The sequence below is a fragment of the Leopardus geoffroyi genome, chromosome C2 (genome assembly GCF_018350155.1).
Source record: "Leopardus geoffroyi isolate Oge1 chromosome C2, O.geoffroyi_Oge1_pat1.0, whole genome shotgun sequence".
Taxonomy (NCBI): Eukaryota; Metazoa; Chordata; class Mammalia; order Carnivora; family Felidae; genus Leopardus; species Leopardus geoffroyi.
In genome coordinates, this window is record NC_059333.1 from 60,390,176 (window position 1) to 60,648,021 (window position 257,846).

The window sequence follows — 257,846 nt, forward strand, 5'->3', positions numbered from 1 at the left end:
ATTTTATGTCAGAAAAGAATGCCACAGACTACCTGTCTTTATTGTAATTGTCTACAGACTCATTCATGTTTCTTTTTTTTTTATTGAAGAGTTTTGTTCTTTGCTCATGGTCACTTTCCTCTATGCAATTATTTTTATACTTGGTAGCGTAGTTCATTTGGGCTGTTCTAACAAAATACCATAGACTGGGTGGCTTATAAAAAAAGAAGTTTACTTCTCATAGTTCTGGAGGCTGAGAAGTCCAGGATGAAGGTGCCAGTATGGTTGTGTTTTGGTGACATCCTCTTCCTTGTTCATAGCTGGCACCTTCTCTCTGTGTCCTTACATGGTGGGGTGGGGAGCAAGGAGCTTCCTGGAGTCTCTTTTATAAGAGCACTAATTCCATTCATGAGAGCAGAGAGCCTCCCAAAGGCCCCACTTCCTGCTACCATCACTTTTGGGGTTAGGATTGATTCAACATACAAATTTGGTGAGGGGGACACATTCAGACCATAGTACTTGGTGATTTCAATATCCACTAAGATTATATCTCCAATCTCCCGTTTCTTAGTTCCTTGACCTTGCCCCCATCATCTTGTCTACTCTAGGCAGCCACCCACTCTAAGGCTCATAGAAGAGAACTCATCATTATAATTGCAATTTATCCATAATCTCAATTACAAACACCACTTCCTAATTTTCCAACTCATCACCTCTAATTTTTTTCTTTAAAAATGTTAATGTACTTATCCGTTGTTGTGATGAACACACAGGTGTTATATGGGAGTGTTGAAATACTGCATTGCACCCCTGAAACTACTATTACACTACATGCTAACTTTTTGGAATTTAGATAAAAACTTAAAAAAATTAAGGTACTTATCCAAATTTCTATGAATTTTGCCAGATAAGAAACATTCTGAGACTCTTTCTGTCATGTTATCATTTACATAGAACTGAGAACTTAAAAAAGTTTTTTTTAATGTTTTATTTATTTTTGAGAGAGAGAGAGAGACAGAGACAGTACGAGCGGGGAGGGGCAGAGAGAGAGACAGACAGACAGAATCTGAAGCAGGCTCCAGGCTTTGAGCTATCACCACAGACACGAGGCTCCAACTTACAAACCGTGAGATCATGACCTGAGCCGAAGTCGGGCCCTCAACTGACTGACCCACCCAGGTGCCCCTACATAGAACTGAGAACTCTTAATTGTAGCAATTACTACCAATCTTTCAACCCCGACTAGATTTACCAACCTTTAATCCTAATATTTTTCATTTGTCCTTCATACTTCCAACCTTTGCTTTGCCTCTTTCCCAGTTTGGATTCTAAGGACAACCATTACTGCCACACACCTGCATGCACATTCATCCCCCTTGCACCTCTCTTGCTTAAGCATGTTCACGTGGTAAAAATCAACTTTAATTAAATCCAACTCAGCCCTTTCTGCGCTCGAACTTGTGCCCCTGCAGAAAAACACACACCTGTGAAGGTGTGTTTCACTCTATTTATTTTGACAGCTTATAATAGTTTTTAATTCTATGAAATAAGGAAAGTTGAGGAATGGTACGAAGGCTTCCCATAAACCCTTACACAGATCCCCCAATTATTAACATTTCCATGTCTGCTTTATTTGTTTGCTTATTCTTTCTCTCTGCGCATTTTTTTCTGTACCATTTGAGAGTGAGTTAAGCCTAAATACATCAGTTAAACCTAAATGAATAGACAGCAATATATTCCCCCAATCAAGGACATTCTCACCATAGTATAATTATCAAAAATGGAAATTAATTTTAATAAACACTATCATCTAATCTGCAGACTTTATTCAAAGTTTTCGAGTTGTCCCAATAATGTCCTTTTATGGCAATTAAAAAAATAATTCTGGTTCAGGATCCAATTCAAGATCACACATTGCATTTTATTGCCGTATGTCTTCTCCTTTAATATGGAGCAATAGTTCAGTCTTTCCTTGTCTTTTAGAAGCTTGATATTTCTTTAAAAAATTTTTTTAATGTTTATTTATTTTTCAGAGAGAGTCAGAGCATGAGCAGGGGATGGCAGAGAGAGAGGGAGACACAGAATCTGAAGCAGGTTCCAGGCTCAGAGCTGTCGACACAGAGCCCAATGTGGGGCTCAAACTCACAATCTGTGAGATCATGACCTGAGCTGAAGTTGGATGCTTAACTGACTGAGCCACGCAGGTGCCCCTGTATGTTAACTAAAATTTATAATAATATATATATATATGTATATATATATACGCATAAGATAACATTTACCATTTTACCCACTTTAAGTGTACAGTTCAGTGTATTAAGTACATTCATGTTGCTGTGCTACCATCACCACTGCCCCCTTCAGAACTTCTTCATCTTCCCAAACTGAAAGGCCATACACCTAAACAATAGCTCCCCATTGTGCCCTACCCCCAGCCACTTGAAACCGCCATTCTACTGTCTCTATAAATGTGACTACTCATGAGCCGAACTAAATTTGTGAATTTACGATCATTATCATGCATGGGCATAGAAATCTCTGTTCTGTTAGCTCAATGATCAGCTAGTGATTTGGCAGAGATTTTTAAACTGCAGGAAAAGAAAGAAAGAAAGAAAGAAAGAAAGAAAGAAAGAAAGAAAGAAAAGAAAGAAGAAAGAGAAAAGAGAGAAAGAAAGAAAAAAAAAGAAAGAGAAAAGAAAGAAGAAAGAAAGGAAAGAAAGAAAGAAAGAAAGAAAGAAAGAAAGAAAGAAAGAAAGAAAGAAAGAAAGAGAGAGAGAGAAAAAAGAAACCTCCCAGTCTTTGGGAGGTTGGGGTCTGGGATGCATTCAGTTTACAACTCTGCCTTTGCTTTGCCTTCCTGCTGTGCTTCCTTCCTCCTAAGCAAGAACTTAGGGCCTTCTTAGGTCTTTTCTGTGCATGCTCCCAGCTCTGGGCATACGCTTGACTTTCCAGATTCCCTGGAATTTGTGGGAGCTTTTCAAAGCCCTTATTCCCCAGCCTTTCCTCCCAAACTTTTCAGGTTGCCCACAGTTTGCCTCAACTGTTTTCCTTTGCTCCAAGTTGCAGTGGCTAAATCATTTGCCCACAAATGTTTGCTTCCACCCCTCCTCTTTAAAGTATCTGCCCTATCCCTGGGAGAGTTGTGAGTTAGGTGAAATAAAGGCAGATCATTGAGCTGGTCCATCAGGGAGCCACCAGACAGGTCAAAGCAAGCAACTCCAATTCTTTAATAAGTTCTGTGCTACTCCTTCCAATGCCAGGAGCTAGTACCAGGAATGTGGGCTATTGTGGAGTGGGGGATGGTACCAGGGTAAATTAAAATGCCACAAAGCTCTCTTACTGAGACTCAGCTGTTGTTTCTTAATTAATCATTCCCTGATTGTTGTAAGCTTTTGATTGGATTCCAGAGTTCCAAATAAGTAGGTCCTGACCTTTTTTGCTAACTTATTTGTTGCTTTTGTGGAGGTACAAACTTTCAGAGTTTCCTACTCTGTCTTATTTGTCGATGTCATTCTCTCTCATTCTTTTTTAAATTTAATTTATTTTTTTAAATGTTTATTTATTTTTGAGAGAGAGAGAGAAGGAGCGTGAGCAGGGGAGGGGCAGAGAGAGATGGAGACACAGAATCTGAAACAGGCTCTAGTCTCTGAGTTGTCAGCACAGAGCCTGACACAGGGCTTGAACTCAGGAACCATGAGGTTATGACTTGAGCTGAAGTTGGATGCTTAACCGGCTGCACCACCCAGGTGCCCCTCATTCTTCTTCTTCTTTTTTTTAATCTAGCATAGAATTTCAATAGATGGATGTACATAGTTTATTTAGCCAAGCTTTCATTGATGAACATTTGTTTCCACTTTTTGCTAATGCAAACAATTCTCCAGTGAATAACTTTGCACATTATTTTGCATGTCTGCAAACAAATCTATAGGAAAAAAACCCAGAAATGAAATTGCTGCAGCAGTGTATGCATTTTGTAACATTTATAGCTATTGCCAAGTGCTGTATCACCTTACACTCCCACCATGAGACTTGTCAACAACAGTCTTGTCAACAAACAGATTGTGTTATTAAACTACTGTACTTTTGTCAGTCTTGTAGGTGAAAATAGTATTTCCATGTGGTTTTTATTTCTATTTTTTAAAATTCTGAGTAAAAATGAGCACTTTAAAAAGGGACACTTGTATTTCATTTTCTGTGAACTTCTGACATATACCTCATCAATTTTTTAGTTGATCAATTTCCGTATCAGTCTTTCCGTATTAATTTCCAGGAGCTCTTTATATGTTAGTATGATCTTACTTTATTTACTTACTTTATTTTTTAAAAAGATTTTATTTTTAAGTAATCTCTATACCCAACATGGGGCTCAAACTCACAACTGCAAGATCAAGAGTTGCACACTCAAGAAAGGGGAACTCTCTTACACTGTTGGTGGGTATGCAAACTGGTGCAGCCACTCTGGAAAACAGTATGGAGGGTTCTCAAAAAGTTAAAAATAGAACTACCCTACAACCCAGCAATTGCACTACTAGGTATTTACCCAAAGGATACAAACATACTACTTAGAACCAGCACATGCACTCCAATGTTTATAGCAGCATTATAAAGAATAGCCAAATTATGGAAAGAGCCCAAGGGTCCATCGACTAATGTATGGATAAAGAAGATGTGGTATACACACACACACACACACACACACACACACACACAATAGAATATTACTTAGCCAACAAAAAGAATGAAATCTTGCCATCTGCAACAACGTGGATGGAGCTAGAGTGTATTATGCTAAGCAAAATAAGTCAGTGAAAGACAAATACCATGATTTCACTCATATGTGGAATTTAAGAAACAAAACAGATGAACATAGGGGAAGGAAAAAAAGAGGAAGCAAACCATAAGAGACTCTTTTAAAGTTTATTTTATCTATTTTTGAGAAAGAGAGAGTGGGGGAGGGGCAGAGAGAGAGGGAGAGAGAATCAGAAGCAGGCTTTGTGCTGCCAGCAGGGTTTGAACCCATAAACTGTGAGATCATAACCTGAGCCAAAATCAAGAGTTGGACACTTAACCCAGGCTCCCCAACTATAGAGAACAAACTGAAGGTTGCTGAGGGGAGGTGGGTGGGGGGATGAGCTAAAATGGGTGATGGGCATTAAGGAGGGCACTTGTTGCGATGAGCACTGGGTGTTATATAAGTAATGAATCATTAAATTCTACTCCTAAAACCAATATTATACTATATTGACTAAGTAGAATGTAAATTAAAAAAAATTGATCCAGAAAAAAAGTTGCACGCTCTACTGACTGAGCTAGCCAGGCAACCCAGGGTGATCTCACTTTAAATACATGGCCACAAATCTCAGCTTGGCATTGGTATTACGGCAATCCTACTGTTTTCTTAATATGTTATTCCATTCATTTTCCTATGGTCCCAAGTATCTCATAATTTTTCCTTTCCCCAAACTTCCAACAACTTGTCCTCCATAAATCACTTTCAGCCTTGTGTTCTATTTCACTGTGAAATAGCAATGCCCTTCAGCCAGAGACCGCAATGTTGGGTTTATTGACTCATTGCAACAAAGGCAAAAGTACACCATAGAGAATCATGAGGACATCTCAGTCAAACGGTGTTAGAGAGGATTTACTATAGGATTTGGGTTTCTGTTTTTGGTGATTCTGGGAGGATGAATTAAGAAGTGGGGCTTTCCCCAGGATTATATGTTGACAAAAGCTGTAGTAATTGTATGGTTGAGTATCTTAATAAATCTTATGTAGAAGGTGGGAGGAACAAAGTGCAGTGAAAGCCGTGAATGAGAAAGAAGCAGCAGTTACTCACATTAGCCAGCATAAGGGGATATTTGGCCCTTTTTGTGGTTTGAACCATGTCCCCATTTTTGTCTGCTTACACCTGATTATGGAGTGGACTTCCTTTGACCTTGCTCTATCATGCTTGCAAAGTGGCTTTTAAAAAACACCAGTGACATGTGTAGTTTTTCATGTTCAACAGACCACCATGGCCTCTGCTCTGAGCACCAGGCCATCTTCTGGCTGTCAGGGGCTGCTGGGAAGCAGTCACAAGAGAACTTGCACAGACTCATCTTGTCACATCTATTCACTTACCTGCACCTGTGCCATATATTCTTTCACAATACTAAGGATGAACAGTCCATGTTTCCGTTGTAGTCCAGCCCATCCACTTACACAGTAGAGCCTACCCCACCATCTATTCAAGGTCTTCACTCCCGAAGCTCTCCCTGCCTCTCTTGAACCACAAATTTTACCTGTCTGTTGGGTCATTCCCATGTGTATTCAAATATGCTGTTATTGTTCCCATCTTATAAAAAAAAAAACACAAAAATTTAAAGACAAAGCAGAAGAATAAACTCTCCTTTGACCCTAAATCTCCCCTCCAGCTCTGTCCTATTTCACTGCCTCATTTAGAGCAAAGTTCTTCCAAGTAGTTGTTTATACATATTGCCTTCTACAACCTTTCCTTTTCTCTTGAATCTGCTCTCCACCAAAATTGTTCTTGTCAAGGTCAACGAATGATCTCCAGATTGATAAATATAGAGCGATATAGAACTATTCTCAGTTCTCATCCTACTTGACCTGTTAGCAATGGTTGACATCTCTGATTTTTTTCATCCTCCTTGAGATACTTTATTTGACTTCAGGGTGAGGTTCTCTATCTACCTCATTGGCCATTCCTTCTCAGTCTTTGCTGTTTCCTCTTTATCTCCTCAACTTCGAAATCTCTATTTAAAAACAATGTCACCCTTTTAAAATTGTTCTAAAACCTGAATAGTGATTCACCTAGCCCAACCTTAGGATCTTTCTTTATCAGATTATTTTCATTTTTTCCACCTTTTCAAAAAATTTAAATAATTTAGTGGGGGTGGCACTGTGAGGGGTTATACAACCTGAGCAGAGTAGGAAAGGGGTGTATGCAGGATGCAGGGACCATGATGGCTGGGCAAGGGGGTTAGGGTGGGATGGATGAGGAGGGAGCCTGTGCAAGGGGCATTTAATATTGCACATTGAAGGAGATATGGCAACAGATGATAACATGTGATTTGGGGCTATATTCTCTTACTATGAAGGATCTTACTGGGACAATTGGTTGAACTTTAGTGTGATGTGAGAATTAGAATGTAGTAATATGATGTTAATTTCCCAATTCTGTTGGTCATATTATGATGGTTTGGGAGAATGTCCTTGTATGCAAGAAATATTCACCGAAATATTCAGAGTTGATAGGGCACACTGTTGACAGTTTACTTTCAAATGGCTCAGGGAAAAGGTTATTGTAATATATTTGCAATTTTTCTGTAAGTTTGAAATTGTTTCAAAGTTAAAAAAATTTAAATATTAGTTTTAAAATACGTTACATAATGACCACATTCATCTTGTACCATTAAAAAAATATTGGCAATATTAAATTCTTTCAATCCAAAGTAGAATTCTTAGCATGGCTTCTGGTTCAAATAATAGGCATTTTTTCTTCAGCCTATTCTTGTACACAACATTGAAGGAAAACACAGTTTATGCTAAGTTTTGCAGAACAAAAACAAGAATATATCCTTTCTTGATTATCTTGTTAGGTAATTGTTCCTTAACATATAATACTTTTTTATTTATTTATTTATTTATTTTTTTTTTCAACGTTTATTTATTTTTGGGACAGAGAGAGACAGAGCATGAATAGGGGAGGGGCAGAGAGAGAGGGAGACACAGAATCAGAAACAGGCTCCAGGCTCTGAGCCATCAGCCCAGAGCCCGACGTGGGGCTCGAACTCACGGACCGCGAGATCGTGACCTGGCTGAAGTCGGACGCTTAACCGACTGCGCCACCCAGGCGCCCCTATAATACTTTTTTTAAAAAGATACTCAATATCTGACTTTTTGTGGAAGCGGAGTTGACTTTTTCTCCCTCTTCCACTTTCCATTATGATTATTTTCAAACATACAGAAACAGGAAAAGAATAACTGAATAGTGGTGTACCCTCCACATAGATGGAATAATTGTTAACATTTTGCTATTTTGCGTTCTCTTTCCCCTTATCTGTTGTCTTAGTTTATTTAGGCGGTTAGAACAAAAAATGCCAGAGGTTAGGTGGCTTGTAAACAACAAAGATTTATTTCTCACAGTTCTGAAGTCTGGGAAGTCCAGGATGAAGACACCTGCAGATTCTGTGTCTGGTGAGAACCCACACCCTATTCATAGTTGCAGTCTTCTTAACAGTGTCCTCAAATGGTAGAAGGGGATTATATGTCAGCTATGAATTTGGGGAGGACTCCACATTCAGCCCGTGGCATCTATATTTGTTGAAGCATTTGAAATCAAGTTGTAGGCATCATGACACCTCATTCCTAAATACCTGAGCATGAATTTTCTAATAATAAAGACATTCTCCAACATAACCACCAAGTAGTAATTATCCATAAATGAATATCAATAATTTTATCCACAAACCGTTATTTATTCTGTAACAAGGAAGAAATATATTTATTTCGTAAATATATTTAATATGTTAATCAATATATTTATACATATAAATAATATATATTTCACATTCAGTCTTCCTTAATTGTTCTAGAATGTCTTTTATAGCTGTATTTTGAGGGGGGAAGGAACCAGGATCGGCAACACTCAATAGCTTTTTTTTTTTTTTAATGTTTTATTTATTTTTGAGAGAGAGAGAGCATGCGTGTGAGTGGGGAGGGGCAGAGAGAGAGAGAGAGGGAGACACAGAATCCAAAGCAGGCTCCAGGTTCTGAGCCGTCAGCACAGATCCCGATGTGGGGCTCCAACTCATGAACTGTGAGATCATGACCAGAGCTGAAGTCAGACGCTCAACCGACCAGAGCCGCTCAGGCGTCCCAACACTCAATAGCTTTTTTTTTTTTTTTTTATCATCTCATGTCACATTATTTTTTTTTAAATATTTTATTTTATTTTATTTTCAATATATGAAATTTATTGTCAAATTGGTTTCCATACAACACCCAGTGCTCATCCCAAAAGGTGCCCTCCTCAATACCCATCACCCACCCTCCCCTCCCTCCCACCCCCCATCAGCCCTCAGTTTGTTCTCAGTTTTTAAGAGTCTCTTATGCTTTGGCTCTCTCCCACTCTAACCTCTTTTTTTTTTCCTTCCCCTCCTCCATGGGTTTCTGTTAAGTTTCTCAGGATCCACATAAGAGTGAAAACACTCAATAGCTTTTAACTATTAATTATAACTTCAGGCCCTTATTTGAAGGAACAAGACTTTGCCATGCAATTCACCTTTTCGCACCCTAGGGCAGAGTATGTATTGTGTGAAAGAGGTTGAGGAGGGACTTTGTGAGGAGTGACTAATGCCCGGAAGCCGTTTCACGACAGGCACAGGAGTTTGAGGTTGGGAGGTAGGTACTGGGAGGTAGGTAAGTACAGGGGGCTTATCTTGATGCTAGTAAAAGACTGGCCTGCGCGCTAACAAATTAACATTACATTCTCACTAGTTAGCCAAAGGCGACTGCCGCCAGAGGGCGCAAGGCGCGCCGGCAGGATCCCAGGTAGCCCTCCGAGGTCGCGGTGGGGGCGTGCGTGGCCCAGAGTCCTGAGCGCGCGCCGGGGGTGGTCGCGGGGCACGCGCCGGGCCGCCCCCTCCCCACGCGGGGCGCGCGTGCGCGGTTCCGCTGCGGCCCAAGGAGCCGCGATGGAGCGCACTGTGACTGTTCGCCAGGTAAGCGGCTCTTCGCTGGGGCGGCTTCCCAAGCGGTGGCTGCACCCGGCAGTTTTCTTCACGATAGTTGTTTGAACCTTCTCAGATTATGATAATTAATTCCTCCCTTCCGTTTTCTCCGTGCTCTTTGGAGTAATTTGGAAAGTTGTTACCAAGGAAACGGTTTCGTGTGCTTCCTGCGAGCCTTCCCCTCGGGGCGATGGTGGAAAGTCTGCTTCTCTGTGGGCGTGGAGAGCAGGAATTTGGTCCCGAAATGTCCTAGTCCAGATGTCTCAGCCTCAGGCCCCACCGACTCACGTTCCGTTGTGGTGATTCTGACCCGACATCACGTTGATCCAGTCTCACCCGCCTCCCTAAACTATCAGCTCTTGAATAAAGGGCTCAGGACTCCAGCGTAAATAACTGTGCTGTCAACCAAGCTTTTGGTTCCAACTAGTTTTGTTCTTTGCTCACTGTCTTATTTGATAAACGGAAGATCTTGCTGATTAACCTTCAGGGTGAAAGCCTACTTTTGTTCCAGGGCTACCTGCACTTATGAACACTACGCTCATTTCTTTTACGTTGGTTGGGTGTATATATTTTAGAGAATTGCAATCAGTGCGATACCTTTTATTTGAGTAGCGTTTTACAGGTTACAAAATGGTAGACATTCGAATAATTGTTGAATGAACAAGTGAATGTACTATTTCAACTGAGCCTAAGAAACATTACTTATGAAATAGTCATGATACATATTAATGAACCCAATCAGTTATTTTATTCTCTGTCCCTGGCACTGGTGTTGGGATAAGATGGTGAGCAACAGACACATGATTCCTGTTCTCAGTGAGTTTATAGTTTAGACTACCGAGAGTTATTACCCCTACTATAGAGTGGAGAAAACAGATTTAGAGAAATTGACTGGCAAAGACCACACAACTAATAAGTTAGAGAGATAGGATTCTGTTGTAGACACTCTACAAAGTCAGAATGAATCCCTACCCTTTCAATTTGATTTGGATGTAGAATTATGCCACACATGAACCATGAATATATGAGAAGGCTTATTACTTATATATACAATGGCTTATTAAATACGTAATGAAAAAGTAGAAGTAGGTCAGGCTTCTCAAGCAGATCCTAAATGATTTAAAAGACAAGGAAAGGAAATTTAATCCAGGTTTTTACCCTGGTGGGGTCAGGGTAAGGGTTCCTGTGTGTGGACTGGGGCTTGCTTGGTTTGACTCTCTCACCCACACCAAAGGTGAGAGCACCCAGACTTTCTCACCCACTTGCCCATATGGGGGAAAGAAGAGGAAAAAGGACGGGTGAGGCTTAAAATCTGTCAGCAGGCAAACATTAAAAAATTGAATGAGACTCCTTATCACAGTTCACCCAGATGTTGGGTTAATGACTGACATGTACCATTTTTCATTTAGTTGAATTTGAATTAGTGTAGGTATGCCATCATGGCTGTCTACTAGGTCTCCAGTCTGTGCCCAGTAAGGAAAATGAAAGTTCCCTGGAATGCCTTGTTCAAGAGCACAACATTGTGTTTTGAGAAATAAAATGAGTGCCTTGGTCTCTCTTAGTAATCTTCTGGAACTCTAACAGGCATAAGGAGTATCTTGGTGAGGTCTTTTATTATGGGTTTAGTATATGTAGAGACACGAGTGATCTTTTTTTAAAAAAAAAAATTATTTATTTATTTATTTAGAGAGAGAAAGAACGTACACGTGAGCAGGGGAGGGGCAGAGAGAGAGGGAGAGAATCCCAAGCAGCTTCTACGCTGTCAGTGCAGAACCCAGTTTCGGGCTCCATCTCACAAACTGTGAGATCATGACCTGAATAGAAATCAAGAGTTGGACCCTTAACGGACTGAGCCACCCAGGTGCCCCAAGACATGGTGATCTTGATTTGTATTATGAGTATCTGTGAAACAAGAGATTTCTAGAGTGCTTTATCCCAAAGGGTGCAGCTCTGAGGCAGTGCCCCAAGAGTCTGTAAAAATGTGCAGATGGAGCCAACTGTTGGCCAGAGCATCCAGTGTTAAGATGACTGTGGGAAGTTCAGCCAGTTGTGCTGACCCTTGGGTCCTTACCTTTATCAGGGACATCTTGGTTAAGGGATGAAAAGCAGTAGATATCCAGAGAGCTCCATCATGTGTAATGGTGGTGATGCTGTTCACTGACAGTAGGTTTGTCTGTCAAACTTCAAATGGGAATTTAGAGTGTACAGACTCCAACTGCTGTTCACTCATTTGAACCCAAGTCACTCTTCAGGTTAACAAGGGGTTCAGAAGAGTGATGGCCTTTTCTAGCACCATGACATCTGACAAAAGAATGAGGACAGGGGAGGGCATGCCCTCTTGCGGGTAAGATATGCCAGGGGGCTCAGATTTGGTTTTATCCCATAGCAAGGAGGCCTTGGTAGTTGTGCTGAGCTTGCAAGGTGTTGCTTCTAAGACCTAAGAAGGTCTGGGAATGGAGGGTCACAGGCTCAGGGTTTGTAGAGCCTCTATTTCCAGAAGAGTCCAGTATGCTGTCAGTGACTGCTGCTCTAATGGTGTGTAACGTGGGGCCTGGGGGATAGTTTCTTGCATTAGAAGCCTATAGACAACTTATAGACACCATGGGTGGTTGAGAGACTCCAAAAGTCATGGAAAGAAGCTGCTAAAGTCTCTGTAATGAAGAGTTCTGTGTGTGTGTGTGTGTGTGTGTGTGTGTGTGTTTGGGGGAGAGGGGAATAGTACTAATGGAAGTGTCTGTTATGATTTTGACAAATATTAGAGTCTTTTTTGGGAAGGATCCTCATTCAGCATGACTGATTTGCAAGTAATAGTGTAAACAGACTTAAGTAAAATTTGTAAATGAGGAATATATTGCTCTAGATGCCCAAAATGCCTAATAAATGTTGGGCTTATTTTAGTGTTATGGGTGCTAAGAGGGTCAATAGTAATTTCTTGACATTGTCAGGGATGGAGTGACCCTTGGTGTACCAAATGGTTTTCAGGAATTTAAGGTGGCAGACCTTAATGCTGTGTTTGGGGCAATGGCCCATCCCCTTTTCGTGAGCTCTTTTGTGCATATTTGAATGGGTATGTCAAAAGAGTGTCTTCAGAGGAGGATGTAAGCAATGTAATGTCATACCTGTGCTCCTGGAGCAAAATAATTACAATTACAATATTGCCTGTAAAAGTTGCATGTAAGGGCAAGCCTTTGAGGTATGCTGTGCCTAGCTATGTAAAGGTGTATTGTGTCCCACTAGAGATGAAGGCAAAATGTGACTGAGAGCTTATTGAAAGAGACACTGAACAGAATATTAGCCAAATTTATTATAGCATATATATATATGTTATATATATATAACATATATATGTATATAATATATATATATATATTTATTTATTTATTTATTTATTTATTTATTTATTTATTTATTTTTGAGACAGAGAGAGAGCATGAACAGGGAAGGGTCAAAGAGAGAGGGAGACACAGAATCTGAAACAGGTTCCGGGATCTGAGCCGACAGCACAGAGGCCGATGGGCGGCTTGAAGCCACAAACCTTGAGATCATGACCTGAGCCGAAGTCGGACGTTTAACCGACTGAGCCACCCAGGCGCCCCTATTATAACATATATTTACCAGTTTCTGATAGGATAGAGTCAGTAATTTCAATAGTATGTGGTAAAGGGGCCTTCATGGGAAGGAACACAGCATCAAGGGCACAGTCATCAACTGTGAGGCACCATTCATTTTTCCAACTTTAATAGGCCATGTTGGGCTGTTAAATGGAGAAACCATAGAGATAATCACTCTTTCACTAATTAGGTCTTTTATAGTAAATCCCAATCCTCAAAGGCCCTGTTTAATGTTATATTGAGTTGAGTTGTATTTACTGTTTTAGCTAGGGCTTGAGGGAGTGGTCCATGGCTTTTTAAAAAGCCATTTGTATGCTCCAAAGACTCTGTTTAAATTTATTATTGGGTCAGAGCATCCACTGCCAATATGGAATATTTTAGGGTGATGTGTACTATACCATTACCTGGAAGAATTTCAGCAAGACAGAAGTTCTGGTGGTTAAAGTGAGACATACCTATTTATTATCTATTTTATGTTGAGTATTTCCCTAAATTTAGTGGGATCTCCAGGTATAACTGTAGTTTGAGCCCAGTATTGATTAAAGTCATGAAAATTTGCCACTTAAGGCATTTCAGCAGATGTTGAAGTTAATTCAAAAACCTGTGCTATAGAGATATAAAAGCCAATCTTTACCTTTTGTTGTATAAATTATTTTAGTAAATTTTGGATTTCCAACTGGGCCAAATTGTGGACTTCTCTATTTTGTTGTTGTTTGTTTGTTTCTTTATTGTTTTTCTCTATCTCTTTTGGTGGTGAGTGAATATATTTCAAGTGGAGGGAGTCCTGTCTATCATTTCATATTTATAAATTTCATCCTCCAGAGAGCCTCAAATCAGTGTTACCAGGGTTGGGGTATGTGGTTACTTTGTGGAGTTTAAAAACCCTGAGCTTGGGGCTCCTGGGTGGCTCAGTCAGTTAAGTGTCTGACTTCAGCTCAGGTCATGATCTCACAGCTCATGGGTTCAAGCCCCACATCTGTGCTGATGGCTCAGAGCCCGGAGCCTGCTTCAGTTTCTGTGTCTCCCTCTCTCTCAGCCCCTCCCCTGCTCATGCTCTGTCTCTCTCTCTCTCTCTCTGTCCCTCTGTCTCTCTCTCTCTCTCAAAAATAAATAAATGCTAAAAAACAGAAACAAAAAAAACCAACCCTGAGCTGAAGCTGAGTTTGAATTACCCCTTTGCTGTGCCACATGGGTTCCATGGCTGCTTTTCTCTGTAACCTGGAGGATCAGGATTTTTGTTACAATAGAGGCATAGGTACCAGTGGCAGCAGGGCAACAGCAGGAACAACAGAGGTATTTAAGGGTCCAGGTGAGCCATGTGTTCTCACAATGGTTGCTCCCTTCCCTCCTCCCAGCTCTTTTTTCTCTCTCTCTTTTTTACTCCAAAATGACTCTCTTTCATGAGTGACTGCCCAAATGGGTCCATCTCTTGCACAGAGTGTACTCTTTCCCCAGAATGCTCCATAGATTGGGGGTCAATGCCTGATTCATTGATTTTAACTACATTGTTTGTATAAATCAGAGTTAATTTACCAATTTCCCACAAATTATGGTTAGTTAGTAAGTTTGTTTCCACTTTCTTAGTACTATAACCATTGTTGACTCCATGTGCACAGAGTTTTAGTTTATACCCATTCTAGACCAGAGCAGGCATTGAAAATTATTCTCCAAAGAGGTTGAACTAATTGTCATCCCCCTTACATGGTATTTTTTACTGTTTAATTATTCCTCTAGCTGACTGTGAACTTCTGGAAGCTAAGGACTTCCTTTTATTCATTTTTGAATTCCCAGTGCCAATTAAACTACCTAATGAGTAGTAGTAGTTGGAGAATATTTGTCACATGTGTAAATATATGAACTGTAGAAGAAAAAACATGTTAATTACTGTTTCCTAAATGCTTAAATATTGTTTTCAAGTTAATTTGTGTATTTTGAACATTAACTCTTTTCATTTTTAAAATGAGCATTTCTCAATAAGTAATTTAAATTGTTGATACTTGTTTCCAGGCAATAAATGCAGGGGATTCAAGCTTTGCCCCTGAGCCACAGGAAGAGTTAGAGGAGAATCCTAGCCCAGTTGCGGATGAGAATAATACAGTGTCAGCAAAAAAACAGGGGCCAAATTTACATAACTGGAGTGGTGACTGGAGCTTTTGGGTAATATTTTTTCTTTCTTATATTTTCACTTTAATCTTAAATGCAAATTTTCTTTAAATTTATAGCAGTTCATATAATGTTTATGATATTTTATTAGCTTCTTGATTTTAGACAGTTAAGTTTTACCAGAGTCCGAGACATTTCTGATTATGCTCTTCTTTGGCCACTAGAATGCACTGTTGTCTGGTTTGATGGAGTGGAATTATCTGCTTCAGTTTTCCTGGGAGAAAACTACAGCACAGAATTGGATTCTACCTACGTTGTTGTTCACTATATTGTAAGAGACTAACATTATGCAGAAACCATATTTCTAAATGTTACTGAGAAACCAGCTATTTTACATAACTTTGATTTAAAGAGTTAGTTTTGATACCTAAAAGGAAGTTTAACAATGTTTGACCTGTAGAATATAGTAATTGCAAGGTAAGTTTTAAAGTTAGGAGTTTCATATTCTCTTTGCACTGTACTTAGTTGCAGAACTGGGATGTGCGTCAAGTTTCCCCATTGTAAAATGATACTTCTGCTTTGAGACTCATGATTAGGTGTATAGTGTCTTTTGGTAGGAACAACATTTCTATTGCCATATGAATGCTAGCATTTATTATCTTAAAGGACTCATTCCAAATCTACCAATTCCTGTCAGAGTTATAAGATATTTGACAGAATCTTGTATACTGCAACTATAACTGAAATTTATAGAAGATTATGAGACATATGTACTTCAAATATTAAGTTATTAGAAAGCTGCTCTCTTGACTCTTAGGTATACTTGGTAGCAGAATTTCTTGTAGTTTTACAGTAGCCTAAAAAAGAAATAATATTAATAGGTTATAAGGATTAGTACAAGTACCATTATTCTCTTCATAATTAGCAGCTCAGTTATTGAATCTTTTTTTATAATTTACATCCAAGTTAGTTAGCATATAGTACAACAATGATTTCAAGGGTAGATTCCCTAATGCCCCTAACCCATTTATCCCATCCTCCTTCCCACAACCCCTCCAGTAATCCTCTGTTCTCCATATTTAAGAGTCTCTTATGTTTTTCCCCCTCCCTGTTTTTATATTATTTTTGCTTCCCTTCCCTTGTGTTCATCTGTTCTGTATCTTACAGTCCTCATATGAGTGAAGTCATATGATATTTGTCTTTCTTTGACTAATTTTGCTTAGCATAATACCCTCTAGTTCCATCCACATAGTTGCAAATGGCAAGATTTCATTCTTTTTGATTGCCGAGTAATATTCCATTGTATATATATACCACATATTTATCCATTCATCCATCGATGGACATTTGGGCTGTTTCCATACTTTGGCTATTGTTGATAGTGCTGCTATAAACATTGGCGGGGGGTGTGCCCCTTCGAAACAGCACACCTGTATCCCTTGGATAAATACCTAGTAGTGCAGTTACTGGGTCGTAGGGTAGTTCTATTTTTAGTTTTTTGAGGAACCTCCATACTGTTTTCCAGAGTGACTGCACCAGTTTGCATTCCCACCAGCAGTGCAAAAGAGATCCTCTTTCTCCGCATCCTTGCCAACATCTGTTGTTGCCTGAGTTGTTAATGTTAGCCATTCTGACAAGTGTCAGGTGGTATCTCATTGTGGTTTTGATTTGTATTTCCCTGATGATGAGTGATGTTGAGCATTTTTTCATGTGTCAGTTGGCCATCTGGATGTCTTCTTTGGAGAAGTGTGTATTCATGTCTTTTGCCCACTTCTTCACTGGATTATTTGTTTTTTTGGGTGTTGGGTTTGGTAAGTTCTTTACAGATTTTGGATACTAACCCTTTACCTGATATGTTGTTTGCAAATAACATATTCTTCTCCCATTCTGTCAGTTGCCTTTTAGTTTTGCTGATTGTTTCCTTCGCTGTGCAGAAGCTTTTTATTTTGAGGAGGTCCCAATAGTTCATTTTTACTTTTGTTTCCCTTGCCTCCAGAGACGTGTTGAGTAAGAAGTTACTATGGCCAAGGTCAAAGAGGTTTTTGCCTGCTTTCTTCTGGAGGGTTTTGAAGGCTTCCTGTCTTACATTTAGGTCTTTCATCCATTTTGAGTTTATTTTTGTGTATGGTGTAAGAAAGTGGTCCAGGTTCATTTTTCTGCCTGTCGCTGTCCAGTTTTCCCAGCACCACTTGCTGAAGAGACTGTCCTTATTCCATTGGACATTCTTTCCTGCTTTGTCAAAGATTAGTTGGCCATACGTTTGTGGGTCCATTTCTGGGTTCTCTCTATTCTGTTCCATTGATCTGAGTGTCTGTTCTTGTGCCAGTACCATACTGTCTTGATGATTACAGCTTTGTAATACAGCTTGAAGTCCGGTGAATGTTATTGAATCTTAACATGAATAAGTTTCTGACTTCCTATTAAGAAACTTAAGTTTTTTAAAACCATATCTGAAGGAAAATGTTTAATTGCTAACAAATATACCAAATAATTATACTTCCTGAAAATCATGTCATCTATATTGATTATATTATTCTTGGTTTCATTCAGAGACAGTTTATGACTACTGTAGTGTTTTGGCCCTTCTGCACTATGATCGTGTAGCTTTGTTATGGATTGGAAAACCTTTATAATTCCAAGGGCTATCTACAGGACTAAATAGTCACTGTGGTTATTCTTTGCAGACTTAACCTAAGAAGGAGGGTAAAGCTAAAAAAGGAACAAGCAGGGGAATGAGGATTTAGAAATAGGAGAGAGGAAGAAAAGAGGTATGTGTTCTAGACCTTTGCTACTCAAACTGTAGTATGTGGGGCCAACAGACTTGGCTTCACCTGTCTGCTGATTAGAAATGCAGAGTCTTGGGCCCAATCTCAGACCTATTGAATTAGAGGCTTTATTTCACAAGAATTCTTGGAGATTTTTATGAACATTCAAGTTTGAGAAGCACTTGTTTAGAGTGTTGAAAGTCTACTTTGTCTCAGTTTAGGTCTATATGATAATTACAAGCACTTTGTTTTGTGGAATGAAAAACATTTTTTTGTAATGTTTATTTATTTTTGAGGGACAGAGCGTGAATGGGGAAGGAGCAGAGAGAGAGGGAGACACAGAATCTGAAGCAGGCTCCAGGCTCTGAGCCGTCAGCACAGATGTGGGGCTTGAACCCACGAGCCATGAGATCATGACTTGAGCCGAAGTCGGACACTTAGCCAACTGAGTCACCCAGGTGTCCCAAGAATTGATAACTTTTTAAAGTTTTGTTATTTGAAGAGTTAAGCTCCCAGGACCTGAAAAATTCACTAGTGTCAATTAACTCATATATTTTGGCCTGGCTAACTCAGTTGTTTCACAATAGTGAATCTACAGGGAAGCATGGTATCATTTAATGAATTGGAGATTGGAAACAAAAAATTTGGGATAGAGTACGTATGCTCTGTGCCTGGTGATTTCACTGTGTGGTACTCTTGACTATGTTGTTCAACCTGTCAGGCGCCTCATTTCTAAAATGAGAGATCGGGCCTTGGTATTGCAACATTAGTGTGTCTTGAATCAATAGGGAAAAAGGTGGAGGAGGTGTTTGGCTAGCAAGTGCTCATAATTTACATTTCTGGCAGCTGTGTATCAGTCATAAAAAACTCTGGGCATATATAGTGGGAGTATGTTACATGTGGAACACCTTTCCTTAAGAGTGGTAGAAAGGGGTGAAAAGTGCTAGAGAAGAGAGAGGACCTGCTATTTGTAATATTGGAAAAGATATTTTGATGATTCCCCCCAAATAAAAAATTGTGAAAACTTGGCAAAAGGATACAAGACAGTGAAACAAAGTTTAAGTTTTTTTGTCGTTGCTGAGGCTGGTTTCTTCTAGACTCTATGCATTTAATCTTGTGCTGCTTGACAAATTGGCTAGTGATTGTCTTTCTGACAGTAGCGCTTTATTTTTTCAGTTTTATTGACTTATTTTACTTCTAGGGTAGTTAGCAGCTGACAGTAGGACTTTAAAGAAGTTTGATCAAATTACCATAGCACTGGACAGTGAGATCAATAGCTGTGGATATTCTATTTCCATCCCATAATTTAAAGATAGGAATCTTAATGGTTATATTTATTTTCTTTTATATTTAAAAATGAAAATGTTTAATCCTACTGTGTGAGAAATTAGTTTTATTAATAACTTTTAAGTCCCAGTATAACAATAATTATGTGAAAAGGAAGAGAATAAACTTGAAATAAACTTAATGGCAAACAAATATTTATCCTTTTGCCCTTTAACTGTTAGTAAAAATATACCGTAAAAAACCCCACATCCAACCAACCGAACAAACAAAACACTTTTTTTTCCTGACTAAAATGATGATTCCAGGTAGATTAATGTTCCAGAGGAAAAGCATTCAGAGGTCTGCAGAAGATGCATTTACTTAATGTAACTTCTCTTCATGATGTTGAGCTAGTAACTTTTGAAAGTTAAAAAAAGCATTTGAGATTTTCTGTTGCTTATGTTTAGGAAATGACATACTTATCTGGACTTTTTTTTTTTAATGTTTGTTTTTGAGAGAGAGAGAGAGGGAGACAGAGTGTGAGTGGGGGAGGGGCAGAGAGAGAGAGAAAGACACATAACCTGAAACAGGCTCCAGGCTCTGAGCTGTCAGCACAGAACCCAACATGGGGCTCGAACTCTGGAACGGTGAGATCATGACCTAGGCCGAAGTCAGATGCCTAACCAACTGAGCCACCCAGGCACTCCTTACCTGGGCTTTCTAATAGAAATAATAGTGCTTTGGATAAGGTACTTAATTTTAGGCATTCCTTTTTATGTTGATATTTCATTAATATTAAATTTCTCTTTAAAAATATTTGTCATTTGTATATACTTATTTCTTTAATAGCTGATTTACTTGATAATTGTATTTTAAAAGTGGAGGCATTTATAAAGTTTTCTGAATTGTGTAACTAAAATTTGTTTAGGGGTGTTTTCCTTTGAGTGTATATTTGAAAATCTTGGCAAATATACATAGAATAAAGAAGATATGAAATCTCATATTCCTCAGATCTTTGAATCTGGAAGGGAGACAGGGAAAAAAAGAAAGAATAGGAGAGTTTTAAAAGAGGTTAGAGTTTAAATTTGTCATTTTAAAAATATTTTTGTTCTAAAACATTTCAAGGATAAAACAAGTGTAGATTTTGAAACATTATATATGTACAAATAATAACTACTCTACTTATGTTTTGGTAGAAAATATTTAGAGTTGAAATTTTTTAGATCATAATAAACTTTTTTCTAATTATACAAGAAATCATAAGTCTTGACTCTGTACTTTATCATTGACTTATAGCGTGATCATAGTCATGTTATTCACAAGTAAGCTTTTTTATTGGATACAACTTACCACAAACATGATTTAGAATTAGGTACACCATGAGGATTAATTAATGTTATACTGTTAAATAACAATAAAAACAAAACCCAAGAGGATTAATTAGTATGTTTGAAACGTACTTTGGCAACTTTAGAAAAGGTGTTTTCTGTAATCAGACGTTGTCCTCCACACAGAATATCTTGAATTTATTCAAGGTAAAAAGGATATTTTAGACATTGACTTTCGTAGCTGATAAAAAAGAATGAACTTATTTTCTAGTTTCTGTTGGATTTGAAAATAATACTTTATTCATTAATATTCAATTATAGATTTTGTTTGAAAATCTAGATATGTTATTAATTTTAGATTTAATTATAAAGGAATAGGAACTAACATTTCTGGCAATATGGAAAGAGTACCGTTTTTTTTTTTTTTTATATGTGAAATTTTTTGTCAAATTAGTTTCCATACAACACCCAGTGCTCATCCCAACAGGTGCCCTCCTCAATACCCATCACCCACCCTCCCCTCCCTCCCACCCCCCATCAGCCCTCAGTTTGTTCTCAGTTTTTAAGAGTCTCTTATACTTTAGCTCTCTCCCACTGTAACCTCTTTTTTTTTTTTCCCCTTCCCCTCCCCCATGGGTTCCTGGTAAGTTTCTCAGGATCCACATAAGAGTGAACACATATGGTATCTGTCTTTCTTTGTATGGCTTATTTCACTTAGCATAACACTCTCCAGTTCCATCCACATTGCTACAAAGGGCCATATTTCATTCTTTCTCATTGCCACATAGTACTCCATTGTGTATATAAACCACAATTTCTTTATCCATTCATCAGTTGATGGACATTTAGGCTGGGAAAGAGGACCATTTAACTTAAAAACTCCTCTGTTACAAAGTACCTAGAAATGCTGTATGAAATGTTACAAACATGTTTATAAATTGAATGTCTGGGCTCACGGAATAGCAAGGGAACTACCCGAGGGCTAAAAAAGAAGAGGGAACTGATTATCAGAGTTGTAAGCACATGAGCTAATGTTGAGGCAGCCCTGGGGAGTTTATTAGTCTCTGTAACGAACACTTTAATGGCTACACTGGGATAGAAGACATGTCTTGGACTTGTATGAATTAGAACGGAGAACTCCTTATAAAGCCATGACTCTTGAAGAGTTATACATTCTGTGAAAGGTAGACTAAGAAAAAATCCACCCACATCTGCCCATTGAAGACAAGGAAGCTTATTTGTCTAAACTTGGGCTTGGGGTGGTAGGGGAGGGAAATATTCCTGAGAGTACACAACTATAGTTGATCTCTCATGAAGTTTTGGGACCTGAATTTAATACTTTATGAGTGAGCAGAAGGATATTCAATGAATAGCATATTATTTGCTTCAAAATTTTGGATAGAACTACTAGGTAAAGACTATAAAATCATTATTTGATATTATTTAAGACTTAATAGAAGAAATTAAGCATGCAATAAGTGGGTAAGACATTTTTAAAAAAAATTTTTTTAACGTTTATTTATTTTTGAGACAGAGAGACAGAGCATGAACGGGGGAGGGTCAGAGAGAGAGGGAGACACAGAATCCAAAACAGGCTCCAGGCTCTGAGCAGTCAGCACAGAGCCCGACGCGTGGCTCGAACTCACATACCGCGAGATCGTGACCTGAACCGAAGTCGGACGCTTAACCGACTGAGCCCACCCAGGCGCCCCAAGACATTCTTTTTTAATATGTTTGTTTGTTTGTTTGTTTGTTTATTTATTTATTTATTTTGAGAGAGAGTGTGTGTGTGTGTGCACATGCACATGAGTTGGGGGAGGGACAGAGAGAGAGGAAAGAGAGAATCTCAAGCAGGGTCTGCACTGACAGAGGGCGCTGTTCGTGGGGTCAGTCCCACGAACCATGAGATCATGACCTGAGCTGAAATCAAGAGTTGGTCACTTAACCAACTGAGCTACCCAGGTGCCCCTGGATAAGACATTCTTAAAAACACTGGGCAGATTTGGAAAACAACCAAATTCAACTTCTAGAAATGAAAAATATGGTTATTGAAATAATAATTTAAAAATTCAGTGGATGTGGGAAATACCAGATAAAGAGAAAGTCAGCAAATTGAAGGATATATATGAGGAAGTTATTCACACTGTACCACTGAGAGATAAAGATAGAAAATTTTAAAGAGAATGGCTCGAGATATAAGGAGAAAAGTAGAGGAGTCCATTATGATTCCATTAGAAGTTTCAGAAGATCAACATAAAGGCAACAGTCAAAAAGAATATAGCCGAAAATGTTCTACTCTTGATGAAAGATGTCAGAATCAGGAGGTACGGTGAGTCTCTCACACGGTAAATGAAAAGAATATATGAGCAGAGAAATTATTATCATATAAGTGACAAAGGTAGATGTACATCAATTAAGATAGGAGAAGTCTTTTTTATTTTTATTTTTATTTTTTTTATTTTTTTTTTTAATTTTTTTTTTTCAACGTTTATTTATTTTTGGGACAGAGAGAGACAGAGCATGAACGGGGGAGGGGCAGAGAGAGAGGGAGACACAGAATCAGAAACAGGCTCCAGGCTCTGAGCCATCAGCCCAGAGCCCGACGCGGGGCTCGAACTCACGGACCACGAGATCGTGACCTGGCTGAAGTCGGACGCTTAACCGACTGCGCCACCCAGGCGCCCCGGAGAAGTCTTTTTTAAAGTGTATTTATTATTATTTTTTATTAAACTCTACACCCAACATGGGGCTTGAGCTAATAACCCCAAAATCAAGAGTCGCATGTTCTTCTGACTGAGGCAGCCAGGCCCCCAGGAATAGTCTTAATAATTCATTTGAGTGTCATCTATGCACCAGCCTATTCTAAGTGAACTTGGTGGTGTCTCCGCCATTCTGGAGCTGACTGGGAGATGGATAGTATACACCTGAGCAAATGTATAATATTTTTTTGTTTCAAGTTTTTATTTAAATTCTAGTTAACATATTGTGTAATATTGGTTTCAGGAGTAGAATTTAGTAATTCATCATTTACATAGAACACCCAGTGCTCATCACAAGTGCCCTCCTTAATACCCATTCCCCATTTAGCCAATGTTCCTATCTACCTTCCCTCCAGCAACCCTCAGTTTGTTCTCTATAGTTAAAGGTCTTTAATGGTTTGCCTCTCTCTCTCTCTCTCTCTCTTTGCAAATGTGTAATATTATGTCAGGTAGTGACATGTAAGCTCTAAAGATAATAGAAGCTCTAAAGATAATAGAAGCATGTAAGGTGTAGAGAATCACATGGAAGGGAGTAGCATTTTCAGTCAAGATGGTCTGGAAAAGCTTCTCTGAGGAGGTGCCATTTGAGAGAGCCCTATGAGGGACAAAGAAAGAATACCGATGAACCATGCGAAGAAAGGAAAATGGAAGTGGGGTTCTGTGGGAAGGCAAGAGTCGGGAATAAGATTGGCTTGTTTGACAGTTTCCTTATGGAGTCAGATACGGTCAGTGAAGAAGAAGAAAAAGATCAAGGATAATAATTTCTAGGTTTTTGATCAGTGCAACGGGGTGCATGGAAGCATCGCTTAGGAGAAGAGAAAGATGCAGATAGCAGGGGGAAGAAGTAGTTTTGGCAGTTGGGAAAATGAAGTTGGAGATGCATATTTGATATATAAGTAGAAAAGTCTAGTAGACAATTGGATTTATGACATGAATCGTAGGAGAGAGATTGAAGCAGGAAATAAATTTTGAAGACTTTGAGTATGGATGGTATTTAAAGACAGATTTTTGGAGTGCCTGGGTGGCTCAGTTGGTTAAGCATCTGACTGCTCAGGTCATGATCTCATGGTTCCTGAGTTCGAGCCCGCATCTGCACTGTCAGTGCAGAGCCTGCTTGGGATTCTCTCTCTCCTGCTCTCTCTGCCCTTCTCCAACCAATGCTTTTTTTCTCTCTCTCTCTCTCAAAATAAATAAACCTTAAAAAACATTAAAAAAATAAAACAGATTTATAAAGATTGGATGAGATCACCTAGGGAAAAAATATGGATAGAGAAAAGTAGACTCTCCAGTGTTTAGAACCTCAGGTGGTGGAGCAGGAACTAGCAAAAGAAACTGCGATTTGACTACTGAGATAAAATCTTAGGAAGTGTGGCATCCTCAAAGGCAAATGATGGAAGTCTTTTTTTTTTTTTTTTTTTTTTTTTTTAATTTTTTTTTTTTAATGTTTTATTTATTTTTGAGACAGAGAGAGACAGAGCATGAACGGGGGAGGGGCAGAGAGAGAGGGAGACACAGAATTGGAAGCAGGCTCCAGGCTCTGAGCCATCAGCCCAGAGCCCGACGCGGGGCTCGAACTCACGGACCGCGAGATCGTGACCTGAGCTGAAGTCGGCCGCTTAACCGACTGAGCCACCCAGGCGCCCCGATGGAAATCTTTTAAGGACAGAGTGACCTACTGTGATAGGTAGAATAAGATGAGAGCTGAAAATTGACTACTGGATTTGCAAAGTAGAGGATTCTAGTGACAATAAAAAGTACAGTTTGGGGCAAAAACCTGATTGAAGCACTAGGTTTTAGACTGCTGTCCTAATCTTCCTTTGTAAGGTTTGAATTTGATTATCCAAAGCAATAGAGGGCTGAAGGAAGAAAATTCATATTTCATTAAAAACAATGTATACTTCTTTAAAGATGACCATATCAACATGGAAAAATATTTTGGTAAAGTAGCATGACTACTAAGAAATTAGCAGTAAATTAGCATATTTAAATAAATGACATGGAGAATGTGGAAAGTAACTGAAATGGTAATGTGTTACTGGGTTATTAATTAGGGCTTCAACCTGAGTATATCCTTTTGATTATCTAGGACAATGAGAAATTTTATTTTATTTTTTTAAAGTTGGTTTATTTTTACTTAGAGAGAGAGAGAGAGAGAGAGAGACAGAGACAGAGACAGAGACAGAGACAGAATATCAAGCAGGCTCCTGCTGTCAGTTCAGAGCCGCATGAACCATGAGGTCATGAACTGAGCTGAAAGAAACCAAGAGTCGGAGGCTTAACGGACTGTGCCACCCAGGCACCCCCCTCCTTTTTTTTTTAAGTTTATTTATTTTTATTTTTGAGAGAGAGAGAGTAGGACGATGAGAAAGTTTAAATAGCACATGCAAACCAAATTAAAATAATACAAAAATTCTAGCTCAGCATTCTCTATCTACCTTTCCAAAAAACCTTTTCTTAGACATGAGATGTGAACTTAAAAGCAATGACATTGATCCCATGAGCCACATACAAGAGTGAGTTTCTGTTACACTAGTCACATTTTGCTCAATAATTAAATGATTTTACTTGTGTTATTTCTCTGGTGAAAATGTTACGGAGGAGAACAAACATGAGTATGGGGAATGACCTCTGAATCAGCTTTAAAACTACTTTAAAGCATTTCCCCCTTTTACATAGAATTAACACATTTATTCTAACCTTATGAACTTTCTTCTTTTACTTTTTTTTTTACTTTTAGTTTGAGATAATTTTAGACTCACATGGAGTTGTAAGAAATGATACAGATACCCTGTACTCTTTCAACAGTTTTCCCCCAATGACAACATCTTACAAGACTATACGACAATATCACAACCAGCATATTGACATTGATACAGAACATTTGCATCACAGCAAGAATTATTTTTATAGACACAGCCTTTTTATAGTGTCCCTTCCCCCTACTCAACCCTTAGCAACCACTCCATTCCTATAATTATTCTCCATTTCTATAATTATGTCATTTCAAGAATATTATATAAATGGAATCATATAGTATGTAACCTTTTAATTTTCTTAATGTTTATTTATTATTGAGAAACAAAGAGAGAGCATGAGCATGGGAGGGGCAGAGAGAGGGGGAGACACAGAATCTGAAGCAGGATCCAGGCCCTGAGCTGTCAGCATAGAGCTCAATACAGGGCTTGAACTCACAAACCATGAGATCATGATCTGAGCCAAAGTCAGACGCTTAACTGACTGAGCCACCCAGGTGCCGCCAGTATGTAACCTTTTATATTGGCTATGCACTCATCATAATTTTCTGGAGATCCATCTATTTTGTATACTAACATTTCATTAAAGTTTATGTATGTATGAATGTACATATATAATATGTACATATCTATTATTATATGTATATATATATTATTATTTTTAAAAATAATCTCTATACCCAATGTGGGGCTGGAACTCCCAACCCAGAGGTCGAGAGTCGGATGCTCTTGATCCTGACTGAGCCAGCCAGGCGTCCCAGTTCATTCCTTTTTAATGCTGAGTAGAATTCCGTGGTATGGATGTACCATAGTTTTAACCACATATCCACTGAAGAATATCTGGGCTATTTCCAGTTTAGGGCTATGATGAATAAAACTGCTGTAGATATTCATGTACAGGTTTTTGTGTGAACATAGCTTTCCTCTCTAGGGGTAAATGCCCAGGAATGCAATTGTTGGGTCATTGATAGTTACATATTTAGTTTTTAAGAAACTGCCAGTCTGTTTTCCAGAGTGGCGGTACCATTTTATATTCCTGCCACAGTGTGTGGGTGATCCAGTTTTTACACATTCTTGCCTTCTTGCTGAGTGTTTTCATCATGGAAGGAGCTCTTCCATGTAAGTTTTAAAATAATCTTGTGTCAGATATCTTTTAGGATATATTTTAATTAATTACTTTTGATATTTCCACTTTTGGTGTGCTTCATTTCTTCTTGTGAATTTGAGTTTACCATACTATAGCCTTTCTTTGCAGTCTGAGGACTTCCTTTCACATTTCTTTGAAGCAGGTCTGCTGTCTCCATTGTTTATGTTGACAAATCAGCCATTAATTATACTAGTTTTTACCTGTATGTACATGTCATTTTTCTCTTGCGTTCATGTTCTTCTTTGTCTTTCACAGTTTAACTGTCCGTCAGTTGTCAACAATTGTCCAACAATTTCCCTGTCCTTCTTGGTTAATTGAGCTTCTTTGATCTATAGATTAATATTTCTCTGCAGATTTTGAAAGTTTTAACCATTATTTCTTCAAGTGTTTTTCTGCCTGCCCTTTACCTTTCATTACTTCTGTTGTGTATATATTTTTTTTTAATTAATCTTTGAGAGAGAGAGAGAGAGACTGAGCGCGAGCAGATGAGGGGCAGAAAGAGAGAGAGACACAGAATCTGAAGTAGGCTCCAGGCTCTGAGCTGTCAGCACAGAACCCGCGAACAGTGAGATCATGACCTAGGTGGCTCAGCCTACTGAGTGTATTTTGAATCGCTTAATTTTGTCTCATGGGTCTCTGAGTCTGTTCATTTTCTACAGTCTTTTTCATCTCTGTTCTTCAAATTGGATAATTTTTGCTAATAATCTTTAAGTTCACTGATTCTTTCCCTACTATATTGAATTTTTGTTGAGCCCCTTCAGTGAATTTTTTATTTCAGTGAATGTAGTTTTCAACTCCAGAATGTCCTTTTTTTCCTTAAAAAATTTTTAAAAATGTGTTTGTTGAGATTCTCTATTTGTTGAATCACTATTGACATGTTTTTCTTTAATTCTTTAAGCATGATTCTCTTTAGTTGTTTGAACATATTTGTAATAATTGCTTTGATGTCTTTGTCTGCTAAATGTAGTATTTGGGGACCCTGAAAGACCCTACTGCCTGCTTTTCTCTTTCCTTAGTATGAGTCACATTTTTCTGTTTCTTGGCATGTTTCATAGTTTTTGTTGAACATTGTACTATTAAGATAATGTATTGTAGCAACTGTGGATTCTAATTGCATCCTCCCTACCCCTAAAGCTTGTTATTGATGATTTTTGTTTGTTTAGTAACTTGCCTAGAGTAAATCTGTGAAATCTATCTGTCTTATCTCTGCTCAGCTTAGTATTGTTGTTGGTTTTATTTATTTTTTATTATTATCAAAACATTTTTTTTTTAATTTTTTTTTCAACGTTTTATTTATTTTTGGGACAGAGAGAGAGACAGAGCATGAACGGGGGAGGGGCAGAGAGAGAGGGAGACACAGAATCGGAAACAGGCTCCAGGCTCTGAGCCATCAGCCCAGAGCCTGACGCGGGGCTCGAACTCACGGACCGCGAGATCGTGACCTGGCTGAAGTCGGACGCTTAACCGACTGCGCCACCCAGGCGCCCCTATCAAAACATTTTTTAATGGTTATTCATTTTTGAGACAGAGAGAGACAGAGCACGAGCAAAGGAGGGGCAGAGAGAGAGGGAGACACAGAATCTGAAGCAGGCTCCAGGCTCTGAGTGTCAGCACAGAGCCTGATGTGGGGCCTGAACCCATGAACCATGAGATCATGACCTAAGTTGAAGTTGGACGCTTAACCGACTGAGCCACCCAGGCGCCCCTTGTTGTTTTTATTTTCAAGGCTGGCTTCCTAGTGGTCACCCCTTATGTCAGCCAGCGATTGGTCAGAAATTTTGCTTTTTTGAAAAGTTTTTTTAATGTTTATTTATTCTTTGAGAGAGAGAGAGAGAGAGAGAGAGAGAGAGAGAGAGCATGAGCAGGGGAGGGGCAGAGAGAGGGAGACACAGAATCTGAAGCAGGCTCCAGGCTATGAGCTGTCAGCAGAGAGCCTAATGCAGGGCTGGAACTCATGAACCGCGAGTTCATGACCTGAGCCAAAGTTGGATGCTTAGCCAACTGAGCCACCCAGGTGCCCTGAAAATTGTGCTTGAATACATAGAGCCAGTAAGACTTTTTTCTTCTGCTGAGAGATCTGTGTGTAGGTTGGGGAATGTATTCAATGTTCAGGCCGTTTTCAAGTTTGTCTCAATTTTTATGTTTCCCCAAGACTTGTTTCTAGCCAGGAATGTGTGGATAGTATGGGAACTCTGTAGTCTCTGCTACCCATGCATGCAGCTTCTGTTTAGCCAGGAATACATGGGAAGTTTATGAACCCCATTTATGGCTGTCTCTCCTCCAAGATCTCTTTGTTAAGTCTGCTGCTAATCTGCCAGTGGGCTTATTTCTTGCCACAAATGAGACTACAACCTCACACTCTTGTGGATAGCTTCAGAATTTTCCCTTTCACTTCTGGGCATAGCTTTTCTGCTCTCCACTCTGAATCATCTCAGCCATCTCGCTCAGCATAGCTGCTAGTTTTCATAGCCTACACAACTGCTCTCGTGGAACTGTCACACTGTCACAGTGATTTAACCGATGGGGAGGATGAGTAAGGGCCACTGGGCAAGGAAACAGTGCCACAGACTTCCGCTGCTTCTAAGTTTGGTAGATTTTCATGAAAAAAATGCTTCTCAGTTTATTGCATGCCTTTGGTCAATTTCCAATAATTTGAGATGATGTTTTTGATAGTTTTTCATTTGCTTTTGTAGAGAGAATTTGCTAAACTCCTTACTCCAGCATGCTGGGAGCTTCCTTTGCTTGCTTTTGGTGTTTTTTGAAATGTTTATGTATCTAGTTTTTCATATAAAAATGTACAAAATATTGCATAAGAAGCATGTTATTTTACAGTCTATTTAAATTTGTTCAAGACACTACCTTTTAGTTCATCTAATAAAGATTATAATTAAATGGAAATTTAATCTTTTTATTGTTGCAGATTTCAAGTGCCACCTATAAAGACAGGAATGAGGAATACAAAAGACAGTTCACACACTTACCTGATACAGAGAAGCTGATAGCAGGTAAAACAGACAGGAAGTTGCAAAAAACCATTTTACTACCTCATTATCAAAAGAGAACTGACAAGTGACAATATTTGTAGAAAATTTGAGCCTTCATGCTAGGCCTTCATGCCAGAAAATATTTTTTAAGATAAGCAGCATGTTATCATTCTAATTAGACAATGTAAAACTAAGTTATAATTTGGGGAGGAGTGATTTCTGACTTATAAAAATATTCAGTACTAGCTAAGAAAAATAGAACTAAAAGGAAATCATTGTCACAATTTCTTCTGGTGCTTGTTTCATATGGTTTTGTAGGAAAAATTTAAATTTGCTGTTCAATATATATTAACTTTCCCCGGAAAAAGGTACTCCTTAACAGATTATAGAGCCAATTTTGTAAAATTTTCTGGGGCTATATTCTTATTCGTGTAATCCTTCTTTTTAAAGTTTGTTTGTTTGTTTATTTATTTATTAAATGTTTTTTTTTTAGGAGTTTAAGGGGAGGGCAGGGGGCAGAGAGGGGGACAGAGGATACAAAGTGGGCTCTGTGCTGAGGACAGCAGTGAGCCTGATGCGGGGCTCGAACTCATGATCTGTGAGAACATACCTCACTGAAGTTGGCTGCTCAACCAACTGAGCCATCCAGGTGCCCCAAGTTTATTTATTTAGTTTTTAGTAATCTCTACACCCAATATGGTGCTTGAACTCATGACCTGGAGATCGAGTTGCAGGCTCTTCCAACTGAGCCAGCCAGGTGCCCCTCATGTAATCTTTCAGGTAGAATTTGTTTAAATAGACTTGAAGAGGAAAACTGTAGCTATTTTTCTTACAAAAGTGCTTAATTTTTGATATAAGCTTAATACGTTTTTTTTTATAATCAAAATATAAAACTAGGTTTTAATTTTAGTATATATTTCATTTAAACCATTTATTCATAGAAATTTCTGATTTCTGGTACTGTTGGGCAGTATTCAACACAATGTAACTGAATTTCTGTAGTTCAGCTCAGTACTTTAAATATCATAATGAGTTAAAACAACTTCTAAGAACATTTGAAAGCAATGTATTCTCATGACAAAATATTTAAATGCTATATAAGGGCATATAATGAGAAGTGAGTGGTCCTTCCAACCAAGACTATTCCAACATACTTTCTGGGCTGTATAGCCACTTAGAGTAATTTCTTATGTATATTTCGAGAAGTTTTCTGTAGGCATTTCAAGGGGTATATATGTATATTCCTAACAGAATTTCTTTTTATTATTTTTTATTTTTTAAGTTTATTTATTCATTTTGAGAAAGAGAAGGAAAGCGCGCATGCAAGTGGGGTAGGGACAGAGAGAGAGGGAGAGAGAGAATCCCAAGCAGGCTCTATGCTGTCATCATGGAGCCTGATGCAGGGCTCGATCTCAGGAATCATGAGATCATAACCTGAGCCGAAATCAAGAGTCAGAAGCTTAACCAGCTGAGCCACCCAGGCATCCCCCGCCTAAGAGAATTTCAGTGGGAACATACTGTGTTTACTCTTTGAACCTTGTTTAGAGCTCTTTTTATTAGCCTTACTTAAGGAATTACTTCATTCTTTTAATGCCTGCCCATATTCAACTAAATGAACTCTGTACTGTAATTTATTTAACAAATCCTTTATTGATGGACATTTTGATCACTTCCTGTCTGTTACTATCCACTAATGTTGCATTGAAACTTTTACATTTGTTTTAGCACATATGTGCACACACATTGTAAGATAAATTCTATGAAGTGGAATTGTGGTAAAAAGGTAATAAGTATTTAATAAGTTTCCTGTTGCCAAGTTACCCTCCAAAAAGTCTGCACCCATTTGCATTTTCATCAAAAGTGTATGTGAGTACCTGTTTTGCCCCACCTCAGGAAGTTTGCTTTAGTAAAATTTGGTAGTTAGAAATGGTACTTAATCATTGTTGAAATATGCCATGTCTTTAATTATAAAGGAGATTGAACATCTATTTATATATGTATAAACCATTTGTATTTCTTTTTCTGTGAACATTTCATAAACTCTGCCCATTTTTCTGTTTTTTTGTCTTTTTCTTAATTTGTAGTAGCTTGTTAGATGTTTAAAAAATTAGATCTTTTTCATGTGTGTTGCAAGTGTTTCTTTCCAGTTTGTCACTTGAAATCAAGTGACTTTTCAAGGAAACCTGTGTAAAATTTATCATACTTATCACTGCCTTCTTGAAAGAATTTAATCTGATAATGTAATGATACATATTCATTATAAAACATTAAAGCTCTGCAGAAAAATATAAGGAAAAAAATTGAAAAGTATTGGTAATCATAACACCTACATATAAATTTAGTTCATATTGTTTGTATAGCTTTCTAGGTATTTTTCAGTATGTGAATTTGTTTTAAAAAATTTACACTTTTTAGTTTTCTCTCACTGATACAATGAACCTGTTTATTGTATAAAACTTGCAAAATACAGACTTTTACAAAGTAGAAAACTAAAACCAGGTTTAATTGTACCAAGCCACAGACTGAGAGAAAATAGTTGATAATCACATATCTGATTAAAAAAAAATCCTTATATTTAGAATGGAAATAAAAGTCAACAATAAGAACACAAACCACCCAATTAAAAAAATAGGTAAATACACTTTACCCAAGATATATATGGAGGACAGATAAGCATGTAAAAAAATCCTCCACGTCAATTATTATAGGGGAATGCACATTAAAAGCACAAGTAAACTACCTGGCAGTGAGAATTGCTAAAATTCACAGCAACAACAAAACAATGGACAGCAGCAAATGAAGATGAGGCTGCAAGGCTCTCATCTCCTGGTGGTGGGAATGCAGGCTGGCGTAGCTGCTTTCAAAGGCAAGTTGGCAGTTTCTTGTAAAGTTAAACATGCACTTAACCGTATGACCTGGCAATCCTAGTTATTTTCTCAAGTGAACTGTAAGCTGATGTTCACAAAAGTCCTGTACATGAATGTTTATAGCATCTTTGTTAACAATGGGTAATAACCAAGATGTCATTCAACTGGTGAATGAATAAACAAACTGTGGCACATCCATATAATGGAATACTATTCAGCAATAAAAAGGAACAAGCTATTAATATGCATTGCAACATGGATTAATCTTCAATACATTTTCTAAGTGAGAAAAACAAAACTTAAAAGGTTACATGTTTTATGATTCCATTTATTTGACATTATGAAAAATGCAAATATATAGGGATGGAAAGCAGATTTGTGGACACTGGGAAAGGAGAGTGGTTTCACAAGGGAATTTTTACGGTGATGGAATGGTTCTATATGGTACTGGGGTGGTGGTAACATAATTGCATTTGTGAAGCCTTTACAGAGGTAACTTTATTGTATAAAATTTGAAAAAGTCAACCAGAATATCAAGAGATCCCAGGTTGAAATTCCATCAGTAAGAAAAGAATCTAACTATATTACATACAAGTGACATATTGCACTCAAGGATGGGTTAGCATATATACATCTATTCCCTAGCTCTGTCTGTTGCTCGAGCCTAGAAACAGTGATACCTCCGTAAGCAGTCAGCATGTCCAGGACCCAGATATTGGTCTCTAAATACCATCCCCAATAAAAGGAATGAGAGCTCCTTGAAGAAATGGTCCATTCTGGGGCTGGGGCAGTGAAAAAAGAATATGAGTGGCTGTGGAGTAGCTTATAGTGCCAGAAAGTAAGGAAGTGCTAAAAAAAAAAAAAAAAAAAAAAAAAAAAAGCCAATTCGAAAGAACTCCCAGTGGTCAAAGAGAGAATAATTTGAGCAATAAAATAAATAATGATAACATTGGATTATAACCTGAAGAATAAAATATCCATGAGTATATATTGGTAAAAATAAATGCTTGAATAATTAAGCGTATGGGGAAGAAGACACAAATCTCCCTTCAGTGGTATCTCCAGGTAATTTATATGCACATTAAAGTTTGAGAAGCACTGATCAAGGTAACACAAGTGCCATACCTAAGGGTAAGAGCTTACTAGGTTCTTTTTCTCTGTACATAAAATACTGATGATGAAGAGGGTCTTTAAAAGATAACCAATCCATGTATAGTTATACAACTGATTTCACCAGTGTGATCCCATGTCTAACATCCTGTATGCTGATAAACCACTATTTTGCTAATGAAAACCCTTTTCTGTGTCTCTGCTAGTTATCCCAACATTTGTTGTTAAACAGTAATAAAGGTAGCCTATGGGCTTCTAGTAGCTCCTGAAGGAGTGTAGTCCTAATTAAATTGTTAGGTGACTTATCCCAAGTATGAATCCCTGATTAAACAACTAACTATCCCTAGACATCTACTTTAGCTGGAGTCCACATTTTCACTCCTAATATTCATTTGTGCCTTCTATATTCTTACTCTTCTTATTCCTGGCCAAAGAAAATGTTATGTTGGAGAAATACAATTAAAAACAAAATACCCTACCAATCCAGAAAACCTCTCACAAAAGTAGAAAAGAAAGAAAACAGTTTTATTATTGAATAAGCATTCAACTGGAATGAGATATGCTCACAGGTAATCTGTAAAAGAGATTGTGAAGAGAGACAGAAAGAAAATCTCACCCTTTTATATAGCCAAGCAGATACAACCCTTTACACATGTTCTAAAGATAAGTGATAACTAGTCCTCAAGTAAGAGGACATGATAGTACTGTTTGTCACACACAATTTCATCATAAATTCACCTGGTAATTGGGGCTACTATCTGTGTTAGTTAACTGGCTTTATGCAAAGGAAAAATAAACTCGTATCTTAATGACAAGAGTTTGTTTTGCAGCTTGGAGCAAGTTGCCCACCGAAGTTAAGCTCCTACCCTATTACAGAAACTGGGAGATAGGGGGCTATCTCTCTTGAGGTTTACATTTCCAAGAGATGGCTCCTAAGTCCTTGAGAAAACATTCCTGGATTGTAAACCTGGCAAGGGGCTTATTTTGTTTTTAAAAAGATTCACATGTATCTCAAAGAAGCAAGAAAGAATTTACAAATTTTCTGAAGAAAATGCTCAAAGAGAGGTGAGGAGGGAGTCTTTTTCCCTTTTTGCACTAGGGAAAATTAATTTTTTTTCTATTTGTATTTACCTTTACAGTTGTCTCAGGTAAAAAACAAACAGAACAACATAAAAAATGTTAAGTGTGAAAAAGGAGAATGCTTATCTTTTATAATTTAAGTATTAAATCTGAAAGAAATCCTAAAAATATTCCAAAGACTCTTTTTTACTATTTATTTATTTAAAGTTATTTATTTTGAGAGAGAGAGCAAGAGTGTGCTCATGTGTATGTGCACATAAGTAATGGAGAGGTAGAGAAAGAGAGAGAGAGAGATGGAGAGAGAGGGAGAATCCCAAGCAGGCTCAGTGCTGTCAGCACAGAGCCTGATGCAGGGCTCTAACTATGAGCCGTGACATCTTGACCTGAGCCGAAACCAAGAGTCAGATGCTTAACCTGCTGAGCCATCCAGATGCCCCCAAAGAGTCTTTTTAAAAGCAGTGTTCCCATTATGGGGCTCCCAAAGAATACTTTGGGATGTGTGTTTCCTGACATGATTGTTTAAAAACACAGTTTTTAAATTCACCTCCCTTATGGATAGATATGCCTAAATTCTTTGATAAAACTATAATAGGACATCTTGTTTATTTATTGTACAACCTTACTGTAGAAGTATATGGTGCTGATTCACTCTATCTGTATTTCCATAACACTTGGTACATATTTCCACTGTATCCTTCATTATACTATAGTTATTAAAATAAATCTTTAAGAATAGGAGCCATTTAATTTTTTCTGAAATTGATTATGCAATAGCTAGTAAGTTGATGTTAACACACACATCAAAGTGACCTATGTTGCTTGGTTAATTTACTTAATTTTATTCTAACTTTCTAGTCACAAATTATAAAGTTATAAATCCATAAAACAATTTTTGATAAACATTTTCTTATCCCATTCTAGATGAATCAGATTGTCATTTGACTCAAATCAGGTAGAATATTGCCTTCTGAAATGACAATTACATGTTTATCAGTAGGGAAATTGGGAGTAGAAAAAAGTAAAATTTCCTGCCTTAAATTTTTTTTCATTTCCTGCATAGGCCATATTGCTAAGAAGCCATTTTATAAAAAATAAATTTTATTGAGGTAAAAGTTTATTACAATAAAATGCATCTGTTTTAGGGAAGCCCCCCCCTTTTTTTAAAGTTTTTTAAAATTTATTTATTTTGAGAGAGAGAGAGAGAGAGAGTGTGTGTGTGTGTGTGTGTGTGTGTGTGTGTGTGTGTGTGTGTATGTGAGTGGGGGAGGGGCAGAGACAGAGGGAGAGAGAATCCCAAGCAGGCCCAGTGCTGTCAGTGCAGAGCCTGACACGGGGCTCAATCCCATGAACCGTGATGACTCGAGCCAAAATCAAGAGTTGGATGCTTAACCGACTGAGCCACCCAGGTGCCTCGAGGGAAACCCTTTTTTAAACCACTGAAAAAAGTCTGTCAATCTGTGTCAAATAGTCTTTGGTTAAAATAATCCAGTTGGTTGCTAGGGCTTTGAACATAGTTAATGTAAAATAGTGCATTGGTTCTCATAGTGTGGTTCACAGACTAGTAATGTTAGTGTAACTTGGGCTCATGTTAGACATGAAATTCTTCACCCTACTCCAAACATATTTAATCAGAAACTCTGGGGAGGGGCCTACCAATCTGTTTTAATAAGTCTGCCAGGTATTTCTGATCTGAAATGTGAGAAGCATTAAATTAATAAAATGTTTCAGTGGCTTATATAAAAATTTCAGGACACCTCAAGGTGACCTTTAGCCCAATTCCTGTTTTAGAGATGTGTACTAGTAATGAGTAACTTAATCTACTTAATTATTTACCAAGATTTTGGGGGCATCTCAGTTTTCTTTTGCTGAAGGAAACATTTTGAAAGACTGAATTACTTGGCTCAATTTTTAGTATTTTAGTTAAATTAGAAATTTAATATGATGAAATTTAAATATTTTGAGATTCATAACCTTAACAGCTTTTTCCTAAAATTGCTAATCACTTCATATAGTTTTAAAATTTATCAGGTAAACCAAATATCATAGCAGATCTTTATATCTTGAATTATTGATAATTTAGCAATACTGTTTACATTAGCCAAAGAGCCAAATCTAAATTATGATATTAACTTACTGGTAAATAGCAGCATTTACCAGAACACTTTTGATTTTGCTGGATTTTAGCGCTGAGGCAGTGAGGATCAACTTTGAAACTAACTTAAAATGTATATAATTTTTGTAGTAGTCCTTGTCCCCTCCCTCACCCTTTTCCAACGTCTAATTAATCACCAATTTTCCATCGGTAGTACCTCCTAAATATCTCTGAATCTAACCACTTCTTTCTCTTACTACTGTCATTTCTTGGTCTGAGCCAGCATCAGTTTTCCCCTGGACTTCCAACTCATTTATCTGAATCCATATTCACAGTGTGAAAAAAGTAGTCTTTAATAATGTACATCTGATCATGCCCCTTCTACTTAAAACTCATCAATTGCTTCTAGTAAAGTCCACAGTCTACTGTTGTCTGTGAACCTTATATGATCTAGCTTTTCCAGCTTCTCTAGCTCAGACATCTTTATATAGTTACTGAAATGTGCTGTGTTTCTTTCTGCCACGGGGTCTTCACATATGCTGTTTCCTTATGGTCCAGCTGACCATTTATTGATCTTTAGATCTCAGTTTAAAGACTACTTTTTTCTGGAGAACTTTCCTGATGTACTCTCTCCCTGCCCAATCCCCCCCATACCTGTGTACTCCTTGTTACATTCTCTCATAGCTTTCTCTACACTTTGATCACTATACTTCCTTTTGTAATTCTTTCATTGTATACCTTCCCTTATAGACTGTGTTCCATGCAGGCAAGGTACATTTTTGGTAATCCAGTTTCCAGCAAAATAGCTGGTGTATGATGCCCAAAGTATCTGAATGAGTGAGTGAATAAACGAACAAACAATTGAACAAAGAGTGATGACTTTTCATGTGGTAAAGTAATATAAGGTTATAAAGTTGCCAGATTTTTGTGAATAAGCTGTTCCTTATCCTTGTGTATCTAGATTATGCTTGTGCTCTTCAGAGGGACATTTTGCTTCAGGGACGTCTCTATCTTTCAGAAAACTGGCTGTGTTTCTATAGCAACATCTTCAGATGGGAAACTACAGTAAGATGTATTTTGATTTGACTTGTTGATACAAATAATTGCATAGATAGAAATATATATATAGTCCTCCTAAAAACAATGTACTTTAGATTCCGAAGTAAATTTATATATATTTGTATATCTGTACTTGTATATGCGCGTGATATATTTATATATCGTAGAAGTGTGTAATCTATTTTCTTAATACATCAAGTTCCATTTGTACATATTTAATACAGTTGGAGAAAGAGATTTCAGGTTGAAAAAAGCTTGAACATACATCCATTTGACTGCCAAAATCATGTCTGATGTGACAGACTGTCTGAATTTTGTTTGTGTGTGTATGTGTTAATGTGGAACACGAACACCCACATGTCTTTTCACACTCTGTCCTAAAGTTAGAGATAAGAGCTGAGGAGGAAATTACTGCTGGGGGAGAACGTCTGACTGCTTACCCTATTTTTCTCAGAGAATGCAAGCATGTGGTTATTAACTCCTTCAGGTTTTTCAACGGAGTATTCTGGATTAGATTGATGCCATACTTCGTATTTTGTGCTGCATATGTTTCAGAAAAATTCATTTAATAATTTTTCATTCTTTCACGTGTTTAGATTTGTATTGCATTAAAGAACATAACCTTCATGACCAAGGAGAAAACTGCTCGACTCATCCCAAATGCTATCCAGATTGTTACAGAAAGTGAAAAGGTGAAAAACTTTTCTACCTTTGCCTTATTACATAACATGGAGAAAATCTGCATCATACTGATTCATCAGTGTTGGTGATGTAGGCAGTTCTTCTTGGAGTTAGGAATTTGTAATAGAGATATATTGTATTTAATACTAAATTTCTGTGTAGTTAAGTACTCTCTGATAATTAAATGACTGCTAACAATTTTTGTGCTTTATAGTTCACAGAGAACTTTGTCCCATATTTTTCATTTCTTCTTTATAAGAGGTAGGTAGGGTAAACATTACCAAAACATCATTATTTCTAAATGCCCTAATAATTCCATGATATTGTGTAGTCAATAATACCTGCACAGTAGCAACTAATAAAAACAAATGGTTCTGGTGAACAGAGAGATTTGGGTAGCATACAAGTAAACACGTAATCATTATACTATTTTTTTTTAGGATGGCAGTTAGGGTAGCAGTTATCTTTAACTGCCATTGTTTTTATGATCCTGCCTACAATATCTGCCATTTTGTAGTGGGGATATATGAAGAATCTTTCTGTACCCACCTGGAAAATTGATTAGGGCTCTGTGTGTGACGTTAGAAGCATAATGCTACTCTCAACAATAGCCGAATTATGGAAAGAGCCTAAATGTCCATCAACTGATAAATGGATAAAGAAATTGTGGTTTATATACACAATGGAGTACTACGTGGCAATGAGAAGGAATGAAATATGGCCGTTTGTAGCAACGTGGATGGAACTGGAGAGTATGATGCTAAGTGAAATAAGCCATACAGAGAAAGACAGATAACACTCTTATGTGGATCCTGAGAAACTTAACAGTAACCCATGTGGGAGGGGAAGAAAAAAAAAAAAGAGGTTAGAGTGGGAGAGAGCCAAAGCATAAGAGACTCTTAAAAACTGAGAACAAACTGAGGGCTGATGGGGGGTGGGAGGGAGGGGAGGGTGGGTGATGGCTATTGAGGAGGGCACCTTTTGGGATGAGCACTGGGTGTTGTATGGAAACCAATTTGACAATAAATTTCATATATTTAAAAAAAAAGCATAATGCTGAGAAAGCAAAAGAGATAAGGAAGGAAAAGAAGGAAAGTAGGGAAAAGGGAAAAGAAGGGAATGAAAGGGAAGGAGAAGGAAGGAACCACAGAAGGAACGAAGGGAGGCAATGAAAGGAAAAAGAGAGAGGAAAGAGAAGCAGGGGAGAGAAACACTATCATGACATTGAATCGTTGTAATGATACTTTTAAATCTTACAGTTTCTTTCAAATGCACTTTAAATTTTATTTTTATTTACTTATTATTTTTTATTTTTTAAAGTTTATTTATTTATTTTGAAAGAGAGAGAGTGTGAGCAAGGGAGGGGCGGAGAGAGTTGGAGAGAGTGAGAATACCAAGGAGGCTCCTTGGCATCAGTGCAGAGCCCAAATTGAGTCTTGAACTCATGAATGAGATCATGGACCTGAGCCAAAATCAAGAGCCAGATGCTTAACTGACTGAGCCACCCAGGTGCCCCTATTTTTAAATAATCTTGTCCTTCCAGAATACTCCCCAGTACAGTACAAAGAACTTATCCCCTTGGAACTATTTGAGAGTAAGTTGTTACTCTGAAACCTCATTACTCCAGATAGCAAACCAAATATCCTAGCATGTATTTCCAACAAAGAGATTCTCCTGCATAAGCGCAAGCTGACCATCAAAATCAAGAAATTACCATTGATCATTACCATTGTTCAATTCTCAGACCTTCTTCAGTTCCCCCAGATATTCTAATAACATCCATTATAGCAATTAGATGCAGTTTAGAAACACATAATTACTTTTAGTTGTCATGCTCTTTAATTTCCTTATTCTGAAATAGTCCCTTAGTCTTTTTTGACTTTTGTGCCCTTGATACTTTTAAAGATGACAGGTGTTATTTTTTAAGTTATCCCTCAATTGTGTTTGTTTAATATTTCCTTGTAACTAGACGTAGGTTATGCACTGTTGACAGAAATGACATGAAAGTGATACTCTGTTCTTTACACTGCATCCTATCAGATGGCCCATGACTTCAGCTTCTACCATTATTGGCGATATTCACTTGGATCACTTGATTAAGATGGTTAATCTGCCAGACTTTACTGTAGTCTGTTTTCCTTTGTAATAATATTTTGTAGCAAGCTACTCTGAAACTATATAAATATACAATTTTTCATCAAACTTTAAATTTATTCATTCATTTACTTATATCAGCAGGTCCTCATAGTTTCTTGTTTTATTCAGTGAGTTCTAATCCATTACTAGCATTATTTATTTTGATGCTCAAATTGTCCCAGATTTGGACAGTTGCAGGCCCTTAAGGTGGCTCTGGTGACCTTCTGACTATTCTTAGTATTGTTTGAGCATTTCCTTGCTTTTTGACATAAGGTGTTCCAGGCTTTCTCTGCCTCAGCCCTGGAATCAGTCACTTCTCCAAAAAGTTCTCATTCTTATTTTTTTTTAATGTTTATTTATTTTTGGGAGAGAGAGAGAGAGTGAGAGTGTGCACATGCACATGAGTGGGGGAGGGGCAGAGAGAGAGAGAGAGAGAGGGAGAGAGAATCCCAAGCAGGCTCCATGCTGTCAGTTCAGAGCCCAGTGTGGGGCCCAAACCCACAAACCACGAGATCATGACTCAAGCTGAAATCAAGAGTAGGACACTTAACTGACTGAGCCCCCCAGGCCCCAGTTGTGATTTCTTCTAAGGGAAGACTGATATTTAGAAGCCAGTGTATTCATTGCTATTGGGGTGTCATATTCCTGAGCCCTTTAAAGAGTAAGAATAAGGGTATATGTAATGTATATATAATTACACACCCATACACATAATATACACACATATATAGCCATTTGTACATCAGTGTCTTTCTACTTATCTGTCATAAACCAAGAATTCACTCTGAAATCTCTAATTCCTGTCCAATACTACACAGTTCAGTTTTGTTTCCTCCCTTTGATATTTGTAACTCTCTTCGCTGACTGTGAGAAGCCAGGCTCCCATTATCCTCAATATATTTACTTACTTGATCAGTTGGCCTCTATGTAATCAAACTTCATTTCTTTGCCACTCCTTCCCCACATGGATGCCCTTTTACCTGACTTGGTTTCTGACACTTTCCAGTCCAGTTGCTGCCCATCCCATCACGACACAGGTGCTCTCACCATGTGAAAGCACTCCTCACTCTGCTTGGTCTGACATCCTATGCCAAGCACCTTCCCTGCACTCACTTTACCCTGTGCCAGGTCAACCCTCTAAAGGGATGCCCTCCATTCCCTGCTTGTGCTCTGATATTCTGTGCCTGTCTGTCACTGTGTGTGGTTGCCACCCTCACCTCTTCAGGCTCTGACTCCCCAGCACAAAACCACCCTCATGGACTCTATCACGCTGTGTCACCCTCACCTGCTCCAGCTCTGACATGCTTTTGTAGGCTGCTCCTGTTCATGGTCACACTCTTTGCCATGCTTGGGCTCTGCCACCCACACCAGTCTACCTCTTTACATGGTCACCCTTGATGGGCTCTGACTTGGGCCCCTCACCATGTTCTTGTTCTGAAACCATGCTCCAGATCACCCTCATATATGGAGGCCCTTCTTACCTGCTAGGTCTCTGATACTCCATGTAAGGCAACCCTTCTATGTGGACAACTTCCTCATTCTTTTCGGGTTTTGACATTGTTTTGGGCTACTGCAGCTCTTTTCTCCCTCCGCTCCCCTCCAGTGTGGATGCCTCCTTTTCTCTGTTCTACCAATAGCTTTAGGACTGAGCTGTTGAGGAAGAGAAGAAGAGCTTAAATAAGCATAGTCTTAATTTTATAATTAATACATGAATACATTGCATTCCCTAACAAAATCATCATCAAACAGTTTTTAAACTAGCATCTTGGTCCATGCCATAACCCCCAATTCCATTTATTTATGTTTTTTTAGAGGCAGACACTGTTACCAGTTTGGTATGTATCTTTTTAGACTTTTTTCCTTTGTGTATGTATATATAAACATATAGTTGTATGTATGTATATACATACACACATATAGTTTTGCTTTTTTTTAATTTTTTAAATTTATTTTTTAAATTTACATCCAAGTTAGTTAGTATATGGTGCAACGATTTCCCACAACCCCTCCAGTAACCCTCTGTTTGTTCTCCATATTTAAGAGTCTCTTATGTTGTTGTCCCCTTCCCTGTCTGTATATTTTTTTGCTTCCCTTCCCTTATGTTCATCTGTTTTGGTTCTTAAAGTCCTCATATGAGTGAAGTCATATAATATTTGTCTTTCTCTGACTGATTACTTTCACATAGCATAATACCCTATATATTTATTCACTTATCATAATACCCATAATAGTTCCATCCACGTAGTTGTGAATGGCAAGATTTCATTATTTTTGATTGCTGAATAATACTCCATTGTGTGTGTGTGTGTGTGTGTGTGTGTGTATACACACACATACATACCACATCTTCTTTATCCATTCATCCATCAATGGATATTTGGGCTCTTTCCATACTTTGGCTATTGTCGATAGCGCTGCTATAAATATTGGGGTGCTTGTGCCCCTTCTAAACAGCATACCTGTATCCCTTGGATAAATACCTAGTAGTGCAATTGCTGGGTCATAAGGTAGTTCTATTTTTAATTTTTTGAGGAACCGCCATGCTGTTTTCCAGAGTGACTACACCAGTTTGCATTCCCACCAGCAGTGCAAAAGAGATCCTCTTTCTCCGCATCCTTGCCAACATCTGTTGTTGCCTGAGTTGTTAATGTTAGCCATTCTGACAGGTGTCAGGTGGTATCTCATTGTGGTTTTGATTTGTATTTCCCTGATGATGAGTGACGTTAAGCATTTTTTCATGTGTCAGTTGACTATCTGGTTGTCTTCTTTGGAGAAGTGTGTATTCATGTCTTTTGCCCATTTCTTCACTGAATTATTTGTTTTTTGGGTGTTGGGTTTGATAAGTTTTTTATAGATTTTGGATACTAACCCTTTATCTGATAGGTCATTTGCAAATATCTTGTCCCTTTCCATCAGTTGCCTTTTAGTTTTGCTGATTGTTTCCTTTGCTGTGCAGAAACTTTTTATTTTCATTAGGTCCCAGTAGTTCATTTTTGCTTTTTGTTTCCCTTGCCTCTGGAGACGTGTTGAGTAAGAAGTTGCTGTGGCCAAGGTCAAAGAGGTTTTTACCTGCTTTCTTCTGGAGAGTTTTGAAGGCCTCCTGTCTTACATTTAGGTCTTTCATCCATTTTGAGTTTATTTTTGTGTATGGTGTAAGAAAGTGGTCCAGGTTCATTTTTCTGCCTGTCACTGTCCAGTTTTCCCAGCACCGCTTGCTGAAGAGACTGTCCTTATTCCATTGGATATTCTTTCCTGCTTTGTCAAAAATTAGTTGGCCATACGTTTGTGGGTCCATTTCTGGGTTCTCTCTATTCTGTTCCATTGATCTGAGTGTTTTTGTGCCAGAATCATACTGTCTTGGTGATTACAGCTTTGTAATACAGCTTGAAGTTTGGGATTGTAATTGTTTGCTCTAGCTCTGTGAAGAATGCTGGTGTTATTTTGATAGGGATTGCATTGGATATATAGATTGCTTTGGATAGTATTGACATTTTAACAATATATGTTTTTTCTATCCAGGAGCATGGAATGTTTTTCCATTTTTTTTGTGTCTTCTTCAATTTCTTTCATAAGCTTTCTATAGTTTTCAGTGTATCGATTTTTCACCTCTTTGGTTTGATTTACTCCCAGGTATTTTATGTTTTTTGGTGCAGTTATAAATGGGATCGATTCCTTGATTTCTCTTTCTGTTGCTTCATTATTGGTGTATAAGAATGCAACCACTTTCTGTGCATTGATTTTATATCCTGCAACTTTGCTGAATTCATGGATCAGTTCTAGCAGTTTTTTGGTGGAATCTTTAGGGTTTTCCATATAGAGTATCATGTTATCTGTGAAGAGTGAAAGTTTGACCTCCTCTTAGCTGATTTGGATGCCTTTTATTTTTTTGTGTTGTCTGATTGCTGGGCTAAGACTTCCAATACTATGTTGAATAACAGTGGTGAGAGTGGACATCCCTGTCTTATTCCTGACCTTAGGGGGAAAGCTCTCAGTTTTTCCCCATTGAGGATGATATTAGTGTTGGGTCTTACATATATGGCATTTATGATCTCAAGGTATGATACTTCTATCCCTACTTTCATAAGGGTTTTTATCAAGCAAGGATGTTGTATTTTGTCAAATGCTTTCTCTGCATCTATTGAGAGGATTATATGGTTCTTGCCCTTCCTTTTATTGATATGATGAATCACATTGTTTGTTTTGTGGATATTGAGCCAGCCCTGCATCCCAGATGTAAATCCCACTTGGTCATGGTGAATAATTTTCTTAATGTATTGTTGGATCCAGTTGGCTAATATTTTGTTGAGGATTTTTGCATCTGTTCATCAGGGAAATTGGTCTGTAGTTCTTTTTAGTGGGGTCTCTGTCTGGTTTTAGAATCAAGGTAATTCTGGCTTCATAGAAAGAGTTTGGAGGTTTTCCTTCCATTTCTATTTTTTTGAACAGCTTCAAGAGAATAGGCATTAACTCTTCCTTAAATGTTTGGTAGAATTCCCCTGGAAAGCCATCTGGCTCTGGACTCTTGTTTTTTGGCATTTTGATTACTAATTCGATTTCTTTACTGGCTATGGGTCTGTTCAAATTTTCTATTTCTTCCTGTTTCAGTTTTGGTAGTTTATATGTTTCTAGGAATTTGTCCATTTCTTCCAGATTGCCCATTTTATTGGCATGTAATTGCTCATAATATTCTCTTGTTTTATTTCTGCTGTGTTGGTTGTGATCTCTACTCTTTCATTCTTGATTTTATTAATTTGGGTCCTTTCCGTTTTCTGTTTGATCAAACTGGCTGGGGGTTTATCAAGTTTGTTAACTCTTTCAAAGAACCAGCTTTTGGTTTCATTGATCTGTTCTACTGTTTTGTTTTGTTTTGTTTGTTTTTTAGTTTGTCTGCTTGTTTTTGGTTTTAATAGCATTGATTTCTGCTCTAATCTTTATTATTTTCTGTCTTCTGCTGGTTTTGGGTTTTATTTGCTGTTCTTTTTCTAGCTCTTTAAGGTGTAAGGTTAGATTGTGTATCTGAGACCTATCTTCCTTCTTTAGGAAGGCCTGAATTGCTGTATACTTCCCTCTTATGATCACCTTTGGTTTTGGGCCATGGTGCTATCATTTTCATCGGCTTCCATGTACTTTTTAATTTCGTCTTTAACTTCTTGGCTAGCCTTTTCATTCTTTAGTATGATGCTTTGTAGTCTCCAAGTATTTCTTATCTTTCCACATTTTTTCTTGTGGTTTATTTCAAATTTCATAGCATTGTGGTCTGAAAATATGCATGGTATGATCTCGATCTTTTTGTATTTGTTGAGGGCTGATTTGTGTCCCAGTGTGTGATCTACTCTGGAGAATGTTCCATGTGGACTGGAGAAGGATGTGTATTCTGCTGCTTTAGGATGAAATTTTCTGAATATATCTATTAAGCCCATCTGGTCCAGTGTGTCACTCAAAGCCATTGTTTCCTTGTTGATTTTCTGTTTAGATGATCTGTCCATTGTTGTAAGTGGGGTGTTGAAGTCCCCTACTATTATGATATTATTATCAGTGAGTTTCTTTATGTTTGTGATTAATTGACGTATATATTTGGGTGCTTAACATTTGGAGCATAAATGTTTACAATTGTTAAGTCTTCTTGGTGGATAGACCCCTTAATTATGATATAATGCCCTTCTTCATCTCATGTTGCAGTCTTTATTTTAAAGTGTAGATTGTCTGATATAAGTATGGCTACTCTGGCTTTCTTTTGGCGACATTAGCACGATAGATGGTTCTCCATCCCCTTACTTTCAATCTGAAGGTGTCTTTAGGTCTAAAGTGGGTCTCTTGTAAACAGCATATAGACAGATCTTGTTTTCTTATCCATTCCATTACCCTATGTCTTTTGATTGGAGCATTTAGTCCATTGATGTTTAGAGTGAGTATTGAAAAATATGAATTTATTGCCATTATGTTTCTTGTAGAGTTGGGAGTTTCTGGTGGTGTTCTCTGGTCCTTTCTAGTCTTCGTTGCTTTTGGTATTTTTTTTTTCCTGTATTTTCTCTCCTCAGAGAGTCCCCCTTAAAATTTCTTGCAGGGCTGGTTTAGTGGTCATGAACTCCTTTAATTTTTGTTTGTCCAGGAAACTTTTAATCTCTCCTTCTATTTTGAATGACAACCTTGCTGGATAAAGAATTCTTGACTGCATATTTTTCCAATTCAGCACATTGAAGATATCCTGCCACTCCTTTCTGGCCTGCCAAGTTTCTGTGGATAGGTCTGCTGCAAACCTGATCTTTCTTCCCTTGTAGATTAAGGACTTTTTTTCCCTTGCTGCTTTCATGATTCTTTCCTCGCCTGAGTATTTTGTGAATTTGACTATGATATGCCTTGTTGATGGTTGGTTTTGTTGAATCTTACGGGAGTCCTCTGTGCTTCCTGGATTTTGATGTCTGTGTCTTTCCCCAGGTTAGAAAAGTTTTCTGCTATGATTTGCTCACCTAACCCTCTACTCCTTTTTCTCTCTCTTCATCTTCTGGGACCCCCTGTGATTCTGATGTTCCTTTTTAGTGAGTCACTGATTTATCTAATTCTTAAATTGTGCTCTTTTACCTTAGTCTCCCTCTTTTTTTCTGCTTCATTATTCTCCATACATTTGTCCTCTATATCGCTGATTCACTGCTCTGCCTCATCCATCATTGCTGCTGTGGCATTCATTTGAGATTGCAGCTCAATTATAACATTTTTATTTTATTCTGACTAGCTTTTACTTCTCTTATCTCCACAGAAAGGGATTATAATCTATTTTCGACCCCAGCTAGTATTCTTAGTATCGTGATTCTGAATTCTGCTTCAGACATCTTGCTTGTATCTCTGTTGATTAAGTCCTTGGCTGTTGTTTTTTCCTGCTCTTTTGGGGCAAATGCCTTTGTTTCGTCATTTTGAAGGAAGAAAATGAATTAATAAGGTAAAAAAAAAAATAAAATGGAAACATTAAAAGCAACATAAACACATAAATCAAATAAATGATGCTAGATACTGGTGTGTTTTGTCTGGTAATTGAAAGGAGCTTGATAGATTAGAGAAAAAGGGGAAAAAAGATAAAAAGTAAAGAAAATAAAAAAAGAAAAAAAAAAGGAAAACTTTTGAAAATTTGAGAAAATGAATACAGTGAAATAGAATAAAATGAAATGATGGAAGTAAAATAGAATTTGAAAAATTTACAAAAAAGTAAAAAATATAGTAGAAAAAATATTTTAATAAAAATTGAAAATAAAAATTTTTTCTCTTTCTGTATTCAAGAAAAAGAAAAGAAATGAAAAAGAAAGAAAAAAAAAAGACAATTGAATATATGGAGCAGCAAACAGACTGAAATACAATTGAAATTACATGTTTTCTCCTAGAAGTCAAAGTATGAAGTACTTTATAGTCCATAAACTAAGCAGGCGGAGAGATTTGTGGTGATCCTAAAGAGCAAGGTTGGCCCAGTTGGTCTGGGCTTAGTGTAATGGCTCCGTTCCACTAGATGGCACCACTTAGCTTACTGGGGGTAGATTGTTGTGGCGCTTGTAGGTGTGTATGCGCATGCGCAGGAGGGGTGAAAATGGTGTCACCCAGCTACCCAGTCTCTAGTATCGGAACTATGTGCTCTCCCCGACCAGTAATTGTGCACCTGTCTTTTGTCCCCGGCTTCTGTCCACTTCCTGCTTTTACACTGTCTGTGTCCAAGCCATCAGGTTGCCAGGAGGCACCTCCCTCCTGAGTTTTATCTCAGATGTGGCTCTGTTCCCCGACCCCTCACTTCTGAGGGACTGCAGCTTTGACCCTCTCAGATCCTCTGGGAGAGGGTCTCACCAAGCAATGGCCGGGTGTCAGCCACATCCAGGAATGTTCTCAGGTCCATGCTGCTGCTGATGCCCATCGACTGCTGCTGGGTGCCAGTCCGCCCCAGAAAAAGTTCACGCAATCGTGTAGCAGCAGCATTTTAGGGATTGTGGAAAATCACAACACATGTCTGGCACCAGGCTTCACCCTTAACAACCTTGTTCTAGCACCAGTGAATGTGGTCGTTCCCTGGGGTCTGCTGGGACTGGGTGGCTGCACAGCCTCTACCAAATGTCCTTCAAGTAGTGGAACCACTTCTCCCTGTGTGACCTGAGGATCTCCTGCAGTCCACTCTGCTCCTGGGGATTCGCCTTTCCCACCAGAGCACCACCAGGTATTGAGCTGTGGAGTTTCAGACTCTGTGCTCCCCCTGTTTGTAGAGTCTTAATGCAATTCAAACCCTCCTCTTTTGCCCTTTATAGTTCAATCCCTGAGGCTGTTTCCACGTTTCCACTTTCTCTCCAGCTGCTTTTGGCGGGGGGTGCTTTTCCCATACTCTCCTCCCATCTCTGTCCTCTCTCTGCAAGCAAAAACAGATCCCTGCCCTCCACAGCTTCTCTCTTCCCCAGTTTACCTCTCCATGCTGTGTATCTGCTGAGTTCTGTGGTTCAGGTTGTGCAGATTGTTGTGTTAATCCTCATATCAGTTTTCTAGGTTTGCAGGATAGTTCAGTGTTGATCTTGTTGTATATCATGGATGCGAGGTGCAGAAAAAATTTCCATGCTGTTCTGCCATCTTGGCTCCTCCTCTGCTTTGTTTTTAAAAGCAAATTCTATCTTATACATGTTGTTTTTGAGTTTTCCTTTCTTAAAAAGACCTTAACAGTTTTTGGAGTTACAAGTTAGCACATACAGATAGAGCTATTTCTGTTTATACATGTGTTGTGTAGTATTTCATAGAATGAATTTACCATGGTTTCCTTGTTCTAATGTTAGTTCATTTCCAATATTTTGTTATTACCCACCACTGCTGCAGTGAACAGCCTGACCATGCCTTCTAGAGCTCATGTATGACTTTTCCTCACGTATTTGGTGAAATTTCAGGGTCAAGCATTTTAATTTTAATAACAACTGGCATTTGCTCAATATATTTGTTCTAAGACACTGTGTTAAGTTCTTTACATATATTTTCTCATTTAATTTTTACAAAAGTTTGCTACTATAGTTATTCCCATTTTGCAGATGAGGAAACTAAGGAAAAGAAAAGTGACCCAAGGAACTAAGACCTGTAGAACTAAGTGATAGATTGTATGCATGAGTGGATAAAGTAGATTACAAGTTATTTAGTTTAAGACGTGGGAATTAGTAAGCATAAGACAGTGGTGAAAGAGAGATGAGGAGGTTTTTCTTATCTATATACCTGAACAAAAAGGTTGCAAGATTATTACAATACAAAAAATACAAAAAAAAAATGATTTGGGTTTAAGAAAATGAGATAGAGGATAGTAAGTAGTCATCGTTAAGTTACATATTATGTATGTAATCGTATTTGGAAAATCTAGATATATGCTTGTTATGAAAAGTTTTCCTTTATGGAGTATATATATAGCAACATTTCAATTTACTAACTAGAAAATAGCACTTTAAAATCTTTCTATGAAAAGTATAAACACCCAAAACATTATTTGTTTGACATGTTATTTAACAAATCAAACAACAACTGAGCTTTCTCATCCCTAAAAATAACCACTCAATCATGAAGTCACTAACTATGGGGTCGGAAGAGATGATACACTGAGAGACTGTCGTTAGTGCTGTCACTTGTCAGATTTTCTCATAAAAGCCTATTTCAAAACGTGACTTTGCAAAATCAATTAAATGCAGAGGAAGAGATAGAGCTAAAACCAAACATGGAATTATAGATTGAAACATGCTATTTTTTTCTATAGCATTCAAAGCAAAGTTAAGTTTTAACATGGGAGTGTTATGTATATAATTAGTAGAAGTTAACTATTTCTGGATTTTTCAGAAGACTATGAAAGATGATATTATTTGAAATTAAGATCTTTAAAATAGGGCACCTGGGTGGCTCAGTTCATTAGGTATCTGCCTCTTGATCTCAGCTCTGGTTATGATCTCACTGGTTGTGGGTTTGAGCCCCACATCAGCCTCCATGGTGGTGGTGCGGAGCCTGCTTGGGATTCTCTCTCTCTCTCTCTCTCTCTCTTTCTCTCTCTCCCCCCCCCCCCGCCCCGTCCCTCCCCTGCTTGCACGATGTGTCATCTCTCTCAAAATAAATAAATAAATAAATGTAAAAAAATTTTTTAAGAAGATTATTTTAATAGTTAAATTACATGTACATAAATATCTACCTATTTCAAGCTCCTTTCCTGAGTAAATATTGATAAAATTGTACTTCCTGTAAGATACAATTTTTAAAGATACCTCGTTCATGTACCAGTTACCTGTTTTTCTTCTCTTTTAGCAAAGAGTGAAACAAAAGTAATATATAGGGGCACGTGGGTGGCTCAGTTGATTAAGCATCCAACTCGGCTCAGGTCATTATCTCATGGATCATGCATTCAAGCCCTACATTAGGCTCTGTGCTGACAGCTAAGAGCCTGGAGCTTGCTTTGAATTCTGTGTCTCCCCCTCTCTCTGCCCCTTCCCCGCTCCCACACTCTCTCTCTCTCTCTCTCTCAAAAATAATCATTAAAAAAATTTTTTTAAATATAAAGTAGGTAATGGTGTCATATTAGTTTGCTTTCACCATAGCAAGTGCCAACAGATCCTCATGACACTCCTTCCCACTTTTTTTTATGACACTAAAATCATCGTTCTGTTTTTCTTTGCAGTTTTTCTTTACATCTTTTGGTGCCAGAGACAGAAGTTACCTCAGTATCTTTAGGTTGTGGCAGAATGTACTATTAGACAAGGTAAGTGTTCATACCAGAGGCAGGTACTTATTATAATGGCAACATCCCAATGTGTACCTCAACAGTGTTTGTGAGTTGAAAGTTCCTTTTTATGTTTTTGGAGTTAATTTTGACTAGACTGTTGAAATTCCAAGAAGAAACTCGAAGCAAAATAGAATCCATAGTTATGTTAAGATGTTGATTGTATAGTAGTCTCCCCTTTATCTGTAGGGGATATGGTCCAAGACCCACAGTGGATGTCTGAAACTGCAGACAGTACTGAAACTAATATATATGTTATGTTTTTTCCTATATGTGCATACCTATGATAAAATTTAATTTGTAAATTAGGCATGGTAAGAGATTAATAAAAATAACTAATTACATAGAATAATTGTAACAATATACTATAATAGAAGTTACGTGAATGCGGTATCTTTCTTTCTCTTAAAATACCTTATTATGCTATACTCATCTTTCTTCTTGATGATATGAGATTATCAAATGACTGCATGATGAAATGAAGTGAGGTGAATGACATAGCATTGTGATATATTGTTGTGCTACTTATTCTGATGGTATGTCAGAAGGAGGACAGTCTACTTCCTGACTGTGATTGACTTCGGGTAACTAAAACTGGGGAAACTGAACTTGTAGATAAGGGGGGAGGGACTACTGCAAATCCTCAGGGTAACCACCAAGAAAATAGCTTTAAAAATATAGTAAAAGAAATATCAAGGGAATTAAAATGATACACTAGATCTATTTCACACATAAGAAGGCGGTAATGGAAGAATAGAGGGACTAACAAGATATAAGACACATAGAAAAAAATAGCAAAATGGCTATTAAACATAGCCATTAAATCATTAAACATAAAAGATTAAGCACTTTATTTTTTTATTTAAAAAAAAAATTTTTTTTTCAATGTTTATTTATTTTTGGGACAGAGAGAGACAGAGCATGAACGGGGGAGGGGCAGAGAGAGAGGGAGACACAGAATCGGAAACAGGCTCCAGGCTCTGAGCCATCAGCCCAGAGCCTGACGCGGGGCTCGAACTCACGGACCGCGAGATTGTGACTTGGCTGAAGTCGGATGCTTAACCGACTGCGCCACCCAGGCGCCCCTTAAGCACTTTAATCAGAAGGCAGAGGTAGGCAGAAAGAATGGAAAAAAAACTTGATCCAACTATATGCTGTCTATATGAAATATGTTAGATTTAAAGATACAAACAGATGGACAATAAAAGGATGGAAACAAAATATACCATACAAATAGTAACCAAAAGAAAGTTGAAGTGACTGCGGTAGTATCAAACAAAATAGACTCTAAAACAAAAATTAATAGAGACAAGGAATAATATTTTATAATACTAAAAGAGTCAATCCATAACAATTTATAAACTTATATACACCTAATAACAGAGCCCTAAAATACATGAAACAAACCTGGCAGAATTGAAGGGGGAAACAGACAATTCAACAATAATAGTTGGAGATTTCAACACCCCACTTTCAATTATGTGTAGAACAACCAAGGAGATCAACAAGGAAACAGAAGACTTGAACAAAACTATAAACTAACTAGAACTAAAAGACATCTAAGGGACAGTCCACTCAAAACAGAATACACATCCTTCTCAAGTATACATGGAACATTCTCCAGGACAGACCATATGCTAGACCATAAAAGAAACCTTAGTAATTCAAGAGTATTGAAATAATACAGTGGACCACAATGGAATGAAATTAGAACTCAATAACAGATGTTTGGGAAATTCATAAAAAGTGGGTATTAAATAGAACATTCCTAAATAACCAGAGTCCAAGAAGAATTCACAAGATAAATTAGAACATAGTTTGAGTTAAATGAAAACAAAAAGACAACATACTAGAACTCATGAGGTACAGTTAAAGCAGTGCTAAAAGGGGGATATTATAACTATAAATATCTATATTATAAAAGAAGAATGATTTCAAATGAATAACCTAACTTTTCACCTTAAGAAATTAGAGTAAAGAAAACACACTAAACTTAAAGGAAATAGAAGCAAGGAAGTACTAAACATTAGAACAGAAGTGAATGAAAAAGAGATTTCAAAAAGATGATCAACAGAACCAAAAGATTTTTCTTTGAAAAGATCAATAAAGTTGACAATTTTTAGCTAGACTGAACAAGAAAAAAATATTAAAATTATTAAATTCAGAAGTGAAACTGGAAACATTACTACTGACCCTACAAAATGAAGAGGATTCAGGAAGATGGCGGCGTAGGAGGACGCTGGGCTCACCTTGTCCTGCTGATCACCTAGATTCCATCCATACCTGCCTAAATAACCCAGAAAACCACCAGAAGACTAGCAGAACGGACTCTCTGGAGCCAAGCATAGACAAGAGGCCCACGGAAGAGGGTAGGAAGGGGGGAGAGGCAGTGCGTGCTACACGGACTGGTGGGAGGGAGCCAGGGCGGTGGAGGGGCAGCCCGCCTGGCAAGGCAGAGCCTGAGTCTGGCTTGCAAAAGTGGAGGGGCCGGACTGCATGAGTTCTGATGGCCAGCGGGACTTAACATCTAGAATGTTATAAGTCAACAGCTCTGCTCAGAGAGTGGGAGGGTGAGAGGACAACAGGAGGGAGAGGTGTAGAGCCCTGGAAGACAGAGCTCTGCTCGACTAGGAACAAAGGCGCTGGCCAGCGCCATCTCCCTCTCCCATCCCCCAGCCGAAACCCCAAAGGGAACCAGTTCACTGAACTTGCTTGTGCACTGCGCAAACACCCAACGCTGTGCTTCTGTGGATTCATAACTCCGACAGGTTGGCCTCCCTCCTGGTGCTGCAGGGCCCCTCCTACAGGGGACCACCCACAGCAAAGCTAGCTGAGCCTGCCCCTCCCACCCCTGTGCACCTTGTGGATCCACCCCGGTTAATACGCCAGATCCCATCAAAGCAGCACCACAAGCCTGGCAGTGTGCAAGTAGCCCAGACAGGGGCCACACCACTCCACAGTGAGTCCTGCCCCTGGGAGAGAGGAAGATAAGGTACACACCAGTCTGACTGTAGCCCCAGTGGTGGGCTGGGGACAGACATTGGGTCTGACTGTGGCCCCGTCCACCAACACAAGTTACTCCAGACAGCACAGGGGAAGTGCCCTGCAGTTCCATGCCACCCCAGGGACTATCCAAAATGACAAAACGAAAGAATTCTCCTCAAAAGAAACTCCAGGAAGTAGCGACAGTTATCGAATTGATCAGAAACGATTTAAGCAATATAACGGAACAAGAATTATAATAATAGTCATAAAATTAATCGCTGGGCTTGAAAAAATTATAGAGAACAGCAGAGAATCTATTGCTACAGAGATCAAGGGACTAAGAAATAGGAGGAGCTAAAAAATGCTATAAATGAGGTGCATAATAAAATGGAGGTGACCACAGCTCGGATTGAAGGGGCAGAGGAGAGAATAGGTGAATTAGAAGATAAAATTATGGAAAAAGAGGAAGCTGAGAAAACGAGATAAAAAAATCCAGGAGTATGAGGGGAGAATTAGAGAACTAAGTGATGCAATCAAACATAACAATATCCATATAATAGGAATTCCAGAAGAGGAAGAGAGAGAGAAAGGGGCTGAAGGTGTACTTGAACAAATCATAGCTGAGAACTTCCCTGATCTGGGGAATGAAAAAGGCATTGAAATCCAAGAGGCACAGAGAACTCCCTTAGACGTAACTTGAATCGATCTTCTGCATGACACATCATAGTGAAACTGGCAAAATACAAGGATAAAGAGAAAATTCTGAAAGCAGCTAGGGATAAACATGCTCTAACATATAAAGGGAGACCGATAAGACTAGTGACAGACCTATCTACTGAAACTTGGCAGGACAGAAAGGAATGGCAGGAAATCTTCAATGTGATGAACAGAAAAAAATATGCAGCCGAGAATCCTTTATCCAGCAAGTCTGTCATTCAGAATAGAAGGAGAGATAAAGGTCTTCCAAAACAAACAAAAACTGAAGGAATTCATCACCACTAAACCACTAAACCATCACCACTAAACCAACCACTAATAAGAGATCCTAAGGGGGATTCTGTGAGTGAAATGTTGCAAGGACCACAAAGTACCATAGACTTCACTACAAGCATGAAACCTACAGACAACACAGTGACTCTAAACCCATATCTTTCTATAATAACACTGAATGTAAATGGACTAAATGCTCCAACCAAAAGACATAGGGTATCAGAATGTATAAAAAACCAAGACCCATCTATTTGCTGTCTACAAGAGACTCATTTTAGATCTGAGGACACCTTCAGATTGAAAGTGAGGGAATGGAGAACGATCTATCATGCTACTGGAAGTCAAAAGAAAGCTGGAGTAGCCATACTTGTATCAGACAAACTAGACTTGAAAGGCTGTAACAAGAGATGAAGAAGGGCATTATATAACCATTACAGGGTCTATCCATCAGGAAGAGCTAACAATTATAAATGTCTATGCACCAAATACGGGAGCCCCAAATATATAAAAGAATTAATCACAAACATAAGCAACCTTATTGATAAGAATGTGGTAATTGCAGGGGACTTTAATACTCCACTTACAATAATGGATAGATCATCTAGACACAGGATCAATAAAGAAACAAGGGCCCTGAATGATACATTGGATCAGATGGACTTGACAGATATATTTAGAACTCTGAATCCCAAAGCAACAGAGTATATTTTCTTCTCGAGTGCACATGGAACATTCTCCAAGATAGATCACATACTGGGTCACAAAACAGCCCTTCATAAGTATACAAGAACTGAGATCATACCATGCATACTTTCAGACCACAATGTTATGAAGCTTGAAATGAACCACAGGAAAAAGTCTGGAAAACCTCCAAAAGCATGGAGGTTAAACAACTACTAAAGAATGAATGGGTCAACCAGGCAATTAGAGAAGAAATTAAAAAATATATGGAAACAAATGAAAATGAAAATAAAACAATCCAAACACTTTGGGATGCAGCGAAGGCAGTCCTGAGAGGAAAATACATTGTGATCCAGGCCTATGTCAAGAAACAAGAAAAATCCCAAATACAAAATCTAACAGCATACCTAAAGGAAATAGAAGCAGAACAGCAAAGACACCCCAAACCCAGAAGAAGAAGGGAAATAATAAAGATCAGAGCGGAAATAAACAATATAGAATCTAAAAAAACTGTAGACCAGATCAATGAAACCAAGAGTTGGTTTTTTTGAAAAAATAAACAAAATTGATAAACCTCTAGCCAGGCTTCTCAAAAAGAAAAGGGAGAGGACCCAAATAGATAAAATCATGAATGAAAATGGAATGATTACAACCAATCCTTCAGAAATACAAGCAATTATCAGGGAATACTATGAAAAATTATATGCCAACAAACTGGACACCCGGGAAGAAATGGACAAATTCCTAAGCACCCACACACTTCCAAAACTCAAACAGAAAGAAATAGAAAACTTGAACAGACCCATAACCAGCAAAGAAATTGAATCAGTTATCAAAAATCTCCCAACAAATTAGAGTCCAGGACCAGATGGCTTCCCAGGGGAATTCTACCAGACATTTAAAGCAGAGATAATACCTATCCTTCTCAAGCTGTTCCAAAAAAATAGAAAGGGAAGGAAAACTTTCAGACTCATTCTATGAAGCCAGCATTACTTTGATTTCCAAACCAGACAGAGACCCAGCAAAAAAAGAGAACTACAGACCAATATCCCTGATGAATATGGATGCAAAAATTCTCAATAAGATACTAGCAAATCGAATTCAATAGCATATAAAAAGAATTATTCACCATGATCAAGTGGTATTCATTCCTGGGATGCAGGGCTGGTTCAACATTCGCAAATCAATCAACATGATACATCACATTAATAAAAGAAAAGATAAGAACCATATGATCCTGTCAATCAATGCAGAAAAAACATTTGACAAAATTCAGCATCATTTCTTAATAATGATTAAGACTATCTCGAGAAAGTCGGGATAGAAGGAACATACTTAAACATCATAAAAGCCATTTATGAAAAGCCCACAGCTAATATCATCCTCAATGGGGAAAAACTGAGAGTTTTCCCCCTGAGATCAGGAACACGATAGGGACATCCTCTCTCACCGCTGTTGTTTAACATAGTGTTGGAAGTGCTTATCATCAGCAGTCAGACAACAAAAGGAAATCAAAGGCATCAAAATTGGCAAAGATGAAGTCAAGCTTTCACTTTTTGCAGATGACATGAAAACCCGATAGACTCCACCAAAGTCTGCTAGAACTGATACATGAATTCAGCAAAGTCGCAGGATACAAAATCAACGTACAGAAATCAGTTGCATTCTTATACACTAACAATGAAGCAACAGAAAGACAAATAAAGAAACTGATCCCATTCACAATTGCACGAAGAAGCATAAAATATCTGGGAATAAACCTAACAAAAGATGTCGAAGATCTGTATGCTGAAAACTATAGAAAGCTTATGAAGGAAATTGAAGAAGACATAAAGAAATGGGAAAACATTCTGTGCTCATGGATTGGAAGAATAAATATTGTTAAAATGTCAATACTACCCAAAGCAATCTACACATTCAACGCAATCCTAACCAAAATTGCACCAGCATTCTTCCTGAAGCTAGAACAAGCAATCCTAAAATTTGTGTGGAACCACAAAAGATCCTGAATAGCCAAAGTAATTTTGAAGAAGAAGACCAAAGCACGAGGCATCACAATCCCAGACTTAAGCCTCTACTACAAAGCTATAATCATCAAGACAGCATGGTATTGGCACAAAGACAGACACATAGACCAATGGAATGGAATAGAAACCCCAGAATTAGTCCCACAAAAGTATGGCCAACTAATCTTTGACAAAGCAGGAAAGAATATCCAATGGAAAAAAGACAGTCTCTTTAACAAACGGTGCTGGGAGAACTGGACAGTAACATGCAGAAGGATGAAACTAGACCACTTTCTTACACCATTCACAAAAATAAACTCAAAATGTGTAAAGGACCTGAATGTGAGATAAGAAACCATCAAAACTCTAGAAGAGAAAGCAGGAAAAAACCTCTCTGACCTAGCTGCAGCAATTTCTTACTTGACACATCCCCAAAGACAAGGGAATTAAAAGCAAAAATGAACTATTGGGACCTCATGAAGATAAAATGCTTCTGCACTGCAAAGGAAACTATCAACAAAACTAAAAGGCAACCAACGGAATGGGAAAAGATATTTGCAAATGACATATCAGACAAAGGGCTAGTATCCAAAATCTATAAAGAGCTTACCAAACTCCACACCTGAAAAACAAATAATCCAGTGAAGAAATGGGTAGAATACATGAATAGACACTTCTCTAAAGAAGACACCCAGATGCCAACAGGCGCATGAAAAGATGCTCAACCTCGCTCCTAATCAGGGAAATACAAATCAAATCCACACTCAGATATGACCTCACCCCAGTCAGAGTGGCTAAAATGAACAAATCAGGAGACTATAGATGCTGGTGAGGATGTGGAGAAACGGGAACCCTCTTGCATTGTTGGTGGGAATGCAAACTGGTGCAGCCAGTCAGGAAAACAGTGTGGAGGTTCCTCAAAAAATTAAAAATAGATCTACCCTATGACCCAGCAATAGTACTGCTAGGAATTTACCCAAGGGATACAGGAGTGCTGATGCATAGGGGCACTTGTACCCCTATGTGTTATAGCAGCACTCTCAACAATAGCCAAATTATGGGAAGAGCCTAAATGTCCATCAACTGATGAATGGATAAAGAAATTGTGGTTCATATGCACAATGGAATACTACGTGGCAATGAGAAAGAATGAAATATGACCTTTTGTAGCAACATGGATGGAACTGGAGAGTGTTATGCTAAGTGAAATAAGTCATACAGAGAAAGACAGATGCCATATGTTTTCACTCTTATGTGGATCCTGAGAAACTTAACAGAAACCCATGGGGGAGGGGAAGAAAAAAAAAAGGTTAAAGAGGGAGGGAACCAAAACATAAGAGACTCTTAAAAACTGAGAGCAGGGGTGCCTGGGTGGCTCAGTCGGTTAAGCGGCCGACTTCGGCTCAGGTCATGATCTCGCAGTCCATGAGTTCGAGCCCCGCGTCGGGCTCTGTGCTGAAAGCTCGGAGCCTGGAGCCTGTTTCAGAATCTGTGTCTCCCTCTCTCTGACCCTCCCCTGTTCATGCTCTGTCTCCCCCTGTCTCAAAAATAAATAAAACGTTAAAAAAAAATTAAAAAAAAAAAACTGAGAGCAAACTGAGGGTTGATGGGGGGGGTGGGAGGGAGGGGTGGGTAGGTGATGGGTATTGAGGAGGGCACCTGTTGGGATGAGCACTGGGTGTTGTATGGAAACCAATTTGACAATAAATTTCATATTAAAAAAAAAAAACAAAATGAAGAGGATTCTTACCATGAACATTGTATGCCAACAAATTAGTCTAAATGAAATGGACACACTTGTGACTAGAAAGTCATAAAACACTGCAACTGACTCAAGTAGAAATGAAAAATCTGAATAGACCTATAACAACAAAAGAGATTGAATTAGCAATAAAAAAAAAAAAAGTCTAGCTACAAAGGAAATCTCAGGTCCAGATGGCTTCTTTGGTGAATTGTGCCAAATGTTTACAGAATTAACATCAATCCTTCACAATGTATTTCAAAAAATAGAAGAGGAGAGAATACTTCCCAACTCAGTCATTGAGGCCACTGTTCCTTTGATAACCAAAACCAGACAAAGAACATCACAAGAAACCTACAGGACAATTTTTATGTTCATTGTGTCTCTGTTCATTTTGTCTGTGATTATAGACATAAAAATGCTCAAGAAAACCAAACCAAAATCCAAGCCAATTTAGCAAAACAAATCCAGCCACATATAAAAATGATTACATGCCGTGACTAGGTAGAATTTATACAGGTGATTCAACCTATGAACATCAGTCAGTGTAATAAACTATATTAGTAGAATAAAGAACAAAAATGACATGATCATATCTTTTTTTTTTTTAATTTTTTTAACGTTTATTTATTTTTGAGACAGAGAGAAACAGAGCATGAATGGGGGAGGGTCAGAGAGAGGGAGACACAGAATCTGAAACAGGCTCCAGGCTCTGAGCTGTCAGCACAGAGCCCGACGCGGGGCTCGAACTCACAGACTGTGAGATCATGACCTGAGCCGAAGTCGGCCGCTTAACCGACTGAGCCACCCAGGTGCCCCATGATCATTTCAATCAATACAGAAAAAATGTGACAAGAGCCAATATCTTTTCATGATAAAAAAAAAATTAAGTGGGACTAGCAGGGAATTTCTTTGATCTAATAAAACTAACATACTTAATGGTAAGAGATCAATGCTTCCCACCTCAGGTCAAGAACAAGACAAGGATGTAGTTTCTTACCATTTCTTTCTTCCTTTCTTTTTTTTTAATGTTTATTTTTGAGAAAGAGAGAGAGTGTGTGTGTGTGCACGCATGTGAGAGCTGGGGAGGGGCAGAGAGAGGGAAACAGGATCCAAAGCCGGCTCAGCACTGACAGCAGAGAGCCCTAGGCAGGGCTTGAACCCATGAACTTTGGTATCATGACCTGGGCCAAATTACAATCTTTCTTGCCATTTCTATTCAACATTGTACTGAAGGCTCTAGCCAGGGAAATTAGGCAAAAAAAAAAAAAAAAAAAAAAAAAAAAAGAAGAAGTAAAAGACATCCAATTAAAAATGAAGAAATAAAACTATTGGGGCGCCTGGGTGGCGCAGTCGGTTAAGCGTCAGGCTTCAGCCAGGTCACGATCTCGCGGTCCGTGAGTTCGAGCCCCGCGTCAGGCTCTGGGCTGATGGCTCAGAGCCTGGAGCCTGTTTCTGATTCTGTGTCTCCCTCTCTCTCTGCCCCTCCCCCGTTCATGCTCTGTCTCTCTCTGTCCCAAAAATAAATAAACGTTGAAAAAAAAAATTTTTAAAAAACTATCTCCACTGGTAGATAGTATGTTTTTGTATATGTAAAATTCTAAGGAAATCCATAAAAACCCATTAGAACTAATAAGTTCAGCAAGTTGCAGAACATATGATTAAAATACAAAAATCAATTATATATTTCTATACACTCAAAATGAACAATCCAAAATTTAAAAAAAATATAGTTCATTTACAAATTTTTTTTAACTTTTATTTATTTTTGAGAGACAGAGAGAGACAGAGCATGAATGAGGGAGGGGCAGAGAGAGAGGGAGATATAGAATCCGAAGCAGGCTCCAGGCTTTGAGCTGTCAGCATAGAGCCCGACACGTGGCTCAAACCAATGAACTGTGAGATCATGACTTGAACAGAAATTGGATGCTTAACCGACTGAGCCACCCAGGCACCCCAAAAATAGTTCATTTATAATAATATCAAAAAGAATAAAATACTTGGGAACAAATTTAACAAAAGAACTTTAAGATGAACACTGAAAGCTACTAAATATTGTGAGAAGAAATTAAACATTACAAGTGAAAAGAGTCTCATGCTCATGGATCAGAAGACTTGATATTGTTAAGTTGGCCATACTCCCCAAATTGATTTGCAGATTCAGTGCAATCCCTATCAAAATCCCAACTGGCTTTTTTTTTTTTTTAAGAAATTGACAAGCAGATCCTAAAACTCATATGGAAATGCAAGGTACCCAGAATAGTCAAAACAATCTTGAAGAAGGAGAATAAAATTAGATGAATTAGTCTGTTAGGGCTGCCATTACAAAATACTACAGACTGGGTGGCTTAAACAGCATAAATGTATTTTCTCACCCTTCCAGAAGCTGAAAGTCCAAGATCGTGGAATGGGCAGGGTGAATTTCTGGTGAGACCCCTCTCATTGGCTTGCAGCCTTCTCACTGGTTTTCCCTCTGTTCATGCACATTCCTGGTATCTCTTCCCCTTTTTTTTTTCATTATTTTTATGTGGGTTTTTTTTGTTTGTTTGTTTTTTTGAGAGAGAGAGAGCATGAAAGCAGGTGAGGGGCAGAGGGAGGGAGAGAGAGAAACTCTTAAGGAGGCTCCATGCTGGGCATGGAGCTCAACGTGGGCCTTGAACTTAGGACCGTGAGATCATGACCTGAACCAAAATCAAGAGTTGGATGCTTAACTGACTGAGCCACCCAGGCACCCCAAGGTATCTCTTCCTCTTATATAAATACCAGTCCTATTAGGTTAGGGCCCCACCCTCATGACTTCTGTCTTAGCTCAAGCTGCTATAACAAAATGCTGTAGACTGGGTGGCTAAAGGTACAGAAATTTATTTCCTCATAGCTCTAGGGGCTGTAAGTCTGAAATCAGGATGCCAGCTTTGGTTGGGTTCTGGTGAGGATACTTCTTGCCTTCTTATTGTGTCCTGACATAGCAGGGAAGGAGAGAGAGAGCCAGAGCCAGAGTGAGCAAACTTTCTGGTGTCTTTTGTTATAAAGGCACTAATCTTATCATGAGAGTCCTGCCCTCATTTACCTCATCTAAACCTAATTATCTCCCAAAGGCCTCACCTGCAAATAATATCACATTGGGAGCTAGCGCTTCAACATATGAATTTCAGGGGGAGGACACAATTCAAACCATAGCAACTTCATTAACTTTAATTTTCTCCTTAAAGTCCCTGTTTTCAAATATAGTCACATCGGGGGGTTCGGGCTTCACATATAAAGTTTAGGAGAATGCAATTCAGTCCGTAACATTGGAGGACTTGCACTTTTTTTTTTTTGATGTTTACTGTAAAGCTGCAATAATCAAGGCAGTGAGTTTACTGGTGTAAGTCTAGACATATACATTAATGGAATAGAATGGAGAGTCCAGAAATAAAATCTTACACTTACCAGCCTTAAATTGATTTTTGACAAGGGTGCCAAAATAATTCAACAGGGAAAGAAGTCTTTTCACCAAATGGTGCTGGCACAACTAGATAGCATATACTAAAGAATGAATTTTGATTCCTACTTTAGATGGTATACAATAATTAAGTCAAAATGGATCACAGACTTAAATGTAAGATCTTAAAGTATAAAACTCTCAGAAGAAACTGTAGCTGTGAATCTTTATGACTTTTGGATTAGATAGTTGTTTCTTAGATATGATACCAAAACCTCAAGTGACAAAAAAATAAATTGGACTTTAATTCAAAACTTTTACACTTGAAGGTATCCATCAAGAAAGTGAAAAGACAACTCAAGGACTAGGAGAAAATATTTGCAAGTTATGTTTCTGATAAGGCATTCATATCTAGAACATAGAAGGAACTATTACAACTCAACAACAACAAAAAGACAAATAACCTATTAAGAAAATGGGCAAAGGATTTGAATAGTCATTTCTGCAAAGATCTACAAATGGCGAGTAAGTGCATGCAAAGATGCACAATGTCATTAGCCATTTGGGAAACATAAAACCACACCGAGATACTACTTCACATTCATTGGGACAGCTAAAATAAAAAGCAGACCTTGATAACAGTTAAGGATGTGGAGAAACTAGAGCCCTCATACATTGCTGGTAGGGTTCTAAAATTTTGAAAACTTTGAAAAAATAGTTTGGCAGTTTTTATAATGTTAGACATAGTTTTTGCATGACCCAGCAATTCCACTCCTAGGTTTTTATGCATGAGAATTGAAAGCATATATTCACACAGAAACTTGCACTTGCAGGTTCTTAGCATTATTCACAAAGCCAAGAAGTGGAAATATCCTAAATGTTCATCAGCTGATGAATGGGTAAACAGAGTGTCTATTCACAAAATAGAGTATTATTCATCAATACAAATGAGGGAAGTAATGATACATGTTACAACATAGATGATCCTTGAAACATTATGCTATGTGAAAAAAGCCAGTCCCCAAAGAACATATATTGCATGATCCTGCTTTTATGAAATGTCCAGTATAGGCAAAGTCATAGAAGTAGAGAGTAAGTTTGTTTCCAGGAGGAGGGAGAAATGAAAAGTGGCTGCTAATGGATTTGGGTATCTTTTGGGTGTATGAAAATGTTCTAGACTTAGTGGTGATAATTGTACAGCTCAGGATATGCTAAAAACTTCTCAATTGTACATTTAAAGTAAATTTTGTGATATGTGAATTATAGCTCAATAAATCCGTCATTTTAAAAAAATGGCTTGGGGGGTGGTGTAGAGATTTCCAGCTGGTAAGAAAGGCTTCTTTGCAGCTGAAGCTTAAACATTGGAGGCCAGAACTTTACCTCCTCTTCTCCCCACTCTCCAGCTAAGCCACTCACTGGAGTGGACACATTGTGGCCTTTGTGGCTCTTAGGGTTGAATGGTTTTCAAACTTTGGGGCAGCTGCTGAAGTTACGGTTTACCAAACAGTGCCCCACTTGGCTGCTTTCACTTTCTCAGAGTCCTGGGGACACGGAGAAGTGGCCTGGAAGTCCCCAGTTGGAGCAGAGAGGAGAGACAGGGGTGAGGGTGGGGAGCTTGCCGAGCCCAGCCCCTCCTCCCTCCTTAAGCGAATAGACAAGACTGGCAGTGAAGCACCATGTGCAAGCTTGCCTCGTCCCCATGAGTGTTTTCTGGCGTTTGGGCACCCAGGCTCCCCAGAGCCCTGCACCCATGTTCTTGACCTGGGCAATGCTAGGGGTGGCGGCCCATGGATGCCTGGTCTGGTAGTGTGCGGCAGCCACCTGCAGGAGTATGGGGCAGCTGCACAAAGACTTCCTGCCCTACAGCTCTGCGTTGCCCTTTCAGCGTTGTGCTGCAGAAAGCCTGTTTCCCCTATGTTAGGCCCGCCATGTTCGATTATATTGTTATAATACAGTGGGCTGCTCTTGCTGGTATGGGCTGAAAACGACAGTGTTGCCCTAGAGACCTATCTAATGCTACCCTCCAATGCCAAGTTTTCTGAGTTTTTTGGGAATCTCCCAGTTGCATCCCTCATTTTAATAAGGAGCCAAAGACTGCTATTGCAACCTGCATTTGGTTATGTGCTGGATCTGAGCATCCTCCCCACATCCCATTTGCACTTATAGGTGAGAAAGTTGAGATACATCCTTATGAAAACAAGCAACTCCAGAGAAGTGATAAAGTTTAGGTTTACAGATGAGCCAAGGAAGAAACAGATTTGAACTTTAATGAAAAAGAATTTAAAAAGCTCTTTGAAATGGGAGGAAGAAAGGTAATTCCATGGTACTTTTAAGGCCACTAAAGCATTTACAAGGTGGGAGTAAAATGTAAACCTCTTTGAAAAGATCCTGATGTCACCTGTGTTCTTGATGTGTACAAAAGGAGTGTCACCATCTTTATTGTAGTTTTGCTTTTTATATCTTTGGATTATTTGGTTCTTTCACGTTGAACATGTGACTATCTTGATTGGATACCATACCCTCATTTTAATAAACAGAATGGTAACCATTTCTGCTGTATACTAAAACAAAATCAATGTTTAAGCATATTGTGTGTTAAATACAATACAGAACTTAAACTCCAACTGAAGTTGGAGATGAGATCTCACTTTTAAAACTGCCCTCACCATGGGGGCTCCTGGGTGGCTCAGTCAGTTAAGCGTCTGACTTCGGCTCAGTCATGATCTCACTTTTGGGTTTGTGGGTTTGAGCCCCGTGTCCGGCTCTGCACTGAGCTCTTGGAGCCTGGAACCTGCTTTGGATTCTGTGTCTCCCTGTCTCTATGTTCCTCCCCCATTCACATTCTGTCTCTGTCTCTCTCAAAAATAAACATTAAATAATTAAAAAAAAATAAAACTGACCTCACTAGAATTTTAAACATTGTGGAATTCACCTGGAAAAGGAACTAGAAAACAAAACCAAAACCACCCTTCCTGTATTTTCCTAGTGATCTTTGAAAAACAGTTTTTTAAAACATACTAACATCTGTAACAATTGTAGCAATTCTCAGTTATGAGGTGTTAGTTGTCAGGCATAATGCTAAGTGCTTGGTATAGTTTTAGTATTGTCTGCAATTTTTACACACTTCAGTTGCCTTCTAGTTTTTGAAAGTGATAAAGCCACATTGGTTAGATTTCTTGATCTTTCATAATACTATTCTTTCAAAAAAGCAAAATCCATAAAATACACAGTATAACTACAAAATTCTATAAAAAACCTAAGCCATTTGAATAATACATTTTATATATATATTATGCACATATATACACACATATATATATATATATATATATATATATATATATATATATATATATATATTTCTTTTCCCCCAAAATATTTTTAGGGGCACTTGGGTGACTAAGTCGGTTGAGCATGTGACTCTTGATTTCAGTTCAGGTCATGATCCCAAGGTTGTGGTGTTGACCCCTGTGTTGGGCTCTGTGCTGAGCGTGTTGCCTGCTTAAGATTTTCTTTCTCTTTCCCTCTGCCCCTCTCTCCCATGTACACCCTGTCTCAAATATGTAAAATGAAAAAAAAAATTAATTACAAAATATTTTTAGAGAATTTAAGTTCAGAATATTATATTTATGTTTACTTGTGACTGGGGATCTGAGAGTAAGAGTAAGTATGTCTTACTTAGTTTTACTTCTTACATGACAAGGCCTTAAAAACAAAGCAAACTAATCTAGAAAAAAGATTAAGGTAAATACAACAAAATGATTTTTAAATTGTGTGTGTGTGTGTGTTCTGTGTGTTTTATTGATTTCTCCAGTAAAATAAATCCACAAAAAAGGAAAATAGCTAGAGGCAAATATGATGCCTTTCAGAAAGAATGCTTTTAAAAGTACATTTTTTTCATTCATAAGCTTCGTCTGATGTATTGCTTCAGAAAGAACAGTTTATTTCAGATATTTGACTTAGCTTAACATAAATCCTCAGTGTGTAGACATGTGTTTAACCTGTCACTATGGTTAGTCATGCAGTAATTTATAGCACTTCAGCTTAGTTCACAACCTTTGAGCTTAGCACCTTTTCCTAAATTTTTTTTTAATGCTTATTTATTTTTGAGAGAGAAACAGAGTGTGAGCGGGGTAGGGGCAAAGAGAAAGGGAGACATAGAATTTGAAGCAGGCTTCAGGCTCTGAGCTGTCAGCACAGAGCCTGAGGTAGGGCTTGAACTCATGTACAGTGGGATCATGACCTGAGCTAAAGTCAGATGATTACCCATTAGATGATGACCCGGGCTCCCCAGCACCATTTTTATAGACAGCACGTTGAGTATCTGCGATTTGTGGGGCCAAAAGACAGTGGCAGCTCCATTCTTTGATACAAACAATTGGTGGTTTCTGTCTTTTGTGAAGAAGTGTGCAACCATGGTTTAAGATAATACTGTAGGCCTTTCCCCATCCTCAGCTATTTTGTTTAAAGCTCCTACCCCTTCCATGTTCTATTTCAGAGCCAAACAATCTTGCCATCTGTTTTTGTATAGTCCACAAAGTAGGAATGGCTTACCTTTTTAAGTTGGTTTTAAAAAAATCAAAAGAAGAATAATATTTCATGGCACAATTATATGAAATTCACATTTCCTTGTCCATTAATAAAATTTTACTGAAACATAGCCACATTCTTTTGTTTATTTATTATATGGATGCTTTCACTTGCAGCAGCAGAGTTGAGTATTTGCAAGAGACCGGTCTACAAAGCCTAAAATATTTACCGTATGGCCTTTCACAGGAAGTTTTTGACCTCTGAACAATACTACAGCCAAATTTATCTTTTTTAAAATGTATGCCTACCAATATTAGCTTCCTGCTTAATACCCATTTCCCTTGGAATAAAAATCTAAAATTTTATCTAGGGACCCCATGATCAGGCCCCAGCCCACCATTCCAGCTTCATCTCAACACACCCTCCCCATTGCCTTTCTCCCCCGCTCCCCCTACAGTAGGTGTTCAAGCATGGTCTTTGTGCCTGCTTCTTTCCCGCCCCTAGTTTGAAATGGAACTCATTAATGAGACCAAGTCAAGTCCATTCCTTTACCTTTCTATAACATCTTGCAATTTTCCTTTGTAAAGTTCACTATACATATAATTCTATGTTCTACTTCTGTTCTCCTTGCTTGACTATAAACTCCCTGAAGATAAGGACCATGTCTGTCTTGTTCATTGTTCATAGTGTTCATTGTTCATAGTGACCAGGTCAGTATTCACTATAGAACTTTGGCATACATCTTGTTTTACTCAGTATCGTCTGGCACTCTGTCAATAATGCCCTTTACTCTCAAGAGTGGACAATAAGTTACATTATACATAGTAGATGCTCAATAAATACTTTTTGAATGATTCAGTTTAGTAAAAAACTTCAATGATTTTGACTCCAGATGATCATTACATTTAAATAACAAGACTGTTTCTGGGGGGCCTGAGTGGCTCAATGGGTTAAGTGTCAGACTTCGGCTCAGGTCATAATCTTGTGATTTGTGGGTTCGAGCCCCGCGTTGGGCTCTGTGCTGACACCTCAGAGCCTGGAGTCTGTTTCAGATTCTGTGTCTCCCTCTCTCACTGCCCCTCGCCTGCTTGTGCTCTGTCTCTCTCTTTCAAAAATAAACATTAAAAAAAATTTTTTTTAATAAAAAATAAATAACAAGACTTTTACAATTCTCTGCTCAAGGAAAAGGCAAAGGATGGGGAGAAAACAGGCATTTGGTTACAGAAACAACAGTCAGGGTATGCCTTAACTCAGTTTTTTAAACCTCTATGTGACATGAGAACAAATGATTATTTGGAAACACTGAAGAATCCTCAGTTGCCAAAGGAACGTTATCTTTTGTATACTTGAATTATCAAGAAAACAGGATGAATATATAAGGTTATTACTTAAAGAAATTTTTTTTAATGTTTATTTATTTTTGAGAGAGAGAGAACGCCTGTGCAAGTGGGGGAGGGGCAGAGGAGACAGAATCCGAAGCAGTCTCCAGGCTCTGAGCTGTCAGCACAGAGCCTGATGCAGGGGTCGAACCCACAAGCTGTGAGATCATGACATGAGCCGAAGTTGGATGCTCAGCTGACTGAGACCCAGGCGCCCCTATAAGGTTATTACTTTTAACAAAGCTTAAAAGTTAAAAGTTTTTTTGGTTAAAGCTCAAGCCTCAATATTAATCCTTTCATGTTCCTTGTGTTCATGTTCCATGTTCCTGCCAATACAGGCAGGATGTGTATAGAGTCAAATTGCTCTTTTTGTACTATTTTTCTCTCAGAGAGATAATGGTGGTCTCTCTTGCCAGTATGTGGGGCTGCTATGAAGCTAGCTCTTCATGCAAATTTAAGAATACATTTTGAGACTGATTATTTAAAACCAGAGCCTCTGAGAGCAAAAATTTGCACTCATTTTAAATTCTAAGGCTTAAAGAGACAGACTGGCTTTCTGACTTATTTCCTAAGGTCAGAAGCAGGGGCATGTGTCAGAGTTAGGGGTAAGGTGATGAGAGGAGCTCTTCTGATATACACAGACCCCCCCCCCCTCCAAATTTTGATTCATGTCATTCCAGCTTCTGTTTTGGGAATTGCTAATAGGAGAATGACAAAAGGGTGTCCTATTCCTCAGGTGTGTTGGGAAAAAATGGATTTAAAATGGTTGGGGGTGCCTGAGTGACTCAGTTGGTTAAGCATCTGACTTCCGCTTAGGTCATGATCTCACAGTTCATGAGTTCCAGCCCCTCATTGGTCTTGCTGCTGTCAGCGCAGAGCCTGCTTTGGATCCTCTCTCCTCCTCTCTCTCTGTCTCTCTCTCTCTCTCTCTCTCTCTCTCTCTCTCTCAAAAATAAACATTTTAAAAATAAATAAAACAGTTGGTTGATTATATTAGTATGTATAAAGAACAAATATGTCAGTCTGAAGGGGGGTTGGCTGGACTTAGGCCAAGAACTTAGGACAGAAAAATAGAGTTACAGAGGCCAACTGAGATCACTAGAGAAATGTACAGAGATGAATCATCAGTCCACACCAACATCACAGTTGGTCCTTTAAACTGTCTACCTTTGCTCTGATTCCATGCTTATCATGCAAATTTCTGATTAGTAATACCTGACTTAAAAGGTGTTGAGCACCCTGTGTGGCGGAATGAAAGATTTCCAGTGACTAGAAAGGACTGTCCCCCTGTTGTGCATTAGTGCATTTACCACTGACAGAGTATATGCAGTATGTGAGTGTGGCTTGTTAAAGTTAGCCACTCTGAGTGCAACTACAGGCCACTGACAGTGTTGGGGCCATTCTCCAAAAGGCGGTCAGTTTAGGAAGTTAATGTCAAATTCTGAGACCTTTTGGAAGAGTGTCATCCAGCCTTCTCCTGCAGACTTCTCAGTCTTGTCAAATCCCCTTATTCTTTCTCGTGCCTCTCCCCAGTGATCACTTGTTTTGGAATTCCTGTACTTGGAAATCTAGAAGTTTTCCAGTAGTGCTATAAATCTAAGTACAACATTCAAACCTGCCTGGAAAAATAAGTGTAAAATTGCTGACTGTTTTAGTCACGTTTTCTATATAATAGCCTGGTAATGGAAAAGTATTTGTATTCTTATATTGTTCCCTCTGTTTTACCTTGTTGGTTAGCAGAACTCCTCCACCTGTTTTCCCTCAGTTGGTGAAGGGTACCTCCTTCTACCTGGTTACCCAAGCCAGAAACCTGGATGTATCCTTGTTCCTTACCTCTCCTTCCCCAACCATGTTGTGTTGTTCACCAGGGCCCTCATCATTTCTACCTTGAGCCATTACAATAGTCTCCTAAATATCTCTTTTTAACACTGTAATTTGTCCTTTAGATTGTTATCAAAGTGATAATGGTTTTAAAAGTGTATCTTTCAAAAAACACGTTTGAACTTTTTACTTTTCTATGTGAAACCATTAGGTGGCTTTTTATATTTTAATTTTTTTAATGTTTATTTTTGAGAGAGAGAGAGAGACCACGACTTGGGGAGGAGCAGAGAGAGAGAGAGAGAGAGAGAGGGAGGGCCAGAGGAGCTGAAGCAGACTGTGCACTGACAGCAGAGAACCCAGAGTGGGATTCGAACTCAGGAACCGCGAGATCATGACCTGAGCCAAAGTCTGATGTTTAACCCAGCTGAGCCACCCAGGTGCCCTGGCTTTTCGTATTTTAACAGTGTAAACCCTATATTCCTCAGCATGGCATACAAAGCCCCTCATGCTCTGGCTGCTTCCCTTTTCCCCACTGACTCTTTCCTTCTCCCTTCTCTTCCTTCCACCCGCCCGCCCCCCCCCCCCCCCCCCCCCCCCCCCCCCCCCGCTTCCCTTCTTCCCCCTGCTAGTCTTGGTGAACTGGCTTGCCAGGCTGTTTCCTTGGCATGCTTGCACTTGCCATGGATGTTCTCCATGTACTTGATCTGTCAGCAACATTCCACACTACGACACACTCCCTCCATTTTGAAGCACCTTCTTTCCTTGAATTCCATGACATCATTCCTTCTGGACTTCCCTCTTACCTGTCTGGTATTTCCTTCATTCTTTTTTTTTGCTGGCCACTCCTTTGTGTGCCAGGCTTTCTTGGGGCTCAGTCTTAGGTTCTGTTTTCCCTTGTAAGCCTACTAAATTTACTGAATACTTACTGATGGTTTACTATAGGAATTTTTATATTTAGCATATAAGTATATATGATCTTAGTATATATGATCATTTACAGTATAGCTAAGGTATATTTTTCTCATGGCAGTTTGGTTACCATAATAGAGTAAGGATATCTATCTATAATTGCAAACCATGAGAATTTCCATAACATGCCAAAAGCATTGATTTTTTAGACAGTGTACTGTATCCCCCATGTGTGCTTTCTTTGTTTGAGGGCGTGCTATTCTCCGGTGTTGCTCTGGTCCCTCATTCTGCGGTTGCATTAAATGATTAGGTTTTAGCAACCCCCCAAAAGGATATCCTTGCAGTTCATTGAGTAGCATTTGATGTTGTCTAACACCTTACTAAATTAAATGGAATACCTAGGTAGAAATTCGGGCAAGCTGTGATTTTTTATTTAGAGGAACATTTTTCTTCAGGAAAGAAATTGGAATTGGTAGATGAAACTCTCTGTGTGTTTATTATATCCCAGGTCCCTGCCAGGAAATTATTCTGAAGAAAGTAAAAAATATTTTTAAAGGAAAGAACTATTGAGTAATGAAGATGTAAACTTTTCAGTGATGAATGATGTGCCGAGGGCTTATTGGAATTGCTTGACCTGAATAGCTCACTCTTCTTGCCATTTCCTGGCGTTCCATTTATAATACTCAAGAACTCAATCTTTGATAGTGATAAAGGGTTAATGCATGAGTCTGATGAGGTGCTACATCAATACTGAAGAAGTGGCATATGAAGAAGTAATAATGACATTGCTAGAAATGAATAGAAAGCAATAGCATGGAGGACGAAATTTAGCCCTTGATATATTTAATCCTTAAAATGAGATTGACATAGTAATTGAGCATAAGCAAGATATTTTCATTTGCATTTTATTGTTTCTAATCTTCTGTGGAACAGAAGAAATTGAGAACTGTCCCTTTAATAAAACCCTGTTTACCTATCCTCTTCTAGTAGGAGTGGCTTAGGAACCTGTAGAGTGAGGTGTAACTACCAATTCTGCATTCTGACCCGCAACCTTGGAAAGAGTGCTGATACTACAAACCAGGAAGTGACAAATAATGTGCTTTGAACTCTGTAGGACTTGTCTTTCATAAGGAAAAGCCTCTCATAACAAAAAGAGAAGATTGAAACAGTGATTTTATGTAGTTGTCATTAAATATTGGGAACTCTGCTGCAGATAAAGACTTTGCAGAATACTTAGAATACAAAGCTTTCTGGGCCAGAAATTGATCTTCTGACTTTGAGTCGTATCTGATTGCTGCTTGGTTCATCTTTATTTTGTTAAAATAGCCTGCAGGCTGAACCAGGACTCTTCATTGTTTGCAGGTAGGTGGTCAGCCTTTGGTTAAAATTTAGGATGTTTTTTAAAACAACCTCTTTAGAAAATTATTGTTATTCAGAGAATTATGAATATCAGTCTGGGTATATGTTTTAATGTTTAAATATTCAACACGACTATAAATGACCACGTTTTTGTCTTTTCTGATCAACTTTATGGAAAAACTTGCTTTTAACAAATGAGCAGATCTATAAAATGGTGAACTTAAAAAAAGATGGTGAATTAAATGAGTTCTATTTTGTTTTCCACTAATTTACATACATAGATAATTTATATATATACTTTATATTTTTATAAATTTATATTTAGTCTAAGTTTCATGTCATTCAGTTGTAGGAAGTCACCTGAATATTTATAATTGTTTTATCTACTTCTTTTAGTCTGTTTTTGGAATAGTTTGATATTTATTATTTCAGAGAAGTTTTTATAAAATAATCTTCCACAAGTATATTGAGATATTTCTTGTTTCTCTTTATAAAGTTAACCATCCACTTATGACACTAGAAGTATTTCAAAGATAATGTCTTTGAAAGATTGAGTTATTAGTATGAGCTAACTGCTGTACACAAATGGCTTTTTTGGAGTGGGAATCAGAAAAGAAATGTGTTAGGATCAAGAATCAAGTTCCTTAACTTTCTCTACCACTAGTGATCCTTTTTATTTTTCTTTTGTGGACACTAGTCTTCCAAAGACTTTGTCCACCAAGCAAATGGTATATAACTAAATAATACAATCTTAGAACGTTATTGTTTATTAGACAAACATTATTTGCAATGAGAGTTTCTTATGAGCCTGAATAACTGTTCTAGGCTAATGTAATTCAGCCTCAAAGGGGCCTGACATTTTACTTAGCTTGAATAACTTTATTGTAGGTAATTGTTTGGATACTTTTTATTTTTTGAAATATTGATAGTAATGTCTGAATTTTCATCAACTACTCTTGTGGAATCTTACCAGTCTGGGTATGGCAAATTGGAAACTAGTGGTATAAAATGCAGAAGTTTTTTTTCTTAATTTCTTCGAGGTTCTGTAAAATATAGTGAAGGTCATCTAGTGTAATGTAACAAAGATTCCATAGCCACTAGACATGGAGAAGAAACAAGGAGAAAGAAAAAAGAAAGTGGCATCTGTCAAGGGGAATATCAGGGAGGAATTTAAGGCATATATTTGGCCCCCTTAAATCTCCCTATATTTATCTCTATTTTCCAACTTAATTTTTTTTTTACCCCAGTTAGGTCAATAAACTATTAACCGACTGCAAAATAGACATTACCTATGTTCTTTATGTATTTATTTTGTATTTGTGTGTTGGTTTCTCTCTCTCAAAATTTCCTCCTCTCTCCATTTTCCCCATTCATGTCCTTCCTTCAGCTCTGCTGAAGACATTTAGCCAATGTGAAGCCTTATCTGATCACGCTAATCCACAGTAATATTTCTTGCCTTTAGACTTAAAAAAAAATTTTTTTTACATTTATTTATTTTTGAGAGACAGAGAGACAGAGCATTAGTCGGAGAGGGATAGAGAGAGAGGGAGACACAGAATCTGAAGCAGGCTCCAGGCTCTGAGCTGTCAGCACAGAGCCCTACGCAGGGCTCAAACTCACAAACCATGAGATCATGACCTGAACCGAAGTCAGACGTTTAACTGACTGAGCCACCCAGGCACCCTTGCCTTTAGACTTTTATAGTAAGTTGATTGTATCAGTATTTTAGTACTTAATATTATAGCCTGTCATATTTAACTTAAAAGTCTCCCATGGTTCTTCAACTATATTATAAGTTGTTTGAGAACAAGGAGCTTAACTTGTATATATCATGTTTATTCTTAGCCATGTAGTGCAGTGATACATGTTTGGAGGTTCTAAATAAATATTTGCTAAATGAATGAGAAATAGTCTTGCCAACAGTTGCCTCAGGTGTTATGCTGCCTCCCTCTACTGTGCTTAATCATGTAATTAACCACCTAAAATGTTTCTAGAAATCAGACCATTGGTTATCTTATTATTATTGTTTTTGTTTTGCTCTACAGTGCATGCATGACTTTTTTGTTTTAGATGATTTTAACACTGATATGTTACCTATAAAGAAAGAACAAGATGGATTTTTTTATAAATGAATTAAAGGAAATACTCTGAATTCTATCCTGTTGCCTTTTATATTGTAGGAAAATATAACTTCAAATTTACTGATATATAAGGTGTTAAAAATAGTCAAAATATTCAGATACATTATGGATTAAGAGAATGGTTTTGAGTTGATGATTAGAACACTGAATGCTGATCCAGTGGTCATGGTAGACAGTTGGATTGTAGAATTTATTTATTTGTTTGTTTGTTTGTTTGTTTGTTTATTTATTTATTGGACTGTAGAATTTAAATTTCTTTTTAAAGAAAATTTCTTTTTTAATTTGAGAGGCAGAGAGAGACAAAGCACAAGTTGGGGAGGGGCAGAGAGAGAGGGAGACACAGAATCCAAAGCAGGCTCCAGGCTCTGAGATGTCAGCACAGAGCTGGAAGTGGGGCTTGAACTAATGAACCGGGAGATCATGACCTGAGCTGAAATCAGACGCTTAACCTACTGAGCCACTCAGGGGCCCCTGGATTGTAGAATTTAAATTGCAGATTAGTGATTGCCCAATAATACTATGAACAAATTATTTTATGAAGAGACAATTTGAAACCTCTTACTTCTCATTTAAGTAGTTATTATGTTATACACTTTAAAATCATCATTTTACCTACTCCCAGTATCAACCCTGCCAGGTAAGTTTTGTTAACCCGTTTTTAAAAAATGTTTATTTATTTATTTTGAGAAGGAGAGAGAGCACGAGCAGGGGAGGGGCAGAGAGAGAGAGAATACCAAGCAGGTTCCATGTTGTCAGTGCAGAGCCTGAGGTGGGACTCAGTCTCACGAACTGTGAGATCATAACCTGAGCCGAAATCAAGAGTAGGACGCTAAACCTATTGAGCCACCCAGGCACCCCTGTTAACCCATTTTTTATACATGCAGAAAACTGTCATTTGAAAAGGCCAAATAACTACCAAACTTTCACATTTAGAATCTGCACAACAGGTCATTTTGACCTCAAAATTCATGTTTGAATCACTATGTTGTAGTATCTTATATTTTCCAATATTCAGTGTAATTTTTGTGTCATTTTAGAGCTTGACCAGACAGGAATTCTGGCAGCTGCTCCAGCAGAACTATGGTAATGAGCTAGGCTTAAATGCTGAAGAGATGGAAAACTTGTCTTTGTCAATCGAGGATACTGTGCAGCCAAGGTAGAGCAAAATGTTAACTATCACAACTTATTAATCATTAATTAAAGCAGAATTATTTTAGACTTTACCAATTTAGAATTTCTATTAAATTGTCCTTGGGTGGAATTTGCCTCTTTGGTCTTTGTAGTGGAATGAAGTGAAAGGTGAGGACATTGAATAGTTTGCTAAATTGGTAAGCAAATATAGGACATACAAGGAAATGTTAATTTTGTAACTCTGTTATCTAGGGTTTGCTTAAAGCATAGTTTTAGTAAAACTTTTTATTAAGGGTCTGAAGAAGTACCTAGTGACACCTCTGAGCTTGTAGATAACAATAAAATAAACTAGCTGGTAGGTATTTTGAGGGATACAAAGATGGTATGATGTTTCCTCAAGGAAACCCTAGCATAGTGCTTGACATGTAGTTGACACTCAATAAATACTGAATGCATTAATGAAAGGAGCTGATAGTACTATGGAGAATGCAAATACTTATAATACAGGGTTGAAAATGACAAAGGCCAAAAGGAGCAATAGATAGTATGATAAATTCAGAGATGAGATTATTTTTGAGTGATGGGGATTCATTGGAAGAGTGGATATTTTTATTAACCTATACAAGTAAAAGTGCATTTTGTCCAATGGTAATTGAGGTCATAGCAATAAAAACAATTAAGGATAATACATTAAAATTCTATAGTAGACATTATAAGTGACGGAAGCAAGTGAAAGAAGTGAGTTACCCAAGACCACGTATTGTACAATCCATTTATGTGAAATGGAATCCAGAATGAGCACATCTATAGAGACAGAAAGTAGATTAGTATTTACCAAGGGCTGGGAGGAAGGGAGAATGGGGAGTGATTACTAACAGGCACAGGATTTCTTTTTGTTGATGAACATGCTCTAAACCTAGATAGTGGTTGTGGCTGTACAACTCTATAAACCACTGAATTGTACACATTAAATGGGGTGAATTTTATGGAATGTGAGTTATATCTTAATAAAACTCTTAAAAATTCTATAGCAAGTTAAAAATGGAAATCTTTCAGAAGTCTCAGTATGTTTACAGGTTTTTTTTCTTCTATTTAGGTAGTCTTCTAGTTATGCTGATCCTCTTTATACTGTTTCAGCTCAGCATCAATATTTTAGACTTTTTTACATGGTTGCACATGCATATTTTATTAGTTTTCTGTAAAGTTAAAAATTTCCATTGTACTACTCTCCTTGTAAAGTTTACTAGTGTCTCTTAGGTACTGGGGCTGGGTAGAAAAACAGTTGACATAATGCAGAGAGCCTTCGGTTATGGTAAAGAAGATCTGGATTCTTGTCTGGACTTGGCCACTAAGTATCTGCACAACCTCAAGCAAATCTCTTAGCCTTTCAGATCCTCACTTTACCCATCTCTGAAATGAGGTAGTTAAACTAGATAATCTCCAAGGTCCCTGCCAACTCAAGGGGTTTCTTGTGAAGAAGAGAATATTTTTTTTATTAAAAATTTTTTTTAATTTTATTTTTTTTAATTTACATCCAAGTTAGTTAGCATATAGTGCAGCAATGATTTCAGGAGTAGATTCCTTAATGCCCCTTACCCATTTAGCCCATCTCCCCTCCCACAACCCCTCCCGTAGCCCTCAGTTTGTTCTCCATATTTATGAGTCTCTTTGGTTTTGTCCCCTTCTCTGTTTTTATATTATTTTTGTTTCCCTTCCCTTATGTTCATTTGTTTTGGTTCTTAAAGTCCTCATATTAGTGAAGTCATATGATTTTTGTCTTTCTCTGACTAATTTCACTTAGCATAATACCCTCCAGTTCCATCCACGTAGTTGCAAATGGCAAGATTTCATTCTTTTTGATTGCTGAGTAATACACCATTGTATACATATACCACATCTTCTTTATCCATTCATCCATCGATGGACATTTGGGCTCTTTCCATACTTTGGCTATTGTTGATAGTGCTGCTGTAAACACAGGGGTGCATGTGTCCCTTTGAAACAGCACACCTGTATCCTGTGGATAAATGCCTAGTAATGCAATTGCTGGGTTGTAGGGTAGTTCTATTTTTAGTTTTTTGAGGAACCTCCATACTGTTTTCCAGAGTGGCTGCACCAGCTTGTATTCCCATAAAAAAGTTTTTTTTAAATGTTCATTTATTTTTGAGACAGAGAGAGAGCATGAGTGGGGGGAGGGGCAGAGAGAGAGGGAGACAGAATCTAAAGCAGGCTCCAGGCTCCAAGCTGTCAGCACAGAACCCAATGCAGGGCTTGAACCCACGAACCGTGAGATCATGACCCGAGCCCAGGTCAGATGCTCAACAGACTGAACCACCCAGGCGCCCGAGAATAAATATTTTTGACCAAGTGCTTTATACACTGTAAGTTCTAGCTTTTTGAGGTCACCAGAAAACTTTCTTCTAGCAATTGAGTGCTTTCTCAGAGAGAATGTGGCCAGATTCTTATTTCCTCTTCTCTTCCTTTTCCCTTTCTTCCTATTTCCAAAAGAAGTGTATCTGTCTCAAACCTTTATTTCCTCAGCTGTTCTACTTTCTTTGTCTTCATTTTCAATCTCTCCATCACTCTCTCTCCTCCTTTTTCCTTTCTGTATTTCTCCACAACTCACTCCCATCCTTAAAATCCTCAGATGCAGACACTCAGCTGCTGGGCTAGTCTCAAAGGGCCATTTTTCTTGTTGGGTCCCCCTCAGTCTTGCCATTCTGCCTAGCCAGGAGTGACTTGGTGGCAGACCTAAGTATTATTTGGGTGGGGTAGAATAGGGATGAAAGGCCCTTTGGCTTTTCTGTTCCTTCCTCAGGATAATCTAGCTAAAGATGTTAGGCTGCTACTTTATTTTAGAAGAGCTTTAAGTCTCTATCTAGCAATGATTACATAGGAATAATAATTGCTCAATAAGTTCAAGGCCTGAAAATTAGATCAGTTGTACTTCTTTTATATTTAATAGATTTTCCTTTCTTTATGCTCCTCCCAGAAAGAGGAAAAGCAAGTCCCAGGACATTTGTTGTAGTCATGTTCCTATGACCATTTGAAAGCTGTTCCTTAAACCTGGTTCTTAGGAACAAGAAGAACAAGAAAAGGGGCATGGACTGATCAATGGGGTCTGTGCTCAGACATCAGGAGCACCCCCTTCTGGGAGGGAGTCACCACCTCAGCTGGAACTGAGTCAGAAGAAAGGAAATCCAGAGCTGCCTCCTGGTGCTGACTGGCATCCAACCCAAACATCTAGTCTGTACCTTTCAAAGCTTTGTGGCGGTCCCCAACTGAAATTCAAACAAGCTATAATATTCATTGGGTTACTTGCTGTTATTGCCGCTGGTATTTGGTTAATTTTTTAATGGTTTCCGACATTTATAATGTCTCATATGAGCACATCTTATTTTCAGAAATAAAGTCATTTGCAGGTGGTTTAAGAAGATGGTCTTGTTATAAGTAAGACTTATTTGTTACATTACAAAAAACCATTTGTTGTCAAAATGCTGTATAATAGAGAAGACCTCAGTAGGGAGACTAAATCACTTATTTGTATGAAATTGATCTTGGTTATATTTCTATAATGATGTGTTTCTTATAGAAGTCCAGGAAGAAGCAGCTTGGATGATTGTGGGGCGAGAGATGAAAAATTTTCCAAGTCCATCAGTTTTACACGAGAATCAGTTAATCGTGTTTCAGAGACAGAGTCAATTGATGGAAATTCACCGAAAGGGGTTAGTGTATGATATCCCTTTTAAAATATATCTGATGCTGTCATGTGTTCATCATAATGTAAGATCAAATAAAAACAAAGTGTACAAAATTTTTAAAGTTTAGGATGTCAGGCTGCTCCTTTATTTTAAGAAAAAGGTTTTAAGTCTTTAAGTAACTGAGGTTATATGGGAATAGTATATTGTTCTGTTCAGAGCTGGATATGGTGCAAAACTACCAGACAGTTCCCTGAGCATCTGTCTATAAGGGGGATAGGCATCATTAAAAATAAAATATGATAGAGAAATTCGTAGTTAGCAGAATTTTTCTCAGGGTAAGTGGTGTGTGGTGAAAAGAATTTGTTTTGAAGGGGGAGATGAGAACCCTGAGTAGCATGCTTGAGTAACAGTAAATGCTTCGTAAGCTGACTATGAAAGCAGGCACATCTGGTTAATTACTAGTTACTTTCTTCCTTTATTTTTTCAAATATCATTATAAGCCCATTGTTCCTTCCCCCACTATTTATTTTTTTTTAATACTCAGTTTGTCTCCTCTGGCAACAGGAGCCCCTTCAGGTGGGCTCCTTTGTGTTTTAGAAATGATCAATAATCTTTGGTGGCTTCCTTTCTTTCTGGCACAACAACATGTCCCAGGCACACTTTATACACTTACTGTCCCAGACTTAGTATTAACCATTTTCCTAATGGGCCATCGTTCTTAGTGAAGAATGGTATTTAGAGACCGCACTCTAAGCGCTGAAAGTGCTCCTACTATAGAGCTTTCATTCTGCTGACTGGGGATGTAAGTCTGGGGCCAAAGCTGAATTTCTTGGTTTAAAGCAGAGCTTTGGTTTCAAATTCTGCCTCTGCCACTTGCTACCTGAATGCCCTTAAATGTTAACTTAATTACTTAACATTTCTATGCTTTGGTTTTCTCAACTGTAAGATGAGGACTATAATACTCCACAGGGTTTTTTTTTATAAGGATGACATGAATTAATATATGTGAAATTGCATTAAACAATCCCTATTACACATTAAGTATTCAATAACCATAAGCTGTTATAATTGAGCGTGAATCTACATGTGGCCAGCAATGGGCCTTTTCTAATTTCTCCCATGGAGCTCTCAGCATCTCCTGTGAATAAATTTGGGAAAACTTTGAATAGAATGTGTAAAGGCCACCAAGTTATCACCTTGTTTCGGGCATCATTCATCTATTTCAGTCAGATTTTGTGTTGTGGATTTCTTGTAAAACTATTTATATAGAGACCCTTAGGAACTTACTACTGTAGTAAGGGAGGTGATTCTGGATGCTAATTTTTTTGTATGTTCTCATGGAGAAAACCAAACCACTCAATTTTGGGGAGGTAACAGGACAGGAGGTCTCTTGCAGTCTCCTGATCCTTTTATAAAAGTCTGACTTTGAGGATTGGATTCTCAAAATTACTAATCTTGAGTCTTTCTTACAACCTCCTTGACATTGTCTTCTGTACCCGCTCTTAGAATAGTTAATCCATTGGTTTTTCCTTCTAGTTTTGTCCCTGAGGGAGGTCATATTTCATTTAAGGAAAGAGAATGGAATGTAGAGGAAGATTTTAATGTTTTAAGATTGGTCATACATTCATTGTCATTTTCAGGTTATGGGATACAATATAGTTCAGTCCTTTTTTTTTGCATTCAAGAACAGTATGATGAGATAGATTCTCATATGGCAACAAATATCATATGTCACTAACTTTGTTTCCTTTTTACTTGTAAGAAAGTTGGAAATAACAAAAAGTGAGAAATAACATTTTTTTCTAAGATGAAATAGGTCTTTCTTAAGTTATAAAATTAATATTCTTTGTAAAAATTCAGGAAATATAGAAAAGAACACAAATAAAAACTGTTCAAATGTCAACCACGAAAAGATAGTGACTGTTACTTTTCCTACAAGTATTTGTCTATATTCCTTATAATAGGAGCCATACCTTAATTAGAAAGAACAGGAGAAATATGTGTGTAAACTTACTCAGCATCTGCTAAAGAGGCTCTGGATCAGCTAAGTAGGCATGTTGCTTTGCAGTGTGGAACTCCCAAATAAATCAAGTCTCAATTTTAGCAGTAATCTCTGCTTGAAGAATCAGTTCTCTGATGAGGGTAGTTTAATCCTTTCACAAATTGTGTCCTGGGTCCCAGTTGTTATTCTGTTCTCTGAGTGGCCAATAGAAACCCGTATCCTCCCTGGAGTTTCACTGCTACTCAAAGATCTGGGGCAGGAAGTGTAAGGATTACAGATATGCTCTCTTTCAATGCAAGAAAGTACTTTGCTATGTAGTTGATATTTTTTATGCTGGTCTATTAAACCTAATTTTAATACTATTCTACTTGAATACTAACATAGCAATAGCATTCATACTTTAATGTCTAACATTAAATTTATTATAGAAACGACATCTCTTGATTAAACCATTCTCAGAAAGTATAGATAGCATCATATATGGAATATATTTTAATGCCCAATCCCTTAGTTCTTTAACAGCAAAGCCAACTGTGTTCTTAGGAGTTTGCTGTGAAATTGTTTCCTGTTGAACCTCTTTCCTCCACTGTACTCTTATGTGACTCTTATTCTCTTTATTTGCTTTCTCTTTCCCCTGTAGTTACTGGTTACTGGTCTTGAGAATGGGGAGTTCTCTTCCTTGAGATGATGGGGCAGGTATTGTCTGGGGACACTAATCGGGTTTGACTCCTCTCTCCCTTGCCCACTCTAAAGAATCTACTGCTCTATTATTGTTGTTCTCTGCTCCCCTTTCCCTTCTGCTCAAGTGATTCACGTGATGTTGACTGTGAGTTCTTCTTATATGATGTTCTTCTTAAATTTATTGTTCAGTACTGTGTCAGAAGATGATTTCAGAATATATTATCATATATTATTGTTTACCAATATTTATGGACTGTATTGGAAATGTGATGCAAACATAACAAACACATTTTCCAAAGAGCTGTATTTCCAAGAGTCTTTATTATTAAAGATCTCACTTTAAAATCTAAGCCAATAATCTGTTTTTTAAACTGGATTGTTTTCCTTTTAGGGGTTAGGGAAAGAGGAACCCCCAAGTGAGAAACAGATCAAAAAGAGTCCTTTACTAACTTCAGAGAAGAGGTTAAGTAGAGTGCCATCAAAATCACTGGACTTGAATAAAAATGAATATCTTTCTCTGGACAAAAGCAGCACTTCAGATTCTGTTGATGAAGGTAAAGAATTTCTTATAAATTTTAATAACATTTCAGTTATGTCTCTTAATGTTTATCTTTGTATTGGGTGAGTGCAGTTTGAGAATTTATTCACATTCTCACTCTATAAAAAACCAAAGGAATGGTGGGAGTTGATAGAAAATAGGGGAAAGAAGCTGCCAGATCTAACCCATCTCCACTTTTCAGAAGCCTGGGTTGTAAGGATTTCCATCACATTTAGCTATTAAAATTCCAAGCCGGAAGTCAATGGAGATGGAGCAGTAGCAATGGAAAAGCAAACCTGAATAAAAATCTGCATGGTGTTACAGACACCATAATTGTACTTTCTTTTGACTACCAAAAAAAAAAAAAAAAAAAAAAAAAAGAAGAAGGAAAAAGAGAGAGATGCAAAAGTAGAGAATATAATAAAAATAAAACCCAGCTGCTTAAAGGAAATTTTATAGAAAATCATGTTCTACTTTCTCTAAGTTAATACTGAAAACCTGGGGCTTGTCATACTTACTAAGTGGGCATTTTAAGGAATCTTTCTTTTTTTTTTTTTCACTGTAAGATTGTTGACATCTGAAGTCAGTGGGGAGACATTGGGAAAGATACCGAGTAGTGGCTACTTTCCACTTTCAGGAAAGGGTACAAAGCCAGTGGATTTTACTGTATCTGCTTTCTATCTGGCAATGCTCAGAATATCGGGAATGGGAACATTATAGTGGTTTCGATCTGTAGGACATGACTGTATTTGCTAGTTCAGTTACTATTCAGATTAGACCTGGTATGGGATCTCCTGAAGTCTTTTACTGTAAGTGAAAAACAAATCCATGAAAACCAAAACTAAATCCAAGTCAAATCTAAAATCAAATCCAAATCCAAAAGCAAACCAAGACCCAATCTCTGAAAACCAAATCCAAATCAAGTTAGACTTTGGTTTGGGAATACTGTAGTAAGTATCTTTAATGAAAACTAAATCCATGATCTTGAAAATGTAAATAAAAATTCAGTAGTTCCTAAAAATCATAGAATGCATTTGGACAGTTGTTGAGTTCTTTTGAAAACATGGTTGAGAGTTTTTTTAAGAGGATTGAGCTCCATGAATGACTAGACTCTATTAGTGTCCTTACCATTCATGCTCTGGTGTGCTGCAGTGTGTATGAATTAGTAATCTGCCTGACTGAACCTCTGACTTTAGGAAGACCTACTCTGGCACCCAGTGGCCAGATAGGTAAGTGACACCAAAACAATTTTTCCCCCTCTTCTTTCTCACCTGCTCTTTTATAAGAATGGTCCTCAAAAAGAAGCTTCCTTATTGGTCCTAAAAAATTAACATTAATGATAAGTTACATAAGGGATAATATATCTCATAGAAGTTGTGTTCATATCTAGAAATGAAGAATAACAGCAGTGTAGTTGCTGTATTGCATGTTAGCCCTGGTCTTGCTGATGCCCCTTTAAAGACTGGTTTTACAGCAGTAAGACTTTACATGTAACATTTAGCCTTCTTTTGTGGAGGTTTTCTTTAAGGTGCATGTAATGACTTTTTCCTTATTAGATAACAAATCAAGTACTTCTGTTGCTTCCCCTAAGTAGATTTCAAAATTTCAGGCTTATCGTAAGTGGCTATTATAAGGAATCTATTTTTTATTTTCTGGAAGTTGTGACCTTATGAAGATACTTGAAATCAGTGAAGGGGGGAAAATAAGAAAGGTCAAAAGAAGAAAACCATCCCAGGAAATCTGTGTGTGGGTTTAGGGAGAGTTAGGTAGATGGCAGAGTATTCTAAACCAAACATCATCTTATTTAAAATCATAGTATTTTGATCTACCATTGTAAGCAGTCTGAGTGAGAAAATGAGAGGATTTCCTTTTTTTCTCTCTTCTGCCACCTACAGATTGTAATCTTTGGGAGAGTACCATTTTGAAGGAGAGACTCCTTCTAGACTCATGTATCCTCATGAGATATCTTACAGAGGAGCCTGAAACTAGTGTGCTCCCTTTGATGTGGAGTTTAACTGAAGCCCATATAGGAAAAGTTAGCCTAGAATCTGCTTTGACTCGTTCTTTTTTTAATGTTCTTATGCTATGGTAGGCCACCCACCAAGATTGAAGGGAGCCTTTTTAGGGATATTTCTGTACTTCCAGAAATGGGTTCTGGGCTGCCATCTCCTGAACAAAATGCTGAGCATTGTGTTTTAATCTGTTAAGCCATATATGAACTTGAAAATTTGATATATAATATTTCATAGAATAAGCTGTAGAAGAACCTTGTTTATCTAGAGTGCTGTTGCTGATAGGCTTTCTGCAGCTTATTAACTACATGCTCAGTTTTGGGTAGGAGTGCAGAGAATTTGAGAAGATGCTAGGAGTTTCCTGGCAGATGAAGATGAGTTGACACAATGTATCCACATCTACAAGTATAATGAAATTGTGGCTGTATTTTTGGCCAAAATAACATTTCTGTTGCTATCAGGGTTTACTTCTTTCACCTGCCCTGCTCTATGCGTGTCACGGATAGTCTGTGAAACATCTGCCCCAAGAGGTAGAGCCTTGAGTGGAAGCTGACAAACTGGCTGATGTCATGAGATACCAGGGCTGTGTCATGACAGAATTAAGTTTAGTTTTAATTGCTTAGATCAGAACTTGGTGTGACAGGGTGCCCTAACCAAAGCCACTTATGTTGAGAATGGAAGCTAAGTGAGGCAAAGATTAGACTGGGGGAGGGGCACATAAGAATAACAAAATTAGAATCCATGATCTACAGCTGACAGACCAAGATGAATTGGAAACTCATGCAAAGAAAAATAGGAATCAGATATCAGGTGATGCTAATTAATAAAGGTGAGGACAAGTAAGCCTCTGGGGAAAGCAGAGAAAAAGCCATGAAATAGTCTAGCACATCAGGGAAGCACCATGAGACTAAACCAGGTAACCCTGACATAGTTACCTGAGGCAGGTTTTTAAACAACACTCTCAAATTGAACTTGGTTTTTCACATGTAAAGAAAGCCCTCAAACTATGTCAAGAAGACAGCAGGTCACCAGTTTTTAAGAAGATACAGGATAGAACAAATTGTGCGTCCTTAGTTACTTAATTAAACTCCAAATCTGCTTTTCTTGCATACCTATCTGGTACATTTTTCGTGAACTCTCAAAACACTGTCCACATAGGGTTTTAGTTTCATTCATGCCCATGTCCCTCTCATATTTATTTATCTGACTCACTTTTCCCATCCTTTCCACTGGCTACTTTCAAACTGATAGGTTTGAATATTTTCAATTCAAGAGATGTTTCTTCTTTATTGGAAATAGTAACCTGCTCTCAGGTTGAGCGCTGTTCCCTTCCCTACTTGAGATACCACTTGCTAGCTTCATATGTCACAGCAATATCACTGGTGATCTTATTTGGATAGGAGGCTTTAAAGTACTGTGAATGTCATACATAAATAATCCCAGATGGAAATAGTTTATTTCAGGTTCTTACTTCCTTGAATTAATTTCCATACAAAAGGTATTATTAATTTCTAATAGTAATACCACAAATTCCATTTTGTCAGTCATAATATAGAATAATTGATCAACTAATTGAGTTTAAATGAAATATGAAAATGTAATGTTTATGTGAGTATAGTTTGTTTCCTTCATAAATGTGAATAGGAAACTTACTTTTGAAAAATTACAGTTTAAGAGTTCCTTAGAGAAATGACTGCTTCTAGGGCTGAGGTGGGGAATATGCAAAATGAGGCTGGAGTTTCTTGTAGGGCCAGAAGTAAAGAAATGCTTCAAAAAAAAAGAGGTGTATCAAAAGGGCATAGGAGTCAACCTGAAAGAGCTCCTAATGGCCAAAGTAAAAAAAAAAAAAAAAAAATTGAGCAACAAAATATATAATGATAGTATTGGATTATAACCTAAAGTATAAAATAACTATTCATGAGTCCATACTGATACAAATAATCAAATAAATATGTAAATGGGGGACAAAACACAAGCCTTCCTTACAGCGTTTCAAATAATATACATACATACTCCCCCTTCTACACTTGATCTTAGCCAAAAGGCCGAGAAGCGATCATACTCCCCCTTCTAGAAAGTGGAGCTTAATTCTCTTTCCCTTGAGCATGGGCTGAGCTTAGTGACTCATTTCTAACAAACAGAATATGGAAAGGTAAAAATGGTAACTTTACAGAGGAGGAGCCTGCCAGACACCACCGTAACCAAATGATCAAGGTTACCATTATCATAATTCATGCTGATACCCTGGATCCCCTGAGTTTGATGAGAAGGGGACTTCACCTTTGTGGGTGTTCTTCGCCAAATCCACAACCCCAGTACAATCATGAAAAAACAGATGAACCCAAATTGAAGGGCATTCTACAAAATACCTGACCAGAGTTCTTCAAGTGTGTAAGGCCATTAAAAAACAAGGAAAGAGTGAGGGACTATCACAACTGGAGGAGATAAGGGAGATAAAACAATGAAATGCAGTGTGGTATTTTGGATTGGATCTTTGTACAAAAAAAGGACATTACTGGAAAAGGGTAACAATAACACTGAGCTTCATTGATTGTAAATCTAAAATTATTCCGAAATAAAAAGTTAAAAAATATGGTTGCAAAATGGAAGTCCTATAAATAAAAATTGACTGTAAGATACTTTTTTTAAAGCACTTTCAGGGGCGCCTGGGTGGCGCAGTCGGTTGGGCGTCCGACTTCAGCCAGGTCACGATCTCGCGGTCCATGAGTTCGAGCCCCGCGTCAGGCTCTGGGCTGATGGCTCGGAGCCTGGAGCCTGTTTCCGATTCTGTGTCTCCTTCTCTCTCTGCCCCTCCCCCGTTCATGCTCTGTCTCTCTCTGTCCCAAAAATGAATAAACGTTGGAAAAAAAAAAAAATTTAAAGCACTTTCAGTAGTCATTCATTCAGAAATAGTTATTTAACACTTTTATGTGCCAAATACATAATGTATATAGGTGTTTAAAATTGACATAGTCCCTACTCAGATGGAACTTAGAGTCTTATGCAGGAGAGAGGCAATAAACAAGTCAACAGGCCAGTAAAGATAATAATTACAATTCAGGATAAGTTCATGAAGGAAATGAACAGGATTAATAGAATCATCTATACTTGTTTGTTTTCTTTGTGAATATATCAGTAATTTTTTCTAAAAAAATTTTTTTTCAACGTTTATTTATTTTTGGGACAGAGAGAGACACAGCATGAACGGGGGAGGGGCAGAGAGAGAGAGAGACACAGAATTGGAAGCAGGCTCCAGGCTCTGAGCCATCAGCCCAGAGCCCGACGCGGGGCTCGAACTCACGGACCGCGAGATCGTGACCTGGCTGAAGTCGGACGCTTAACCGACTGCGCCACCCAGGCGCCCCTATCAGTAATTTTTTCAATGAACATACATTCTATTTCAGAAAAAGCTATTTCTCAAGCCTAATTGGGAAGTTATCTCAGAAAACCTTAGCATATTACCTAGTTTCAGTGATTTATTTCTCTATGGAAGGAGCCATTATTTGAAATTTCTGTGACTAGCTTTTGCCTACACAAAGTATTGTTGCAGGGAGACGGTAAATCAATATCCGTCTGATATCCCTAAGTTCTTTGCACCTGTAGCAAAATAGAGAAACACAAATCATTTGATGAGGGAGAAAAAGGAATAGTTGGGGTGAAGGCAGAACTAGAAGAGTTTTTCTGATTCTTAAACTACTGCCTTTTGCTTGACCGGATTGCTTCCCATGGCTTAATATTGACAGATGGTCTACACAGACAGTTGTCAGAGCATGATATCTGTAATATGGGGGGCTTTTGTCACAGTTTTTATTCTGTATTGATGGAGCGTAATCCTTGAAATAATAAATAATCCTAGTCCTGAAATCATTAAAATTTCATATTGGATTGCTTTACTCTATTTCCTTTATCGGATTCTTATTCCTAGCTGTCTTTTTTTTTTTTTTTTTTTTAATTTCCTTTTTGATTCTTTTAAGTTAAACTCCTGGCAATAAAATAGAGGTTAAGTTTGTGTTGCCCTGGAGCTGTAGTGAATTCAAATTCCGTTTCAGTCACTCACTAGCCATGGAGCTTTGGCAATTCTCTCTCATTGCCTCAGTTTCCTCATCTATACAATGAAGGTGATGATAATACCACTCATCTCACAGGATTGCTGCGAGGATAAGATGAATGGGTACTTGTAAGGTGCTTAGTACAATGCCTGATATATGGTAAGCACCATATAAGCATGGGCTATTTTATATAATGTTTCCAGGGAATATGAGGAGAGGTGAGCAGATATTGCTTCTTCATTTGCTACTGGTAGTTTTCAACATCATCATCATTATCAGGTTCCCAGAAAGATTAAATATTCCACTGGGCTCTACTTAGCTTTGAAGAATACTTTTCAGAAGGATTTCTTAGTTCTTTTAACGTATGGTATTGAGAATAGGTTGTGAATACGATAAGACTTGTCTTGGGGCAGGTGGCTTTATGTCAGGTTTGAAACGTTATTCAGGCTACCAAGTTGGTGAGTGCAGCAGATATTAGAGCCACTCATGACTTAATATCTATTGAATGTATGACCATTCAGAAATAGGACCTGCTAATTGCTGTGGTAGATACCTCCCTATATATCCCAGTATTAACCTTATCATTTTAAAAAAAAATTTTTTTTTCAACGTTTATTTATTTTTTTTGGGACAGAGAGAGACAGAGCATGAACGGGGGAGGGGCAGAGAGAGAGGGAGACACAGAATCGGAAACAGGCTCCAGGCTCTGAGCCATCAGCCCAGAGCCTGACGCGGGGCTCGAACTCACGGACCGCGAGATCGTGACCTGGCTGAAGTCGGACGCTTAACCGACTGCGCCACCCAGGCGCCCCTAACCTTATCATTTTTGAAGTATTCTTTTGAGTGATGTAGTACAAGAGTTTGATATCATTCAGGTTAAATATTTTTATATCTTTAGGGTTTTGATGACTGAAATATTGATCATATATGGTTTAATTAAATATATATTATGTATAATTATATACAGTACATATGTATATAATGCCAATTTAGAGTTTTAATAGTGTTTTGGAATGTGCTGATCATTGTAATCACATTTAAAAACCATTTTGTGCCAAAACAAACAAACAAACAACTAAATCTTGAAATTACCATTCCTTAGTTTCTTCCCTTTCAGTCCTGTGTTTTTTGTTGTTGTTGTTTCCTTTTGCTGTTGTTTCCCCAGAAAATATGCCTGAGAAAGATCTTCATGGAAGACTTTATATCAACCGTGTTTTTCATATCAGTGCTGAGAGAATGTTTGAATTGCTCTTCACCAGTTCACGCTTCATGCAGAGATTTGCCGATTCTAGAAATATAATAGGTTGGTTTTGTGTTTAATGATAAATTTGGGAGAATTTTATTATCCTTTAAGAGTTAAGCCTATATAAATTAATTTATGTTGTCAGGGGGAAAATTAGACTTTGATTTTATTTTGGTGATAGATAAACTAATATTTAAGCGTTTTGGTTAAATTTACATGTGAGCAGTGTAATTGTTCAATTAGTCAGATCCTACCTACAATGAGGTTCAAACCCTTTGAAAACTAAAACCCTATATATTTATTAATGTACCAGTTCAGGTATTTGAACCTAATTTAAAAGGATTCTATTTCAGAACAATTGGATTCTAGTAGGGTGTAAATTGGTACAATCACTTTGCAAAATGGTTTGGCAGTAAGCTGAACATAAAAATTCTCTATGACTCACCAATTCTACTAGTAGGTATGTGTATTCTGAATGACATGGCTACAGTGTTCATATCAGCATTATTAATAATGGTCCCAAAACAAAACAGCCCAGATACCCACCAGTAATATATGGTGGGTATGGATAATAGAATGGATAGGCAAATTGTGTATGTTCACACAAAAGATTACTATACTAGCAATGAAAAAAAAAAAAAACAACAAAACAAATCGTTGCTACTTGTAACAATATCAGTAAATCTCACAGATATAATGTTAAGCAAAAGAAGCCAGACACAGAAGAGTACATACTTTGATTTCTTTATATAAAGTTCAAAAACAGGCACAACTAATTTATGGACATAGAATCAGCATAGTATTTGCTGTGTGGAGAATTGGGCAGTTAAAGAGTGGGAGGGAACTTTTGGGATGTTGGTAAAGTCTATCTTGATCTGGTACACATGTGTGTTTTCTTTGTGTAAATTCATGGAGCTAGACGTACACTTGAGATTGCAATGGTTATGGTATATCTCAATGAAAATACCAAAAAAAAAAAAAATATTCCAGTTAGGAAATTAGTTAGACTCATAAAAAGGATTGCACTGATTATGTGTTAAAAGTTCTATTTTGCTAAACATCTCAAATAAGCTTATAGTTTGAAACTGAATTTATCCTAAATATTCAAAAATATTTTATAAACCTTGGGAGCACATGGTTTAGATTGCTATAAAACATTATAAAACAGCAGCAGCAGAGATTCATGTAAGTTTAATCATTTGACATAGTCAAAGAGAAAGTTATTCTACAGTCAGTTTTAAATATAGTTTATAATTGAGCCACTTTATTAACCATTAGATATTATTCTTTTATTTGAAACTTCTATATATTCATAGATTATATCATTGATATGGATTCTAGATACAAAAAATAATTTATTCTTATTCAGAGTAGTATAGCAAAGTGATTTCTAATTGATAGCAATTGAGTCTTGTAATTAAGAACTCTCTGTTTAAAAAATCATTTTTTTCTGTTCTTCTAGTTTTAAAAATGTGGAATATCTGAGGAATATAAATTTTCCTCTTCACGCAGTAGCTTATATTTAACTATATCTCTTCAAAATCTGCTTTGTATTTTCTTGCTATTTATGTCTACCTGGAGAACTTGATATTTCAAAATAGTTGGATATGTTATTTTTCTTAATTTTCTAAGATGATGCTTGTTGATATTGCCCTGTCATGTTTATGGCTGCAAAGACCCCTGAGGAGCTAGTATGTTATTCCATGCTGGTACTAAATGAAGTTTGTTCTTTGACTCACAACTGTACCAGGTGTCTGATATTTATCTAGCTTCAATATGGATGACTGTGTTTGCTATCTGATGTTATAAATGGCTTTTGGAAGCAAAAGCTTCTGGCTAATTACAAGTATAGACAGTAATAGGAATGGTGCTGTTTAGACCTACAAGTCATCAGAAGTTTTGCCCCCAAAGAGAATCTGCTTACTGTACACCATTCTGCTATCTTCTGAAGTTGTTACTTGGTAATCAAAGTTCTATTTCTTGAGAATAGGTTTCAAAGGCTTCTTTTTAAAAATACTAAGAAGTATTTCTTTTTTCATGAAAAGATTTTTTATAGTCAATTATTTATGAATTTAATTTCGGCACTAAACTAAAATTTCAGCACTACTTGATCTTTTTTTTTAATTAGGGAACTTCTAAATAGGTGTTCTTTTAAATCTTTGTTAGCAGTTGTATGACACTGCTTTTGTAATTCAAAACTCAGTTTTAAGTCTTTTTATTCCACTTTTTAATTTTGAAAATTATAAACTTTCAGAAAAGTTGCATGAATAGTATAATAAAACCCATATAGCCATTCCCAAAATTCACCATTGTTTTGTTGTTGTGGTAAAATGTATATAACATAACATATACCATTTTAACCATTTTTAAGTGTTCGTTTCAGTAGCATTAAGCACATTGACATTGTATAATCATCAAAACCATCCATCTTCAGAACTTTTTCATCTTCCCAAACTGCAACTCTGTACTTATTAAAAAATAAATCTCTATTCCTCCTTCTCCCAACTACTAATGACCACCATCCTACTTTCTGTCTTTACGAATTTGACTACTTTAGGTACCTCAAATAAGTGGAATCATACAATATTTGTCCCTTTGTGTCTGGCTTATTTCACTTAGCGTGTCTTCAGGGTTTATCCTTGTAGCATGTGTCAGAATTTCATTCCTTTTTAAGGCTGGATATCATTCCATTCTATGTATATACATATTTTGTGTATCCATTCATATCCATTGATGGAGTTTTGAGTTGTTTCTACTTTTTAGTTATTGTGAGTAATACTGCTGTGAACACTGATATACAAATATCTGTTTGAGTCCCTGTTTTCAATTCCTTTGGGTGTATATGTAGAAGTGGACTTACTGGATCCTTAGGTAACTCTATGGTTGCTTTTTGAGGAATGGCCATACTGTTTTCCATAATGGCTACATCATTTTACATTCCCCCCAGAATGGCTGCATCATTTTACATTCTCCCCAGCAATGCATAAAGGTTACAATTTCTCCATATCCTTGCCAGCACTTGTTATTTTCAGTCTTTGTGATAACAGCCATCCTAATGGAATGAAGATTTGCCAATTTTAAAACTTTTATTACATCAAAGGATTCATAAAGGATTCTGCAGATCCTGCTTTTTATTACTTTAATTCAGTATATCAAGTGGTTGATGTGTCCTTTGTACATTGTTGTATTTTAAAAATAACTTCATCCCTGATTTTTTATATCATGATGAGCTTTACTTAGGTATTGGGGGGCTTGACTAGTCCAAAATGTTGTTAATTAGATCATGTTCTGGTACATGATTCAGTAGGATTGTTGGTAACATTGGTTACAATACAAGTGGAAGACATACTTTTACCCTTGTTAATAGTTTTTTTGTTGAGTAGTGTGCAATTTCATAGCAGAATCCAATGATACCTTAAAATTATGTTGCTAATTAACAATGGATTATTTGTATAATTTTTTTGAAACAGACTGACATAGGACCAAAATAATTGCTTGAAAAGTATTTTAGAATAAATTTTGTATCTTCTTTCATGGACAATTAAATAAATTATTTTTTACAGCAAATTCTGTATGGTAGGGATGCCTGGCTGGCTCAGTTGGAAGAGCATGCAACTTTTGATCTCGGGGTCATGAGTTCAAGCTCCATGTTGGGTGTAGAGATTATTAAAAATAACTAAATAACTATATATATATATAATTCTGTAGGGTAGATTCTATAGTTTGTGATACTGCCTTTTTAGTTTAGTTGTAAGATTTTTTTCCACATACTCAAAATGCAGCTTCAGGGTCCCTCAAAAAATCTCAAGGCCTAGCTGTATGAAAGAAGTTGAGTAAAATTGTCTATATCACAAAGCTTTGCTTCATTTTTTGGTGATGGTTGATAGATTAGATAAGTCTTCTGTATTTTAAGTTGTTGACAAATAGCAGTCAAGTATACTAATTGCCTAAGTCCATTTGTGTGAACAGCATTAGGTGATTTAGTCAGATCTTTGCAAAAGAGTTCACGATGCCATTACCTATACCTACGTAGTCTTTGCCTTGTTAAATGACTTGTGCTATGTTCTAAAAATATATTTCTCTTCAAAGTTATTTTTACTCACTGTGTAGTTATTAGGAAAATAAGAAGAATTATATATTTATATATTATTTCATTTTTTTAAATGTTTATTTATTTTTGAGAGAGAGAGAGAGCGTGTGAGTTGGGGAGGGGCAGAGTGAGAAGGAGACACAGAATCTGAATCAGGCTCCAGGCTTCTGAGCTGTCAGCACAGAGCTGGGCTTGAACTCATGAACCATGAGATCATGACCTGAGCCGAAGTTGGCCACCCCTGAACTGAGCCACCCAGACGCCCCTAAGAGAGAATTTTTAACAAGATCTTGCCATTAATACAGAGATTATCCTATAGCTTTCTCAACTTGGAAAAGGTTATGTCATTAGATTTCATAGCCCCCTTCTTGATTAAAGATTTTGACAGATAAGCCATTAACATTACATGATTTCTCATTACATGATTTTTCCACAAGTTGGGATCAAGGTCTTATTGTTGCATAATGGCAAATGTCTTTCAAGGTTTTGTCCTCAATGATGGGAATGTTAAAGTGTTGTTCTGTTTGTGTTTAATAAGGTTGGTGCCAATATTTCTCTTCACAGGTACTGGGGACTTTAAAAGGAAGCCTACAGATGAAACAACTTTTAATTTTCTTTTCTAAAGAAAAGAAAGAAAGTGTGTTAATAGACAACAATTTAGAAGTAAATGGATCAAAGATGGGGAATATGTCACATACAAGAAGAGGGCCTCACATTTAATTTTACTATTCTTTAATGTTAAAATGATAACACTGTCAAAAGGATATTAGGACTGGTCAAAAATAAAAATTTAAATAATTAAAAACTACTTCTTTCCATTAATCGTTGGGGAAATGCAAATCAAAACCACAGTGAAGGGGCGCCTGGGTGGCGCAGTCGGTTAAGCGTCCGACTTCAGCCAGGTCACGATCTCGCGGTCCGTGAGTTCGAGCCCCGCGTCAGGCTCTGGGCTGATGGCTCAGAGCCTGGAGCCTGTTTCCGATTCTGTGTCTCCCTCTCTCTCTGCCCCTCCCCCGTTCATGCTCTGTCTCTCTCTGTCCCAAAAATAAATAAACGTTGAAAAAAAAAAAAAAAAAAACCACAGTGAAATACCCCACACACCTATCAGAATGGCTGGAATCAAAAACACAAGGAATAACAAGTGTTGTTGAAGATGTGGAGAAAAAGGAACCCTCGTGCACTGTTGGTGGGAGTGCAAACTGGCACAGCCACTATGTAAAACAGTATGGAGGTTCCTCAAAAAATTAAAAATAGAATTACCATTGATTCAGTAATTCCACTACTGGATTTTTACCCAAAGAAAATGAAAACATCAATTCAAAAATATATATGCACCCCCCGTGTTTATTGCAGCATTATTTACAATAGCAAAGATCTGGAAGCAGCCAAGGTGTCCATCAACAGATGAATGGATAAAGAAGAGGTGATGATGGTGTTGGTGTGTCTGTGTGTGTGTATGTATACGTACGTGTGTGTGTGTGTGTGTGTGTGTGTGTAGTGGAATATTGCCCAGCCATAAAAAAAGGAGTGGGATTTTGCCCTTTCCAACAACATGGATGAACCTGGAAGGTATTAATGCAAAGTGAAATAAGACAGAGAAAGGCAAATACCATATGATCTCACTCATGTGTGGAATTTAAGAAAACAAAAGAGAAAACAAAAAGACAAATAAAACCCCAGACTCAAATACAGAGAACAAGCTGGTGGTAACTGGAGGGGAGGTGTTTGGGGGGATGGGTGAAATAGGTGAAGGGGATTAAGAGTACATTTACCATGATGAGCACTGGGTAAAGTATAGAACTGTTAAGTCATTTTTTTGTACACCTGAAACTAATACAACACTGTATGTTAATTATACTTTAAAAAAAGCCCTACCTCTGATTCCATTTCAAGTCATACTCTTCAGAGTTTTAGAACCAACTCTTTACGTTTGCTGTGATTAGATGTAGTGTCCACCCCTTGGAAAATAGAACCTGGAGGTGATCAACTGAGAACCATGACCTACACTATAATCCTTAATAATCCACTTACTGGAAAGTGCACCACTGCCACTGAAAAGCAGGTATGTTTCCTCCATCAGTATTCCAAAAGAATCATATATGTGGGAAGAGAGAAACCTGTCATTGTCCCCAGTTAACAAGACGATTTTAAGAAATAAACGGCAAAGCAAAAGGGAGAAGAAACTATTACAGATTAAAAAAGACTGAAGAGGCATATCAACCAAATCAACCAACCCTAATTCAAACAAACCAACTAAAAATATATTTAGGAGATTTAAGGAATTACTAATTTTTTACATATATTAATGGTATTGTAGCTGTATTTTAAAGAAAAGAATATCTTTTAAAGAGACACACTGAAGAAATAAAGAGGTACACTGGAATATTTATGAATAAAATTATTCTGATATCTGGGGTATCCTTTAAAAGTAATCTAGCCAGGGAGAGCATGGTGGTAGAGGGAGGGAATGTGGGGATGGGGTACAGATGAAGCAGGACTGGGCAAGAGTTAACGTTGTTGAAGCTGGCTGTTGAGTTTATGAGGGTTCATTATACCTCATTTCTACTCGTGTGTATGTTTTAACTTTTCCATAATAAATGGTTTAATAAAGAACACTACTGGAATCCAATATACGGGATCATGCCAAGAGTTATAGCCAAATAACTAGAGGGGTGCTGTGATGTATGGGAAGAGATGATAAGATATTCAGTCCTCTACTCTGGCCAGTGTGGCACTGTCTTTATAGTAGAGTTTGTGTTTGACCAATTTATGTTGAGGTATAGTGTATCTGCTCTGCAAATAGGTAGAAAATATCTTAACATCTGAACTAGTTATGCTATTATGGTTTTTGTCCAGTGTTTAAAAGGACTTATTTAAGAAAAGTTTGGTATTTTGACATTGGAGAATCTTTGATAATGTTACAGGATAGGTTGAAAGGGTATGGTTAAAATGAGGAAGGTTTGGCCAGTAACCACTCCAAATCCTGTTAAGGTAGGCAGTGTTTTCTTTGGTTGTCCCCTTTCTTCATTGAAAAAAATTTTTTTTTAACATTTTTATTTATTTTTGAGAGATAGAGACAGAGCATGAGAGGGGGAGGGGCAGAGAGGGAGGTAGACACAGAATCCAAAGAATGCTCCGGGATCTAAGCTGTCGGCAAAGAGCCTGATGCGGGGCTCGAACCCAAGAACCACGAGATCATGACCTGAGCCAAAGTCGGACACCTAACTGAGCCACCCAGGTGCCCCAAACTTCCTTCACTTTTTTGGTGAAGGGTGATTGTTAAATTTTTATGAATTTTGGGGTGGGTCTTTGCTTCATCCAGTTTGAATTTTAAATTGTTCCCCTATCAGGAACATTTAAAAATTTTTATAAACTAATGACATACATAAGAGACTCTCCTCCTCATACCTAAAAGAAGGAAAAAATAATGGTACAATGAAATGACAGGCAACAAATACTCTTTCTGCAGGTCCCATCTTCTCAATTCATAGATTGCATAGCCAACATGACGGCTCTTCTGGGTTTGTATATAGGCTTCTCATGTCTTTTGTAATTTTAGTATATGTGTTCTAAATTGGCAAGGAATTTGATATATTAAACTTGAACATGCAAAAAAAATGTTTAATCTTATTTTGACAGACACTGTATAAAGAAAGTCGGGAAGCACAATTTTATTTGGTAGATTCAGAAGTACTGACACATGATGTTCCCTACCATGATTACTTCTATACCCTGAACAGATACCATATCATTCGATCCTCAAAACAGAAATGCCGGCTGAGGTGAGCTATTGTAAATGAATATCGTAAATGAAATATTAGTCAGGATAGGTGAGATTTTATTCTGGAACATGTCAATCCTAAAATTACAGCAGTAGCCTTAGACAACCAAGCTTTATTTCTTGCTCAAATTATATGACCACCAGTGGTCAGCAGAGGGGTGGAGCTCCTTACTCAAGGCCACAAACTGATGAACACTTTGACATTCTGTAGCTGCACCATCCAGAATATGTGTTGTTTCAGTTGCTACAGGAAAAGAGAGTTCTAGAACTGTGTTCACCGTCCAGTGGCCAAAACTAGTCACAGGACCCTGTTTTATGTCAAGGCAGCTGTGAGTTCTTGAGGAGCACATGGTGAGCACATTGCTGCAATGGAAATAAGAAATGTTGGTGTATTAAAGATAGTGATGTGCCACCATGTGCTTTGCCTGGTCTTAGTTAATGTAGTTACTTTTACCTAATTTATGACCACTAGAGATTTTTTTATACAAGGCATTTAGAAAACTTAGAATTTATTTTGAGCCTTTATTGCTGTTTAAGTAAAGAAAATTCAGGGCTAGAGAAAGGAAAAAATAAAATGCCAAGTACTTAGAAGGAAAATTTCATGAAATTATCAGCAGCATATAGTAATTTTCTAAAAAGTTGTCATCAGTGCATAAATTTTCTTTCATAGTCTTAATGACTTTGAGTCCTTTGGCTTTCCAGTGGACATATCTTACATTTAGATTATAAATACAACTATAATAGAACTAAATTCTATCCTTTAAATAAACTTTTTTCCTCCGTATTTTATTAGAGTTTCTACAGATGTGAAGTACAGAAAACAACCATGGGCCATTATCAAATCTCTAATTGAAAAGAATTCCTGGACTTCATTGGAGGACTATTTCAGACAGCTTGGTTTGTAAATTTCTTGGTTTATCTATTTTTGTAAAGATATTAACAAAACAGATTGATAACCTCATTTGGATTCACAGCAGATGACGTGGAATTGACTCCCACTGAAGTGATCCTAACTACCCGACTTGGAATTTGGAAACTTTAATTTTCATTTGTCTAACAAACATTCATATTATGCTTATTATATGCCCGACATGTTCTGCATGCTTTATAAATATCAACCTATTACAATACTGTGCAGTAGGTACTATTATTTTTTTTTCCATTTTACTAAAGAATAAATATTGAAACAGAGAGAGAGGTTAAGTGACTTGTCCAAGATCACACAGTGAGGAGCTGTCACTCCCTGCAAGGAGCCAAGAAGGCTGACTGTAGTGAGAAACTGCATAACTTATCACAAATACGGACTTGGTGTTCCTTGGTGGCCCCACCTCTATCCCGCAATCCTTATCAATGCAGCTTCCTTGGGTTTATGCAGGCCCACTTAGCAATGGTAACACGTACGTGTATGGATTTGGTGGAGGTAGGGACTAGACTGGGGAAGTGATATAGTTCTGTTTGGATATTCCTTAAAATAAAACATGAGAAAAAATATATATATACATAAACATAATTAATTCTGGTTAAAGAAAAGCTGGGGTCAGTCAGCTCAGGGTAAAGTAAGGCTTGATTATCTAGTTTGTTGGTTATTTTTCTTGCTCTTCTCTCTTGGCTATTCATTATTAAACTCCTAATCAGGAGCAAAGAAAATGTTATTCAAAAATTAGTTTGGCCACTGGATAATGAGCTTCTAATAAAAAATCTGGTGAAGGAAAGGTCAAAAAAAAAAAAAGACAAAAATGAGGTTTTTAGGTTGTTTGCAGATTTTTCTTACCAGTATTCACTTTTTGCAAACCCTCATTTATAAACTAGAACTATTATATGCTCCTCCTTCCTTTGATATTGACAATCAAGTACCACAGTCTTTCTTGGAAATCTTTCTAATGATCCAGTGTAAGTGGGTAGCCTGTTGTTTCCATAACTGAAATCATTATGTTAATATTTAATATAGCACATGGTGAATTTGCTCTGATGATTCCATCATTTATTAATACAGTTCATTCTTCCTAGAATAGTGAAGCCTCATTATAGGATCACTTTATCCTCCAAAACTTATTAATAGTAAGGTTTGAATCTAGGCCACAAGAGCCTAAGTAATAGTTAAAGAAAGTTACCAAGGCTTTAAAAAAACAAACTGAAGGGGCGCCTGGGTGGCTCAGTCAGTTAAGTGTCCGACTTTGGCTCAGGTTGTGATCTCATGGTTCATGATCTCATGATTTGTGGGTTTGAGCCCCACATCAGGCTCAGAGCCTGGAGCCTGCTTTGGATTCTGTGTCTCCCTCTCTCTCTGTTCTTCCCCTGCTCACGCTCTCTGTGTCTCTCAAAATAAATAAAACAATTAAAAAAAATTAAAAACAAAACTGAAAACAAAGCAATCCCCTCCCTACGCTCACATCTTATAGTCAAGGTTTCTCTGCTGTCTAAAGATCTTTTTTTTCCTTCTTAGAATCAAACTTATTAGTGGAAGAATCTGTGTTAAATCAGTCCGTTGAAGACGCTGGAAAACTTAGTGGCTTACGAAGGAGAAGGCGAACATTCAACCGAACAGCAGAAACAGTTCCTAAACTTTCTTCTCAGCGCTCTTCTGGAGATGTGGGCTTGGATGCCAAAGGGGATATTTCAGGTAGCTATTATGTAGTAAACAGATGGAAGATTTTAGTTTACTTATATGAAGCAGAATACATCTCTTGTGTATAGGACACATCAGAAAGGAGGTTTCCCTTTTTCCTCTCCTTTTCTGATAATGTTTATCAAACTCGGACTTCCTTCAGTATAACTAATGTGTAAGTGTAAAGAAGCAGTTGCAAAATGGCAGGCATATGGCCAATAGAGGTGTTTTATTTGGCCCACATGATATTTTAAAAGGTGGGAGTTTTTGGGGCGCCTGGGTGGCGCAGTCGGTTAAGCGTCCGACTTCAGCCAGGTCACGATCTCGCGGTCTGTGAGTTCGAGCCCCGCGTCAGGCTCTGGGCTGATGGCTCAGAGCCTGGAGCCTGTTTCCGATTTGGTGTCTCCCTCTCTCTCTGCCCCTCCCCCGTTCATGCTCTCTCTCTGTCCCAAAAATAAATAAACGTTGAAAAAAAAAAAAAAAAAAGGTGGGAGTTTTTATGTAAAAACTCACATCTGACAGCTCTGGACCCAAATCTCTTCACAGCAACAGTTGCTGGAGCTGAGTAGAAGCTGTGCCATTAGAGCATGTGCTCCCAAGTCACCAGTCCCCACCACTGTCCCTGGCTGCTGGCTGCTTCATTCTGTTAACTTCCTACCTAGCATTTATAGACATTTGACTTCTAACCCTTGAAAGTACTAAACTGATAATATGCTTTCAGTCCTTCTGTACCTGTCAGGTCCAACCCAGCAAATTGCAAAGATGGAATTTGACTCTTACTATCCTCATTCTCAAATTTGAAGACATCTTGCCTCTACTCTTACTCCCTTTCTCTTAGAACTATAAAACTGTCATCCTCATTCTACATTATCAAATCCTCTTCTAAGGCTTATATCTTAGTGTGAATGTTTATTTACTATTTAAATTTAAGCTCTTTAGTTTTGGAATTTAAAAGTTTGGGCAACAGAGAACAGGTGAGGGTGATTAAAAAAATTAAGGAGGGAAGCATTGTATATAAACCCAGTTCAAATATTATTTGCAGAGATGGAACTTCACTAGAGATCATACATGATGTATTGAATTGCTTGTTTATTTAGAGTAAATTAATTGTAATGTAGGCCAAACATAGGTTTTCTTTTCATACATTAGTTTCACATTAGTCGGGATATTAGAAATCAAAAAAAGGGTGCTGGGAATTCATCCTATATCAAGTTGTTTTTACAATTCATGTACAAAATTTCTTCTCCATTTTTTTTCAAATGAAGTTAAATTTTAACCAGTGTTAATCACAATCCTGTTCTAATGTAAGTTTTTTGTGTGTTTGTGATCTGCAGGAAAGAAAAAGGAAATGGAAATCTGTAATACTGCCCTTATTGTGGTGATGAGTATTTTGTAAGTATTTGTTTTGCATGCTTATTTTGCTTGTGCCTTCACTTATCTTTTAATGGTTTCCAAAAGGATTTGAATGCATTTGTATGTTATTGTGTAGAAATTGCCACTATTTGAGGCGCCTGGGTAGCTCAGTCGATTAAATATTCCACCTCAGCTCAGGTCATGATCTCGCAGTTGGTGAGTTCAAGCCCTGCGTGGGGCTCTGTGCTGACAGCTTAGAGCCTGAGTCCTGCTTCGGATTCTGTGTCTTCCTCTCTCCCTGCCCCTCCCCTGTTCATGCTCTGTCTCTTATATACTTCAGTCTGACAGTTTTTGATGTATGATTTTCAGGAGAATTATTAAATCTGAGGGAATACCCCAAGTACACATGCAATAAATGTTTTGTTTTTCAAAAATTAATCTGATTTATTTCTACCATCATAGGTTTTTACTGGAAGTTCCATAGACTTAAAGAGAATATTTATATATGCAGGCTGGTGAAACGCCAATAGTGCTATTTTGCTCTATCTGATTAGACCAATGATCCTTACCCTCTAGGATCACTTGTGAAAATGCAGATTTCTAGGCCTCAGTGCGAGAGATTGGGTCAGAAGGTCTCGAGCAGTGAGCAAGAACCTCAGAGTATTCTATAGGAATCTACTTAGGCAGACATATTTCGACTACTATTATCTACATGGATGTAGTTTAATATTGAGGTAGTCCATTAGATTTAATTGAATTGGTTCTGACTGGGTGATACACTCTTGGTGAATACACTTTGGAATGAAGTTCTTATATCCTCTGTTTTTTCTAATTATAACTTTCAGAACATACAAATGTTTGATATACCTTTGAGCTTTATGAAAGGCTTTCATATTCTGTTTAAGTCGGTTTGCTCTAATAATTTTGAATATTAAATATTAGCAGTGATCTTTTGTATTACTATGTAGAAAATTTATAGTCAGAGGTTGAAATGTTGATCTATATACCATTTCAGTGCCACAATAATTTCATAGATTTGATTTTCTTGTTCCTCCTTAGTTTTCATTTTTTTAAACAATCTTCTTTGGGCAGGTAAAGATGAATTCTATGTATTTTTAAGGGAAGTCAATATTTTAACAGAATAGGAAAGATATGATGCCACCTATATATTTGTATATATGTGTAATAAGAAATACTTCCATTGGGTTGAAAGGCTGCTGTGAGAACCAATACAGTAAATCCATTTAGCTGTAAGATTTTATATATGATGCAATTCACGCATATTTGGGATTTGATACTTCCTTTGTCTAAATTGAACTAGAAGAAATTTTTGCTGAATAGTAATTCCAAAAATTTGTTTTGGCTTTCACAGGGAATAAGGTGTATGACTATCTACATAAGATCAAGTCCATATTGATCTTCATTTCCTTTTTGAAGTGCAGCATAATGGGGGTATAATTGCTTAAGCTGAAAGCACCCAAAAATAGATCTCTCAAGGTTACCTGGTAGATTTCTAAGCTGGTGGTCGCACATCAGCACTGGCTGGGATTCCTTGCAGAGAGAAGAGATGTCAGGGACAATCCCAACCTGCCATTTTGAGGACTTTTTGTCACTCTAGTTACCTTCTAACTTTTTCCTCACCATCCGCTTTTTACCTAATTACCTCATACCATAAAATAGAGATAACTGATTTAAACAATAACAATAATTGGAAGCTGGTCTGGACAACGTACATTTAAAAAAAATTTTTTTTTAACGTTTATTTATTTTTGAGACAGAGAGAGACAGAGCATGAACGGGGGAGGGTCAGAGAGAGAGGGAGACACAGAATCCGAAACAGGCTCCGGGCTCTGAGCGGTCAGCACAGAGCCCGACGCGGGGCTCGAACTCACGGACTGGACAACGTACATTTTTAAAGGTTTTGCGTGTCTGTTCTGCACATGGCAATGCTTTAGGTCTGGATAAGAGTGGATTAACCAGGTACAATTAATTTGCTCTGCCTAGTTTGCTGTTGCTAGTTCTGTTGAATGTGACGCTGTTTCTGAAGCTGTCAAGGATAGAATCTGCTGCTCAGTCCCTTTACCATCTCCACCTCCAAGAAGAGAAATCTCTGCAGTAAGTCTTTTTTTCCCCCCAACCTGTTATTATTTCAGTAATTCTCTAGCTGCAGAAAACTGAATTCTGGTTTAGAGATTTTGGTTTGCTAACTATACTTTAGTCATAAGGTTTTTTTAATTTAATTTTTTGCTTTGTTTGCAAATTCATAGGACACTGATGATTTCTAGAAATGACAAGATTAGAAGCTATTCCCCTTATTTTTAAGATGGTATTTTTTTTTTCAGTTTAGCCTCTGGTATGCTGTCAAGAGCAGAAAGTATTGAGAAGAACAAAGACCAGGCCCATCGTTTAAGAGGAGTGCTCCGAGACTCTATCGTGATGCTTGAACAGGTAGGCAACTCTGTGTACCACACTACATAGTACTTTCATACCAGTATGAAGCAGTTACTCTTCTGGTTGTGTGAGAATATTTACCATACCATTATTTGAAGAAACCCCCCTCCTAGAGACAACTATCCTTGCCAGTTTCTATATTATGCATTTTATATGTATAGTTACTTGCATTTTTTTTTCAAAATTGGAGCATACTGTACACACCATTGCATACCCTCATTTTACAATTATTTACAATAATTGTAAATTTTACAATTTACAATATATTTTGAAGATGTTTCCATATCAGCATGTACATTTGACTCTTGAATAATGCCAAGGTTAGGGGTGCCGAGCACTGCACAGTCGAAAATCACATATAATTTTGACTCCCCCAAAACTTAACTACTAATAGCCTACTGTTGACCAGAAGCCTTACTGATAACAGAGTCGATTAACACATATTTTTATTTTATTAAAAAAAAATTTTTTTTAACGTTTATTTAGTTTTGAGAGAGAGACATCATGATCAAGGGAGGAGGGGCAGAGAGAGAAGGAGACACAGAATCTGAAGCAGGGTCCAGTCCAGGCTCCCAGCCATCAGCACAGAACCTAACGCAGGGCTCAAACCCACAAACTGTGAGATCATGACCTGAGCTGAAGTCGGATGCTTAACTGACTGAGCCACCCAGGCGCCCCTTGATTAACACATATTTTATATGTTACATGTATTATGTGCTGTATTCTAACAATGAAGTAAGCTAGAGAAAAGAAAATGTTATTAAGAAGATCATAAGGAAGAGAAAACACATTTACAGTACTGTCCTGTAAAAAATCCACATGTGAGTGGACCCTCGCAGTTCAAACCTGTGTTGTTCAAAGGTCAACTGTATACATCTACCTCATTCTTTTTATTGATACTTCTATATAAAAATTTATGCTTAATATTAACTTTTTGTAGAAGTACACTGTATACACTGTTGATTATTTTGTTTTTATCTATTCACCATATATCTTGGAGATGCTTCCATATTAGAATAAAAGCAGCTCCTATTAACAAGTGCATAGAATTCAACTGTATAAGTGTACCATAATTACTTATTTTACCAGCCCTCCATTAGAGAATAAACATTTAGGTTGTTCTGATGTGTTGCTATAAACATTTATCTCTTTAAAAAAATTTTTTTAATGTTTTATTTATTTTTGAGAGACAGACAGAGAGACAGAGCATGAGCAGGGGAGGGGCAGAGAGAGAGAGAGAGAGAGAGAGAGAGAGAGAGAGAGGGAGAATCTGAAGCAGGCCCCAGGCTCTGAGCTGTCAGCACAGAACCCAACGCGGGGCTCAAATTCACGGGCTGTGAGATCATGACCTGAACCGAAGTTGGACGCTTAACCAACTGAGCCACCCAGGTGCTCCTGAAGATTTATTTCTTGAGGACAGTATCATCAATATGTGATGCTCAGTTCCATGAGTCAAAACTTAGGATTCCCTTGGAAAAATAAGATTACTGTTTTCGTCATAACATAGTACATGCGTACTTTTCAAGCTTAAAAAAGAGAATGGTAGAAGAGTAGAAAACTTATAGTTCTAGCATTCAGACATAGTCACTATTAATATTTTGTTTCCTTCTATCCTTTTTTTCTGTGCATTGGTTTTTAGAAGATTCATTTTTTTCTCAGGATGCCATGTGGGGCATTAAAGTTGCCCCAACTTACAGGTGCTTCAACTAGGCATTTGTCACATGCGTGGTATCTACAGCTCTTGGTGCCATTCCCCTCCCACTCTCAGTGGGAATTGGTCATATTTGCACTTTCCTCCTCAGCCTCCTGTTTCCCCGACTCTCAACTGATTACTCTGCCTCAAAGAGAAAAGAGAGTTTTCCTCTTCTTCCGTAACCAGACCGACAGACCCTCCAATTGCTGCACTCTGTCCTCTTGTCCACAGCTGTCAGAGCATCGCTCTGCCTGTGAGGAGAGTCCCAGCATGTGCTAGTGGGACACCCTGTTCGTCCATCACCCTCAGGCTTCCCATTTCAGTCTCCCTCATTCAACTGGATCTTTCCCATCCGCACATGGCCCCTGCTCTAGTCTCTTCTACATCAAAGCACCCACACCATCCACATCCTTCTCTCTCTGCTCCCTTTCACAGTCGGGCTCTTTCCCAGTTGCCTGTGGTGGCTGCCACTACTTTATCCTTCATAACCTGTTCACTTTTTTAAGGTTTTATTGTCACCAAAGTCACTCCTTCACATGGTTAACTTGTTCTACCAGGCTCGCTCAGAAAAAAAGCAGTCCCACTATATACTTTCCCAAATACAACAATCTTTAACTCTTTTAGTTTCTTTTGGTGTGTACCTCCATATTTATAAACAACAAGCATGTACTGATACTTCTTGGTTTTTCAGTTTTAGACATGATCATTTGACCCATTATGGAAGACAAACGTTTTGTTTTGTTTTCTTTCACCTCTTCCTGCCTCCATTTCTGATCCCCCATGCTCCCAAAGAAGTTATAATCTTGGTATGATCAGCATCCAGTGTTTATTTTGACAAAGTTTGCTATTCTGAGCTGAGCGATGGAATAAACCAGGACTACTTTTTCTTTTCTGTGCTTTTTCTTATTCCTGAAATTGTCTTACTACTGTTGGTTAATTGACCATTATTTATAAGTATGTCATCTCCTAAAGCTCTGTTTGTTTGTAAGTCTCCTCTCATAACCTTCATTCCCCTTGGGTATTCTGTGGGTGGAGCCTCCTGGCTGGCTCCAGTCAGGCCCAGGGGCCCTCTCTGCAGGGACACAGCCACCATCCTGGGGCTTCCTGTTGAACACCTCCTCTGTTTCCCATATCCAGAATGTTTTCTGCTTTCCTGGTTTACTCCCTCCTTTTAATGGAGAATGTTGTCTAGTAGCATCCTGAGAAAGAGAGCATGGAGGTAAATATTTTAAGACTTATTCTGTGTGCAAGTTTTTTACTCCATTCTTTCCCTTGATTAATAGTTTGGCTGGGAAGAGAACTCTAGCTTGGAAACAATGTTTCTTCAGAGTTTTTAAGACATTGCCCCATTGTTTCTCTGCTTCTAGTGTTGCTATTGAAAATTCTGAAGCTATTACCATTCCTCATCCTTTAATCTGGAAACTCATGCCCTTTAGTTCTAGGAAATACTGAATTATACAGTTGATGATCTCCTCTCCTCCACTCTCTTTTCTTTCTGCGGCTCCTGTAATTGAGATGCTTACCTTCTTTTGGACAGGCTGTCTAATCTTACTTTTTCTTTTCAGCTTCCATCTTTGCCTTTTTGTTCTGCTTCCTCAGAGTTCCTCAACTTAATCTTCACTAAATTGTCCCTTTTTCAATTTTTGCTAACAAGTTTTTGATTCCAAAGACCTACTACTTCTCTGAATTTTTTCTTTTTTCTTTATGGCATTATGATCTTTTTAAATGACTATAGTATCTTCATCTCTCTGATCATATTACTGATGGCTAAAAACTTTTTCCCTTCTTCTTGCATACTTATTTTCCATCAAGATCCTTTCCTGTTTTGATTTCTGTCCTTAAAGTTAGGGGATTTCATTACATGTCTGTAGTCCTTGGTTGTCTGCTTGTGTGGATCAGAAGTTGTTAAGCTCGTAATGTAGGTTGGGCTGGTGTCTCCTGAACTTCTCTGTAGATCTGGCTGGGCTGTTGGTTGAGAAACCCTGATATCACTATCTTTGGGTCTTTCCTCTTAGATTGGTCAGTTTCTACAAAGAAGTGTCTTCCAGTCTCCACCCAAAGGATTAAGGGCTGGCTGCTGGCATTTTAGGAGGAGAGCCAAAGTAGAGGGATGGAGGAGGGCAGGGCAGAGGAAGATGGTCTCACCACTCTTTTATACAATCCCCATTTTGGGGATTGTACCACTGTCCTAAATGGTGTCTTATTGTCCCTGGGTCAACCAGAGATCCTCTCCAGATAATAAAATTGTAGACCTCCACCGGGTAGTAGAAGAGCACAAATGCCATTCAGTCATTACATTAGTCCCTTCCTCTATATTCCCACTTTCAGAGATTCCTGTCAATTCCTGAGGCTTTTGAGGATCCTTCAGGGTAGATTTGGTTGGTTCTCAGCTTTCTCTGCAGTTCGCTTAGTTCACTTTTTCTGGTCTCCTAAGTCATCCATCTGCTTTCTTGTTTCCAAAGTTTTGCCTTTTCTGTTCTCCCTGTCCTTGTGGATGTATGCCTTTAAAGAGTCCCTTTATTGTGCTTTTAGTGGGTTTCAGGAGGGAGTAAAATTGGATGCCTGTGTTTAAGCCAGTATTCGCTCTTCAGGTCACTCCTGCCTTATTTTCTTCCCTATATCTTCCACTGATATTGCTCTGGCTAAAGTCCCCAGTGAGCTCTGGCTGTTAAAATTAATATAGCTGTTTTTAGTTTTCACCTTACAGTGTAAGCATTTGACAGAGCTGACCACTCTTTTCATGAAATGTATCTAATCTGGCCTTCTTTAAAACTATAAAAAAATCCAGCTTTATTGTGATATAATTGACATACTATAAAATTCGCCTTTTAAAGAATTCTTAATATATTCACAAAGTTATACAACCATCACCACTAATTCCAGAGCATTTTTATCACCCCCAAAAGAAACCCTATATCCATTAGCAGCCTCTCACCATGCTTCATTCTCTCAGCTTCTAGTCACTAATCTGCTTTTTATTTCTATAGGTTTGCCCATGCTGGACTTTTCATATAAATGGAATCATATACTATATGGTCTTTTGTGACTGGCTTTTTTTACTTAGCATAAAGTAAAATGACTTTTTGCTGGTTAAAACTATCTCCTCGACTTGACCTCTTCCTGGTCCAGTGCTCCAGACTTTCTGCGTTAGATTCTCTTCCCTTCTCCTCTCCTTCCCTTCAAGTGGCCTCATCCACTCCCCTAGGTTGTGCCATGTGTGCCATTGACTCCCAGATCCATTTCCCTTACCCTAACCTCTTCCCTGAGCTCCAGACTCATGCGGTTACTTGCTGACTTGGCATCTTCTCCTGGGTACTGACAGGCCACCACAAATTGATCATGACCAAAGCAGACTTCAGTTTTCATCCTGAGCTAGGTAGGCCTGATTCTCCTCTAGTTGATGTAATTTCAGAAAATGACACTACGATCCTCCAGTCAGAAATTTAGTGCATTGTGTGAGCATATATGTATAGATGTGATGGTACGTTTTAGTCCTGTATCCCTCACTAGTCTGTCAGCTCTAGGACAGCAGGGACGGCACCTATTTGGTTCACCATTGTATATGCAGTGCTTAGTCAAACCCAGCATGTGAGAGGTAAGCAATTAACATTTACTGAATGAACAAAGAAATGAATACAAAGAAGAATAATTCTTGCTCTCAAGTTGCCTATAACTTTATTAGAAAAATCAGATATATTGTTAAAGACTATAAAAAAATACAAAATTGGGGCGCCTGGGTGGCTCAGTCAGTTAAGCAATCGACTCTTGGTTTTGGCTCAAGTTGTGATTGCAGGGTCATGGAATCGCATTCCCGCCCCCCCCCCCATCGGAACAGAGCCTGCTTGAGATTCTCTCTCCACCCTCTCTCCCTCAGTGCGGTCTCTCAAAATTAAAAAAAAAAGTACACAGTTAAGTGTTAAGTACATAGTAATGCTTTGGGAGTTTAAAGGCAGGATGACTAGGGAAGGTGACACGGAGACGGTGGTGATGGGTAAGTTTTAGATGGGTGAATACAAGCGTGAAGGAAATAGCAAGCAAAGGCCTGGAGGTGGCACTTGAGTCATTCAGGGGACAGTGGCAAGACCACTGCCACTTGAGAAACCATTTAAGGAAACAACCTACTGGGAGGCAGAATGTGCAACAGGACAGTGCGGGGAGAAGAGCGGGGTACAGTGGACAGGAAGAGCTCCTGAGCAGGCGTACTGACACACACCTGAAGCAGCTGGCTGTTGTATAAATTCAGTCTTTTATCTGGGCATCAGTAGAAACAAAACTGTATCGAATATATAAATGTAAACTTTTGGCATAAAAATAAGCAGGTGAAACTTAATCTTATTTTGAAAATTAATTTTGTTTGCAGTTAAAGAGCTCACTTGTTATGCTTCAGAGAACTTTTGATCTACTAAATAAAAACAAGACTGGCATGACTGTCAAAAGCTAGTGATCTCAAGGCCTGAAACTGTAGAGATACTTGGAACTAAAAGAAAACGTCTTAAAGAAAACCAGAGGATGAAGGATTTTAATTGTCACAGGAACATTTCCATATTTTCTCATTATTGGTACTTTTAATATGAACAATCTTTTTAATAACATTAATGTGATGACTAGTCTCTGATGGCCTTAATGATCCATTCTTTCACTTCTTATACGTAATTCTAAGCAGTGGATTTCTCCAGTGGAATTATTCTCCAGTGGATATTTCAGGTGAAATATGTTGTGGACTTGAATTTCTACAATACAAAAGAAAATGAGACACTCCAAACTGAGTAGTATGGCCTTGTTTTTACAGTGAGATTTGAAGTTTGATGCTTTATCTGTTAGCACAGAATCAGTACGTGTTCGACAGGCTGCTTTCCCAGTTGAGATACACTGAAGATGCTAAAGAAAATTTAAGAATAAACCTCTGTATCATTATGAATTGTGAAGGACCAGGTTTCAGGCACGTATTATAACATTTCTAAGTTTGTGTACTGTAAATATTACAGTGTCTTCATTTTTTCTTTAGCATGGGAATTCAGTAGTCAGGTTCTGAATCTGCAACTTGGTAATTATTACTTGAAAGGTTCTTCAGCCGTTGTATCTTTTTGAAGATAGATGTTTGAGGAGTTATGAGAGGTGAGATTATCTTGCCTCTTCATGTATCAAATGGTGGAAGAGTAAATTCTGGAAAAGGAGACATGTAGGGTACCAGCACTCAAAATGAAGAACCACGTGCTGATTTTAAAAACGAGAGGATTATGTTAAAATCTGGGCACTCAGTGGCCGATCAAAGGAATACTTGAACTAAGCGTGGCTTTAGCTTAGCTCTCTTTCATGGTGGAAGCGAACCACCTGGTTGAAAATAATCTGTGGATTACTTTTCAGGAGTCATATATGTCTTCACTTACTCATTCACGTGTGTAGCTTGTTTCAGTTGGGAAGTTATAACCAGACACAAACTTTAGCTCTTCAATAAAAACTTTTGGGGGCACTGTGTCCCAGTACTAGTGCACTGACTGAACTTCTAGGCCAGACAGAAGCTTTGGCTCTTTCACAACAATTTTTTAGGCATGTATGTCTCAATATGATGTCTTTGGAACAAGAGAAAGATAGTGCCGAGTAATTTGTATATATTCTTACTGTTTGAACAATTGCTTCCCTTTAGTTATATGTTTCTTTTTTCCCCCAGAGTCACCAAAGCCACATGAGATAGCTAAAGTCATTTTTGAGATGCCTGTAGAGAATGAAAGTATTAACTTCATTACAGGGAAAATGGATTTCTCTGGGTGGTTCCCAACAAACCTACATTGGGGTACCAGTGTACTTACCTGGGGTTTTTGAAAAAAGGATTTATGAAGTGTCTGGCTGTACGAGTCACCGGATATTAAACTTGAAGACTTGTTCTCTGTTAAATTCACAAAAATGATCAGTGGCAAGCTGAATGTTTTTGTGATGTTATTTAAAACTTGTACTTCATAAACATACCTCAAAGGAAATTAACAAAGTTGCTTTATAGATTGACTGAACATGTATGCATGCAGAATTCAATTAATTGCATTTCAGCCTGTTAATGTAAATTGATACCAATAAAACCCAAAATGTCTGAGTTGTAGTTTTTCTTTTTCTTAAAAAAAAAAAAAAAAAAAAAAAAACAAACAAAAATAACTAGAAACGCTGCTACAGTGAAAAAGTGTATATGGGCCTACACTCTTAAAATTTTGTGCAAAAATAAAACCCAAAGAGGACTCTACGGTCATCTTTAGGCAATTTCATTTCAAATATGCAGACTGTTGGAACAAAAGTACTAGTAGGCCTGCTGGTCTAATGTAGAATCTGCTTGCCAGAAATCATGAAAATGAACAAGCTTTATAAATTAACAGCTCAGGGACGGCGATGGGCCTTTAAGGGAAGGCTGGAGAATTTGGGGGCGGTACCTCGGGAACAGTTCGCGGTGGAGATCTCCCCCTAAGCCTGTTGCCAGCGTCTGAATGAAGGCTGGCCCACCCACGAGTCCCCAGTACTTTGGGAACCCTCCGGGTTCCCGGGGTTCCCGTCTTTCCGTCGGCACTTCCCCCGGCCGTGGGTTTGGGCTTGCCCCGCCCACGTACCGCCCGCCCGCGGGCACCGGCGGGGCCGCACGGGGGCCGGGAGGGGCGGAGGTGCCGGGCCAGCCCTGCGCCTCGCCGCTGGCGCCCGCGCCCGGGAGCGCGTCCTCGGGTCCTCGGATCCCCGCGTCCTCCGGGCGCCAGGGCCTCGGGCCGGGGGAGGGGCCTCACCGGCGGGCTCCGCGGGGCGGCGGGCGGCGCACGTGCGGACGGGCGGGGATCCCCGGCACCGGAGGCGGGGCACCCGGAAGCGCGCGCGGACTTGCCACGCCGAGCCCGGCGGGCAGGGGGGCGGCGGGGAGGCGGGCGCACTGCCCGGGCCGCGGCTGGCTGTGCTCACAGGTGGGCGGCGGCGGCGAAGGCGCGGCGGAGCGGAGCCGGGGTCCTCGAGACTCCAGCCGTCACACCGAGAGCCCAGCGGCTCCGAGCTGGGAAGACGCGTCCGCGCCTCGGGAGGAACCGGCCGTTCTCCCCGCCACCTCGGCCTCTTTGGCTGCAGCTGCACCTCGGCCCTGGAGCGCAGGTAACTTCCTTTCCAAGGTCATTCTTCGGGCGGGGCGGCGCGGCGCTCGCGGCCCGCCCACGTCCTCACGGTCGGCGGAGGCGGGAGAGGGGCGCCCTGCGCGGAGCCGGAGTGGTGGGGCTGGACGGCGACTCTGAGCGCTGCGCGGGCGCCTGGTGGCCTCCCCGGAGCCGGCTGCAGACGCCGGCCGCAGCCCCGAGGGTGAGTTTCCACCTGCGCCCAGTCTTTGGGCGGGGACCGCTCGGCCCTCCCCAGCCTGCACCGGCAGGTGAGCGCAGCCGCCCGCGCCCTGGCTGTCCTGGGCTGTGTGGTCGGCTGTCACCATGGGAACGGCTGGTGCCCAGACGGCTCCAGCCCTGGTGGGAAGGGACGGTGAACGCGGTTGGGAGCCCTTAGAGCTCCCTGTCTGGCCAAGCCGAGAGAGAAAAGCATGAGAACGAGACACCCCCTCCCCCTCTTTCTTCTCATTTTTGATTTCTCAGGCGTTGGCGGATAATCAGAGAGGCGTGGATGTGTTTACAAGATGAGTTGTGTTCTTTCCACCTTTACCTTCTGAGGGCTTCTTACCACTCATGGTGACAGGTGGAAATCGTGACACAGATGGGCAGTATGAAGCCAGTGAAGACAAACAAAGCGGAGGAACCTGAATTGGAGCCCCTGTGCTGCTGCGAGTACATAGATCGAAATGGGGAAAAGAACCACGTGGCTGCCTGTTTGTGCGATTGCCAAGATCTCGATGAAGGGTGTGATAGGTAAGGGCGGAGTGTTTCTTGATGCTGACCCCCTGGCCGTTTTGAGAACTACCATGCATACTTTAAGCTTAGCCATCCACAACACTAGAATTTGCTCCCGATGCTGTTTCCAAGGGTCTGAAATAGTCGTCTTTTATGTCAAGTGTGAGGGTTTTGTAAAGATGAATTATTGGGTAGTGCACAACTGCACAACTGTCTATTCGGCTCAGTTTAGTAGCACATAATTATTTTTTTCATTTTTAAAGGGAGAAGATGATGGAGAGAACAGGCAACTAAAGGGATAGTGGCAAGTTAAATGTGTAAAAAAATAAAGTACAGACCCGCAGAATCCATATATTTAAAATGAACACATTAGTACCGGAAAGTGCTTACATTCTCAGTGGTCTCAGCATCTAGCGACCAACTACTTGAGGATGGACTGCACCTGGCCACAAAGGGTCTTGAGGGCTGACGGATCACTTTCCTGCTGTTGGAACTGGTCTCGCCAGAAGGCCCTCCCGACTGGCTGTTTTCAGCATGGGCAGCAACACAGTCTTGACCGATATTATTGTATTTGGCTTTTATTTTCACCATTAATCCCCAGTGTTGGAAATTACTATCCAAAAAGATGATTTTTAACATCAGTGAGAAGAATTTTGTGCCCAACAGTAATAACAGGTTTTATCCATTTTCTAAATAATTATATATCTAAAAACTGTTGCCATATCGAAACATAATGTGGGAGAAGAATAAGGACGTTTGGGAAGTTGCTTTTCCCTTTAATAATTATATCTGGTTAAAAAAGTCACCACAGAGGCACATTGTTGACTTAGAGCTTGGTGCATCCATCTCGACATGAAAAGTGTTCTTGGGACATTGTAGTTTAGAGCCCTGAAGACCCCATAGTCCTTTTGTAATTTTTCCTTGATAGTGTCTGTAGTCTTTTTTACAGGTGTTTTTAAATGGACTCAGTCTAAAGTCCATACTGAGAAAATGGAGCACTCTGCTTTAATGAATGGAAAAATGATGCTGTTTCCACAACTTCCATCAGTCGAGACCACAGCTCTTCCATTAACCTTCCAGCTCTTCCTCTCTCCTAGCCCTTGAGACCTGGGCTGTTGCTGCGTTCTCTCCTTACCTGTCTCTGGAGATAGGCTCCCGGTCTTTCCACTGTCCTGCTGCTCAGTACCACTCCCATGTAGTTATCTCCCCTCAACGTTCAAGGTGTTGCCTTACGTTTCCAAATTGTCTGTCTACGGTCAGAGTTATTCCTTGAGCTGATTGTTGTCTTAGGAGCCCAAGTGTGCAAAAAATACGTACAAATACTGCGTGTCCACGAGGCTTAGTCGTTTTTCTCTTACCGGTTTGATCTCCACTCTTAGGCAGCCCCCTGGCCTTGCTGGACAGGTTTACTCCTTAGGGACAGGACAGGTTTGTGCTGTACATGTGCCTCTGCATTGGGCCGCCTCCCTGCCTCCTGTCCCCCCCCAGCTCCTCACACCAGTGCCAGCCAGCCGTGGAGATCAGGCGCCGAGCCCACGTTTGTTCACAGAGACCCATCTAGTGACTCCACCCAGAAGTGTTTACTCTCCTCTGAGCACTCCTCAGTGTTTGCCCACAAGAGTTCATTAGGCGATTTTGCTGCTTTGTCCTGAGATTTCCTGAATTCCCATGTTGTCTTTGCAACTAGATTGTGAATTGTTTTGAGGATCTTAAGTCTCTATACGCCCCCAAACGTAAACAGTACTTGTACAGAATATGTGTGTATTCCTACATATTTGCTTCGTGGAGAAGTGATTTTTAACTGTTACATTTCTAAACGGTAGCTAGTCTCTTTCGTATTAAAAAATGATACGTGATCTGAAAAGCTCATGTTTAGTATAGAAGTAGAATACTTGGCCTTTGGCCTCTTTTATCATTTATCCTGCTGTTTGGCCTACAGTGTTGAGTGTTTTTTTTGTTTAGCAAACCCCATGTGAAGTGCCTTCTTTTTGTGCTCTTCTGAATAGATGGATTACATGTAAATCCGTGCAGCCGGAGACTTGTGAAAGAATCATGGATACTATTTCCGATCGCCTCCGAATTCCCTGGCTTAGGGGAGCCAAAAAAGTTAACATTAGCATCATTCCCCCGCTCGTCCTACTGCCCGTCTTCCTCCGCGTGGCTTCCTGGCATTTCCTCCTGGGGGGGGTGGTTTTGACCTCCCTTCCTGTGCTGGCTCTGTGGTACTACTACCTCACTCACAGAAGGAAAGAACAGACTCTGTTTTTCCTGAGCCTCGGACTGTTCTCTCTGGGCTACATGTACTATGTGTTCCTGCAGGAAGTGGTCCCCAAAGGGCGTGTGGGACCCACTCAGCTGGCTCTTCTTACCTGCGGGTTATTTCTGATACTCTTAGCCTTGTACAGAGCCAAGAAGAATCCAGGCTACCTCAGAAATCCAGCAAGCAATGACAGACCTCTAAGCAGTGGCCAGACTGAATGCCTGACCAGAAAAGGGCAGGAGAAGACCAAAGGGTTCCCGGGCGCAGAATCGTCGGGTAGTCTCAACAACCGCACGCTGAAGGATGAGCCTAAGGGCTCTTCCAGGGTGTTGGTTGGAAGCCCTACCAAGGTCAAGGAGGACTGGTGTGCCAAGTGCCAGCTGGTGCGACCAGCCCGGGCGTGGCATTGCCGGATCTGTGGCATCTGTGTGAGGAGAATGGATCATCACTGTGTCTGGTATGTTGGGAAAATCTGGTGGCTTGCAGAGTGTAAATTCACGTGAGACTCTAGCTGTGTTTGCTCCTCCTTTGCGCCACCCTAAAATCTCGCTCGTTCCCAGCTTTACACCTTGCAGATATTTGTGTGCTGGCATGATATTCCCACTGAGTCACCAGCTTCCCAGTCTCACAGATGTAGTCCCCTCAGTCATTTCCTGAAGGGTGGTGCTGGTGTTGCTACTTTGCTTTTCCCTTCTGAGCTGCCCCTCTGTTACCTTCTCCTTCCTGCAAGAGAAGTATCTGCAGTTGAATGGTGTTTTTTAAAAAAAGAAGGGATCAGAATCCGTATAGGCACGTTTCCCTGTGCTGTGCCTTTTGAACACAGAGCTCAAGAAAGTGTTCCCATATTTGTAGGTGACCCTGTCCCCTCACCATCCTTTACCATTCTGATGACTCCTGGTCTGCATTGTTGAGGGAAGGCCCTACCAGGTACCAGGTACCTTCCTGTTTTGTTATTTGTAGAGTGGTGGGCGCTTTTTTTTTTTTTTTTTTTTAAGTTTTATTTATTTATTTTGAGACAAAGAGCAGGGAGAGGGCAGAGAGACAGGGAGAGAGAAAATCCAAGCAGACTCAGTGCCATCAGCGCAGAGCCTGACGTGGGGCTTGATCCCACAAACCATGAGATTGTGACCTGAGCGGAGATCGAGAGTCGGACACCCAAGTGACTGAGCCACCTAGGTGCCGTGAAAGTTGGGCTTTTTTGGTACCTTCCAGCTGGCCAGTGCCAAACTAGGACACCCATACTATATGAAGTGCAACTTTTGAAGACAGTGTTGCTGTTTCACTGAGCGAATCTAAAATGGTTTAGTTGATTCTGAATGCTGTAAGTAGTGCGTTTGCTGCTCTGTAGCTCTCGAGGCACTTGTGGTCAGGGAATTATGCTTTTTATGGCTAGGATGCTGAGGATTCTGGTCATGTAGCCTGCCCCCTCGCCCAAAGAAGGGGACATAGGGGAGGAGGAGGGTGCAGCAAGACCAGGAGGGCTGGGAGTGGACCTCAAGTCTGAAATATTTGCACCAAAAGGAGCAGCAAACAAGGGCTCTTTGTGAGCAGGGTTTCTGCAGGCCCTCGTACACCTTTAGTCTACACTCCTAGATTCTTACATCTTGTTATGACCTGGAACTATTTGAGGGATTTTTTTTTTTCCCTTTTAAACAACAAGGCCTCTGTGAACAAATGGTTCCAGAGAAACATTTGGCGATAGTGGCTGTGGGGGAATTGGTCTGCAAACCTATAAACCAGCAGTTTGTTGGCCATAGAGGCATGGCCCCCCTTCTTTTTCATTGAACTGTACTTGATCTACAACGTTATATTACTTTCAGGTGCACAGCGTAGTGATTCAGCATTTATGTCCATTACGAAATGATCACCATGATGAATCTAGCTACCATCTGTATCGAGAACTTTTTAAAATGTTTGCTTTTTCTTCCCCCTATGCTGTTTTGAGGATAAATAGCTGTGTTGGAGAATCAAATCATCAAGCATTTATACTTGCCCTTTCGATCTTCTTGCTAACCTCGGCGTATGGGATAACACTGACCTTGGACACCATTTGTAGAGATAGAAGTGTCTTCACAGCTCTCTTCTATTGTCCTGGAGTTTACGCAGATTACAGGTGAGATGTGGCTGCCGTAGCACAAAGGCCCGTAGAAGAGGGAACAGATGTTGCCGTTAATGTAAGGGGCTGTGATTTGCTGCCACGTCAGTTTTTAACCAAAGCATGGGACAGGTTATCGGATGCTGGGTATCCTTGAAATTGCCAACCGAATTGTGCAGTGGACAGGTGTGTTTCTCTAGGGTGCTGACCGTTGACCCTTACAGACTGAGGAACTAGTACGCTGCAGGGAGGGCTGAGCTCAGGCAGGGAAGTCCGGAGTCAGATAGATGACCACGTGCATGGCCAAGGTAGCAGTAGTGAAACTAAAGCCATAAAGGAGCGGTCCCAGGGTATGTGTGTGGTCTATTTTGTCATAGATTGTGAAGGCAAGACAATCTTGCCTCCCTTTGTTGTGGCTTTCTCATGCTCTTTAGCCCTATCTGGATTTATTGCTTCTGACCCTTTTGTGGTGTGCTCACAATTTCTGTAACATTTCTTTACTTTGTAACGTCCATTGGTTTTTCCTGTTCTACTTTTTAAAATATCACCACTCGTGATTACTGTGGTATCTAGGTCACAATTTCCTTTGTTAGGTTGGGGCACATTTATATATTGTGGAGATCTCCATGCTTTGTGGGCAGCCGGGGTTTTGCAGCTTTGGCCGCAGCCAGCCCCTCCCCAGAGCACTGTGGGCCCCCTGCCTGTGTTCTTTGCGTCCTCTCTTCCACCTTTTCCTCTGAGGAGGATGCTGTGTGGGGTCTGTGGTTCCCAGTCTGAGCTAGGACAGCTCTGCCCCATGGTCCTTGTCTGCCTGTCTGTGTCTGTCTTTCTTTCTCTCTTTTTTCTTTTCTTTCTTTCTTCATTTTCGAGAGACAGAGTGTGTGCAGGTAAGGGGCAGAGAGAGAGGGAGACACAGAATCTGAAGCAGGCTCCAGGCTCTGAGCTGTCAGCACAGAGCCTGACGCGGGGCTCAAACCCATGAACTGTGAGATCATGACCTGAGCCAAAGTCAGATGCTTAACAGACTGAGCCACCCAGGAACCCTCCTTTTCTTTCTTCTTACTCTTCGTTTTCAGAACAATCCCCGCTTTCCCTACATAGTGCCTCTGTGGAGGTATTTGTTTACATTAGCTTGTGGCCAGATCTCCCGTTGCTAAGCTCCATCTAGAGGTTTGTGAGCATTAGTAGAATAGATTGGTCCTCCTCCTCAGGGCCAATTCCTTTTCTTTCTGTACTGAGAGTGTTAGTAGGTTGTGAAATGTGGGTGATAAAGTCCCAAAGCAGGGCACGTCTTTGTGTTGCTAAGCATGAGTTTTGTGAGCTTTCTGGGGGCCACTGACATGGAATGAGGAACATGGTCCGCCATTGGTACTCACCCTCCATACAGGTGCTTCATGTCTCCCCATTGAGCCTGGTTTTCCTCATCTCTGGTGAGTTAATCATCTCTGAGTCCCTTTCAGCTTAACAAATGAAGATTCCTTGGGATGGGTTCATTTCCAGCTGACCCTTCATTTGCAAATATTTGAAAAGAGTCAACTGGCAGACATTAATCAGTAGCCTCTCCTCGCAGTCTGATGAGCTGAAAGGAGATTTCTTGTCCGGTGTGATTCTGTTGGCTTGAGGAGGCTGGGTTTATAGACATCAGGACCTGTAGCGGTTTATGTCCATCAATGTTGTACTGATCGTACTGACAAAATGGGGATGCAGGGCCTTAGCACTGTTCCTGCGTTCCCACCCACAGCTTCCTTGAGGATGTTTGTAGCAGTATCTGCTCAGTTAAGAACAATTTTGGAATTGTTCATTTATTCGATAGATTTGGGACGCTGTTCTGTGAGGCACTGTGTTGGTCGCATGGGGGACACCAAATACAAAAACGTCCTTGCTACTGTAATACAACATTCTAGAAAAAGAGGCACCGATAATTATAGCATAAAATAGGACATGGGAATAGTTCTGTGTTAAGCGTTCTGGTGTCCTGAGGGTGGAAAAGTATCTTCCAATCGGGATAACTGGGGAAGGCACCAGAGTCCTTCATAACGAGTACTGCGCGTGTCAAATGTTAGAATGGTGCCACTTACCCACCGAAGAGATTGGTAGTCCTGACCCGCCCTTTCTCCTCCCAGCTCAGCGTTGTCCTTCACCTGCGTGTGGTACTCTGTGATCATCACGGCGGGCATGGCCTACATCTTCCTCATCCAGCTGATAAACATCAGTTACAACGTCACCGAGAGGGAAGTCCAGCAGGCCCTTCGACAGAAGACGGGGCGCCGGCTCCTCTGTGGGCTCATCGTGGACACAGGCCAGTACAACCGGGGCTTCCTGCGGAACTGGTACCAGTTCTCCACCCTGGGTGCCCACCCCTTCCACCACCCTGCCGAGGACATTGTCTGAAGTGCCTTCCGTGTGGCTCTGCGAGGGGCGGCCCCTCCCTCTGCTCCCTCCCATTGTACACTTCAGTGTCCACGCAGGATGTTCGTTTTTATCCCCAGTTTCCTAAAGGCTGTATAGGGCCATGCTCAGGTTTAGACATTGGACTGGGAAGAAATGAAGTTTCCTGACTTCAACCTAAGAGATTTTTTTATCGAAGCAGTAAAAGTAGAGCCATTCTTTTCAGTCACCTTGTTAACTAACTCAGTCACCATGTAGAAAAGGATGTGGATTGCTAATGCACAGATTGATAGAAGCAGTTCCCATCCATTACTAGGGGAGAAAGAGTTTGGATTAGGGTAGTTTCCAGTCCCTCTTTCAATTCCTGATAGCCATGTGACCCTTAGTTGAGTCACCTCCCCGAGTCTCAGGTTCATCTGTAAAGTGGGGGTACTAATAGCACCTGCCCTGGCTTACCTCACAATCGTGAGGGTCGTGCGAGGGATGGGGTATGTGGAAAGCACTGGAAAATGACTAAAGCACTCAACAGGTATGAAGTATTATTAGGAAGGTTTGAAGACTGAGAAAACTGTTTATAGATCAGAATACTGAAGCCAAAAGTATCAGAGTAATCCACTTTCAGCTTTTCAGAATGGAAGAAAGATCCTGAAATACCATATTGTACAGTTATGGCAACTTCTCTCTTTGAAGTATTAGACATTAACTATTCAAACGGGGTAGAGGATGACCAGATGGATTTACACGATCTTCTGATCTTGAAGGGACACTTGATAACAGTTACGATTACTGGTCGTGTAGTATACGCTGGTCTTGAATTCAGGTGATGAGTCCTTGTTTTTCATCTTATTTCTTATACATTTATTCTCTTTGGATTTACTCTACATAACTCCAAACTCCAATAGCCATTACTGTTTTTTCCCCTCTTTCCATGCTTCACCTGGGAAGGTGCTAGAGCACTTAGGATGAGGCTGGAAGAGGAGAACAGACACCCCGTGGGGAGCATTTTACCCTCTTTCCTGGGTAGAGTGGCTGGTTACTATCAAGGGCTTGATTTTTTTTTTTTTTTTTCTCATGTAAGTAATTCAGACACTGTCATTACAGCACTCAGTTGCAAAAACCAGTCTTCTGGCATTCACAATTCTTCTGGCATGACCTCTCTGAGGAATTGACTGACATCTTCCTACTTGCACATTACTTCTCATTCACCGTTCCCTAGACAAAAGTATCTCACTTGGAGAGAAGAAACAGGGTATATGTGGTTTCCACTAATTAATGGACTACGATTCCTCCCTAGCTCTTCCTAAAATAATAAGTTGTCTCTTTAATTGTATTTTAAACTGAAAATGTACAGAAGATTAAATACTTATAGAGAACGGGTCTATTCTGCCATGGAATTAGGATAAGACGATTTTGGATGGGGAAAATACCATCTTGAATTATTTGGTTTTATACGTGTACTTATTTTGCAATCCCAAAGAAAATTCATGAGTCCTTAAATTTGCTTTGGCTTATAGCTTCATATAGGGGAAATATTGCCAGCTTTTCCCGTCTTTCTGTGCATGCTGCCGTAGTAAGAGGTTTATAAATGTCGAGAGGAAATACTGCTCCTTCCTGCAACTTTCCCTCTGGAGCTGGCACCATCCCTAGTTCTGCCATGAAACGAAGCTGTCCTTAAGACACTCACCACATTTTTATATCAGGCTGGTCGCTGCTCTCCCCAGAGATGGATTGTGTAACCAATGAGAGGCTCCATATTCCCCTGGGACGAGCCAAAGAGCAGGTCTGGGGATGTCAGCAGTCTGTGGTTTCTACAGTGATGCCCTTGCCCTGGCCCAGAGTCAAGCATTTGTTTGGAGTTAACGTTGGATCTGATAGGACTGATTCTTTTCTGTGTGAGTTTGAGAGAGTAATGATGTCAGGGACAGCACATGTGGCCAGAAACCTCTATTTGTCATCTCTTGAACACCAGATGTGTAGGCAACTGATTGTCTAAACAGTTGATGGTAGAATTCATAGAAATGTTAGCATAGTCGGTAATTTGAGCCTCTTGCTAAATCTTTAACAACCATCAAAACCAGACACAAAGAGGAGTAGTCCCCAAAAGACCAGGGTCATGTGGGAGGATTGAGAGCGACTGCCATCTTCATAACCGCGCAGCCTTCGAGTTTATCCGCATGGGGCCTCTCAGGCTCCCTCACCTGCAGGGCTCCTTATATATTTTTCTGGCTGGTGGGAACTAAGAGGCTTGTTTTAAGTTCCTCGAGATCTTCATGATTAGTGTTTTTCAGAAGAAAGCTCAAACTTTTGAAAACTTCAGTGGTTTAGTGGGGGTAAAAGCCTACTGAAATATTTGCACTAAAAGGAGCAGCAAACAAGGGGCTCTTTGTGAGCAGGGTTTCTGCAGGCCCTCGTACACCTTTAGTCTACACTCCTAGATTCTTACATCTTGTTACGACCTGGAACTATTGGAGGGATTTTTTTTTTTCCCCCTTTTAAACGACAAGGCCTCTGTGAACAAATGATTCCAGAGAAACATTTGGTGATAGTGGCCGTGGGGGAATTGGTCTGCAAACCTATAAACCAGCAGTTTGTTGGCCATAGAGGCAAGGCCCCCCTTCCCATCCTCAGCCTGTTAATGAACATATTGGATATGGAGCTTTATAAATGAGCTTCTATAATCGTGGTCATGCCATTGTGTATCATTCCTAGGGAAGAGAAATGAGTCCATTTGGAGGATTTAAGGGAAAAAGTAGTTAAGGATTGGGATTGCATGAAAGGAGAAAGTCCTTCAGTATTTAAAATGTTTTTTATGATACCCAAAGAGTACTTTGTGGTTACGGCGGAGCCCCCTGAAATGAACTGACCTTTAATAAGCCTTAAGTGAGTTTTAGGGACACTGCTGCTCACCTCACCTCAGCCACCTCTGTGTCTGCTTATGATGCTGGAAATCTTTGCCATTCAAGTAGTGTTGTCCTTTGGTGAATGAAGTAATTGTTATCTTCCACTGTGCCACCTGCCTAGCAGAAAGGCTGCTACAAACTTTCTCTTATGCAATAGTCCTTGGTACTTCTAATATTTTTAGTAAGAGAAAATTTTCTATACTAGAATCTTTCACTGCCAGAAAACAATGCCAGTAAGGTTCGCTGGAATACTGACCATCTGCTTAATAGACTTATTTCCTTTGGGTAGGAAATTAGCTTTTTATTACAAAACTAATATAAGCAAAAATACGACATCTAGAAGCACAGTCTTAACCAGGATGTTTAACAATGTTTTGTGAGCTTTAAGGGTCTCTTTAGATGAGGTAAGTAGGTTTATAGGACTTCATTTGAGCCATATTTTGGTACCCTGAATTTGAAAAAAAGAGAATTTCCTCAAACAAGCATGGGATGGTAGAGACTTTTGCTTGAGGCACCTGTGTGGAATCTGGTTTTCTGCCACGTTATATCAAACACTGCCAAGGTGATGCAGGGGCAGAATGAGAGCTGTGCTTCGTGCTGAATAAAATCCCCTACATTCTCCCCGGCGTTTGCTGTGGTGAATAGACACTTCTTGCAAAATCAGCTAAATGTAATCTTGTTGCTCATGGGCTGTTAACCTCACTTCAGTCGGCACCAAGTGCTTCACTGTAGTTTTAGCAGCAAAGACCCAGTGGTTAATGGAGACAATTTTCTTAGAGGTTGTGGCCGTTTCTGGCTACATTTCCGAGTTGGGCTTTTGACTTCCTGCTACTCCAGCCTTCCTGGTGGCACCTTTACTCCTAGAGAATTCATACTTTAAAGGCAAAGCTTTAAAAGCAGAGCTAGTCTGTTCTGGTTCCCAATGCGACAGACATCCTGTATTTCTTCCCACGGCACCACTGCCAAGACGTCACGCCACAGAACTGGGGAGCTCAACCTGCTGCGGGCCTGTGGTCTGGGGGGTTGGATGGTTTGAGTTGTTGGGGTGGTGGAGCCGTTTCACTTGATTACATTTCTGGGTCTGATGTTAGACTAAAGGACACCCAGGAATGTTTACTATTCAGTGTTTAATGTAACTGGCCCAGCAACGTGCGAGGGGATTCCCGACGCCAACTCTGGAGGCTACGGGCTAAACGTTTTGCACTGTTTTTATACTTGTGTTCATATCCTCTTATCACCTCAGACTCAGACACAAGGCCTTTTAAGTGGAGATTTAAAAAATTACTGCCATTTATGTAAAATAATGTACTGTGACCGAGTTGCTTAAATAGAAAATAAAGTGCTTTCTTTAAGGGAAATGGTGTTTCTTAGTGTGTCTCCTGAACTGTTTTGCTGTAAGGGAAGCCTGTGTCAGAGCTGGGCGGCTGCTTTGGCCACTGAGGGGGTCCCCGTCCTGTGACCTAAGTTACCCCTAGCCCTGAACTGTCCTTTTCCTGCTGGTTACATTTTCTAGTTTTATAGACCAGGCATCCTGCTTATTTGGACATTCTGTCAGCAGTAATATTTCTAATCATGTCTTAGGATAGTCCAGCAAGAAGCAGAGGTCACTGACAAAGTGATTTTCCCGTGTGTCTTTAGAAGGTTCCTGAAATAGGTAAAAAGTCCTCACTGGCCCAGTCACAATATGGGTTGCTAAAGACTCACTGTCTAATTTGATGCTTGAAGTGAAGGAGAAATAAAGGAACGCTTAAGAGAGAAAACCTAAGCTTTATGAGATTTACTTGGGCCCTTGGCATGTTGACTTAAGGGGCTCATCCTTCCTTATCTGCAGGCCTGGCACTGCCCTAAAGTTGATATTTGGCATCTGGGTGCTAATGGTCACCAGGGTTCTGTGCTGCACCACACGCAAGGGTGGTGGACGGTGATTTGGATAGAAAGAGATTAAGCACGAGTTCGTTTCAGTCCCACTTTCTTTGGTGCCTATTGGTCTTAAAAAGAGTTTTTAGCTGACACCTGGATACTCACGTGAAAGGAAAGGATGTGTGGGGACAGGGACTCTGTAGAAGAAATAAAGTTCGGTCGAGGGCGTTTTGTCAGTTCTGAGTAAATCCTCACATGTGTTCTGGAGACAAAGGATGGGGGTGGCTGTGCCGGTGGCACAACAGCACGTCCCTTCTAGGGAGCGAGAGACAACAGCGGTTTCTTGAACAGCAAATGCGGTTTTATTTTACCAGCTTAAAATTTCCAGTTACCAAACAACAGTAGTGACCTCGGAGCTGCAAGGGGCCTTCTGGTTTCACTGGGTGCCCTTCTCTATTATACTTAGAGTTGTTACAGTAAATCTGTTGTTTGTGAGGAAGTGTTTTTTTCTAGCACGTAATTCAGACAGTCCACAGGAGAGCATTTTTCAGTGTTTATAGTCTTCTGCACCTTAAAGGTAAATCCTTCTTTGAATCAGAGAGAAGTATCTCCGTACGTAGATCAAACTGAGCTGAAGACTAGAAGACAGACCAGGTGTATTACCTAGAAGCCGCAGCTGTGAGCATGAACACACACGTTAACAAACTTCCGGACTGCTTCTGATGGAGCCGTTGGCTTTTGGAATCCCCTTCATGCTGGTCAGGATGCTCCACAGGGAGGGATCTCCGATGCCGCAGTTTCTCTGAAATGAGGGTCCGCTGCCGGCCCTTTGCCACAGCTGCATGGAAGTCCATCTGATACGTGCTTTTCCATCAGGGGTGGGCAGAAGGATGGGGCCTCACAGCATGTCTGTTGCTGATGCTGACCTTCTAGATAACTGAGCACCTGTGACTCCTTTTCCAAATACTCACTACCTTTAATTTCTATCGAAGGTACATTCGTCAACGACCAATGTTAAACCATAAGGACACGTTTTCCTTCAAAGACTCAGGCAAGCAAACACTTGTCCCCTTTTAAAGTTTATGATGCTAAAAATATATAGGATACATTTGAACAGTTGAACTTTAGACTGTTCTTCTGAATGCTCCTGCTGTGATAAATGCTTTAATGAATTAGCAATCCAAGAAGAGTCAAAGAGGGAAGTGAAAATTCCCCAGATGAAGTATTTGACAGAACACAAAGCAGGCATATGCACGTATGTGCGGATGGCCATCCCACACGCCGCACTGCGCGTGCACACCGTCTCCTAAGGACTCCTGGGACACGAGGGCCTGCGTCTGCTGCTGCCACGGGAGTCACGGTGGTGCGGGCATCTGGAAGTCCGGGAGAATTTCAGCTACCTTCCTGCGGAGTTGCTTTCGCCTTTCTTCTTTTATTCTTTCCTCTTTCATAGAGTTTGCAAACTTTTTCCATGTCTGAAATGTGATCCAGAGAATCCTCCTTTAAAAATAAAAAGTAAAAAAAGGTAAAACACCAAGGGAAAAGTTTACTTTCCATCAGTAGAAGAATAATTCTTTGAATAAAATGTGATATAAGAAATACAGAGATCAGAATCGGAATTCAGACAGTGAGAAGTGCTATGAAGAAAATTAAGCAGTGAAACAGGATGGAGTGACTGATGGGTTTTTATTTTTCATCCAGGGGTCAGGGAAACCCTCTCTGAGGTGACATTTGAGTGGAGCACCCAGGGGCCTCTGAAAATGCAGGCCATGAGACATTCCAGGTGATGTGGTCACAGCCTGCACCTTGTGCTCAAGACAGAACCAGTGGACCGAGGGCTCCAGCAGCCAAACACCTCAAGGCAAAGATGCTGGAAACGCAAGTGCAGTACCACAGTCACAGACTGAGTCCCAGGCACTTAGACGTATGGGCATACTTCATTTTATTGCATTTCACAGATAGTGCATTTTTTATAAACTGAAGGTTTATGGCAGCAACCCTGCACTGAGCCAAGTCAGTCGGCTCTGCTTTTCCAATAGCATTTACTTATACTTCGTGTTTCTATGGGGCATGTTGGTAATTCTCACAACATTTCAGGCATTTTCATTATCACAGTATTTGTTATGGTGATCTGGGATCAGTGACCTTTGATACTAACATTGTAACTGGGGCACCACAACCCATGCACAGACAAGGCGGCACACTTAAGTGATAAATGTGCGTGTTCTGACTGCTCGACTAGCCGTTTCCCCATCCCTCTCCTTCCCTTCACCTCAGGCCTCCCTATTCCATGAGACACAACAATATTGAAATGAGGTCAGTTAATAACTGGCCTCCATGTGTTCAAGTGAAAGAGTCGCATGCCTCTCACTGCAAATCAGAAGCTAGAAATGATTAAGCTTAGTGAGGAAGGCACGTCTACAGCCAAGAGAAGCCAAAAGCTAGGCGCCTTTTGCCAAATAGCCAAGTTGTGAATGCAAAGGAAAAGTTCTTGAAATTAAGATGCTTTTCCAGTGAACACGGGAATACTAGGAAACCAAAACAGCCTTATTGCTGATACGGAGAAAGTCTGACTAGTCTGGATAGAAGATCACACCAACCATGACATTCTCTTCAGCCAAAGCTTAAGCCACAGTAAGGCCCTAACTCAATTCTGGTTAGGCTGACAAGGATGAGGAAGCTGCAGAAGAAAAGTTGGAAGCTAGCAGAAGGTGGTTCCTGAGGTTTAAGGGGAAAATCCTCTCCATGACATAAAAGTGTGCAGTGAAGCAGCAGGTGCTGATGTAGAAGCTGCAGGAGGTTATCTGGAAGGTCTAGCTCAGATCAGTCATGAAGGTGGTAGCCATGCTAAACAACAGATTTTCAATGTAGATAAAACAGTCTCATTTTGGAAGAAGACACCATCTGGGATTTTCTTAGTGGAAGTCAGTGCCTGGCTTCAGAGCTTCAAAGGACAGGCTGACTCTCTCGTTAGGAGATAAGGCAAGTGGCGACTTGAAGTTGAAGCCAGTGCTCACTGACCATTCCAAGAACCCTAGGGCCCGTAAGAATTCTGCTAAATCCACTCTGCCTGTGCTCTGTAAATGGGACAACGAAGCCTGGATGGCAGCACATCTGCTAACAGCATGGTTTACTGAATATTTTAAACTCACTGTTGAGATCTATTGCTCAGAAAAAAAAAAGATTCCTGGCAAAATATGACTGCTGACAATGCTCTTGGTCGCCCAAGAGCTCTGAAGGAGACGGACAATGAGACTAATGTTTTCATACCTCTTAACACAACATCCATTCTGCAGCCCATAGATCAAGGAGTAATTTTGACTTTCACGTCTTATTACCTAAGAAATACATTTCTTAGGGGCGCCTGGGTGGCTTGGTCGGGTTGAGGATCCAACTCTTGATTTCGGCTCAGGTCATGATCCTAGGGTTGTGGGATCAAGCCCTGTCGGGCTCTGTGCTGAGTGTGAAACCTTCTTAAGATTCTCCCTCTCCCCCTGCCCCTTCCACTTTCTCTCTCTCTTTAAAATAAAAAACAAAAAATAAACATTTCTTAGGGCTGTACCTGCCATAGATAGTGATTCCTCTGATGGATCTGGGCAAAGTAAATTAACCTTCTGGAAAGGAGTCACTATTCTAGAGGTCATTAAGAACATTTGTGATTCACGGGAAGAGATCAAAATATCAGCATTTGCAGGAGTTTGGTAGAAGCTGATTCCAACCCTCTTGGGTGACTTTGTGGGGTTCAAGACTTGAGTGGAAGAAGTAACTGCAGATGGGGTAGAAACAGCAAGAGAACTAGAATCACAAGTGGAGCCTGAAGATGAGACTGAATTGTTGCCATCTCATATAACGCTTTAGTGGATGAGGAGTTGCTTCTTATGGATAAGCAGAGAAAGTGGTTTCTTGAGATGCTACCCCTGTAAAGATTCCAAGAAGACTGTTGAAACAACAAAGGATTTGGAATAGGACATAAACTTGGTTGATAAAGCAGTGGCAGGGGATCAGAAGATCGACCCCAATTAAAAGAAATTTTTTTTTAATGCTTATTTTTGAGAGAGAGAGAGAGCGCGTGAGCTGCGGAGTTGCAGAGAGAGGGAGACACAGAATCTGAAGCAGGCTCCAGGCTCTGAGCTGTCAGCACAGAGCCCAGCGCGGGGCTCAAACTCCCAAACCGCGAGATCAGGACCTGAGCTGAAGTCAGATGCTCAACTGACTGAGCCATCGACCCCAATTTTAAAAGAAGTTCTACTGTGGGTAAAATGTTATCAAACAGCATCATGTGCCACAGAGGAAATTGTTTGGGAGGGGAAGAGTCAGTTGATGCAGCAAACTTCACTGTTGTCTTAAGAAATTGCTACAGCCACCCCAGCCTTCACCAACCACCACCCTGATCAGTCAGCAATCATGAACATTGAGGCAGTTCCTCTACCAGGGAAAAGATTATGACTCCCTAAAAGCTCAGATGATGGTCAGCCTTTTTTAGCAATAAAGTATTTTTAAATAAGGTATGTACATTTTTTTGAAGACATAGAATTCTATTGCATATTTAATAGTTACAGTGTAAACATAACTTTTAGAAGTACTGGGAAACTAAAAAATTCATTTGACTCATTGTGATATTTGCTTTATTGCAGTGGCCTAGAATGGAACCCACAGGATCTCTGAGGTGTGTCTGTATATAGTTTAAAAAGGCCACTGGTAACATCACCTCCAGTAACAAAAACAGCCTTGAATTTCAGTTGAGAAAAGATTACCCTGATGTCAATTTCTGGAATCACAGTTTTGGAGGGTCACATGTTGCAGCTAGGGAGACCTGCAGTGGCCTTTTAGGATAACGCAACTACCTGCACACTGGGAATGAGAAGGTAAGCCAGATGGTCTCCGGCCACACAGGGAGTTAACCTGGTGAACAGATCAGTGCAGTGAGGAGCTACCATGGTGCAGATAAGCACAGGGTACTCACCAGTCTTGTGGTGAGGAGCATCTGAAATTTTTGAAAGAGAATGAATGGAGTTTTTGTCAGACAAAAGGCTTTTCTAGAAGACGGCATGTCTTAAGTAAAGACAAAGAGGCAAGAACAGCATGGTGTGTAGAAGGAATTGCAAATAGAGTTATGTTGTGGAAACAAAAATGCAGAGTAGCTGAGTTTATATTTTCACAACTAGAGGTATAGATGGGATTTATTCTGGCTTCTTGACTCTCTCACAAAACCCTAGAAGGCATCACAGTCCCCATTAGTTCCGTGGCTGATGGTTATTTGCTCTTTCTGATATTGGTGATTTTTGTTGGTAGAAGTTAAGCACAAAAAGGCTTCAAGGAGTGCAGCTACATTTGCTTTCTTCCTTCTCCTATCCAGTCCTCCATCTACTGTCCTCAGCTGTCTGGCCACCCAGGCCTCGACCCTGTCTTCCGACTCTTACCTCTGTTCACATCTTTCTCCTGGCTCCCCTCCCCCTTTCTGACTTGTACATTTTATCTCCTACTGTTCTGCCCTAATGGAAATGGTCTGCCCCCTCGAGAAAAATCTTCCTAGACTATCTTTGCCTGCATTTATCTTTCTTTCCTCTGAACTCCTCTTACAGCACATGGTCACAATCATTGGTTTGGCACTTATTTATGGTCTGTATGTAAGCATGTATCTATCTACTCTTCATTTTCTGCTGAATTATGGGAGCCAGACACCATATTATTAGGCATTTTTTATGCTTGGCAAGTATGTCTTGATAGATGACATGTGCATGTATTGTGTTAACAAATGTGTTGTGAGTCACCAACATAAGAATTCTTAACGTGAGGTCCACAGATTCTTTGACATTTTGTGTAACATTGTATGAGATGTGCATATGCCCATTTCTGGGGGTGTAGTAGGTCTGTGACTGTTATTCCTATGAAGGGGCCTATCATTCCAAAATGCTTCAGAGCTATAGTACTGAGGCAATATCAGAAATATAAGTACTTCTCTGTCACTTGTTACAATCTTTGTTTTAAAGTTTATTTTGGGCGCTTGGGTGGCTCAGTCTGCTAAGCATCTGACTCTTGATTTCAGCTCAGGTCATGATCTCACGGTTCATGAGTTTGAGCCCCATGCTGGGCTCTGTGCTGACAGCACATAGCCTCCTTAGGACTCTCTCTCTCCTTCTCTCTCTACCCCTCCCCAGTTTGTGCTCTCTTTCTCTCTCAAAATAAATAAACAACAAAAAATAAACCATATTTTGTCTGCTGTAAGTATTGCTACCCTGGCTTTCTTTTCATTTCCATTTGCATGATAAATGTTTCTCCACCCCCTCATTTTCAATCTGTAAGTGTCTTTAGGTCTGAAGTGAGTCTCTTAAAGGCAGCATATAGATAGATCTTGCTTTTTTATCCATTCCATCCTATGTCTTTTGATTAGAGCATTTAGTCCATTACATTAAAAGTAATTATTGATAAGTATGTACTTATTGCCGTTTTGTTACTTGTTTCATGGTTATTTTTGCAGTTCTTCTCCTTTCTTCTCTTGCTCTCCTCTCATGGTGTACTGGCTTTCTTTAGTGACATACTTGGATTCATTTCTCTTTATTTTTTGCATATCTATTACCAGGTATCGATTTGTGGTTACTGTTAGGTTTATATATAACATCTTCTGCATATAGCAGTCTGTATTAAATTGATGGTCACTTAAGTTTAGAACCCATTCTAAAAGCATTAAATTTAAAAAATAAACATAAGGGGAACCTGGGTGGCTTGGTCGGTTAAGCATCCAACTTCAGCTCAGATCATCTCATGGGTCCTGAGTTCAAGCCCCACATCGAGCTCTGTGCTGAGGGCTCAGAGCCTGGAGCCTGCTTCTGATTCTGTGTCTCACTCTCTCTGTACCCCTCCCCCATTCATACTCTGTCTCTCTCAAAAATAAACATTAAAAAGAATAAAAGTAAAAAAAAAAAAATAAAAGTACTAAATTTTTATCTACCCCACCTTGGTTTAGGTATATTGTGTCATACTTTACATTTTTTAATTTTGTGAATCTCTTGACCAATTTTTAAAAAATGATTACTTTTGAGAAAGAGCATGAGCGGGAGAGGGGCAGAGAGAGAGGGAGACAGGACCTGAAGCAGGCTCTGTGCTGACACCAGAACACCTGCTGCGAGGCTTGAACTCACGAACCATGAGATCATGACCTCAGCCGAAGTTGGATGCTTAACTGACTGAGCCATCCAGGTGCCTGTCTTGACTGATTTTTATAGATATGCTTAATTTTACTGCTTTTGTGCTTCCTGCTTTTCTTACTCCTGCTTATGGTCTTTCCTTTCCACTCAAAGAGTTCCCTTTAACAGTTCTTGTAGGGCTGGTTTAGTGGTGATGAATTTCTTTAAGTTTTGTTTTGGTCTGGGAAACTCTATCTCTCCCATTCTGAATGATGGCCTTGTTGGATAGAATATTGGTAGTTGTAGATTGTTTTCCTTTTACCACTTTGAATGTATCATACCACTCCCTTCTGGTCTGCAATACTTCTGCTAAAAGATCAGCTGATAGCCTTATGGGGTTTTCCTTGAATGTAACTTTTCTTTTGCTGATTTTAAAACTCTCTTTATCACTACTCTTTGCCATTTCAATTACCATGTGTTATGGCAGAGACAAAGAAGCGTACTACCTAATCATAAAGGAAACAATCCAACAAGAAGATAGAACAATTAATTATGCACCCAACAAGAGAACAAACACCTAAATACATAAAGCAGCTAATAACAAACATAAAGGAAGTAATCAATAGTAATACAATAATAGTAGGGGACCTTAACACCCCCCACTTTTATCAATGGATAGATCATCCAAACAGAAAATCAAAGAAACAATAGCTTGGAATGACATATTGGACCAGATGGATCTAACAGATATATTCAGAACATTACATCCTAAAACAGCAGAATACATATTTTTTTCAAGTGTACATGGAACATTCTCCAGAGCAGATCAGATGTTAGGCCACAAACCAAGTCTCAACAAATTCAAAAAGATCAAAGTCATACCATGCATCTTTTCTGACCACAATGCCATGAAATTAGAAATCCACCACATGAAAAAATCTGGAAAGACCACAAATACATGGAGGTTAAATAACATGCTACTAAACAATGAAAGAGTCAATGAAGAAATAAAACAAGAAGTCAAAAAATACATGGAGGCAAATGAAAATGAAAATAGAATGGTTCAAAATGTTTGGGATGTAGCCAGAGCTGTTCTGAGAGGGAAGTTTATACAGCACAGACGTACTTCAAAAAGCAAGAAAAATCTCAAATAAACAACGTAACCTTACACATAAGGGAGCTACAACAAGAAGAACAAACAAAGCCCAAACCAGAAGGAAATAAGAAAGGCTAGAGCAGAAATAAATGACATAGAAACTAAAACACAAAACAAAAACACAAGAAACAACACAACAGAACACATCAGTGAAACCAGGAGATCATTCTTTGAAAAGATCAACAAAATTGATAAACCTTTACCCAGGCTCGTTAAAAAAAAAAAAAAGAGGACTCAAAATCAGAAATGAAAGAGGAGAAATAACCAATAGCACAGAAATACAAAGGATTATAATACTATGAAAAACCATATGCCACCAAATTGGACAACCTAGAAGAAATGTGTAAATTCCTAGAAACATAGAAAATTTGAACAGACCAGTTACCAGCAATGAAATTGTATCAGTAAAAAACTCCCAACAAACAAATGTCCAGGACCAGACAAACTCACAGGTGAGTTCGACCAAACATTTAAAGAGGAGTTGATAGGGGCGCCTGGGTGGCGCAGTCGGTTAAGCGTCCGACTTCGGCCAGGTCACGATCTCGCGGTCCGTGAGTTCGAGCCCCGTGTCAGGCTCTGGGCTGATGGCTCAGAGCCTAGAGCCTGTTTCCGATTCTGTATCTCCCTCTCTCTCTGCCCCTCCCCCGTTCATGCTCTGTCTCTCTCTGTCCCCCAAAAAAATACATAAATGTTGAAAAAAAAAATTTATAAAAAAAATAAATAAAGAGGAGTTGATAACCTATTCTTCTCAAACTATTCCAAAAAAATAGTAAAGAAAGCTTCCAAATTCATTTTATGAGGCCAGTATTAAACACATACCAAAACAAGATAAATACAATACAAAAAAAGAGAACTAAAGGCCAATCTCTGATGAACATAAATACAAAAATCCTCAAAATACTAGCAAACTGAATCCAACAATACATTAAAACAAACATTCACCACAATCAAGTGGTATTTATTCCAGTGATGCAAGGGTGGTTCAATATGTGCAAATCAGTGTGATACATCATATCACTAAGAGAAAGGATAAAAACCATATGATCATTTTGGTAGATGCAGAGAAAGCACTTGACAAAGTATGACATTCATTCATGATAAAAACCCTCAACAAAGTAGGTTTAGAGGGAACATACTTCAACATAATAAAGGCTGTATGTGGAAAACCCACAAATAACATACTCAGTGGTGAAACACTGAGAGCTTTTCCCTTAAGATCAGGAAATAAGAGAAGGATGTCCAATCTCACCATTTTTGTTCAACATAATATTGTTGAGCACAGCAATCAGTCAAGAAAAAGCAATCAGTCACAGCAATCAGATAAGAAAAAGAAATAAAAAACATCAAAATTGGTAAGGAAGAAGTAAAACTTTCACTATTTGAAGATGATTGATACTATCTATAGAAAACCCTCAAGACCCGACCAAAAAACTAGAACTGATAAATGAATTTATTAAGGTCACAGGATACAAATTCAATATACAGAAATCCATTGCGTCTCTATACACTGACAATGAAGTAGCAGAAATTAAGAAAACAATCCCAAAAATAATAAATACCAAAATAATACACCAAAAATAATAAAATACCTAGGAATAAACTAAGGAAGTGAAAGACCTGTACTCTGAAAACTAAACATGCATGAAAGAAATTGAAGATTACACAAACAAATGGAAAGATATTCCATGCTTATGAATTGGGACAACAAGACAGATTTAATGCAATCCCTATCAAAATACCAACAGCATTTTTCACAAAACTGGAACAGATAATACAAAAATTTGTATAGAACCACAAAAGACTGAATAGCCAAAGCAGTCTTGAAAAAGAACAAAACTGAAGGTATCACAATCCCAGATTTCAAAATATACTACAAAGCTGTGGTAATCAAAACAGAATGGAACTGGCACAAAAATAGACACACAGATCAATGGAACAAAATATTGAACTTAGAAATAAACCCATGATTATATGGGCAGTTAATCTCCAACAAAGGAGGCAAGAATATACAATGGCAAGAAGTCTCTTCAATAAACATATTGGGTAAACTGGACAGTTTATGCAAAAGAAAGAAACTGGACCACTTTCTTACACCATACACAAAAATTCAACATGGATTAAAGACCTAAATGTGAGTCCTGAAACCATGAAAATCCTAGAAGAGAGCACAGGCAGTAATTTCTTGGATATCAGCCATAGCAATATTTTTCTAGATATGTCTCCTAAGGCAAGGGAAACAAAAGCAAAAAGAAACTATTGGGACTACATCAAAATAAAAAGCATCTGCAAAGAAAACAATCAACAAAACAAAAAGAATACTTATTGAATGGAGAAGATATTTGTAAATGATGTATCAAATAAGGGGTTAGTACCCAAAATATATAAAGAACTTATACAATTACACACACACACACACACACACACACACACACACACAAACAAATAATCCAATTTAAAAATGGGCAGAAGACATGAAAGACACATTTCTCCAAAGACGACATACAGATGGCAAACTGGCACATTAAAAGATGCTCAGCATCACTCATTATCAGGGAAATGCAATTCAAACCACAATGAAATATCACCTCACACCTGTCAGAATGGCTAAAATTGAAAACCCAAGAAACAACAAATATGGGCGAGGATGTAGAGAAAAAAGGAACCCTTGTGCACTGTTGGGAATGCAAACTAGTGTAACCACTGGAAAACAGTATGGAGGTTCTTACCACAATTGAAAACGGAACTACCTTATGATCTAGTAATTCCACTACTGGGTATTTACCAAAAGTGTGAAAACACTAATTTGAAATTATATGCACCCCTATGTTTATTGCAGCATTATTTACAATAGCCACAGTATGGGGGCACCTGGGTGGCTCAGTTGGATAAGCGTCCGACTTTGGCTCTGGTCATCATCTCACGGTTCGTGGGTTCAAGCCCCGTGTTGGGCTCTGTGCTGACAGCTCAGAGCCTGGAACTGCTTCAGATTCTGTGTCTCCCTCTCTCTCTGCCCCTCCCCATTCATGCTCTGTTTCTGTCTCAAAAATAAAGAAACATAAAAAAATTAAAAAAAAAAACAATAGCCACATTATGGAAGCAACACAAGTGTCCATCAATAGATGAATAGAGAAGATGTGGTATATATATGATGAAATATTTGTGAAGGCCATAAAAAAGAATGAAATCTTGCCATTTGCAACAACATGGATGGATCTAGAGGGTATAATGCTAAGTGAAATAAGTCAGAGAAAGACAAATACCACGATTTCACTTACATGTGGAAAACAAAACAAAGAAAAAAGGAGACAAACAGCTCCCTCCTGCAGGCTCTAAATATAAAGAACTGGTGGTTACCAGAGGGGAGAGGGGTATGGGAATGGATAATACAGGTGAAGGGGATTAAGGCTGCACTTATTGTTATGAGCCCTGAGTAATGTATAGAATTGTTGAATCACTATATTGTATATCTGAAACACTATATGTTAATTATACTGGAATTAAAAGAAAATGAAACAATGAGGATAACAATAATTGCTTAATCATGGAGATGTCATTTATCCAATGCCATCACATATGTAAAACAAATAGAGTAGTATCTATAGTATAAAAATATAAATATATACTGGTTCATCTGAGAGGCACTGGACAGGCATACAGCTGAGCTCTAACTGCAGAACTACACAGGAAGTAGTGATAATGAGACACTTAGGTCTGGCTGACATCCCCAAGTATAAAATTCCAGATTTATAAAATTAGAAATCTATATGTAATTATAAAGTAATATATTAAGAAGTGATACAGATATATAAGATTACACCTCATGCTCTTATTAGGATCATCTGACAGAATTACTGCAACTTTAAGGTGAGGCCTCACACTTACAAATGTCTCTCTTTCCTTCTCTTTCACCCACAGCTTTTCTAGACAATATTCTTTCATTCATATAACATTGAATAAGAACTTTGAATATCAACTTGTTAAAGGTCCTTTTAAAAGACCCGTGACTAAATTACAGTGTCATTCCTGTAAGAAAATCCGTTCATTTATGTACCAAGTATCTACTGTGCACCCGTGTACTAGGCATTGTCACACACTGAAAACACAGTAGTGAGCCAGATGTGGCCCTTCCACTGCTGGAAGGGACAGACAATAAATGTGTAAACAATAAATTATGTAATTTCAGAGAGTCTCAAGTGCTATGAAATAAACAGGGCATGTCAGTGGATAGACAGGAGATGGGGTGGTCAGGGAGGTGCATTGATCCAGGTCATGTGAAAGCTGTGAAAACTATGAAGCAGACGTGAGGTTTGTCTGAGGAACACCAGGAGGCCAATGGGGCTGGTGCCCGGGGAATGGAGCAAAGGGCAAAGCCATGAATTTTCCGCGACGCTTTTATATCAAATAGACACTGGTCGAGAATTTATTTCTTGTTGAATGTGTGGATTCCCACATTGATTTCATAACTGAATATTCAGTGAATAGGGCCACTATTTTACTACTATATTTTATAGTTTACATTGAATTAGATTGAATTAGAAAACTGGGGAAGGAGATGGATATAGCAAGAAGAGAATGGTTTGGAGTCAGAAAGCCTGAATCAGAGGCCAGGCTCCACCATTTGTTATTTGTGTGCCTTGGGCAGTTTACCTACCTGCTTGTAGCTTCAGTCTCCTTGCCTGAAAAGGGAAACACTGACACTGCACCCCACCCTCTGGTGTGTGCGAAAGCCCTCTCTTAGCTGTCCTGTGCGGCCGCCCCAATAAGTCTCTCAGTCTGTACATGGCAGCCGAGAAACAGAAAGAAAAGTGGACAAACAAGATGTTTAATAACAACACATTAATAATGACAGTAAACAAAACATAGCTATTATTTGGGGCTAAGCATGCACTAAGTGAGGTACTGTGTTAGCCTGTTTAGTCTTCTCAACAACTCCCTAAGATTGGTTCTGTTGTTATTCTCATTTTACAAACAGGGAATGAGGAGGCTTCAAAAGGTTATTTGTCCAGGGTCACATGAGGAAACTTCAATCTTCAAACTGAAGTGTTTATTCAAAGGCAAATCCTCTGAGTACCCTTTCTCATTGCTTACTTTTATTTTATTTTATTTTATTTTATTTTAGTTAATTTATCTATTAGTCTTTTATTTATTTTTGAGAGAGAGAGAGAGAGAGAGAGAGAGAGAATGCGAGCAGGGGAGGAACAGAGAGAGAGGAAGACTCCAAAGAGTCTCCAAAGAGAGAGGAAGAATCCAAAGCAGGCTCTGTGCTGGGGCACCTGGGTGGCTTAGTCGGTTAAGCATCCATCTTCAGCTCAGGTCATGATCTCGCAGCTTGTGAGTTCGAGCCCCACGTTGGGCTCTGTGCTGATGGCTCAGAGCCTGGAGCCTGCTTCGGATTCTGTCTCCCTAACTCTCTGCTCCTCCCCTGTTCACGCTCTGTCTCTCCCGTTCTCTCAAAAATAAAGGTTAAAAAAAAATTAAATGTTCAAAGCAGGCTCCGTGCTGTCAGCACAGAGCCTGACTTGGGGCTCAAACTCATGAACCACGAGATCATGACATGAGCTGAAGTCGGACGTTTAACCGACTGAGCCACCCAGGCGCCCCTCATTGCTTATTTTATTTTAGACAAAATTAGAATCAGCTTACTGAGGTTTTCCCAGCCCACAGATTTCAGTAACCTGTAAATTAAACAAGGGTGAGCAGGCTTTGTTGGTGGTGGGCACCCTAGCAGCAACAAGATAGGAACACTTTTATAAAAACCAGACACTCACATAGGCACATACACACAAATGAAAACAAAGCAACCAAAAATGAATCTGGGTATAATGAAGAAAGGGTCACTTTTCTACCTACACAACAATCTTGCCAGCTCAGAGCTTGGAGATATATGCCCACCACATTATGCTCATAAGCAATGACAACCGATCACCAAAACATAGGTCATTTATTTACTCTCAAAGGGAAGTATGTAATGAAATTTAGAACATTTCTATCCAAAATGCCTAAAAGTAGAAAACCAAGAAAAAACTTACATAGAATAGCTTATTCTGCAAGGACACTGGATTAAATGAAACATCACTGTATTATAAAAATATGGCAATGTGATTTCACTTATATAAAGTTCCAAACCAGGCAACATGAAATTATAGCCTTGAAGGCTTCATCCTTAGGTTAAAGGGAAAAGAAACACAAGGATGTACTTGTTTTTTTTTTTTTTTTTTTATTAAATTTTTTTTCAAAGTTTATCTTTGAGAGAAAGAAAAGATGGAGCGCGGGCAGGGGAGGGGCAGAGAGAGAGGGAGACACAGAATCCGAAGCAGGCTCCAGGCTCCCAGCTGTCAGCACAGAGCCCGACGTGGGGCTCAAACTCATGGATGGTAAGATCATGACCTGAGCTGAAGTCAGATGCTCAACCGACTGAGCCACTCAGGTGCCCCAGGATGTGCTCATTATTTAAAAGTCAGGAGAGTAGTTTACCTTTAGGAGGGAAGGGCAGGGCTTGCAATTAGGAAGTTGCCCGTGGGGATTTGTAGGGGCCAGCAATGTCCTGTTTCTTGACCTGAATGATGGTGACACGAGTGTCCAATTCACAGTAATTCAGTAGGCTGTATTTGTATGATTGATTTAAGCACACTTTTCTATATTTGTGTTATATTTCACAATAAATGTTAAAATAATTGAACTTAAAAGATAAACCTTTATGACTAATAAAATATACGATACATTTTGCTCAGGTGTGTTTCATGGATTTCCTATCATTTTATCCTCTGGGAAGCCCCTGTGAGGTAGAGAGGTGGAGAGGGCAGGCATCCTCCTCCTCATTTTAAGACTGGGACCCTGGAGCTCTAGGAGTTCACTGCCTTGCCTTCATCCTTGTAGTCAGTGGGCAAGCTAGGACTCTCACCCTTCTCTGGTATCTTCGAGTGTCCAGCTCTCCTAGCCCCCACCTCATCTTTCAGACATATTCTGGGCATAGAATATACTCCAGAGCTGGGGTGCCTGGGTGGCTTAGCCTTAAACCCTTAAAATTAAGCTGACTCTTAATTTTAGCTCAGGTCATGATCTTAGGGTGGTGAGATGGATCCCTATGTCAGGCTCCATGCTGAGTGTGGAATGTGCTTAAGATTCTCTCTCCCTCTCTCTCTGCCTCCAACTTGTGTCTTGATTGCTGTTTTTCTCTCTAAAAAAAAAAAAAAAAAAAAAAAGGGCGGGGGGGCTCCTGGGTGGCTCCTGAGTGTACGACTCTTGATTTAGGCTCAGGGCATGATCTCACCATTCCTGAGATCTAGTCCCACATCGGTCGGGCTCCATGCTGTCAATGTGGAGCCTGCTTGGGATTCTGTCTCTCTCTGCCCCTTCCCCACTCATGTTCTCTCTCTCAAAATAAATAAATAAACATAAAACAATATATTGCAGAGCAGCTGTGAAGTCTCAGTGAATTTTCTCAGAAATCAGAAGCTCACCTGTCACTATGTTCCACCGCAATCTTGTGCTTGCTCTGGGAATCAGTCTTGGCCTCCCTGACCACGTTAAACCAGGCCCTGAACATCTTCTTCTGAAGAAAATGTACACACAGTTTTCGTATGTCTTCCTCCAGTTCGGTCATGTACTAGGGATGAGGACAGGAATAACAGTGAGACAAATAATATCATAAAGAATTGGAACAAACAAGCAGTACAAAAGAGAATTGAAACAAACACAAAACAAAGGAAGAAAGGACACTGGAGGCAGAAGGAGAAAAAGACAACATGGCAGCCAAGATAATATCCTCTGCAATGTATTAAACAATAATGGAACCAGAGGTGTAGAAACAATTGTAAGCCTGGGGTGGGGGTAAGGTTCTAGTAAAATCACTTGAGCAATTATGGGACAAGAAACAAGAAATGAGTATAAAAACAAAAGCTGATGTAATGATACATTACACTTTATAAACAGCTTATGAAACTGTGAAATGTTTTATACTAAGAATTGATTTGACATTTTCATATTCATTTCAAAGCAAGGAAATGAATTGACTATTCTATATTCTTGAAAAAACAATGATTATGGACATCTGGATTGCATCTGATTTTCTTACATGGGACTGAGCAGGGACATGTATTTAAAGCTTCCTTCCCTGTGGCCTTACCTGTAGCCAGCTCCGGATAACTCTCCTAAGCAATATCTGGCAATAAAATTGATCAGCCCAGGCTGTCTTCCTAGCCAGGCTTTCCTGACTATACTGGAGCCAAGACAACAGGCATTTCCTCTGTAGAGCCAAAGAGTGATGTTCTTCTGCCACCTGGAGAAGTTTTTAAATGAGAAAAGGAAATTATTCCTTATATGGTTAATCATTTAAGAAAGCACAAATCACCTTAGCAAACGATGCTATAAAACACATGTAGGTAGTTGTAGAGGTAAGAATACTAAGGACATTCAGACTATGTCCTAAGAGCTTTGACTACTGACCCTTTTTTATGGGGGTTTTAGATTCACATCATGTATAGCCTTTCAGCAATGACTCCCTAAAGACCACAGTGACTGGCTGGTTATTAGGGAAATGGAATGAACCTCCAAAGTCATATTTCACTTGCACCGAGTTTTGAAGTGAGTAGCTGACATTCTCAGTTTGTTCTCCTGGAGCTTAGACAGCAACTCCATAATAAACTTCTCTAGTATGTACTTAACCACCATCGAACTGAAGAAATGCCAATACTTTGAATTAGTTTTATAGTATGAGCTGTCACCAGAATTGAAATTTAGACATTATCAATAAACCACAAAAACATTTGATAGGAAAATAACATGATGAATAATTTAATGTCTTACCAACTTAAAAGGTTCAGAGCATCATTCTATCAAAACAAACATGTAACTCAGAGTTTATGGGTTTTAAAAGGTAACTGTTACATTCTTTTAAGAGGCAGGAGGGAAAAATCCTTCTCTCTCAATCCTGTCCAGACAATTAGAAATTTTCCCAAGCCTTGTCTAGGTATCCAGCACTGTGAATGATCCAAGCGAATCTCCTGACAGTCATATTTCTTGGTCAAAATAACCATCCAGGAGGCCATTGTGGCCCTTGAGACCACTGCCTGTCCTCACTCATCCTGGCCTGGGAGCCGAAAGGCAAGGGGAGCCTCCTATTCTCCCTGATTTTTATTCTCTGGGAAAACAGAGAACCAAGAAGAAAAAGATTATCAGAAAATCCCATGGAAATTCTGAAAATGGATGTTGGAATAAATAGCATATAGCATATATGAGTTTAAGGGAAAAGCTAAATAACCCTTCTGAAAACATGTTACAAACAAGCCAGGAACTGTTGAACTGGACCTTTCTTTTTTCTATCTCTTCTGGAAGCCAACTCTGATGGGTAAAGAAGCAACCCCTTCCTTTTACTGTCCTCCAGAACTTTTTCTTTTACTTCATTTTACTTTTTAAGTTTCAACTGGTGGTTGTTGTCTACACAAATACTCTGATTCTTACACAGTTCAAGGGAATGCCAGATCTGGGCAGGGTTTCTGGCAGAAACGGGTGCCACACTTTAGCTTTGTAACCAATGTGCTGTGTAACTTAGAGCACGTCCGCTCTCCTCTCTAAGGCTCAGTTCTCACATATTGAAAGAGATGGAGAGGACTGCTAATGTTCTAAAATTCTACTGTCTTGTTGTGATAGACTGAATAATGGCCCCTCAGGGACAGTCATGGCCTGATTCCTGGAAATATGTTACCTTACATTGTAAAAGGGATTTTGCAAATGTGATTAAGTGAAGAATCTTAAAATGTGATTAAGTGAAGGATCTTAAATGAGATTATCCTGGATTATGTGGGAGAGCCCTAAATGTAATTCTAAGTATCCTTGTCAGAGAGAGGTTGGTGGGGGGGGGGGGGGTCAGTATCAGGACATGTGACATGAAAGCAAGAGAGAAGAGTGATTTGAGGAGGAGGCAGTAGAATGCAGGTGGCCGCTAGAAGGTGAAAAAGGCAAGGAAACAGATACCCCCTTGGAACCACCAGAAGGAACGTGCCTTTGCCCCGCAAGTCTGATTTTAAGATAATAAATATGGGTTGTTTTAAGCCACTAAAGTTGTGGTAATTTGTTGTACCAACAATAGGAAGCTAATACTCTTGTCATAAGCTGCAGAGGTGATTCCTAAAATGTGGTGCTCAGACCACTCAGAATTTCCTGGGCTACTTTTAAAAAATGCAGATTCCCTGACACATGTACCAGCCCACAACTCAGTCCTACTGAGAATACCTAGAGGGGGCACCAGGGAATGTTCATTTTTAGAAGTTCTCCAGATGAAAAGAAAACAGGTTTTATGAACAGGAAAGTTTGGAAATACTGGTTTCAGAACTGTTTTCCTATTTTTATTTTAATTGGGCTTTTCTATTTTTATTTATTTTTTAATTATTTATTTTTAAATTTATATCCAAGTTAGTTAGCCTATAGTGCAACAATGATTTCAGGAGTAGATTCCTTAATGCCCCTTATCCATTTAGCCCATCCCCCCTCCCACAACCCCTCCAGAAACCCTCTGTTTGTTCTCCATATTTAAGAGTCTCTTATGTTTTGTCCTCTTGTTTTTATATTATTCATTTATTATCACTATTATTTTTAATAATCTATTTAGGGATTTTCTATTTTTAAAGCCTATAATTGTCCTTTTGGACTCAAACTCCTATTTTTATATTCTAATAAAAAAAAATAATTTGGGGGCACCTAGGTGGCTCAGTTGGTTAAGCATCCAACTTCCACTCAGGTTATGACCTCACAGTTTATGAGTTTGGGGCTTTGTGCTGACAGCTCAGAGCTTGGAGCCTGCTTCAGATTCTGTGTCTCCCTATCTCTCTCTCTGCCCTTCCCCTATTTGTGCTCTCTCTCTCTCTCAAAAATAAACTTTTTTTAAAGTTTATTTATAATTTTGAGAGAGAGAGACAGTGCAAGTGGAGGAGGGGCAGAGAGGGAGCGAGAGAGAATCCCAAGCAGGCTCTACACTGGCAGCACAGAGCCTGACATGGGGCTTGAACTCATGAAACTGAGATCATGACCTGAGCTGAAACTAAGAGTCAGATGCTTAACCAACTGAGCCACCCAGGCGCCCCAATAATTAAACTTAAAAAAAAATTTTTTTTTTCATTTGGTTATTCACCCATAGATTCAATTTCATTTCAAAATCTTATACCTTATGTTTAAAATTTTTAAAAAATTTTAATGTCTATTTTTGAGAGAGAGAGAGAGACAGAGCATGAGCGGGGCAGGAACAGAGAGAGAGAGAGAGGGAGACACAGAATCTGAAGCAGGGCTCCAGGCTCTGAGCTGTCAGCACAGAGCCTGATGCAGGGCTCAAACCCACAGACTGTGAGATCATGACCTGAGCTGAAGTCAGACGCTTAACTGACTGAGCCACCCAGGAGCCTCCAAGATGTTATACCTTTTTTGGTTTAGTTTAGTAAAAAATTAGGACAAAAGAAGAGCTTATAAAAATATAAGAGTGAGGGGCGCCTGGGTGGCGCAGTCGGTTAAGCGTCCGACTTCAGCCAGGTCACGATCTCGCGGTCCGTGAGTTCGAGCCCCGCGTCGGGCTCTGGGCTGATGGCTCAGAGCCTGGAGCCTGTTTCCGATTCTGTGTCTCCCTCTCTCTCTGCCCCTCCCCCGTTCATGCTCTGTCTCTCTCTGTCCCAAAAATAAATAAACGTTGAAAAAAAAAAAAAGTTATCTTAAAAAAAAAAAAAAAAATATAAGAGTGAGTCTTTCCACTCCCTGTCTACTTTTTCTTTGGGTATTAATAATTGAAAATCTCCCCAAAATATACAAAAGCCAGGTAAAACAAAACTAGAAATTCAATTGGATAGCAAACTATCAGATATAACCAACTTATCATTTGGTAGTATATTGTAAGAAGCAAATTTCAATTCAAATTTCAAATTTCATTTCCAGATTCATTCATTCAGAAGACCAGGGAGTCAGCCCTCCTATCTGATTACAAGAAAAAGCCAAAGCAAAAAGCAATGGCTTAGGGCACAGATGGATCCTCTTGCCCTCAGGCCTGATCACCACAAACTGACTTCATCAGCAGGTCTGGAATACTCAACAGTTCCAGAACCACTGGTAAGGAGGCTGAGTGCAAAAAATCAGGGACAGAGAAAAGACAGTGGGAAGGACATTTTGGGAAGGTAGAAAGAAAGTGTGAAAGACAGGAAGAGAACAAAGAGAATGAAGAATGAATAGATTAGGTAGGGAGGAAAAAAACAGCCTAAGTCATGTGCACAGAGGTATAACCCACAGCATTACTCAATTTTGTGGGACTCTTATTATATTTGGTTTTCATAATCAAAAATGCTAGTTTTACTTTTCAGTATTAACCTGGCCAAATGTGTAAGTAAGAGTGGTCATAACTAGTATAGATTACTATGCTTATTATTAGACAACATTTTGAAAATAACATTTTATCCATTTTGAGCTTCTGATCATTTAGTTTAGAATGTCCTGCCCTATGTAGTGGGTAAATTTGAAGTTTAGTGTTATTTGATTTTATGTATTTCTGTGTGGCAGAGTAGATTATTGTCCCTATAATAGGATTATACACCCATACTTTCTGTGTGTCATATCATAGTGCCTCCCAATGAAGTAGGAACCTTTTTCTCCCATAATGATCTTGAGTTTGGCTCTGGTACTTTGGCCAATCAAATGTTAGTGGATGTGATACAAGCAGAGGCTTTGTATTGGTGTACATATTTGGGTTTAGTCTTGGTACCTCAGACATCTACCAGGTAAAAGCATGGCCTAAATTACTGCTGAAGCCAGAAAGAGGCTTTGGAGAGATCTGAATGTAATCCACAACTGGGCCACAGACATGTGAGTAAGAAATAAGCCACTGATTATTGAGGGCTGTTTGTTATGCAGTTTTATTGAAGTAGAAACCTGACTAATATTCCTTATGGTAGTCATTTTCTCTTTATTAAAAACATGGCTAAAATTGAGAAAGGCCTCTCTTTATCTTACTTTGAAAGTCTTTAATAAAAAACATTTACTAATTTTGGGGCAGCTGGGTGTCTCAGTTGAGTGCCTAACTCTTGATTTTGGCTCAGGTCCGATCCCAGGGTTGTGGGATCGAGCTCTGCTTTGGGTTCTATGCTGAGCATGAAGCCTGCTTGGGATGCATTGATGCATTCATTCATTCATTCTCTCTCTCTCTCCCCCTCCCCCCCTCCCCCACTCCCTCTCTAAAACTAAAAACAAAACAAACACACCTCACTTTGTTTCTAACTTACCTAATTACAGAAATCTTCCTCCATCTTTGATGACCAAATCTGAGCTCTTATCCCAAATAAAGAAATACATATACTCAAATAGTAGGTCTGGAATAATATTTCTGGCTTTTAAACACCAAACAAACAACCATCAAATCCTAATTGGGGGTTTATTCTATTTGAAAATTCTATTTATTCATTTTGTAATTTTGGGAGGAAGCTCGTGACACTATACCTGAATGTTTTGCTTGCTTTGCATTCTCAATCTTTTCCAAGGCTCCATGCCTTTTTTTCTTAGCAACACTCTTTCATAATGTTCTTTAGCTGCTGCTTCCAGCTGTTGGTTCCTCTTAATTCTCTTCTGCTTCTCTAGTTCTTTCTGGGAAAAATTAAAAAGTAAAACTGCTGAGGAGGGACCAAGACGGTGACCTAGGAGGTCCTGGACTTCCCTCTTCCCTTGGATGCACTCAGTGTATAGCCACAGATGGAGCATTTCCCTCTAAAAGAAGTCCAGAAACTAGCTGAGCGACTTCCATATCAGGTGAATGAGAGAATACCCACATCAAAGTGGGTAGGAAAGGCTGAAACACATTCTTGACTGAACCCCATCCCTGGCACTGCACCATACAACAGGAAGGGAACTCCCAACTCCGAACTTCTCTCTGAGGAATGAAGGGTTTGGACTGCACATCTAGTATTTCAACTTTTAAAACAACCAACCCAAAGGAAAGGCCCCTAAAACAACTGGCTCTGAAAGCCAGTGGAGCCTGTGTCCATGAGATACACAAAACCAAGAAATGGTTCTTAATGGATGTGTGAGCATTCCCTACAGCCATCCCCGTGGGGCTCAGCCCTGACAGAGCAGGCAAAAGCGCCCATCTCCCAGTATTTCCCTGAAAGAGTTTGATGGCATACTTTATAAGCTAATTCCTGAGGGTCCAGTTTCTAATTTAGCACACATTCAGGGGTTGGCTATAGTCTTCTTCCCCAGAGACTGAAGTTGTCTGATGGGGCCTTCCCCTGTCCTCTCCCTCTAACTCACTCCAGTGATAAAACAAGACCACCAGCATCTCTCTGGAAGGAGCGTGGATACAATCTGGTTACCCAACATTTATGACAACCACCTGAGGGATGGGACCCTGGTTTGCCCAGCTCTGAAAGCCAATGGAGCTTATATTCACAGGTCCTATAGGACTGTAACAAAGAAGCAGTTTTTAAATGGGTTTAGAAGCATCCCTCTCCCCCTGTGGCTACACACCTGGGCTCAGTGCAGAGGGAGCAGGCAAAGACACATCTCATAGTTTCTCTCAAAGGGGCTTAGTTACCTACATTTCCAGCTGCTGCCTGAGGGTACAGTTTTTAATCAGCTTGCATCCAGGTGCTGACTGAGATTCTCCCCTTTGGAACACTGACAGGTCTTGGTACAGGCTCAACTACTGGGAACTAAGAACAAAGGCAGCAGACTGAATGATCACAGAGGTCTGAGAGACAACCAAGAACCTGGGCCAAGCTGACAAGGTTCATCTCCTACATAAGACCACTCTGTTAAGACTAGGAGAGGTGGCTGCTTTATCTAATGTGCAGAGACCAAGAGCGTCAAGAAAAATAGAGAAACAGGAATATCTTTCAAACAAAGGAACAAGATGAATCTCCAGAAAGCAATCTTAATGAAATAAGTGACTTGCCTAATAGACAGTTCAAAACAGTGGTTGTACAGATTCTTACTGAGGTCAGGAGAGCAATGCATGAGGAAAGACAGAATTTCTCCAAGAGATACAAAATATATTTAAAGAACAACCCCAAACATAAATCATACGGCTGAAGAATACAATAACTGAACTGAAAAAATTCAATAGAGGGGTTCAATAGTAGACTATATCAGGCAGAAGAAAGGATCAGCCAACATAAAGACAGAGCAAAGAATCGCTTAAGGCACTAATGGTACACCATCACAGGTACAAATATTTCCATTATACAGGTTCGAGAAGAAAGGAGCAGAAAGCTTATTGAAAGAAATACTGGCTGAAAACTTCCCTCACCTGGGGAGATAAACAGACATACACATCCAGAAAGCCCAAAGAATACCAAACAAAATGAATCTAAAGAGACACACACACCAAAACACATAATTAAATTGTCAGAAGTTAAAAGACAAGGAGAGAAGCTTAAAAGCATCAAGAGAAGAACAACTTGTTACATATAAGAGCACTCCCATAAGACAGTCAGCCAGTTTTTCAGCCAGAAATCTAGCAGGCCAGAGATAGTGGGATGATGTATTCAAAGTGTGAAAGAAAAAAACTGCCAAACAAGAATCCTCTACCTGGCAAAGGTGTCCTTCAGAATTGAAGGAGAGATAAAAGAGTTTTACAAACAAAAGCTGAAAGAGTTCATTACCAATAGCCCAGCCTTACAAGAAATGTTAAAGGGACTTCTTCAAGTTGAAGTGAAGGACACTAATTAGTAACATGAAAACATATTAAATTATAAAACAATAAAATTTACTGGTAAAGGTGTGTGTGTGTGTGTGTGTGTGTGTGTGTGTGGTATAATCCAGAATACTCTAATACTGTAATGGTGGTGGGTGAATCACTTATAACTCCAGTATAAAGGTCAGAAGACAAAAGTATTAAAAATAACTATAGTGATAATTTGTTAATGGATACTCACTATTAAGAATTGTAAATTGTGACATCAACACAAACTGGGAGCGAGAGTATAAAAATGTAGAAGTTTGTATACAAACTTATCAGCTTAAAACAGATGATTATAACTATAAGATGTTTTATGTCAGCCTTATAACCAAAAAGCATAAACCTACAGTAAGTACACAAAAAAAGATAGAGAAAGGAATCAAAGCATTCCACTACAGAGGATCATTAAATTACAAAAGAAGAAAGCAAGAGAGGAAGAAAGGAATAAAGGAACTACAAAACTACAATAAACAATATGGCAAGAGTAAGTCCACACCTATCATTTACTTTATTTATTTTTTTAAGTTTATTTATTTTGAGAGCGCATGAGCAGGGGAGGGGCAGAGAGAGAATCCCAAGCAGGCTCCACACTGTCAGTGCAGAGCCCGATGTGGGGCTTGAACTCACGAACCATGAGATCATGACCTGAGCTGAAGTTGGATGCTTAAGTGACCGAGCCACCCACCCGGGTGCCCCTTATCAATTACCTTAAAATGAACACAGACTGCAGTGCCTGGGTGGCTCAGTTAAGCATCTGACTCTTAATTTCAGTTCAGGTCATGATCTCAGGGTTATGAGATTGAGCCCTGTGTCAGGCTCTATGCTGAGCGTAGAGCCTGCTTAAGATTCTCTCTCTCTTTCTCGCTGCCCCTCCCCCACTTGCACTCTCTCTAAAACAAACAAAAACCTAAATGCACACAGACTAAATTGTCCAATTAAAAGCCATACAGTGGCTGAATGGATTAAAAAAATCCAGGACCCAACCATCTGCTGCCTGGGAGAGGCTCATTTCAGCTTTAAGGACACATAGAGACTAACAGTAAAGGGATGGAAAAAAGATATTCCATGCAAATGCAAACCAAAGAGAGCAGGGGTAGTTATATCTACATCAGACATTAAGCCAAAATCTATAATAAAAGATAAAAAAGGTCATTATATCATGACAAAAGGGTCACTTCATTAGGAAGAATTATACCTCAGCAAAGCTGCAAAAAATAAGTAAAAATGCCATGACCCAAACACTAATGAATTTCAACAAATAACTAATTAATGTAATTTCAACATATAACTACTAAACAGTGTGCTAATCATGGTAACAGAACACTGGAGCATCATGGGAAACAATTCTGCCAAGAGGGTGGGGAAAAGTTGGTCGTAAGTACTACACGAATGAATGCTGTACATATTCTTAGATATATTCAGCATTGTTCACAGATGATTTGTATGTCACTAAGTTCCCCCAAAGTAAAACATCTAGTTAGAAGAGCAATCAATATTTTCCCCTCATTATTATGGGAAATGTAGCAATACAGCCCCTTCGTTTGGATTATGGGGTAGAGATTTATATGTAAATAATACCCAATTTAAATTTAAAGATACTCTATACTCCATTTAATGCCTACAATTATATTCTTACACTGGGATTTTTAAAAACGTGATGAACAAATAAGTCCAAAAAAGAGTTAAAAATATTTGATGATCATTAGGCAGCCCTCCCTTCTCTGAGGAGGAGAAAGCTTAACCATCCGTGGTGATGCACTGAGAAAAGACACCTCCGTTCTCTTCAAAGAAGAACTGCACCCCGAGAGGCTGACTGAGGAAGATGACGGAAGCTTAATGGTTTACTGTAAAGGTATTAGGATTTCTTGTATTTCTCTTTTTAATAAAAATGAGCTATAATAAAAGTGAGAGAAAAAACTACCTTAAAAAGGTGAGTGGTAGCAACTGATACCCGTTACGAGAGTCACAAGAACAAAAGCAAAGACTTTACAGTAGTTGTCATCTATGTAGTGTAAATATAAAAATATTGAATTTAAGCTTCTTTTTCTACCCTCCCCCCCCCCCCAATTTCACTTGAGGAAAAGTGTGCTGAATTAGCTGATTCTGACAAGCTGCTTCATTGCTGAGTCTTATGCAAGAAAAAAAAAAAAAAAAATGAGAGAAGCAAGTGGAACATTTCTAATATGGAAGGGAGATTTGTCCTGATCTTCCATTCCAAACTACCAGTTTCAGTACAAATTCCTCACGATGAAATGTCCACATTCTCTAAATCACTAACATAAAATTATCTTTATAATCTTTATTCCAGACACTTGAGATATTGAACTGAATGGTCAGAAATAAAAATCATTTATAGGAATTTTCTTAAAGAGTAACAAGGAGCAGCTGAGGGTTATGTGAGGAGGAAAACAGAAAAGTAGCCATTTTCACATCCACTGAAATGTCCCTGTAGCATTGAGATGGCAGTTGCAACTTACAGACAGTAATTCAACACAGACAGTAAGCCTTTGGAGAAATCCTCAGTCTCACCAACCCTGTTCACACACACACACCTAAGTTATGGTGTAAATATTTTCCTAGAATTACAACTCTATGGCTGATGTAGGTTCAAAAGAAAACCCATTTTTGGATGGAGCAGGGAAAATGAGTCTTTATTACTTTTTCTTTTCAAATTTTTGTTTAAATTCTAATTAGTTAACATACAGTGCAATACTGGCTTCAGGAGTAGAATTCAGTGATTCGTCACTTACATACGACTCCCAGTGGTCATCAATAACAAGTGCCCTCCTAATACCCATCACCCATGTAGCCCATCCCCTACCCACCTCCCTCCACCAACCCTCAGTTTGTTCTCTATTCTTAAGAGTCTCTTATGGTTTGTTTCTCCCTTTTTTCCTCCTCCCATATGTTCATCTATTTTGTTTCTTAAATTCCACAAGAGTGAAATCATACAGTATTTGTCTTTCTTTGACTTATTTCGCTTAGCATAATACACCCTAGTTCCTTCCACATCGTTGCAAATTAAAATAGCCTTCTTTGAAGTTTACTTTTCCATGAAAAAAATAGAAAGAAAAACATTTAATAGAAAGCTGCTTGAGCCAAAATTCGGTTTCCACAGCAAATTATTTAAATATATATTTTACCTCTTGATTAAGGATTCCTCAAGAGTTCACTGTATTTCATTAATATTACCATATTTTCCATTTCCTGTATATAAAACAAAGGATTACATGAAATGATGGTGTCTGCTTTGAGATGGCACTTATATTGGGGTTTCATATAGCATAGTTCACTCAGGCTAAGAAGGGATACAAAATTAGGGCATCTTTCTGATTTAAATTATTCAAGTGATGTGCAAAAAATAAGACTAATCTGAACATGTATATGTGCATGTGTACATTTCTCCACCACTACTACTTTGAAAGACCAGGAATTACAGCAAGAATTAAGAAGACTACAGGGCAGTCAACACCATTCCCAAACTCTCTGCCTTCTGTCCACTATAAGCCACCCTTTCATTGTGTTCTGGCACATATTCTGGAACATTTATATACTCCTATAATTTATACCCTTTGCTCTCTGGTATCATGAATTTCTCCCTCACTACTGGATCATTCCCATCGCTATGCAACTATGTACATGTAACTCCCATCTTTAGAAAATAAAATAAGGCAGAAAAAACAATCACCAGCCATGACAGAATCTTCTTTGATCCCATGTGACCCCTATTATACTCATAGTCATGAATGAGCTCCATCTTGCCAAATCAAAGAGTCTGTCCTTTTAATTGAACTCAGCACTATTTAGTACAGTTAACTACCATCAACCCCTTTCCAGAAATGGTTTTTCTCTCAGCTTTTTTGACAAAAATTTCTTCTGGTTCTCTTTCTACCTCATTAGCTTCTCATCCTCAGTAATTATTTATACACTCTAGGACTTGGTCTTGGACCCTTATATTTCTTCTCCATCCAATCTCCCAAGCTGATTTCATCCATTCCCAGAGCATTAATAACACTGACATGTTTTTGACTTTCACGTTCCTTACTACAATCTTCATATCCAGGCTTATATATTCAGCTATTTGATACATTCAGTTGGATGTGTAATAGGTATCTCACATTTAACATGCCCCTACTGGACCTTGCAGAAGCCTCCTTAGCATCTTACAGCTCAAATATCACCTCCTCAGAGAAGCCTTTCCATCTTGCTTCCCTCATTCCCCCATTTTACCTCTCCCTCCCTACTTCTTTGTTACCTTGTTTACTTCCTATTCTCCCCAGGTAGCATATAATCTTCGCAAGGGCAGAAGTGTTGTCTGTCTTCTCCATTGCTCTATTCTAATACCTAGAATGATGCCTAGCACATAGTAGAGGCTCTATAGATACTTGTTTAGTGAACAAATATGCTTGTTACACAATTATGGAAGACTTCAAATCTTGTCTGGTCTTCTCTGATAAATTTATCTTTTCAACCAAAAACTTCATCAACTGTCTATTAATCAAAAACATATTTATATATCCATAAAAGTTACTGCCTGATAAATATTACTAGAAAGTAAGCTTTTCAGAAAAATGGACAATGGGATGTTAAAGTTTAGATTTTTTTCTTTTTTATAATTTTTTAAAAGTGTGTATTTTTGAGAGACAGAGAGAGAGAGAGAGCGCGCATGCATGAGCGGCGAAGGGGCAGAGAGGGAGACAGGGAGACACAGAATCCAAAGCAGTCTCCAGGCTCTGAGCTGTCAGCACAGAGCCCAATGTGGGGCTAGAACTCATGAGCTGTGAGATCATGTCCTGAGCTGAAGTTGGATGCTTAACTGACTGAGCCACTCAGGCACCCCTAGATTTTTATTTTCAAAAGGTCACTGAATGAGACCCACAAGTGGCCATCATACTGCTACATCTGACAAGCTACCCTGTCAGGGACACAGAAACACTAAGCCACCATCACTTGGATCATCAATGAATGACCATGCTGTCCCAGGTCATACTTCCTGCCATAGCTACAGTGGCCTTCCCTGAAGAATGCAGAATTTTAGCACCAGCTAAAATGTAGGTAACAAGGTAGGCCCTTTCAGGAAGGGCAGTCATGTCTTAACCCTGAACCATTTCTTTCTGAATATACAGGACAAATTTGTCATAGGCTTATCCCTAAGGAATTGTTTTAGTTCCTTTATCCTGAAACATGTCAAAGGACTTATCTTGTATTTCTTATCCAAAGAAATACATGAGACTGCCCCAGAAACCTTCTCTACCATATCAACAGTAGGGTTGCTCATCTATGTAATTAGAAAATATGGTACCTCATACTGTAAACAAATAATAAGAAAAAAAAAAAAAAAAAACCCAACTAGAAGAAGAGAAGCAGGCTCCCATCAAATACATCCAGGATGTGACTGATTCAGAGAAGTCATAGCAGGCACTAGTTCAGAAATGTCATTATCTTTTTGTCCAGAGGAATAATGCTGCCATGGCCTTGGTGGTTGCTTACTAGGAATGGCTGTATCAAGTACACAAGGAGGTAAAGAATTGCCTGTGCAGAATATGATGCATCAGAAGGAAAAAGACCTCATGATAAACTGGGTAGAGAAATACACTGTGGAGAGCATGACTGCCCAGAAGCAAAGGAGACAACTGCCAAATGTATTTTAGATCTGAAGCTGCTTGCAAAGAAAGCTCAAACAGAGTTTGAACATGCATCTATCTTTATTGAAACAGCTATAGTAGATTTACTAAATGGAAACTAGTCTATATGACAAATCTCTTGGTCTACCATTTTGGACTAATGTTATATTTTATCTGCAGGTCATAGTGATAGGGAGGTTCCCACCTTTTTGCAGGCTTTTGCTCTAGGAACTCCACCAGGCTGTCACAGAGAGAATCGAGGGAATCCAGATAAAGTTCCTACCATGGTTCTGGCTCGGGGAGAGTAACAGCAGTCACTGTAAAATCTGCCCAAACCATTCTCCCTTGGGAAACAAAGCCTTCATCTGCAAGTGGCCCTACTTCAGTGTACTAGTGGACTTCTACTGCAGCTGGGGGGAAGAGAGCTCTGCCCAGACTTGCCCCCCATATCTCACCTAAGTGGAGGGGGAACCTCACACAGGCAAAGGCTTTAAGGTTACAGACTGAGCTAGCGGATACCGAAAGGGAAGAGTAAACAATGAGAATGCTATATTTGTATGGACATAAGATTTTTCATATTGAAGAAAGTCAAGTATCTACTAAAGTGCCCAAAGTGATGGTGTTAGGAAGTGGGGCCTTTGGGTGCTTAGGTCATGAGGGTGGAGCCCTCAGAATGGGATGTGCTGTCATAAAACAGACCCCACAGAGCTCCCTAGCTCTTTCCACTACGTGAAGACACAGCAAAAAAGTTAGAAAAACTGGAAAAATCGGTGAAATCTGAATAATGTCTGGTGTTAATAGTAATGTAATAATGTTGGTTTCTTCGCTTTGACAAACGTACCATGGTAATATAAGATGGTAACATTAAAGGAGAAACTGAAACTGAGTGAGGGTTGTAGGAAATCTCCCTGTACTACCTTTGCAACTTTTTTGTAAGCCTAAATTATCCAAAAGAAAAAGTTTATTTTTTAAAAATGATGGGTATTAAGGAGGGTACTTGTGATGAGCACTCGGTGTTGTATGGTAAGTGATGAGTCACTAAATTCTACACTTGAAACAAATATGTTAACATTTTAGTAGTAATGCTCTATGTTAACTAACTTAATTTAAAAACTTAAAAAAATGACCTTCAGCATATAATATAGGTTTTGAAGAATTGTGAATGACAAGTGAAAATACTGATAGACTCTGAAATGCAAAAAAGGAGCTTAAAAGCTACATGCACCGCCCCTTCCCCCACCCCCAGGTTATCAATCTATTAAGAGAGACATGCTTAGAGAAAAAGAAGTAAATATACTAAGGTATTAAATAGTTACCTCTTAGTGCTGAGCTCATAGATTTAAAAAAAGTTTTTTTTCGGTATTCTCAAATGTTCTGCAATGAACAGTAATATAAGATGTATTGACTTTGTATCATTGTGTTTAAGTATTTTTAATTTTACATCACGGTATTTAAGTTATGGGAGAGCAACGAGAAGAGTAAACATCACTCAACAACTTTACTTCCTCTTCTGGGGAAGGAGTTAGTATGCTTTCACTTGTACGCAGGATAGTTGTATCAAGTTAAGCAGAATTACGATCTTGTTGTTGTCTTTATTTGGAGATCAAGTGTGAGTTAAGAAGATATGTATGGATGCCAAGTTGATAAGGGGTAGACTTGTTAATTTTATGTGTTAACTTGAATGTGCCACAGGATGCCTACATGAAACATTTAGGGGTGTGTCTGTGAATGTGTTTTGGGATGAGATTAGCATTTGAATCCATGGACTTTGTAGACTGTCCTCCCAAATGTCCAAATGGCATTGTCCAAGGAACAATTTGCCTCTTTTTTCTTTCTGGCTGCCTGCTTGAGATGGGACATTGGTCTTGTCCTGCTCCTAATGTGGAATCTATACCATCAATTATCCTGGTTTCAGGCCTTCAGACTCAGACTGGAATTACATTGCTGGCTTTTCTGGGTCTACAGTTTGCAGAGGGCAGACTGTGGGACTTCTCAATCTCTATAATCATGTGAGCCAATTCCTCATAATAAATCTCTTCCTTATACATATATCTTATTGCTTCCATTTCTCTGTAGAATCATGACTAATACAATTTCCAATTTGAATCTCTTTTCTACAAAAAGGTCTATAATATCCCCCAAATCTTAATAGGTCTTGCCTTGTATGACTCTCTTGATCTCCTTTGGACTTTGAGGCACAAGACAGCATATGCTGGACTACATTGTCTGACAGGTGTGCAATTTTAGGCCTTATCTTTCCAACCAGAATTTAATAATCTTGAAAGTAAGAGTTTCAGCTCTTATTTCTTCTGTATTTTCCTCCATTTGTTCACTTATTTGTTCATTCATCTATTCACTCATTCAACATACTTGCTGAGTTCCTACTATATGCCTACTATACTGCTAACCAAAACAACCGTGAGCAGCACCAGACTGCTCCCTTTATTCTCAAGGAGATTTCAGTTTAGTTGGGGATGCTGAAATCAATAAGACAACCACAAAACATATGCTTAATTACAAGCCCTGGTAATGCTTTGAAGGAAATACATTTCAGAGTCCATTAAGGGGAACTTAACCTTGGGTGGAGAAGAGAGTGTACAAGGCAAGAAAGGCTAATCTGGAAGAAGTTCTGTTTAAGCTGAAGAATGAGCAGGTTTTCACTAACTAAGGTAGAAAAAAAGGGTAGAGGTGTGCAAAGAGTGTTCTGGTTGGAAGTTCTGGGATGGAGAAGGTGCACAGGGCCACAGTAATGCACACAATAGGCTTTAAGAGACAGGTGCTATGTATGGCTGACCAAACATTTGCTACAAACCATTTTCTGCAGTCTCTTCTCTTCTTGTTTTTTCTTAAGGTGAGCTTCCTTTTCTTCTGCTTCCCTCTTCTGACGGTCCTCCTCTTGGGCCTTTAACTGGGCCTAATCAACATTAGAGTCAGTAAACAATGAGAATGCTATATTTGTATGGACCTAAGATTTTTCATATTGAAGAAAGTCAAGTATCTACCAAAGTGCCCGCTCTGTCCCTGCAAGAAGCCTATACTTCATGATAAAAGTAGCAAACCCAACAAATAGGTGATCACTTGTGTAACTTAAAAGTATCTCCAAAATAATTATCTTCTACTTGGGAAGGTGATACTAAGCAAGAAAAGGACATTACTTTTTCAGTAAAAAATAATTACTTTTTAGTTATTTTCACCTGTGAAACACTAAGTCCAAACTCTATAAAGTGTCGGAAAAATTTCTTTCATTTCACACTCAAAACTCCCCCAAACTGTTGGAACTATTTATTTTTTCTTACTAGGTACAAAATTTACTTTTGACAGTCTAGGTCATAACTCTGTATGACAGGAACTACTCACCTTTGCAGCTTACCAGATCAGACATCTAAATCTAAATGTGCAGATCTTCCCAATTGCTGGCTCTCATCAACTTTTATAACATTTCCTTCCTGCTACACTAATGGTGTTTCTGTTTTTTACCTTTGTTTTCCTAAAATTTTCACAGAGTTCAGGCCAGTGGGTAAAAAGCCATTTCTAAAGTTGGCCTAGCTCTCTTGTCTCAAAACACTTAAACAAGCTAGGCCTCATTTTTTTTTTTTTTTTTTAAATAAAGACCTATACGAATCTTTTTTCTTGCCTGGGGTTTCATTCTTGATTTACCAATTTCTCCTCTTCTTGTTTTTTCTTCCTCTCTGCCAAGATCCGCCTACGTTCAGCTCGCTGAACTGCTCTCTCTTCCATGGCTAGAAAATAGTAACAGAGCTCCGATATAAAAAATATAAGGAACATTGCAAAAGAAATGTCTCCACATTTTATAGCAAAATTTAGTGTTACTGTTAGGGTTTTCTTGCCGGTTGAGTGTTTACAATCTCAGAAACATTTATTTATTTGTTGGTAAATATATAAATAAAAAGTTCATATAAAATAGAAGTTGTAGTTGCTATTTATACATATATGAGTATATATGTGTTACTTACATACCCCGTACAAGTTAAAGACCTAAAATCCTATCCTCAGCAGTGATGAACAATTTGCAAATTGTTTTTTTGTTTACTTTTCTATTAGAATAAACGTTTAGTGATTTAAATAAGATAATGTGCCTTGATGATACTTTTCTTAATGAAACCCAGAAACCAGAATTCTTTTTTAAGTAGGTTTCACACCCAGCATGGAGCCCAACGCGGGGCTTGAACTCATGACCCTGAGATCAAGAGTCGGGCGCTTAACCGACTGAGCTACCCAGGTGCCCCCAGAAACCAGAATTTTAATTTGATCATTTCTTTAACGAATGTAGAAAACTTTAAATACATCTGACACAGACTTTGACAGTACAATCAGTCTTCAAATCCCATTGGGTCTGCTATTTTTCCCTAAGTCATTATACTACATACATACATGTAAGTATGTCTGTAGGTGAAACAACAACAACAAACGAAGTTTGGGGTCACGATGAATATATTAAAATCTAGTTTTAAGGCAAGAATAGATATCCAGATGGGCAGAAAATGGAATTGTACTAGGCATTTAGAGAACTGGCATCTGAGTGAATTCAAGTGTCAGACTCCTGTGCTTGACAGTCTATTAAATATCGATCCAAAAGAAGCAAATGTGCAAGATGGTCTGATAATATGACTCTGTCATCAGTTGAGCTTTTACAGGAAGATGGGCACGGGTGGGAGGAGTATCATGTTCTGCCCACCTAAGTCAGCCAAGTTACTTTTGGTTCCTTGTGCCGTGATAGGAAAAATTTAAGTCCAACTTTCAAGAATTAATAAACAAAAAACTCACCAGGCTATTTCTTACAGATATTAAGTGTCTGCTTTCCTAGAAAAAGAATAGTGGGAAAGCTGCAGATGGCGGCAGTGAGGCTGTCTTCAAGGAGGCAGAAATAGACTAGAGGATTAAAGCAAGAGCCCTGAGGAGCAGAGTCTCTGGTAATAAGCGCTTTCCCCATGTTTTCTAGAGCGAATCATTAAAGACTACTTGAAAAGGAGCCTGCAGTTCTAAAATATGATAACCCCTTGATCCAAACAATTTTTTAAAAACAAGCACACTGAACTAGGCATTTCCTGACCATCCTCAGGGGTAGACAAAGATGGCATAGACTGCTGTCCTGGCAAAGAGTCAATGCAAAGCCTGCTACTTTCTTCATGAAAAGGAAGGACTTCAGGCACAGTGTGCCTTCAGGTGACGTCACTTCTTATTAGGGCAACTATCTTGCCATAGGTGAAAAATCCGATTTACAAACCACAATATAACTGAACTGCTAATGTGCCTACCTCTATATACAAACATATACAGTGCATGACTGAGTATTCAGTAAAAACAATTAGCAGATTCACTAGGTGGAGAATGCTTTTCTTCTCATAGCATTATTTGGTTTAAATAATGATTACCACATGCATCAAAATGTTATTATCACCATCAAGGTACAACTCATTATAAGATGATGTAGTAACTTGATGTGGATTGCTGTAAATGGATCAATATTTTAAGGTTAACAAAGTATAATGTCAGGTGATCTTTATCAGTGTTTGTTGTTAGCAGTTACTCAGAGTTTTCTCATTAGTGTAACTGTCCCATTTTTTTCCCACAGTCCAAATTTCATATTACAGAAAGATGATGCATCTTTCAGTTTGTTTTTGTTCTTTTTGTATTGGTTGGGAAGGCCAAAAAGTTTGGCAGAAGGGGCAGGAAAAAAGCCGTGAAACTCTCTGGTGCACTGGTCTCTTCACATCTTTGACCAGGTTCTGCCAAGTCTCAAAACCCAGGAGTTGCTGGGATTCAGTGCCAGCATATCCTATTTCAGGAAGGAAGATAACCCCCACCAGACCACCACCAAGACCGCCCTGCCTTTCAGTATGGGGTGGGGTGCCATCAGCTGCCTTGGGTTCCTTCTGGCTCCAGAGAGAGAATTTTGGGAGTCACTTCTACTACCATCAGTTCCAGGGGAAGCAACAGGTGAGCTGGGGGTTAAAAAAAAAAAAGGAAAGCATTCAGACCAATAACCAGCATTGTTCAAAACTCTTGAGCCTGAGGAACTAAAAGCATTTCACAAATTTTCATTAATCTTTACTCTCTAAGATAACTGCATATTATACCCACTCGATAAATTGGTGTGAGGAGGCATGGGAAGGTTGAGTGACTGTCCTCAGTCTGCAAGGTGAGTCAGGTGCTCAGACTCCCATCCCAGGGCTTCAAATCAATAGGTATCTATCACCCACTTCTTATCCTACCATTTATCACATGTATTGAGTATGTCACAAGCATGTCTGAAACCACTTCTGAGAAATCTGGATTCTTATTTCAGGCTCAAAGATGTTTACTTTTATCCAAACCAACTACACATTTAACCTAGGTATTTAGCCAGTCCAGGGGATGCTCCATTTGCACCTGATATTGTCCAACCTGGCTTCTCAGGACTAAACATAATCAGAAACCCAGAAATCAAGTTAGAGTAAGCAAGGAAGCATTATTCTCTTTTACTGGTATAGCAACAGGGCTCCTCAGACAATGATAGCCACAACACAAATGCTAACTATATAACTCATAGGTCGCTAGTGGCCTCAAATATCTATGAGAAAGGGGCTTCTTTCTTTTGAGAGTACACAATAAAAGAAAGGGAGAGATCATAGAGTCTGGAAGCTGGGCAAAGAAGTTCAGGGGCCTCTCAAACACTAGGTGAAAAAACCCAAATCATGAGTCCAAAGAGTGTTCTGATATAATGGACATACTTTGGAAGCACCTGGCAGGTTCTTTTAGGTTCTTTTCCTCTGGGGTTTGACAGCTGGCAGCTCTGTGCATCTGTGACTGCTGCAGCCCTCTCTGCTGCCCACCGAGCCTCTGCTAACCGCTGGCTTTCCTTTAGCTCTAGAATTGTTTTCTGCTGTTCCTGAAGTTTCTTCTTTTGCTTTTCAATCAATTGTTGCTGGAAGACATGGCGGTTATGGAAATGACCCATGCACATGGATTCTGCTTTCTGGCTGGTGGTTCTGATGATCTTGTTGCTGCCAGGCTGTTGGGACAGCTCAACATCCTGGGTCTCGTGCTGCTTATTGTCATATGTGTTCAAAGGGACATGCTGGAAGGGAAAATGCAAGCTGCTCTTTGTTGGTCTTCCTAGGTGGGGGCTGGGCATGCAATCACTGCTCCCTGAGGGAGGCTTTTCCCACAAAGGCGGCCCACCAGTCACCTGAGAAAGAAGGAGCATGTTACGGTTCAGCTATTTAAAGGACTATGTTGAAGAGATCCAACCTCATCTAGTCAGCCTTGTTTGGTTCAATGGCACAACTGCCCTGTGCTCTTGGCCTGGCTATCAGAGGCTACCAGCCGTCGATCTGTGAGCTGTTCTTAGAATGTGCACTGCTGCTCACCATGGAAACTGGGTGGGCGAGCGGCTACAGTTGTACAAACCACTGCCGTGGGCCAGGACATTTACAATAAGAAAACTGTGCTCTTAGAAATTTCTAATTTGGATAGTTCATTTGTCAATTAGGCAGGATTATTCCAGATATATATTACAGGAATTTTAATCTGCATGAATTAACTCTGAATTTTGTGGCAAAGGATATACTCTCCGTCAAGAATATTTGAAAACTGGGGCACCTGGGTAGCTCAGTCGGTTGAGCATCCGACTTTGGCTCAGGTCATGATCTCGTGGTTCATGAGTCTGAGCCCGCGTGGGGCTCTGTGCTGACAGCTCGGAGCCTGGAGCCTGCTTCGGATTCTGTGTCTCCCTGTCTCTGTCTCTCCCCCACTTGTGCTCTCTCTCTAAAAAAATAAAGAAATAAACTTTCAGAAAAAAATTAAATAAAAAAGAATGTTTGAAAACTAGCAAATACCTTTACAAATGAATAATAGCTCTGTTCTCTCAATGCCCCTCTTGCCACAAATAAATTAATCACAGGATATGTATGTATGTTATTTATTCACCTATTCATTCATTCATTTTCAGAATCAAAGCCTGGATTAAAGTTTATAGTCTCCAGCTATTCCCAGACTATCTGTGGGAAATATTTGCAAGCCCATGACCACTGGGCAAATATCTGCATTATATAATACTATTATCAATAATACAATATTTTAGCATATGAGTTAAAGCTTTATCATATAACAGACCTCATTCAACAGACTGAGATATCATACTTATTATTCATTCGTATAAGTTCTAGATAGAGGGGGAGGAAACAGAATTCTTAATCAGAAAAACTAATCCTGACCAAAATAACACATAGTTAAAATGTCTCTTCTAGGTTCTGTGTCCTAAGGTCTGACCAGTTTTTGATTCTGCCATCTGCAATGATACAGGGAGAAAAATACTATGAACTATCTTATATCTTAGAAGCTTTTAGCTAGAGGGTACCATACTAAATATTTTTCACGATGATGGAAATATTTCCTATAGACTCAGCTAAAGTGAAAAATATGGTATATGGAAACTCTGACATGTTAAAGACTAAAAAATAACCTTCTATTTCAGAAATGTCAATGGATATTTATTTGTGAGAACATGTGCTTAAGTAATTTAGCATCAAGCAGGGTATACGTTTTAGGCCCTTTTAAACTTTGTGATAATGGTGCATTATTAACCCAGCAAGACTGTAAAAGCCTTGGGTACAGCAAAATTTCATTTGGATCACAGTAACTTTTCAAGGTAAAAATAAAAGAATGAAAGAAAGCTTAATGGTACTTGCTGTATTTGGTGAAACAGGACTGAACAGGCTGGTGTAGTTAGAGAAAATCATCTATAAGCTGATAATTTTGAAAAATTTCAAGGTATAATGTATGCATCTGTGGTACATTAGTCCCTTTCATTGTGTCATTAGTGAGCATCTTACTAAAGATTTTATATTTTATTTGTGTTATATTCTACACTGTGGAAAAAGTTAGGGTTTATCTAATAACCTACAGAGTATTATATCCTTTTATTTCCACTTGCTTTATTTTTTATAATATTCTTTTAAGAATATCTTTTTCAGAATTGATTTCAGAGATTTAAAGGCTTTTATTTCTTTTTATATCTTACATATAGTAAGAAAATTAGACATAGTAACTTTTCTGTTTTATGAAAATAAAAAATACTTTGTTGTCTTTTCTAAATTTAAAGATAACAACAGTGTCACTTTGTAAAGTAAAAGGTTCCACACAGCTATTTCTTAAGATAGAGGACTCTCTTGGGTCTCAATGGAAGTAAAATTATCTAGCTGACATAAAGGTTGATAAATTGCCTAGGGGAAGGGACCAAAATGTTACATAAGTCCCAATAAACATCCTCATGATAGCCCTTTGCTAAGAGACTAGGTTTAAATTAAAACCAGCCTACTTACTGGCAGAAATCAGGGTAAAAAGCAAGACTGGGGCCCCTTTAGTGCCCAGTTTATTTTACATGTCTGAGTTAAGTGCTCAACAGTGTTATGTGAAAGATTGGAGGGGTTTGGGGTGAAGGTGAGGTGGTAGGGGACCTTCCCCAAAGGGCTTTTCAAATATGACAAGTATAATGAAAGAAAAAAATCTATAAAAACTTAACTCTGTATAGTACCAAACACCAAAACTTACCCAAAAGGACAAAAAAATTAAACAATTTTGCAAAATACGTCATAATAAAAGCATCAATAGTCTAATATAAAGAGCTCTACAAATAAGAAAAATATATATAATCAAGCAAAAAAAAGTGTAAAGACATGAAGAGACAAGTCACTAAATATCTATATATATAAAGTCATTACAAAAAATATTTAACCCCAAAAAACAAGAGTCCAGGGCCAGATGGCTTTCCAGGGGAATTCTACCAAACATTTAAGGAAGAGTTAATACCTATTCTCTTGAAGCTGTTCCAAAAAATAGAAATGGAAGGAAAACTTCCAAACCCTTTCTATGAAGCCAGCATTACCTTGATTCCAAACCAGACAGAGACCACACTAAAAAGGAGAACTATGGACCAGTTTCCCTGATGAACATGGATGCAAAACTCCTCAACAAGATATTAGCCAACCAGATCCAACAATACATTAAGAAAATCATTCACCATGACCAAGCGGGATTTATACCTGGGATGCAGGGCTGGTTCAATATCCGCAAAAACAATTAACGTGATTCATCACATCAATAAAAAAAGGACAAGAACCATATGATCCTCTCAATAGATGCAGAGAAAACATTTGACAAAATACAGCATCCTTTCTTAATAAAAAACCTCAAGAAAGTAGGGATAGAAGGAGCATACCTCGAGATCATAAAAGCCATATACGAAAGACCCAATGCTAATATCATCCTCAGTGGGGGAAAGCTCTCAGTTTTTAGGTTTCAGCTCTAAGGTCAGGAACAAGACAGGGATGTCCACTCTCACCACTGTTATTCAACATAGTATTGGAAGTCTTAGCCTCAGCAATCAGACAACATAAAGAAATAAAAGGCATCCAAATCAGCCAGGAGGAGGTCAAACTTTCACTCTTCGCAGATGACATGATACTCTATATGGAAAACCCAAAAGATTCCATCAAAAAACTGCTAGAACTGATTCATGAATTCAGCAAAGTTGCAGGATATAAAATCAGTGCCCAGAAAACGGTTGCATTCCTATTCACCAATAATGAAGCAACAGAAAGAGAAATCAAGGAATTGATCCCATTTCCAACTGCACCAAAAACCATAAAATACCTAGGAATAAATCTAACCAAAGAGGTGAAAAATTGATACACTTAAAAATATAGAAAGGTTATGAAAGAAACTGAAGAAGACACAAAAAATGGAAAAACATTCTATGTTCCTACATAGGAAGAACAAATATTGTTAAAATGTCTACTAACCAAAGCAATCTACATATTCAATGCAATTCCTATCAAAATAACACCAGCATTCTTCACAGAGCTAGAACAAACAATCCCAAAATTTGTATGGAACCAGAAAAGACCCCGAATAGCCAAAGCAATCTTGAAAAAGAAAACCAAAGCAGGAAGCATCACAATCCCAGACTTCAAGCTGTATTACAAAGCTGTAATCATCAAGACAGTATGATACTGACACAAAAACAGACACTCAGATCAATGGAACAGAATAGAGACAACCCAGAAATGGGCCCACAAACATATGGCCAACTAATCTTTGACAAAGCAGGAAAGAATATCCAGCGGAATAAAGACAGTCTCTTCAGCAAGTGGTGCTGGGAAAACTGGACAGCGACAGGCAGAAGAATGAACCTGGACCACTTTCTAACACCATACACAAAAATAAACTCAAAATGGATGAAAGACCTCAATGTAAGACAGGAAGTCATCAAAATCCTCAAGGAGAAAGCAGGCAAAAACCTCTTTGACTTTGGCTGCAGCAACTTCTTACTCAACACGTCTCCAGAGGCAAGGGAAACAAAAGCAAAAATGAACTATTGGGACCTCATCAACATAAAAAGCTTCTGCACAGTGAAACAAACAATCAGCAAAACTAAAAGGCAACTGATGGAAAGGGAGAAGATATTTGCAAATGACCTATCAGATAAAGGGTTAGTATCCAAAATCTATAAAGAACTTACCAAACTCAACACCCAAAAAACAAATAATCCAGTGAAGAAATGGGCAAAAGACATGAATAGACACTTCTCCAAAGAAGACATCCAGATGGCCAACCGACACAGGAAAAAATGCTCAACATCACTCATCATCAGGGAAATACAAATCAAAACCACAATGAAATACCACTTCACACCTGTCCAAACAACTCAGGCAACAACAGATGTTGGTGAGGATGCGGAAAAAGAGCTCTTTTGCACTGCTCTTGGGAATGCAAACTGGTGCAGCCACTCTGGAGAACAGTATGGAGGTTCCTCAAAAAATTAAAAATAGAACTACCCTATGACCCAGCAATTGCACTATTAGGTATTTATCTAAGGGATACAGGTATGCTGTTTTGAAGGGGCACATGCACCCCCATGTTTATAGCAGCACTATCAACATTAGCCAAAGTATGGAAAGAGCCCAAATATCCATCGATGGATGAATGGATGAAGCAGATGTGGTATATATATACAATGGAGTATTACCTGGCAGTCAAAAAGAATGAAATCTTGCCATTCACAACTACATGATGGAACTAGAGGGTATTATGCTAAGCAAAATTAGTCAGAGAAAGACAAATATAATATGACTTCACTTATATGAGGACTGTAAGACACAGGACAGATGAACACAAGGGAAGGGAAGCAAAAATAATATAAAAACAGGGAGGAGGACAAAACACAAGAGACTCTTTTTTTTTTTTTTTTTCAACGTTTATTTATTTTTGGGACAGAGAGAGACAGAGCATGAACGGGGGAGGGGCAGAGAGAGAGGGAGACACAGAATCGGAAACAGGCTCCAGGCTCTGAGCCATCAGCCCAGAGCCTGACGTGGGGCTCGAACTCACGGACCGCGAGATCGTGACCTGGCTGAAGTCGGACGCTTAACCGACTGCGCCACCCAGGCGCCCCACAAGAGACTCTTAAATATGGAAAACAAACAGAGGGTTACTGGAGGGGTTGTGGGAGGGGGGACGGGCTAAATGGGTAAGGGGCATTAAGGAATCTACTCCTGAAATCATTGTTGCACTATATGCTAATATGGATGTAAATAAAATAAAAAAAGAAAGCTCATTAAGAAAATATTTAACCTCACTAATAAAAAAATGCAAATGTTGAAGCAATAATAAGATAAAAATATTTTACCTATCAACTTAGCAAAAATGAAAAATGTGTTATTAGACAGGAAAGTAGGCATTTCTTTGGCACAACCTTTGTGGAAGGGCAATTTGGTAAGTCTTTAAATGGGCATTCTATTCTTAGGTATTTATCCTAAGTACAAAGCATTTAAGTAAAAATGGATGCGTGCAAAGATTTCGTTACAATGATGTTCACTGAAGCACTGAAGCACTGTTCGCAATAGCGTCAAACTGGAAACAACTTAAGTGTCCGGCAATAGAGAAAAAGGTAAACATATCCTAGCTTAGGGTTCACGATAGAGTATCCACAGCCATTACAAAATGATGGTACAGAATGGTAGTGCTTCACCAAGGGGTATTCATCAGGGTCATTTGTGAAACTTAAAAAAAAATACAGGCGCCCAACAACCAGAAATTCTGATTTAACAGGTCTCATCTGTGGTTTACTCTCAGTTGAGAACTACTGTTGCAGAAGTAGATTTAGTGGCATAGAAAATTCACATGTTATAGTATAAAATTATGAATTATTTTTTTAGAAAAACAGCATAGTGATATAGTTATTAAGAAGGAAAAAAATGGGGGCGCCTGGGTGGCACAGTCGGTTAAGCGTCCGACTTCAGCCAGGTCACGATCTCGCGGTCCGGGAGTTCGAGCCCCGCGTCAGGCTCTGGGCTGATGGCTCAGAGCCTGGAGCCTGTTTCCGATTCTGTGTCTCCCTCTCTCTCTGCCCCTCCCCCGTTCATGCTCTGTCTCTCTCTGTCCCAAAAATAAATAAACGTTGGAAAAAAAAAAAAAGAAAAAAAAAAAAAGAAGGAAAAAAATGGCCTTACTTTTTCTGTATTATGAAAAACTAGGTATCTTCAGTCACTTGAAGAAACGTTAAGTTATATAAATATTAAAGAGAAAAATTTACATATGCATGAATAGAGAAAAGACTATATGGCTGTATTTCAATATGTTACTGGTGGTTATCTCCAGATGATGGAATTATAGGCTACTTTTCTTTTTCCTCTCTCATTTTCTCCTATCAAATTACAATAATTAACATATGATTTTCTTATTAGACAAAAACTTTAAAATTCCATATATATATATATATATATATATATATATATATATATATATGTCGTAAGCTCAGTTAGAAAGGAAATGTCTGATGATCAAGTAAGAGGAATTCAAAAGGTATAAACAATCTTTATCTATTTGTGAAAGAGTCTTTCATTTATTGTAAATTCCCTCTCTATATTATGTCCCTACCGAGTCTCAACTATACCAAAGTTTATATGTGATATATAAAAACAAGATTCAGTTCAAGAAAATAAACACTGACTGAAAGGTAACCTTTGTGTACTATAAATAGCTCTCATCTTTTAGATAGCCCAGTCAAGGAAATCTGACAGTGGCTAATATATCCTAGGCTATACAAGTGCAGAGCTCAGATGCCAGTGTTTAATAAGTAGAAGGCCAAGCAAAGGAAAAACATTGTACCTCTCCATTTCTTACAGGTGCATCCACCATGGCTGCTGCTTCCTCAAGTAGACTGATGCCAGATGACCCATTTGCACTGAGTTTCCCTAGTGATGCTGCCATCAGCAGCTCATTCATTCTCTTCCTGGTTTCCTTCTTAGTTTGCGCCAGCTCTCTCTTTAGGATCTCTGCACGATGCCAATGCTGCCATTCTGTAAAGTGGTGTCGGAGAACTTGTTTCCGGTTATATTCAGTGGCCAGTTGTTGTTTTCTAAGCAACAAAGTTCTTCCGTTAAAAAGAAGAAGCCATTTATCGCTTGTTAGTTGATAATATAAATGAGACAAGTCTAAAGGAGTCCCAGAAATACTCCATCTTACCTCCAGCTTATCCTTTTATTTAAGCTAAAATGGAATCACTTTATCAAATTCCCTGGTGCAAAAGGTCTGCTAGTAGAGGGCATTAGTACCTTAAGACATTACCTCAGAAGAAGGAATTCTATCATGTCACAAAGACATACTACATTTTCTAAATTACCATAAAATAGTAAAAGGGAGCAAAGAGAACAGGCATATAAAGAACTACATTTATTTTTTTTAAGTTTACTTATTTTGAGAGAGACAGAGAGACCACATGTGCAAGTGAGTGGGAGAGGGGCAGAGAGAGAGAGGGAGAGAGAGAGGATCCCAAGCAGGCTCTGTGCTGTGAGCGTGAGCCTGACTTAGTGCTTGAACTCATGAACCGTTAGATCATGACCTCAACTGAAATCAGGAGTTGAACGCTTAACTGACTGGGCCGCCCAGGAGCCCCTAAATAACTACTTTTAAAAAGATGAATGCATGAGGGAGATTTCAGCCATGCTTGCAAATGAAGACAGGTCTGGGAGAAAGGGAATGGAACAAGATTTAACAAGTGAACTGTCAATAACAAATTAAGTATAAGACTTAACAAAAGTCAGTATGAAACCAGGAGGGTGGATCTTAGGAAAGAACTTGATCAGACACATGATCTCTAAAGAGAAGGATTCATTTACCAAATGCTTAAACTGAATGAATGAAACACTGCCTTGCTAAACACTAGACAAGTGTGAAAGATGTGTCAGAGATAAGGCACTTGCCCTCATGGAACTCATTCAGAGTCTAGTAATGAGTCTGGTTAATTCTCTTTGTAAGGAAGACCTTTTTTTGATTCCCAGATACTTCATGACATTAGGAGACATCACTGAGTGGAGTTGGGTAATGCTTGCTACACTCCCTTCCCAAAGGGGATCTCCATTAAGAGACATTTTTCTGACAGCCATTTGAGAATTCAAGCATGGAGGTCTCTGAGCACTGTAAGTGGATAATCACTGTCCCTGAATAAGTAAGCTATAGAGTTTGGAACTTATTATATTGCATCAGGGGTCAGTTTTGAGGTTTAAAATCTATTATCTAGACACCTACTTGATGTTATCTTGTAAAAGTGACTCGAATATGTTCTCTAGACTACAATTTGTATACCCATTTCTGTTGAACATCCATAATGCTTAACACTCCTCAAAGACTCTTTGGGGTTACATAAAAAAAAATCATAAAGTTCTTAAGTCACTGAGTCAGGAGAACATTTCTAGAGTTCTTAAATGTTTAAGTGACTTTTAAATCTTTTTTGACTGGCACCTACAGTAAGAAAAATGTTACACCGTGGCTCAACATACAAGTTTATAGGTATATGTGTATGTTTGAAACAAAAACATATCTAAATGAAACAAAAGTTTCACCAAACAATATTTACCCTTACTACCAGAGGTGCATTCTGACATTTCTGATGCATTCCATTTCTTTAAAAAACAGCTCATCTTGAGTCTGATTTCAGGTCCCATTAATGGGTTAAAACCCTTAGTTTGAAAAAGACTATTCTAGTATTATAGAATTTAACCTATGTCAGAGGCATTGGATGAAATAACCAATTAGTGAGAGTAGAGTCCACTGAAATAATGAAATTCAGGATAAACACTAACAACAACTCTGCCAATAGTGGATTTCATTGTATTTAATTGCTTCCTTCTACTGTATTAATGTAGGTACTCAATATTTGATTAACAGACTGATGTTTTTGTGATAAAAGTACAATATAGGTGGTAATATAAACATTTATACATGGAGTTTAATTTGATGGAAATAAATTATCTAGTATGAGACAGAATAACCTTGAAATAAAAATTTTAGAGGAAATAGGGATAATAAATCAGGTAGCAATGCAGGTAAGAAAAAGCTCCCAAAATACCAATGTTTAAATAGTGAAAGAAATAGAAAGCCTATAGCACTTTTCTTAAGTAAGTGAAAATCATAAATTTCCACTGGATAGAAGATGTATATTGCTCTGTCTGATTAATGTGAAATTCAATTTACATCAATCTGCTCAGGGTGGGGGGGAGTGTGAAATTTATCTGATGTGTTAATTTCATGTCTTTACAGCATAAACAGCAAAAAGTGATCTAGGATTCTGACTGTCATGGAAGAAGTTATTTGGACACTATAAAAAGGGAAAGAGAAAAATATTTCTGCAAGTATAACAAAAAGACTAACAGTAAGAAAATGGGTAAAAATTTCATGTTCACCATAGTGCTTACAAGCCACTCTATAATGACTATGTAGGGGATTTCAAAGTGTGTTTAAAATATCTACATTTGAGGGTTGTGATGGAAGAGTAGACATGAAGAAGGCAGGGATCCAGAGACAAGGCTGGTTTTACTCCCGTTCCTCTGCAGTTCACCTCAGCAGAGTGACAATAGTCCAAATAAGCTAATTTCTATACTTTTTAAAAGATTAACACTAAAAACATAAATATTTCTGAAAGTGAAAAATCACTTATGTCTTAAAACCTCAATCCAATGCAATACTTAGGTATGCTAACCAAAAGAAATGGTTTCAGACACAGTTCCCAATTAATCATAAAATGAAGGACAGAGTTCCCTTTGGAAAACATCCTGTCCCAATATGCTTCCAAGCTGAAATATGGGAATTTCTGGCACGAGTATATAAATTTAGCATCATACTTACATAACTGCATGCACAGAAAGGCTAAAGACCATATATAATGGAAAAACTCCATTTTCCTTCCCATGTAGGGAAAAATCCAGTTCTTCCCCACTGTTTGTCACCTGTGTGTCTTTTTGAGGATACCTCACTTCTGGCACTCTAGTCACCAAATGTGTGGAGGTTTTTACCCACACCAACAAGCAATTCTTGTACACCCAGCAGGGTATCCAAGAACTCAACTCAGTTCTGACACCTCTACCTGAAGACAGTATCAGATCCCACAGTTTAAGGGCTCGGTCCCATAAGTATCTTCCCCCATTCCTCCTACCACCTTCAGATGCCAGTCACAAGACCAGGTTATCTATCACCTGTGTTTCTGATCAATTGGCTATAGACTGTAAGTTCCAACCACCCCTTCCTTGGGTTTGATTAATTTGCTAGAGTAGCTCACAGAACTTGGAGAAACATTTATGTTTACCAGTTAATTAAAGGATATATGATGAAGGATACCAATGAACAGCCAGATGAAGAGATATATAGGGTGAGGTCTGGGAGGGTCCTAAGCACAAAAGCTTCTGTCCCCGTGTATTTGGGGTGTCAATGTGGATGTGTTCACCTGCCCGGAAGTTCCCTGAACCCTGTATTTTGGAGATTTTATGGAAGCTTCATGTCACTATGATTGATATTAAATCCATTTTAGCCTTTCTTCTTTTTCAAGAGAATGGGGGGGGGGGGATATAGAAGATAAACTTGTAGAGAATAATGAAGCAGTAAAAAAGAGGGAAACTAATGCAAAGGAGCACATTATAAGAATTAGAGAACTCAGTGACTTATTACAAAGGAATAACATCTGAATCATAGGAGTCCAAGGAGATGAAGAGACAGAAAAAGGGGTAGAAGGTTTTTATGTGAGCAAATTATAGTGGAAACCTTTCCTCATTTGTGGAAAGACACAGACATCAAAATCCAAGAAACACAGAGAACTCCCATTAGATTCAACAAAACTGACAATCAAGGCATATCATAGTCAAATTCACAAAATACTCAGGCAAGGAAAGAATCATGAAAGCAGCAAGGGAAAAAAGTCTTAACCTATAAAGGAAGACAGATCAGGTTCGCAGCAGACCTATCCATAGAATTGGCAGGCCAGAAAGGAGTGGCAGGATATATTCAATGTGCTGAATCAGAAAAATATGCGGCCAAGAATTTTTTATCTGGCAAGGCTGTCATTCAAAATAGAAGGAGAGATAAAGAGTTTCCCAGACAACAAAAACTAAAGGAGTTCATGACCACTTAACCAGCCCTGCAAGAAATTTTAAGGGGGACTCTGAGGGGAGAAAAAATGACACAAAACAAAAAAAGACCCAAAGCATCAAAGACTAGAAAGGACCAGAGAATACCACCAGAAACTCCAACTCTACAGACAACACAATAGCAATAAATTCCTATCTTTCAGTACTCACTCTAAATGTTAATGGAATAAATGCTCCAATCAAAAGGCATAGGGTATCAGAATGGAAAAGAAAATAAAATCCATCTATATGATATTTATAAGAAACCAATTTTAGACATAAAGACACCTTCAGATTGAAAGTAAGGGGATGGAGAACCATCTATCATGCTAATGGTCACCAAAAGAAAGCTCGAGTAGCCATACCTATATCAGACAATCTAGATTTTTTTTTTTTTTTAATTTTTTTTATTTTTGAGACAGAGAGAGACAGAGCATGAACGGGGGAGGGTCAGAGAGAGGGAGACACAGAATCGGAAACAGGGTCCAGGCTCTGGGCCATCAGCCCAGAGCCCGACGCGGGGCTCGAACTCACGGACCGCGAGATCGTGACCTGGCTGAAGTCGGACGCTTAACCGACTGCGCCACCCAGGCGCCCCCAATCTAGATTTTAAAATAAAGACCGTAACAAGAGATGAAGAAGGGCATTAAATCATAATTAAGGGGTACGTCCACCAAGACCTAACAATTATAAACATTTATGCCCTCAACATGGAAACATGCAAATATATAAATCAATTAATCATGAACATAAAGAAACTCATTGATAATAATACCATAATAGTAGGGGACTTCAACACCCCACTTACAGCAATGGACATATCATCTAAGCAGAAAATCAACAAAGAAACAACGGCTTTGAATGACACACTGGACCAGATGGATTTAACAGATATATTCAGAACATTTCATCCTAAAGCAGTGGAATATACATTCTTCTCCAGTGCACATGGAACATTCTCCAGAATAGATCACATACTGGGACACAAATCAGCCCTCAACAAGTACAAAAAGATCGAGATCATACCATGCATATTTTCAGACCACAACGCTATGAAACTTGTAATCAACCACAAGAAAAAAAATTGGAAAGACAAATTATTGGAGACTAAAGACCATCCTACTAAAGAATGAATGGGCTAACCAAGACAGTCTCTTCAGCAAACTGAAGGTGTTGGGAAAACTGGACAGTGCCATGTAGAAGAATGTAGAAGAATGAACCTAGACCACTTTCTTATACCAGACAAAGAAATAAACTCAAAATGGATGTAAGACCTAAATGTAAGACAGAAAGCCCTCAAAATCCTAGAGGAGAAAGCAGGCAAAAACCTCTTTGACCTCAGCCAGAACAACTTCTTACTCAATATATCTCCAGAGGCAAGAGAAACAAATGCAAAAATGAACTATTGGGACCACATCAAGATAAAAAGCTTCTGCACAGCGAAGGAAACAACTAGCAAAACTAAAAGGCAACCAACAGAAAGGGAGAAGATATTTGCAGTATCTTCTAATATCAGATTTAGTATCCAAAATCTACAAAGAACTTCTCAAACTCAACACCCAAAAAACAAATAATCCAGTGAAGAAATGGGCAAAAGACATGAATAGACATTTCTCCAAAGAAGACATCCAGATGGCCAACCGACACAGGAAAAAATGCTCAACATCACTCATCATCAGGGAAATACAAATCAAAACCGCAACGAGATACCACTCCACACCTGTCAGAATGGCTAACATTAACAACTCAGGCAACAACAAATGTTGGCAAGGACGAGGAGAAAGAGGATACCTTTTGCACTGCAGGTGGGAATGCGAACTGGTGCAGCCACTCTGGAGAACAGTATGGAGGTTCCTCAAAAAGTTAAAAATAGAACTATGCTATGACCCAGCAATTGTACTACTAGGTATTTATCCAAAGGATACAGGTATGCTGTTTTGAAGGGGACATGCATCCCAATGTTTACAGCAGTGCTATCGACAACAGCCAAAGTATGGAAAGAGCCCAAATGTCCATCAACGGATGAATGGATAAAGAAGATATGGTGTGTGTGTGTGTGTGTATACACACACACACATACACACACAAAATGGAATACTACTCAGCAATCGAAAAGAATGAAATCTTGCCATTCGCAACTACGTGGACGGAACTACAAGGTATTATGGTAAGTGAAATTAGTCAGAGAAAGACAAATATCACATGACTTCACTCATATGTGGAATTTGATACAAAACAGATGAACATAAGAGAAGGGAAGCAAAAATAATATAAAAACAGGGATGAGAACAAAAGATAAGAGTCTCTTAAATACAGAGAACAAACTGAGGGTTGTTGGAGGGGTTTGGGGTGGGAGGATGGGCTAAACAGGTGAGGAGCATTAAGGAGGACACATGTTGGGGTGAGCACTAGGTGTTATATGTAGGGGATGAATCACTGGATTCTACTCCTGAAATCATTCTTGCACTATATGCTAACTAACTTGGATGTAAATGAAAAATATAAAAAAATAAATTAATAATAAAAAATAAGAGAAAAATAAGACACAAAACAGAGAGGGAGGAAAACCATAAGAGACTCTGAAATACAGAGAACAAACTGAGGGTTGCTGGAGGGGAGGTGGGTGAGGGGATGGGCCAAATGAGTGATGGGCATTAAGGAAGGCACTTGTTGGGATGAGCGCTGGGTATTATATATACGTAATGAATCACTGGGTTCTACTCCTGAAACCAATACTATACTGTATGTTAACTAACTTGAATTTAAATAAATAAACTGTAAAAATAAAATAAAATAAAATTTAAGTTAAAAAAAGAAAATAAACTATTAGGGTTTAAATAAGAGTTTAAAAAGAACCATGCTGTTTCTTATTTTTTTTAACTTTTTAACATTTTTATTTATTTTTGAGAGAGAGAGAGAGAGAGAGACAGAGCATGAGCAGGGGAGGGGCAGAGAGCGAGGGAGAACCTGAAGCAGGCTCCAGGCTCTGAGCTGTCAGCACAGAGCCCGTCACAAAGCTCAGAGTCACAAACTGTTAAGATCATGACCTGAGCTGAAGTCGATGTTTAACCAACTGAGCCACCTAGGTGCCCCTGAACCATGCTGTTTATAACAACACCTGAATTGATACTTACTGATCAGTGCATGAACTAGAACCTATAAGTCAGGAGAACACTGACTAACTGAATAGATAGGGGTGACTAGATAAGTACCTGGAAGCTTCTAAGCCTCAGATTCCTCCTAAAAATGGTATCACCCTAAAAAAAATAAAAAAAAAAAAGGCTTTACATTGCTTGTTCTACAGGAGTTTTTTAAAAAGATCTAATTCACACACACACACACACACCCTAAACATAGAGAACAAATTCTCATGGAAGATAGCATTGTCTCAGGGCAAAACTACTAGATATCTAAAAAGTGTCTTGAATTTTTTAAAAGGATATAAAAAATGATAAATAAATAAGCACACACTAGTGATCTGAGTCCTGAAATCTGACGCATGAAAACAGCAGCGGTGCAAGCAGTCGCATGAATAGGAGCAGGAATGAATGAGCTAATGCATTCAATAATGCACCAGGTAGCCCCCAGGGAAAAAGAAGATAACACAATTCTGTCTGAAAGGGTTTTAAAGTGAGCCAGGCAGTGCAAATCTGGGCCCCCTGCCTCTATGACAGACATATGAGGAGCCTGACCAGCTTCAGAAGCCACGCAATTTCTGGCCTCTTGCCTTCATACCAGGTGAGCATGGAGGGAAGGGCATCAAACATGATTCACAGAGGGGCGCTGTAAGTGACTGCCCAAAAGAATGCTCAAATGAGGTGTGGGAAAATGGGGACCTGACAGTCTATTTTCAACCCAGCCTCCCCTCTTCTAGGCTAGCATGTGGGCTCACCCCAGCTATGTGCTGATTTACCAGTTTTTCCCCAAACTGAAAAACGCCCTCTTCTACTTCGCCACATTCTGTCTCTCAGAAGGTGGGGCCCATGAATTCCTATTTTTAAAAAGCTCCTCAGGGGATTATAATGCACGATAGCCAAGTCCATGTCACTCTCGAGTATTTATCTTATGCTGCCTTCTGTTGCAATTATTTTTAGTAGTTGGGTGCCATGTTTAACTTCACTTAAATGGAAAACTCCTAGAAGGCAAGTGTTTAACACTTTTTTCAAGTCCCTCCTCCCTGTACTTAGAAGAGAGCCTAGTACCCAGTAAATGTCAATAAAGCTGGTTGGCTGAAAGAATAAATTCTATCAAACAGAATGAAAGAACAAGTGAACAAATGAACACCATAGTTTGAGGGATGTCAAAGAGCCAGTTTTCCCACTGGCCTGCCACACAGTATCCTCAAATCCCCAACACTTACATATTGGGCACTGTTTCCAGACCATGCCTGTTAAAGTATACACAGTTTCCTGAGAGGGATAACATCAACTGAGGATTACAGTAAAAGAGCATGAGGGGCTTGAGGGACAAAGGGAAGAGATAAAAGCATATTTCAGGAAAGGCCCAGAAAACTCTGGTACAAGAGAGGGCAGGACTGCAAGTAATGTAGAGGTTAATGAGGGGAAAACAGGTGCTTCTCAGAGAAGAACTGAGAAATCAGGGGCTCAAAAAGGGCTGGTGGAAGACGTCGAAAACCCCGCTCCTTCCTAATTTTGTCTAGGGCTCGCCATAAATTTAAGAGAGGAAGGGAGAGAGGAGTAATGGAAGAAATGAAGTCAGCTTTTAAAAGTGAACATGCTGAGCAAAGTAAAAATACAGTTCAAATTCCAACACCACCACATCAAAGGGTCTAACTAAGCATGTGCACCAGGGTTTTATTGTATTACCTAAGCAAGTAAATTCTCAGGTTTGGGAATATTTGTTAAGGTTGAGATTATATTATAATATTGTATTGAAATTTTATAACACCATTACCATAACTACTTTTAAAAGAAAAGAGACAGACAAAAATAGGAGAAAGAACAAAAGAAAATTAAAGAAAGGAAAAAGGGGAGGACGGAAGGACGGAAGGATGGAAGGAAGGAAGGAAGCCAGGAAAGCTAGGCCTTGCATGGGGGAACTGGCCAGTGAGGGAAATCTCAGGTGTCAGAAACAAGTGCGGATGCAAGAGCTGGAGGATGAAAACACAGCTGACATCTGAGTAACGGGCATAGCAAATAATTTCCATGTCCAGGTGGATGGGCCACAGAACCACCTGTGCTTTGCCAATCTGGTAAGTGTTTAGTTTCTATGGTTAGTAACCCATTATATCCCTTGAGCTCATTATTTAGGGAAAAAAAATACTTGAAAACACTGTCAAGTTAAATTGTAAAAGAGGAAGCAAATAAACTCCTCATTGACTCACTTATTATTCAGCAAATGTGTATTTGGTGTCTACTGAGATATTAGGAGAAACTCTGATGAACACAGAAAAGAACCCAGCTCTCCAGACACCCTCAATCCCACTAATGTTTCTTGGTTTCTGCTTATAGTAGCTAACTTAGAGCTTTTCCCCACTTTTAATATCCCACCCTTCTTTCTAGAACAGAGAAAAACATGCAGACAGCCAGGGATTTGGGAAAGCAGCACAAAGGATGGTTTGTATCTAGTAGCTTCTTACTACTAATACGTTTCCAGCATGTCTTGTCATTTGTTAATTACTGCTTTATTTTTCATCTGCAGCCATCTAAAGTAAATTGCCACACAAATGAAAAATACAGCTGTCTTGGGGAACCACCACCTAGATGTTATATAACATTTAGTACAGAAGCAGTGTGGTCCAGGAAAGAGCATTTGGATCAGAAGCAAAGAGACCAGAGTCTAGTCCTGGACTAGCTACTCTCACCCTTTGGACCTTGAGAGAGTCGTTTACTCTCTCTAGGCCTTACTTTTAACATATATAAAATGACAGGCAGGATCAGACGATCCTTGAGGTGGTTTCTGCTCTACATTTTTTTGCTCTAAAGTTCTGTAGTAAAAAAATTATTACAAGTTAAGTATTTTCTAACTCTGGCACTTAAAAAAAATGTAGTACCCATTCTGAATGTTTAAAAATAGACACCTGAAAATAATTCACAGATACGAGACGTTCTAAGATCTTAAAAAAAAAATTGGCACATAATGCTATTATGAAATCCCCATTTAGTGATTTCATATTTAAGCAGTTTAATTGCAATGAAATCTCAAGTTCTTCATATTTTTCTTCTACAAGTTTCTTCTGGTATGTAAATTTCACAGCCATGTTTAACTTCAACACTCAGTTTCCACTCCCTTCATACCATCATTCATGTCACTTCCCTTTTACAGCACCTCCAGTTTCTCTCCTTTACCCAGCATATCTTGCCAGCTATTCCATTTTCAGTAAGCTATCATCCCAATTCCTTATATGAATCGCTAGGTCCTAAGAACTTAGAAATGAATTATGGGAAAGAGTTTTCTAAGCTGGCCTTTTTTTTTCCCCCCTAGCATACTGTAAAGAAAGGGAAATTGACTAAGTCATCCCTCTGCTTAAAAACTATCAAGACTTCACCTTTATTTACCAAAGAATTCCTAAACTCCTTGTCTTGGCATTCAAGGCCTTTCACAAATTGATGAACCTGAGAAGCCACATGCTTGATGATCTCTGGCCAACCTGAATGGCTATACCAAGTGCCATTACCTCATCTCCCCATCCCCACCTAGGAATATCCTATGTATGGTACAAAGTCCGGCTCAAGACCCACCTTCCTGATCAAGCCCTTCCTGGCACTCTGTAGGAGCCTGCTCAGTCAGTGTGACACTTACTTCTGCTAAGTTCTCAGTGGCAGAGGGGATGACTTATGAACTTTATGGTTTATGCTGCTGCTCAGCCCCTGTCCTGCTTCTAGCTCTTGTCTTCCCCATAAAAGGGCTTCAGAATCCTGTGTATCCACCCCAGGGCCTGATGCTGTCACACAGCTGCACAACTCCAGGGGGCAGCATTTCCTTCTACATAACAATGGTTTCACACACAATTCATTCAAGTTTTCACCCCGAATAAGAGTTGCTGGTAAGAGAAGTGATTACACATAAGCACATAAACTGCCCCTGTCCCCAAACAAACAAATGGTTCCTTCTATACCCATGATTTTGGTTCAAGGATGCAGAGCTAAACTTGGAAATGAATAGAAGAAAATGTATATAATTTTAAGATGACGGAACAAAGGAAGTTTTATTTGAAGACAAATTCTGTGTCATTCACAAGCATAAGAGAGAGCTGATATAAAGGTGTCAAAAACCTCTAAATAAAGTGTGGGACAGAAGACAGAGGAGTGGGGGGAATCACCTTGGCAGATGTATGTTCCCTGTGTTCCTAATTAACATTCAGCATGCAGACAGGTATTTCCATCAGTGAGAATTACTGGCATATAAACCAAACTCTGTCTTCTGAATTGGTAAAATGGTCCAAGGTGCAATGCTACGACATCCAGGGGGCAAGGAAAAAACATAGTACTTGTTTTCTTCAAAAGGAGAGCATGTGCATCAGTATATTTTAATGAAATCTTTGCTTATACTTTTCAGTTAAAATGTTTTGTTTTGTTTTTTTCTTTTTCTTTTTCTTAAGCAGGCTTCATGCCCAGCATGAACTTATGACCCTGAGATTAAGACCTGGGCTGAGATCAAGAGTTAGATGCTTAACTGACTGAGCCACCCAGGTGCCCCTCAGTTAAAATTTTCTAGTTTGGGATGTAATATAGAAAAACAGTGATTACCACATTTTATAATGGTGAGATGATTCTAGTGAACATAATTTTTAGATTATTTTGGGATTCTTCAGGAGGAAAAATGTCCTATAATACACCAGAAGGATTTTCATGGTACAGATAATAGTACCTGTTTTCTTCCCTAAGGTAATTTTCCATGGCTTGAGTCTCCCGTGCCAACTTCTGGGATCTTGTGTAGTCTCTCCAGGCCCGCAGGACTTTCAGTTGAAACTTCCAGTCAGACAGGGTCCCAGCTTTTCCCAGCTTGATCCTATGATCAAGGATCAGCTTGTGCCAGGCAGAGAAATACCGTTTTTGACACTGCAATGGAAACATGTGGAAAATCACCACTAATTGGCTCTAGTGTTTGTAATATCTAATACTGAGAGCTATCACCTCAGGTATCCCCCTCATACTTTTTCTAACAAATCTAGCAACTGTCGTCTTGATGGAAGGAGAACCAAGTATAACTATTCAAGTCATGCAGCTGAGGCTCGTGGCTTAAACTATAGTACTTAATTCTCATTCTCAGGCACCAGTCCTTTGGGAAGCTGGAGTTGCAGTCATATCTAAGACCCCAGTTAAGGGACTTGTTTGAAAAGCTTGAAACACCTGCTTCTAGGAGGATGGCCAACTTGTCTTGGAGCTTAAAATACCAACTGATTCAGACGCCTGGGTGGCTCAGTGGATTAAACATTTGACTCTTGATTTCAGCTCAGGTCATGATCTCACAGTTCATGGGTTCGAGCCCTACATCAGGCTCTGTGCCGGCAGTGCAGAGCCTGTTTGGGATTTTCTCTCTCCTTCTCTCTCTGTGCCCTCCTCCCCAATAAATAAATAAAATAAACTTAATAAAATAAAGTACCAACCAATTAGTTAATTTCTGTTACTAACACCTGCTGATATCCTACACAAAGGAATATAGAAGATCCCATGAGGATGGAATGGGGGTCTCTGGTGTCTGGAAACAGGATAGCTAAAACAGCTTCAGCTGGGCTACCATGACCATGGGAGAGCTTTGGTGAGCAGGTCTAGAGAGACTAGATGCTCAGGACGCTTGCGATCTTCCACTCCATCTTTCTGACAACAAGTAAGACAAGTTCCACTGACCCTAAAGATATCCCCAGAGAAGTACTTTACTCTCTGGTTTGAGAAAATCTCTGAGATCTAGTCATTGCCTTCATCTTCCACCTTCACAGTAAACTTAATGTTCCCACCACATCACATAACTTTCAGCTCTTGGCCTTATATCAACCACACTGCTTAACACCTTCCTATGTTTATACTAATTTCTTGGTCCTCCATTTCTGCCCTCTCTTTACCTGACTACTTCAGGACTCACTTCTCCCTGGAAGTTCTCCTATCACCAACTACTTTCTGCAAATCTCAGTGCCCTTCCACTGTGTTCTCAGCAACCTCTGCTTCTTCTATCAAAACTCTCATTACACTGTATTATAATCACCTGTTCACTGGTTTCTACTAGACTGTGAGCCTCCAGAAGGAAGGGAGTGGGTCCCATGAATGGAAATGGAAAATCCGTGTTGGTAGCAATAAAACACAAAGTAACTTCATAGAAAGTGACTTTGTGGGAAGTATAGGGAATGCCTAATGACCAGCTTCAAGCACTTGTTAGCTCTACCAGGATCATCCGTACTTACTGCTTCTATCTGTGTAACAATACTTACCTTTCACTATTTCAACATTTAGTAAGCAACCACCACTGCGTTTAAACTTGGGAACTCTGAACGAAGTTAAGATATAATCTCTCCTTTTGAGAGATTATAGGGAGAGAGGATATATAAATTGAAAGATTGATAACATTAGGAAGGAAGCATATGTTGGAATTCTTACAAATAGACCATTTGTCCAGGAATAACAAGAATTCAGTTATATTTCCATTTAGACAAACTACAAAATCTTCCCTATTGTTATTTATCAGGAGAAACCATGGCAAACTTTAAAAAGCCCTTGTTCCCTTTCCATTATGTCAAATGAGGGAATACTGTGCTGACGTTTACCTTAGATGCCATGGAAGGAAGGGAAGGAGGGAGGAAAAGAGGGAAGAAGGGAAAAGAGAGGGAAAGAGGAAGGGACATTTGCTGAATACAGGATATGCCTGCAGTCATAAAAAAGAAAAGACACATAGCTACCAAGTTGAGGGGATATACTTTTTGCATTATTTGCCTATCTAACCCACAAAATAGACCATGGAAAAAAAATATATTGTTAACTTGTGTGTCACTGTCAAAAGAAAATACCAGATTCATTTAAGATATTCCTCCTGAACGATCTGATGAAATATTCTGTGTAGCTTTCTCTAATTTTAACTCCTGGAATGTTTCTAATGATGAAATAGTATAAACATAATCCACCTGGACAATAATAACACTATTAATAGTGTCCTTCTTGGATTTCTATACTCCTTGTCTACAAAGTTCAAAGCATTGCTGGAAGCACAATATTACATGCACTGTTTTATTAATTTGTAGACCATCATTACCAAATGGAGAGACTGCAGATATTATGATTTACTTTACAAAGCTAAACTTCAAGTAGAGAAGGGTTAATCACTAAATTCACAGAGTGAAAAGCTAGTGGCATACCTAAGGTTAATACTGAAATATTCTGGCATCCTGATGACCCAATCTATATTAGGCAAAAAGTCTTCTTTTTAAAAATGAAGGGCAAATTTTTTGCTGCTTTTATACTGAAAGAGAAAAAACTCAATATATACCTTACTATGGTAGAAGAGCACTGCTGGAACGTATGTGAATTTAAAAGGGCAAAATTTGTGTTAATAAATGCTATTGTCATTATACGTCTTTAAAATAGTTAAGATTATCGCTTCTCGGCCTTTTGGCTAAGATCAAGTGAAAATAGTTAAGATTAGACTTTAAGGGCAAAATGATCAGTTTTAACGATCTATGATTCAGTTTCACTACATAAAAGTTAGTAACAGCAAAGTGACAGACTCACAGCAACTGCTTTCTTTTCTTTTCTTTTTTTTAATACATTTTATTTTAGAGAGAGAGAGCATGAGAAGGGGAGAGTGGCAGAGGGAGAGAGAGAATCTTAAGCAGTCTCCACACTCAGAGCAGAACCCAGTGCAGGGCTTGATCCCACAACTCTGGGATCATGACCTGAGTAGAAATCAAGAATTGGAAACTCACCCAGCTGAGCCACCCAGGAGCCCTCATAGCAACTGCTTTCTCGAAATTCACTTGTGATTGGTCTTTCCTGACTACTCAAAAGAGCAATCTCATTAAAGTAAAAATAAATAAATAAATAAAAGTGTGAATCAAAAATAGCCACTTAGTTATTCTTGATTCATGGCAAACATTATTTCGGCAAATAGGATTCCCATAAATGTACTTGGAGGAAAGTATTTGGGAAAGGAAAATACTGTCAGTCCTGTCTTCTCTGGAAGATGCTAGCACTCTGCTTTTATTTAGAAGTGATGAGAAGTGGCATACTTCCATAGTCATGATCTATTTATTCTCTCTATTACCTCTCCCCCCAGCTGAGTCCCTGCTGTTCCCGGGCCTGCTTCTCCTCTTCAGTGCCACTACAATAGTGCTCTATCCTTTTGCTCTTTGAAACAAGAACTATTATTGAAAGTCACAACTGTGTTGGAAGAGGCATACATTCTGTTTAATACATATTATTCAATAAATTTGGTTTCAGAATTTAATGGTTTTTTTTTTTTTTTGATGTTTATTTATTTTTGAGAGAGAGAGAGACAGACAGAGCATGAGCAGGGGAGGGGCAGAGAGACAGAAGGAGACGCAGAATCCAAAGCAGGCTCCAGGCTCTGAGCTGTCAGCACAGAGCCCAACGCGGGGCTCGAACCCATGAACCGTGAGATCATGACCTGAGCCGAAGTCCGACGCTTAACCGACTGAGCTACCCAGGTGCCCCTCAGAATTTAATGTTTTAACTCATCAGACAACTATTCTGACCTCCCTCCATTTCTTACCTAGTTCCTTTATTTCTGTACCATGTTTTGTTTCTGATAGATTTTCAACTATGGTCATATATTCTTTTTACTAACTTGCACATCTTTTTAACGTAGTTGTGGTGAGAGTTAAGGCTTCATACAGGTAAGTAAAATACAGAAAATCACTGTGGGAAAGACTGTTCCTAAATACATATCTATAATAATTTATAAAATAAAATACTACACAAAGTGAAATTGAGTAAGTTTTTAAGGGAAATGCTTCTCATCCTCTCAAAATCTTCCATAAGACATCCTCTGATCGTTAAGGACTCCACTCAAGAGGAGAAATGACAGCTCACCCTGCTAAATTTATTACCTGCACTGGAGTTGCCCTCATTTTGTTGGCAAGAAAAGCTCTTCCCTGACGTGTAATCACACTGCTGTCGTGGGGAATGATTGGCATCAGGTGGAACAGCAATTTGCTATCTAATCTTCGTTGTAATTCTGACCCTGTCACTAGAGACGCTTGTTCTGATTAATGAAGTGGGGAACTCATCAAAATTCCTCAGCTATTTCCCTTTTGTCAGAAATCTCCATGATAATTGCATCAAAATTCTCAGTCATGGAAAAATAAACAATGCATTGTAAAGAGGACAAAAATGTCAACAAGTTTACAGTTTATTTCTGAACAGAACTGAACAGAACTAACTGTGGTGCAACTAGTGCTGGGGGGGAGCTGACCAAGGCTCCGATGTTAGCAATAAAGCCACAGGCTCTGTGGGGCCCCAGGTGACCCCTTGCTGCTCCCTGGCCAAGAGGAACAGGCACTCTATAGCTACAACAGGAGGCAATCCTCAACTATTTTCCTTTTGGGGACCAATAGAGCTAGGCTAAAGGCCCCATAGAACCTATGCAATCCTGGGGGGTGGGGAAAGGAAGATCCTTATTCAGGCAAAAATGCATGCCCCTGGGAAGGAGTACCCTGTGACGCACCCTATTCCTGATTTTCATCATTACTCCCCAAAGAAAAGAGAGGAAGTCATTGTGTCCCCTACCCCAACGTTAAATACTCCTATAATTAATTACATTAGGGAAAATACATTCAGTTCCCTGCCCACAGCACTGAGACCTGGACAACGCCTGGTTCCACGGAGAAGCCCAAAGGCCTAAACTTGGACAACTACCACTGTGCAAAACCTCTGTGCAAAATGTTAACACTGGTTACAGACAAAAAGCTACTTTTGTTATATCCTGGAAGGTGTGATGCTCTTTTAACTTCTGTACTTAGCTTTTTTCTCCTTCCTTTTTTAAACTTAAAAAAAAAAAAAAAACCCACACACAAAAATACCCCTTATTACAGAAATTTAACAAACATACCCAAAAGTAGAAGAATAAACCCCTCATTCAGCTTCAAAAATTATCAACATTTTGCTAATCTTGTTGTATGTCTCCTCCATTCATTTTTTTTTCCCCTGGAGTATTTAAAAATAAATTGTATACATCAGACATTAAATCACATCACACATATATGTGTCACTGTGTATTTGCCAACATTAGGGCATTTTGTAAATTCTTAATTCTGCTAAGCAATAATGTTGCTTTAATTATCTAATTCTGCTTCTCTTCAGAAATAGTACAATTTCAGAAAGAAGTTGCTTAGTCTTACCATATAGTAAATTCTTTTTTTTTTTTAAGTTTATTTATTTATTTTGAGAGAGAGAGAGAGTGCGAGCAGGGGAGGGGCAGAGAGAGAGGGGGAGAGAGAGAATCCCAAGCAGGTTCCACACCTGTCAGCACAGAGCCAGATGTGGGGCTCATACTCATGAACCACGATCATGACCTGAGCTGAAATCAAGAGTTGGATGCCTAACCGACTGAACCACCTAGGCATCCTCATACAGTAAATTGTTAACCAACAAATATCCCTGGATCTTTTAAAGAATGATCATGATACAGCCTATAACCTGAGCTCCTTCCTCAATGTAGCTTAGACCTGTTTTCAGGGCCTCCTGTCTTAGGGAGGGCAGACCCACTGCTTCCCATCACTTCTCTCTTTTCCTCTCTCTTCCTCTTCCAAATTTCTTCCCTCCTACCAATCCCCACTCCCTGTGCATTCTCCCACCTCAGCCACACACCCTCAACCTATGCCGAGAGTACAGCTCATCTCAGAATATATTAGACAAATGTTAGGTTCACCTCCAGGGTAGTCTGACAGTAAGACAATGATGTAATGTCATTTGTTTCTACCAATATGGTTCTCAAGATCCTTATATATATTCACCCAAAATGTCTAGCATTTAGGGGAAATGATAGTCAACTCATAAAATTTTATAGAATGGGCTCCATTTATGCCAAAAGCTCTTATTTTTTCTTAAAGCAGAATTTAATCAGAACTTTTTTCAAAAGACAAACAATTACATATACATGAATTGGAACCTCTGGATCAAACAGCTTCATGGCATTTTGAAAAGCAAAACCCCAGCACGATATTTTGGTAACCTGGCTCTCACTGTCCCTTCTGTGAGAATGGGAAACCCTAGTTACTCAGAAGATGAGGGTAAGGAAGAGCAGAACAACAAAATAAACAACCTCCTTACTAATACCGATCAAATTTTACTTGGATATTTTCCAGAGTTAGCTACATGAAGTAAAACATAATAATGTTTCAAACCCCTCCTAAAATGATACCACACATGGTCTTTACCAATAGCTTAGAGCCAATGTCCTTCATGTGTGTGCCTGACATTTCTTTCCCTACAGTTTTATTTGCAAAAAGGCTTTTCCTTCATTTCCTTCCCCAAACACAGACAACATTGCTGAGAGGATGGTTGCTATGTTTCAGCTCAGAAATGGCTTTACCTCAGTGGTGTGTAGGCAGTCCCGATGTAACTAAGATCTCTAGGGATGAATCGTGCTATATAAATGAGGTACTTAACTACTGTTTTCATCATCTTGTTAGAAAAATCTAGGCTTCTTTTCCATATATCCCCATGTTCCCTTGGTTTCGTTTGGGGTGGCCTTTTGGAAGGCGCTATGCCATAAGCATAACATTAACAATGATTTCTTGGGGGTCACTATTATCTTACTCTCTAACAGAAAAACCCAACCAAATAAGCAAACCAAAACCCTCCCCCACAGAGTTAAGATTTCAGTTAGTATTAACCCATGTTTCATTGTTCTCTTCAACTTTCCCAAGTCTTGTTTCATAGACTTTCTTATCTTATTAACAAGACATAAAATGTATTTCAAGATAGGGCAAGAATTCAGAAGGCCATTTTCCAAATAGTATGAGTTTCATAGTTAATCCCTTGTTGTTTCTGCTAATTAGCAATGACATGTGGATTGCTGAATCTCCCTAAGAGATTTCACTGCAAGATCAAAGAGAAACTAGGAGAGAAAATGGAAGTAGAGAGTTTCTATGCAAAAACAGATGTTTTTAATAAAACAAAAAGAGCTGGCAATGAAGTATGTGGGAAAGATGCATGCATAGTGCTGCACCTGAGCTTTTGTTTGGATAAGAGGGCCCACTCAGTTTCTCTCAGAAAGTCTCCTATTAAATAACTTGGCCCAAATGTGATGTTAAGAGATTGTTTAGGGGGGGACAAATAGAATCCAGAGTCAAAGCACAAAGAATTACAAGAATTAAAGGAGATTGAACTAGAACAACTCCTAGAAACAGATTCTTTCCAGTCTTCCTGTAAATACTCTGTATAGCTGGCTGTTGGGTTTGTGCCAGTGAACCATTTTGAGGGTGCTGACAAGTTTCCTGCTATCTAGTCACTCTCTGCAAGCCAGCTAGGCATTTTCCCCCTTTTTATCCTGTGATCATATTTAGGCTGCTGAGTGTTTTAAGTTTCATTTCCCAAGGGCAGCTTTAGGCTCCTTTAGAACCAGGGTAGGAATGTGGACTAGGGCCAAGGTAATGAGCTACTCCATGGCATTTACCAGAGGCCTATCCTGTCTCCAGCCAAGTCTATGTAAAAGCCGGAGGAGTCTGGTAGGTGGATTCTCTCCATGTCTCAGTTATACTCATATACACTGGAGAAATCAGAATTACAGGTTCACTGACAATATTACAAATGAACAACATAATCACACTGAAGGGAAGGGAGAGGGGAAGGGGAAGAACAGAACCAACCTAAGTAACAATATTCTGGCTGCATAAGATTGAAAATGAAGATAATGTACAAATACTATACTCTGGTTAGTATATTTGTTTACATAGCAGTATGGGTTGGCAATTCTGAAACTACTTCTATAGCATATTAGAATAAGTAAATAGATTTTTGATAATGGGTGTCAGGTTTCTCACTGTCTGAAAAAGGAATTCTAAATCAGCAAGGGGGAGGGGCTATACTGAAACCCGTGGTGCTGGATTAGAGTTGAAGGTATCATTATGAACTTATGATTATTTTAATAAACATACAGACAGTTATAGAAATAAGTTATAAATAAGGAAGAGGGAAGAATAGCATGACCCCCGTGTTACTGCACTGGAATTAGAGATACCAGTATGAACTCACGGATTTTAGTATGTATACAGATAGGCAGACACAGAAATACAAATAATGTGGGTGCATGCGTGGGTTACTACACACACATATATTTCCCAGCTCTGTCTGCCAAGCAATGACACCCCAGGAGCACGGAGAGCACCTACTATTCAGATCTTGGTTTCTAAATACTATTCTCCAATAAAGAAACCAGAGTTCCGTGTAGAAGTGGTTCATTCCAGGGCTGGAACAGGGAAAATACAAGATGGGCCTGGAATGTCCTATGGTGCCAGAAAGAAAGGAAGTGCCCCCAAAACAATGGAAATATTTTGAAAGAACAAAGAAGTCAACCTGAAAGATTTCCCAATGGCCAAAGTAAGAACAATTTGAGTAACAAAGTAAACAACAATAATAGATTATAACCCATAGAATAAAATACCTATCTAGGAGCCCATACTGATAAAAGTAGGTAATTGAATAAATAAATAAATTGGGGAGAAAGGACAGGTTTTCTTTCTAGAAGAACTTCAGTTAATAAATGGAAAAGAAATGAGGGAAATACAAAATCATCATTAGACAAATACATTAATGTTGCAGGCAAGATCTATCTACCTATAGATGCCAAAATTAGTAACTGAAAGTTTAAGAAGAAACAGGATATTTGCATAGTTTTACAATATTTCTTCTAAGACATTCCAAAGGAAAAATAGTAACTTTATAGTATAGAAACCTAGCATATTAACACTTGTACACCCTGATACGATACTGAGAAGGGCACAGCATCACTTCTTTAAGTAATCTCACCAAAAATGTATAATCTCAATCTAAGCAGGAGAAAATATCAGAAAACCTCAACTGAGAGACATTCTACAAAATACCTGATCAGTACCCTTAAAAAAATGTCAAGGTCATAAAAGAGAAGGAAAGACTGAGGAGCTGTCACAAAGCTGGAAGAGACAAAGAAGATGTGACAACTAAATGAAACAGAATTATGGATTGAGTCCTAGGTATATATACTCCTAGGTATTCCCTAATGTAGAATTATGGACTGAGTCCTGGAATAGAAAAAAGGACATTAGTGAAAAAACTGGTGACATCCTAATAAGGTCTGTGGTTTAGTTAATGTATTTAATGGTGTTGTACCAAGGTTAATTTCCTAGTTTTGATATTTATGCTATGCTTACATAAGATGGTAACATTGGGGAAAGCTGGGTGAAGGGTATTCAGGTACTCTGTGTACTGTTTTTGCAACCTTTTCTGTATGTCTACAATTATTTCAAAATAACTTAAAAACAATAAAGTATAGGATCACTAAGCAGAATCTGTGTGAAGTAGAGATCATTTATTCATAGTCTCAAATTTTTAAATTATACTGGCTGATCGTTTTTTAATTTTTTAATTTTAAAGAGAGAATATGTGTGCATGTGGGGGATGGGTAAAGGGGGAGAGGGAGAGGTAGAGGGAGAGGGAGAGGGAGGGAGAGGGAGAGGGAGGGAGAGGGAGAGGGAGGGAGAGGGAGAGGGAGGGAGAGGGAGAGGGAGGGAGAGGGAGAGGGGGAGAGAGAGAGATCTTAAGCTGGCTCCAAGCTAAACTCAGGGCTTGATTCCATGACCCTGGGATCATGACCTGAGCCAAGATCAACAGTCCAATGCTCAACTGACTAAGTCACCCAGGAATTCCTGACTGGTCCTTTAAAAAAATTTTTTTTGAATGTTTATTTATTTTTGAGAGAGGGAGAGGGACAGAGCGTGAGTGGGGGAGGGGCAGAGAGCGAGGGAGACACAGAATCCAAAGCAGGCTCCAGGCTCTGAGCTGTCAGCACAGAGCCTGATGCGGGACTTGAACTCACAGATCATGACCTGAGCCAAAGTTGGACACTTAACCGACTGAGCCACCCAGACACCCCATGGCTGGTCCTTTTAAAACTGAGTAATCTGGGGGCACCTGGGTGGCTCAGTCGGTTAAGCATCCATCTTCAGCTCAGGTCATGATCTTATGGCTTGTGAACTTGAGCCCCCCATGGGGCTCTGCGCTGACAGCTCAGAGCTCACCTCAGATCCTCTGTCCTCTTCTCTCTCAGCCCCTCCCCAGGTCGTTCTCTCTCTCTCTCTCTCTCTCTCAAAATAAATAAATAAACTTAAAAAAAAAAAAAAACAACCTGAGTAATCTATTTTAGGTAGACCATTAATTTCGTAAAACTCTTTACATATGTCTAAAATTTATATCTAGCCACTTCTATCTAAAACATACATTATTTCTTCCTGTACAGTGAACTCCAATAAAATTTAAAACTTAAGCTTACAGAGAACACATGTCTTATTAATCTCTCATTGGTTGGACACTATACTATGGCACGTTTTCCTCACGCATTCTCTAGATGGCCCCCTGAGTACTCATCTCCTTTCCTATTTTCCTTCAGAAATCTGAACTGTTATTTTAGGAGGACATACCAATGCCATCTGTCTTGTGAAAGATGCAGCATCTAAGAGTCCTTGCCAATCTTTCTCAAAATGTTAATCCCAATTCTTAATATTTCCTCCCACTATGTTACCCTCTCTATTCCTAAAGCCAAAACCCTAACCAGAAATCTTGTTGGTTTATATCTCAACAATTATGACTTTTTGTCCATCAGTCCAAAATGCCTCCATCAAATGTGTCTAAGGTTTTTTTTTTTTTTTGGTTTTTGAGAGAGAATGAGCACGTGAGTTGGGGAAGTGAGAGGGGAAGAGAGACAGGGAGAGAGAGAATCCCACACAAGCTGTGCACTGTCAGTGTAGAGCCTGATGTGGCGCTTGAACCCTCGAACCATGAGATCATGACCTGGGCTGAAACCAAGAGTTGGAGCTCAACTGACTGAGCCACTCAGGTGCTCCCCTCTTTCTTTTTTTTAATTGCTTACACTCCTTTACTTTGTTGCTCATATCCTAGTTATCAATATTATATTCAAATTCCTGTTTCTGATTTTCAGGGCTTTTGCAAATCTGTCCTACATTTATTAAACTCCTCAATATCATCCTGACATTCTCTTTTCTCTTGTTAAACCCATGCATTCCTGCATTCATTCCACTACTGTTTGCTGAATTTCAGCAAAGTCTAAAGCCATAGGTGGGTGTTATAAAAGACATAAAATATATCCATGTTTATCTTTCTCATCCAACCTTCTCATTTTACAAACCTTCCAAGTAATCCCTTTCGCCTGAAATGTTTTTAAAAACTTTAACATTTATTTATTTTTGACAGACAGAGAGAGACAGAGTGTGAGCGGGGGAGGGGCAGAGAGAGAGGGAGACACAGAATCCAAAGCAGGCTCCAGGCTCTGAGCTGTCAGCACACAGCCCAATGCGGGGCTCAAACTCACCAACTGTGAGATAACGACCTGAGCCAAAGTCGAATGCTTAACCGACTGAGCCACGCAGATGCTCCACACCTGACATGTTTTAAGCCTCAAATGCTACTATTGTGAATCCCACTTCACTGAAACAAATTTATGCTCAAATGGCCTGGAAAAGATGCTCATTTGTCAATAAAAAATTGACCAGTTAATTTTACAAAAAGTGAAAGTAAAAGAGAGGGAGAAAAGAGTAAAAGAAAATGCAGACCATGAAAAGGAAAAGTGTATCTTGCTTTAAGATCATAGCTACCAGAAAGCAAGTGACTTTCTGAGTAATTCTTCTGAATAATCCAGAAGACCGTAGAAGCCGAGCTTTCGAAACCTATCAGAGACCTCACTGGTGGTTCCATGCTACTCTGAAACGGGTAATAATTTAGGAAGCCATCCCAAATTCACACCTGACTTCCCAGGATCACACAGAGTACATATAAGAATAGCCCTGGGACCAGGGAATGGAGCACTGCCCCAGACCCTAAGCCCGCTGGGCAGCATAGTGGTGTGGGCAATTCTGGTATTTGCAGTGAGGTCTCAGTTGGGCTTAGTGTGACACTGTTGTATCTCTGACAGAAAGCCCTCTGTCATTTATGCTGAATAAAGGTATGTTACAATTCCTACCTGATGATTTTCCTTGAAAGTCTGGATTAATAACTCTTTCAGTTTCTTCTTTCTTTCTTTCGCCATTTTTTCTTCATCCAGAATATGATCACTTTGAAAGATGCTTTCTTCTGTATTTTTTTGAGAATTTTCTTCCTGCTTTTTCTTCTCTCTGTTAATAACAATTTTAAAAATACATGTAGGAACAAGAGACTTAACAATGGGCAATTACACCCTACCATAGTGGAACGAACACTGAATTTTCCATCAGAAGACAGATTTTTAGATCCAGTTCTAAAAGTCCATAGTAGGATGATTTTTCTTTTTTTTGTGTGAGCCTTAGTTTACTCCTTTATAAAATATACACTAAATGAAATAAAACTGTTATACTCTGAAAAATAGAAGGCCCTATAGATATTTTGGTAAAGTTTTCAAAAAATTTATTTATTTATTTAAATAATCTCTTACACCCAGTGTGGGATTCAAACTCATCCTGAGATCATGAGTCACACATTCTCTGGGCTGAGCCAGCCAAGCGCCCCTTTGGCAAAGTATTTTTACTGAGTTTACCACTTAGTGATACTTTGATCAAAATTTGAGAGTTAACAACTCCTAGGTATTTTCTACTGTAGACATAAGTTCTCTTTCTTCTAAGGGAGGGACAGAAAAGGACCTTCGGTAAGAAAGGGATGAGAATTTTACTCCAAGGCTTTTACAAGGCTTCTAGGGGAAAAAATAATAAAAGAATCAGGTATTCTTGAGTAAAGAGGGAAGGGAATTTATATTAATTCTAAAACAGCTGAAAAGAGAAAAAATAGAATAACAATAAAAGGCCTTCAACAAGTGACAGGAATCTCTCAGTAAATGTGTTGCTCATGTCTCTGGTCATCCCCTGTCTCACCCATCTATTCTTTCTCACCCAGGTCATCTCTCTCACACCTGCCAATTCAAGCAAGCTCACAGCCACTGCTTTCTTACTGGCATGTACTAAAGTACGTGTACATGTATGTGTGTAAGATGATGTCGTATACACAGCACCTAGTCAGGACTCAGGATTTATGTGCTTTGGCCCACAAACCAGCTGTGAAAACTCAGGTCTTTCTGAATTTCACTTCACAGTTGTGGAAACTCAAACTGAGAGAGGGATGCCAGAATACTCTATAAAACATGCTCTCATTAATTCTCCTATACATACAGGGGATGCACAATGTTGTATCTTATTACTTGTGCTGTTGACCATCACTTGGTTAAAGGGGCCTCTCCAGTGTAAAGTTGCCATTTTTCCCTTTGTAATTAAAGATTTCTTAGAGGAGATACTTTGAAACTATGTAGGGAAGCAGATTTAGGATAGCTTACAAAAAAATTAAAAAGGTCTATCAATAATAAAATTTTACTCTCTCCAGGTGCCATAATAATGTTATATTAGACACTTGTCGGCAGATCATAGTGGCCATTTAAAGAAATACAGTTCTATGGATCTGATTTTCTAAAATAACATTACAATATGTTATGAACATAATAGCTGCTCATTGTGAAACACCAGAGCTATAAAAGCCATCTATATTTCCACCCAGAAAACGCACACTGACAATATGTCAGTGATATCTGATTGTACCACCATTTTTATCAATTTTTCTAATATTTATTAATGTTGATCATAAATATTATATTAATAATCTTTGTGCACAAATCTTTGCCTGGATTTCTGATCATTTTCTTAGGAGAGTTTTCCTAAGATTGGAACTCCCAGGTCAAGTGATAACACCATTTTTACGGCTCTTGTTGTTTATTGCCAAATTACTTTCTAGAACGTTTAAAATCAGTTCATCTGCTAGCAGTAGAGCATACTATCTGAATCGCTGGACTCATTGACAAGATTTTAACTTTTAAAAGAAATGAGTGGTCAGTGAACATTTGATGAGTGCCCACTCTGAACAGAGCATCCTGTTACAATCAAATGTTACCTGTTTTCATAATTTATTTTAGGTCTGCCTACATTTTTCAGGGTTGAAGAGCAATCTGAAAAGTAAGGTTGCCCTTAGCGAGAAACTCCCTAAAACACTGTTGATTGCTTTCTGAAAGGAATGGCATCTGGAGGAAGCCTGAGGCTGGCACTTGGAAGAGTGAAGCCCACCCACATCCACTGCCGAGCTGTTTTAAATTGGGTAGAATGAGAGCAATCAAGAACACAGGGGGAAAAGCTGTGTAGGCTGGTGGGGTGGAAGGGATTATCTAATAGGTCTTTCTAGCCTTTGAGTTTTGAGTATTCAGTCACTTGAGGCATGTTGCTCCAAGGTTTTTCCAATTTATGCATCAGTGCTGTTTCTCAGAATAAATACATTAGTTATTTATTTCATTTAGGAAGCTCATTTTCTGCATAAGGATACATAATAGTACTACATCCGGTGAAGACTATTTTGATTTTCCTCTTATGTCAGATATTTCCGTTCTTGATCAGTGGCTGGAAGGCAATGAGGATTCTGTAGGATTATCAGAAGGTAAGACACACAATTCACACAGGCTGAGGCACAGTGAGCAAATATACAGGTAACGAAAGAAATACAAACTAACTACTACAAACTACCTATTAAAAGTGCAAAAATACTGAAAGTGATAGTACTCCCCAATGCTGAGAAGAGTGTGCTAATCTGGCCCACTGCCAGCAATAGTGTAAATAAGTACAATGCATTTCGAAAGCAATTTGGCAATGTTTCAAAAGTCATTAAAGGCCTGTACCATTTAACTCAGTAATTACATGCCTAAGAATATAAAAAGCTCTATGCTTAAGGAAGCTCACTGTATTATTACATGGTGACAAACCTGAAAGAGTTGAAATGCTTATCAGGTTGGGCGGGGAGGTCATTACATAAACTATGGTCTAGGAACTCAGTGGGGTAATACACAGACCTCAGGACTCTGGGCAATATGTTAATTATGACAAGCAAAATAACAAATTAAATGTACTTTAAGTATGTAAAGGGATCAAGACCCAGAGGAAACAGAAAAATGTTAAATAATTTGTTAAGATACTGGAATGGTGGGTGATTTCTCTTTTGTGTTTTGCTATTACAATGTCCATTTTTTTTAGAGTACTTCCAAAATGACTGCTTAAACAAAAAAACTCCACACTGCTCACCACGACCGGCTTACATTTTCCATGCTTCTTCCACAGTGCGTCTCCTCTCAATTATCTCCCTCCGCAGCTTTACCATCTCCCTTTGAATCTCCTCCTCCTCTTTCTTGGCCTCCAGAGCCTTCTTTCTCTTCTCTTCTTGCACCAAATACTGAGCCTCTAACAACGCTGATTTTTTCAGGGTCTTTTCAATTCTCTGGCGCTCTAGTTCTTTCTCACGTCTTAGGCGATTTTCTTTTACCTTAAAGAGAATACAACAAGAATACAACAAATGCAGCCTTTCAAGTAGAAAAGGATATGCAAAAGCTTAGAATACATTTTCAAGTTCACAATATGCCCAGTTTGAAACATTCTGGCCCAGAAGCCCACTGTTTATCAGAAAAATAGGAAGAATTCATGTTTACTGGGTACAAACCAATTCAAAAGTCTAGATGAAGTCAGGTAGGAGGACTCCCAAAGAGTCTGGGAATGATTTGCATCACGGAAAAGTTGAAAATCTAATGGGTCAGATGCCACATTCTGGATGCTTACTTAGTAATAATTTCTGACCCCTACAGTTTTCCAAGATATACACTACTGCTGTTCATTTGGGCCCGGTCTGCAGGCTGATTATAATTTAAGAAAGAATATGGATATTTGGGGGAGGCTACATTGTGAAGGATAGAACAGTGATAAACTGCTTTAAGAACACCACACACTTTATTTATTTAAAAAAAAAATTTTTTTTTATTTGAGAGAGTGAACAAGAGCGAGTAGGGGAGAAGGGTAGAAGGAGGGAGAGAGAGAATCTTAAGCAGCTCCAGTCTCAGCATGGAGTCATACGCAGGGCTCAATCCGTGACCTGAGCCCAAATCAAGAGCTGGATGCTCAACCAACTGAACCACCCAGGCGCCCCCTACCCTTTATTCATTTTTATCATTATTTAAATATATCAATGATTCTGGCTCTTATTTGGAAATCAAAACCATGAATTTCACAGGTATTTCTGAATAGGCACAGTCAATTTTTCAAGCATACTGATTCTGTAGAGGCTTGGCTAACTGTAAGTACGGGAGTGCTCCTTTCCCTCCTAGGTCACTTACCTTTACCCTCACCTTACTCTCCACTTATGAGAAGACTTCCAGATATTGGCAATCTCTTATTAAACCTTCTCTCCTCCCTTTTTTCACAAACCCAAAAGGATCATACTTCTACCCATTTTTCTAATATCTCCAGTGCTGATTACGCACATCTTAATAATTTAAAACAATCAGAAATTCAGAGTTATAAAAAGGTAGCATAAAATGTATATGCAATTATTTTAGTTCAGTCTTAGTTCTGGACATGTGGAAAAGACTTGGTCATTGTGATTTCCTAAAGTTCCCCTAAAAAGAGTGGAGATGCATCTTTTTCCTATAACCCACTATTTATTCCCTTTGAAGAAAAGAAAGTTCCCATATGCCTTTCTAATTCAAAACAGCTGAACTAGATTTAATTCAGATCTGTCCTCCCTTTCAAATTATAATCACAAAATGAGTGAATTTTTCAGTTGTCTGGAAAAGAATTATCATTATAACACTCACTAGAATATTCATGATATTAATATATTGATGTCACAGTTCAAAAACCAAATTCAAGCAAAACCAATCTACATATTTATAATAGAAAATTTCACATACAAACTAATACAAAGTTTAGTTCACCACTCCATTGTTCAAAATCAATTGTTCTCTTTTTTGGTTTTCTTAAATTGTTTCCTGTTCTCAGTTTATGAGCATTATTTTTCTTCTGAAGTTCTTATATTTTATTTTTATTCTTTCTAACCAAACCACAGATGGCACCCTTTTTCATAATAAAGCCTAAGTCTTTATTTAAGCTTATTAAATGTGCTACACAAAGATTGCTTCCTGTTACCCATTTTAATTTTGTTTTTCCCTCCCACCTGCTTATGTCTCATCTCCATGGTAAGGCGAGGATCCTTCTGCTGCTGCTTGTCTTGGTTTCCATTCATTCCAAGATCTTCCAACATTCCAGAATCCACCACTTCTTTATGGAGCAGATGGTCTATAAATTTTTGAACAGTGGTACTTTCCTCTTCTTCCTCCAAATAGCCACATAACTCTGGGGGAGACAGAGCAAGAACAAAAAAAGGGAAAAAAAATTTAGTACAATTTCCATATTTAAATAAATAACCTTGGTATAATAAAAATATAAAGCTGTGGGTGTTTAATAAACAGTAACTGATAATGCCAATTGGGTGAGTACAGCCCTCAGCAATTAACTACCTTCTGCTGAGAGGAAAAATGACAAATCTTCCCTCCCCAAGTCACTAAAGATTCCTTCATTGCCAAACGTAAAAGATACTATTTCAGTCTAAACATCCTTGAAGACTCTATTGCTTCTTTTTTACATTTTTTTATTTTAAGTAAGCTCCACGTCCAACATGGGGCTCGAACTCCCGACCTTGAGGTTAAGAGTGATGTGCTCCACCGACTGTGCCAGCCAACTGCCCCGTCCGTTGCTTTTTTTTTTTTTTAAATGGTTGTATTGAGGTATAATTGACATACAATAAACTGTAAATATTTAAAGCCTACCATAAGTTTTGACATATACATCTACCAGTAAAACCATCACTAAAACCAAGATAAGGAACATGTCTGTCAGCTCCAAAAGGATCCTCATGCTGATTTGCAAGCTCTTCCTCCCACTCCTCCCCACGTTCTCTGTCTTATCCCAGGCAGCCACAGACCTGCTTTCTCACACTATAAATTTACATTTTCTGGAATTTTGTATTAATTAAATCATACACTCTGTACTTTTTTCGTCAGCCTTCTTTTACTCAGCATAATTATTTTTGAGATTCATGTTATATCAATAGTTTATCACTTTTTATTGCTGATTAGTACTCCACTGTATGGGTATACCATGATTTGTTTATTTATTCAGGGATAGACATTTGGGTGGTTTCCAGATTTTGGCTATTACAAATAAAGTTGTTATAAACATGTGTGTACAAGTTTTTGTATGAACATATGCTTTCTTTTCTCTTGGGAAAATGCCTAGGAGTGGAATGGCTTGATCGTATAAGTATCTGTTTAACTTTTTAAAAAACTGTCAAACTGTTTTCCAGAGCGGTTATACAATTTCACACAATCATGAGCAGTACAGGAATGTTCCGGTTACTCCACATCCTCACCAATACTTGGTGTCATCAGTCTTCGGATACATGCCATTTTATTAGGTATGTAGTGGTTACTCAAAGTAGTTCTAATTTGCATTTTCTTGATGACTAGGGATAGTGAACATCGTTCTTGTTGATGTTCTGTTTAGTTCCATACATTATTGAAAATGGGGTATGAGGTTTCCAAATAATTTGGAGAATTGTTGAATTATCTATTTCTCCCTTCAACTTTGTCAGTTTTTGCTTCATATATTTTGGGGCTTTTTTGTTAGGTGTATGTATGTTTATACTTGTCCCTTTATCATTATAAAACTCCCTTCTTTGTCCCTAGTAACAATTTTTTTTTTGAGAAAGAGCAAGCACGAGTGGGGGAGGGGCAGAAGGTGAGGGAGAGAGAGACTCTTAAGCAGGCTCCATGCCCCGTGCAGAGCCTGATGCGGGGCTCCATCTCACTACCATGAGATCATGACCTGAGCCTGAAATCGAGTCAGACACTTAACCAACTGAGCCACCCAGTCATCCCTCTAATAAAAGGTTTTTTTAATTTATTTTTGAGAGAGAGAGAGAGAGAGAGCAAGCATGGGAGAGGCAGAGAGAGAGAAAGAGAGAGAGGGAGAGAGAAAATCCCAAGTAGGCTCTGCACTGCCAGTACATAGCCTGATGCGGGGCTCGAATTCACAAACTGTGAGATCATGCCCTGAACCAATATCAGGAGTCAGAGGCTTAACCAACTGAGCCACCCAGGTGCCCCAACAATTTTTTTATCTTAAAGTCTATTTTTTCTGATATTACTAAGTTGTTCTCACTTTCTTTTGGTTACTAATTGCACAGTATATCTTTTTCCAGAATTTTACTTTCAATCTATTTGTGTCTTTGAATCTAAATTGTGTAACTTGCAGACAGCATATAGTTCATATTTTAAAATCTTCATCTTTTATTTGGAGTATTTAATCCATTTACATTAGGTGTAATTCCTGACAAGATATGATTTATATTTGTCATTTTGGTGTTTGTTTTTTGTACATCTTATGTAAATGACCTTTGTTAGGTTGAAATTTACCTTCTATTACTAATTTGCTGAGAGTTTTCATTAGGATTGGATGTTAGATTTTGTTAAGTACTTCTGTGTCTATTGAGATAATCACATTAATCAATATTTTTGTTAATATCCTCTTTAATGGCTCCATAATACCTTTGTTCAGTTTTGATCTAAAAAATGAGGAAAACAGAACACTCTACAAGCAAAAGATGTGTGAGGGATGGTATGATACTAGATGAAAATTGCCAGTCTAAGAAATATATCTATTAGCACCATATGAAAGGAAGTAATAGTTTCACTATATTCCATATATGCTTCAGAATAAATATGAAGTATGGAAATGCCTCACTTTAGTAATGACATTAATGAATTAGAAAACATCCAGAAGGTGGCAACCAGGATAATGAGATTTAGAAATGATGTGACATAAAGAACTGTTGAGAGAACTGGTGTATTTAAGCTAGGAACATTGAAGTATATGAGATCAGATATGATTATATCACCCACAAAACAAACAAACAAACAAACAACAGTTTTCTTGGGAAAGGGAACATGATATTATTTTCTGTTGTACTAAAGGGTAAAAGTTATACAGGACAAATTCCCAAGAGAGAATGTGTGAGGAGTAGAGCCTCACAACGGCTGAAATGGGCTCCTCCTATCCTGGGAGCTGTACTGGCAGAGTTTTGTTTTGTTTTTTAATATTTTTTAAAAATGTTTATCTCTTTTTGAGAGAGAGAGACAGAGTGCAAGTGAGGGAGGGGCAGAGAGAGAGGGAGACACAGAATTGGAAACAGGCTCCAGGCTCTCAGCTTTCAGCACAGAGCCTGACACAGGGCTTGAACTCACAAACCGTGAGATCATGACCTGAATCAAAGTTGGACACTCAACCGACTGAGCCACCCAGGCGTTCCTCTACTGGCAGAGATTATATCACTCCATGTTAGGGATACTATAGAAGGATCTCTGTCTGAGGGGGTGAAGAGGAGAGATCAGATTAGCTGATCTTGAAGGATTCCTCTAACTTTAAGAGCTCATGACTTTGTGATTCCTGGGCTGGGGACTTTGTTGATTTTGTAGAGCCCTAAACAAGAAAAATGCCGCCAGGTGAGTTTACCCAGGGTGTCTGAGTCACACATGAGGATCTGCCACCACCATCACCAGGCCTACCTTTATGCTGAAGAAAATAATATCAAATTCTGAGTACATTTGAGGAACCCTCACAAACTGGCTCTGTGCACAAGCAATAAGCTCTCTTATAAAGATATATGAAGCATTTCATAAATATAAAATGATAAAGGAATGTTTAGGGGTTTCTGGGTGGCTCAGTCAGTTAAGTGTCTTGATCTTGGCTCAGATCATGATCTCACAGTTCATGAGATTGAGCCCTGTGTCAGGCTCTGCGATGACAGTTGGGATTCTCCCTGGCCCTCTTTCTTTGCCTCCTACCCTGGCTTGTGTGCACTCTCTCTCTCTCTGTCTCTCTCTCTCAAAAATAGAAAAAATTTTTTAAAATGATACAAGAATGTTTAAATGTAGCCCCTATCAAAGTAAGGAGTCATTCAACAATACATGGGAAGACACTCAAATAGCATGCATTACTATTATAATCAAAAGAAGAATTACAAACAATACTTTTAATTTGAAAAACACTATGAATTTACTGAGGATACAGGTAAGTAATTTAATTGAACCAAGAAAAATTAAAGCTAATTATAAAACTAAGCAAAAACACAGAAAAGTCAAATAATATATCATTATTCCAAACAATTAAAAAGATTTCTTAGATACATTTATTAGATGTTAAAGCTTAAAACAATCAGACAAGTTCTTACCATCAAACCTGTCATATTTCGAATGCCCACTGGCTTCCGGCACAGAAGGGATATTTGATACCGTGTCTTTAGCATCTTCACCATCATTTGCTAGTTCTTGCTTAAGTTTGGTGTCTAACCAGTCGTTGACTAGCTCCTGAGCTATCAGTGAAACAAAAAATCTTTTTAATATTTCAATTACTTCAGAGACTTTCTTCATTCACTGTTTTCATTCATTCAGTAAATATTAATTGAGCATCTAATGTGTCAAGTACTGTACTAGATGCTGTGAATAGAGCAGCAAACAAAACAGGACAAATAAAACCTATCGCCAATGAAGTTTACATTCTAATTAGAGAAGAGAGACAATAAGTAAATCAGAAAAACAGAGCAGAAAAAGGAGAAATGATGTACAAGAAATGGAAGGTAGGTATTGATAGTTTTAAACTGGGGGGAAGGGGTCAAAGAAGGCCTCCTTGAGAAGACATTTGGGCAAAGAAGAGAAGAAAGTGAAGGAGTGAGCCATATGGACATGTAAGGCAATATTATTCCATGCAGAGAGAAAGCAAGTGCAAAGGCCCCACGGAAGAGAATGTCTAGAATATTGGAGAAATAGCAAGGAGGCAGTGTAGAAAGGAGTGAGTGAAGGGGGAATGTAGGAGACGAAGTAAAGAGGTAACATGGGGATCAGGTTTAGAGCAGTAGTTCTAGACCAGGGGTGATCCTGCCCCCGAGTAGACATTTGGCAATGTCTACAGCCATTTTTGGTTATCACAACTAGGGTAACAGAGGCCAGGTATGCTGCTAAACATCCAACAATGCACAAGACAGCCCCCACAAAAAAAAATTATCTGGCCCAAAACATCCATAGTGCTGAGGTTGAAAATCCCTTGCATAGAAGTAGGCGACACCAATTCAAAGACAATTGCAATAATCTAGGAAAAAAGTGATAGGAGCCCGGACCTAGAGTGGAAGTATTAAAAATGGTCCAATTTTAGAAAGTAATGCTTTGAGGTGGAATTGGTTTGCCGATATATGATATGGGAATTGAGAGAAAGAAATCTATAAGGTTTTTGGCCTAAGCAACTGTAAAAATGGAGATGCCATTTACTGAGACAAGGAAGGCCAAGGGCAAAGCAGGTTTGGAGAGAAGATCAGGGACTCAGTTTTAGACTAGTTTGGTTTGAAATGCTTATGAGACATACAAACAAGAAATGTCAAATAAGAATGTCAAAGAGGCATTGGCTATATCACTCTCGATTTCAGGGAAGAGGTCCAAGATGAAGAAATAAATGTGGGTGTTGCCAGCATACAGACAGTATTTAAAGCCATAGAAGTGGACAAGATCGCCGAAGGAGGAAGATGGATAGAGAACTGGTTCCAGGAATAAGCTCTGAACACCTCCAGTGTTTAGGGGCTAAAGAGCTGAAGCAGAACCAGGAAAGCAGACTAGGAAGGAGAGGCCCATTGAGGTAAGAGGAAAATCAAACAGTGTGACATCCTGGCAGCCAAGTTCCTAGTGATATTCAAAAAATCTTCTTAAATAGATAGGTATGGAAGAAAATGTCTACTTTAGCATGACCTTCATCACTATCGTCATTATCAGACAGCTCTATGGGTAGGTCAGAGGGCTTTCAAAAAGGAAAAGTATATATTTCACCACTATCTTCATCGTTGTGTACCATTATCACACAGCTCTGAGAGAATGGAATGTTTATTACATGAAATGATGCCAAAAGGCATTTAATACAGCTAGCAATGCATATCATATAAGACAGAAAAAAATGAATCAAGGTAGTAGAAACTAAGTGTGAAAAGTATACTCGTAACAAATATCACTGGCTTTCAGAGGCAGGAAGAGAAAGGGGACAGATATTTACTGAGTAACCCTGTGTACAGTAATACATGCAGTTATGTGTATAATAATTTATGTGTAGACTAACTCAGATCTGCTAAATGTCATTCATTAGTAAACAGGGATTTACTATGAAGTGCCCCAAAAGAAAAAAGAAAGGGAACTTCTCTTAGAGGGTTCAACTGTAGGAATACCTCATGTTGAATCAGAGGCTCTAAGGCTACATTAAGCATAATTTCTCAAAGAAATGTTCCTCAGAACGTTGGTTCTTATTGAATATTAACAGATGGTTGATGAGAAAAGAAAAAAGGATATAAACCTTTGAAAACCATGTTCTGTCCGTATACTAGTACTTTCTAATGTGTATCACTAATTCTTCAAGATATGAATATGGGTTTCAGGATAAAAAGAGTTTCATGGTAAAGGGAGCTTGGGAAATGGGGTAAGTAAACACTATTTTCTGCATTCCCACTAGTGGGTTAGGAGATAGGGTGGGCAAGATGTAGCCGTGCCAATTTCTGAATCAGTCTCCTTTCTCCATCTCCAATACTACCAACCACCAAGATCAAGTGCCATTACAGCTCACCCAGACCACTGCAACAGCCTCCCACTTGTCTCCCTTTTCCCTCCTTTTCTTCCTTATGATCCATTCTTCATATAATTCAAATACTGTGCTGCTAAACCTCTGCTTAAAACCCTTCAATGTCTTTTCATACTCAGAATAAAGTCTAAATTCTTTTCCCAGGCCTATAAGGGCCCTATGTAATATGTCTTCTGCTCACTCCTGCAAGCTCATCTTCATTGGGAAGCTCCGGCCACACTGCTCTTCCTTCAGTGCCTTAAGCACACCAAGCTTGTCTGTACTTCAACTCTTGATGCTGCCTTTCCCTCTGTCTGGGATGCCCTTCCTCCATCACCAGTTGGCTGGCTCCTTCTTATTATTCAGGCGAAAACTGGAATGATTTATCATTACCTAATAATTCTTTCAGTTTTCTTTATTCTCACACTAAAACATATACCCCATGAAAGCAAGGGCTTTGCCTCTCTTGTTCATAACCTGTTCCTCCAGTATCTAAAACAGTACCTGGCTCAGAGTACTAATTGTATATATATATTGACATGTATATAATATATAAAATAAATATATATTTTGTTACAAATGTATAAATTTTCATTATAAATAAATTATATATACAAATAATCATACATATAAAGGAATAATTATATATATGTTTTTTGAACGAAGACATAATCTGAATAAATGGAAACATAGATAATCCAAATGGAAGCTGGCTTCCAGGAGATGGCCACTCTGACTTTCCTCCTACCTCTGTGGCCTCTCCTTTCCAGTCTTCTTTGCTGGTTCCTCCTGATCTCTTCATCCCTAAGTGCTAGAGTTTCTCAGAGCATGAGAAACTAAAATACTAAATTCCAGAGGAGTAAATGCTTTGGGAAGGTAGGGAGGTTAGATCAGGTTTAGACTCTCTTCATAAGGAATAAAGTGGATTTACAAACTAGCGGTCAAATTATCTCATAATACTAGATGAAGTTATCATGCTGCCCTCTGTGTAACAGGACTAATACCTTACAGCACTCACCAGTTAGCTGTGCCATATCAAACTGCCTCTGAATGTGGTTCTATTTCAGGAGACAAAATGGGCCTTAAATAGAGCACTACTTGTAATACTGGAGTTTACTCCAGAGTAGATTAGTTTCAGGAAGATAGAAAGACACAAAAACTAACAGCAAGAGAAAGAAAAGTTTCCATTCTGTACTTTGAAATGCATTACAGGTTATGCTTTAATAAACTGTATTCTAAAGAACTGTTAACATTGCAGCAAAAAACGTATTCTCTTACCTTCTGCATAGACTTCATCATGATCCTCTATTTGCTCAGGTGTTTCCAAATCTATGATATGGCTCCAAAGCCTTCTGGATAAATCAGAATTTCTAGCAGAGAATGCTTTTGAAACTGCAAATTCTGAGGCTTTCTCCACCCTCTTTAATATAACAGAAAAAAGAAATCCATTAAGATGACAACAACTTTGTCCAGGGCTAAAGAATTTTTCTCCTGCTCATGAAACTGATTTTCTACCAACTACTAAAATACTTCCATTTTTCCATTTTTGAAGGAACTCTAAGGTGTAAACACCCCAAATAATTTCATTTTTTAAACATGAAATTAACTACAATATTTTGCCAAATTTTAACAGGTATTCACAATGCTTATATTTGAACAAAAGATTATTTAGACTGTAGATAATTTTTGTTTAGAGCATTAGTGATGGGATCCTGACACCTGGATATTTTATTTCAAATAAAAAATAGAATATTTTATTAGCTCCAACGCCACTAGGATTTGCATATGAATATGAACCAGAGGCAGAGTAGCTATACTTCCTTAAATTACTACCCCTGAAATGAACCTCCCATCATATGTTAAACAAACTATAGGCTCAATAAAATTGGGATAGAACCACTGAACGGTAGTCATCCAGAATGTTTTAATTCAACAGTAAAACGTGGCCCAATTCATGGGATTGGTGGAGCTGGGCAAACTGTGTTCATATTTTCATTTATCTGCACAACAAAAAATAATTTATTTTACAACTAAATCCCTGACTTTCCCCCTCCCCACAGACTTGCTTTCCTCCACACCTGGTAGTAACAATTCCACTTTTTTAGTTTTCAGGATGAAAACCCTGTAGTCCTTCTTGAACATAGTCTCTCCCTCTTACCCCACATCCAATTGGTCAGGAAATCTGTTGACTCTATTTTCAAACTATATCCAGGATCTGACCCCTTCTGGTCACCTCTACTGCTATCACCTGGTCCAAGGCACTGCAATTTCCTGACAGGTTTTCTGTGATAGTCTCCCATCACAGCAGATAGTCCCTTTAAAATGAAAGCCATATGGGGCGCCTGGGTGGCGCAGTCGGTTGGGCGTCCGACTTCAGCCAGGTCACGATCTCGCGGTCCGTGAGTTCGAGCCCCGCGTCGGGCTCTGGGCTGCTGGCTCAGAGCCTGGAGCCTGTTTCCGATTCTGTGTCTCCCTCTCTCTCTGCCCCTCCCCCGTTCATGCTCTCTCTCTGTCCCAAAAATAAATAAACGTTGAAAAAAAAAAAAAAAAAAAAAATGAAAGCCATAACATAACTCCACTCAAAACTCTTAAATTGTTCTTGGGGCGCCTGGGCGGCTCAGTCGGTTGAGCATCTGACTTCAGCTTGGGTCGTGATCTCGCGGTTTGTGGGTTCGAGCTCCACATCAGGCTCTGTGCTGACAGCTCGGAGCCTGGAGCCTGCTGTGGATTCTGTGTCTCCCTCACTTTCTGCCCCTCCCCCACTCGTGCTCGCTCTGAAATAAATATTAACATTAAAAAAAAAACCAACCTCTTCAATTGTTCTGTATTTTACTCAGAATAAAAGTCAAAGTCCTTCCAATGTGCTTCATGGTCCTGTACCATGAGGCCCTTGGTGAACTCTCCAACCTTCTTGTTTGCTACATCCCATTGCTCACTCAACCTCAGCCACAGTGATGTACTGGTTCATTCCTCTTTACATATGCCAAGCATGGTCCCACCTCAGGGCCTTTGCACTTGTTTCCCCTCTGCTGAACTGCTCTCCCTCGATAGCCAAACAACTCTTTCCCTTGCCTCCTGAAGTCTTTACTCAAATATCACCTTCATCCTAAGTCCTTCTCGAACTACACTACATGAAAGGAAGGTAACCACCCTCCTTGTGGCTCTCCCTATTCTCCTTCTCTGCTCTTTCTCTGTAGCACTTATGACCTTATATTTTACCATTTATTGTCTCCCCTAAGTAGAATGTGAGCAGACATTTTTGTCCTTTTCATGCATGAAACCCCCAGTACATGTAACAGATGCCCCATAAATGTTTGTTGAAAAAAGGAATACATGCAGGATTTATTTTAAAAAGCTAAACTTTCCCAAAGTTTATATTGTTGCCTGACCTATTTTGGAAATGATTTTTCCTCTTGCTCTTCATGGAAAAACTGGTAGTACCTCTGCCAAAATTTGCCAGGGACTTTACCTTTTAAATTCTCAAGGATTTCATATATTAAGTTTGAATTAGAAACAGAGGAATAAAACTGAAAAGCCAAAGGTAATTTGAAAAAGATGTGGAAAATAGAACACACAGGAAAAGATAGGAATCAGAAGAAAACACGATCTAATCAGGGTTAAAATAAAGAAAATATCATTCACTCATTATGAGGTCACTCGGGAGAGATCTGTTTCCCACATTATTTCTTGGTCTCTGATGTGCCCAAATTTATGATGGTATATATGCCATTCAGTAGACGGTCACAATTCGCTGGGCATATAGTCCTTCCCTTTAAGGTTTTAACATTCTAAGACAGCATGATGAATTTCACATATTCTGTAGGTGTGTATATGCTATATACATATATATGTAAATAATGTGCAAATAAAATAGATCAACTTTCAGTTTTTAAACCAACATTCACAAACAAAAAGTAAACAAACCCAGATCGTAGACTCAGTTCCTCAGGCTATGAATGAAAGAAAGAACTCTGTATGGTATGTCATCTCATGTGAGTTAGAATTTGTACAGATTCTTATCAAAGGAGCTAGAGAACTTGGAGATAGGGAAGACTGATTTGGGTACTAAAGAAGGGCACAGACCGATAACTTACAAGGAAGGGAGTAAAGAGAAATGTCTGCTCAGCTCTGACAAAGCAAGTGTTTGGGATATCACTTAAAATGAAAATTTGGGGAAAAAATAGATGATACTAAGGATTAGAGATTGTCTGTATTCCTTGTTTAAAATATTACATCTTTACCATTTCTTTCAAAATAAATATGTGAGAAATGGAAGAGGTTTATCTTAAGTTATATTTCACTAAAACAAACAGTGTCAACTTAACAACTTATTCTTTAAGTAAGTTGGTTGAAGGATTGAAGGCGAGCTTTGTTCCTACTACCTTAGTGGATGTTAAGGGGAAAACAAAACTAAAAGTGACTTTTCAGAGAGTTCACTTTGATCTACCTACCTATCTATTTATTGTTTCATATGCCATGTGTGCAAGAAAAAACTCATAGTTCTAAAGTAATGCAGGGTGATTACATAGAAAACCTGAAAACCTGAACAGAGTTACTTGAATAGTAAAGTTACTCAGTAATTATGTTACATGCAAGTATATAATTTGCAAAGGAACTATCTCAATTATTCCCATGATCTTATAAATGCTCAATATGAGCTCCTCATGTCCCACAGCACACATCAATCCCATTGTCCACCCAATGGCAGAAACAACAGCTACAATGGACTCCAATTTCCTCAACGTTGGGAGGTACAAGCACAAGGTTCTTAATATACCCTCAAGTGCAAACTGCATGTTTATATATAATAGTTTCAGGAGTAAGATATTTTTGAAACTGCCCAATTCTTTTTTCATCACTCTGTATATAAGCAAATGCTTGATGCTGTTTCTGTTGTGTATGAATGCCAAAATAATTCCAAAGAAAAAGTATTAGATAAAATGGGATTAGGTGGTTGAGGTGGGTGAGGGGAAGCTATTCACTGAGAGGTGCATCTCAAGCTGAGCTTTAAGGGAAGGATCTGGATCGACCCTCCCCCCCCCCCCCCATACACACCAGAGAGGAATGATATTCCAGGCTGTTGGGGGGGGGGGGGAGATCAGTGTAAGTCAAAGTGAAGGTAAGATAGATGGGAAGGAGACCAGCCTGACAGGAGTCACACAGAGTATCAGCAAAGGGGCTGTTACAGGTTGACTGATACTACAGGTAGATTGACAGAGAGACTTAAACACCCATCTAGAATTTACAGAGTTTCATTGGATGGCATGCAGAATCACTGAAGGTTCAAGAATAGAGAATCAATGAAAATGTTTAGAAAGCTTAAGTATCAAAGTAACAGAATGCACAGGAGTAAAAAGATGAGTCGGTGTATCAAATCAGGATGAGGATAAATTATAAATCATAGTGAACTGTTGGCATTTTGGGTGAGCTCCCCTAGAACTCACAGTTCTACTCAAGCATCTGCCTGATTCTAAGTGACTTCAACATCTCTGAGGAAGACTCACCAACATTTCAGCCTCAGGGTTTGCTTGATCTATATTCCAATGGCCTTCCCCTCAATTGTACTTCAGCAACCTACCGACATGGTCATCCTGCACTACATCACGGAGAATTTTCCACTGTTCAGCCCCAAAGCTGATAACCCCTTTCCCCTCATCAGCCTCCTGTCCATTGGCCTCTTTTGCTCCCCCTCCTCCACTAGATTGGTGTAGCACCTAAACAAGTCCTTAGTCACTATATGTCTTCTCCTCCCAACTTAGGAGTCCTTTAAAAGGTCCTCTCCTTCCTACTCTGCATGGATATTCAGCTACTGTCTTACATGAGCCTCAAATCTCTTGTATCTTTGTCTCTCCAATGAGAAGTTTTAAGTCTGGATCAATCTGATCTGTCAATTTTTGGTATCACATAAGATTTTAGTTACCTGCTTTAGCCAAGTCCCCAGTGCTGCCCGGTGATCTTTTCTGTTCTGAAGAAAGCCCTTTCTCAAACTTCACTATGCTCCACACCCTTTCCAGATACCTCTTCCCCCTTCTTCCACGTAACAAGGTCTAAGCTGATTTTGAGACGGTGGTCCACTTAAGGGGATTTGAAGTCTTAGGTCCGGAGGTTGTAACTGTTTAGGGTACATCCAGAGTTGGGATACAGTAGGGAACAAAATTAGAGAAGAAGACAGGAATGAACAGAAAAATAACAGAAGCAAGAGAAGACTGTTACAAAAAGATAAGGACAGGATTTCTAGAATAAAAAAAGTGATAACTGTATCAAACAAATCTTACAAAGTTTGAGAATGAAGAAAATAACAGAGGATTGATCAGGAAGTCATTTATAAGAACCATTTCTGTGGTGAGAAACAGACACAGGGAGGGAAATTACTGTAGACACCAGAGGATAATAAAAATGAAAGGGCAGGGAGTCTAGGCTATACACCCAAAGACACTAGGTAACAACAAGATGTACCACAATCAGAATGGAATGCAGGGTCAAGTAAGGACTTACTGGGGGGTTTTCCTGAGATGGAAGATTTGAGGGCATAACTGAGACAGAGTTACTGCACAAGTTTTAGAAGAATGATAAAAGATCTAACTGATGAAGCCGTCAACCGCATAAAAGAGGAAAATGGTGTAGAAAGTCAGAGCACAATTTTATCCTTCTGTGTCACTTAAATCTTCCCCTCTGGAGGAGACGGTAACTAAATGTGCAACTAAGCCCTGCAGGGGTCTGGCACTGAACTCTCAGCACTGACATGTAAACTAAGTAAGCCTAGTATGAGGCTGAGGAGTGGGCTTCCCAGAGGCTAGCCTCCACAATGGCAGGTCCATTTTAGCTGTCTTCTAAGTAAGACCTTCTGCAGGAGCCAGCAGGCCTTCTCTGGCCCATCTATATTAGTGTCCCCCACCACATGTTTCCATTACATCTTTAATTCTCCCAACAGTTTTAAGTAAGTTGTTTAACCCCTGCTGGACTATTAACTCTGGGAAGGCAGAGAGTACCTGCCCCAAGCACTATTTCATCTTCAGTGTCCAACAGAGTGCACTGGTATCTAGAAGGCACTTCATAAATACGGTCTGGATAAATAACATTGATTACATCTAGCCTAGGTTCCATCTGGCCTGGTGCTCATAATGCCTGTCAATTTAGGTAAGTAATAGCTCTTCAAAATACTAACAGGCAGAATGATATTTTCCCAGGAAAATGCTGCATAACTTTGAAACATATGCTGCACAAATGAATTGCGTATGGCAAGTTGCCAAGCTGACACTCAGAGGCAGGCACCTGAAGTAGTTTAATGGTACTTTCAACTTAAATGGTACTTGCATTCAAAAATATACATTTCAGGCCTGGAAGAGTGCTCAGAAAGTTACCTAATCCAATCCCCTCATCATAGAATGCTCAAACATATTCTTCATTAGTCTAACATCAAGTGGCCTTTTAGAATCCACTTGAATACCTCCATTGATAGAAAATACGTCTCTTTGGGGTGCCTGGGTGGCTCAGTCGGTTGAGCCTCTGACTTTTGTTCAGGTCATGATCTCCCGGTTCGTGGGTTCGAGCCCCATGTTGGACTCTGTGCTGACAGCTGGGAGCCTGGAGCCTGCTTTGGATTCTGTGTCTCCCTCTCTGCCCCTCCCCTGCTCATGCTCTGTCTCTGTCCCTCTCTCAAAAATAAATAAACATTAAAAAACAAAAAAGAAAACACATCTCTTTAGGAGAATGCCCTCTCCATGTTTGGATCCCTCCAGTCATTAGAAAATTCTTATGATGCATGCATAGCTTTCACCTAATTCATTGGTCCCATAGGTCAATGTAACTACAGGACGGTCTTTCCAATATCTTAGGAAGGCTGCCACATCCTCTCTTACAGCTTCTCCTCTCCTGCTCCTTTAATCTTCTTCACGTGATCCTCACAGCATTTGAAAGAATATGTCTAGGGGCGCCTGGGTGGCGCAGTCGGTTAAGCGTCCGACTTCGGCCAGGTCACGATCTCGCGGTCCGTGAGTTCGAGCCCCGCGTCGGGCTCTGGGCTGATGGCTCAGAGCCTGGAGCCTGTTTCCGATTCTGTGTCTCCCTCTCTCTCTGCCCCTCCCCCGTTCATGCTCTGTCTCTCTCTGTCCCAAAAATAAATAAACGTTGAAAAAAAAAAAAAAAAGAATATGTCTATATTCATTTTCTTGTCATTCACACTTTCATGAGAAGCAACAGAATGAAAAAAAATACTAAAGAATATAAAACTAAAGCAACAGGGGTGCCTGGGTGGCTCAGTCAGTTAAGCATCCGACTTTGGCTCAGGTTGTGATCTCACGGCTTGTGAGTTTGGGCCCTACATCAGGCTCTGTGCTGACAGCTTAAAGCCTGGAGCCTGCTTTGAATTCTGTGTCTCCCTCTCTCTCTGCTCCTCCCCCACTCATGCTCTCTCTCTCTCTCTCCTTCAAAAATAAATAAAAACATTAAAAAATTTTTAAAAAAACACAACTAAGGCAACGTAGTTAACATGAGAATAAAAACTGCAAAATGGAGATTAGTATTCCTTTCCATCTGATTATGTCTGACTCTTAACTCTCTTCCTATCTTAACTGTGCAATATCCTTACCTTAATCCAGTGCTCCACATTGTCAGGGTCAAAGGCAGGCTGTAGATAATATATACAGAATATTAATACACAGCAATAACTTTATCAACTTTGCCTTTTTAATCTATCCTTCTGACTAAAGCATATGGAAAAGTGTCCTTTTTCTTTCCTCAAGGCATTTCATTAGCAAGTTAAGCAAGAAAAGAACACAGAGATGGTCAGAGGAAAAAACACGGAGCCTTCTCTGGGACATCTTCTGTTTTTGTCTCCTGCCTAGGCCCACCTGGAGATTCTGATTTAATTGGTCTGGAGTAGGCCCCAGGTGTCAGTATTTTTTTTTTTTTAAAGGTCTCCAGAACCAAAATAGAGAAATGATAGATATGATATTCCTTACAAAAACCCAAACAAGCGCCAATTCATGAGCCAAATCATTCAAATATCATGGAAGCAAATCTGCTTGGAGAAGGGTATGCCCCTTTCCCTGGGCCCCTCTTTTCAAGAATGACCTATAGCCAGGGGCTTTCCTATCTTACCTACAGCAGGAATATTATTTGGTCCAAAAAGAACTAGGGAGGGGAGGCGGTGCATATCATGAGGGATAAGCCATCTTCTACTGTTTTACAAAGCTGAAAATGAAGTAAAGATCACAAATATTTTTACCCATGTCAGTCAGGTATCAATATGAAATTAGAAACCAGACCAGTAAGACACTTCCTTTCTTCACTCTCTGTAACTCTTAGAAGCTTGTAGATTTCCCTCTAATAGTCACTTAACAAATAGAGGTAAGTATTTGCTTTGCTAATAATTCAGGTGGGTCTTTAAATAAAGAAGGGAATATCTCAACTAACATACTGTCACACAGAAGAAGGAAAGGTATAATACTCTCTCACATAATACGTCACCTTCACAGCACCTCAAGATAACTAATCAACGCAGCTGGACAACTGAGTGGCTTTTTCACTGCAACAAAGAGCTGATGCTATTAAAACAACTGAACCTCAAGAAGCTCTCGTGCTTTTACGTTTTTATCCTCCAGGCATTTACAATGAGCACTGGCAGCAAAAATCCTTCCTTTTTGGAGTCTTAAGAAATTGACCCAAATTTTTACCTTTCATCATCAAGTCTATACCAATACCTACTTGAGATCCAATCTATTGTGAAACTACTACATTACAATATGAGCAGACTCTGTTTCCAAGTCTAATGCTCCTACCTCCACCCTCCCGTATTCTGGGCAAGATATTCACCAAGTGGACTACGTCCGGTGCATTATTTAGCTAGTATATTTAAAATAAACTGCAAGCTCAATTGCCTAGAGCCCTAAGAAAGGTCACGTTGTCTATAGAATATATTTTTTTAAGAAAGTGTAACTTGAGGGTGAAAACAGCTGGTGAAACTGCTCAGGAGCTGAAAGCTGAGAAGCCACTCCATTTTAGTACTCTCACATTTAAAGCATTTATTTTTGTGACTGTTAAAAAGGTAGTCTGTGGACGGCACACACCGTGACTGTGACTTTGCACATGGCATTTGCGTATGCTTCAAGTTTAAAATGGGGTTATCAGTTATCCATGTCTTTGGATGCTAATGCATCCAAGGAGGTAACAGATATAAAAAGGAATTATTTTTCTGAATGTTGGTGAATTCAGAAATTTTTAAGTGAATCAAGTATTGGTCTGTCCAATATCCACTTGCATTCCTGAGTTCATTTTTGATAATTTATGTAAAATTAGAAGGGGAGGACTCTGAGGCGTAGGACTTAACGTGAAGACTTTCCCCTTCCAATACAGATCTAAAATTGGAACCCCTTTTTTTAAAACAATGAAATGTGTAGGAACTTCCCTAAAATTGTGGGCGTGGGAATGGGAGGCGAGGGAATTGGTGAATTCTCTTCACCCGGATGGGTGCTACCAGACCTCTCCGGTTTGTGAAAAGCATTTGATGGAAACAGTTCTTTCACCGTACTGCCCATCAAAGCCAAAAGGTACCTAGACCCCAAAGTTCATAGGCCCCCTTCCCCAGGGCAATGCTGGCTCCAGGGCAGTCAAGGCAAGGGGGAGCCAAGTAAGGATGCCCCTGGGGGAAGAAGGAGGAAGCGCAGCCCGGCTCGGCTGCCCACGGGGTCGGTCCCCGCACCCCCCAGAGCTCCCGATTGGGATGGATCACCTTGGGACTCGGCTTCCTGGTAAATTGTTTCCAGCGATTCGGCCCCGTCCTCTTCCTTGAAGAGGACACATCCTGGGGCGCCAGCAGCATTTTCCAGGTTCAGGCCCGGACCAAGGCAAAGCTGGAAAGACCGCTCCGTTGCCAAGGCTGCTTCCGGGTCGCCCTGGGAGTTGTAGTTCCTCCGCCCGCAAAGAAGGCAGGCGTGGGGCGCCGTCGAACTACCACTCCCAGGAGGCTGTGCGCAGGCGGAACAAGTTAGGTCGGTAACCCATGGCAACGGCAGCCCTCCCGCGGCCTCACAGTCACCGGAGCTCGCTTTAATATTACCTTTGCCTTTTACTGGCGCCCGGTGATGACGCAGTGCTCCCTGATTGGCTCTACATCGGAGGCGGTGGTTCAGGGGTCCGAGAATCCTGCAAGCCGGACACGTGGTAACGAACTGCGAGGAGTTTGAGGGGTCTCAAGGCCAAAAAAGTTGGGAGTTGTGCACGTAAGTCCCCCCTTTCCCTTGAAAGAATGGGGGCTACTGCGGGTGGTTGAGTCGCGTCGCCCCCAGAGGCTCACTGATTGTGTTGCAGTAACTGTAGTTGTACTTCTGTCATGTTTCTCCTTCCCTTTTCTGGCTCTTCTGATGATGGATCTTGGCTTCTCTAAATCCAGATTCTCCCAAATCCTGTAAGCTTCACTTCATCTCTGAGAGAAAAGGGCCTCCTTTCGACTGCCCTCTGCTCAAGAATGAAGTTCTCAGCCGGAAATGTTTCCTGGACGGCACAGGGTACTTGGGAGGGTTGGGAAGATCTCGAATCCTTGAGCTCAGGGCTTCGCGAGGTCTGAGGCCACTGGAGGCATGGAGTGAAGAAAAATCCATCCTTATTGATTGAATTTAGACGTACCCGGAGACATTGCCCTCTAGGATACATGGGTTCATACAGGCAGGGTGGTAGGCTTACAATGGGAGCTTTGAACCCTGCTTTGAGCCTGACCTCAGGCAACCTGTTTAAAACAGCGCGGACCCTTCATTAACTCATCGGCAAACTAGGAATGATAGTACCTAACTCACTGGAGCGTTGTAATGATGAAAAATCAACATAAACATAGCGCTTTGCCAGGAAACATAATGTAAAATAGATTAGAGATGGTGGAAACGAGATTAGGGGAGCTGTGTCCTCAGACTTTTGCAGAGATCATAGGGCCTGCTCTGTAACTTGAGTGCCTATCACAAGGGTGATGGTTGAATAAATTGTGTCACATCCAAACTATGTGATATCATGAAGTAGTTATTTTAAAAGAGTAAGTTAATTCTGTGTCTCTTCTTCAGGAAAGATACCCATTTTCTCCTGGGAGAAAAGCAAATTGCAGAGAAATGCATACAGTGTAGTGTATTTCCATTTTTTATAAAAAACATCCACTCCCATCTATGAGTACGTTTAAATGTTCTTATGAGTATGGAGAAAGGTTGCAGAGGCTGGGAGAATGGATAAAGGAAGAGAAGGGAAAACAAGGACAATAATAAGAACACTATAGCAAAATGGAAAATAGGACTATAAAATTGTATCGTAACATTACAGTTAATGTGTGAACATTGCACATGAGTATGGACAAGATGGGACTCCTAATAGGCTACCAGCCTGTTAGAGTACAACATCTAAAGCCAGACTTCAGTGATTTAAGTACTGGCTCTGCCACTTTGAAAATGGTGACTCCGTTAGCCTTCAGTTTTCTCATGTGTAAAATGCATTTAATAATCACATCTGTCTTATGAGGTTGATATGATGGTACATCTTATCAGGGTTAATATGTAAAGGACAGTGTATGCCCAGTAAATGTTATTTACTGAAGTTACTATATGAAATTGTTAACTTATATTGTGATTCCTGACATATTTCGGTTTACTTCTACCATCTTATTTTGTGTTTTCTATTTTTGATGAGCTTTTTGGTCTCATCTCTTTTTTGCCTTTTTTTATAGTAACCAATTTTTCTTTATCATCTCCCGTCCTTCCCCAGTGAGTTCAGACATTATGCATTCTGTCATTAATCTTTTAATGGTTACTTAAAAAATTTTTAACACACATACTTAACAGTTTTACATTATTCATTATCTCTCCCCTCCTCCCAAATTGTGTAAGGATTTTAGGATACTTTTCCTCTGAATAGTCTCTGTATCATCTTCTGTTACTGTTTTCTAGAATTTTAAAGCCTATCATTTCTGTGTGTCTTTCTGAGTCAAGTCAGTGCACCATATTGTTTGGAAGTCCTTCAGAATTTTTTCTAGGCATATACAAACATTTTGGAGTGTATGTGTACATATGTGTTTATAAATATGTATGCAATTTTTCCTTAACAAAAATATGTACTCACCTAAGCTTGTCTAAGCGTATTGCAGTCATCTGTCCATGACAGTCTGTAGAAAATTCATCTAATACACATTTAGAAATCCCTTCTCTCCTGAAGGAACGCTAGCGGTGGAGGGTGGCGTGGGGAATGTGTGGCCCTGGAAGCATTAGGACAGGTATAGTACTGCCAGAGGTGTGGGGAATTTTTGTTAGCCCTTGTGAAGGCACAGATCCATTGACAGCTTATCAGTTGTCCTTAAAGCCATAAAGGTTTTTCCGTGAATCATTTCCAAATGGTTTTTATAATGGTTTTTCCTTAAGACTTTCCCAGGAACTCTGTAGAAGTGAAGTGTGAATGTATATTTAGAAAAGCATTACACCACAAATCTTAGAAGATTCCTACAGTGAGTGACCCACATGGAAAGGGTGATGAAGGCAAATAAAAAGCAGTTGATATTTTGGAGTCTGTTGGTTTGTTTCTTGAGAAATTTGCTTGGTTTGGTGGATTATATCCCTCCCAAAGCATTTTTTAAAAACATATATATGGGCGCGCCTGGGTGGCTCAGTCAATTAAGCGTCCGACTTCGGCTCAGGTCATGATCTCATGGTCCGTGAGTTCAAACCCCACATCGGGCTCTGTGCTGACAGCTCAGAGTCTGGAGCCCATTTCAGATTCTGTGTCTCCCTCTCTCTCTGCCCCTCCCCTGTTCATGCTCTGTCTCTCTCTGTCTCAAAAATAAATAAACGTTAAAAAAAAATAAAAACAATAAAAACATATATATGAATATGTATATGTGTGTATTTGAATTTACATTACTCCATAATAAAAGCTTTTTGTATTTGAGCCCCTAGAAAAAGGATGCACTTATAAAAATTACCACAAACTGAACAGTGAAAAGGAAGGTGTGGTTCTTTTTCTTCTAGCTCTGGACAAAGTTGTGTGTTATTTTTTTAAATGTTGATTTCCAGCTGAAGGTCATTCTCTAATGCTTTCTTTAGAATTCTTAATATTTGTATCCATTCTCACAATACAGAGAATCACTGACAATAGCAGTTTATCTATTACAATACTTTTTCTTAAATGTAGCTGTCTACTTTTCCTTGTTTACTTTTTTCTTTGGTTGACATGTCGATTTTTGATCATTAGGATGGGACTCTGAAGAATCCCCAGATAGCAGAATGTGAGTACATAGCATCAGAGTCCTGCATGGTGGAGAGAACCAAGTAGATATTCCTCTCCAGTTGACCTAGTGTGTTCAGTATAATAAGCTGAGGATTTTGAATTTTACATTCAACAGTATCAGGAATAAACTTTTGTGCATTTTATCACAGGAGAACACATCTCTGCATCTAAGAACATGGTGGCCAATGTCATCTAGAGCTCCCAAGGACCTAATGACAGACTTTGGGCTAAGAATGAAGAAAGCTATTTCTTCAGTTGAGGAGAGAGTGGGAAGGGGAGATGAGAGAAAATGTTTTCAGGATTGAGTGGATGATTAGTCACATTTGAAGCTCTTCTGTTAAAAGATGGGACTCCTAGAACATGTTTATTGTTTCTTTCCACAAGGATAGGACAAGGAGGTCCCCGAGAGAAAGGTAAGTCTGGGAAGCCAGGAGTCTGGGCTTCCAGATGTAGCTGTTTCTTCTCTCTTGGAGAGTCCCTGTGTCTAACCTTGGAGAATCTGAGTTTGGTTATTTTAGAGAATCAGTGGGTTTCCTTTCAGTTATCTTTATATATGTAATCATTACTTGCCCTTCCTATTCTAGATAATATATTCATGTGGCATTTGGCTTTCCATGTGGTACCCTTTAGGTCATGAATGCAGTAACTGGTCCTCTTTCGTTTTTGGTTCTCAGATTAAATTATGTGCATTCTGATTTGGTTTTTCAGTCTTTGAGATTAGTTTGTTTGAGCCTGACCCTGAGGGTGGATCTGTGCTGGGTGTGTGGACAAGATCAGGCTCCAGGGTTTGCCACACAAAAGGACCAGGGACTAGTCCGCCAAGATCCCTGATAAAAGTAGTGCTAAATTGCTTATGAATTGCATGTATGCTCCACGTGGTTTCTCACCTCTATTTGGACACAATATAAGAACAAATTGGGAGATAATCTCACCTCTCAGAGATTATCTCTGTTTATCTTTTGATGTATATTGTTCCATGTAGTTTAATAAACCCCAGGATGCTGATTTGGAATGTGCCTTCTTCATTTTTTTTTTTTTTTTTTTAGTGTTTGTTTATTTATTTTGAGAGAGAGAGCACGCATGCACAAGTACAGGAGGATCAGAGAGAGAGGGAGAGAGGAAATCCTGAGCAGACTCTGCCCTGTCAGCCTAGAGCCTAATACAGAGAGCTTGATCCCATGAACGGTGAGATCATGACCTGAGCCGAAATCAAGAGTCTGACACTTAACTGAGTGAGCCACTTCGGTGCCCCTGGAACCTGCTTTCTTTATGTAACAACATGTTAGGAAAAATTGCTATGTTGCTTAGCACTCTCTCAAATTAGAAAAAGAAAAAAGTGAATCAAATCAGTAATCAGTATGGCTTACATAGTGTGGCCTTCCTCTATATACATTTTAAAGGCTGAAAGTTAGCCTTTGGTGAAAGAGTGCACACTCTTTCCATGATTAGTCTTTACTCCTGTCCTTCTGTTTGTTTGCTTTTCTTCAGCACAGACAAAAATTCCGTGACTGAATTTAAATATGGTTGATGTCATCATTTTGCTTTAAGACTTGGAGAAGGTATCTTATTCTGTCCAGGTCTTTTCCTATTTCTTTCTTCCTGCTATCTAAAACAGTTGTAGGCTGGAAGTAGTAATAAATATGCTGTCATTCATCATCTTGTAGGTTACTTTCTTTGTAAAGTGCTTAGCCTTTAGATGTCATGGAACCCCTGAATGTACTGTTCTTTTCTTATCAGGACCTAGAGGAATCCCCCAGAATGAAGCTGAGTCTTACCAAGGTAGTTAATGGCTGTCGCCTAGGAAAAATAAAAAACCTGGGCAAAACAGGAGACCGCACCATGGACATTCCAGCCTGCCTTCTGTACACCAAGACCGGCTCTGCCCCACACCTGACCCATCAGACACTGCATGCTATCCACGGGGTTCCTGCCATGGCTCAGCTTACACTGTCCTCACTGTAAGTGTTAGATCTGATCATTTAAGTATCAACTCTGGCAGCAGCTTAGATACCTTAATAAGGTACAGCAAAGAGAAAAGACTTTTATATAAATATATAATTTATTGTCAAGTTAGCTAATATGCAGTGTATATGGTGTGCTCTTGGCTTTGGGAGTAGATCCCCATGATTCTTCACTTGCATAAAACACCCAGTACTCATCCCAACAAGTACCCTTCTCAATCGCCAGCACCCATTTTCCCCGCCCCCTGATGCCTGACCCCCCACTCCCTTCCACCCTCAGTTTGTTCTCCATATTTAAAAGTCTCTTATGGTTTGCCTCTCTCTCTGTTTGTAACTATATATATATATTTTTTCCTTCCCTTCCCCCATGGTCTTCTGTTAAGTTTCTCAACTTCCACATATGAGTAAAACATGGTATTTGTCTTTCTCTGACTGACTTATTTCACTTAGCATAATACCCTCCAATTCCATCCACGTTGTTACAAATGGTAAGATTTCATTCTTTTTCATTGCCGCGTACTATTCCTGTGTGTGTGTGTGTGTGTGTGTGTGTGTGTGTGTGTGTGTACACACACACCACATTGTCTTTATCTGTTCATCAGTTGATGAACATTTGGGATCTACATAATTTGGCTATTGTTAAAAATGCTGCTATAAACATTGGGGTACATGTGCCCCTACAGCACTCCTGTATCCTTTGGATAAATTCCTAATAGTGCTATTGCTGGGTCATAGGGTAATTCAATCTTTAATTTTTTGAGTAATGTCCAAACTGTTTTCCAGAGCAGCTGCACCAGTTTGTATTCCCATCAACAATGCAAGAGCGTTCCCTTTTCTCCACATCCTCGCCAACATCTGTAGTTTCCTGAGTTGTTAATTTTAGCCACTCTGACTGGTGTGAGGTCGTATCTCAATGTAGTTTTGATTGGTATTTCCTTGATGATGAGCAATGTTGAGCACCTTTTCATATGTCTGTTAGCCATTTGGATGTCTTTAGAAAAATGTCTATTCATGTTTCTGCCCATTTCTTCCCTGGATTGTTTGTTTTTTGGGAGAAAAGACTTTTTTGATTATATGTACAAAAACTTGTAGATTTTTAGAGTGAAATCAGAGATACCAAATATATTATCTGACCCTAATCTGGAAGCCACAGGCCAGACCTACATACCAGAGCTGCTTCACTATTCTTCTGATCCAACCGTGCCAGTATGGTGGCTTTCATTGCCATTACTCCCAGAGGTGACAGGCAGGGAATGCTAGGTAAGAACTAAACTTAGACTCTAGAGTCTGTCTTCATGTACCAGCCTCAAACTTTTCCCTTTATCTGCATATGTACTTGCTAGTACTATTTTATGAAAACAAAACTAATGGAGTTAAATCATTTTATGTAATGTACATACTGACTTTATCCTTCATTGAAGAACATGCTATATGGTGAAATAACTCGGCAGTATTGTGTTAATAATAGGGGAGGAAGGAAATCCGGGTATTAGAAGCACTTAATCTTTGGCAGTTTCTGTTCCCACAGAAACACTTGTAAAGCGAAGACCTATGCTCTGGCTAATGAACACAGCCCAATGAGTTGGGACTCTTGAATAATGGCATGCTTTGTTGTTCAAGAGTACATTTACTGTCAGCTGTTGCATAGAGTATCTGTAGAACAATTCATTATGTATTTTTCTGTTTTGCTCATAGGGCAGAACACCATGAGGTCTTGGCAGAATATAAGGAAGGAATTGGAAAGTTCATAGGTAAAAATTGTTATTTGTGTTTGTCTTGTGATGTATTAATTTGAAGTTTGGAGGTGCTGTTGACTGATCTTTCCTTGAGACACTTACTTATTCATTAATTTAATGAGCACTTACTGGGCATCTGAGAACCACACATTGGGGATTCAAAGATGAATAGCAACAGTTGCTTCCCCAGTGGAACTCAGAGTCTGTCTGGGATAAAGATTAATAGGTAATTGTAGTAGGATGCAGTGACCGCATTTGCAGGATTAGGAATATGTACATGTACCATGAGACCCCAGAGAGAGGAGCACATAATTTGCTGTAGGGGGTACGTGTGGAAGGACGTCGGACTAAAGAAAGGATTCTTGAGAAAGAGGATGAAGGGGTATCTCAGCTGAGTCCAGGAAAAGTAGGAGTTACCCAGGTCAGGAGGTGGGCACAGTGGTGGAAGTACACACGTGTGGGCAGACACACCAGGCACAGAGCAAAGACCCAGAGGTAAAAAGCTGCATGAGACATACCTAAGATTCAAAGCAGTCTAGCATGTTTGAGCCTAAAACATAATGCAGAAGATCAAGTGTTTACCTATAGCTATATTTCCATGTTAATCTTTATTATCTTTTGTTCCAGAAATAGGATTTTATATGCAAATGTGTGTGTCCATTTGTTTGTAGGAAAGCTTAGCAGTGCCAGCTTGAGAATCCATTCTTCTGTAGACAGCTTTCTCCTGAAGCTTTCTCCCAATATCTAAGACTCACATAAGTGAATGAAAATTTTGTTTCCAATGGTTATTCAGTCCTCTGCTTCTGAGGGAAACTTCATAACTTGGTGGTAGTCACAAGGACTTGTATTTCAGTAGAGGAATTTATGTAATGTTTTCCTTGGACTGAAACCAATTTTAATTTTTCTTTAATGTTTATTAAGAAAATTTCTTTTAACATTTATTAATTTTTGAGAGTTGGAGGGAGACAAAGCATGAGTGGGGGAACGGCAGAGAGGGAGACATAGAATCCAAAGCAGGCTCCAGGCTCTGAGCTGTCAGCACAGAGCCCAACGTAGGACTCAAACCCATGGACCGTGAGATCATGACCTGAGCTGAAGTCCAAAACTTAACCACTGAGCCACCCAGGCTCCACTAACGTTTATTTTTGAGAGAGAGAGAGACAGACAAAGCATGAGCAGGGAGGGGCAGAGAGAGAGGGAGACACAGAATCCAAAGCAGGTTCTAGGCTCTGAGCTGTCAGCACAGAGCCTAACGTGGGCTCAAACTCAAGAACCATGAGAATCATGATCTGAGTCAAAGTCAGACATTTAACTGACTGAGCCACCGAGGCGCCCCTAGACCGAAACCAATTTTAAAACCAGCTTTAAAGTATACAATTATAAATATATAGTATAAATACATACATATATATGTATTATATATGTAATTAAATATATAATTGAGTGAAAATAGCTAAATAAGCTTTCTAGGGATAACCATACTAACTGAAATTATGGAAATAGGTAGAGAGCTGCAGAGTTGTTTTTTGTTTTTGTTTTTATTTTTTAGTTTGCTTTATTTTCTGGGTCTTTTTTCAGTGAAATCCTTTTTTTAGTAAAATGCAGGGTTGCATATGAAATTTAAGCACATATGGTTTAGTAAGCACTTTTTTGGATTTTTTTTAATGACAATATTTTTGAGCAAACAACCTAAGAAATCGTCATCTTGAGTCAATGAAACTTACTGAGAATTTGATTCATTTTCAATATCCTGTAGCTTACCTGTAATTCTGCCTCAAGGTCCCATGTTGTGGGATGGCTTGCTTATTAATGAGATTACCTTTTGACCATATTGTTTTATCTTTCCAGTAGCTAGTTCCTTTGGATGGTACCTAGAATGAACATACTTGATATCAAATTTTTCTTCAAAACAAATCAAGTAGGGTCAATGTGGCCCTAAACACTTATTGTATCTCATACTTCAAGATGTACTTTTTTTTGTAGCAACTCGTTGGTCATTCGACATGAACCTTTAATTCTTTTTTCAGATGAGGAGGTTTTAAAGGTGACTTTTTCATTCATGTTGACAGGCCTCTTATAATTCTAAGATCGGATATGAACAGTTTACTATGTTTAGAGTTGCTTTATCCAGCAGTACACTTATAAAGCTGCACTCTGTTACAACACAGTGTAATTGTTGATGTAAGTGCTTTCAAGAGTTCTTTTCTATGTCTATACAGGCATGCCAGAATCGCTCTTGTACTGTTCCCTGCATGATCCAGTCAGCCCCTGCCCAGCCGGTTATGTAACGAACAAGGTGTGTTCTCAGAAGGGCCTCCAAGGCTGCAGCTTTGTCCCAGATAGTCAGCCTATTGTATCCCTCCAGTGCTGGATCCCACTGTCTGGGTTGCTAGCCCATTCCTGACCCCTTTATACCTTTTCCTTATTTCTGTGAATATAATGGGAGGTGTGGTTTATAGGAATTAGAGTAGGGCTGCCTGTGGATGGGGTTAAGGTAAGGAATATATCCTCAGCATTTTCATTGTTGCAAAAAATTGGGGGATGAAGGAAGGTCAAGTACATGGCAAAAAAAAAAAAAAAAAAAAAAAAAAGAAAGAAATTGCTATGATGGTAGAAAGCAATAATTTTTTTATGCCATGCTTTATTTGCAGTTTTAACAACCTCAGGAAGTGCTAGGGAAGTTGCTGATGAGTGTTATCACATGTATAACTATATATAGTAGAGTCTCAGTGTAATACTGCTTGCTTTTAGAACAGAATTTGAAAAAGCTGGGTGCACAGCCAGAGATTTTAGCTAGTGAAGAACAGTATCAAAAGGACTTCATTACAAGTTTTCACCTGAGACATGGCACATTGGTCTTGTCTCTGAGGACTACATTCTGGCAAGGCCTCGGTATATACTGCTGCTTTACAAATGCAATTACTTTTCCTGTACCCACTTTATTGATGTCAACAATATCTGTTAATCTTGACTAAGTATTTTAAATTATTCTTCTGCTTTAAACTTTATTTTGTAATTTTAATCCAAAAGATGATATTTTTACTTCTGTTATCTACCCCATTTGTAAAGGAAAGAGGATTTATTTAAACAGTGTTTTGTTTTTTAAATGTTTATTTTTGAGAGAGAGGGAGAGACATGGAGTGTGAGCAGGGGAGGGGCAGAGAGAGAGGGAGACACAGATTCTGAAGCAGACTCCGGGTTCTGAGCAAGCTGTCCGTACAGAACCCGATGCGAGGCTCAAACTCACGAAACATGAGATCATGATCTGAGCCGAAGTTGGACGCTCAACCAACTGAGCCACCCAGGTGCCCCTAAATAGTGTTCTTAATTAAGCCTTAGGCCAGAATAAAAAGATGTATGTGGCTTCCCCATTTATGTCCTTGTCAATCTCTTCTAAGAAGAAAGATACTGTAGAGGAAGGAGTAACCAAAAAAAGAACATTATATGGAGATGCTTATGTATTATCTGACTTACTTTTTTTATCTGTATCTAACTCAAGCTAGTAAATACTTACTAACCTTCAATAATATGTAAGGGTCTAGACTAGGCTTTTAGGGTACAAACATGAATTGAGATATTCTAGCCAGAGTACTTATAAAAGTACTTATAAGGTACTTATAAAAGTATTTCTTATGAAAGAAATAAGTACAAATTACTGTAAGAGCTTAGAAGAGTGAGTGATGGATTATGCCCAGATAGGTTTGGGAAGCACAATACAGTAGATGATATTTGAATTCTGTCCTGAAGGATGCATAGTATTTTACCAGGCAGAGAAGAAGGGAAGGGCATTTCAGCCAAAAGGAACAATGTGATCAAAGACAGAGAAAGATTGAAGTCTGTGGTGTATTTAGGAACAGCATGCATGGGGTGGGGTCTCAGAGAATAGAAGACTGGACTAGAGAAGTATAACAAAGAATTCTTGGGGCTAGCTCAGAAGCTGGCTGTGTGGCCACCGAAGGGTTCTCTAAGAGCTATAAGGTCCTTGGAGAATTGGAAAATGGTGCAGGAAGCTTCTTCTACTCACCATATCTAGGATATTGAATTGCCACCATATCTCCATTTGTAAAGAGGAATTAAATTCACTATTGCTTTACCATTTTATTATTATTCTTTGTATTTGCATTTTGCTCTTGCTGATTCCTCATTATTTTGTTCCCTGACAGTCTGTGTCGGTGTGGGGTGTTGGGGGACGAGTCGAAATGACTGCTTCCAAGTTCATGGCAATTCAGCAGGCCCTTCAGCCAGACTGGTTCCAGTGCCTCTCAGATGGAGAGGCATCTTGTGAGGAAGCAACTTCCATAAAAAGAGCCAGAAAGTCTGTTGATCGATCACTTCTATTCCTGGATAATTGTCTCCGGCTGCAGGAAGAGTCAGAGGTAAGGCTGTACCGCTCACCACTCCTTTCTGTTTGAAACTATCCCTTACTTAGGTTCCTTTTCTGCTCCTCCTCCCACTTCTCTGCTTCTCACTTCCTGGTCTCTTTTACTCTCCTGTTTTCTTTTCCTGAACCATAACTATTCTTGCTCTCTAGGATTCTGTCTTAGGCTCCTTTTCACCCCACTCTGGATTTTTTCCCTGGGCAGCTTTCCCTTAGTTTTAATTGCTGAATAATTCTGAAATTGCATGTATAATCAAGATCACTCTGCTTAGCTTCAGAATTGTATAAAGTGGACTTTAGCCGAGTTGTATTAGAATATCCCTCACATGCACCTCAAACTCAAAGTAACCAAACTCAGTATCTGATCTCCTCAAACCTCTTCTTTTCTTCTGTTTCTCAGTTTATAGCAGCCACCAAGTTCCTCAGCCCAGAAATTTGAGTCTTTCAAGGCTTCGTTTAATACCCAATTTAATATCCAATTGTCCACTCCTTCTTGATTCCTAGGAATCCTTCTTGATTTCTAGGATCTGCCTCCTCCTCCCCATCCTTCTTATCACCACCTTGAGGCAGAATAACCTCATCATCTCTTATGTGGACAGTTACCTTTTAATTATTCTCTCTGTCTCTGGTGTCATTTCCATCCAATCCATCTTCAGCCCTGCTGTCTGAGAAGTCTTCATAAAACACGAATATGAGCCCATAAGAACTTCCTGAAAAGAATTTAATGACTTTCCATTCAGCGCTTATGTGGCAGGGACAGCCTGCTGTGACCTGGCCTCTGCCCACTTCTCCAGCTCAGGACTGGCTGCAGCTGGCACTCTGGCCCTTCTCAGTCACTTGCAGTTCCCAGCAGTGTTACCCCGTGTCATTCTGCTGACCCTGTACATGGACTTCCTTCTGGGCTGTTTCTTTTTTTCTTATCTCCAGTCGTATTCCTTCTCTTGCTTCCAGATCCAGCTCATTCCATTACATTCATTGTTCTAGGAAGCTGTCCCTGACCCTTCCAGGAAGTTCTGTTCATCCTTTGCCACCCCTTTAATTTGTATGTGGCCATATTATATAGCTCAGGTTATATTGTAGTACAATGATTTCTTCACATGTTTGTCTTTATTACATTGTGACCTCCTTAAACTCATTTTCTGAGCATCATTTTTGTATCTCCATCATGTAGCAGAATGCCTGACATAAGGAAGCCCTCGATAAATGCTTGCTGATGGTAGCTGGGTATGACAGGGTAGGGAGGATGTAGCTGTGGCAGGAAATCAGAGATCCTGGGTGCAGAGTGAATGAAGCTCACTAGGAGAGAGCAGAGCTAGTGGGAGAAGAGAAGGTGTGACCACAGGGGAGAATTCAAGCATTGATACCATTGATGTGGAGGAATCCTGAGCAGTGGTTAGGTCCCACTGTGGCAAAGCGCATTGAGTCTGAAGAACATTGTTATCTTAAGTGTACCAATAAAAAATGTAATTGGCTACCAACGTTAGTGTACATGAAATGATTAGAAGAGACCTTAGTTGTCATTCTGAATAGAACGCTCAGTATCCGCAGTAAGAGTTCAGCGTGGGGACATTGCCGTGGGTCCTAATTGTTAGCGTTGCTCACTAGCAATTGTTTTGAGCCGGTAATTATCCTTGTAGGATGAGTAATGTTTCCATGAGCAGAAAGGAGGACAGGGAGTGTGACAGCATGATTATTAGAACAGCTGGATGAGCCTCAAGCCCCTCTTCCATGCTAGTCAGCCTTACCATTTCACATTATTGCTGTGTGTTGGTCCCTCTTTCTATCCCTATAATCATGCTATTGTCTTGACATGATTATTACATGGTTATTACTCTTACATGTGTCCCATTTTTTTCTTGAAAGGGAACTTTTTAGTACTATTATGTACAGGAAAAGCAACAGCACACACTTAGCCCAATTTGGTGACCAGTTCTTTAGCCTTTGCCTTTTCCAACTTGGCAATGCAAACCACTGACTTTGGACCCAGGACGTTGCCTCCCCAGTGATGGCGGACCTCATCATATCTGTCATTGTAGTTGGTCCTGATGGCTTCCAGCAGTTTAGCCAGAGCTCCTTTGTCTTCTGAGTTAACCTGTGTGAAGGGACAGTGGTGCAGGTCTTCCTGTGGACCAGATGCCCCACCTGGCCTTCCCCTTGATGATACAGTATGGAACTCCCATCTTAGGACACACGGCAGGCAGGAAGACAACCAGCTCAATGGGACCCATATCATGTGCAGTCACTACCAGCTGAGCCATTTTGTTTTCCGCCAAGGTGGTAACAGTATTAGCCCCAGCTTGAGGGACGGGCGGCCTCTTAGTGGGGACATCCCCTATGTTGGCAGCTTTCTTAGCCCAGGCCTACAATCTCTTTCTTCTCTTGCTTTGTCTGGTCTGTATTTGTGGGCCAGCTTAGGCGTTGAGTAGCTGTGTGGCCATCCAAGACCAACGTCCTGAGTGGACTGGTTAATTGTGGGAGGTACTTTTAGACGTTTATAGAGAAGAGCCCTTTGCCGCTGCAACTGGATATAGTTGCAACTGGACAAAGTGGGTGAGGTCCCTTTTGGGCTGGATGTCCTATTTGATGCCAAAGTTCTTGGGCCTTTTCTGAGACTGGGAATTGACCACCTTCTTGGCCTCCTGCTTCTTCATGACAGCAGAGGCCAGAGCCACCTTCTTCCCCTTAGGCTTCTCTCCTTCCAGCATCTTGGATGGCTGGAGGAGAGAGCACCTATGTTCCATTTTAGATAGTAAGTTATATGATTATGCTTCTTACATCCATGAAAGGAGGTTTTCCAGATAGGGCTGTGTCAGTCATGGAAAGGAGCAGGCCTGTGTAACTACCTACTTTGTATGTCTGCATACCTCTTTTCCTCACTGGATCCTCTTACTCTCTCTCTTTTTATTTTTTTTAATGTTTATTTATTTTTGTGAGAGAGAGAGCATGAGCAGGGGAGGGACAGAGAGAGAGGGAGACACAATCCAAAACAGGCTTCAGGCTCTGAGCTGTTGGCACAGAGCCCAATCTGGGGCTCAAACTCACAAACCGTGAGATCATGACCTGAGCTAAAGTGGGATGCTTAACCAACTGAGCCACCCACGCGCCCCTGGATCCTGTTATTCTGAATGCCCTTAAATACTTAAATACTGTTGCTGGCATTCTTTTCTTCATATATTTCCTAGGCCAGGGATGGCAAATGGGTTTCATCCCAAGGTGCTTGGAGCTGTGCCTGGGTGCAGCAGGAAGAGAGTTATCTGTCAGCCATGTCTGCCATGGGGAGTGGCAGCAGCATGCCAGGCATCTGTCGTTCTAGCCGGGCAGTCACATTTGTATCACACATGTCTGAAACTTTAGGTCTGTATACTTAGCGGCTGATACCTCAAACTCACAATGCACAAAACAGAATGATCATCTTGCCTCACCCTCCACTGTTTTCCTAGAATTTTCTATCTTTGCTCTTCTCATCCTCTCTCTGGACTTCCAAAACAGGAGCTAGGAGTCATCCCACACTTTTCCCCCTCTCCTTGGGCAACTAATTGGTCAAGTTTGTGGATCGTACCTTCTGATGAGTTTTCAGATCCTGCCCCTCCCCTTCACCCACTGCCACTGCTTTAGTCTGAGTCCTCTTGGTCTTTCATCTGGATTATTAAAGTTGCCTCCTACCCATCCTTTAGCCATATTCACTCTTAATTCATTTCTGTACACAGCAGCCCAAGTGTTCCTTCTGTTTGTGTCCCTCTTGCTTAAACTGAGAAGTGAAATTCCCTTTTCACAGCAATCCAGGCTCCTTCCCCATTCCTCTCTTCTACCAGAGAGCCACTGTCAATTTGCATTTTTCCATGCAAACCTTACTTTTTAGTTGCATATACATAGTGTTTACATATATACATGACTATATGGGGTTCTTATTGCACAAATACGATCATATGCTCAGAAGTGTGCTTGTTTTGTTTAGCAGTATCTCAGAATTTCATTTCTTGTCAATGCCTATGTTGCTGTATCCACTGCATTCTTTTTAAAACACCTGAGTAGGAAGACGCTATGAATGTATCATAATTTATTTAGGCTTTTACTCTATTAATGTATACTTGTTTCCAGTTTTTCATTATTCTAAACATTTTGTGAATATACCTTGGTGCTTATGAATGAATATACTCATAGGAGAGATTCTTATAAGTGGAATTTTAGGACATAGGATTAAAGCATCGACATTTTGACAAGTTTTGTTTAGTTGGCCCTCCCAAAAAGCAGAACTAATTTCTACTCTTCTTTAGTTATCAGAGTATGTGTCCTTTCTCTAACACTTTTTCCTCCACTGTGTCACTATCTGTCTTTTAACAATTTTGTCAGTGTGATGGGCAAAAACGGTACCTAATTGTTGCCAATTTGTATTTCCCTACTGGTGAGGTTTAGTTAGCTCTCCATATGTGTACAGGGCATTCACATTTATTTTTCAGAAGTTCCTATTCACATCCACATATTTGCCTTGATGTCTGTGGGTTGTCATTTCCTTAGAAGGCTTGTTGGAGGCTTTTCTATGGTATAAGTATAGTATGGTATCTATTTCAACAAGCAGTGAGTTCTCCTTTGCCTCTCAACTCCTTTGTTGAGAGTATGCTTCACTAGAGAAGTTTTGATGATTTTGTACTCAAATATGTTAGCCTTTTTGGGTAAGCTTTAGCTTGCTTAGGTAGGCCTTTCTTACCCTAAGATTATAAAAACTTGAATATGTCTTTCTGATACTTCTATAACTCTGTTTTTATGTTTAGATTATAGGGCTCTGTGGGATTTGTTTTTGAAGATGGTGTGCAAAGTAGTTTTTAGTTTTTCGCAAATGGACAGTTAGTTCCCAACCGTACAGTTTTTTTTCTTTTTTTAACGTTTATTTTTTAGAGAGAGAGACAGACAGAGTGTGAGTAGGGGAGGGGCAGAGAGAGAGGGAGACACAGAATCCGAAGCAGGCTCCAGGCTCTGAGCTGTCAGCACAGAGTCCAACACGGGGTTGAACCCAGAAACTGTGAGATCATGACCTGAGCCGAAGTCGGACGCTTAACCCACTGACTCACCCATGTGCCCCCCAACCATAAAGTTCTTAAAGTCATCTCTAAGAGACTTGGAGGTAACCTAAATTGTACTTGCTCAGTGTTAATTTAATCTAAGCTCAAACATGACTATATGTGCTTATTGCCTCAGTTTCTACTCAGTCTTTTCTTACTTATTTGGGTGGCTTTCAAGTTGTGGTTTTTGGAGCCCTAAAGGTTCTCAGGGAGGAGGGAGTATCATCCTCCTTTCATGCTTCAGCTGTAGCAACTGCACTGAGATCTCTTCTATCTCTTGGTCTTCCATGTATAGTCCATTTAAACGAAGGTTTCCACTACTGGAAACAGGTAAAGCATCCAGTCTTTTCTTCCTGTAGGTCCTTCGGAAAAGTACCATCATTGGTGTGATTGAAGGTGGAGATGTGATGGAGGAGAGACTGAGGTCAGCACGAGAGACAGCCAAGCGGCCCGTAGGTGGCTTCCTTCTGGATGGCTTTCAAGGGAATCCCACAACCCTGGAAACTAGACTGTACTTGCTGTCATCAGTCACTGCAGAGCTGCCGGAGGACAAACCCAGGCTAGTGTTCAGTTAGGACGCAGGCCAAGTTTCGTGGGCTTCAGTGCAGGGGTGCTGGTGATTGTGTATTATGCCGAGTCTCTACATGGGCATGTCTTTTGATGAACTGATTATGCCTTTTCTGGGCTGAATCTGCTCAGGCTGACTATGGGAAGAGTTTCCATCACAGCTGTCCTGCCTTTGATTTCAGAATATAGACAAGGACAATTGTCATGTGAACTAATTTATTTGATCCTCATAAGGGAGGGCAGGTGTTATACTGTTTCCCTTCATTTTTGTGCCAAGTGCAAATATTCTTCATTATAACATGGCCCCTGGGGACAGGAATAAAGTCGTATAGGACTGTGGCCTTAATCAAGGGAAGTTGAGGACAGATCGGGGGTGCCTAGCAGAACGAAGGTGGGCTGTAGTAATAAGAACCTGGAAGAAGTTCTTAGATTTGAGGCATGTAGTAACTGTCATTTTTTTTGAAATCAAGGGTACTGGCATCATTAATGGGGCTAGTTCTTTCCATAAACAGGATTCAGTATGTACTGGTGTAGAGAGGTGATCTACAAGATTTAAAGCTAAAAATCCTAAGGTTCTGAGTACAGCTGATGTCTTTCTTATTATACTACTGCCATTTTTCTTTTTGTTTTGTTTTGTTTTGCTTTTTAATCTCTAGTTTTTTGTCCAACGTGGTGTGAATATTTATGTTTTCCCTACACATCTGTTTAGAGGTTTGATTATGGGATGCTGCTTTATACCTCTCGGGCTGTTGGATGCTATATAGTATATGTAAATTTTACCACTTTAAAAAAATCCCAGGATAACTTGCAATAAAGTGTATGAATCTTATGGACAGCATGATGAATTTTTACACATGTATACAGCCCTGTAACACAGAGTTGAACAGCCAGAACCACCAACCCTTTGCCAGTGCAGCCAGAACTTCCCCCATCGTTTTAACCTGGTTCTCTTGTGTTCATTGTTCCCCCTCCTGTGATTATCTTGTTCTGGTGCAGATAACAGTCCAGCACTAGTATTTCCAGTCATTTTCTAGACTTCTTTGAGCTAAATGCTCACAGATGTCTGTTACTGGATTTGAGTGCTGGGATTGTTTTTCATCCTATATGTGTGTAGAAATGCCGTCTTTAGTTGGAGAGGAGTTCTAAAACATTAGTTGAAGGAAACTGTAGTCATATATATAAATGTTCTGGTTGTTTAATATTACATAAGATTTTTTTGGACTTCTCTTAGAAATCAGGGAGTCTGTTAGCTTTTCTCTGCCAGTTCATAAAAGGGACTGTGGGTAGAAAAACAAACCAAGAAAAGCAGCCAGCCAGCCAACCCTGATCCAGGGTGTCTCCCCTTCTTGTTTTAGTGGCAAAACCTGGTTGAGTATGATTAACCCTCCCAGAATGCCTTACCCATTACCTCTGAAAATACCACCTCATTCCATGTAGACTTTTTATTAATGGAGAAAATACAAAGAAGAATAAAGCCAAATAGAGTTTTAGATCCTGTGGGCAGAGTTCAAATTCTGAGAGCAAGAGTTGCTTTGTAAATGAACCTATGAAGAATACAACAGATAAAAATGTCTTTGTTGAACCAATTATAAAAAAGAAACTATAGGTAAAATACAGTTAAGACACGGAAAGTATTTGAGGGGGAAATAAAGCACACAGCTTTGTACTTTTGTTTTTTAATCTTTTAAAAATTGTGAAGTATAGTTGACCTATAGCTTTGCCCCCTTAAAAAAATCTGTGTAGTGGATAGATAGACTATAAAGTTCAGTTGAAGACTAGGGAGGCTGTTCAGAAGGAATTGGCGGGGGAAGGAAACTAACTTTTACTGAACTTCTCTTTGGGACTCGAAACTCCTCTGTGTGTTTTTACAGTTAACTCCTTAATCTTCGCAACACATCTGTGAGCTATGTATTATGCTTTTGTTTTTAAAGTTAGAAAACTAAAACCCAGAATGGTTAAGAAACCTCCCTAAAGTCACACAGTAAGTAAATAAAGGGCAGAACTGGGATTCGAGCCCAGGTCCCTCTGCTGCCCAAGTCCTGCATTCTTTCCACCACACCTTATTATCTGTTGCCTGCTACACAGTCTGGCATTGTCCTCACGTCAGTGTTCCTACTGTTGTTTTCACAGGCTCATCTGTGGAGTCAGCCGACCAGATGAGGTGCTCGAGTGTATTGAAAGAGGAGTGGACTTATTTGAGAGTTTCTTCCCTTATCAAGTAACAGAGCGGGGATGTGCCCTGACTTTCAGCTTTGATTACCAGCCGAACCCTGAAAAGACGTGTAGGTTTTCTGAAGTTAGTCTCTGTGATAGCCTCAAGTATCTTCTGTTTCCTCTTCATTTTTGGCTTGAGTCACAAGCCAGAGATATGTGCATACTGTAACATCAGCCTTTTATAAAACTACATTTTTGTTTCTTATCTATACGCTCTGGCATGTTGGCATACAAAACCCGGTCGGTTCTCAGTGCTATCCCTGTAGCTCATCAATTATTTGGAAGTGATTTTATAGTGAGCAGAACCAAGAAAAACAAAACACTTTCTATTAACAATTTGAAAAAAGAACATTCAGAGTGGATAGTGATGAAAATCTAAGAACAGAAAACCTTTTAACTGCTTACTAAAAGTTAATTCAGTTTTTCACAAAAGAGTTCTTGTCTGCTTTTTGCCAAGGCCATGCTATCAAAATACAGAAGAGTCTTACCCCATCTGATCCTAGTGTCACTTTTACTTTTTTGGGTTTTTCACAGAGATGTGAAAGCTGTTTTCCTCTGCTAATATTGCTTTGAAGTACCACCATCTTCTTTTATTGTTTAGTTAGAAGTCAAGAAAATCAGTTCCAGAGTCTGACATTTAACTGACAGTAGGAAAAGAACTGGGATATGGGCTATGGGCGTCGGGCTGGGGTCCCAGTTTCTCGGGTGGCTGTTGCATGCCCGGTCTGCCCGCTGGCCTTCGCAAGGGGCTCTCCCTTCCCGCTTCCTGCTGTCCTTTGAGCTCCTCCGTCACCACCAGCCTTACATTGAACTCAGGCCAGAGACTTCTTAAAGGTTCACTTTATTCCCCAGAAGTTATTAAAATTTCATCCAGAAGATGTTATAGTTTTATAAAGCAAACTAACCATTAACCGAAATTGGATTATTCTGGAAACAAATTGGTTTGCTCAAATTCTTATATATAGAAGGTCAGTTTTACTGTCCTTTAAACTGACCAGAATATAATGTATGCTGATGAAAGAGCATACCACAAACTCTATAAATGTTCATTTACAAGCTTAATTATTTCCATAAAGACATGGGTAACTGTTATTCTGTACCATGAATATGTAAAACTCTACAAAGAACCCGATACTGAATTCTCAGGAACACACAAGTTCCTTTTTGGCTAGAGAAAGGTGTTTCTTCATGATTAGGAAAACTGAAACAGTTTGAACATTTTCCATTAAAGTATTATTAATAATCATATTTGTGTATGTGTGTGTATAGTAAGTTAAAGTCTTTTGCCAATTACAAAGTGACAATTGCAAAGGAGTAAGTTGCCTGTATAGTTCCCCCTAGTGACAAGAATTTTGCAAAAAGCCAGGGTGTTATTGCAGTTTTCCACATCAGCATACAAATTCATGGCAGCAAAATTATAACAGCCTCAATGCTGAGGTCACTTCTTTCTTTCCTTTGATCTGGACAAAATTATCTTCTTAGTGCTATCTGTTTATTCTCCTTGGGCCAACCCTGAACTTGTTACTACTCCTTCCCAGTAATACTTCTCTGCTTCCCCCTGTTCAAGACAGCTGGCTCTTTGCATAGTAACTGGTGTTTCTCTTATAAATCCAGGAACATTCTTTTCTTTTTTTTTTTTTTTAATTTTTTTTAACGTTTATTTATTTTTGAGACAGAGAAAGACAGAGCATGAACAGGGGAGGGGCAGAGAGAGAGGGAGACACAGAATCTGAAACAGGCTCCAGGCTCTGAGCTGTCAGCACAGAGCCCGACGCGGGGCTCGAACTCACGGACCGTGAGATCATGACCTGAGCCGAAGTCGGACGCTTAACCAACTGAGCCACCCAGGCGCCCCAGGAACATTCTTTTCTAAAGAGTTCAGGGGAACAACTCAAGTCCCCATTTAGTTCTGGATAATCTGAGTTCCTTCCAGGGACTCCATACAGAATACATAAATTAAAACTATATTCTACTTTTAATCTATTTGGAACATAGGCAGTTACAAAGCACAATTTGCATGTACATTTTGATGAGACATAACTCCCAACACACACACATAGATTTCCACCCGCTTCCAGGGGCTCCTGGGTGGCTCAGTCGGTTGAGTTTCCGACTTCGGCTCAAGTCATGATCTCACAGCTGGTGAGTTCAAGCCCCGTGTCGGGCTCTGTGCTGACAGCTGGGAGCCTGGAGCCTGCTTCAGATTCTGTGTCTCCCTCTCTCTCTGCCCCTCTCCCACTTGCATTCTGTCTCTGTCTCTCAAAAATAAATAAACATTAAAAAAAAAAAAAAAAAGATTTCCACCCCCCTCCAAACACGCACGCGCGTGCGCGCACGCACACACACTCCCTGTTTTCTTAAAATCATTCCTTGACAGTAAGATTATATATTACATACTTGTAACCATAGTTTGCTTAGACATTGTTGAATTTCCAATTTTTGATAATCTAGAGAATGTCAGTGATCATCTTGGTCCATATTACTACTTTCCTTGTGTCATTTCCTTAGGATAAATTCTCATGAGTGGAATTACAGAGTCAAAGGGCATAAAATAGTAACTAGAATAAAAATCTCCCAATGGCCACTCTTTATCTGATTTTCATTCAAGACTTTTTGTTGATTTGTCCTTTAGTATCACAACAAAATGGGACACAGGAAGAAATAAAATACGCAGATCAAACAAAGAAAATTAAAACAACCAGTTGCAACCAAGAAATTACATCATTTGAAATTAATCTGAAGGAAAAAAAGTAAGCATTTTTTTAAGTTTGGATTTTGATGTCTGACTTTTTAATTTCAGTCTGTTTTAAAAGTTTATGTAACTGTTCCCTTTTCAGTTTATGACTTCATAAAATATTTATAGTTGGATATTATTTGGGCCTTCTCAAATTCAGTTCCAGAAAAACTCTTTTTTTCTGCAGATGAATTTGTGTACTTTGTCTTGTCAGAAAACCGAGGCTAGATAACTGTTGTTTTAGAAGAGCTGTCAGAAACATTAGGCCAAATACATTGTCTGGTGTCTTCTACTCTTTCCAATTACTTTAAATAATGACAGAGCAAGATAAAGATTTCAAGATAAAAAACAACAAAGTGTTTAAATTCTAAGGAACTTAGGTCATCTTGGTTATATACAGATTATAAATCTTAATAAAAGATTTCCCTCTATAAAGAATGAACTAAGAGATCTTGTAACTTTGTATTTGGCCTAAAGTGGTAATTATTAGTGAACCAGTGAGGGGGTTTTCTGTGAGTTTGGTACTCTCACTTCTGTGCTGGCGTGTTTTTGGTCTTATGTAAAGGAACACTCTAGGGATTCAGACTTACTTATGTCTTTCTAGTAATAGTACAGACTTGAAAATTTATGAAAGAATATGAAAATCCTAGGTCTAATCTATATTCTACAGGGGCTTCTTTTTTTTTTTTTTTTTTTTTTTTTTTTTTTACAACGTTTATTTATTTTTGGGACAGAGAGAGACAGAGCATGAACGGGGGAGGGGCAGAGAGAGAGGGAGACACAGAATCGGAAACAGGCTCCAGGCTCTGAGCCATCAGCCCAGAGCCCGACGCGGGGCTCGAACTCACAGACCGCGAGATCGTGACCTGGCTGAAGTCGGACGCTTAACCGACTGCGCCACCCAGGCGCCCCTCTACAGGGGCTTCTTGATTGTAGGTCTGAAATGGTGATGTTTACCACATTTAACTTCTTGGAAAATGGCCAAGGAGATTCATTGCTGTTTTTAAAATGCTAGGGTAATATAAATGGGTTACTACTAAAATTCCCTTACATTATAGATTTAACTGGAAATTGCAGTTTTCTTATTGTCAGCACTAGACCTAAAGTTCGATCCTAGCACTGCTCTTGACTCTGTGACCTTGGTCAAGTTGTTTAACTTAAAAGCTGATAAAAAGTGACACATGTAGTGCTTAGTATGTGTCCAGCAGTGTCCAAATCCTTTGCTATATCAACTCATTTAATTCTTGCAATAAGTCTCTAAGGTAGGTACTGTTATTACACTTATTCCCATTACAGATAAAAAAGTAAAGACACAGAGGGAGGTTAAATGACTTGCCTGAGTGAGTTGAGCAAGGCATCAAACCTAGGTGTGGTAGCTCTGAGGCCCTTCTTCTTGACCGCCCCCCCCCCCCCCCCCCCCCCCCCCGCAGAGATTAAGTGAGACAGTCTTTGTCAAAGTGCTTTGTAAACCACAGGAATCTATGCAAGTGAAAGGTCATATTGTGTCTTCGGGTCCTAGTTCTGGTGGCGAGTGGGAAAAAAGTGTCATTCATCAGAACAGCGTTTGCTATCATTGTGTGCCTTTGCAGTGTGACCGACAAAGCTCGGCATGAGGGAGTGATCACGTGACTCTCCTGATGCTCCTGTGTAAGCCTCTGTCCAGGAGGTTATATCTGTCAGAAGAAGACTCCCGAGTCTCCTGACTCATGCTCTGTGTTAACTTTTCACTTCGTTGTCATCTTAAGCAGGTGACCGGCACTACATTTGCCAGTGATGTTATTAACTATTGGTTATGTACCAGCAGAATAGATAGCAGATTTCTTATATTCCTCACTTACTGAAATATCGTTGTAACTTCCTTTCTCAGGTACCAGGAGGACTTTGATCCACTTGTGAGAGGGTGTTCCTGTTACTGCTGTAAGAATCATACTCGTGCGTACATCCACCATCTGCTGGTGACCAACGAGCTGTTGGCTGGAGTCCTGCTTATGATGCACAACTTTGAACACTATTTTGGTTTTTTCCACTCCATCCGGGAAGCACTAAAAAGTGACAGACTGGCACAGTTGAAAGAGCTCATCCGCAGGCAAGCGTCTTGAGACCTGGCATACACAAATCAGACTTTTCACACTGAGACCACCCCACTGTTGTCACACAGGAAGAAGAGAAGGAGAAACAATCTTAGCTTTAATTATTTGTATTTGAGAATAAGGTGTACGCAAATAAGGAATGTTTGTATCAAACTCTGCCTCCATGAGAAAGGAGATTTCATATAAAGACTTAAGTGACCCCAACTGATCAGAAAGAATTAAACCATGACCTTTAATATTTCAATGCTAACTTTTTTTTTTTTTTTTTTTGAGAGAGAGAGAGAGAGCGCATGTTTGCGCATGTGGGGGCAGGGGCTGAGGGAGAGGGAGAATCTTAAGCAGGCTCCATGCTCAATGCAGAGCCTGATACGGGGCTTGATCTCACAACTATGAGATCATGACCTGAGCCAAAATCAAGAGTCAGACACTTAACTGACTGAGCCATCCAGGCGCCCCTCAGTGCTAACTCTTTTAGTCAATGGAGATTCGTTTAGTCAAAGACGAAAGCTTTAGGTAAGAAGGGACAGCCTTGAAGTGGGGTTGATGAGATTGTGTGGGTTTGTTGAATTAGATTAGAGCTGGAAAGGAGATGATTGGTCATGAGCAGCATGACTTCTGTAGACATATGGCTGTTGACTGTAAAAGGCATCTAGCTGATTTAAGAGCTTCCTAGTTTTAATTCTTACATTCTCAGGGCCCTCTTGGACACTTCTGCCTTCCAACCTGCCCCAGTACTGCAGTCAGTCAGAAAAGGTTCTTGGGACTTAACCAGGCTCACATCTTCATGGAATGTGGGGCTCACACATTTCTCCTATGATCAGTTGGCCCAGGATACACTCTTTCATTTGACCACATTATCTGTATGTGACTTGTCTATGTCCATGCAGTGGCCTGTTATGAGCCGAAAAGTTTGCCCAGATGTTTTTGTCTGGTCATACAGATCCACTATGGTCTACCCTGGGCTCATTAATAGTCTAAGCACATAACAAGTGTAGCCCCATCACTGCACATCATTCACTATGTGCCCACTTGGATGGAGCCCTGGCCTGGCAATTACAAGATTGGGTTTCACTTCTACTCAGCTGTGACACCTGAGCAAATCACTTAACCTCCCCTTGCCTATTTCCTCCTGAACAAACAGGGACAGGTATGGTGGATAGCACCACATGACCTTCTAAAATTCCATCCAGCTCTAATGATTGGGGAGCAAAAAGTTTTAGATTGGAGGCAGCCTTCTTGTGTCCTGGTTTATTGATCACTGTTGGCCTGGTGAAAAATGCAGTGGGCAAAATGCTAGAATCGGGCAATAGTAGAGAAGTTTGCGAGCCTTGAAAGAGGTTAGCCTGTGAATTCTGAAGTGCTTGGTGAATTGGCATCAGATCCTGAGGCTGTGAAATCTTCTTGGGGCATCTCTGATTGTATGAGTTTTCTGCTCTCACCAAAAGAGTGACATTCATGTTGATGGTGCGACAGGTAATTTTCATTTTCTTTAGGCTTTTCTATATTTGTCATGTTTTCTGTAAGAATATATATACACTTGTGTACACACAGTTTTTGTAAAAACAACAGAACCAAAAAGATGCCTTTGTTTTTATAGGAGCATGGAATATATTTGTTTTACATTATTAGAATATATTTTGCTGTTTGTTCATTTCAGTGGGCATTACTGAACATTGTGTTTAATTATTATGTGGTTACTATATTTTTATGTGTTGGGTATCTATATGTTTTTCTTTTATTAATGGCTTAGGAAGGTTCGTAGCATTCCTATAATCTCTCTGCCATGAATGGCAAGGGTACTTATGAAAGAGTTTCTGCTCTCAAAGAGCTGATTGCTTTGAAATAGATTAGACTTATTCATATGTCTGTATTCCTGTTCAATGTCAAATCCTTTGTTGGAAGAATATTAATAAATATCCCAGAATCCATATAAAATTTATGAGTTTTATTTATGTTCAAAACACTGAATATTCTCCCCAGCATTGTTCATTTTTCTGGGTCTTTTTCTTATTAGCACATTTGAAAAAAATGTTTCTTTCCTTTAATGTAAGTCTATTAAAGTCAATAGCCAATAAACACTTTTAATTAAAAAAATATACTGTCTTCTTTTCTGTAAATAGTAGTGAGTCTATTGAACAAAATATTAAATTTCCATGATACTAGAAATTTTCTCCACTGGAAAAAATATTTTTTTCTACATTTATTTCATGTGTAGTCATTGTTTTAAGGGCACTTAACGCTGAATGCAGAATCCAAGGAGATTCAACAATGTACCTGTCTCTTTAAATTATATAATTAGGGCCTTAAGACCATGCTGGCACATAATAAAAATAATAATAACCACAACCTAGGGAGCATTTTTAATGTACCAGTTACCTTTGTAAGTGCTTTCCATATATATCTCGTTGACCCTTAGAATGAGGCTGGGAAGCGCTGATATTATTATTCATCTGTTAAGAACGAAGTTTCAGGAAGGTTGAGTAGCCTGCCTGGGGGCCTACCAGGCATTTCTGGAAGGTTGAGTAGTTTGCCTAAGGGCCTACCACTAGTCAGCTCCCAAGTTAAACTTCAGCGGCATCTGACTAAAACTCTGCGGTTAACCATTACACTAAATAGCTTCTTGTGACTTGCCCCTGGATTGAGGGGGCTAAGGGAAGGGAGGAGAGAATAGAAGGGCCGTGTGGCCTGAGGTATGGGGTGCTTCTGGAGCTTCACTGCAGCCCAGCCCTGGCTCCCACTCCTCCAATGGGGAATGGCCGATATCGGCCTATGTAGTCCACAGTCCCATGCTGGCACCTGTAGGTGCTCAGCGTGAGTTGCCATTCCATGTTCCCCAATTCCTTCAGCCCCCAGTTTGGGGACTCTAATCACGTCCTGAATGGCGTTGAAAGGGTTGAGGTCTGTGATCAGTTCAAGTGGACTCGGGGAATCAATAGGAGTCTGAGGTGTCCTAGATGTCTTGGGGGAGCGATATGTTATTCTCTGGGAATAAAGGGAAAACATTCTTCTAAAATATTTTTTAAGCCAAATACTTGTGTAATTAAAGCATTTTAATAAAAATTTCAAACAAAGATCATCAAAAGGTCAAGATTAGAGTGTGTAAGCAACTATCTTATCCAGGATGGTTTTGTTTTTTTTTCTGTCCAGGCAGCTTGGAGCTCACTGAGAAACCACAGAGTTAAATGATTATCCTGTGCCTTCCTGATTAGAAACCGGCTGCTCTCTGCAGTTTGATTAGTCTCGCTCGTAGCTATGGGATTACAGCTTATTAAAACTGACAGTGCTATGGAGGGCAGGGAGCCGGGAAGGTCAAACTTACATGCTGAGCCAGCCACCAGCAAGGCTCTGCCTTTACCTGAAGGTTTTGTGTAATTGGCATTCATTTTAATATTATTTTTCATTTCTTTCCCTTTTTTTCAGCGTTTGGGTCTCATCCTCATTTTACTTACACCTTTTCTCTCCCTTCTTTCTTGGGAGAGTCCCTGACTTGTGACCACATGACCCAAATAACAGTGGGGGAAAAAAATCAAACCCAGTGTAAGCAACGTAAATTAGGGTAACCATACATCCTTGTTGCCCATAATAGCCCTGTTTTGTGTCTCTGCGTCCAGGCATAATTACCAACGGCACCCTCTTTTACCCTCAAAAGTGCCTTAGTTTGGATGACAAATTATATGGTTACCATAATGAGGGATAGAGATGGTCAGACCAGAGAGCAGGTGCTTTGCTTCATCTAAACTGGAACAGCTGCTACCCACCTCTAACCAATCGCTGCTGTGGGTCCACTGCTGTCAAATCTTCCAGTGTCTCAGCGAAGACCCAAATCTGGATTTTCAGAAATCGCACAATTTGTAAATGCTGGTTCCATTTTTAAAAAATATTCTGCTAGCCAAACAAATCCTAGGTGTGCTGAGTTTGCAGCCCCTGGTTTAGAATCTGGAGGGAAAGCTTTGACATCTTTAGCATTTTTAAATTTCTCAGTGACTCATCAAAACATACAGAAAAAGCACCTCTGGTTTCTAGCTCCGGCAGCTGATTACAGATTCCCAGATTAAGAGATCCCCACATTGTCCCAACTCCATGGCAGGATCCCCTGAGAACAACTAGCACCATTCTAAATCTGCTCAAAGGGAAAAGAAAGCATCATCCTGTTCAGCCAACTTTATGGATGAGAACTGTGAGCCCTGGAGAACGAAGACCAGCAGTCAGTCGGTCTTTCAAGGAGTTTAAACAGACACACGTTTCTTTCCAGTTACCACGTTGGCTCTCCTACATCATCCTGTATTTTCTGCTGAGTGGTGGCCTTCCAGGGTCAGCAGTGATTGCCCAGAACTTACTTTCCAATGATTCTGACTCACAAAGCCGGCTGGGACCAGGACATACGGGCTGCTATTGCACCTTCCAGCATTAATAGCAATAGTCCTAACACAGTGAGGGTGCAATTACAGTTTGTCAAGTGAACGAATATTCTTGTAGCTGTTGAGGCATCCTCTTCGGATTGTAGCCAGCTGAACACTGGTTAGAAGTGACTCGCACAGCAGTGCGTGGTAGGACCTAGGCTGAATGTCTCATCAGTGGTGGTTTTATGTCTCTCTATGCTAGGCAGGCTCCCAGTGACCTGGCACATTTTTTTCCTTCTTTTACTTGGTTCGCTTTGTACCATTAGCATCTCCTAGTGCTGGCCTCAAAGCAATTTCCTCTGCTTTGACAAGAGGAACTCACAGTGAACTTTTCTTTTGTTCTCATTCCTCACCATGCACTTTGAGACCAGGCTGAAGTTGCCAAGGAGTTCAAACGACCCGTGCCTCTGCCGGTATGATTCAGAGGGATTAGCACGTCCTCTCTGCACACTGTCCCTGATGTTCGCCTCCTTCCCTGAACTGCTGTCCCCTGCTGTCTGCTCCTTTGTCTGAGAAGCATATTTTCTCTTATTATCACCTAGTTCCCTGCCTGTTTCGAATGGCTTCAGCTCGCCTCCTAATGAAATCAAGATGTTGCTATTAATGGTCTTCTCTTTCCTAACAGCTTAGAGTCACTTCCTTTTGTTTAGTCCTTTTTCCCTTCCCTCCCAAACCACACACTCATCTCTGTTTCAAATAAAAATTTCCTAACCCTTTCATAACTACTGCTTTATAGCTGCTAGCAATAAGGCACAAGAGGGAGGAGATAAAAGTAAGTGGAGAGAACCCAGAAGGTGAGGGGGTGAGGGATCCTCCAATAATTGAGAAACAGGGCAAGCGTCTTTAGGAGGCTTCTTGTATGAAGAAATTAGGTCAGATTAGCCCTCCAGACTGAACGTTAGAAACCCAGTAGTCTGGTGAAGTTTTCCTGTAGTTTTTACGGATGGAATGGAAAAATGGTTTCCCCTCTGAGGATCTGTTTTCCTTCCAAATGGTTAAAATCTTGTCTAGCAACATCCCAGTATCATTTGCGTTAGCCATAAATCCATTCATAAGATCCAGTGACATAATAGATGTAAGAGTTTCTCAAATCACGCCCCCAAAAGTTAAAATATTTACCCACATAATCCAGCATTTTCCATTCCCTACTTATTTTTATTTTGGTTTAACATTTGGTTTAACAATAACATTTCCATCATAATTCCATTTATCATTCCCCATGCTGAAGAAAATACAAGCTATGCAAATATCCTCAGTTCTCCCCACATAGTAATTTACACATCAAAAGAGAAAAAAAGAGAGTGACAGAATATGTTCGATTTTTTCTTTTTTTATCCTATGTCTGATTTTGGTTAGACTCTCCAATTTCATGTTGTCTGAGTAGAAAAGTTGCTTCTAGTCATGTTGAAAAAGTCAGTTCAACTTTACTTTTCCACTCAAACATTCAGCTATTACCACAAATCCCACGTGTCAAAAAACAGATTTATTCTCTCTCATCAACCACACTAGTTCTCCACTGCAATTTCCTTACCTCTGTCAGTGGCCTCTTTCTTCTAGTCAGTCTGGTAGGGAAAAATGATAAAATGGCCGACAGGACTGGTAGGGAAATTCCAGTCCCCACCCGAAGACTCCCCTTCCGGGTTCTTCTTCCTACCTTGCTTGCTGCGCATGCGCGCCAAATTACTACTAATGCGGAAGTAACAGACTATAAATTGTCCCCCATGCTTGCGCTCCAGGGTTCCGGGCTCAGACCTCTGGAGAACAATCTCCTCTGAGCCCACCGATGTGAAATAAACGTCCTGCCTTCCAAGATGCCCAAGTGCCGCTTGGTTCTTCCGCCGGGTGATCCAGAGCAGGTTCCGTAACATTCGGTTCCCTGACCAGGAAACCCAACCGCGCTGGCCCATTGTTGCCACCGGTTTGGGAAAATGGTGAGGCGATGATGGAACGAGGAATCGCAGCGGAGAAGGTGCTCCCTGCCTGATATGCGTCATTCTCCCACTCTGTCGCCTCAGGCTGGCCCCGCTCTGCCGTTCCCGCTGGGCTCGAGGAGACTTGGCAGGTGAGGACCTGGACCTGTCATCGGATACCGGTAACGCCTGGGCCCCTGACCTGGTCAGACCCACCCGTCAGGGTGGAAGGAGAGCCTGATCACCTCCTGTAGACCTTTCAGAGGTCTCACAGGTTGGGATTCCCAGGGAGGGAATGTATTAACCTCTGGTCTGAATGTGTGAGTGAATGTGCAGTGCAACCTGGTCCTCCAGTTGGGACTGAATCTGTGGCTTCATGGGCAGGTACCCTTAAGGTCCCCAAAAGCCCAGGGAGTCTGAGTGGGCCTGTCTGTGATTCCGTGGTGAACGGCATACAGTTTATGGCAAAATTGGAATCGTTTCTGATCCTAAGTCATAAAGCTGAGACCGCTACTGCAAAGCGTCACCTGTTACTTGGGAACATGGCCAGATGGGCACCTAACTGGTCTCCTCATTAGAGGGGGCACCCCTACCCCTCTGTCTGTCTTTGCAACTCCGTCTCACGGGAACATTATGCGGTTGGGAAAAGAGCAAAAAAGGGGTTTTCAGGAGATTATGGAATTAAGATGACCCCCGGCAAGTTAAGGACCCTATGTGAGTTGAAATGGCCCACTTTTAGTGTAGGATGGCCCTTTGAGAGAACCTTAGATGTCCCAACGGTTCACCACATCCAGCATGTTGTCACCGGGGAACCAAGTCACCCTGGTAAGTTCCCGTATAATGACTCCTGGTTAGAGATTGCCCAAACCCTTCTCCCTTGGGTGTGATTTACCTGCAACAAACAGGGACAGGCTAGGGTCTTACTCACCTTGACAAAGCAGCCCAAGGAAGGTCAACAGAAGTCCTGACCTCCACAAATTCTCACCGGTGACCAATCTTGCCCCTGCCATATGTTCCCCTGAGACTGTCAGCACCTAACCCCCCAGTTCCCAAAACTCTGCCACCTTCGGTCTCCCCACCACCTCCAGACTTGGCATATCCTCTCTCCCCTAGACCAACAGCCAGATTGTGCCCTCTGCCAGGCACAAGTGCTCTCCAGATGCTGGTCTACATCAGCCAGTACCAAGAAGCTTTCCTCCAGGGTATCCGAGCAGGGCCTAAGAAGCCCATGAATATGCTCAGCAGCAAGGGGAATCCCCCAGGGATTATTATGAGAGGCTACATCCTGTTTGATTCCAAGGCACAAAAGAACCACGACAAAAGGATGGGGAAGGTCCAGCCACCAAAAGGGGGATGGCCCAGAACCTCCTTAGAAAGGGATCAGTGCGCCTACTGCAAGGAGAAAGAACGTTTAAACAATGAATGTCCCAACTGGGAAAGTCCCAGAAACCCAGCCGATATGCAGAATAACCCTGCAGAAAAGACCTCATAGGCCTAGCAGGAATAGATTCAGATTGAGGGGGGCCAGGCTCACTTCTTCTTGGTCCCTATGAGCCCACGGTCAAAATAAAAGTAGGGGGCCAAACTGACTTTTATGTGAACTCAGGGGCCACATGGTATGGCATGAATTCCTCTACCTACCTGAGTGCCCTATCCCTCTCCTTGGCGGGGATGTACTCTCAAAGCTGGGGGCCCCAATATCCTTTGAGCCAACAGGACGCACCAGCATCATGTCCAATTGGACAAGAAGAATAAGTCCCCCTCATAATGGCAATCACTACAGCAAGAAAGAAAAAATGGAGGCTATTCTGCACACAGGTCCAACCGAGTGGCCCGCCCAAATTCAGAGCTGCCTTCCCCACTGTCTGGGCTGAGGACAATCCCCCTGGACTTGCCCATAACCAGGCCCCTGTCATTGTAAAGTTAATCCCAGGGGTTCAATCGCAGAGACAGTGGCAATACCCCCTCCCACCAGAGGCAAGGGCCGGCATCCAAGAACACCCTGCTCTTGCCAGTCAAGAAGCCAGGAGGAGGGTAGCAACCAGTTCAAGACATACAAGCTATCAACAAAGTAACTGTCTCCTTGCACCCAGTTCTCCCAAACCCGTACACCCTTCTCAGCCAGATCCCAGACTCTGACAGCTGGTTTACTTAAAGGATGCCTCCTTCTGCCTCCGCTTGGCCCCCCAGAGCCAACCCTTGTTTGCCTTTGAGTGGACCGAACCAGACACGGGGCGTCAGATGCAACTGACTTGGACACGCCTCCCATAGGGGTTTATAAAAACTCCCCTACCCTCTTTGGGGAGACACTGGCCAGAGACTTTGCTGGCTTTCCAAGGGAGGCCACACGCTACACCCTTCCCCAGTATGTGGATGACCTCCTCCTTGCCAGCAATACCTAAGAGAATTGTACAGAGGGCACAAAGGCCCTTAACCTGGGTGCCAAGGAGAGGGATAAGGCACTCAGGTAGGTAGAGGAATTCATGCCATACCGTGTGGCCCCTGAGTTCACATAAAAGTCATAGTTTGGCCCCCTACTTTCATTTTGACCGTGGGCTCATGGGGGCCAAGACTCAGGATATCAGGTCTCATAAAAAAAGCACTAGAGCCAGAGAGAAAGAAGGTCATCAGCTCCTTACCCCAGCCCCAAACTAAGAGGGGGCTATGAGAATTCCTGGGGGTTGCAGGATTCTGCCAAATCTGGATTCCTGGGCTCTGTCAATAGCAAGAATAATCTCTTGGTAGGACTGGATTGAGAACCCCCTGTCTGGACAGAGGAGGCCGAAGTTGCCTTCCTAGAGATAAAGGCCACCTTGGGACAGGCACCAGCCCTTGGCCTGCCTTTTTAATCTCTTTGTGCATGAGAAGGAAAAGGTTGCCCTCGGGGTTCTCATACAGACCGTTGGCCCTTGGCAACAGCCAGTAGCATACCTGTGGAAGAGGCTGGACCCAGTGGCAGCAGGGTGGCCACCATGCCTTAGTGGCCACAGTTCTGCTCATTAAGGGGGCAGATAATGTCACCCTGGGACAAGAACTAAATGTCAAGTTCCCTCATGCTGTTGTGTCTCTCATAAACACTCAAGGACACCGCTTCCTCTCCAACTCTTGGCTACCACAATACCAGGGGCTCCTCTGCAAGATCCATGGGTCACTCTTAAAATAGTGCAGATGCTGAACCCCACAACTTTCCTACCCTCTGAGAAAGGAAAACCAGACCATGACTGTTCTGAGGTGACCAATAAAGTATTTGCAAGTCGCTCAGATCTACGTGACCAGTCTCTACAGAACCCAGACCTCACCTTGTTCAGTGATGGTAGCAGTTTTATCACAGAGGGTGTTCAAAAGGCAGGGTATGCAGTGATAACTACAGATGAAGTCCTAGAGGCCAATGCCCTACCTGCGGGATGGTCAGCACAGCAGGCTGAATTATATGCCCTAGTCTGGGCCCTCACCATCAGTGAGGGCAAATGATCTACACCAACTCGCAGTGTGCCTTCACTACCGGGACAACAGGTACACATACACGGGGCAATCTACAAAGAGAGAGGCCTCTTCACCGCCGTGGGGAAGACCATCAAAAACAAGGAGGAAATACTAAAGCTCCTCAAGGCCATCTGGCTTCCAAAAGAAGTTGCAGTTTTATACTGCAAAGAACACCAGAAAGGAGATGACCCTACAGCACGCCAAGATAGCAGCTGATAAGGAGGTATAGACATGGCTCTCTCCTTTATCCATGCCATGACCCCCACCCCCAGGAGTTCAAAGAAGAAATTGTCTCCCCATTTGGCTTACTGGCCACAATCCACAGCGATAATGGGCCTGCATTTGTAGCGGACTGCTTACTGGCCTCAAAGCTCAGGGAAAGTAGAGTGGATGATTCACACCCTCAAGTGAACCTTAGCCAAGTTCTATCAGGAAACAGTCCTCCTGTGGCCAGACCTGTTGTCCCGGCCCTCCTGCATGTCCATTGCACACCAGGAACTAATATATGGGAGGCCCCCTCCATGTCTAGGGAGCCTCCCAGGTAACTTACACCAAATAGGGGATAAGAGAACAACTTCAAGCTTTAGGGGCCACCATAAATGAGTTACAATGTTATACCATAGAGAGGACCCCAATCTCATTAGGATCTCCTGTACCACCCCCCCCCCTCAACTAGGGGACTCGGTCTGGGTCAAAGATTGGAAAAAAAGACCCTCTCAAACCACAGTGGACTGGGCCTTATACCATTATTCTGACCACCCCTACTGCCCTCAAGGTTACAGATATCACTCCATGGGTCCACCACTCCAGAGTCAAGAGGACTAATCCTGAGGAGCCCCAGACTTGGAAGTCTGACCCAAGTTCGACAAACCTGCTCCAAGCGACCTTCCAGAGAGTCCTAGATTCTTGGGATCTTCAGCCCTGCTCCAGTCATACCCCAGAAGCTGGCTGGTCTATATATGGCAGAAGCTTGAAGGATCGCCAGTCCTATAAAATAAATAGACTGTCCTTACTCCTTGCCATCGGATTGGCAGAGCTTGCCCCAGGAAGCTGGGAAAACAGTGAGAGGTTCCTGTTTGTACTCTCATTGCTCTTATGGGTAGGATGTTTTGTTGGTATTGGTTGCATCAAGTCTGGGCCCCATTTGTAAACCTTCAGCCCTAAGGCCCAGGCTAAATGAGCGGTGTTGCTACCTGTCCTCCTAGGGGCAGGAATAGCCATGGGAACAGGGACTGGCTTAGAAGGCATAGGCTCTTCTGTGGGACTACTCCCTAGTGTCCTTGCTGAGCCAAATAAGTTCCCTGGCAGGAGTTTCCCTCCAGAACAGATGGGCACTTGACCTCCTCACTGCCAAGAAAGGGGGCACCTGCATCTTCCTTGGAGAAGAATGTTGTTACTTTGTAAACCAGTCGGGAATAGTCACAACCAAAGTCAAGGAACTAAGGGAAAGGACCAGCCCATAATAAATGAAGATGATGCCTTCTAATACAGCCTATATCTATTTAAGGGGGCATCAAAGCAGGGGAATGATAGGGAAAAATTATGTTATAAGACGGCCGACAGGACTGATAGGGGAATGCCAGTCCCCACCAGGTTCTTCTTGCTACCCCTCTTGCTGCGCACGTGCACCAAATTACTACTAATGTGGAAGTAACAGACTGTAAATTGTCCCCACGCTTGAGGTTGGGTATCAGACCTGTGGAGAGTGATCTCCTCTGAGCCCACCAGTGTGAAATAAACCTCCTCCCTTCCAAGATCTCTGAGTGCCACTTGGTTCTTCTGCTGGGTGATCCAGACCAGGTTCCATAACAAATCCATCTGGAAACCTGTCCCTTGGATGAATGATAGAACTCATAGAAGGGATGGGGATGGGATATTTTAAGGGAGAGATCAACAAGACTTGATGACTGGCTAAACAGCGTGATTCAAGGCTGATTACCATCCATCCTGCCCTATGTCCCTTTAAGTCCTCCCCCATTCCTTTCTTCCTCCTTTACACATATCATTCACTGCTACTAGGCTAAGCTGTCATAAATATTATCTTCTGTGGGATACTCTTTAACTAAAAACCATCAGTGGCTCCCCAGTGCCCTCCAGAGCAAGGCTGGGCTGGCTGATGAATTCCTAGGCCTGTCATAATCAGACCCTAGCCAATTGCTGTGGGCTCCCACTTTTTCCCAATGGTCATATCCTAATCGTACCATTCTTCAAGGTCCAGCCTAAGAATGAAATCTTCCATAAAAACTTGCCGTTCCAGAATCCTAGACTCTCAGGATTGAAAGAGGAGGGGCAACTATTCTGGTTTTCCTTGTTCAGAAAGGCATCACCAACCAGGGCTCTAGGTGTTTTGTTTGCTCAGGTCTTCAATCCTGTAAGCCTCGTCTCCCAACTATGAGCTCTGTGAGGGAAGGGTAATTCCTCACAAAGGAATATCCCCAACCCTTGCCCCAGCTTACAACAGTTGTATCCACTGAAATAATTAAAGGGGGAGAGTGAGACTAGTTTTCTTCCCACCACAGGCCTGCAGTATGCCTTCTGCTCCTCTGTCTTTAATGTAGTGCCTGTCCTATCCCTCGTTGCATTACAATTTGTTCAATGATTCCTGTGCTTTAGCATACCACCTTCTTTACTGCTCATGGCAGACCTCTGAAGTTGATATTTTCCCATTTACAGAGAAGAAACTGAGACTCGGAGAGGTTAAGTGACTTATTCAAGCATACAAAGCAGGAGATCCAGGATCTAAACAGTGTACTATGACTCTGAAGCCCAGCATTTTCCTATTTTGCTCCCTGACCTCCCCAAACTACACTTTTCTTACACAGAGCATCTGCTGTACTCCAGGAACAAAGGCCAGAGGTAGGTAGAGGCTGATGTCTCCTGTGATCACCTCTCTTGGTTGTCCTCTGGGCTACCCCCATCATTACTCCCTGGCACTCCAGAACTGGTAAGTCAGGATGACTTAGTAACTGTTTTCTTTTCCCTTTTTTGTTCCCTGAAATCTACAGCTGCATTTTAATGATGAGAGGACTGAGGAGTGACCCAGAGATTGTAATTTTGTTTTGGTCAAAGGCTCATACATTTACATACAAATGAAAAGCAAAAGGACATGTAAATTGTAGAAAGGGGGAAAAATTAGCCTTGCTCCTTTTCAGAAAGAGAATTCTTTGGTGATGTGGAGAATATAATTTTAGAACCAGAAGAAATGTTACAGATCATCTATTCAACTCCCTTATTTTATAGAGGTGGAACCCAGGCCCAGACAGTTTGACTAACCCAAAGTCCAACAGGAAATAAGAGGCAAGGCGGGAACAAGACCCTAGGTTTCCTTTCTCAGTCCCAGCCCTTTTCCATGTCCTATCTCTTGTTCTGCGTTGACACATCCTGAGTACTCTAAAGCAGCTCCTACATGCTTAGGAGCATATACTACATGCTTAGGATGGTTAATTTCATATGTTGACTGGGCTAAGGGATGCCTAGAAAGCTGGTAAAACGTTGTTTTTTCTCGTGTTTGTGAAGGTGTTTGGGGAAGAAATTAACATTTGAGTCTGTAGACTAAATAAAGAAGATGCTCTCACTAGTTCAGTCCAATCTGTTGAGGGCCTGCATAAAATAGAAAAGATGGAGGAAGGATGCATTTACTGTCTTTCTTGAGCTGGGACATCTATCTTTCATGGATCAGTGTTCCTCAGGCCTTCAGACTTGGATTAGAACTTATAGCACTGGTCCTCAGTTTCTCTGGGCTTCCTGCTTGTGGATGGCAGATCAGACCTTGGGACTTCTCAGTCTCTGTAATGATGTAAGCCAATTCCTGTAATAAATATCTCCTATCTATTTATCTGTCTGTCTCCTATTGGCTCTGCTTCTCTGGAGAACCCTGGAAGAAATTATTTCACCACTCTGGCACTAGCTATAGCTTCCTAGCTGCTGGGATAACAGTGATTCTTGAACATAGTGGCTATTCTATTCGCAGATCCTTTTTTAGAAAAATTTTTATAGGAACATTATATTACTATTGTTTTTAAGTTTATTTTGAGAGAGAGACACAGCATGAATGGGGGGGAGGGGCAAAGAGAGAGAAGGAGAGAGAATCCTAAGCAGGCTTTGCATTGTCAGTGCGGAGCCCAATGTGGGGCTCAAACCCACAAACCATGAGATCATGACCTGAGCTGAAGTCAGATGCTTAACCACTGAGCCACCCAGATGCCCTGTAGATAACATTTTTAAAAGACTTCATTGACATAATATGACTATGGGCATCATGGAAGTTGGCAAAGATGTCTCAAGCCCTTTCTAATGTATTATGCCATTTATTATGCCATAATGTATTATGCCCTCTCTGCCTATGCCCAACCCATAATTATAAAGGACCCACTGATTTTTATGGGTTGCTGGTTTGTATCAGGAGAGGAGAAGGAGTGAGCAATGGTGCTCATCTTCCAGGATCCTCTCAGGTAATTCTTTCTTTTTCTCATGGGTCCTTGATAGTCTATGGAATTTAATCCAGCCAAAAAGTACATAAAAACCAACATCTTGATCAAGGATTTCCCATATTTTGTCACCAGGGATATGCTCAGTTACATACATCTTCCTCACCCTAATTCTTTTTAGTACCTAGTATTCATTTTTACATCCAGTCAGTATCCACTTTTAAATAAGTGTCAGGCTGTCTTGACACTTGGGATTCAATGACAAATATCCCACAGAGAACATCTGCCTTCCTGAAACTTTCAGACCAGGAGCAAACTCCAAAATTACATGTATTCTACAGAATTAAAAAGCTTTACTTTGCTCATGTAATCTACCACATCAGGGGAGGAGGAGTCAAGATGGCGGAACAGCATGGAAGTTTTTTGTATGTCTTGCATCCATGAAATACAGCCAGACCAACACTAAACCATCCTGCACACCTAGAAAACTGATCTGAGGATTAACACAACAATATGCACAACCTGAACCACAGAATTCAGCAGGTACGCAGCATGGAGAGGTGAACTTGGGGAGTGAGAAGCTGTGGGAAGGGAGGTGCTTTGCGGGCGGAGAGAGGACAGAGATGGGGTGGCGGGGGGGGGGGGTTGTGTGGAGAATACGGGAAAAGCACCTCTCCCCAAAAGCAGCTGGAGAGAAAGTAGAAAATTGGAAACAGCCACAGGGACTAAACTAAAAAGGGAAAAAGGAGAAAGGAGAGGGTTTAATTCCATTAAGACTGTAAACAAGGGGAGCACAAAGTCTGCAACTCTGCAGCTTGATACCTGGTGGTGCTCTGGTGGGAAGGGCAAATCCCCAAGAACAGAATGGGGTCCGGGAGGTTCTTGGGCCACACAGGGAAAAGCGGTTCCACTGCTGGAAGGACATTTGGTAGAGACTGTTGAAGCCACCTGGTGCCAGCAAACCCCAGAAAATGGCCACATTCACTGATGCTGGAAGAGGTCATTAAGGGTGAAGACTGGTGCCAGATGTGTGTTGTGATTTTCCATAATCCCTAAAACGCTGCTGCTACACTATCTGGCAAACTTCTGGGGTGGGCTGGCACCCGGCTGCAGTCTCGGGGCACCGGCAGCAGCAGGGTCCAGCAAGCGTTCCTGGGTGCAGCCGACATTTGGCCATTGCTCATTTGGCCATTGCTCGGTGAGACCCTCCCACAGAGGGGTGGAAGGGGTCAAAGCCGCAGTCCTTCAGACGTAAGGGGCCGGGGAAAACAGCTGCATCTGAGACAAAACTCGAGAGAGAGGTACTGCCTGGGGCCTGGTCGTGGACAGTGAAAAAATAGGGAGTGGATGAAGGCTGAAGACAGAGGACGGGTGCGCAATTGCTGATCAGGGAGAACAGAGTTCCAATACTAGAGACTTGGTAGCTGGGTCATGCCATTTTCACCATTCCCACGCATGTCCATACGCACCTACAAGAGCCACAACACTCCACCCCAGTAGGCTAGCAGCGCCATCTAGTGGAGAACAGAGCTATTACACTGAGCCCTGCCCAACTGGGCCAACCTTGCTCTTCAAGAACACAAGTCTCACCATCCACTTAGTTTATGGACTATAAAGCACTTCATAGTCTGACTTCTATGGGAAAATGAAGTAATTTCAGTCCTATTTCAATCTGTTAGGTCCATCTATTCAATTTTCTTTCTTTTTTTTCATTTTCACTTCTTTTCTTTAATACAGAAAGAGAAAAAATTCATTTTTATTTTCAATTTTAATTAAAAATATTTTTATTTAATTTTTTACTATATTTTTTACTTCTGTGTAAATTTTTTCAAATTCTGTTTTACTTCCATAATTTTATTTTAGTCTACTTCAGTGTATTCATTTTTTCAGATTTTCAAATGATTTTCTTTTTCTTTTTTCTTTTTTGTTCTCTTTTTCTTGAATGCAGAAAGAGAAAAACTTCATTTTTACTTTCAATTTCTATTAAAAATATTTTTCTTTAATTTTTTTACTATGGTTTTTGCTTTTATGTAAATTTTTTCAAAATCTATT

At 39.6% G+C, this 257,846-nt stretch overlaps 5 protein-coding genes, 1 long non-coding RNA gene and 2 pseudogenes across 15 annotated transcripts; 4 read left to right on the forward strand and 4 right to left on the reverse strand.

Annotated features, from left to right (window-relative positions):
- Positions 1 to 9,576: 9,576 nt before the first annotated feature.
- Positions 9,577 to 113,579, forward strand: GRAMD1C (GRAM domain containing 1C). 2 transcript variants are annotated; one of them, XM_045502095.1, is made up of 19 exons: positions 9,578 to 9,704; positions 15,332 to 15,481; positions 30,366 to 30,450; positions 38,540 to 38,643; positions 39,234 to 39,329; positions 52,100 to 52,180; positions 77,202 to 77,320; positions 80,888 to 81,020; positions 84,071 to 84,233; positions 85,414 to 85,446; positions 91,444 to 91,581; positions 97,555 to 97,673; positions 99,251 to 99,393; positions 100,186 to 100,289; positions 101,836 to 102,012; positions 103,332 to 103,389; positions 105,355 to 105,465; positions 105,693 to 105,798; positions 111,855 to 113,579. In XM_045502095.1, exons 1-19 carry the CDS (start codon positions 9,678 to 9,680, stop codon positions 111,933 to 111,935), a joined length of 2,028 nt encoding a protein of 675 aa, XP_045358051.1. In that variant the 5' UTR covers positions 9,578 to 9,677; the 3' UTR covers positions 111,936 to 113,579. The 2 variants fall into 2 exon arrangements, with proteins under 2 accessions (XP_045358052.1, XP_045358051.1); XM_045502096.1 differs by lacking the exon at positions 85,414 to 85,446 and having other exon boundaries at positions 9,577 to 9,704.
- LOC123576332 lies at positions 88,136 to 88,286 on the reverse strand (annotated as a pseudogene).
- Positions 111,987 to 113,900, reverse strand: LOC123610902. Its single transcript, XR_006718333.1, has 3 exons — positions 113,302 to 113,900; positions 112,550 to 112,657; positions 111,987 to 112,372 (listed from the first exon to the last, which is right to left on the reverse strand). It is a non-coding gene; the product is annotated as an uncharacterized LOC123610902 (long non-coding RNA).
- Positions 113,901 to 113,961: 61 nt separating this feature from the next.
- On the forward strand, positions 113,962 to 115,205 carry LOC123610899 (myosin IC heavy chain-like). The gene is made up of 2 exons (XM_045502104.1): positions 113,962 to 114,601; positions 115,084 to 115,205. The coding sequence occupies exons 1-2, from the start codon at positions 113,962 to 113,964 to the stop codon at positions 115,095 to 115,097; spliced, it is 654 nt and encodes a 217-aa protein (XP_045358060.1). The 3' UTR covers positions 115,098 to 115,205.
- On the forward strand, positions 115,184 to 126,336 carry ZDHHC23 (zinc finger DHHC-type palmitoyltransferase 23). Of its 2 annotated transcripts, none has more exons than XM_045502102.1 (4): positions 115,184 to 115,353; positions 117,342 to 118,052; positions 119,541 to 119,708; positions 121,814 to 126,336. In XM_045502102.1, the coding sequence occupies exons 1-4, from the start codon at positions 115,202 to 115,204 to the stop codon at positions 122,079 to 122,081; spliced, it is 1,299 nt and encodes a 432-aa protein (XP_045358058.1). In that variant the 5' UTR covers positions 115,184 to 115,201; the 3' UTR covers positions 122,082 to 126,336. The 2 variants fall into 2 exon arrangements, with proteins under 2 accessions (XP_045358058.1, XP_045358059.1); XM_045502103.1 differs by having other exon boundaries at positions 119,550 to 119,708.
- Positions 126,337 to 127,177: 841 nt separating this feature from the next.
- CCDC191 (coiled-coil domain containing 191) lies at positions 127,178 to 217,433 on the reverse strand. Of its 4 annotated transcripts, none has more exons than XM_045502092.1 (17): positions 217,320 to 217,433; positions 215,178 to 215,216; positions 207,869 to 208,010; positions 204,177 to 204,317; positions 200,064 to 200,242; positions 198,160 to 198,383; positions 195,031 to 195,181; positions 182,725 to 182,915; positions 170,609 to 170,858; positions 163,171 to 163,628; positions 162,290 to 162,402; positions 160,097 to 160,179; positions 159,252 to 159,353; positions 148,580 to 148,723; positions 143,244 to 143,396; positions 142,579 to 142,724; positions 127,178 to 128,338 (listed from the first exon to the last, which is right to left on the reverse strand). In XM_045502092.1, the coding sequence occupies exons 1-17, from the start codon at positions 217,407 to 217,409 to the stop codon at positions 128,194 to 128,196; spliced, it is 2,751 nt and encodes a 916-aa protein (XP_045358048.1). In that variant the 5' UTR covers positions 217,410 to 217,433; the 3' UTR covers positions 127,178 to 128,193. The 4 variants fall into 4 exon arrangements, with proteins under 4 accessions (XP_045358048.1, XP_045358047.1, XP_045358049.1 ...); XM_045502091.1 differs by having other exon boundaries at positions 170,609 to 170,876; XM_045502093.1 differs by lacking the exon at positions 204,177 to 204,317 and having other exon boundaries at positions 170,609 to 170,876.
- Positions 217,434 to 217,681: 248 nt separating this feature from the next.
- Positions 217,682 to 243,509, forward strand: QTRT2 (queuine tRNA-ribosyltransferase accessory subunit 2). 5 transcript variants are annotated; one of them, XM_045502098.1, is made up of 10 exons: positions 217,694 to 217,809; positions 220,987 to 221,250; positions 222,575 to 222,795; positions 224,494 to 224,549; positions 226,754 to 226,830; positions 228,698 to 228,910; positions 234,329 to 234,528; positions 236,667 to 236,818; positions 239,383 to 239,500; positions 241,352 to 243,509. In XM_045502098.1, the coding sequence occupies exons 3-10, from the start codon at positions 222,596 to 222,598 to the stop codon at positions 241,581 to 241,583; spliced, it is 1,248 nt and encodes a 415-aa protein (XP_045358054.1). In that variant the 5' UTR covers positions 217,694 to 217,809; positions 220,987 to 221,250; positions 222,575 to 222,595; the 3' UTR covers positions 241,584 to 243,509. The 5 variants fall into 5 exon arrangements, with proteins under 5 accessions (XP_045358055.1, XP_045358054.1, XP_045358053.1 ...); XM_045502097.1 differs by lacking the exon at positions 220,987 to 221,250 and having other exon boundaries at positions 217,697 to 217,809; XM_045502101.1 differs by lacking the exons at positions 217,694 to 217,809; positions 220,987 to 221,250 and adding an exon at positions 223,891 to 224,058 and having other exon boundaries at positions 222,683 to 222,795.
- On the reverse strand, positions 230,743 to 231,632 carry LOC123610901 (annotated as a pseudogene).
- Positions 243,510 to 257,846: the final 14,337 nt, after the last annotated feature.

Excerpts from the sequence above, each read along its gene's own strand:
- GRAMD1C (XM_045502095.1), top strand. The coding sequence starts at position 9,678 with ATGGAGCGCACTGTGACTGTTCGCCAG. Across the intron at positions 30,451-38,539 it reads TACAGAGAAGCTGATAGCAG|ATTATGCTTGTGCTCTTCAG; the intron begins GTAAAACAGACA and ends TTGTGTATCTAG. Across the intron at positions 103,390-105,354 it reads ATTGTGGTGATGAGTATTTT|TTTGCTGTTGCTAGTTCTGT; the intron begins GTAAGTATTTGT and ends TGCTCTGCCTAG.
- LOC123610899 (XM_045502104.1), top strand. The coding sequence starts at position 113,962 with ATGAAGGCTGGCCCACCCACGAGTCCCCAGTACTTTGGGAACCCTCCG.
- ZDHHC23 (XM_045502102.1), top strand. The coding sequence starts at position 115,202 with ATGGGCAGTATGAAGCCAGTGAAGACAAACAAAGCGGAGGAACCTGAA. Across the intron at positions 115,354-117,341 it reads CTCGATGAAGGGTGTGATAG|ATGGATTACATGTAAATCCG; the intron begins GTAAGGGCGGAG and ends TCTTCTGAATAG. Across the intron at positions 118,053-119,540 it reads ATGGATCATCACTGTGTCTG|GATAAATAGCTGTGTTGGAG; the intron begins GTATGTTGGGAA and ends TGCTGTTTTGAG.
- CCDC191 (XM_045502091.1), bottom strand. The coding sequence starts at position 217,409 with ATGCTGCTGGCGCCCCAGGATGTGTCCTCTTCAAGGAAGAGGACGGGG. Across the intron at positions 200,243-204,176 it reads GAAATATGACAGGTTTGATG|AGTTATGTGGCTATTTGGAG; the intron begins GTAAGAACTTGT and ends TGTCTCCCCCAG. Across the intron at positions 195,182-198,159 it reads GTGGAAGAAGCATGGAAAAT|AGAGAAGAAAAAGCAGGAAG; the intron begins GTAAGCCGGTCG and ends TGTTATTAACAG.
- QTRT2 (XM_045502098.1), top strand. The coding sequence starts at position 222,596 with ATGAAGCTGAGTCTTACCAAGGTAGTTAATGGCTGTCGCCTAGGAAAA. Across the intron at positions 226,831-228,697 it reads CCGGTTATGTAACGAACAAG|TCTGTGTCGGTGTGGGGTGT; the intron begins GTGTGTTCTCAG and ends GTTCCCTGACAG. Across the intron at positions 234,529-236,666 it reads CTGCCGGAGGACAAACCCAG|GCTCATCTGTGGAGTCAGCC; the intron begins GCTAGTGTTCAG and ends TTGTTTTCACAG.